The sequence below is a fragment of the Poecile atricapillus genome, chromosome W (assembly GCF_030490865.1).
Source record: "Poecile atricapillus isolate bPoeAtr1 chromosome W, bPoeAtr1.hap1, whole genome shotgun sequence".
In the NCBI taxonomy this organism is placed as follows: domain Eukaryota; kingdom Metazoa; phylum Chordata; class Aves; order Passeriformes; family Paridae; genus Poecile; species Poecile atricapillus.
The window spans coordinates 64041046-64329403 of record NC_081288.1 but is presented as its reverse complement, the minus strand read 5'-3'; the positions used below and the strand labels follow the sequence as shown (position 1 = coordinate 64329403).

At 44.2% G+C, this 288358-nt stretch overlaps 1 protein-coding gene across 1 annotated transcript; it reads left to right on the top strand.

The window, feature by feature from the left end:
• The first annotated feature begins 46717 nt into the window (after positions 1-46717).
• LOC131592107 (E3 ubiquitin-protein ligase RNF38-like) lies at positions 46718-286632 on the top strand. The gene is made up of 5 exons (XM_058863381.1): positions 46718-46911; positions 92965-93178; positions 115829-115996; positions 256723-256893; positions 286405-286632. The coding sequence occupies exons 1-5, from the start codon at positions 46805-46807 to the stop codon at positions 286630-286632; spliced, it is 888 nt and encodes a 295-aa protein (XP_058719364.1). The 5' UTR covers positions 46718-46804.
• The last annotated feature ends 1726 nt before the right edge of the window (positions 286633-288358 follow it).

Sequence of the window (288358 nt, the reverse complement as noted above, 5' to 3'; positions counted from 1 at the left end):
CATTTTGCAGTACCCTCACGGCTTTTTGCGGTCAAAGAATGGACGGATGTCGGGAATCTGATGTGGGACACGGCAATCATGGGAAAGAGTAAAGACATAATAGCCCTCGGTTCAGTATGGAAAATTGTGTTAAATACCTTAAAGGATATGAAGGCAGAATCTTCAGTAGCAGCCGCTGCTTTAGATTCCATGGCGCCGTCCGAGACGGACGCGCCGCAGCCACCTTCTGCCAAGTCCGTTAGCCGTTTGAGTGCATTTTTCGGGGTTGGGCATGTCCGGCCAGCGAAGAGGCTCACAGGGAAGCAGTGTAGCACCGTGTCGGAACTTTTAAAATCCCAGGGGTGCTCCGATGCGGCTCCGGCAGCGCCAGCGGAGCCCTCTCCGATTCAGGCCGTGCTGGCGGAGCCTAAGTCGGAAGTTACCCTGCCGAATGCAGATGTAGAAATGACGGCTCCCCCGGAAGGAGCGGGCGCCAGCTCCAGACAGGCGGAGCCTGATACGTCAGCAAAAACGAGAGCCACAAAGTGCAAACCAAAGATCTACCATTCGATGCCATCTACTGTTCATTGGGGAAGACCGCAGGACATCCCTCTCCCCTCAGACGATGATATCTCGATGCACTCCGATGACGGACGGCTTGCAGCAGGAGCAGAGCCAATTGATGACAATGATACATCAAAGAAAGTGCTACTGGAATGGCAACAACAAATAGAGCAGCTTGTGCAACAGCTTCAAGCTCAGATTGAACAAACCCTATGTGCGAATAAGGCACAGCCTCAACAAGAGAAAGCAGCTCTGCAGCAAACACCTGGACAAGGAGCAGAGTCAGTTCAACAATTGCAGGATATGCTGCATCCTGAACCATCTGCTCCACCTTTGGAAACACTGTCAACACCACAACCTTGTTCTAGCTCTATCACCTTGGAGGAAGAGAACAGAAAACACAGAGCACAGCAGAGGTGGTCCGGCATCATTCGAGATGCAATCCTTGAGGGAGAATGGCAAGCAGTAGGGGCAGTCGCTTGTCCCATTTTATATGATCAGCAAAATCCACGTTATGAACAGCATGACTGGAAGATATTGCAGCAAGCCAAAAAGACAGTTACTTAGCATGGCATTAAATCTGAAGCTGCAAACACTGCATTGGATTGGCTGTTCACCTCTGATGCTAATAGTCCCATAGACAGCCAAAATCTCGCATGTCTGCTTTGAACTCCATCACAGCTTATGGTGTGGGAGAAGGAATGGAAAAGGTTAGCAGTTTTCGAAGCCAATCGACCTCGAGATCAAAATGATGTATTATATGGACTTAATCCTGACATGCTCACCGGTTCGGGAATTTACAGTCATATGGCTGTACAGTTAAACTACCCTCTTGCAATGCATCATTTGTCTGCACAGCTTGCTCATCAAGCCTTTAATGCTGTGCCTGATTCCAAGCCTCATCCTTCCTTCACAACAGTACGGCAAGGCCTCACGGAACCGTATTCCAATTTCATCGATCATCTGTCAGCAGCCCTAAAAGCTCAGGATGACATGACTGACGAGGCAAAACAGAACATGTTTAAACTGTTAGCATTTGAGAATGCCAACTCGAAGATAAAGCCTATCCTTGCCACACTCCCAAAGTAAGCAGATGTGGGAGACATGCTAGATATTGCCCTGCGAGTAAATCATACGCAACAAGGACAGCTAGTAGCCAATGCTGTTGCAGAGGCCATCAAGCAAAAAACATGATCAAGAGCGCGAGGAGCCGCCACGCGGGGACACAAGTTGCCGGCCCAACTCTATTCAGCAGCTCAACCCACCAGCAACCAGGGGAAGCCTGGGAATTGATTTGGCAGCATCAGTAGATGTCACACTCATCGACAGCACCATCCGCAAAATCCCAACTGGAGTTACAGGACCTGTTTATTCTGTTACCAGTGCACTTGGTGCTTTGTTGATCTGCTGGAATTGCAGGACTTATTGTTCTCCCAGGAGTCATCAATGGTGATTATACTGGTGAAATCCAAGTTTGTGCCTACACCTTAGCTCCTCCACTTACAATCAAAAAGGGAACAAGAATTGCTCAATTGGTGTTATTTCTAAAGGTGGCAACTGAGAAAGACATTTTTCGAAGTGCTCCTGGACGCGGAGCCAAAGGATTTGGGTCAACAGGAGACACCGTGGTGAATCTCGTTCAACAAATGAGTCATCGGCCAGTAGTTGAAATCACCCTGTGCCACGGATCAAAGCAGCAAAGAATCAAGATGATGCTAGACACAGGAGCTGATGTTACCATCATCAGCCGAGTTTGGTGGCCAAGAGCATGGCCTCTCCACAGAGCCTTAAGCTCGGTACAAGGTGTAGGAGGATACTCCACGCCGCTGAGAAGTGTACACCCGATCCAGTTTCGATTTCCTGAAGGACAGACTACCATCTTATGTCCATACGTCATGCCTTTGCCTGGAACTCTTGGAGGGCTCGTTGGTCGAGATGTTCTCAGCCAGCTCGGGGTAACACTAACTCTTCATAATCAATCGCTTTTTCAGTAGTCGCCACTTCTGACAGGCCGCCAACCGCAAGGATTCAGTGGAAATCGAATGAGCCTGTGTGGGTTGAGCAGTGGCCTCTATCCCAGGAGCAGCTAGCAATTGAACATGAACTTGTCAAGGAACAGCTACAAGCAAAGCATATCCAACCATCGCTCAGCCCATGGAATACTCCAATTTTTGTCATCCCAAAGAAGTCTGGAAAATGGCAATTGCTGCATGATCTGTGCAAGGTAAATGATCAAATGTGGGCAATGGGAGCATTACAACCAGGCATGCCCTCTCCCACAATGCTGCCACAAGAATGGCATCTTCTAGTCATAGATTTGATAGACTGTTTCTTCACGATACCCCTGCAAAAAGAAGACACAGTGAGATTTGCCTTCACTTTGCCACCAATCAACAAAGAAAGTCCATCTCAGAGATTTGAGTGGGTGGTCCTTCTACAGGGGATGAAAAATTCTCCAACAATGTTGCAACTCTTTGTGCATTGGCCTCTGAAACCTGTGCGAGCCAAGCTCTCCCAGACAATTATCTATCACTACATGGATGACATCTTGTTTTGTCAACGTGATCCATTCCAAGATGAAGATCTCACATTTATCACCGCCCAGCTTGCAGCGAAAGGCTTGGTGGTTGCCCCAGAAAAAATTCGAAAACAAGCCCCATGGAAGTGCCTAGGGTGGATTCTGACATATTTGTCAGTCCACCCACAAAAATTGGAATTAACCACTGAGATCCGCACCCTTAATGATGCACAAAGGCTTGTTGGAGATCTGCAATGGGTACGATCCATTGCTGCTATCTGAAATGATGAGATAGCACCCTTAATGAGCCTTTTGAAAGGTACAGACCCGCAAACTCCAATTACCCTTTTTGCAAATCGGAAGAGCTGTCTCATTTATCTAGGGAAGAAACTGCTTTCAGCACTAGCAGACAGAAGATTGCCAGATGTGCCTTTGGGACTTCTGATTTTTAACCACTCTGTTGCACCATGTGCTATCATATTTCAGTGGCCTGCTTGGCAAAAAGAGAAAGTGGGAGAAGGCCCACCTAAGAGCCGTCGAGGTGCCAAGCAGCCTGCCAAGAAGCTACAGTTAGTGCAATTAGTGAAGAAATGTGCAGAGCCTTTAGCGATACTTGAGTGGATTTTTACGCCGTATAAGCCACCAATGAGTATTTGGCAGAGGACAGAAGCAATTGCTTATCTCATCAAAAAAGCGAGAACACGAATTGTGGAAATTAGTGGTGCTGAGCCGGAACATATCAGTCTGCCAATAACGGTAGAAAATTTTGAGTGGATGCTGAGACACTCAGAACCAACTCAATTAGCGCTGCTCAGCTATCCAGGAACTGTACACAACAGGCAACCTAGAGATCCACGCCTGCAGGTCATCTTAAGGCAGCGGTGGTTGCAACAGCCCAAAGTCGTGAAGCAGCTGGTAAAAGGCCTTACAGTATATACGGATGCAGGAAGTTGGAAGAAAAAAGCAGCCTGTACCTGGCAAGAACACTCGAGTTGGAGAAGTAAAACTATAGATGGAGATGCACATGACTCACTGCAGACATTAGAACTTACAGCTGTCACAAGGGCACTGTCTCATTGGCGAGACAGTAAGCTGAACATTGTATCAGATTCATTGTATGTGGTAGGAGTGGTACAACTTATTGAAGATGCTCTCATCAAGCCACCAGATAATAAGCAATTGTGTCAACTATTTTTTCAAATCAAAAGAGCTATAGAGGACAGAAATGAGCCCTGTTGCATCATTCACATCCACAGTCATCAAACAGAATTAGGTCTCGGAGAAGGCAATACAAAAGCTCATACGCTTGTCAGTCCTGTTGTAGCAGCACCAAGATACTTTTGCTGCTGCAAGAGAGAGTCATGGTCTCTTTCATCAAGCCACAAAAGCCTTACAGAGACAGCTTAATATCAGCTAAACAGATGCACAAGGCATTGTAAAATCCTGTCCACAATGCAGTCAATATGGAACCACTCTAGGCTTAGGTGTTAACCCTAGGGGTCTTCAAGCCTGTGAAATTTGGCAAATGGATGTAACACATGTGCCTGAATTTGGTCGTCTCAAATACGTACATGTTACAGTAGATACCTTTCAAAAAATGGTTTGGGCCACTGCACAAGTAGGAGAAAAAAGCATACATGTAATTCGACATTTGGTAGCATGCTTTGCCGTAATGGGGGTTCCGAAAGAAATAAAAACAGACAATGGGCCTGCATATGTAGGAACACGAGTTTCTCAGTTCTTACAAAAATGGGGAGTCAAACATGTAACTGGAATTCCCCATGTGTCAACTGGACAGGCCATTGTAGAGAGAGCCCGTAGGACCCTGAAAGAGTATTTGAATAAGCAAAAAACACCAGAACAATTAGACCCTACCATTTGATTGCAGCAAGTGTTATTCACTCTAAATTTCCTCAGTTTAGTTGGAGATCTAGAGCAACCCCCAGTGGTCATTCACAATAGTCAAGTAAAGATGCAAGCTACCCCAGAGGTTAAGTTATACTACAAGAACCCAAAAACAAGTATCTGGGAGCGACCGAGTCCATTGCTATTTAACGGGTGTGGTTACAGTTGTGTTTCCACAGATGCTGGACCACTATGGGTGCCTAGCTGATGGACCAAACCAGCCATGAAAGATCTGAGGAATAATCAGAACGTTGATGCCTGCAGTCAGTCTCTGATCAGCTGCCTGCTGACACCAGAAGAACAGATGTTTCAGGACTGAATTGTGTCAAGTCATAGTCTGTTGGTGAGAAAATTCTGTAAAAGTTCTGAGAAGAGTGCAGAGACTATCTAATTGTGCACGAAACAAATTTTAGCTGTGTGTTTACCCTTTCAGCAAATTGCTTTCACGCTTAGAGTACATATATACTAGAGCACGTGTGTTAAAAGTAGATTGATAATAGTTAAGATAAGGAGTTTAGCTTGTGTAGTGATTATTAAATTAGTATAATCTATAAGTATTCCCCCTTCAAGAGCTAGTGTAAGCATCTTTGACAGTTCATTTAACGTTGAAGGTTTAGCCCTGAGTTTGCAAATATGATGTCATTTGCATGCGACAAACTGCTTATGGTAATTGTGCTGTGTGTAACCCCAACCAGCTGTCTGCTGACTAATATCCAAAAGCGACAGAACATATGGGTCACCTTAGCACAGCTGACTGGTCAAAAATCAATGTGTTTGAGCGTAGCCACACCTGGAGATCCCTTTCGCACCTGTCTCGTAGGAGTCCCTGAATGGTATCCTCCAGCATTTAAAGGTTTAATTAGTAACGAGACTCGACTGAATCGATTGGCAATGCTGCAAGAGTGCAATCGCACCATTGGCTTCACATCTAGACAGGTTGAAGCCTGCAGGCAAGCGAAAATTATTGAGGTTCTTAATGTTACCATGGAGCCCCCAGAAGAATTAGATCTGCTAGGTTCCACCAATACCTCAGGTGGATGGATGATGTTTGAGCCCCCGACGAAAAGTCATCCTGACAAAGTAACACAGCGCTGGGCTACAGTCAACCCCATAGTTGATCTCGTTACTGCCACTGAGAGTAAAGCTTTTTACTCACAGTGCAATCTCACAGGACGATTACCAAAGCGATTGCCTAGTTCCATCTTCCTAATCTGTGGGGATAGGGCATGGAATGGAATTCCTGCTAGTCCACATGGAGGGCCATGTTATCTCGGGAAACTTACTTTGTTCCACCCAAGCTTACATCAATTCCTAAATGTGGCTAACAAAATGAAAACCATCAGACGGTCAAAGCGAAGCCTAAATGAATTACAATGTGATGATGTTAGAAACCCAGACTTTTGGAATCGCGGTATAATATGGGCAACCTCCTTCTTCATTCTAGAAGCAGCTGCCTCTAGAAGTCTAGCCACTCTAAAAAGGCTCGCTTGCTGGACTAGGAAAGAATTAAACTTAACATCCACAATGTTGAGTGAAGTTTCAGCCGATGTGAGTAGTGTACGTCATGCAGTATTACAAAATCGAGCTGCAATTGATTTTTTGCTCTTAGCGCAAGGACACAGTTGTGAGGAATTTGAAGGCATGTGCTGTTTGAATCTTACTGATCATTCAGCTTCCATCCATAAGCAACTACATCAGCTACAGGATGGGTTACATGCCCTGAAGGAAGATAGTGACCCCATTGGAAGCTAGTTTGCCAGCTGGGGTATCACTGGATGGTTGAGGTCTCTTGTGCTAGAAGGGGGACGGATGCTATTTATAGGGTTAATGGTGATAATGCTTGTAAGTTGTATGTTTTCTTGTGTTCGCAAAAGTGTAGAATGAGCCGCATCCAAAGGCTGGTTTGTGCAAAAAGAGAGAGGGGGAATTATAAAGAGTTTTTTAGCAGATGGTGGGCACGATATATTAATAAAGGCCTGTCTGCACAAACCAACCTCTGGAATAAGTCATGATATTAAGGGCTAAAATCCTTGAAACTTGCCTGCAGAAGAGAGAGTAAAGCAAAACAATATTCTTGTGTACAAGGGAAAAAATGTAAACTTGTGTGTATTAGCCAATAGTGGCTTGCTTTGCCCGCGGACCCTGTAGAACCCTATAAAAGGTATGTTAATAATAGAAATAAACGGTGTTCACGTTTACTTCTGTGAAGGCTGGTGAATAAACTGGCGATCTCTCAAAATGGAAAGTAATGGAACAAGTCCTCCTAGAAACTATTACAATACAAAATAAACAGGTGATTGGGAAAAGCCAGCAAGAAAGATGCTGAGAGACTGAAATAGGTCCAAAGGAAGGCAATGAAGATGATCAAAGGGCTGGAAAACCTGCCCTATGAAGAAAGAATTAAGTAGTTGGGTCTTTTCTCCCTGGAGAAGACTCAGAAGGGACCTCATGATAATGTTCCAGTACTTAAAGGGCACCTACAAAGAGGACAGAAGCTGTGTTTTCACAAGGAGTCACATGGAGAAGACAAGGGATGAGTTCAAGTTGTATCATAAGTTTCATCTCAATTTCGGAAAGAATTTTTTTACAGTGAGAATGAGAGGAATGATGAGCTTGTCTTTACAAACAAGCTGTGGGTCAGTTGATAAGATGTAGCTATCAGTGAGAGATGACGGAAACAATGGGATGGATTCCAGTAGAAGATCAAAGAGGCACTGAAAGAACACTATGAATTCCATAAAAGTTAAGAAGGGATTATGCATTGGGGGTGGGGGGGGGGAGGGAAGGTATCGCCGCCGGTATCAGGCATTCCGGGAAGCCTGTACCTCTCAAGTACCTCAGCCTATGGGGAAAGAGAGAAGGGACAAGCGGCTGGGAATTAGGATAAAAAGGGGGCTGCACCCTCCAAAAATTTGAGAGACCCCAGGGGAATGCCCCATGGCCTCTCCCTTTATTCGAATAAAGTAAAAGGACTCCTCTGTCTCCTTTTTGGACATAAACCTCTGGTGTTTGTGGATTAATTTTCCTGACAATTTTTGGGGGCTCGGTCCGGGATATTTCCACCGTCCGGGGCGGCGGGCAGCGAGTGGAGCTGAAGGTGCGCCTCACCCAGTTTCGGTGATCAGCTCCCCTTGGTGGCGGCCAGCACCGGGCGATCGATTGGGTTCCCGAGACTGTCCAGGAGACAGACGAGTGGCGGACCAAGGGGGTCCGTGAAGAGTCCACAGGGAAGGACCACTGAAAACCTCACTGGTGAGTAAAATGGGATCTTCGGGGAGCAAGCCTGGGAGGGCACCCAGGGAGGGTAGCACAGGCAAGCCTGGGAGGGCACCCATGGAGGGTAGCACAGGTCAAACAGGGTACCCATGGAGGGTTGCAAGGGTACAGCTGGGAAGGGGTCTCGGCAAAAGGGATGACGATCCCACAATACCCCCGGAGAGTCCCTTGGGGAGAATGCTGAGATCTTGGGACAGATTATGCATTCACCCAGAAGTAACTATGGAGATGATGGTAAAATATTGTTATTATGTATGGCCAGAGTATAAGTTGCCGAATGGACTTATATGGACATCTTATGGAACAGATAGAATTCATTTGTGTCGAATTCTGTGGAGGTATCTAGAGGAGAATTGGAAAGGATGGATTGAAAGAGAATGTGGATTAATATGGTTTAAACAAGCAACAGGAGTAATCTATGTGTTAAGAAGAAGAGGAGAAGAGGAAAAAGGGGGGGAAGAGGAAAATGGTGAAGACTGGGATGTTTTTCAGCACCTTCCCCCGTCTTGTCCTCCGGTGTTACCAGCTGACCCAGGGCCAGCTGAAGATGCCCTGTATCCTCACCTTCCAGGGCAAAGGGATCAGGGAAATGCTGTTCCTACAGCTCCACCTGAAAATAACAATGGTGTGTGTGGGGGGGAGCAGCATATCATATCACCCCCTAGGACTAGAAGGGGAACTCAATTTAGAGCATCAGAAGCCCCCCGGACCCAAGAGACAGGGGTCCATCAAATGCCACTCCGCCAAGTCCCTTTGGGAGGTCAAGGGGGAGGATTTGGGTTTGTAGTTGTACCACTTACTACCCAGGATATAAGAGGGTTGAAAAAAGAATTACCCCCATACTTGGATGATCCCATAGGGGTGGGGGAAAAGATAGAAGAATATTTGGGAAATGCAGATTATACCTGGAAAGATTGGGATTTTCTTTTGGGGATTTTGTTTGGGCCATCAGAGAAACGAATGATTTTGCAAAAAGCTCGGCAGCTGTGGGAAGATGAACATCCACAGGCAGTGGGGGGGGCTGGACCTAATGTACCTATAGTGGATGATGCCATCCCACAGGTGGACCCCCAGTGGGATCCAAATAACCAGGCCAACCTGGCTCGCCTCCATGATTACCGTGCTTATTTGATTAGGGCAATCAAATCAGCAGCTCTTAGAACTAGCAACATAGCTAAGGCTATGTCGTTAGAACAGGAGAAACATGAAAGCCCCTCTCATTGGTTAGAGAGGATTAGGGATGCCTTGCGTAAGCATGGGGGAATGGACCCTGAGGGGCAAGCCTTTGACACATTGTTAAAAGTACAATTTGTTACTAAGGCTTGGCCTGACATAAGGAAAGGAGTAGAAAAAGATCAAGAGTTGCAGAATAAGCCTCTAGAAGAATTGGTGAGAAAAACACAGCAAATATATGTAAGAAGGGATGAAGAAAAAGTAAGAACCAAGGCAAAGATGATGGCAGAGTTTTTGCAGCCCCAAAAGAATAAACCACAAGGTCCAAGGGGTCCCCCGGGGCAGAGGGGACAGGGTCGGCCACAAAGAGGTGTCCAGGGAATTTCCCCCTCGACAGGGGAAAACCGACCCAAACAGTGGCTGGGGAGGAACCAATGTGCTGTCTGCAGGAAAGAAGGGCATTGGAAAAGGGAATGCCCACAGAAAGAGCTGGACCCACAAGAGGAAGAAGTCCAGAGGATAATGGAAATGGATTGTTAGGGATGTCAGGGGCTTCCATTATACCAGGGACCCACCACTAAGGAGCCCTTGATAACTTTTAAGGTAGGTGTGGATCGAGAGGAGGTGTGTTTTCTAGTAGACACAGGTGCCTCTCGATCCACCTTAAATTTTATACCTAAAGGAGGGAAACTGTCAAAAAGGTCATTGGTTATTCAAGGAGTAAGCGGAAAAGATGAGCGAGTGCATTTTATTCAACCGCTGTTAATAGATATGGGGGACAAGTTTGAAATGCATGAGTTCCTGTTTGTTCCTAATTGTGATTGTAATTTACTGGGAAGAGATTTGATGGCAAAAATGGGAATGCAAATCAGTATTATAAAAAATGACACCGAGTCCAGCACTGTAATATCTTTGTGTAAAATGTCTGAGAGAGCTTATGCTGAAATAGATCCTGAAGTGTGGGCAGCCCCAGGGAAATATGGAAAATTAGACATAGAGCCTCTCCAAATTACTTTGAAGCAACCAGGACAAGTTGTGTCAAAAAAACAATACCCTCTTTCAAGGGAGGGAAGGAAGGGGTTACAGCCTATCATTGACTCCCTGCTAAAGGCAGGTCTGTTGGAACCATGCATGTCTCCTTATAACACCCCTATCCTGCCAGTTAAGAAACCAGATGGAACCTACAGAATGGTGGAAGATTTAAGAATAATAAATAAAATTGTCAAATCAAGGCATCCCACAGTTCCGGATCCCTATACGATTCTGAACCAGGTCCCCTCCTCACATCAGTACTATTCAGTACTGGATTTAAAGGATGCTTTCTGGAGGTGTCCGATTACAGAAGAGAGTAAACAGTATTTTGCCTTTGAGTGGGAACAAGAGGAAGGAAGTAAAATGGTAAAGCAGCAATTGACTTGGACAGTCCTCCCACAGGGTTATACAGAGTCACCTGTTTTGTTTGGACAAGCTTTGCAAAAAATACTAAGAGAATTTGCTCCACCCTCCGGAGTTAAGTTGTTACAGTATGTGGATGATTATCAGGGGAACAAGAGGAAATGGTTGAAAGAGCTACTGTGAAACTGCTTAATTTTCTTGGTAAAAAAGGACTTAGAGTGTCTGAAAAGAAAGCACAGTTGGTAGAGAAGCAGGTCAAATATTTGGGGCATATTTTAACTGGAGGGTTACGGTGTATTGATCCAGAAAGGATACAAGGAATTCTACAAGTACCATTACCCCAAACAAAAAGGGAATTACGGCAGTTTTTAGGGTTGGTAGGATACTGCCGAGTGTGGATAGAAGACTTTTCTGTTGTGGCCAGACCTTTATATGGCTTTTTAACACAAGACAGTCCTAGTGTTGTGGTATGGACACCAGAAGGAGAACAAAGTTTTAAAAAATTAAAAGACAAATTGGTTAAGGCCCCAGTCCTAGATCTTCCAGATACAGAAAAAGAATTTGAATTATATGTAGATGTTACACAGGGTCATGCAAAAGGAATTTTTGGTTCAGGAGCATGGGAGAACACAGAGACCTGTTGCCTATTTTTCAAAAATGTTAGACCCGGTGGCCAGAGGCTGGCCCCATTGTCTGCAGAACTGTGCAACCACAGCTCTGATGGTGGCTGAGGCTCGAAAGCTGACAAGGGGGGGTTATCTGATTGTTAAAGTTTCACATCAGATTAAAGCTTTGTTAACTGAGAGAGCCTCTAAGTGGATGACCAGCTCTCGGTTGTTGCAATATGAGTCTTGTTTATTAGAACAGGAGGATTTAGAATTTAAAAGCAAGGAAGGTTTTAACCCAGCCTCCAGTTTGAATGGCCCTGAGGAGGGGAGCCAAGGCAAATTCCATGATTGTATTCAAGTAATAGATCTGCAAACTAGGTCAAGGAATGATTTGCGAGACATTCCATGGCCTGAGGGGGAAAACGTGTTTATTGATGGGTCTTCAAGGGTGATAGAAGGAAGACGATTTACAGGATACTCTGTCGTGAATGGAAAGCAATTAAAGGAAGGGGGGAGGTTACCGCCCACCTGGTCAGCTCATTCGGCCGAGCTGTATGCGCTTGTGAGAGCCTGTGAGTTATACCGAGACAAGACAGTAAATGTTTTTACTGATTCTAAATATGCATATGGTGTGATACATGCATTTAGGAAACTGTGGGAAGAGAGAGGTTTATTAACCTGCAGAGGAAAAACGTTGGCTCATGAGAACTTAATCTCCCTTCTATTGGAGGTGGTGAATTTACCAAAAAAGGTAGCAATAATACACATCAAGGGACACCAGGCAGGGTGCTCGGAAGAGGCAATAGGAAACAGACTGGCTGATGAAGAAGCTCGGAAAGCTGCATTGTTGCCAGAAATCTCTAAGTTACTTCCCTTGCTCCCAGTAACTGCCCCCTTGCCAGAGAAGCTGTCTTTTCCACCAGAAGAACTTGAGATAGTTAAAAAGAGTGGGGCAGAAGAAAGAGAGGGTAATTGGTTTACAAGAGATGGTAAACAGTGGATACCGAAAGCTTTAGCCTCACAGCTGCTAAAACAGCTTTACGAAGGGAGTCATTGGGGCTCCCGAGGGATAGCAGAAGCCTTCCTAAAAATGTATGCTGCTGTGGGTCTTTTTGTTCTGGCAAAACGAGCTGTTGATGGTTGTTTGATTTGTGCTAAGACAAATAACAAAGTTACAAAGAAACTAGCCCGGGGGAGAAGGCCTTGGGCTGTACGTCCCGTCCAGACATGCCAAGTGGATTTTACTGAATTGCCCCGGGTGGGGAGATTTAAATATCTTTTGGTAATAGTATGTCAGTTAACAGGGTGGCCAGAAGCCTTCCCACCTGTTTCAGCAACTACAGGGTCAGTTATTAAAGTATTTTTGGAACAAATAATTCCGAGATATGGGATGGTGGAAGTGTGAAAAACGAAGTTCACTCCTGTAAAATTTTAAAATGATTTATTAAAGACAATAAGAGACATAAAGTAAAGCAAAGAGTTATGGCCGGGTGCCTTGGCGCGCTGCCAAGAGCACACCTGGTATCTTGAGAATACCCTTTTTATCCCCCACTGCTGTGAGGGGTTAATGCATATTCAAAACATGCCCCCTCCCTGGTTCCACCTTCTTAGAATATGCTCTTGCACAATTTTATTTTCTGCTGGTCAGCACTATTTTTGCTGGTCATCATTATTCTTGCTGATCAGCATTATTTTGGAGTTTGGTTTCCTTTCTTCTGGAAATGGTCACTGGTTGATAAGAGTCCGGGCCCCTCATCCTTCCTTTGAGGGTAGCTGGTCTTCATATCTTTCCCCCCTGCCAGCGTCCTGGTACCGGCTTTTTGATAACAGTTTGCTCTCCATTTCTTGCTGCTGATAATAGCCTGTTTTCCACAGCTTGATCCTCCCATTGTCTTGCCTGTTTATCTTGCCTTGTCCAGATGAAACATATCCTTACCATTCAGAATTCCTATCTAAGCCTATAACTTGCTAAGAGAGAAAAGAATATAGTGAAAACATATAATATATATATTTATCAGAATAATTGTGAAAAGCCAATATTTACAACATGAATTCACAACAATTCCTCCTTTTATCTTTTTTATAAATCATTTGGCTTGAGCAATAATTCTTGTTTTCTAGCTTCTAGCACTCGTTCATTTTTTTCACAAATCAATTTAGCTTCTTCCAATGGATCTTTCACATTATTTTGTTTTCTTAATACCATGATTTTTTGTGCCGTTCCAGATGTAGCCAATTTTGGGTCTGTAGGCATCGCTACTATTTGCATGCCTTGCACCACTTTGGTGATTAGTTGGATGAAACGGGGGATTAGACAAGGAAGGAATATTAAACCAGCTGTAGCGCATAGGAGGAAGAAACCTAGCTTCTTCCACCATTCTGTCCCCAACAGGTTATTCCACCAATTAGTGGTCATCATTGACTCCCATTTTTGGACTGGCACATGGGCTATTTTTCTGATGTTTTTGGCGATATCTAGAACGGCATTTCCATTGTCATCAATTTGTAAACAACAATCTGATGTATTAAATTTCCCGCAAACACCCCCCTCTTCAGCTAATAGATAGTCCAAAGCCAGTCTATTCTGATATATTGCAGCTCTGACTTGGCGTTGCTGACTGACTATTAATTCCATAGCCCCAGCTGTTTCATTGGTTATGATTTCTACTACAGCTTGGAGTCTTATAATGCGATTTAGCATGTAAATTGGGGTTCGATATCCCCAACTTCCATCTTGTGCCCAAGTAGCTGGCCCATATGTTTCCAGTATGCGTTCAGGGGGCCATTCCTCATCTCCACATTTTTGAGGTCCTCCAAACAATTCCCTTTTATTTCTTTTTAAGTCCTCATAAACCGGCACTCTCAATTGATCTCCATCTGGTCCTGGCAAAAGGAAGAATCCTGGTTGAATGATTCCCAGAGTACAACTCCCTTTCCATTGTGAAGGGAGCTTTGGGTATGCCCTTTTCCCACATATCCAAAATAAGCCATCTGGTGCCTTTCAATAGTCATTTTTCTGTTGGTTTATATTTTCCCAAAATTTAGATATTTCTGGGATTTCAGAGTAAGGATTTTTCCCTTTACCATTACATCTGAAGAGTCTGGTTCGATTGTCATACACACAATTCTTTTCTTTTACTTTTCCTTGAGTCCAATACAGAGTTGGTTCCTCTGGGATCCACCATGTAGAAGTTCCATTGCTAACCTTATACCTTTTACAGGGAGTTTTCCCTATTTCTTTAAGAAACTCCTTACCAGTTCGCCATAAACATTCTTCCCCTATCACTGTTGAACTTAGAATCCATCCTTCTGGTCGAGTCCCCCCTCTTATATTGGTCCGGTTCTACTTAAGGAGTTTCACCGGGCCTATGCTACTACCTTTCCATGGCCATTCCTCTGTCATCAAGGCTCCTCCACAGACCCAACTGTTCGTTATATTAAGTTCTTTACTTATCCTCTCCCCTAAATCCACAAACAGGTTTTTCCCTAGTCTTGAGATATCTATTTCCCCTTTTAATTGCTGTTTGAGCCTTGCATGCAGGTCCTGACGTGAGGTTAAGATAGGTTTAGGTTGCTGTGTTGGTTTTGTGTTTTTTCTTATCACTTGCTCCTTTATCAAATCTTGGGTCTTTCCCTTGGCCGCCCCCGTGAAGCAAATCCATTTTTCCCCTTTTGGGTAAGTGCTTCCCAATCTAGTACCACTGACTCCTAAGTTTTCTGTGATCCAATATTTTTCCCCTTTATGCATACAGGTACTTAACTTGGATGGGTTATAGCAGTGACTATTGATATTAGTGTGGGTAATAAGAAAGAAACCCCAGCGTCTTTCCATGTAAAGTTTTCGATAGCATTTGTAACATGGCTTTGCTGGTGTCCCAAAAGGGAAAAGGATAAGTGACAGAAGAAGGAATAATAGGGGTCCAGTATGGCTTACACCCCCACCCATCCTGCCTATGAGGTTGCAGCTCACAGCAGGTGTTTATATTCTTCTTGGTGGTGAGTTATAGAGGCCAATCTGGTCTTGCCCCCTATTTCCTTGTCACTTCCTCTTTTGTAATCTCTTTTGACACCTTTTAACAGTAGTATCCCACTGTTCTTCAGGTATTTCCCACTCAACAGGTGACTCGATCTTCTCGAGTGGCCCGGCTAGCTCAGTGATGTGGTTTCTCTTCACTCGAGTTTCGAGCCAGCATATGTTTGTGGGGTTCACTGATTTTCTTCAAGAATCCAAGTCTATAGAGCGAGTAAAGAAATCAGGGGGGGACTCTCTCTCTGGTTTGCATTCCACAGTTTATTTCTGTGAAGGGGAATCCAAAGGACGAGAGACAAAGGATTTGGGGTCTGGGGGGTTTCTTTTAACAGGGTTTCTCGGAGGGAGGGAACATCAGAGAAAGAACCAATTATTTTTCTCAGTTAGTACATCTTACAAACTTTCTACAAATCAAGGTTACACACACCAAGATAAGAAATAACAGACACCAACTTCTTCAAATGCTCACAAAGGTGTAGGAGTATTCTCCACAGACGGACAGAGGGGGAGAGAGGGGGGGGCTTGGTTTCCTGGCAACACAGGGGGGAAAGAAAGGGAAGGTAAGCATGCCCTCTCAGCTTCCACAGCTCAGAGGCATTCTGGGACAGGAAAAACAAAGTTACAAACTTCCGTGTTGGAAAGAGGGGTCTCTCTTCTCTCAACCCCGTGCTTTCCTGGGCTAAAGAAACTTCAAGCAGCTGGAAATGCCAGCAGGGTCCTCTCTTTACTCTATCCGGCCTCTCGCCGTGGGGCTGAGGAGAGAAACTTCAGTAACCATGGTAACTTGACACCAGGTAAACAATTAGGAGAAAGAGAAGCTGGGGGGGGAAATCTCAACTAAAAGATGAGAAAAATACATTTCAAGCTATCAACTACAACAAACAGGCACCAGTAATTCCCATCCACAGAGCAGAGTTATTATTTCAGTTGCCTGCAATTCTGTTTGGATAGAGGATCGATTATGTGCTCGACACTCCCTACAAGAACGCCGATTGTGTGAGCTGCAATACCATTTTTTTCCACAAATTAAACACTTATATTTAACCCAGCTAGCATGTCCCGTATTGGGATGATTTATACAAGGTATATGGTGTGGCACTGATGGAAGTTGTGATTCTCCCCCTTCTTTATACAGATCACAGGCCAAAGCAAAAATATGAGGATTTCCCGACCGAAACAGCCCCGATCCTCCTGTTTGGAGTGGGAGTATTCCTCCCCAAGGTGGATATCGAAGGTGTCTCAGAACTTGTCCAGGCAGGACTTGAAACCACTGATACAGGCTTGGTCTCACTTCCCAATTAGGTGTGATTCTTTGCTCATTCCTTGGATCCTGTGGATTGTCCCAGTTCATTACCACCCAGCCCCCACTTTAGAGTCAATTTGGTATCACCCGGTTCAGAAGTTATAGTCCACTCCTCAGGTCTTTTCACAGGTCCCTTGATTCTGCTGGCGTGGATCCAACCTCGCTCCCTGGTCCGGATTGCAGCCTCCGTTGTCAGCAATACCTGAAAAGGATCTTCCCATTGAGGAGTTAAAGATTGTTCCTTCCATGTCTTTACCAGTACCCATTCTCCTGGATGAATATTATGAATTTTGAACTCTAAAGGGGTGGTTTGGGGGATCATTCCTTTTAGCCTTAAGTTTTCAAGTATTTTAGCAATTGTGGTGACATACTTTCTGACACTTATTTCCCCTACTTCATAAGTGGCAGTTTCATGTCGGGTGGTAAGGAAGGGTAGTCCAAACATCATTTCATAGGGTGACACTCCCAGGTCTGACCTGGGTTGTGTTCGGACCCTTAATAGAGCCAGAGGTAAACATTTTACCCAGGACATCTGGGTTTCAATCATTAATTTTGTTAAGGTCTTCTTTAAAGTTTGATTCATTCTTTCCACCCGGCCTGAACTTTGTGGGTGCCAGGGGGTATGCAATTCCCATTTTATTCCCAAGGCTTGGGTTATTTGCTGTAAGACTTTAGATGTAAAATGTGTTCCTCTATCTGAGTCTATTTTATTAATCATTCCATACCTAGGAATAATCTGTTCCAAAAGAGTTTTACACACCACATTAGCTGTGGCCCTGGCAGCGGGAATAGCTTCCACCCAGTGAGTTAAGTGGTCTACTATTACCAATAAGAACTTCCATTTTTGCACTTGGGGAAGTTCAGTGAAATCCACTTGAATACTTTGGAATGGCCGTAAGGCTAATTCACGGCCACCTAATGGTGTTTTTCTCATTATTTTTCTATTTACCTTTTGGCAAGTTATGCAGTTTTCAGTTATTTGTTTTGCTACCCCAAAAATTCCAATGCATCCAAAATCCCTTAGAAAGTGATCACACAAAGCCTGAGTACCCCAATGAGTTTTCTGATGCATATCTTCTAATATTTTCCTGGTGAGTGGCTTATTAAGTAACTGTCTCCCATCAGGGAGTTTCCACTTTCCAGACTGATCCCATTCTCCCCCTATCTTAAGTAATTCTTTTTCTTCTTTCTCACTAAATTTAGGGATTTCCAATTCTTCCCTGTCTGGGGTTAAAATTAACATTACTCGTTTGTCCCCATTTCCTGCTACCTCTTTAGCCTCCTGATCCGCCAAGTTATTCCCTCTTATTTCGGGTGTCATTCCCTTTTGGTGTCCTTTGATATGTACTACAGCTATCTCCTCAGGCAGTTTTAACGCTTCTAAAACTTCTAAAATAAGTCCCTCATGTACTAGTCCTTTCCCTTTTGAGTTTAGTAACCCTCTTTCTTCCCAAATTTTTCTGAAGGTATGAATTACTCCAAAGGCATACTTTGAATCAGTATAGATGGTCCCCTTTTTATGTGCTAAATGCTCCAGTGCTCTTTTTAGAGCATATAATTCACAAGATTGAGCAGACCAGTTTGAAGGTAGACTTCCTTTTTCGATGGTCTGCATATTTTCCCCATCAACTACAGCATATCCCGACATTCTTTTTCCTTGCGAGCATCTGGATGAACCATCAACATATATTTTTTTCCCCTCCAAAAGGGCTTGTTCTGCTAAATCTTCCTGAACTTTAGTTTGGCATTGTATAATTTCCAGACAATTATGTGCCAAATCATCTTTTGGTTCCCCATACAGAAATTGGGCCGGATTGAGACTCCTGCTTGTTTCTATTGTCAAATCATTATTGTCAATTAAGATTGCTTCATATTTTAACATCCTGGAGTCTGTTAACCATTTCTCAGCTTTTTGATTTAGCACATTTCGGACAGCATGGGGTGTGCATACAATTAATTTATTTCCAAAGGTGAGCTTATGGCTTTCCTCCACTAAAATAGCAGTAGCTGCTATTGCCTGAATACATACTGGCCAGCCATGTCTCACTGGATCCAATAATTTGGATAAAAAGGCTATTGGTTTCTTCACCCCCCCCCCCCATTCTTGAACTAAAACCCCATGAGCTACTCTATTTTCCACATTCACATATAAATGAAAGGGTTTTTCTAAGGAGGGTAGGCTCAGGGCTGGTACTGAGGCTAGTTTCAATTTCAATTTTTCTAATTTATCATCATCCTCTTTGGTCCATCTTATATTGTCCCCCTCTGTCAATTTCTCATACAAAAATTTTACTGCTTGTGTGTATCCTTCAATCCACAATCTGCAATATCCCAGCAGTCCTAGTAGTTTCCTAACCTCTTTCTTTGAAGAGGGAGGAGGAAGGGATAGGATCCCTGCAATTCTTTCAGGATTTAACTTCCTGCTACCCTTGCTTATCAGGTGACCAAGATATTTTACCTCTGATTCCACAAACTGTAACTTTCCTTTTGATACTCTGAGTCCCTTTTCCCCAAGAAAATTCAGAAGTTTTATAGTAGCTTCTCTAACTTCAGCTTCTATTTCTCCTGATATTAGGAGATCATCCACATATTGGATGATTTGTATTCCTACAGGAGTGGAGAAAGTTTGTAGTATCTCTTCTAAGGCTTGCCCGAATAGATTTGGGGACTCTGTGAATCCTTGTGGTAATTTTGTCCATCTTAATTGTTGCTTTCTCCCGGTATTTGGATCTTCCCATTCAAAGGCAAAAATATCTCGGCTTTCTTCTGCCAGTGGGCAGGCCCAGAAAGCATCTTTAAGATCCACCACACTGAACCACTGATGTTGAGGTGGGACTTAAAAGAGTATAAGGATTAGGAACCACAGGGTAACGGGCTCGTGTTCTTTTATTTACCTCCCTTAAATCCTGCACTAATCTGTAATTTCCATCAGGTTTCTTTACTGGGAGTATAGGGGTGTTATGAGGAGATTTACCAGATTCCAATGTCCCATCCTTTATCAATTCTTCTATTACTGGCTTTAAGCCTTCTCTCCCCTCCAAAGAAATAGGATACTGACGTACACGTATGGGACATTCTTCCTTTTCAATAGTGACCCTTATGGGGTCAATATTCAATCCACCCCTATTTCCTTTTCCAGCCCAAACCTTTTTGTTAATTTTCTCTTCATCTTCTTGGCCAAGTTTTAACACTTTGGCTGTCATTTTCCCTTCTTCTGGGATAACCCCAATTCCTAATTGTATCTGTAAATCCCTTCCCAATAAGTTGCTGCCAGCCCCAGGAACTAGTAAAACATCTCCTATTCCTATTTTTGTTTCTCCTTCTATGACCACATTTTTAATGACAGGAACTTTAAACCCTTCCCCTTTTGCCCCTGTTACTTTTACAGTATCATTACTTATATCACATCCCTTTGGAATATTAAAAACACAAGTCCTTTCTGCCCCAGTATCAACTATAAATTCTAATGTCTCCTCTTGGGGGCCCACTTTTAAAGTTATCAAAGGTTCCAGATGGTATTTGTCCCCCAAAAAATAGAGCCCCTGACTTCCCTATTCTTCCTCTGGAGGTGTCTCTTGAAATATCTTTAGATCCCTCCTTAAGTGAGGGCATTCTCGTTTAAAACGCCCTTCCTTTTTGCAATAAAAACAGGTATTCCTGGGTTGTCCTGGGAATTTTGATTGTGCTGGATTTTTATTTCTTCCCTTTTCCCCACTTCTAACCCCTGAGTGTTTAGGAGGAATTCCTGAGGGTTTTTGATTCAGATTTTTCTGGAAAGTGTTTTCCCTCATAGTGGCTATCATGATTTTTGCTTCCACTTTAGCTTTTTCTTCATCTCTCTGTACATAAACCCTTTGAGCTTCTCTTAATAAGTCATTTAAGGGTTTGTCGTGCCAGTCCTCCAATTTTTCTAGTTTTTTCCTAATATCTGGCCATGCCCGGGTGACAAAATTGACCCTTAGCAGGGCTTGTCCTGCTAGGGACTCAGGGTCTATTCCAGAGTATTGTTTCATATTTTTTCGGAGCCTTTCCAGCCATTCAGTTGGGGTTTCCTCTTTTCCCTGTTGTCCCTCAAAGGCTTTTCTAACATTTTGCCCTCGGGGCGCTCCCTCCTTTATCCCTTTGATTATCAAATTACGATAATCATTCCTACTTCCCCTCCCAGCTTCATCATTCTGGTTCCAGTCAGGAGGTGCAGTTGGCAATTTCTGTTCTCCTGGTGGGCCTTGTTGGTTTTCTCTTTCCCATATTTTTATCCCAGCAGTTCTAATCATATCTCTTTCCTCTTGGGAAAATATTATTTTCATTATTGATTGCATTTCTTCCCAAGTGAAAATATTGGGCCCTAGGAATTGATCCAATTGTTCAGCTGTACCTATAGGGTCTTCTAATAGCCCTTTAATCTCCTTTTTGAAATTCCTAACTTCTGTAGAAGTCAAAGGAGCATTCACAAATCCCATTCCCCCTTGGACTCCTCCCATAGGTACTTCTCGTAATGGGAATAAATTGATTTCTTGGTTCCACTCTCCCTGTCTATCTGTTTTTACACCCCCCTTCCCTTGTTTTGTATTAGTGTTGGTAACACAGAGATTATCAGGCTGCTTTTGAGCTTTAATTGCTCCCCTTGTGTTCTGATATGGTGCCCCTTCATTAAGAAGAGATGTTATCTGGGCGGCAGGCGCTGAACCCTCCAAAGGAAAAGAGGCAGGAACAGAGTCCGGCAGGGAAGCTGGGATTCCTAGTGCAGAAGGAGTGAGGGTGGGGCCTGGCAGTGAAGCCAGGGCCGCCTGTGCAGAGCTGCTGATGGTTGGCAGTGAAGCCGGAGCTGCTGCAGCCGGAGTGATGGTGTCCGGCATTGAAGCCGGGGCTGCCAGGGCAGGGATGCTGAAGCCCGGCAGTGAAGCCCGGGCCGCCAGGGCGGGTGGAGCAGAAGCCAGAGTCGGGACACCCAGCGCTCTCCCCGGTTCGAAGGGGGGGGCAGGAGTTCCCGGGATGGGTGGGATTCCCAGCATCAGCGGGGGTGGGAGGATTCCCAGCGCCATTGGAGGCGGAGGAATTCCCGGAGGCTGGGGAACCCCTGCGGCTGGCTGCAGCGGGGGGGCTCCCTGTGCCAGCGGTGGAGGTAAGACATCCAGGGGATCCCATTTTTTTTTTGTTTTCTGTTTGCCCAACCTCTGGAGTTTTAGATACTTTAAAAACTCTGGCTCCCAGAGGTTCTGTGTTTCCTAACCAGCAAGAGGCATATTCTCTTTCTTCTGGATTAAATGGCTCTTTTGAATTCACAAATATATTCAGAGCCTGGCAGATCCAAGCCTCAGAGGACCCGTATTTTGGCCAGTAAACATGATCAGGTCTAATTTCCTTTTTTACCCACTCCTTCATGCAAAATTGGATCATTTTTACTTTGTCTTTCCCCTTTGTATCGGGATCTGTATCCCAATTTGCTAGCTTGATCCCTAGGGGACTATCTTGAGGTATATCCTCTGGTATTTTATTAATTCTTTTTTCTCTTAAGGCCAGCTTACTGGTTCTCTGTCCCATTTTTCCAAGTGTTCTCTGTTTCAACCTACTCCTTTAAGCACCACTATTTAGAACACCAATTGTACTATTTTAGAATGCCAATTCCACTCCGTTAAAACACCAGTTCACTTCTTTGAAATACCTATTTCAACTCCCTTAAAAAAAACCACGAGTTCACTTCTTTAAAACACTAATCACCCTTCACAGCACCACCAACAACAAAAAAAACCACAAACCCCAAATCCCTCTCTCAATGTTCTTGTTACAGTCCACCTTCCCCCCCCCTCAGGATACAGGTATACACGATCTCTCATTCACACATGCATTCTCATTTCTTTAATAGGTTTTCCTCACTCATTTTCACTCACACCAAGACAATACAATAATAAGGTACCTTCAATGTTGCTGGCCAACCCCCCAGATTCTCTTGGGTACTGTATCCCACACTTCCCGTGGTTTGCACCCTCAACTTGGCAATATTCCCGGGGATTTATTATTTTTCCCCTTTTTGTCCCGTCTCCTAGTACACTGAACTTAGGAGAACTCCCGGCTCCTTCCCTTCCAGGGGTCCAACCCCTCCCTGAGACCCCAGTCCCAGTAACGCCGGGGGGATTCTTTCACTCCTTTTTCTTTCGCTTCGTCCAATTCCTGGCCTATTTTCTCGCGAAAGATAGTGAGAGGAATGACAGGTTTGTCTTTACAAACAAGCTGTGGGTCAGTTGATAAGGTGTACTATCAGTGAGAGACGACAGAAACAATGGGATGGATTCCAGTAGAAGATCAAAGGGACACTAAAAGAACACTATGAATTCTATAAAAGTTAAGAAAGGATTATGCATGGGGGGGGGGGGAAGGTATCACCGCCGGTATCAGGCGTTCCGGGAAGCCTGTACCTCTCAAGTACCTCAGCCTATGGGGAAAGAGAGAAAAGACAAGCGGCCGGGAATTAGGATAAAAAGGAGGCTGCGCCCTCCAAGAATTTGAGAGACCCCAGGGGAATGCCCCATGGCCTCTCCCTTTATTCGAATAAAGAAAAAGGACTCCTCTGTCTCCTTTTTGGACATAAACCTCTGGTGTTTGTGGATTAATTTTCCTGACAATTTTTGGGGGCTCGTCCGGGATATTTCCACCGTCCGGGGCGGCAGGCAGTGAGTGGAGCTGAAGGCGCGCCTCACCCAGTTTCGGTGATCAGCTCCCCTTGGTGGCGGCCGGCACCGGGCGATCGATTGGGTTCCCGAGACTGTCCAGGAGACAGACGAGTGGCGGACCAGGGGGGTCCGTGAAGAGTCCACAGGGAAGGACCACTGAAAACCTCACCGGTGAGTAAAATGGGATCTTCGGGGAGCAAGCCTGGGAGGGCACCCAGGGAGGGTAGCACAGGCAAGCCTGGGAGGGCACCCATGGAGGGTAGCACAGGCTAAACAGGGCACCCATGGAGGGTTGCAAGGGTACAGCCGGGAAGGGGTCTCGGCAAAAGGGATGACGATCCCACAATACCCCCGGAGAGTCCCTTGGGGAGAATGCTGAGATCTTGGGACAGATTATGCATTCACACAGAAGTAACTATAGAGATGATGGTGAAATATTGTTATTATGTATGGCCAGAGTATAAGTTGCCAAATGGACTTATATGGCCACCTTAGAAAACAGAATTCATTTGTGTTGAGTTCTGTGAAGGTGTCTAGAGGAGAGCTGGAAAAGATGGATTAAAAGAGAATGTAGATTAATGTGGTTTGTACGGGCAGCAGGAGATGGATGGATTGTGTTAGTGTGCTAGAACAGAATTGGTTAATGAAGAGTGTGGAGAGATGTGGTTGAAGCAGGAACCAGGAGTGGAGGAGCAGGACCAGGAGCACTGGCTGGGGGCCTGTGAGGCTGCTGGGACTCAGCACTGGGCAGTGTCTGACCCCACCAGCCCCGGGCAGGGGCAGCAGCAGCTGCCGGCCCTTTGAGGCTGCGGGACGCCCTGGCCGCCTGTGGTGCTGCCGGCCGTGCCCACCGGGAACACTGGAGCAGGGAGGAGCTGTTTGGACAATGTGGCAGGACAGGAACTGGCTCTGGTATTTGGTGTGTGGTAAATAGAGTGAGCACAAGGAGGAAAGGTGAAGGTGATGGCCTTTTTCAGGCCAAAGAGGGAAAAACCGCAAGGTCCAAGGGGTCCCCCGGGACAGAGGGGACGGGATCGGCCACAAGGAAGTGGCAGAGGCTTTCTCTCCCCAGCAGGGGAGACCCAAGCCAAACAGCGGTTGGGAAAAGATCAGTGTGCTGTCTTCAGGGCGTAAGACACTGAAAACGGCAATGTCTGCAAAAAAGCCAAAAACAGCTGGATTGTCGAGAAAGTCCAGAAGATAAGATAAATGGATTGTTAAGAGTGTCAAAGGCTCTCATTATATCCACCAACCTAGAGCCGTTGTCAACTTTTAAAGTGAGTCTGGATTGAGGAGAGGTGTGTGTCTTAGTAAAAACAAAGACCTCTCGATTCACCTTAATTTTTATCCCTGAGGGGGAAAATTGTCTAAAGAATTTTTTTGATCCTTCAAAAGAGTTGTGAGAATTGTGGTTTCTTCTGTGTGCTCAGAAGTTTGAACACATCTTTCTCTGAAAGAATTGTAAAAATTGTAGTAAATTAATTTGAAGATTTAATTAATTTGTCTACATGAAGCGGAATGGCTCCAGTTTGGAGGGGACCACACCCCTCTGCTTTTTGTATGTTTTGTTGTAAAAAGCCAAAATTGGCAAATTTCAGTTATAAAGCCAATGCTGCAAGTCATACCTTGTGGAGAACACGCCCACCACTCTGTAGTTTGTTGTAGCCTTAAAGCAAATTCTGTAGCTACAACCTTGTGAAAATAGTGTCCTATGGAAGGCCTGGGTATTTGTCATGCACTTCCTCTGTGGAAGTTATGGGAAAACGTTAAAGGAAAGTATCTTGTTTCTTTCCTTAACAAAAGTTTTAAATGTTAAAGGTTATAAAATGTTATAAATATTAAAGTTTCCTTAATAGAAGTTAATTTGTTAGTCACCTCCATACACCTAAGATGGACTTGATGCAAAAAAAATTGAGATGGAGAGTGGTTAGTTACTAAAAAATAGAGAAATGTAATGTAATTAGCTTGAAGCAGTAGCATTACTTGCTGCTGAACTAAATCATGTTTATACAGAGTCACCTGTATTGTTTAGACAAGCTTTGCAAAAAATACTAAGAGAATTTACTCCACCCTCCGGAGTTAAGTTGTTACAGTATGTAGATGATTTATTGTTATCAGGAGAACAAGAAGAAATGGTTGAAAGAGCTACTGTGAAACTGCTTAATTTTCTTGCTAAAAAAGGACTTAAAGTGTCTAAAAAGAAAGCACAGTTAGTAGAGAAACAGGTCAAATATTTAGGGCATATTTTAACTGGAGGGTTACGGTGTATTGATCCAGAAAGGATACAAGGAATTCTACAAGTACCATTACCCCAAACAAAAAGGGAATTGCGGCAGTTTTTAGGGTTGGTAGGATACTGCCGAGTGTGGATAGAAGACTTTTCTGTTGTGGCCAGACCTTTATATAGCTTTTTAACACAAGACAGTCCTAATGTTGTAGTATGGACACCAGAAAGAGAACAAAGTTTTAAAAAAGTTCAAAGACAAATTGGTTAAAGCCCCAGTCCTAGCTCTTCCAGATATAGAAAAAGAATTTGAATTATATGTAGATGTTACACAAGGCCATGCAAAAAGAATTTTAGTTCAAGAGCATGAGGGAACACAAAGACCTGTTGACTATTTTTCAAAAATGTTAGACCCGGTGGCCAGAGGCTGGCCCCATTGTTTGCAAAACTGTGCAGCCACAGCTCTGATGGTGGCTGAGGCCCGAAAAGCTGACAAGGGGGGGTTATCTAATTGTTAAAGTTTCACACCAGATTAAAGCTTTGTTAACTGAGAGAGCCTCTAAGTGGATGACCAGCTCTCGGTTGTTACAATATGAGATGTGTTTATTAGAACAGGAAGATTTAGAATTTAAAAGCAAGGAAAGTTTTAACCCAGCCTCCTGTTTAAATGGCCCCGAGGAAGAGAGCCAAGGCAAAGTCCATGATTGTATTCAAGTAATAGATCTGCAGACTAGGGCAAGGAATGATTTGCGAGACATTCCGTGGCCTGAAGGAGAAAATGTGTTTATTGATGAGTCTTCAAGGGTAATAGAAGGAAGACGGTTTACAGGGTACTCTGTCGTAAATAGAAAGCAATTAAAGGAAGGGGGGAGGCTACCGCCCACCTGGTCAGCTCAGACAGCCGAGCTCTATGCACTCGTGAGAGCCTGTGAGTTATACCGAGACAAGACAGTAAATGTTTTTACTGATTCTAAATATGCGTATGGTGTGATACATGCATTTGAGAAACTGTGGGAAGAGAGAGGTTTATTAACCTGCAGAAGAAAAACGTTAGCTCATGAGAACTTAATCTCCCGCCTATTGGAAGTGGTGAATTTACCAAAAAAGGTAGCAATAATACACATCAAGAGACACCAGGCAGGGTGCTCGGAAGAGGCAATAGGAAACAGACTGGCTGATGAAGAAGCTCGAAAAGCTGCACTGTTGCCAGAAATCTCTAAGTTACTTCCCTTGCTCCCAGTAATTACCCCCTTGCCAGAAAAACTGTCTTTTCCACCAGAAGAACTTGAGATAGTCAAAAAGAGTGGAGCAGAAGAAAGAGGGGGTAATTGGTTTACAAGAGATGGTAAGCAGTGGATACCGAAAGCTTTAGCCTTACAACTGCTAAAACAGCTCCAGGAAGGGAGTCATTGGGGCTCCCGAGGGATAGCAGAAACCTTCCTCAAGATGTATGTTGCTGTGAGTCTTTTTGTTCTAGCAAAACGAGCTGTTGATGGTTGTTTAATTTGTGCTAAGACAAATAACAAAGCTACAAAGAAACTGGCCAGGGGTGGAAGGCCTTGGGCCCTACATCCCTTCCAAAGATGCCAGGTAGATTTTACTGAGATGCCCCGGGTGGGGAAATTTAAATATCTTTTGATAATAATATGTCAATTAACAGGATGGCCAGAAGCCTTCCCTGCTGTTTCAGCAACCACAGGGTCAGTTATTAAAGTATTCTTGGAACAAATAATTCCAAGATATGGGATGGTAGAAGCAATAGACTCAGATAGAGGAACTCATTTTACTGGAAAAATTCTTAAAGGAGTAATGACTGCTTTAGGGATACAATGGAACCTCCACACTCCCTGGCATCCCCAAAGCTCAGGCCAAGTTGAAAGGATGAATGGAGAGATAAAAAAACATCTTCTGAAGCTAGTGATAGAAACCAAAATGCCATGGCTGCGGCTCTTACCACTGGCTTTAGCAAGAATAAGAGCCAGACCCAGGGAAGATATTCAACTATCTCCCTTTGAATTGATGTTTGGAATTCCTTATCCTTGTAATTCTCAGCCTGGGGCGGGGGTAGAGATAAGTGATGTATATCTAAAACAGTATGTGGCTCGGATACTGTCTCTTGTGAAATCTCTTCAACAGGAAGCTCAGCTGACACAGACCCTGCCTTTGGACTTTGCTGTGCATAACATCCAACCAGGAGACTGGGTCCTAGTTAAGGAGTGGAATGAAGCACCCCTGGTGGCTAAGTGGCGTGGACCTTTCCAGGTGTTACTGACTACAGAAACAGCCGTCAAGAGAGCTGAACACGGGTGGACACATCACACTCGAGTCAAGGTCTCTAAAGCTCCAGAGATTTGGACATCTCAGCTGGAGGAGAAGGATGGGAAGCCGCGACTGACACTCCGCAGGAGTGGCCTGGAGCAGTAGCTGGTGCGTCGACATCGGGGGAAGCCCTGAGTGCCTACCCACAGACTGACTGCTGAAATAGTCTGTATGGGCATCCCTACTCTCAAATCTCCAGACACTGGGAGCCAATCCATGCTGTCATTGCTTTCTTTATGCTAAACTGTTTCTGTGCTTTCACTTGCCACAGGTAGTGTAGAAGACAACGTGAAATTGAAAATTAGAAATTAGATTGTAACACTATGTAATAAATTATTGTTGTATTAAAAATTCGGAGTGTATATAAGAAAGATATGTTTTGTAGGAACAAAACAAAATATAAAGCATAGAAAAGCCTCTCCTCAAAGTAGGATGAGGCTTTTCTCCAAGGAGTTGCTGATTGCCAGCAACGCCCAAGATAACTAACCCAAACCGGCCCATCAACTCAAACAAACAGACAGGACACGGACCATCAAGAAGACAATGGAACTGGCTCGGGAAATTATCTACCTCCGGACCCAAGCAACGCCCTGCAGATTCCAGTGGGTACAGAAACTGATCAGTGAAAAAGACAAGTTCCAAAAAGAAAGACTTCGCCAGACTTAAACATTTCTGTGTTGAAAAAGCAATCAGGGGAGACAAAGGAGAAAACCCGGCCGAGATACCCATCGGCACCAGCCCGGATTCCACCACCCTGTCATGAAAAACCTAACATTGCAACACACACAGAAACTCCTTTACATATGAGGAGATTCTGGCCGGACAGTAGTTAATGTCTTTATTCTATGCCAGGAAATCCATTCACTGGACAATCAAGGACACTTGGTGAATGGAACCGGCCTGGAATTTTAGCCTGAGGACTTAAAAATCCTATAAAACCCCAAGCCTGAGAGCGCTCAGACGTGGACTTGGGAAACCTACACCTCGGGTGTAGGTCCTGTCCACCCAGCGCTGCGCTGATCATTTTTATTGTGGTTTTTCTCTCTGTTTTTTCCTATGTTGTTTATTAATAAATTTCTCTTTAATTTTATCCAAAAATTGCCTTTGCATTTATAACAGATTGGTGCCGTGGACTCGGATCGGAAAACTGTGGGAGAACCTCGCTGTCCAGGGGGGTACCCCCGCTGATTTCAGCGGCCTGGGAAGCCGAGAACCTCCGCAGTTCACTCCGATATCCGAACCAAATTTAGGCTGAGGTAAAAACCACAATAAAAGAGGATACGGATCCAAGAAGAGCTCGGGAAAAAGCCATGGCTTGGTAGCTCATATAAAGTCAGTCGTGCACGAAGACATCCTCGCAAGAAAATTGCTGTAAGTACTGCGAGGTTGAGCGGGGTGATTGGGCGAGCGTGTGTGAGACGTGATCTGATCACGAAGCGAGTGCGGACTCCAAAGCCGCGGTTCCATCCTCCCGCGAGGGAATTGGCCGGCCACGGAGGAAGCGAATCGGTGTGAGAGGGCTCTCTCTACGCGTTTGTAAAGCCTGGGGCCAAAGGGGTGCTCTGGGGGACCGATCACAAAGGGCTGGAAGAGGAAGAGGACGTCCAGTAGAGCTCGGGAATGAGTAAACTCTTCTAGCAATCAGGGCCCAAGGAGAGGTCCGGAGGAGAGATCAAAGCGCTAAGAAAGACCCCGGTACAGCAAACCGCGAAGGTGAGTATTAGCAGACTTTTGTCTCTCAAAACACAAACACAACGCAGAGAAACAGGTAAGACTCCCTTTTTCACCATGGGACAGAGAAAGAGTAAAATACAAAAGCCAGTAGATAAGAAGAATCCTTCCATAGAAACGAAGGAATTGTTAGACATCCCACCAGAAAGTCCTTTTAGGTTGGTTGTTAAAATATTGAGAAAATTGCCCTGAGAGAAAAAGAAGTCCAAGGCAAAAATGATCTACTATTGTGCCGAGGTTTGGGGTGAGCAGGAACTGAGACCCCATCTCATTTGGCCAATATTAGGAACGTTTGAAAGGTGGACGTGTAATGAATTGCTCTCTTATGTAGAGAGCAAGGTTTCCTCAGACTCTGAGGAGAAGGAATACGCCAAACTCTGGCTAAAGGCCAGAGTAGGGCTATTTCCAATGAAACTAAAAAGCGAAACAAAAACAGAAACCTGGGAGCCCCTTGATCATTTACCCCCTCCGTACCACGGGCCGGCAGGACCTCCCGTGGTGGATCAAGTGGTGCCATCAGCTCCCACGAGCTCGCCGGCACAACCAGGTGAAGCACACACATCGCAAACAGGGGAGCCGGCACCAGCAGTGGTTCCGGTGGCCCCCCCCTCTGGCTCCTCCTGTGGGGACCGCAGCCGCCGCCGCTTCTCCAGAATCCATGGTGGTGCAAGGTCGGGGATCTCCTTATCCCCCATTGCCCGTCCCGCTGCCACAGCCAGGTCCCTCAAATTTGACAGGGGGAATCCTTCATAATAACCTGGTGGCAACGGACTTTACATCAGTAATAAAGGACCAGACTCTCAAAAACCCCTATTCCCCCCCGCAAGCAGGACTCGTTTTAAGTCTAGGCAGATAAGTGAAGAATGTGAAGAGAATGAGAGTAGGCACAGAATGTTCCCTCTCAGGGAAGTGCCTACTGCTCCGGGAGTGATTGGGTTTGTGAATGTACCCCTAAACTCAGGGGATGTGCGAGCGTTTAAGAAAGAGATGGGACGATTGTTAGATGACCCGTTTGAGGTAACTGAGAGGTTGAACTTTTTTTAGAAGTAGTAAGCAAGTTGGTATCAGGGATTGAGAACGGCGTAACCCACAGGGGATGCCAGGCAGAAAAATGGCCTAGCGTAAACCCGAGCTGGAACGGCCAGACAGAAGAAGGTAGGAGAAGCATAGTGAACAAAGAATAAGAGAAGCAGTCCCCCGAGGACAGAATATTAGCAAAGTATTTGAGGAATGCCAAAGAAAAGAGGAATCACCCACTGAGTGGTTAGAGAGATTAAGGAAAAGTCTGCAGATATATTCTGGGACTGATCCTAGCCCTTCAGTGGGGGAAGTTTTGCTCAAAAACCAATTTGGGGAAAAGTCATGGGAGGATATTAGAAAGAAATTAGAAAAGATTAAAAGGTAGCAAGAGAAAAGTCTCCAAGAGCTTCTAAGGGAAGCTCAAAAGATTTACATGAGGAGAGAGGATGAGAAACAGAAACTCCAGGCCAAAATACTAGTGGCCGCAGTAAAGGAGGCTCAGAAAACAAGAACAGGCACAGGGCAAATTTAAAACAGCGCCGAAAAAGCCGCAGGAGTCTCAAAAGGACGGCTCCGCCCCGCGGAAGGATTCCCCAGAATGTTTTTACTGTAAGAAAGTAAGACACATTCAGCGGAACTGCCGTCAGAAATTAAAAGATAAACAAGTATTTCAAGAAGATTAGAGAAGTCTTGGACTCTTTCAGATAGGAATGGTAACAGCAAAAGAACCCTTGATAAAATTAAAAGTAGGTCCCCATCACCAAGAAATAGAATTTTTGGTTGACACGGGAGCTGAGAGAAGCACCCTGCAGAAATTACCCAGGGGGTGCGTGGCAAATAAAGAAAAAGTAGTTGTAATTAGTGCTAAAGGAGATCCCTTCAAAGTTTCTGTAATAAAAGATGTGGAAATCGAATCTCAAAATAGAATATGCCTAGGAAATTTATTATTAGTAGAAGAAGCCGATTACAATTTATTAGGAAGAGATATGATTGTCGCATTGAGTATAAACATTGTTGTAAAGAATTCTGAATTAGTAATAAAGATATTCCATTTAACTCCAAGAGATGAAAGGGAGATTGATCCCAAAGTATGGCATTCAAAAAGGGAGGTGGGGAAATTAGATATTACCCCCATCAAAATTGAAATAGAAAACCCAGAGGATCCGATAAGGATCAAACAATATCCCATCCCAATAGAAGAGAGAAGAGGTTTAAAATTAGTAATTGAGGACCTCCTTAGAGGGGGTACCCTCGAACCCTGCATGTCCCAACATAACACCCCCATCCTGGCAGTAAAGAAAGCGGATGGGAGCTTCCGACTGGTTCAGGATCTCAGGGCAGTAAATGCTAGAACCCGAACCAGGTTTCCGGTAGTGGCAAATCCTTATACTTTACTTAACAGACTCTCACCTGAGGATGTATGGTACAGTGTAATTGATCTAAAAGATGCATTCTGGACTTGTCCTTTGGATGAAGGGAGTAGGAATTTCTTTGCCTTTCAGTGGGAGGATCCTGACACGAACAGAAATCAACAGTTAAGGTGGACGGTCCTCCCCCAGGGATTCGTAGAATCACCAAATTTATTCGGACAGGCATTGGAGCAATTACTTACTGAATTCATTCCAGAGGAAGGGACAAAGCTCTTGCAATACGTAGATGATTTGCTAATTGCCGGAACCATGGAAGAACAGGTCAGAAAGAGTACAATATCGTTGCTGAATTTTTTGGGAAAAAAGGGTTTGAAAGTATCAAAATCCAAACTGCAGTTCACAGACCCCGAGGTAAAATATCTGGGACATTGGATTTCTCAGGGAAAAAAGAGGTTAGACCCTGACAGAGTGGCTGGGATTCTAGTACTCCCAGCCCCAAAAACAAAAAGACAAATCAGGCAATTTTTAGGGCTCCTGGGATATTGCAGACAGTGGATTGAAGGATACAGCGAAAAAGTAAAATTTTTTTGTATGAAAGATTAAACACGGATAGATTGAAATGGACTACTCAGGATGAAAGCAAGTTTCAGGAATTGAAAACTGCACTCATAACTGCCCCTGTTCTAACCTTGCCAGACACTAGCAAAGAATTCCAGCTATTTGTCGATGTAAGTGGACAAACAGCCCAAGGAGTTCTGACCCAGGAGTGGGCAGAAAAGAAGAAGCCCATAGGATTTTTATCAAAAATCCTAGAGCCAGTCAGTCGAGGGTGGCCTACTTGCTTGCAAGCAATTGTTGCAGTAGCTCTGTTAGTTGAGGAAGCAAAAAAGATAACTTTTGGAGTCTCTCTAACAGTCTACACCCCACACGATGTAAGGAATATCTTACAACAAAAGGCCGAGAAATGGCTAACTGATTCAAGACTTCTGAAATACGAAGCCATGCTAATCAGTTCGCCAGGCCTCAAGTTAAGGACAACTACTGCCCAAAACCCGGCGCAGTTTTTGTTTGGGGAACCAACAGGTGAGCTACTTCATAATTGCATTGGAGCGGTAGAATTGCAAACTAAGGTAAGACCGGACCTGGAAGATCAAGAGTTAGAAGGGGGGGAGAAATGGTTCATTGATAGTTCATCAAAAATAGTAGAAGTAAAAAGAAAGTCAGGTTATGCCATCATAAATGGTATGACCGGACAGATCATTGAATCCGGTCCCTTGCAGGCATGCTGGTCGGCTCAAGCCTGTGAACTATTTGCGCTCTTAAGAGCCCTCAAAGGCCTGAAGGGAAAAAGGGGAACGATTTTCACGGATTCAAAGTATGCATTTGAAGTAGTGCATACTTTCGGAAAAATATGGGAAGAAAGAAGTTTAATAAATACCAAGGGAAAAAGATTAATACATGGAGAGATAATTAAACAAATTTTAGAAGCTGTCAGGGAGCCCCAGGAGATATCGGTAGTCCATGTAAAAGGACACCAAACTGGGTGGCAGTTTCACACCAGGGGAAACAATTTAGCGGACAAAGAGGCGAAACGAGCTGCATTGCTGGCGGTAAGTATTCCCGAGATCAGTCCCAAGGAACCCCCAGAAGTATCCGTGCTTCCTTCGGAGAAGGAGCGAGAAGACTTCAAGAAGGTAGGTGGATATTTCAAAGAAAATAAATGATGGTTGCCAGACGGGAGGGAGCTAGTTCCAAAAAGTATAGCGAGAGGAATACTCCGGAGATTACATGAACAAACCCACTGGGGAACCAGAGCACTGGCTGAACAATTTTTAAAATTTTTCGGATGTAAAGGAATTTTTGAACTTGCCAAGCAAGAGGTACAGGGGTGTGTGATATGCCAGAAAGTAAACCGTTCAAATTCAAAACAAACAAATTGGGGTGGCCGACCGCTTTCGTATAGGCCATTTGAGAGAATCCAGGTGGATTTCACAGAATTACCGAAGATTGGAAGACAGATCAAGGTACTCACTTTACCTCAAAAATCATTAAACAACTGTCAGAAGCATTGGGAATCAGATAGTAATATCACACTCCCTGGCATCCTCAAAGCTCGGGACAGGTAGAAAGGATGAATCAAACATTAAAATCACAATTGTCAAAATTATACATTTTAAGTGTGCTTGCTGTAAGCAGATTTGGGTAGCTCATTGCATAAGGGGTAATAAACCGAGGGAATTGTGCTCTAGGTGCCACGAGAGAGAACTAGACCAGACAAACAGATTCCTGATACTTGCAACTCGAGCGGGCCTTTTAGAACTAGACTCTCCGGAGTGGTTCTTGTTTTATCAAAAAGGATTAGGGGGTCAGCTTGATTGCAAAGCAGAACCCTTGGAAATTGAGTGCCGTAAGACCGTGAAAGTACCGTGCAGATTTGAACTGGTTAAAGCGTCTCGGTGGGCAACCTTGAAGCGGAGGTTTGCCATCAGGACATCAAGGGCCCCTGAAGACAGTCCTTGCTGCCGAGAAGATGGTTATCCCCGCCGTATACTTTTGTACGGGCGGAGGGAATGGCAGAGGGATGCAATTGTGGGGAATCCTGATGTCCCTGAGCCTAGTCATGTGCTCGATCAAGAAAATAGAGCCCGAGGTACCCCCAGGGGAGAGTCCCCAGGGGAAGTGTGAGCAGTGTCAGACTGCCACAAAAATCGAGCGCTTGACCGAGTGCCCTTTAGAACTACACGCAGGTATTTGTTGGTTAAACGGCACTCAGTTCAAATTGTGTAAATCAAAAGAGAAAATCTGGTGCTCGAATTCGAGAGCAAGTATCAAGGAAAAACCCATTCGGAACTTGGAAGAAATAGGGGTTGCAATGACCCACTTCCGAAACAAAAGAGAAATAAAGGGAACTCCCCCAATCGAAGTCTGTGAACAGTGTAATAAAACTGTCTGAATTGGGGGAAAGAAACACTCGACATTTCTGGCTTACCACCGAGTTAACCCTACCTGCTACAGTAAAGCAAACTTAAAACCATGCATGATGGGGGGAAAATTGTACTAGGAAGGGAAGAATGTGAAACACGAGGCAAAGCTGACATTCAATAATGAACCCATAATTTTGGAACTATTGAAGTCAGATGACGAGAACTCGTGTCTTCAATTTAACCCAGTGTTCTGTTTTTCAAAAAGATGAAGAAGGATTAGACCCAGAAAGTAAAATAAAAGAAAAAAATGATAATGAAAAAGAGTAAGAAAAGGATACTTTTCTTTAAAAGAAAGTGTGAAAGTAACGAATTTTTAAATGTGATAAATTATTAGGTGGGGGACTGTAATAAATTATTGTTGTATTAAAAATTCGGAGTGTATATAAGAAAGATATGTTTTGTAGGAACAAAACAAAATATAAAGCATAGAAAAGCCTCTCCTCAAAGTAGGATGAGGCTTTTCTCCAAGGAGTTGCTGATTGCCAGCAACGCCCAAGATAACTAACCCAAACCGGCCCATCAACTCAAACAAACAGACAGGACACGGACCATCAAGAAGACAATGGAACTGGCTCGGGAAATTATCTACCTCCGGACCCAAGCAACGCCCTGCAGATTCCAGTGGGTACAGAAACTGATCAGTGAAAAAGACAAGTTCCAAAAAGAAAGACTTCGCCAGACTTAAACATTTCTGTGTTGAAAAAGCAATCAGGGGAGACAAAGGAGAAAACCCGGCCGAGATACCCATCGGCACCAGCCCGGATTCCACCACCCTGTCATGAAAAACCTAACATTGCAACACACACAGAAACTCCTTTACATATGAGGAGATTCTGGCCGGACAGTAGTTAATGTCTTTATTCTATGCCAGGAAATCCATTCACTGGACAATCAAGGACACTTGGTGAATGGAACCGGCCTGGAATTTTAGCCTGAGGACTTAAAAATCCTATAAAACCCCAAGCCTGAGAGCGCTCAGACGTGGACTTGGGAAACCTACACCTCGGGTGTAGGTCCTGTCCACCCAGCGCTGCACTGATCATTTTTATTGTGGTTTTTCTCTCTGTTTTTTCCTATGTTGTTTATTAATAAATTTCTCTTTAATTTTATCCAAAAATTGCCTTTGCATTTATAACGACTATTAGAATGTTTCTCTTAATAATTTTACCTTTATATTTTCAGTTAAGTTGGAGTCTAAAGTGGGAAAATCATTTTTTTACTTTAGGAGAACAAGTAGCAAAAACCTTTAACCTTAAGAACTGTTGGGTCTACGGGGGGGCCGGGGGGATCTGAAAGCTGGCCATGGGTAGCCAGCCCAGTCGAGCCTAAATGGTGGGTTAGCACCCTGAGTGAAGTCCATAATGAAACAGGATTTTGGGACAAAGAAGGAAGTCCATGGCAGCTTCATTCTTCTGAAAGAGGCATTTATTGCCTAAACAGAACAGGGAGCACATATGTAGGAAAGAGCGTTTGTGACTGGACTTTATCTTTGGGTTTAGATTGTTGGACCCCCAACTGCCCTCCTTATGACTGTTCCAGATATCAAGGCAGATGGAATCAAACACATGTTAAACTCACTAATGGTAGCTGGGTAAGGTGTTCCTTCCATAATTACCAAAAAGATTTTGAAGGCTGTAAAGCAGTGGGGAAAGATAAGTTTTTTGACCCTTTATTTTTAAGCTGCCCCCGAGATAATTCCACAAGTCCGACACATGTTGTCCGAGACTATCAGTGGAAATGGCAACACCGAAATGGAACTCGAACCCTTTTCAGTAAGTTCTGGTCCAGATCTAATAAAACAGATCTGGGATGTGATTGCAAGTGGAAGCCTCATGTAGGAGCTTGGAAATGTAAATATTGTGATTCTTATGGCGAGGCAACTATTGTTGGTGGACCACTAGGCCCTGGAAGCAAGCTGTATTTTGACCCACCAGTTGATGATGAAAATTGGAAAGGTCCCTTCGCTAATGGGACCTGGGCTCTAAAGGGACATTACTGGATTTGTGGCCAAAATGCTTACCGCAGGCTACCTCCAAACTGGTCAGGAATATGTTATGTGGGGTATATTAGACCATTGTTCTTTCTGCTACCACAAGTTCAAGGAAATCAGTTAGGAATCAAAGTATATGATGATCTAATTAGAGAAAAGCGGTCCATTGATACATCCCTGGTTGGAAAGAGCACCCAAAAGTGGGGAAAAGATGAATGGCCACCTGAACGAATCATACAACACTATGGACCAGCTACCTGGAACCCAAATGAATTAATATCAGGTGCCAGAGAACCCATTTATAATTTAAATCGGATAATTAGGTTGCAAGCTGTCTTTGAAATAATAATCAACCAGACAGCTACAGCTCTTGACCTTCTTGCTGACCAGTCTACTCAGATGAGAAATGCAATATTTCAACATCGGATGGTATTAGACTATTTATTAGCAGAAGAAGGGGGGGTGTGTGGAAAATTTAATGACTCAAACTGCTGTTTGCAAATAGATGACAATGGAAAGGTAGTGAAACAAATAACAAAAGGAATAAGAAAGTTAGCCCATGTACCGGTCCAAACATGGAAAGAATGGGAATGGGACATGTTTTCATGGTTACCTGGTGGCCTATGGGTCAAACAAATGCTTTTTTTCCTCTTATGTGTTGTAGCAACTCTAATCTTTTTACCATGCATGATCCCTTGCTTCATACAACTCATTCAACATGTGATCAAAAGAATGCAGGTAGTAGCAGTGCCTACTGACCCAGAGATGGCTACAAAAGGGCACAGAGTGATGCCCCTGCAAATAATTGCAAAGCCAAAAAAGACCCAAGAACAAGAAATTAAGTCAATGATAACTAAAGTTTGTAAAGACAATTATTAACAAAAATTAAAAGAGGAGGGATTGAGAGGAATGACAGGTTTGTCTTTACAAACAAGCTGTGGGTCAGTTGATAAGGTGTACTATCAGTGAGAGACGACAGAAACAATGGGATGGATTCCAGTAGAAGATCAAAGGGACACTAAAAGAACACTATGAATTCTATAAAAGTTAAGAAAGGATTATGCATGGGGGGGGGGGGAAGGTATCACCGCCGGTATCAGGCGTTCCGGGAAGCCTGTACCTCTCAAGTACCTCAGCCTATGGGGAAAGAGAGAAGGGACAAGCGGCCGGGAATTAGGATAAAAAGGAGGCTGCGCCCTCCAAGAATTTGAGAGACCCCAGGGGAATGCCCCATGGCCTCTCCCTTTATTCGAATAAAGAAAAAGGACTCCTCTGTCTCCTTTTTGGACATAAACCTCTGGTGTTTGTGGATTAATTTTCCTGACAATAGGAACCACGGTAGTATGGACTCTGCTCTCGCTCTGCAGGTCTGGGGTAACCAGCTTGCGTCTCATTCACACACATTCATCCCCCCGTTTCCACCCCCTTGGTCAGTTACCAATTCCTGTTCAGGTCCTGAAAGATTAGGGGGTTTTGAAGGAGCGCTTTATTTCTTAATTTTTTTATTTTTCTTTGCTTTACTTGTCTCTCTCTTGTCCTCCGGGTGTTGCCCTGCTACCACCGATGACACCAGAAGAGCCAAAGCGGATTACCAAAGCTGGCAGGGAGGCGCCTTCCCCCGTTTGGAATCTCCGGGTTCCTCCGGGGCAAGGTGCTTCATCCAAGACGAGACCCCCAAATAATTGTGAAAAACGAAGTTCACTCCTGTAAAATTTTAAAATGGTTTAATAAAGACAATAAGAGACATAAAATAAAGCAAAGAGTTATGGCCGGGTGCCTTGGCGCGCTGCCAAGAGCACACCTGGTATCTTGGGAATACCCTTTTTATCCCCCACTGCTGTGAGGGGTTAATGCATATTCAAAACATGCCCCCTCCCTGGTTCCACCTTCTTAGAATATGCTCTTGCACAATTTTATTTTCTGCTGGTCAGCACTATTTTTGCTGGTCATCATTATTCTTGCTGATCAGCATTATTTTGGAGTTTGGTTTCCTTTCTTCTGGAAATGGTCACTGGTTGATAAGAGTCCGGGCCCCTCATCCTTCCTTTGAGGGTAGCTGGTCTTCATATCTTTCCCCCCTGCCAGCGTCCTGGTACCGGCTTTTTGATAACAGTTTGCTCTCCATTTCTTGCTGCTGATAATAGCCTGTTTTCCACAGCTTGATCCTCCCATTGTCTTGCCTGTTTATCTTGCCTTGTCCAGATGAAACATATCCTTACCATTCAGAATTCCTATCTAAGCCTATAACTTGCTAAGAGAGAAAAGAATATAGTGAAAACATATAATATATATATTTATCAGAATAATTGTGAAAAGCCAATATTTACAACATGAATTCACAACAGAAGCAATAGACTCAGATAGAGGAACTCATTCTTAAAGGAGTAATGACTGCTTTAGGGATACAATGGAACCTCCACACTCCCTGGCATCCCCAAAGCTCAGGCCAGGTTGAAAGGATGAATGGAGAGATAAAAAAACATCTTCTGAAGCTAGTGATAGAAACCAAAATGCCATGGCTGCGGCTCTTACCACTGGCTTTAGCAAGAATAAGGGCCAGACCCAGGGAAGATATTCAACTATCTCCTTTTGAATTGATGCTTGGAATTCCTTATCCTTGTAATTCTCAGCCTGGGGCGGGTGTAGAGATAAGTGATGTATATCTAAAACAGTATGTGGCTTGGATACTGTCTCTTGTGAAATCTCTTCGACTGGAAGCTCAGCTGACACAGACCCTGCCTTTGGACTTTGCTGTGCATAATGTCCAACCAGGAGACTGGATCCTAGTTAAGGAGTGGAAAGAAGCACCCCTGGTGGCTAAGTGGCGTGGACCTTTCCGGGTGTTGCTGACCACAGAAACAGCCGTCAAGACAGCTGAACACGGGTGGACACATCACACTCAAGTCAAGGTCTCTAAAGCTCCAGAGATTTGGACATCTCAACTGGAGGAGAAGGATGGGAAGCCTCGACTGACACTCCGCAGGAGTGGACTGGAGCAGTAGCTGCTGCGTTGACATCGGGGGAAGCCCTGACTGCCTACCCACAGACTGCTTGCTGAAATAGTCTGTATGAGCATCCCTACTCTCAAATCTCCAGACACTGGGAGCCAATCCATGCTGTCATTGCTTTCTTTATGCTAAGCTGTTTCTGTGCTTTCACTTGCCACAGGTGGTGTAGAAGACAACGTGAAATTGAAAATGAGAAATTAGATTATAACACTATTAGAATGTTTCTCTTAATAATTTTACCTTTATATTTTCAGTTAAGTTGGGGTCTAAAGTGGGAAAATAATTTTTTACTTTAGGAGAACAAGTAGCAAAGACCTTTAACCTTAGGAACTGTTGGGTCTACGGAGGGCCAGGGGGATTTGAAAGCTGGCCATGGGTGGCCAGCCCGGTGGAGCCTAAATGGTGGGTTAGCACCCTGAATGAAGTCCATAATGGAACAGGATTTTGGGACAAAGAAGGAAGTCCATGGCAGCTTCATTCTTCTGAAAGAGGCATTTATTGCTTAAACAGAACAGGAAGCACATATGTGGGAAAGAGCATTTGTGACTGAACTTTAGGTTTAGATTGTTGGACCCCCAACTGCCCTCCTTATGACTGTTCCAGATATCAAGGCAGATGGAATCAAACGCATGTTAAGCTCACTAATGGCAGCTGGGTAAGGTGTTCCTTCCATAATTACCAAAAAGATTTTGAAGGACGTAAAGCAGTGGGGAAGGATAAGTTTTTTGACCCTTTATTTTTAAGCTGCTCCTGGGATAATTCCACAAGTCCGACACATGTTGTCCGAGACTATCAGTGGAAATGGCAACACCGGAATGGAACTCGAACCCTTTTCAGTAAGTTCTGGTCCAGATCTAATAAAACAGATCTGGGATGTGATTGCAAGTGGAAACCTCATGTAGGAGCTTGGAAATGTAAATATTGTGATTCTTATGGCGAGGCAACTATTGTTGGTGGACCACTAGGCCCTGGAAGCAAGCTGTATTTTGACCCACCAGTTGATGATGAAAATTGGAAAGGTCCCTTCGCTAATGGGACCTGGGCTCTAAAGGGACATTACTGGATTTGTGGCCAAAATGCTTACCGCAGGCTACCTCCAAACTGGTCAGGAATATGTTATGTGGGGTATATTAGACCATTGTTCTTTCTGCTACCACAAGTTCAAGGAAATCAGTTAGGAATCAAAGTATATGATGATCTAATTAGAGACAAGCGGTCCATTGATACATCCCTGGTTGGAAAGAGCACCCAAAAGTGGGGAATAGATGAATGGCCACCTGAACGAATCATACAACACTATGGACCAGCTACCTGGAACCCAAATGAATTAATATCAAGTGCCAGAGAACCCATTTATAATCTAAATCGGATAATTAGGTTGCAAACTGTCTTTGAAATAATAATCATCCAGACAGCTACAGCTCTTGACCTTCTTGCTGACCAGTCTACTCAGATGAGAAATGCAATATTTCAACATCGGATGGTATTAGACTATTTATTAGCAGAAGAAGGGGGGGTGTGTGGAAAAATTAATGACTCAAACTGCTGTTTGCAAATAGATGACAATGGCAAAGTGGTAAAACAAATAACAAAAGGAATAAGAAAGTTAGCCCATGTACCAGTCCAAACATGGAAAGAATGGGAATGGGACATGTTTTCATGGTTACCTGGTGGCCAATGGGTCAAACAAATGCTTTTTTTTCCTCTTATGTGTTGTAGCAACTCTAATCTCTTTACCATGCATGATCCCTTGCTTAATACAACTCATTCAACATGTGATCAAAGGAATGCAGGTAGTAGCCGTGCCTACTGATCCAGAGATAGCTACAAAAGGGCAGGATGTAATGCCACTGCAAATAGTTGCAAAGCCAAAAAGGACCCAAGAACAAGAAATTAGGTCAATGATAACTAAAGTTTGTAAAGACAATTATTAACAAAAATTAAAAGAGGAGGGATTGAGAGGAATGATGAGCTTGTCTTTACAAACAAGCTGTGGGTCAGTTGATAAGATGTAGCTATCAGTGAGAGATGACGGAAACAATGGGATGGATTCCAGTAGAAGATCAAAGGGGCACTGAAAGAACACTATGAATTCCATAAAAGTTAAGAAGGGATTATGCATTGGGGGTGGGGGGGGGGAGGGAAGGTATCGCCGCCGGTATCAGGCGTTCCGGGAAGCCTGTACCTCTCAAGTACCTCAGCCTATGGGGAAAGAGAGAAGGGACAAGCGGCCGGGAATTAGGATAAAAAGGAGGCTGCGCCCTCCAAAAATTTGAGAGACCCCAGGGGAATGCCCCATGGCCTCTCCCTTTATTCGAATAAAGTAAAAGGACTCCTCTGTCTCTTTTTTGGACATAAACCTCTGGTGTTTGTGGATTAATTTTCCTGACAAGAACAATCATTTACTGAAACAACCTCCTCATAAATGTGGTAGAGTCTTCCATCACTGGAGGTTTTCAAGACGTGATTGGACAGGGCGCTACATAATCTCATCTAGATTCCCTTCCCTACAACAGGTTGGATCAGATGATCTTGTGAGGTTCCTTCCAACCTGAGCTGTTCTATGACTCTATGAAGTATTCTACTCAACCAACAGTGTTCATAAAGTGGAAATAAAACTCTGTTATAAACCATTAAAGGGACAATAAAATAGGAAGAAAATAAGTATTTGGTAGACTGAGGAAAATTGTGAGGAATGAATAAGTGTTGAGATGCTTTAAAACATGATAGTCTTTAAATCTATGTGAAAGAAAAGGGTTCTGTCAGGGTTAGAGGGGAAGTTCAGGAGGAATTTTTTTTCAGGGTTAGGTGTTTTTTTATTTTTTTTCTTTTTCTAGGGGAAATTTTTTCTTTCATCTGCTACCTGAAAGAACGACTATTTGGGGGGAGGGCTTTTCCCAGTAGACAAATAGAGGTAATTAGGGAAACAAAAGAAATGGCTACTCCCACATACCATGGTAATGGCCCAGACAGAGATACAAAAGTTTGGGAGTGATGCCTGAGGGGGAAGCAGGGTGGTTTCAGCAGCTTCTTAGCTGGGGATAGGGCAGCCTTTGCGTGGCCTGACCGGGAACAAAGACGGTTGTGTGGTGCTTCTTTGCCTTGGAACTCTCATGCGCAGGGATTTTTTTTTCAACACTGCAGTGGAGCTCTGCCTGCTGCCGGCCTTTGGGCCCATTGCTCCCAAGAAAGACACACCGAGAGACCAACGCAGTCTACCTGGGTGACCGGAGATGTTGTCCCTTCCCCCCTACTCCCCCAGAGCTGCCACCTGGAGGGCTGCCTGGAGCCGGAGCAACAGCCTGTCAGACCTTTTTTCTGCATGGTAGTGTGACATCTCGATAAAATCCTACCTCCCTTTTCAGCGTGTACCAGATGCTGTTAGAGGTTCCAAAGACTGATCACCACTCCCGTGGGTGGCTATAAGACTCAACCCGTCTTTTCTCTCTCATCTGAGCCGCCATCACCACCAGGGAGGTCCCGATCTTGCATCGATGCACCCCCTGCAGCCTCACGGCAGTCACTACATCATCTCGGCTTATACGTGAGCCAATAGTGCCCCCTGCCGGTTGAGGTCGAAATGACAACAAAGGGAAAATTGCTTGATGGGCAGGAAAAGGCTTTTATTGGGTTTTCTGTTTTTGTGTTGTTGCTGTTGTCATTGTTTATCATGTTGTGGTAGTATGGCATTTAGGAAAAAAAGTGGAAAACATCCACAGAAGTGATTCCTCTGAGAGGCTGCTGAGAGTTTTTTCTCTGCTTGCGATCAGGCCAATAGCTATCCAGTTTTGAGAACTGACAGCATTTTGGACCACTGAAAAGTAAGATCACCTTTGTGAATACCACCTTTTAAACCCAAGCCTGGGAAATTCTTGTCTCTTTGTTTTTGGCCTTGAAAGGTATTGGAGCTCTGGTGCGGCTGGCCCCACTCCCCCACAACCTGTGGAGCCTGGGGGGGGCTGGCCTGGCCTCCAGCAGCTCCCAGGTGGGGGATGGAGACTGTGGAGTTTCCCCTAGCTTCAAGCCAGGCCGGGCTCTGCTGTGGCCCCTCCTGGGAAGCGCTCCATATCCCATTCCAGCAGGGTGGCTGAAGCCCTCCCCAGGGGGGCCCCCAGCTCTAGGCTGGGCCAGGCCACAGCTGCTGACATCTTGCTGATACCCTCTTGCCCCCCTATGGCCCGCACAGATGGCTCCAGGCTGAAAACCATCTATTGTCTCCCAGCGGCTGCTGGGCTGAGAGAAAGAATCAGCTCTGCCTGAAATCTGACAACATGAGAGCTTGCGCGGCCTAGGCAAGATTTAACTCTTTCATTACACAGATGAAACCTGCAGACTTTCATTCCCTCTCCAGAGAGAGAAAAGTCAGAGTAATCAACACATAGAGAGACAACATGAAACATCAAGGTCAGTAAAAAAAAAGTCAAGCCTCAGATGGAAGGAGAATGATGAGATGCTTTAATAAGCTGAAATATTCTTTTGGTAGGGCCATGGAGATGGACAATAATGTTCTGAAAAACTTTAACTCATGAAAGAGTATTGGGGGAATGAAGTATTTCAAACTGTAGAGCTGAGCAAAGGTATCCATTGATGAAGCTAAGCAGATGGTGGAGTAACTGTGATCCCATGAGATGCTTGAAGAGAGAGAGAGAAGTGAGAGCTGATGAAGACCCTTTGCTCCAAGGGAGAGAAGAAGCAAACCTCTGTTCCTAGAGATGATAACAGAGACAGATGAAGAGAACCTTTGTCTTTGAATAACTCATCCTTAAAATAATACCCCTTGAGTTCATGGTCCATGAACACACCTCTGAGTAGTGTGAAAATGAGAGGAAAGCATGATGTCAGAGTTTTTTCCCGGGCAGTTGCCAGTCATGCAAATGAAAAGCCACGAGAAAACTGTTTCTTGTAGAGAACTCTCCATGGAATGACAAAACTCCTCGCCCTATGTAATTTTTCTTTCTTTGCTTCCTTTGGGCTCAGTTCTCTGTGGATACAACTTTTCTCTAGTCTCTCAGCCTCCTTTGGGCTGAATTCTTCTGGGATCCTCCCTCGTGGGGAGTTCTACTTATCTCAGTCTTTATGATTCGAAGAAAACTCTCGAGCTCGTTAGAATCTTGTTTCTCGTGTTTATTGAAGGATCTTTACAAAACTTAACAGGTCTCTCCAGGCTGGTTACAAGGTTAATCTTTGCAATCTGGTACATTTCTTTCTTCTGATGGTACAAACAAGGCCTTGTGGCACACTTCATGTTTGATACACAAAATGGCCCCGAACTACGCAGTTCTTTTATCTTTATACCTATTTTTACTCAATTAACAATAGACACATATATTATTTTTATTAATGACCCAATGACTCATCGCCTCTGTGATGCACTGCGGCATTTTCTATCCAATCACTTACTATTACTCAAAAACCTCTAGGAGAAGAACATGAAGAAGAAAGAAGAAGGGACAAGGGACAACACCCTAAATCCTCCATATTGTCTCCTGTTCTCTAAACTATTTTTTTCACTCAGTGATTTAAGAAGCTTTCTAATCTACACACCTACACTTTTAGCTTTTTCTATCTAACTTTAACATTTGTTTTCATGTATCACCATGAAAACATGCTCATGAATTTCATATTATATGAAATTCAGTGTTTTCTTGAATTTTAGAACTAAAAATTAAAAACAAGGGCACACAGTCTGTATCTCAGACTCCAACACCCTACAGAGACTGATGAAAAGACTAATGTATAGTTGGTACTGCTTTAACATCCCAGGTTTTGTCTCTACGGTGTCAGTTGAGAAAGGAAAAAAGTTGGGGGGGGGGCAGAAAAAGTTTCTGGAGTTTTTATTCTGGTTTCTTATTCTTGTAGTCCTGTTAATAAAGTTTCTTTATTCGTTTTAAGTTTTAAGCCTGTTTTGCCCTTCTAATCTGTATCTCACAGCAAGAAATGAGTAAGTATTCTGGTGATTTTTAGCTAGTGCTAAAAACCCCCACACTTGTTATATATATTTTTTTTAGTAAGGAACTGTTATTCCTTTTCCCATATCTTTGCCTCAAAGTCCTGTAATTTTAGAGTTATAATAAGTTGGAGGGAGGGGGTAATAATTTTTATTCCAGGAAGGTTCCTGCCTTCCTTAGCAGACACATGTAATTTAAACCAGGACATTATTGTCGAGGAGCTCAATGCTGAACTAGAACTCTATATGACATCTATTTACTATCAAATATGGATTCAATTGTTGTAAAATCTATGCTTATCTTTTTTAAAAAGGTCTTTGGACCACTCAATTATGTGTTTATATCCTGAATCTATCAAAGCAACATGCCTGTGTTGAGTATTATTACAAAATAGGAGCTTCCTCTTTCTTCTGAAGTACACATTTCCTCCTTTTTCTGATATAACCTCTGTGGTTGCTTTAGCATTAGTATTTAAAGTATCTTGATGTTGCTAAAATATGCTTTAGTAAAAATGCTCAAGTGGGCAATTAAGTTTCTGCATTATGAAGGCAGTAGGTTCTATAACTAATTATACTTGTTTAACTTCATGGTGTTTTGTTCTAGTCTGTTAAGTCTCCCTCTCTAATGTTACCTGAAGTAAATATTGGAGTTTCAATATCGGGAGCAGATCACTTATCTGAGGGGGCTTTTTGTTTACATTGGCACAGAGTGAAGATAGTTCAAGTCCCAAGAGACAATGCCTTTCTCATTCGGTCTTTGACCATACAACAGCATCACCAACCGTATCACCAATGCAACCATGGGAGATGACATCAAATAGGCACCTTCCTTTGTCTCAGTCCAGCCAACATCACTTGTCTGGGGAACGCTGCAGCACACCTGCACAAAGGAGGAAGAGGTAAGTAAGCTATTTAGGTAAGGGACCAGTTTCTTATTCTCTATATTGTCAACTCAGGGGAAACCTATTTGAGACAACACTGAATTGTAGTTATTATATGATAAATACTTTAATACTTCTTTTGACTTTTTTTAAACTAACTTTTAAGTGCAACAGAAAACTATTGAAAGTGATTCAAGTTCTTGCATCTTCCAATAATTTGTGAGAGTAGAGAGAAATTGGAGAAGGGAATGTTTATTAACATTTTTTGTTATGAGCTGGATACTTACATTCTGCACTGGAGAAATAAGCATTTTAAAAATGGGCAGGAGTGAATTGTAAGTTGACCTTGACTAGGTGCCAGGTGCTCACCTAGTCACTCTATCACTTTACCTCCTCAGTAGGACAGGGAGAAAAATATGTCTAAAAGCTTGTGGTAAAAATAAAGACAGGGAGATTGCTTACCAGTTCTTGTCACTGGCAAAACAGACTAGACTTGGTGAAATTAATTTAATTTATTACCAACTAATAACAGAGTAGGATAGTGAGAAATAAAACAAAAATAAATATACCTTCCCCCCATGTCTCCCTTCTTCCCAGACTCAACTTCCTTCCCAAATTTTCTGCCTCCTTCCCCCTGAGTGATGCAAGGGGATGGGGAATGGGGGTTGTAGTCTGTTCATAATGCTTTATGTCTGCTGGTCCTTCATTCTCATGCTCTTTCCCTGCTCCAGAATGGAGTCCCACCCACAGGAGACAGTCCTTCATGAACTTCTCTAACATGGATCCACCCCACAGACTTCAGCCCTTCAAGAACTGCTTCAGCATGGGTCCTTTCCACAGGGTCACAGGTCCTGCCAAGCTCTCTATAGGCTGCAACTTTCTTCTGGTCAAATCCATGTGCTCTGTTGTGGGATCCTCCAAGGGCTGCAGGGTAAATCTCTGCTCCACTATGGATGTCCATAAGCAGCAGGGGGACAACATGCATCACCATGGTCTTCACCATAGGCTGTAGGGGAATCTCAGTTTCGGTGCCTGCAGCACATACTCCCCCTCCTTCTTCACTAACCTTGGTGTCTGCAGAGTTGTTTCTCTCACATAGTCTCACTCTTCTCTCTCATCTGCTGTTATGCACAATTTGTAACCCTTTCTTAAAAATATTTACAATGTTGCTGATTGGCTCAGCTTTGGCCAGCCTTGGAGCTGGCTAGAACTGTCTCTCATATGGGGGCAGCTTCTGCCATCTTCTCACAAAGGCCACTTCTGCAGCCCCTCTGCTACTATTGTTGTATGCAATTTTTGGAATTCCTAATAACAGTGCTTGATTATATAACTCTTTCCACCTCTGATTTTTAGGTGGATGATCTGTAAGTCCTGGTTCTCATAAATAGTTAGTTTGTCTGACATTATGGCCAGTGTGTTTGGTATCACCATGGAAATAATTCCATCCCATACCTTGTGCATGATTTATGATATTATGCATTAGTGTTGCCCAGGTGGAGATTTCCCTAGGGATTAAGTCTGAAGCCACACTTCTAACCAATTGTACTTTAAAGGATGCATCTCTTTTGATTTCATCTCATTTTGCAATAGGGAAGGGTTTGGAGTATGGTGAGGCCCCCTTAGTAGCTTTAACATATAGTCCATGGCTGCAGTAATAGGAGCATCAATAGGTTGATGCTCATGCATGTCTTGGATGCAGGCAGCTTTAGTAATAACAGGGGAGAGCTCAGACAAAGAATTAATAAATATTGCCAGAGGCTCTCCCCTCTCCTGCACATCCATTCTGCCAGCCCAGTATGCCACCCTACTTGTTATTGAGTGTCATTTAGGGGAAAAAGGACCAGAAGATAAAATAACACCAGGACCCAAGAACCTGTTGGCCTCTTCACCATTAATAGGATTCAGTCTCCTCCAGTTAAATAAACATGTCACAAATATTCAGTTTCAGTTTTACCTGCCTTACAGCCATAGCATTATTGTAAATTAGTCATGTGAATTGAATCAAATGGGGGGTTTTTTTGGGTATTGTTAGCCTTCAGGAACACATAATCACGGAATGATTATATGAAGGTGCTTTATTAAAGAGCTCTGGGCTTCAGGGGTACACATACCCAAATCTGACCCACCTTGGTTTTGAGCTGAACATGTTTTTATACTCTATTGTTATATAACTTTCATATTAATTATTAAACTTACATTGTTCCATTGTATGCATTGATTTTACCCAAGCATGGATTTCTTGTGATCCCCCCAAACCCCTAACATAGTTTCTCATGATTCTTTAAACAATAATTATATCTAATCACATCTAACAATTTTATCATTTATCATATACTGACTATACAGGTGCAGTTTCACATGATCTTAGCAAGCATAAGGCCTAACATTTCCCAGGGCCTACTTTTAACACTTTTCCCAGGGCTTACCAAGCCTAGCTTTCTTCCTAACTCCCCAAATTTTATATGATTTTAAAATCTTTTACTATCAGTATGATTTCCCTGTCTACCCTGAGGTCCAGTGGTTACCTCAGTTTTTACAATGGGCCTGGCTATGCACATAGGGGGATTATTAGGAGGTAAAAAATAATCTTCTCCTGGTTCATTATCACTGGGATCACCCCATATGTTACTGTCCCAAACTTCAGGAGATGCAATTAATTTCCTAATTTGCACAATGTTAGGAGGTTTTGGAGCCTGCGTAAGCATTAGCTCAGCTTTTTCTCCTAGCTTTTGTTACCCTTTCTGTTCCTCTTGTAACTGTATCTGCAGATGTTCTATTTTCAAGGACAATAACTCAGTCACTTTCCTAGTTCCCAGTTCAGTTTTTAGTTCTTGTTTCTCTTTAATAATATCTTTTTTGGTATTGGCAGGAAGATTCTAGACAGGTGCCTAGCATTTTTCAAATAATTATTTTATCTTTCCCATCCCTTCAACTGAGTTGCAGAATAAGGACTTTATAATCAAAATTGTAAAGAGATATGTTTTACTTCCAGCAGCTGACAGCAGCAGGGATGCATGGGGAATTCTCCACCATGCATGTGTACTTGATTGAGACAGGTTATAGGTTTCAATACACATTGACATCGTAAGTCCACACGTCTCTGCCCACCCATTCCTCGCCCATCCTCTGCCTTCTTGCACTTCATAATATAATTAGTCTTCTGTGGTGCCACACATCCTGGTGTTCATGGACAGTGGTCTTCTGATGAAGCAAAGACATCTTTCTCAGTGTTCACTGATTGACCCGTCTCTGGGCAAGCACAGTGGAGGTTTGGCTTTCTCCCGGGTCAGTTTGCCCTGGCCAAAACCAGGAGCCTGGGTTTTGCTGGCTTCTTAAACCACAGGTTCTGCTTTATCGGGTTTTCATAATACCTAAGTATTGCTTTACTGAGTTTTCACAATATACATCTTATCTTTATGGCTTTTACCTAGCAAATAAATTCCTATGTGTTCTTGTTACAAGTTGTTTCTACCTTTGAAATAAGCTATATTTCTTTTTCCCTCCACCTGCTTAAGCATTATATACTTCTAAAATTCTGAATTTTCATAAGCATACATCTTTCCCATATCACAACAGTCACTAGCAACTTTTAAATGTTCTTCCACAGTTAAATTGTTGCATTTCTCCTATGGTGTGGAGTTTGGGGAGATGACAGATGGCTTCTTTCCAATCTCTGCTGAGTCATTGATGTCCATGGAAGATCTCCAGCCCCAAATAAATCACTGCTTCCTTGGAAATCTGTGCTTTCTCTTTTGAAACTCTATACCTACTTAGTCCCAAAAAGTTTAACAGACAGTGAGTTGGATGCAGTGATCTTGATCTTCGGCAGCAATTAGTATATCATCCACATAATATAAAACAACTCCTCTTGTCTGTTGCCTTCTCTAGTCCTCCAATTCTTTTGCCAGCTGGTTTCCAAGTATAGTTGGGCTATTCTTGAAACCCTGGGGTAGGACTGTTCAGGTCAGTTGGCTTCTTCTCCCTGTTTCATGACTATCCCACTTGAAAGCAAAAAGTTCTTGACTGCTCTTATTGACAGGAATACAGAAAAAGGCATCTTTAAGATATAGCATGGTGAACCACCCTAAATCATCTGTCAGTGTGGTCAAAAAGGTATATGGATTGGCCACATCTGGGTGAATATCCTCTGTTATTTTGTTAACTGCCCTTAAATCTTGCACCAATTGGTAGTTTTTACCATCAGCCCTTTTTACTGGCAGGATGAACATGTTTTATTTGGCTTCACATTCTACTGATAACCCAAATTTAAGGAACTTCTCAATTATAGGAGCTAACCCTCTACAACTTTTAAACTTCAAAGGGTATTGGTTTTGTCTTACGGGTGGGGTTCCAGGTTCGATTGCTCTGGTTACAGGCTTTTACTAGTTTGAAAGCAAACCAGTAGGAGATCCCAAGTCAGAACTACAATTAAATAGGAAAATTACAATAAATGCAATAGTACAAAAAACACTGACAGAGTCAGAATATAACCTGACACCCTGTCAGTCAGGGTGTTGGTAGCTGTCTGAATAAATGGTGGCTGCAGTCCTCCTGGAGTGATAGATGTGGTTCTGTTGAAGCAGTGATCCTGTAGAAGGGTGTGGTCTTCCTCTGAAGGTCCAGTGGTGGTTTAGAAGGGTCTGGTCTTCCTCTGGGAATCCAGTAGATAAGGCTGTTTGTGGTGTTCCAAGTCTCAGATTATATCTAGGTAGGAATGCTTGGTTTGTACCCCCTGGGAAGAGCATCTCACAATGGGATGATGTAATTTTATCAGTCATGCAGTGAGACTCAATGGCCCATTAATAAAAGATATCCCCCTGGAGGGGGGATGGGTCATGGAAGAGATAAAGAACACTGCCCTGTCACCCTGAAAATTAAACCTTCTGATAATATTTTCATAGTTTTAGTTACTTTCCCATGAAAGTCCTATAAACATAAGTTATCACATTCCTTCTAAGAAATGTCTTTTGATGGACGTTTCTCATGACCAGTGTGCTTGGGAAGGTGGTAACTTAATTATCCAATCCCTGGTCATTGTTGAGAATCTATAAATACTGGAGTCAGAGAATAAAAGACGGTTTTTTGTTCTGACACTGAGAGTGTTCATGTGAATCATTTTGTGTCCTTTAGCCACACTGCCCCACCTGGTTTTAACAGATGGTAATAGAATACATACTTTTGGTTACATCTTACATTGTAACCTAAGACAAGGTTGTGCACATTTGGACCTCCCAGGAAAATCACTAGCCCACACTATTGGAATGACAGCATTTTAAGCTTCTATGGGGATTTCACCATGGTCCTCCTGTATGAAAAGGGCAGCTGCTCCACAGATTTAGTTTCAGGAATTATAACTTTTATTCTCCCCCTCTTGCTAAATTTAATTTCCGCTTCTAAATTCTCTAATAGGTCCCTACCTAGCAAAGGCTTCGGAGAGTTTGGCATGTAGAGGAATTGATGAGTCACCCAATGTTTTCCCAATTTAAAATTTAAAGTTTGGAAGAAAGGCCTTGATTCACTTACCCCTGTAGCACAAATCACTTCTAGAGTATCTTGACTCAGTCTCTCTTTTAAGGTGTTTAACACAGAATATGTTGCCCCTGTATTCACCATGAATTCAATTTCATTTTTCCCCAACTTAGCTATAACCAAGGGTTCCACTAGGGAGAAAACCTTTGGTCCCCTTCAATCCCCATTCACAGCTAGTACAGGAGCTGGGTCTGGGGTTTTCTTTTTCACCAACATCGGACACTCCTTTTTACAGTGTCCCTTGCTCTTGCAAAAAGCACATCGATCCTTATCCAGCGGGAGAGGAGTGTGGTAGTTTGACATTTAGGGAAAGGAGTAAGAACCACCCACAGAAGTTATTTATTTGAGAGAAGCTGCTGGGAGCTTCTTCTGTTCCTGAGATAGGTCAATAGCTGGCCAGTTTTGAGAACTGACAGCATTTTGCACCATTGAAAATTAGGTCGACCTCTGTGAATACCACCTTTTAAAAACCACAAGCCCAGGAACTGTCTCTTTGCTTCCGGCCTTGAAAGGTAGCAGAATTTTGATGAGGCTGGCCCTGCTCCCCCGCGGCCTGTGCAGCCTTGGGGAGGGGGGGGGAGGGGGCTGGGTCGGACCCCAATGGTTCCTGGGAAGGAAATGAAGGCTGCGGGGCCCCCACCCCCCCAGGCCCGGCCGGGCTCTCCTGCAGTGCTGGTTCCTCACTAGAAGCCCTCTGGGTCCCGTTCCAGTGGGGTGGCCGAAGCCCCTTCCCAGGGGGACTGAGCCCTCCCAGAGAGTCTGCAAAGCCCTTTCCAGTAGCGCCGCCAGGCCAGGCTGGCCCCGGTTTGGCTGAAATTCTGCTGCCGCTGAGTTTTACCAGAAACTGCTGGGCAGGGGGAGGGGAAGCCATCCGGCTGTTGCCCCAGCAGAGATCACGTGACCATCCACAAGACTGGGAAAGAGATTTAACCCTTTCACTACACAGATGAGACCTACAGACCTGGTTTTACCCCCAGGGAGAGAAAAGAGTGATCGACACGTAGAAAGACAACATGAAAACATCAAGGTCAGTAAAGGAAGGAGTCAAGCCTCAGATGGAAGAGGGATGAGGAGATGCCGAATGGGGCTGCAGTATTCTTTTGGTAGGGCTATGGAGATGGAAAATGATATACTGAAAATATCTTCTTTAATTAATGAAAGAGTATTGGGTGTTTGAAGTACTCAAGCTGTAGATCTGAGCAGAGGTGTCCATTGATGAAACTAAGCAGATGGTGGAGTAACTGTGATCTCATGAGATGCTTGAACAGAGAGATGAGAGTTGATGAAGATCCTTTGCCCCCAGTGAGAGAAGAAGAAAACATCTGTTCCCAGAGATGATCACAGAGACAGATGGAGAGAACCTTTGCCTTTGAATAACTCATCCTTAAAATAATACCCCATAAGTTCATGGCCCATGGACACACCTCTAGGAGGGCTGTGAAAATGGGAGGAAATGTCACAATGGCAGAATTTTTTCCCAGGCAGGTGCCAGTCATGGAAATGAAAAGCCACAAGAAAACTGTTTCTTGTGGAAAAGTCTCCATGGCATGATGAGAAAACTCCTCTCCCTACAAAGACTGATAAAAGACTATTGTATAGTTGGTACTCTTTTGTCATGGAGTGACTTTACCTTTAAGATAGCTTTGGGAGCTAAGGAAGTTGAAGCTGCTGGTGGCTGACGGGAGTCTTTTCTCCTGACCAATTATCGGTCATTTCTAAGAATTGACAGCAGTTTTGAACATTGAAAAGTGAGATCAACTTGTGAACACCACCTTAAGATGTAAAGCCAGAGTTCTCTTGCTCTTTTGGTTTCCGGCTTCTGAAAAGGTAACAAGGCTCTGTCTCGGCCTCCTCCCCGCCCCCCCTCCAGGCCGGACAAGGCCGCAGAGGGCGGGGGGGGGAGAAATGGAGCCGGCCGGCCTGGTTTAGCTTGTAGTTTTCCTGCTGGACTGAAACCTGACACCATGAACACTTGCAGCTTTTCCTAGACTTATTTTTTTTACTACTTGGATAAAACGTACAGATTACTCCTTTTTCCCAGAGAGACAGAGAGAGAGAGAGACAATCAACATGAAGAAGACAGTGAAGAAAAGAGTTAAGTTTTAGATAGGGAAGAGAGAATAAGGAGATGCTTTGAAAGCTGAAATATTTTTCTGTCAAAGCTATGGAGATGGACAATAGTGTTCTGAAAAAACTCCTTTAATTCATGACAGAGTATATTGGGAGGAATAGAGTGTTCAAAGTGTAGATTTTGAGCAAAAGGTGGAGTAATTGTGATACAGTGAGGTGCTGGAACAGAGTGAAGATTTGAGGCCTTGAGGGCAATGAAAAAACTGTTTTCCAGAGAAGTTCACAGAGACAGATGAAGAGAACTTTTGCCTTTGAATAACTCATCCTTAAAAAATGACATCCCTAGACTCATTGACCCATACACACCTCAGAGTGATGTGAAATGGGAGGAGAGAACTGATGGCAGAATTTCCGGGCAGCTGGCATCAGAGAAATAGAAAGCTATGAAGAAAAATAGTTTTCTTGTGAGAAACTCCATAGATTAGCAGAAGAAGACTTCTGTTTCTCTACAAAGGCTGATGAAAAGACTCTAGCAGGAATTGGGACTGTTTTAAACACCAAAGTTACAAAGTTTTTTTGTCTCTATGTTGTCATGTGAACAAAGGAATGGTAGGTAGTGGGGGGATAAAAGAGTTTTATGGAGGTTTATTCTGGTGTTCTTATTTTTGTAGTTCTGTTAATAAACTTTCTTTATTTCCTTTTAAGTTTTAAGCCTGTTTTGCTCTTGTTCTAATCCATATCTCACAGCAAGAAATAAGTAAGTTTTCTAGTGATTTTTTTAGTTATTGCCTTAAAACCACGACATTTATTTAGTGCGTTAACTGAGAAAACGAAATTGGCAAATCTAAACCACTACATCTTTTAACATCCCAGGTTTTGTCTGTACATTGTCAGTTGGGAAAGGAAAGTTAGGCAGGGGGAGGAAAGGTTTCTGGAGGCTTTATTCTGGTTTCTTATTCTTGTAGTCCTGTTAATAAAGTTTCTTTATTCCTTTTAAGTTTTAAGCCTGTTTTGCCCATCTCCTAATCCATATCTCACAGCGAGAAATGATTAAGTACTCTGGTGATTTTAGCCAGCACTAAAACCCACCACATTATTTGGTGTGTTGGCCGGAAAACTCAAATTGGCGAATCTAAACCACTACAAGGAGTATTCCTTTTTGATGCCTTAGATGACTTTTCCCGATCGCCTCTCTTACCATGCTAGTATTTGTCCCTATTTTTGGGATCCCTATTTCAATATGCTGTCCAAGCCATGTCCAATTTATCCATGTCTTGCCTCTCATTCATCTTTTGCAACTTTTTCCTTATATCGTCTGTAGATTGGCCTATAAACAGATAGACCAGATGTACCTTCCCTTCATCTGATTCGAGGTTCAAATTTGTGTATTTTTGTGCAGCCTCACTTAGCCTGTTTAAAAAGTCTCTCAGGGATTCATTCGCATGTTGTTTTATTTAGTATAATTTGGACCAATTTATTGCTTTAGGAGTAGCATTTCTTATACCATACATTACCCAATTCTGATAACGTTTCAACCTTTTCATTTTCCCTGTTACACTGGGGTCCCACTTTGGGTCATCTAAAGGGATAAATTCACTAACTGACCCTTGAAGGGTTCCAGCTGCTATTTGGTCCTCTAGTGCAGATTGAAGAGTCCTCCTAGCCATCTCTTTTTCAGTTTCATCAAGCAATGTGTCCATTATAGCATCTAAATCATTCCAATATGGATTTTGTGTCTTAATAGCCCTTTCTACAAAATTAGCCACCTTGTCTGGATTTTCTATATACTCTCCCACTAAGGATTTCCACTGTTGCATCTCAACAAGAGAAAAGGGAACTTTAATGTAGACAGGACCCTGGTTACACTGCCTATCGTAAGGGAGCTTGTATAGCTGTTTCTTCCTTTTTAGAGCTGGTGTGTCCAGCTATAGGGCTAGAGGCTTCTATAGCCTCCTGTGTCATTTTTCTGTTGAGAAACCGCCAGTTTATTCACCAGCCTTCACAGAAGTAAACGTGAACACCGTTTATTTCTATTATTAACACACTTTTTATAGGGTTCTAGAGGGTTCGCGGACAGAGCAAGCTACTATTGGCTAACACACACAGGTTTACATTCTTTTCCTTGTACACAAGAATATTGTTTTGTTTTACTCTCTTTTCTGCAGGCAAGTTTCAAGGACTTTAGCCTTTAATATCACGACTTATTTCAAAGGCTTGTTTGTGCATACAGGCCTTTACTAATATATAAAATATATCAACAATTCCCCCTTTCTCCTTTTGCACAAACCAGGCTTTGGATAAGATAACATACAACTTAGACTGTCATCCTGATTAACACTATAAGTAAAGTCCGCCCCCCTTCTAACACAAGAGACCTCAACCATTCAGTGATGCCCCAGCTAGCAAACTAACTTCCAATGGGGTCACTATCTTCTTTCAGGGCATGTAACCTATCCTGTAGCTGTTGCAGTTGCTTACGGATGGAAGCTGAATGATCAGTAAGATCCAAGCAGCACATGCCTTCAAACTCCTCACAGCCATGTCATTGTGCTAAGAGCAAAAAGTCAATTGCAGCTCGATTTTGTAATACTGCAAGACGTACACTACTCACATAAATGAACTTTTAAAAATGTTTACACTAGCTCTTGAAGGGGGGATACTTATACCTTATACTAATATAATAATCGCTACACACACTAAACTCCTTATTTTAATGATTATCTATCTACTTTTAACACACGTGCTCTGGTATATATGTAGTCTAAGCATGAAAGCAATTTGCAAAAAGGGTAAACACACAACTAAAATTTGTTTCATGCACAATTAGATAGAGTCTGCACTTTTCTCAGATCTTCACAGGAATTTCTCACAAACAGACTATGGCTTGACACAGTTTAGTCTTGAAACATTTGTTGTTCTCGCGGTGTCAGCTGACAGCCGATCAGAGATTGACTGAGGGCATCAACATTCTGATTGTTCTTTAGATCTTTCGTGGCTGGTTTGGTCCATCGGCTAGGCACCCACAGCGGTCCAGCATCTGTGGAAACACAACTGTAACCACGCCCGTTAAATAGCAATGGACTCGGTCCCCCCCAGATACTTGTTTTTGGGTTCTTGTAGTATAACTTAACCTCTGGGGTAGCTTGCATCTTTACTTGACTATTGTGAATGACCACTGGGGGTTGCTCTAGATCTCCAACTAAACTGAGGAAATTTAGAGTGAATAACACTTGCTGCAATCAAATGGTAGGGTCTAATTGTTCTGGTGTTTTTTGCTTATTCAAATACTCTTTCAGGGTCCTATGGGCTCTCTCTACAATGGCCTGTCCAGTAGACACATGGGGAATTCCAGTTACGTGTTTGACTCCTCATTTTTGTAAGAACTGAGAAACTCGTGTTCCTACATATGCAGGCCCATTGTCTGTTTTTATTTGTTTCGGAACTCCCATTGCGGCAAAGCACGCTACCAAATGTTGAATTACATGTATGCTTTTTTCTCCTACTTGTGCAGTGGCCCAAACCATTTTTGAAAAGGTATCTACTGTGACATGTACGTATTTGAGACGACCAAATTCAGGCACATGTGTTACATCCATTTGCCAAATTTCACAGGCTTGAAGACCTCTAGGGTTAACACCTAAGCCTAGAGTGGTTCCATATTGACTGCACTGTGGGCAGGACTTTACAATGCCTTGTGCATCTGTTAGGCTGATATTGAAGTGTCTCTGTAAGGCTTTTGCGGCTTGATGAAAGAGAGCATGACTCTCTCTTGCAGCTGCGAAAGAGTCTCTTGGTGCTGCTACAGCAGGACTGACAAGCATATCAGCTTTTGCATTGCCTTCTCCGAGACCTAATTCTGTTTGATGACTGTGGATGTGAATGATGCAACAGGGCTCATTTCTGTCCTCTATAGCTCTTTTGATTTGAAAAAATAGTTGACACAATCGCTTATTATCTGGTGGTTTGATGAGAGCATCTTCAATGCGTTGTACCACTCCTACCATGTACAATGAATCTGATACAATGTTCAGCTTACTGTCTCGCCAATGAGACAGTGCCCTTGTGACAGCTGTAAGTTCTAATGTCTGCAGTGAGTCATGTGCATCTCCATCTATAGTTTTACTTCTCCAACTCGAGTCTTCTTGCCAGGTACAGGCTGCTTTTTTCTGCCGACTTCCTTCATCTGTATATACTGTAAGGCCTTTTACCGGCTGCTTCACGACTTTGGGCTGTTGCAACCACCGCTGCCTTAAGATGACCTGCAGGCGTGGATCTCTAGGTTGCCTGTTGTGTACAGTTCCTGGATAGCTGAGCTGCGCTAATTGAATTGGTTCTGAATGTCTCAGCATCCACTCAAAATTTTCTACCGTTATTGGCAGACTGATATGTTCCGGCTCAGCACCACTAATTTCCACAATTCGTGTTCTCGCTTTTTTGATGAGATAAGCAATTGCTTCTGTCCTTTGCCAAATACTCATTGGTGGCGTATATGGTGTAAAAATCCACTCAAGAATTACTAAAGACTCTGCACATTTCTTCGCTGATTGGGCTAACTGTATCTTCTTGGCAGGCTGCTTGGCACCTCGACGGCTTCCCCCCCTTTCTCTTTTTGCCAAGCAGGCCACTGGAAGATGATAGCACATGGTGCAACAGAGTGGTTAAAAATCAGAAGTCCCAAAGGCACATCTGGCAATCTTCTGTCTGCTAGTGTTGAAAGCAGTTTCTTCCCTAGATAAATGAGACAGCTCTTCTGATGTGCAGAAAGGGTAATTGGAGTTTGTGGGTCTGTACCTTTTAAAAGGCTCATTAAGGGTGCTATCTCATAATTTCGGATAGTGGCAATGGATCGTACCCATTGCAGATCTCCAACAAGCCTTTGTGCATCATTGAGGGTGCAGATCTCAGTGGTTAATTCTAATTTTTGTGGGTGGACTGATGAAGATGTCAGAATCCACCCTAGGTACTTCCATGGGGCTTGTTTTTGAATTTTTTCTGGGGCAACCACCAAGCCTTTTGCTGCAAGCTGGGCGGTGATAAATGTGAGATCTTCATCTTGGAATGGATCACGTTGACAAAACAAGATGTCATCCATGTAGTGATAAATAATTGTCTGGGAGAGCTTGGCCCGCACAGGTGTCAGTGCCCAGTGCACGAACAATTGGCACATTGTTGGAGAATTTTTCATCCCCTGTGGAAGGACCACCCACTCAAATCTCTGAGATGGACTTTCTTTGTTGATTGACAGCAAAGTGAAGGCAAATCTCACTGTGTCTTCTTTCTGCAGGGGTATCGTGAAGAAACAGTCTTTCAAATCTATGACTAGAAGATGCTATTCTTGTGGCAGCATTGTGGGAGAGGGCATGCCTGGTTGTAATGCTCCCATTGCCCACATTTGGTCATTTACCTTGCATAGATCATGCAGCAATCGCCATTTTCCAGACTTCTTTGGGATGACAAAAATTGGAGTATTCCATGGGCTGAGCGATGGTTGGATATGCTTTGCTTGTAGCTGTTCCCTGACAAGTTCATGCGCAATTGCTAGCCGCTCCTGGGATAGAGGCCACTGCTCAACCCACACAGGCTCATTCGATTTCCACTGAATCCTTGCGGTTGGCGGCCTGTCAGCAGTGGCGACTACTGAAAAGGCGATTGATTGGGAAGAGTTAGTGTTGCCCCGAGCTGGCTGAGAACATCTCGACCAACGAGCCCTCCAAGAGTTCCAGGCAAAGGCATGACGTATGGACATAAGGTGGTAGTCTGTCCTTCAGGAAATCGAAACTGGATCGGGTGTACACTTCTCAGCGGCGTGGAGTATCCTCCTACACCTTGTACCGAGCTTAAGGCTCTGTGGAGAGGCCATGCTCTTGGCCGCCAAACTCGGCTGATGATGGTAACATCAGCTCCTGTGTCTAGCATCATCGATTCTTTGCTGTTTTGATCCGTGGCACTGGGTGATTTCAACTACTGGCCGATGACTCATTTGTTGAACGAGATTCACCACTGTGTCTCCTGTTCACCCAAATCCTTTGGCTTCGCGTCCAGGAGCACTTCAAAAAATGTCTTTCTCAGTTGCCACCTTTAGAAATAACACCAATTGAGCAATTCTTGTTCCCTTTTTGATTGTAAGTGGAGGGTCTAGGGTGTAGGCACACACTTGGATTTCACCAGTATAATCACCATTGATGACTCCTGGGAAAACAATAAGTCCTGCAATTCCAGCAGATCAACAAAGCGCCAAGTGCACTGGTTACAGAATAAACAGGTCGTGTAACTCCAGTTGGGATTCTGTGGATGGTGCTGTCAATGAGTGTAACATCTACTGATGCTGCCAAATCAATTCCCAGGCTTCCCCTGGTTGCTGGTGGGTTGAGCTGCTGAATAGAGTTGGGCCGGCAACTTCTGTCCTCTCACGGCGGCTCCTCGCGCTCTTGATCATGTTTTTTGCAAGGCGACATACTGAAGTAGCATGTTTGTCTGACTGACAGTGATCACACCACACAGCAGCTGGACAGGATTTTTGAAAGTGCCCTCTGTTACCACATCAAAAACAGATGCTTGAAGGTGTGGTGGAGGGTTTGCATCCACTTCCCAGTATACTGACAGCAGCAGCAATCAGACTTGTGGTTGGCTTGATGGCTTCTGCAACAGCATTGGCTACTAGCTGTCCTTGTTGCATCTGATTTACTCGCAGGGCAATATCTAGCATGTCTCCCACATCCGCTTGCTTTGGGAGTGTGGCAAGGATAGGCTTTATCTTCGAGTTGGCATTCTCAAAAGCTAACAGTTTAAACATCTTCTGTTTTGCCTCTTCAGTCATGTCATCCTGAGCTTTTAGGGCTGCTGACAGACGATCGATGAAATGGGAATACGGTTCCGTGAGGCCTTGCCGTACTGTTGTGAAGGAAGGATGAGGATTGGAATCAGGCACAGCATTAAAGGCTTGACGAGCAAGCTGTGCAGACAAATGATGCATTGCAAGAGGGTAGTTTAACTGTACAGCCATATGACTGAAAACTCCTGAACTAGTGAGCATGTCAGGATTAAGTCCATATAATACATCATTTTGATCTCGAGGTCGATTGGCTTCGAAAACTGCTAACCTTTTCCATTCCTTCTCCCACACCATAAGCTGTGATGGAGTTCAAAGCAGACGTGTGAGATTCTGGCTATCTATGGGACTATTAACATCAGAGGTGAACAGCCAATCCAATGCAGTGTTTGCAGCTTCAGATTTAATGCCATGCTAAGTAACTGTCTTTTTGGCTTTCTGCAAGATCTTCCAGTCATGCTGTTCATAACGTGGATTTTGCTGATCATATAAAATGGGACAAGCAACTGCCCCTGCTGCTTGCCATTCTCCCTCAAGAATTGCATCTCGAATGATGCCAGACCACCTCTGCTGTGCTCTGTGTTTTCTGTTCTCTTCCTCCAAGGTGATAGAGCTAGAACAAGGTTGTGGTGTTGACAGTGTTTCCAAAGGTGGTGCATTTGGTTCAGGACGCAGCATATCCTGTAGTTGTTGAACTGACTCTGCTCCTTGTCTTGGTGTTTGCTGCAGAGCTGCTTTCTCTTGTTGAGGCTGTGCTTTATTCGCACATAGGGTTTGTTCAATCTGAGCTTGAAGCTGTTGCACGAGCTGCTCTATTTGATGTTGCCATCCCAGTAGCTCTTTTTTTGATGTAGCGTTGTCATCAATTGGCTCTGCTCCTGCTGCAAGCTGTCCGTCATCGGAATGCATAGAAATATTATCATCGGGGCGGAGAGGGATGTCCTGCGGTCTTCCCCAGTGAACAGTAGATGGCATCAAAGGGTAGATCTTTGGTTTGCACTTTGCGGCTCTCATTTCTGCTGATGTATCAGGCTCCGCCTGGCTAGAGCTGGCGCCCACTCCTTCGGGGGGAGCCGTCATTTCTACATCCGCCTTCGGCAGGGTAACTTCCTGCTTAGGCTCCGCCGGCGGGGTCGGAACCGCATCGGAGCACCCCTGAGATTTTAAAAGATCCGACACGGTGCTACACTGCCTCCCTGTGAGCCCCTTCGCTGGACGGACATGCCCCACCCCGAAAAATGCACTCAAACGGCTCGTGGACCTGGCAGGAGGTGGCTGTGGCGTGTCCGTCTTGGACGGCGCCATGGCATCTAAAGCAGCCGCTGCTACTGAAGATTCTGCCTTCATATCCCTTAAGGTATTTAACACAATTTTCCATACTGAACCAAGGGCTATTACGTCTTTACTCTTTCCCATGATTGCCGTGTCCCACATCAGATTCCCAACATCCGTCCATTCTTCGACCGCAAAAAGCAGTGAGGGCACAGCAAAATGCCCATGATTTTTCGCCCATATAATGAGCTTATCCAGGTCCTTTTCCCGGGCTGCTCCGCCTCATTTAACGAGGATGCTGAGAAGTAGTTTTTCTGCCACCGCAAATTCTGCTTCCATGCTAGCGGCCCGCGAGAGGGAAGGTTGCGACCTTTCTACTACGCTCTCCCCTCTCGGTCCCCCCCAGCAGCCTGAATTTCCACATCCAACTGCTCCGCGTCTCACCGCGCTCAGGCTGCCTATCCGGTGCCGATCCAAGCCCGCGGCTTCCCGCGCCCAGATCCGCTCCACTGGCTCCAAAGCCCCTCTGCCTGCAGGAGGTCCCTGTTTGGGCGCCAGATGTTGAGAAACCGCCAGTTTATTCACCAGCCTTCACAGAAGTAAACGTGAACACCGTTTATTTCTATTATTAACACACTTTTTATAGGGTTCTACAGGGTTCGCGGACAGAGCAAGCTACTATTGGCTAACACACACAGGTTTACATTCTTTTCCTTGTACACAAGAATATTGTTTTGCTTTACTCTCTCTTCTGCATGCAAGTTTCAAGGATTTTAGCCCTTAATATCATGACTTATTTCAAAGGCTGGTTTGTGCATACGGGCCTTTACTAATATATAAAATATATCAACATTTTTCCCCTTCTCTCTGTTGTGACAAATGCTTTTTCCTCAGTTTCCTCCTCTTCAGAGGAATTTTTTATATCTATGCTGGCAGGCTCAATTTTAATAGCATTTTCCTCCACAGTCTCCTCTCAAGATTTTGGGAGAGTATGGAGGTTGAGTCTACCTTTCCTTTCTTTTGGAAGTCTGTAATATTTTCCTGCCCGTGGGTTTTGTGTCCACGCCCAATGCAAGTGCTGCGTTATTTGGACCCACCCTGTAGGCATTGGATGATATGTCAGCAAGTCAGGAGGGTGGGTGATGGCTGGGAGGCCACCTGAGTGCCAGCTGTGCAGGCACTGTGGAGGAAGGCACCACCCCTGGCCCCCCGCACAGGGGCCATGGAAGAAGGCACCACCCCTGGTGCTGGCACTGGTGCAGGTGCCATGGGAAGAAATCCCCCCTTCCGGCCCCAGTGCCGTGGGGAGCACCAGCTGCGGGGGTGGTGGTGCCATGGGGAGTCTTCTCCTCCTGGCCCTGGAGGTGCTTATTTTAGCAATAAGCTAACAATATAGAGATAAGGGGTGGAATGTCCTGAGGTGACTTTATGATGCTGAATTGTATCCGAATTCATCTATTTATCCCAAAAATAAGTTTTGTGCCTTTAAATCCAAAAGCGAAGAGAGGGAGAAGGAAAAGCGGTGGAATTTTTTTGTAGCTGTATTCAAAAACATAAAGATAAGAGCTTCAGCTCTCTCTCAGTGTGTGTTATCTGCAGCATGGTCAGCAGGAGAGGGCTGTCCTTTATTTTGAGTTAGTTTTTTTTTTTAGTTAGCTGAGGCCAGAAATTTTTTTCGAACTGTTCAGCTATTGTTTAGTCCAGGAACACCAAGACTATTGTTCAGGGCCCCCCCAAGCTGCACTGCAGCCGAGACACTGGACCTGAGCCCCGGTGAGAGAAACCCAAGCCCCAGAGAGACTGGGAGAAAGCTGAGGACACACCCAAAAAAAAGACTGTGAACTACAAAAAGACTTTAAATTTGCCATTTCTTCAGAACAATGAAAGGTTACATTGTTTAATATTATTTTTTTCTTGCTTGTGAATACTTTGTTAAATAAACAGTTTTTTTCCAATTTTCTCGAAGGTTTATCCCCTGAACAGGTAAGAGAAAGGGCTGCTAAATTTTTCCCTTTAGAAAACATCCCTTTGAAGTTCCCTTCCAAATTTGTTCCAAAGCAGGACACTCTGTCAGCAGAGTGCAGGCCCCAGTTATCTTTCACCTGGAGGGGGGTGCAGGACATCTGAAACCAACTGCCCAAGGGGTGGAAGCACAATCCCACCATTTACCATGGATTGATCCAGACAACACTGGAAAAGGGTGAGGCTCCAGAGCATTTGCAGTGCATAGATTACATCATTGTGTGGGGAAACACATCAATGTAAGTATTTGAGAAAGGAGACAAAATCATCCAGATTCTCCTGGAAGCTGGCTTTGCCATCAAAACAGTAAGGTCAAGGGACCTGCCCAAGGGATCCAGTTCCTGGGAGTGAAGTGGCAAGATGAATGACATCAGATACATACTGAGGTCATTAAAAAGATCACAGTGATGTCTCCACCAACCAGCAAGAAGGAAACGCAAGCTTTCCTAGGTGTCATAGGTTTCTAGAGGATGCATGTCCCCAAGTACAGCCAGAATGTGAGCCCTCTTTACCTGGTAACCCACAAGAAGAACAATTTCCAGTGGAGCTCTGAACAGCAACAAGCCTTTTCCCAGATCAAGCAGGAGATTGCTCATGCAGCAGCCTTTGGCCCAGTCAGGACAGGACCAGATGTGAAGAATGTGGTCTACTCTGTAGTCGGGAACAATGGTCTTTCCTGGAGCCTTTGGCAGAAGGTGCCTGGTGAGACATGGGACCAACCACATGGATTCTGGAGTCAAAGCCACAGGGGGTCTGTATCCAATTACATCCCAACAGAGAAGGAAATCTTGACAGCCTATGAAGGAGTTCAAGCTGCCTCAGAGAAGGAACAAATGACCTGTGCTGAGGAAGCTCCACTACCTGAGCTACCTGAACAGCCTGCCACAAGAAGAAACATGCTACTCTCTTTTCACTGATGGTTCCTGTCGCATTGTAAGGACAAACTAAAAATGGAAAGCATCCATATGGAGCCTCACATGACAGGTCTCAGAAGCTACTGAAGGAGAAGGTGGATCAAGCCAACTTGCTGAACTCAAGGCCATCCAGTTGGCCCTGTGCATTGCTGAACAAGAGAATTTGCCAAAGCTCCACCTCTACACTGATTTGTAGATGGTAGCCAATGCTCTGTGGGGGTGGCTGGAAAGGTAGAATAAGGCCAATTAGCAGCATAGAGGAAAACCAATCTGGACTGCTGAAGAATGGTAGAACATTGCCACTCAGGTAGAGGAGCTACCTATTAAAGTCTGGCATGTGGATGCCCATGTCCCCAGGAGTTGGGTTAATGAGGATCACTGTAACAACAAACAGGTGGGTCAGGCTGCAAAAATTGAAGTGTCACAGATAGATTTGGATTGGCAGCACAAGGGAGAGTTGTTTGTGTCTTGATGGGCCCATGATGCCTCAGGACACCAGGGCAGAGATACTACCTATAAGTGAGCATAAGACCAAGGGGTGGAATTAACCATGGACAGTATCTCCCAAGTTATACATGACTGTGAGATGTGCACTGCAATCAAGCAGGCCAAGCGGGTGAAGCCCCTATGGTATGGTGGGCAGTGGTTCAAATATAAGTGTGGGGAGGCTTGGCAGATTAATTACATCAGACTGCCTCAAACTTACCAAGGCAAGGGTTACTTTCTCACAATGGTAGATGCAACTACTGGATGTCTGAAGACCTCCCCCATGCCTCACGCTACTGCCTGGAACACTGTCCTGGACCTTGAAAAGCAAGTCATGTGGAGGCCTAGTACCCCCAAGAGAATTGAGTGAGACAACAGGACTGTTATGACGTGAGAGGGGAGAGCTTAGACAAGTCCCTGTCTTGACAGGCTTCTGGCAGTAGACAGTGGCTTTATTGAGGTGGCCAGCACCCCAAAACCCACTCTTGCTGGCAAGTTCTTAATGACCCATCAAGCCTGTTACATGAATTGAGTAAACCAAGCAAAACAGACATAAGACTTTAAACAGACTACTTACTACACAGGATAACACAAAAGGAACTACTAGTAGATAAAAATACAGTGCACCATTATAAAAGTACCTATGTTACAGCTAGCGATGAAATAGTATAGATTAGGAGCCAATGTCACTTACCAACAAATGATAGTGTGCAGAAGTCTCCTTAATTTCTTTCAATCCCCGGGGAAGTAACTTGACACCAACATCTTGGTTATCAAGGAGAACTCTCCACACACTCAGAGTGTATAAAAGATTTCTGATTTCATGAAAATCATAGTGGTCTTTTATTGTTGGGAAAAGTGCTTGTCTGACAGTCACTTATTTTGGCTTATCCTTTTCTCATGCCAAGACAGGATGTGTATTGCTGGCTAAGGAGGTTTTCAGCCAAGATAATTCATCACATGGCAAACCATTCAGCCTAGTTTTGCCATATGTGATAGGGAGATAAGCTTTTGCTGTATCAGTGGGTGAAAAGTCCTGACACAGGGACTCATTTCAAGAATAGCCCTATAAACACTTGGGCCAGAGAACATGGTACTGAGTCAGTGTACCACATTCCTTACCATGCACCAGCTGCTGGGAAAGTTGAGCAGTGCAATGGACTCTTAAAAACAATATTGAAGGCACTAGGTGGGGGGTCCTTCAAGCAATGGGATCTACATTTAGCATAGGCTACATGGTTAGTTAACACCAGAGGTTCCAACAACCAAGCTGGCCCTGCCCAATCTGAAGCCCTGCATATGACAGACAGAGATAATGTTCTGGTAGCGCATATGAGAGGTATGTTAGGAAAGTCTATTTGGATTAATTATGCCTTGAGAAAAGACAAACCCATCCATGGGCTTGTTTTTGCTCAGGGACCAGGTTGCACCTTGTGGGTGATACAGGAAGAAGGAGAGAGAAGCTGTATACCTCAAGGGGACCTTATTTTAGGGTGAATCATCCATAATACAATGCCTTTATCTAGATCTAGATGTATATATGTATATAACTAGGATAATGCACATATGTCTGTCCTGGTTTAGGGCAAATTTTGGGAAGAAAATTCTGAAGGGGTCTCCTCTAGACAGCAGATTTCAGTGGCATGTCCCCCAAACAGTTTGGGAGGAAAATATCACAGAATTCACAGAATGACTATGTTGGAAGATACCTTCAAGATCATTGAGTCCAACCCATGCCCTAACACCTCAACTAAATCATGGCATCAAGTGCCATATCCAGTCTTTTTTTAAACACATCCAGGGATGGTGACTCCACCACCTCCCCAGGCAGGCCATTCCAGTACTTTATCACTCTTTCTGCTAAAAACTTTTTCCTAATATCCAACCTATATTTCCCTTGATACAACTTGATACTCTGTCCTCTTGTTCTGACAGTTGCTGCCTGGAGAAAGAGACCAACCCCCACCTGACTACAATCACCTTATAAGAAGTTGTAGAGACTGATAAGGTCACCACTGAGTCTCCTTTCCTCCAGGCTAAACAACCCCAGCTCCCTCAGTCATTCCTCATAGGGCTTGTGTTCCAAGCCCCTCACCAGCCTTGTTGCCCTCCTCTGGATGCCCTCAAGCGTCTCAGCATACTTCCTGAACTGAGTGGCACAGAACTGGACACAGTACTCAAGGTGCAACTTCATCAGTGCCAAGTATATGGGAAGAATGACCACCCTGGTCCTGCTGGCCACACTATTCCTGATACAGGCCAGGATGCTGTTGGCCTTCTTGGCCACCATGGCACACTACTGGCTCATGTTCAGTTGGCCGTCAACCAGTACTCCCAGGTCCTTTTCTGCCTGGGCACTCTCCAGCCACACTGTCCCCAGCCCATAACTATGAAGAGGATCATTGTGGCCAAAATGCAGGACTCGGCACTTGGACTTATTGAACTTCATCCTATTGGACTTCGCCCATCCATCTAACCATTCCAAGTCTCTCTGCAGAGCCCTCCTACCTTCCAATAGATTCGACACATGCTCCCAGCTTAGTGTCGTCTGCAAATTTGCTACTGAAAGACTCAATACCCTCATCCATGTCATCAATAAAGATATTGAGAAGAAATGGCCCCAGCAAAGATCCCTGTTCGACACCACTGGTGACTGGCTGCCAGCTGGGTGCAGCATCGTTCACCACCACTCTCTGGGTCCGGCCATCCAGCCAGTTCTTAACCCAGTGAAGGGTGCTCCCATCTAAGCCGTGGGCTGTCAGCTTTTTCAGGAGTATGCTGTGGGAGACAGTGTCAAAGGCCTTGCTGAAGTCCAGGTACACAAACATCCACAGTCTTTCCTGCATCCACAAGGTGGGTCACTTGGTCATAAAAGGAAATCGGGTTAGACAAACACAACCTACCCCTCCTAAACCCATGCTGGCTGGGTCTGATACCCGGGACATCCTGTAATTTCTGTATGATGACAGTATAAACTCTTCCATAACCTTACTGGGTACTGAGGTCAGGCTGACTGGTCTATAATTACTAGGATCCTCCTTCCCACCCTTTTTGTGAATGGGTGACACATTGGCCAGCTTCCAGTCACCTGGAACCTCACCAGTGAGCCAAGACTGTTGGAAAATGATGGAGAGCAGTTTTGAAAGCTCATCTGCCAGCTCCCTTATCACCCTGGCATGGGTCCCGTCTGGTCCCATAGATTTATGAACATCCAAGTGTCTCAACAGTTTTCTGACTGCCTCCTCTTGGATAACTGGGGGACCATTCTGCTACCTGACACCATCAACCAACCCAGGAGGACAGTTATCCTGAGGACAAGCAATCTTCCTACTAAATACTGAGGCCAAGATGGTGTTAAGCACCTCCGTCTTCTCCTTATCTGCAGTTACTAAGTTCCCTCCTGCATCCAATAGAGAAAAAAGGCTGGTCTTACCCTTCCTTTTACCATTAATATATTTTGAAAAACATTTCTTATTATCCTTTACAGAAGTCGCCATTTTAAGTTCGAACTGAGCTTTGGCCTCCCTATTTTTTTTCCTACATGCCTTAACAAGCCCCTTAAATACTTCCTGAGAAACCTGACCCTCCTTCCAAAGATGATACGTCCTCTTTTTATTCCTAAGTTCATCCAAAACCTCCTTGCCCATCCAGGCTGGATGTTTGCCTCATGGACTCATCTTTCAACACACAGGGATAGTCTGTTCCTGTGCCCTCAAGATCTGTTTTGAAGCACACCTAACTTTCCTGGACTCCCTTGTTTTTAAGGGCTGCTTCCCATGGAAACCTCTGAAGAAGTCTCCTAAATAGGCCAAAGTCTGCCCTCCGGAAGTCGAATGTAAAAATCTTATTCATGTTCCTCCTGATTTCACAAAATATCAAGAACTCTATAATTTCATGATCACTATGTCCCAAGTGGCCTCCAACCACCACATCTCCCACCAGCCCATCTCTATTTGTAAACAACAGGTCTAACATAGTCCCTCCTCTTGTGGGTTCACCCACCAGCTGCGACAAAAAGTTGTCTTCCACACACTCTAAAAACTTCCTGGACTGCCTCTTTTCTGCTGTATTAAGTTCCCAGCAAATGTCTGGTAGGCTGAAGTGGCCTATAAGAACAAGGCCTGAACATCCTGAAACATTCTCTAGCTGCTTATCAAATTAGTTGCCCACCTCTTCTTCCTGGTTGGGTGGAGGATAAGACTCCCAGTAGGATGTCAGCCTTGTTAGCCTTCCCCTTAATTCTTACCCATAGGCATTCAAATTTATCTTCATTAGTTTCAATACCTGTGGCTTCAAAAGCCTCCCTAATATTAAGGGCCACCCCTTCACCTCTTCTCCTCTTCCTATCTCTTCTGAAGACCTTGTAGCCATCCAGTGCAGCTTTCCAGCTATATGAGTCATCCTACCACGTTTCTGTGATGGCGACTACATCATATCTTTGCTGTTGCACCATGGCGTCCAACTCTTCTTGTTTGTTACTCATTCTGCATGCATTGGTATACGTGCACCTCAGCTGGGCTACTGATTTTACCACTAACTCAGACTTACCACCCTTGGGCCTGCTTCCAGACAGCCCAGCTGCATCCCCTTCCCCCTTCAAATCTAGTTTAAAGCCCTCTGAACATGTTCCCGCAGTTCATGAGCTAAAAACCTTCTGCCTTTAAAAGAGAGATGCAGCCCATCTGGCTACAGCAAGCCAGGTGCTGAAAAAGTTACCCCATGATCAAAGAATCCGAAATTCTGCCGATGACACGAATCCTTGGGCCACTTGTTGATAATGGGAGCTCTCCTATTCCTTTCATCATTTTTCTCAGCCACCAAAGGGACTGAGGAAAAGACTATCTGTGCCCCTGTCCTATCAACCACTTGACCCAGTGCCCTAAAGTCCCTTTTAATTGCCCTGACACTCCTCTTTTCAATCTCATCACTGCCTGCCTGGAGTATCAGCAGTGGATAATAATCAGAGGGCTGAATCAGTGCAGGAAGTCTCTCAGTGATATTCACTACTCAGGCCCCTTGGTGGCAGCAGACATCTCTGTGGGGTGGTTCCAGTCAACATATGGGGCCCTCTGTTCCCCTCAGAAGGGAGTCACCCACTACGACTGCCCTTCTTTTCTTTTTCATGTTAGTGGTGGTGATCCATTCTACAAATGAATCAAAATTGAGAGGCTCACTGGGCAGTTAATTTTTTTCTAAATCATCTGGCTGACTTTCTAGATCCAGGAGCTTATACCTATTCTGAAGTGGCACCTGGCTAGGGGATGTGGGTCGGGAGGAATTTTTATTATTACCTCCCTGAGCAGGGACCCATTTCCATGCCCCTTCATCTACCAGGTGTCCTTCTATTGCCTGACAGTGGGAGGCATAGAAGTCCTCTGACTCCTGGTGTGCCTCCCTCAAGGATGGAAGGGCTGAACTCCACCAATCTATTTCCCTTTCACTTTCTCTGATATTCCTTAGTTTTTCAACTTCCTCCCTAAGCTCAGTCACCAGTGAAAGGAGATTGTTCACCTGTTCACACCACAGGCAAGTTTCCTCTGCAACACCCCCTGAAACCACTGATAAACTCAAACACTCCACACAGGAATGGGTCTGTACAGACACATCCTTTTTGTTGGGTTCCGTTTGGTTACATACACTCAAACTAACTATAATTTTGCGATCGTGTAAAAAACATTACTAACAGAAACCCCAAAACCAACCAACCAACCGAAACACCGCAAACAACACACAGCAAACCTTATTAGCAAGAAAACCTGCAACCCTGCCTTCAACCCTGCCTTCAACCCTGCCTGCAAGAACTGTCGTGCAAACTGCCGTGCCATGCCCTCAGAGATGTGCCACGTCCCTGTTTGCCTGTTCCTGTTCCCTGCGCTCCTTAGAGGCCTCTTTTAATCAGCCTGCTACTCAATGATGGAGGAAGCCCCACCCCATTCCTGCGTGACTCACAAGTCCAAGGATGAATTAGGAGTGTTGCCAACAGATTGTGATCTGAACACTAATGAAGTCTGACAACATGTTATAAAACAAAGCTTTACTGAGACAGAAGAAAGATGAGCAATGATTGTGGTGAGTTAACCTTGACTGGCCTCCAGGTGCACACCAAATATCTTTATCACTCACCTCAGTGGGACAGGCAGAGGAGAAAATCAGATGAAAAACTTGTGCTAAGATAAAGGCAGATTAATAAAGAAACACAAAGGCTATGTGTGGAAGCAAAATAAACAAACAAGCAAATTATTCTTTACTTCTCATAAGCAGGGGATGTCCAGCCACCTCCTGGGAAGTAGGGCCACAGTACAAATAGCAGTTGCTCTGGAAGACAAATGCCTTAATGAATGCCCTTCCCCCTGTCCCACTCTTTCTCTTTGTTGTTATTGCTGAGCACAATGTCATATGGTATGGCATTACTCTTTGGTCTCACAATCACTGTCCCTTGTTCTCGTGAGGGGCTTCACCTTACCAGATGTCTGCTGGAAATGCAACACAGCTGAGAGAGAACAGTCCAGGAGGTTCCTAGAGTGTGTGGAAGAGAACTTCCTGACACAGATGGTAAGTCAACCAGGGGAGATGCCCCATTGGACCTGTTGTTTGTGAACAGAGAAGGACTGGTTGGTAATGTGATGCTCGGATGCCGTTTTGAGCAAAGCAATCATGAAATGACAGTTTTCAATGCTCAGAGAAGTAAGGAGGGGGTCATCAGAACTGCCATGATGGGCTTCGGAAGGGCACGCTTTGGCCTGTTTAAAAGACTGGTTGAAAGAGTCCCTTTGGAGGCTGGACATTCCTCAAGAAGGAACTCTTAAAGATACATGAGCAGGCCATCCCCATGTGCCCAAAGACAAGCAGGTGGGGAAGAAGGCAGGCCTAGCAGAACAGAGAGCTTTTGCTGGAACTCAGGGAAAAAAAGAGTTTATCACCTCTGGAGAAAGAAGCAGGACTACAGGATGTAATGTGAAAATTAGAAGGGCCAAAACACAACTACAACTTAATCTGGCGACTGCTGTTAAAGACAACACAAGTGTTTCTACAAATACATCAAAAACAAAAGCAGGGCCAAGGAGAATCTCCATCCTTTTCTGGATGTGGGGGGAAACAGTGACAAAGGATGAGGAAAAGGCTGAGGTACTTAATGCTTTCTTTACCTCAGTCTTAAATAGCAAGACCAGTTGTCTTCAAGATACCCACCCCTGGGTGGTAAGAAAGAGATAGGGAACAGAATGAAGTCACCATAATCCAGGAGACAATGGTCAGTGACCTTCTATGCTACTTAGACCCACACAAGTCTATGGGGCCAGATGGGATCCACCCGAGAGTACTGAGGGAGCTAGCAAAAGTTCTCACTAAGCCACTTTCAATAATTTACCAGCAGTCCTGGTCAACCAGGGAGATCCCAGGTGACTGGAATTTAGCAACTGTTAAGCCTATCTGTAAGAAGAGTCAGAAGGAGAATCTGGGGAACAACAGGCCTGTCAGCCTGACCTTACTGCTGGGCAAAGTAATGGAGCAGATCATTTTGAGCTGCCATAATTCAACAAGTGTACTGAGAGACCGCCAGACTATTCACGACTCTTCACAGAAGTATAGTGAATGCTGTTTATTTCTATCTTTAGCACACTTTTATAAGGTCTGACAGGGTCTGCGGGCTTAACAAGCTGTTATTGGCTATTACATACTGTTTACATTCTTTCCCCAGAATACAAGGCTATTGTTTTTCTTTTATTCTTGCTGCTTCAGGAGAGTTTCGAGCACACTACCTTTAATAATGTCTCTTATACCAAAGGCTGGCTTGTGCAGGCAGGCTTTTACTAAAATCTCATGCTTTTACTCTGTTAAAATGTTTTCCTACAATTCCCCGTATCTCCTTTTGCAGAAGCCAGCCTTTAGAAGTGATTTGTTTTACACCTCTACGGAGAAAAGATACCATACAACTTAAAACCACGATCCAAATTAACACTATAAGTAAAATCCATCCCACTTCTAGCACAAGAGACCGCAACCATCCAGTGATGCCCCAGCTGGCGAACCAACTTACAATGGAGTCACTATCTTCTTTCAGGGCATGTAACCCATTCTGTAGTTGTTGTAGTTGCTTGTGGATGGAAACTGAATGATCAGTAAGATTCAAACAGCACATGCCTTCAAACTCCTCACAACCATGTCCTTGTGCTATGAGCAAGAAGTCAATTTCAGCTCCATTTTGCAATACTGCATGACGTACACTACTCACATCAGCTAAAAGTTCACTTAACATTGTGGATGTTAAGTTCAGTTCTTTCCTGGTCCAACAAGCTAGCCTTTCTAGAGTTGACAAGCCTTTAGCAGCAGCTGCTCCTGGAGTAAAAAAGGAGGCTAGCCATATTATACCACGACCCCAAAAGTCTGGGTCTCTAACACCATCACACTGTAATTCATTCAGGCTTCGCTTTGACCATTTGATGTTCCTTATTTTACCAGCTGCATTCAGTAATTGATGTAAGCTTGGATGGAACAAAGTAAGTTTCCCAAGATAACAGGGTCCTCCATGTGGACTAGCAGGAATTCCATTCCATGCTCTATCTCCACAGATTAAGAATATTGAACTAAGTAATTGCTTTGGTAATTATCCTGTGAGATTGCATTGCGAATAAAAAGCTTTACTTTCAGTGGTAGTAACGAGATCAGCTATAGGGTTGACTGCAGCCCAGTGCTGCATTACTTTGTTGGAATGACTTTTTGTCGGGGGGTTCAAACATTATCCATCCACCTGAGGTATTGGTGGAACCTAACTAGTCCAATTCTTCTGGGGGCCCTATGGTAACATTGAGAACTTCAATAATTTTTGCTTGCCAGCAGGCTTCAAGTTGTCTTAATGTGAAGCCAACAGTGCGATTGCACTCTTGCAACATTGCCAATCGATTCAGTTGAGTCTCGTTACTAACTAAACCTTTAAATGCTTGAGGATCCTATTCAGGGACTCCTACGAGACAGGTGTGAAAAGGATCTCCAGGTGTGGCTAGGCTCAAACACGTTGATTTTTGACCTGTCAAGTGTGCCAGAGTGACCCATATGTTCTGTCACTTTTGGATGTTAGTCAGCAGACAGTTGTCTGGGACTATACACAGCACAATTACCATAAGCAGTTTGTTCCATGTAAATGACACCATCCTTGCAAACTCACAGCTAAAACTTTAACGTTAAATGAACTTTCAAAGATGCTTACACTAGCTCTTGAAGGGAGGAATGCTTATACTTTATACTAATATAACAATTACTACACAGACTAAACTATTTATCTTAAACTATTATCTAACTACTTTTAACACATGTGCTCTGGTATATATGTAGTCTAAGCGTGAAAGCAATTTGCTGAAAGGGTAAACACACAACTACAATTTGCTTTATATACAATTAGATGGAGTCTCTACACTTTTCTTAGATCTACAGAATTCTTCTCACAAACAGACTATGATTTAACACGATTCAGTCTTGGAACATTCACTGCTCCAGTGATGTCAGCTGGCAGCTGATTGGTGACTGAGGGCTTCGATGTTTAGGTTGTTCTTCACATCCTTCTAAATCTTGAAACAGAAGATAACTGAAACAATTGGTAGAGACACAACATCATAACAACATAAAATTTATGTTGGCAAACTGTCTGTGTAGTTTTCAGACACAACTGTGTCCTGAGAGGTCCAGTTCTGATCCATGTCATGAGTACTAAGGCTGTGTGGTGACTTCTCTGTTCACTGGGTCTCATGTATTCAGAGGCACACAGTCTGGTCAGATGGACAGGTGACCTTTTTGAACCTGTCAACAAAACACAGACACTTCTCCCCTTAAAATCAATGAGTTATTTTGGCTTAGCTGTGGTACACCCAATTGTAAATTTAGATTATATGATCTTTCTAAATCTTTGATGTAAATATTTCATTACCGTAGTCCAGATTTTAAAAATACACATATTGCACTAATCAAATGCTTTTAGGGCATCAATTTCCCCTGTTTTTAAAAAAAAAATAAAAATGAGATGTACTTCTGTCATACACATCAGCATCAACACAAAACCATATACACAATGAATAAGAACCTATAGCAGCTAAAAATTAATCATATCATAAACATTATTAATAACATGAAATATAAAACTACTAAAACACTGCACCAGCATCCCATAGTCTGCAAACAGAAACAAAAAAAAATCAGTGGAGGATTGGATAACCACCTCGGGAAATGATTCTCCAAGCCCACTTCAAAATTGATCCAGCTGTCATGTTAATAGGGTCAAATTGCCAAGTCAAAAAGTGACTCAAATACTGATTTGGTGCAAAAAACATCTGTATCTGTTGGCAAACATTCCGTCCAGGTAAAGTCAAGGCTTGGCCAGGGCCTTAGGCTTTAAACTGCAAAGATGCCTCTTAACTCATTTTTAAAACAAGGTTCTCAATAGTAGCAGCTATGAAAATTACCTTATTAAAGTTGTGGAAAAAACAAGCAGATAGATAATATATGATTTAACTTAACTTTGTCTTGTACAGTAAAGATCTCTTAACTCATTATTTTTTAAACCACAAATCTCTTTGGCAGATAACATTAATTGGAAGGTTTTCTTAGTAGCTCTAAATCATAGCATATTTTAACCTTAGGTTTTAAAGCTAATTATTGCAAGGTAACTTCTGTTAATATTCACCTTAAACACATTTTTTTTGAAAAGGGGCTTTTTTAAACTTTCTAAGAATCACAGTAATTTCTCTAGTAAAACTCTAAAAACTTCAACTGCATAAACTCATAATTACTTAAAACACAAAATTAACTCTAAAAGGGTATATAAAAACATTTTAAAAAACCAATTCATCACGACTTTTTAACAAACGGTACTATCTTGGTGCTTTTTCTTAGATAGAGATTGGGGGGGTGGACTGCCCGCTCAGCTGCTGCTCTCTGCTGCTGTTATCTTTCTTCACATCCCCCACATACTCTCTGTTATGGGGTGACTTTACCTTTAAGACAGCTTTGAGAGCTAAGGAAGTTGAAGTTGCTGGTGGCTGATGGGAGTCTTTTCTTTCGACTAATTAATGGTCATTTTAAGAATTGACAGCAGTTTTGACTATTGAAAAGTGAGATCAACTTGTGAACACTTTTAAGATGTAAAGCCAGAGCTCTCTTGTATTTTTTGTGTTTCTGGCTTCTGACAAGGTAACAAGGCTCTGTCTTAGCCTCCTTCCCCCCCTCCAGGCCGGACAAGGCCGCAGAGGACGGGGGGGGGGGGGGGGGGCGGAAAGAAACAGAGTTGGCCAGCTTGGCTTAGTTTGTAGTTTCTGCTGCTGGACTGAAACCTGACACTATGAACACTTGCAGCTTTTCCAAGACTTTAATTCTTTTACTACTTGGATAAAACGTACAGATTATTCTTTTTTTTCAGAGAGACAAAGACAATCAACATGAAGAAGACATCATAAAACTATCAAAAACAGTGAAGAAAAGAGTTAAGTTTTAGATGGGGAAGAGAGAATAAGGAGATGTTTTATAAGCAGAAATATTTTTCTGTTAAAGCTATAGAAATGGACAATAGTGTTTTGAAAAAACTCCTTTAATTCATGACAGAGTATATTGAGAGGAATGGAGTGTTTAAAGTGTGGATTTTGAGTAAGAAGTAGAGTAATTGTGATACAGTGAAGTGCTGGAACAGAGTGAAGATTTGAAGCCTTGAGGGCAATGAGAAAACTGTTTTTCCAGAAAAGCTTACAGAGAGATGAAAAGAACTTTTGTTTTTGAATAACTCATCTTTAAAATGACATCCTTAGACTCATGGTCTATACACACCTCAGAGTGATGTGAAATGAGAGGAGTAAACTGATGGCAGATTTCCGGGCAGCTGGCATCACAGAAATAGAAAACTATAACAGAAATAGTTTTCTCATGCAAAACTCCATAGATTAGCAGAAGACTTCTGTTTCTCTACAAAGGCTGATGAAAAGACTCTAGCAGAAATTGGGACTGTTTTAAACACCAAAGTTACAAAGTTTTTTTGTCTCTATGTTGTCATGTGAACAAGGGAATAGTGGGTAGTGGGGGATAAAAGGGTTTCTTGGAAGTTTATTCTGGTGTTCTTAATTTGTAGTTCTGTTAATAAACTTTCTTTATTTCCTTTTAAGTTTTAAGCCTGTTTTGCTCTTGTTCTAATCCATATCTCACAGCAAGAAATAAGCAATTTTTTAGTTACTGCTTTAAAACCACGACACTCTCGCAGAGAGGAAGAACGGAGAGAAAGAAAAAAAAAATCCTCACAAAGTTAACTTTGACAAATGCAGTTATTTCTCTCAATCTCTCTTGTTGTTCCCTGATAGAGGAAAAAGGGAACGATTTTACAAAAGCAGGCAATGTTACACAAAAAGTCTCTCAGGGCCAGGTGGCAACAACGGTGACCATTGCAGCTTATCAACTTTTAATTACAGTGATGAATTTCGAAATAGATACCATGTAGTTAGCAATTTTTTGGCTATTTTGTCTCTCTTTGAAGCTGTCTCAGCCACCTGTTTCTGCTCAACTGCTTCTGTAATTGCTGATATTTGTCCAGAGTGGCCTTGGAGCTTTTTCTGCACTGCCTCTGCCCTGGGGGTGCCTTTGTTCTCTGCGCACACTTTTAGTGATCCCAAATGTCCCCCTGGTTTGGGTAGAAACCAATCGAAATTTGGCTTCTTTTCTTCCAGGGTAGTAAAGTTGGAACTTAAATAAGATTGTAGTGTTGAGTGTCTCCAAAAGTGACCCAAATAGTTCAAAATGCATCACATCCTGCCGTTGCTGAGCAGATTCCGTTCATTGTTTCAGCGTTTGCTGTGGTGCCCCTTTCTCCTTATTTTCTTTTCTCTGACTTTCCCTCCCTCTTTCCATGGGCAACATAGATAGAAATGCTTGCCCAGCAGTGGGAGGTAAAGGCGTCTGCTGCTGTGATGCAGGTAGAATTACAGTGCTCACAGCTTGACCATATCTCGCTTTTCTGTTTTTTAAGGTATTAATTACAATCTGCCAAGTTGGACCAAGAGACAGAGTGTTCTTGCTCTTTTCCGTGATTGCCATTTCCCACATCAGAGCCCTTATATCCTTCCATTTCTTATCTGCAAAAAGCAGTGGGGTCACTGCCAAATGCCCATGATTTTTAGCCCATATTATGAGCTTTTCCAGGTCCTTTTCCCTGACTGCTTCACCTCATTTAACGATAATACTAAGAAGCAGTTTTTTAGCTGCCACAGACTCCACATCCATTTTTCATGCAGCCACGGCGGTGGGAGGGGCGCGACCCCTCACTTACTTCTCAGCCTTCAAACTCCCCCAGCGACCCGACTCCTTTTTCTGCGTCTGACCAGGCTCAGGTTGTCTATCCGGTACCGATCCGAAGTAGCGTCTATCCATGCTCAGATCCGCTCCACCAAACTCGGTCCAAGGCCTCATCCCACCGTGCGTGGATCCGTCAAAGCATCCTGCCTGCAGGGTCCCTGTTCGGGCACCAAATATTGAGAGACGGCCAGCTATTCACAACCCTTCACAGAAGTAAACGTGAATGCTGTTTATTTCTATCTTTAGCACACCTTTTATAGGGTTCTACAGGGTCCGTGGGCTAAGCAAGTTACTATTGGCTAATACACACAGGTTTACATTTTTTCTCCTGTACACAAGGATATTGTTTTGCTTTACTCTCTCTTCTGCAGGAAAGTTTCAAGGACTTCAGCTTTTAATATCACGACTTATTCCAAAGGCTGGTTTGTGCAGACAGGCCTTACCTAATACATAAAATATAACAACAAATTCTCTAGTAAAACTCTAAAAAACTGCAATTGCATAAACTCATAATTACTTAAAACACAAAATTAACTCTTAAAGGGTATATAAAAACATTTTAAGAAGCCAATGAATTATGACTTTTTAACAAACCGGGTACTCTCCCAGTGCTTTTTCTTAGAGACAGAGTGGGGGTAGTGAACTTCCTGCTCTGCTGCTGCTCTCTGCTGCTGTTATCTCTAGAAGGTTTGAGTAATGTCTCCGTCATCCCCCACATACTCTTGCAGAGGCGAAAAAACGGAGAGAAAGAAAAAACTCACAAAGTTAACTTAAAAAATGCAGTTCTCTCAATATTTCTCTCGTTGTTCACAGATAGAGGAAAAAGGAACGATTTTACAAAAACAGACGATGTTACACAAAAAGCTTCTCACGGCCAGGTGGTAACAACGGTGATCATTGTAACTTATCAACTTTTAATTACAGTGATGAATTTCGAAATAGATACCATGTAGTTAGCAATTTTTTGGCTATTTTTTCTCTCTTTGAAGCTGTCTGAATCACCATGGCTCTGTTCAACTGCTTCTGTAATTGCTGATATTTGTCCAGAGTGGCCTTGGAGCTTTTTCTGCACTGCCTCTGCCCTGGGGGTGCCTTTGTTCTCTGCGCACACTTTAATTCTCCCCCATGTCCCCCTGGTTCGGGTGGAAACCATTCTAAATCTGGCTTCTTTTCTTCCAGGGTAGTAAAGTTGGAACTTAGATAAGATTGGAGTGTTAAATATGTCTCCAAAGTGGAGCAGATAGTTCAGGATGCATCACATCCTGCCGTTGCTGAACAGATTCTGTTCATTGTTTCAGTGTTTGCTGTAGAGTTTCTTTCTCCTTATTTTCTTTTCTGACTCTTACTCCCTCTCTCCAAGGGTGGTATAGACAGGAATGCTCACCCAGCAGTGGGAGGTAAAGGTGGCTGCTGCTGGCTGAGAATTACAGCGCTCACAGCTTGACCATATCTCGCTTTCCTGTTCTTTAGGGTATTAATTACAATCTGCCAAGTTGGACCAAAAGACAGTGTCCTTGCTTTTCCCTGTAATCATGTTCTTCCACAACAAATCTTCTATGTATTTCCATTCTTCCGGGAGCCCGTGCCTGTTATATCTAGCTGATAAAATGAGCTTGTCCAGGTCTTTTCCCCTGACTGCTTCACCTTGTTTAATGATAATACTCAGAAGCAGTTTTTTCGCTGCCGCAAACTCAACTTCCACGCTAGCAGAGCATGGCGGGGGGAGGTTCGCGACCCCTTCTCAACTCCTCTGCCTTTGGTCTCCCCCAGCAGCCTGCCGCCTTTTTCCGCGTCTCACCGCGCTACATCTCACTGCACGCAGGCCGCCTACCCAGTATCAATCTGTGTCCGCATCTTCCCGCGCACAGATCTGCTCCGCCAGCTCCACCACCAAATCCTCTCAGCCTGCGAGAGGTCCCTGTTCGGGTGCCAGATATTGAGAGACCACCAGACTATTCATGACTCTTCACAGAAGTATAGTGAACGCTGTTTATTTCTATCTTTAGCACACTTTTATAAGGTCTGACAGGGTCTGCGGGCTTAACAAGCTGTTATTGGCTATTACATATTGTTTACATTCTTTACCCAGAATACAAGGCTATTGTTTTTCTTTCATTCTCGCTGCTTCAGGAGAGTTTCAAGCACACTACCTTTAATATTGTCTTATACCAAAGGCTGGCTTGTGCAGACAGGCTTTTACTAAAATCTCATGCTTTTACTCTGTTAAAATGTTTTTTTACACAAGTGCAGGGCAACCAGGGGATCAGGCCCAAGCAGCATGGGTTTAGTAAAGGCAGGTCTTGCTTCACTATCCTGATCTCCTTCTATGACAGTGACCTGCTTAGTGGATGAAAGAAAGGCTGATGGTGTTACCCACCTAGACTTTAGTAAGGCTTTTGAAGCAGTGTCCCACAGCATTTTCATGGAGAAACCAGCTTCCCATGATGTGGAGGGGTATACTCTTTGCTAGGTAAATAACTGGCTGTATGGCTGGGTTGACAGTGGTGGTGAATGGAGTTACATCCAGTTGACAGCCGGTTACAAATGGTGATCTCCAGGGCTCAGTATTTGAGCCAGATCTATTTAATATCTTCATCAATGACCTGGACAAAGGGATCGAGTGCACCCTCAGTAAGTTTGCAAACGATATCAAATTTGATGGGAATGTTGATCTGCTTGAGGGTAGGAAGTTATTGCAGAGGGATCTGGACAGGCTGGATTGATGGGCCGAGGCCTATTGTATGAGGTTCAACAAAGCCAAATGCCAGGTCCTGCACTTGGGTCACAACAACCCCATGTAGCAATACTGGCCTGGGGAAAAGTGGCTGAAAAACTGCCTGGAGAAAAAGGACCTGGGAGTGATGATTGGCAGCAGCTGAACATGAGCCAGCAGTGCAACCAGGTGGCCAAGAAGGCAAATGCCATGCTGACTTGTGTCAGAAACAGTGTAGCCAGCAGGCTGAAGGAAGTGACTGTCCCCCTGTACTCAGCACTGGTGAGGCTGCACCTCAAATACTGTGTTTAGTTCACTTTAAGAAAGACATTTAGTCATTGGAGTGAGTCCAAAGAAAGGAAATTAAGCTAGTGAAAGGTCTGGAGCACAAGTCTGTGAAGAGTGGCTGAGGGAGCTGTGGTTGTTTAGCCTGGAGAAAAATAGTTTGATGGAAGACCATATCACTCTCTACAACTTCCTGAAAGGCTGTAGCGAAGTGGGTGTCAGTCTCTTTTTCCAGGTAACAATTGAGAGGTAGATAGGAAATGGCCTCAAGTTGCACCAGGGGAGGTTTAGATTCTATATTAGGAAAATTTTTTCACAGAAAGTGTTTTCAAGCATTGGAATAGGTTGCCTGTGGACATGGTGAAGTCACCATCCCTGGAAATGTTTTAAAAATATTTGGATATGGCACTTGAGGCATGGTTTAGTGTTGAACATGGTGATGGTGCTAGGTTGATGTTTAGACTTGATGATCTTAGAGGTATTTTCCAACCTTAAAAATTCCATGGATCTGTAATTCTATGATATACTGGAGAGAGTTCAAAGAAGGGCCATAAGTGTGTTTTTAAGGGAATGGAACATCTCTCATATGAGGAAAGCCTGTGTCCTGGGGTGAGTGTGATGTTAAATTGTATCCCCATTCGTCCATCTAGCCCAGAAATACATTTTGTATCCTTAAAACTTCATCTAAGAGTAAAAGTGAGTGCAGAAGAAGCACCGAGTCTGTTATCAGAGACTGTACTTGCTCCCCCTGCATCCCAGGATGGGGTTTTGACTGCAGCACAGACAGACAACAAGGGACAGATAGCCTTTGCTTTTCCAGCTAGCCGAAGCAGAGAGGTCTTCCTGGACTGGTTTCTTTCCCTTTTCCTTGAAACGGATCAAACCTGCTCTGGACTGGGGAGCACCGGGAGCTTGCACCCGTGGACTACTGGGAGCCCAGCCTGGGCAGCGGCATTTTCCAGCACCAGAGGGATTGATAACAGAGCGAACATCCACAGGAAAGAGACCCTCTGAATTTTGTAATCTCTTCAGAGCGGCAAGAGGTTATGTAATTTGATATCGTTCATTCTTGTGCTGGGTAGTGCTGTGCCTGTTAAATAAACAGGTTTTTTCCACTTCTCTCAGAGAAATCTCTTCCCAAACCAGTTGGGGGGTGGGAGAAAGGGGCCACATGGGTTTGCTTCCCGGGGCGGGGAGGGGGGGGTGGGCACTGGAGGTTTTCTCCCAAATTTGCCCTAAACCAGGACAAATACATTTATTGGCGCCCAGCGCATGGCACGAGAAAGTGGAAAAACCCTGTACTGATTGTACTGATGTGGCAATTACTCTGTATTGGGATAAGATAAAGCAGTCCCTAGCCATCCAGCCATGCTGTTTGAATTAATAATGTCTTTTGGGCTGCAGGCCTTCATGTGTTTCTGGTCACTAGGCTTTTTTGAGGTTTTAATACCTTTATGGTCCCTTGGTTTATTTTCTTATCCAGAACTAGCCCCGGTATTTTCCCTGACACATAGCTTTTACAGTAGAGGGGCACGGATTAGAATAGCTATTGGGCTGGGCCTAGTGATAATGATTTGTAGGAAGTTTATTCAGCTGCTGGAGTCTGTTCCAGGTATAAAGAATTCATGGGTATGGTTATGCACCCAGTTTGTTAAAGGAGGAGCAGGGGATGAGGCTTTTCAGCCTTGCCTTTCCTTTCCTTTCCTTTCCTTTCCTTTCCTTTCCTTTCCTTTCCTTTCCTTTCCTTTCCTTTCCTTTCCTTTCCTTTCCTTTCCTTTCCTTTCCTTTCCTTTCCTTTCCTTTCCTTTCCTTTCCTTTCCTTTCCTTTCCTTTCCTTTCCTTTCCTTTCCTTTCCTTTCCTTTCCTTTCCTTTCCTTTCCTTTCCTTTCCTTTCCTTTCCTTTCCTTTCCTTTCCTTTCCTTTCCTTTCCTTTCTTCCTTTCCTTTCCTTTCCTTCTTCTCCTCTGTTACATCACTATTGAAGAGTGTTCAGTTCCCCCTGAATGTTAGAGAGACCATCTTTCTGGCATTTAATCTGGCAAGTTTCCTCTATACAGTCTTCAGCCTCTCTAGAATGAGGGCTGAGATTTCTAGAGGGACTGATGAGACCCCTGAACCAGGTGTGGAAAATCCTGAGTGGTGTGGAGAATGGGAGGATATGGGCCAAACTCTGAAGCAATTTTTTGACCCTACAGTTTGGGACTTTTGTTGTGGTTTTAAAGCAGCTACTAAAAAATCACTAGAAAACTTATTTCTTGCTGTGAGATATGGATTAGAACAAGAGCAAAACAGGCTTAAAATTTAAAAGGAATAAAGGAAGTTTATTAAGAAAACTACAAGAATAAGAAAACCAGAATAAAACTTCCAGAAAACCCTTTTCTCCCCCACTACTCAACCATTTCTTTGTTCACATCACAACCTAGAGACAAAAAAACTTTGGTGTTTTAAACAGTCCTAATTTTTGCTAGAGTCTTCTCATCAGTCTTTGTAGAGAAACAGAACTCTTTTTCTGCTAATCTATGGAGTTTTCTCACAAGAAAACTAATTTTCTTAATAGTTTCCTACTTCTCTGATGGCAGCTGCCCAAAAATCTGTCATCAGTTGTCTCCTCCCATTTCACATCACTCTGAAGTGTGTTATGGGTCAAATGAGTCTAGGGATGTCATTTTTAAGGATGAGTTATTCAAAGGCAAAAGTTCTCTTCATCTGTCTCTGTGAGCCTCCCTGGAAACAGAAATTTTCTCTTTGCCTCTTAACGGCCCGAAATCTTCAACTGTTACTTCTCGCCCTCTGTTTCAGCACCTCACTGTATCACAACTACTTCACTTTTTGCTCAAAATCCACACTTTGCACACTCCATTCCTCCCAATATACTCGGTCATGAATTAAAGGAGTTTTTTCAGCACACTATTGTCCATCTCCATAGCTTTAACAGAAAAATATTTCAGCATATTAAAGCATCTCCTTATTCTCTACCATTTTTGAAGTTTAATTCTTTTCTTCACTGTTTCTGATAGTTTATAAAGTCTCTTTACATGTTGACTACTCTCTCTTTCTCTCTCTGGAAAAAAGGATTAATCTCCAAGTCTCATCTGGGTAATGAAAGGGTTAAAATCTTGCCCAGGCTTTGTAGATGGTTCTGTGATCTCTGCCGGAGCAGCGGCTGGAGCAGCGGCTGGAGCTGTCTGCGATGGAAGATTCTTCATGGCTGCTCTGGAGAATGTGGTCACTGTCTCAGCCCACTGCAGGTCAAGATCTTTTTTCTTTCCTTACTCGGCAGTCTCTGGTGAATTCAGTCACGGCAAAAAAACTGCAGCCGAGCCAAGGACCGGTCTGGCCCAGCCAGAGCCTGGGGAAAGCCCTGCAGGCCCCATCTCCCGGCTGGGAGCCGTGGCAGGCTCCGCCCAGCCCCTGCCCGGGCCACATGGCCCGGGCAAGGGAACGGGAGGCCAGCTGGAGCTCTGTTACTTTTCACAGACAGGAAACAAAGAGACAAAGAAGTTCCCAGGCTTATGTCTTAAGGTGGTGTTCACAGGTTGATCTCACTTTTCAATGGTCAAAACTGCTGTCAGTTCTTAGAAACAGCCAGTTGTTGGCTGGGAGAAAAACTCCCATCAGCCTCCAGCGGTTTTAACTTCTTTAGGTGTTTCTCTTTGTTTTCCTAAATGCCAATCTATCACAACTTTCCACACGAACAAATTCAGAATCCAGCTGAGGTGGGGAAATACTTGAAAGAGAAGTGTTGTGATGACTCCAAGGAAAAAAGATCATTGCAGTAAGCTGGGCCCTAGCATATGCTTATCGTACATTGCTAGATACTGTAGGGCAGCAAACAGGAGAAAGGGGACAGGGAGATAAATCAAGTTACCCCAGTTACTCAGGCTGCAGCCAACACCCCAGTTACAAAGCTGGTAGCTAAACCAGACAGAAAGCCTCAACCAATGGCTGTTGCTACTAGCACAAGAAGTAGAAAGTGCACAGACAAAACTGATCAACCAGTGGATGATGATGATGATGATGCGGGAGAAGGACCCTCAACGCCTCCTGACATAAAATCAAGAGTCAAAGCAACTGGCACAAGATCAGAGGCTAATATTGAGTTCTTTTCCCTGAAAGACCTTCGTGGCCTAAGGAAGGACTACACTCGACGACCTGATGAATCTATAATTAGTTGGTTAGTCCGTCTGTGGGACGCCGCAGGTGAAGCTACAGTTCTGGATGGCACTGAAGCGAGGCATCTGGGATCCCTGTCACACGATCCGGTTATCGACCAGGGGATGATGAGGGGGGCTAGCCCTCACAGTCTCTTGCCACGGGTCCTGGAAAGTGTAGCTCAAAGATATCTGTGTGTAGACGATCTCTACATGGAGCAAACACAGTGGCAAACCATCAAACAAGGGATCCAATGCCTGAGAGAAATGGCAGTGGCAGAGATTGTCTTTTCAGATGACATACCAACTAAGAATCCAGACTTGGTACCATGTACATCCATGATGTGGCGAAAATTGGTACGACTTGGACCACAAGAATATGCATCTGCTTTAGCAATGATGAAGAGGGACGAAAGGGAGGAGACTGTGCTTGATATGGCGAAGAAGCTTGGAGCATACGCAGATGCCGTGCATGGCCTCACACATGCAAGAATCGCAGCTGTGGAAACATGTCTGCAGAAATTAGAAGATAAGATAGAAGAGAATCACAAGAAACTTAGAGAGGAGATTAAAGAGGACCTTCTCGAAATCTCAGCAGTACAGATCAGAGGTCCTGGTACTCAACACAGATGTTCCCCAGATCGGGAGAGAAGGTATACCCCACAAGCTGAGTTGTGGTTCTTCCTGCGTGATTGCAGAGAAAACATGAGGAGATGGGATGGGAAATGTACTGCGGCTCTGGCACAACGGGTGCGTGAATTGAAGGAGGAGAAGAGTCACAAAGAAAGTTCCAACAAAAGGGAAGCAGCTCCAGTTGCCCGTAGCTGAACTGCCAGGTATGATGATGATGACGTGTCCGATCCCCTTGAAGGAACCTCCAAGACATATACCCAAGGAAAGAAGGATTACCAGGCTTAGAGGGGCTCTGCCTCTAGCCAGGTAGAGGCTAGGGAAAACCGTGTCTTTTGGACTGTGTGGATTTGTTGGCCTGGCACTTCTGAACCACAAGAATATAAGGCTTTGGTTGACACTGGTGCACAGTGCACGCTAATCCCATCAAGACATGTGGGGCCAGAATCTGTTTCTATTGCTGGCGTGACAGGGGGATCACAGGATTTTACCTTGGTGGAAGCAGATGTGAGCCTGACTGGAAGTGAGTGGAAGAAATACCCTATTGTGACGGGCCCAGAGTCCCCATGCATTTTGGGCATAGACTACCTCCAAAGTGGGTATTTCAAAGACCCAAAAGGAGTCAGGTGGGCATTTGGGATAGCGGCTGTAGAGACAGAGGGTGTCAAGCAATTGAACACCTTGCCTGGAATATCAGAGAACCCATCTGCAGTAGGACTTCTGAAGGTGAAAGAATAGCAAGTACCAATTGCCACCTCGACAGTGCACCGCCGACAGTATAGAACTTTTCGAGATGCTGTGATCCCCATCCATAAGATGATCAGAGAGCTGGAGAGCCAAGAGGTGGTCAGGAAAACCCACTCACCCTTCAACAGCCCCATTTGGCCTGTGCGTAAATCTGAAGGTGAATGGAGATTGACTGTGGACTATCATGCATTGAATGAAGTGACTCCACCGCTGAGTGCTGCCGTGCCAGACATGCTGGAGCTCCAGTATGAGCTGGAGTCCAAGGCAGCGAAGTGGTACGCCACTACTGACATTGCCAATGCATTTTTCTCCATTCCCCTGGCAGCAGAATGCAGGCCTCAGTTTGCCTTCACGTGGAGGGGAGCGCAGTACACCTGGAACCGACTGCCCCAGGGGTGGAAGCACAGCCCCACCATCTGCCATGGACTGATCCAGGCTGTCCTGGAAAAGGGTGAGGCTCCAGAACATCTATAGTACATCAATGACATCATTGTGTGGGGGAACACAGCAGCAGAAGTGTTTGAGAAAGGAGAGAAAATCATCCAGATCCTCCCGGAAGCTGGTTTTGCCATCAAGAAGAGCAAAGTTAAGGGACCAGCTCGTGAGATTCAGTTCCTGAGGGTAAAGTGGCAAGATGGATGGCGTTAGGTTCCTACTGATGTCATCAACAAGATCACAGCAATGTCTCCACCAACCAATAAGAAGGAAACACAAGCTTTCTTAGGTACCGTAGGGTTTTGGAGAATGCATATTCCTGAATACAGTCAGATTGTGAGCCCTCTTTACCTGGTCACTTGGAAGAAGAATAATTTCCACTGGGGCCCTGAGCAGCACAAGCCTTTGCTCAGATCAAGCAGGAGATCACTCATGCTGTAGCCCTTGGCCCAGTCAGGACAGGACCAGATGTGAAGAACGTGCTCTACTCTGCAGCCGGGAGCCGTGGTCTGTCCTGGAGCCTTTGGCAGAAGGTGTCTGGTGAGACTCGAGGCCTACCATTAGGATTTTGGAGTCAGTGCTGCAGAGGGTCTGAAGCCAATTACACCCCAACAGAAAAAGAAATTTTAGCAGCCTATGAAAGAGTCCAAGCTGTCTCAGAGGTGATTGGCACTGAAACACAACTCCTCCTGGCACCCTGACTACCGGTGCTGGGATGGATGTTCAAAGGAAAGGTTCCCTCTACCCATCATGCCACCAGTGCCACATGGAGCAAGTGGATTGCTCTTATCACGCAGCACACCCGTATTGGTAAACTGAATTGCCCTGGGATTTTGGAAATAATTACAAGCTGGCCTGAATGTGAAAATTTTGGTCTCATAGATGAAGAACAAGAAGAAGTGACAAGGGCTGAAGAAGCTCCACCATATAACCAGCTTCCAGCAGAAGAAACACACTACACTCTTTTCACTGATGGTTCCTGTCGCATCGTAGGGATGAAGTGGAAGTGGAAAGCAGCTGTATGGAGCCCCACATGACAGGTCGCAGAGGCCACTGAAGGAGAAGGAGGATCAAGTCAACTTGCGGAACTCAAAGCTGTTCTACTGGCTTTGGATATTGCTGAAAGAGAGGTGTCCAAAGCTCTACCTCTACACGGATTCATGGATGGTAGCCAATGCTCTGTGGGGATGGTTGGAGAGGTGGAAAGAGGCTAATTGGCAGTGTAGAGGAAAACCAATTTGGGCTGTTAAAGAGTGGAAAGATATTGCTACCAGGGTAGGGAGACTACCAGTGAAAGATGGCCATGTCCCCAGGAATAGAGCTAATGAGGAACACCAAAATAATAAGCAGGTAGATCAGGCTGCAAAGATACAAGTGTCAAAGATAGATTTGGATTGGCAACCCAAGGGAGAGTTGTTCCTAGCCCGATGGGCTCATGATGCCTCAGGTCATCAGGGTAAAGATGCCACCTATAAGTGGGCACGAGACCGAGGGTGGATTTAATCATGGACAGCATTTCTCAGGTTATTCATGACTGTGAGATGTGTGCTGTGATCAAACAGGCCAAGCAGTTGAAGCCTTTCTGGTACAGTGGGCAGTGGTCCAGATACAAGTATGGGGAGGCCTGGAAGACTGACTACATCACACTACCCCAAACCCGCCAAGGCAAGCGCTACATGCTCACAATGGTAGAAGCCACCACAGGATGGTTGGAAACCTACCCTGTGCCTCACACCACTGCCCAGAACACCATCCTGGGACTTGAAAAGCAGGTCCTTTGGAGGCATGGTACCCCTGAAAGGATTGAGTCAGACAATGGGACTTTATTTCAAGAACAACCTTATAAACACCTGGGCTAGGGAACATGGCATTGAGTGGGTGTACCATATCCCCTACCATGCACCTGCTGCTGGGAAAGTGGAGAGGTACAATGGACTGTTAAAAACCACCTTAAAAGCAGTGGGTGGAGGATCTTTTAAAAGCTGGGAGCAACATCTAGCAAAGGCCACCTGGTTAGTCAACACCAGAGGTTCCACCAACTGATCAGGTCCTGCCCAGTCTGAGTCTTTGCATGTAGTAGAAGGAGACAAAGTCCGTGGTACATGTCAGAGATCTGTTAGGGAGGACGGTTTGGGTCAATTCTACCTCGTGTACAGACAAACCCATTTGTGGGGTTGTCTTTGCTCAAGGACCAGGTTGTACATGGTGGATAATGCAGAGAAATGGAACAACACGATGTGTACCTCAGGAAGACCTGATCATTGGGTAAAAGATTACTGCCATTGTCTGTGCATTAAACCACACAGGCATGAAATAGAAGGAAATGTGTAAGTTGAAGGTATGAGCAAGTGAAAGATGGTGTTTTGAGTGATTAAATGAGAGAGTGGGGAATCCTGCAGCTCTGCAGCGTGAAGCCTGGATTCAGTAGCTTGGTGTGGGACATGACAGGGGCATGATGGATATATTGCTTGCATTTTTTTGGGTGGAATGGGGGGGAAGTTTTTATGTGTGTACATGTGTGCAGAGTTAGAATATTAGTTTTGGCAGTAAGTTGACGATATGGGGATAAGGGGTGGAATGTCCTGGGGTGAGTGTGATGTTAAATTGTATCCCCATTCGTCCATCCAGCCCAGAAATAGGTTTTGTATCCTTAAAACTTCATCTAAGAGTAAAAGTGAGTGCAGAAGAAGCACCGAGTCTGTTATCAGAGACTGTACTTGATCCCCCTGCATCCCAGGATGGAGTTTTGACTGCAGCACAGACAGACAACAAGGTGTTGGAGTCTGGAATACAGTGTGCCCTTGTTTCTGATACTTAGTTATAAGATCCAGAAAAACACTGAATTTCATATAATATGAAATTCATGAGCATGTTTTCATGGTGATACATGAAAACAAATGTTGAAGTTGGATAGAAAAAGCTAAAAGTGTGTGTAGATTAGAAATTTTTTTTTAAAATCACTGGGTGAAAAAGTTAGTTTAGAGAACAGGAGACAAGATGGAGGATTTAGGGTGTTGTCTCTTGTCCCTTCTTTCTTCTTCATGTTCTTCTCCTGGAGGTTTTTGGGTAATACTAAGTGATTGGATAGAAAATGCCGCAGTGCATCACAGAGGTGATGGGTCATTAGGTCATTAAGAAAAATAATATACGTGTCTATTGTTAATTGGGTGAAAACAGGTATAAAGATAAAAGAACTGCATATTTCGGGGCCATTTTGTGCATCAGACACAAAGTGTGCCACAAGGCCTTGTTTGTACCATCAGAAGAAAGAAATGTACCAGATTGCAAAGATTAACCTTGTGTATCCAGCCTGGACAGACCTGTTAAGTTTTGTGATGACCTTTTAATAAACACAAGAAACAAGATTCTAACGAGCTCGGGAGTTTTCTTCGAATCATAAGAACTGAGATAAGCAGGGCTCCCCATGAGGGAGGATCCCAAAAGAATTCAGTCCAAAGGAGACTGAGAAATCCAAGAATAAAAAGAAGAATACAGAAGAGATGCAGCAGAAACAGAGAAATAGAAAAAGGATTTTTTAGAGAAAAGTTACACAAGGGACAGATCGCCTTTGCTTTTCCAGCTAGCCAAAGCAGAGAGGTCTTCCTGGACTGGTTTCTTTCCCTTTTCTTGGAACGGATCAAACCTGCTCTGGACTGGGGAGCACCGGGAGCTTGCACCCGTGGACTACCGGGAGCCCAGCCTGGGCAGCGGCATTTTCCAGCACCAGAGGGATTGATAACAGAGCAAACATCCACAGGAAAGAGACCCTCTGAATTTTGTAATCTCTTCAGAGCGGCAAGAGGTTATGTAATTTGATATCGTTCATTCTTGTGCTGAGTAGTGCTGTGCCTGTTAAATAAACAGGTTTTTTCCACTTCTCTCAGAGAAATCTCTTCCCGAACCGGTTGGGGGGTGGGAGAAAGTGGCCACGTGGGTTTGCTTCCCGGGGCGGGGGGGGGGGAGGCACTGGAGGTTTTCACCCAAAGTTGCCCTAAATGAGGACAGCCTGAGACAGGTGGAACTGTTTAGTCCAGACAAGAGAAGTCTCAGGGGTCATTTCAGTAATCTATATAAATATCTGAAGAGAGGCTGCGAAGAGGACAGAGGTTTGTTTTTTTTTTCTTTTCAGTCGTGCCTGTTGAGTAGACAAGGGGCAATGCGCACAAAGTTAAACACAGGAGGTTCCACCTGGAAGTCCGGAAAAACTATTTTTCTGTGAGAGTGACTGAGCACTGAAACAAGTTACCCAGAAAGATTGTGGTGTCTCCTTCCTTAGGCATATTCATGTGTACATGGTCCTGGGCAACTGGGTTTTGGTGGCCCTGCTTAAGCAGGGGAATTTGACTAGGTGACTTCCAGATAACCCTTTCAACCCCCAACTATTCTGTGAGTCTGCAAATGAAGTACTCAAATGTCTTTTTAGTAAGTTTTATGAAGGTATTATCTCTATAAAAATGCTTCTTCTGTTTTCCTCTCTTGTATTAAGTAATGCTCAACTACTCATGCTGAAATAAGTATCTATGCTAGGGCTAGAGTTTTCAGAAATTTTCTCAATGAGAAATTGTATGATAAGCTGACATACCTGGCCTAGCAAAACTGAGTCTGTGCTTCTAGTTATAAATGCCACAGATCTTCCCTAACATGACCTTCCAACTTTTTCTTTATGTGTGTTTAGTCCTCCTGTTCATCATCAGAGAGCAAGAAGGGATCGTCTGTCTCGACACAGTTCTGTTAGCCAAGATGAAAACTTTCACCATCTCTCCTATGAACAGCAGCAAGCCATAGAAGAGTCCCAAGCCTTTAACCCTCCAAATATATCCCATCATATGTTGCACTCAGCTGGTCACTCATCACAGCAGAACACAGTGATGGTTGACATTCGTTATCAGGTAAGAGTGTGTTGAGAACATGTATGCAAATATCTTCAATTCTGTGTATTCATCTCCAAACAGAGCAAATTAGTAAATTGTCCTTGACAAATTAGTTGGCAATGGAGGTTGCATAACACTAACTCCTATTAGTCCTCTTGTATAGGGTATTATTTCTTTTTAATTATGAGTAGTGTCAGTGTATGGAGAGCTGCAGCATTCAGTGAAAACATTGATGCATTTGTTACTTAAGAATAAAATAAAAATATAGACTCTCATAGAGAAGAGTTAAAGTCTGTCAGTTTGTGTTGGCACACTTCTGAAGATCTCTGCATTCCACCTTTGAAAGTGACTCTTCTGCTTAGGAAGTTAAATTTAGTTTAAGATATACTATGGTAATAATGTCTTTAGAATCATTGAATCAGAATATCCTGAGGTAGAATGGACCCATGAGGTTCATGGAGGTCCAATTCATGGACCTGCACAGGACACCCCAAGAGTCACACCATATGCCTGAGAGCATTGTTCAAAAGATTCTTGATCTTTGTCAGGCTTGGTGCTCTGACCACTGCCCTGAGGAGCCTGTTCCAGTGCCCAACCACCCTCTGGGGGAAAATCTTTTTCCAAATATCTAACCTAAACTAAACCTCTTCTGACACAGCTTCATGCAGTGCCTTCAGGTCCTATCATCAGTCACCAGAGAGAAGAGATCAGTGCCTGCCCTTCCACTTCCCCTCTTAAGGAAACTGTACACTGGTGAGGTCTCCCTTCAGTCTCCTCTTCTCTAGGCTGAACAAGCCAAGTGACCTCAGTTACTCCTCATACAGCTTCCCCTCTAGGCCCTTCACCATCTTCATGGCCCTCCTTTGGACAGTCTCAAATAGCTTTATATCCTTCTTATTGTTGGGGGTTAGGTTTCTTCAAGGAATTTTCTTCCCATTTGTTGGCATGGAAATGCACGTCCATTAAGAGACAATGTCTTGGCATACTGCTGGAATAGTTAGGGGGGGAGGGGGAGAAGTGGTGTGGTTTCTGCAGTTTCTTAGCTGCGGGTGGTTCAGTCTTTGTCCAGTTTGGAGGGGAAATGGTTGAGGTGTTTTGGTACTGGACTTCTCTTGCCCAGGGGTTTGGCGCTGCTGTGAAGTTTCTCCTGACTACTTATTGGTGAGGTTGCTGCTTACAGTGAACTGTTCGTGGACTAGGACTCTCTTTGCAACACACGCCCTTGCCGGGATGTAGAGAAACATTTTAATAGAGTAAAAGCATGAGATTTTAGTAAAAGCCTGTCTGCCCAACCCAGCCTTTAATCCAGATGACAATATTAAAGGCAGTGTCCTTGAAACTATCCTGGAGCAGCAAGAATAAAGAAAAACAATAGACTTGTGTACTGGGGAAAGAATGTAAAACAATATGTATTAACTAGTAGTAACTTGCCAAGCCCGCGGATCCTGTTGGACCCTATAAAAGTGTGCTAAAGACAGAAATAAACAAAATTCGCCATACTTCTGTGAAGATTCGGCTGAATAGTCTGAGCGGTTTCTCAATACCAGGAGAGATCCCCACCATCCGCATGGGTACTTGCAAAAGAAAATACCAGGCCCCCACATCCTGTTTCTCTTTCTCTCTGGAGACACCACCTCCCAGCTTCTTACTGGAGCCTTGGCTGCTGCTGCTGCCACCACCAGGATACTGCACAGGGCACATAAAAGCTGGGGAAAAGTGAAAGCCCGACCTTCTCTCTCCTCCCAGAGCCACCATTACCCCCTGGGGAGGCTCGGGGCTTGCATTGGCCTCCCTCTGAAGCCATCTGAGTCAACAGCGCCCCCTGGAGCCATGAAGGTGTCACTGCGCCCCTCTGTCTTGCCTGAAACAAACAACGCCCCCTGCTGGTTGTGGTTGTAAATACATCAAAGGGGTAAAATTGCTTGATAGGCAGGAAGAAGGCTGTATTGGGTTTTCTGGGTTTTCTGTGTTATTGCTGTTTCTCTGTTTTGTTATATATATGATCTAGTAAAGAACTGTTATTCCTTTTCCCATATATTTGCCTGAAAGGCAAATAATTTCAGTTTTAATAATTTGGGGGGGGATAATTTTTTCCATTCCAGAAAGGTTCCCACCTTCCTTGGCAGACACTTGTCTTCTAAACCAGGACACCTATATTGTGGCTCTCAAAACTGTACACATTACTTGAGGTGAGGCCATACCAGTGCAAAGTAGAGTGGGACAATCACCTCCCTTGACAGGCTGGTGATGCTGTGCCTTGTGCTCCTCAGAATATCATTGGCCCTTTTGGCTGCCATGCACTTGCTTTTGTTAAACTCCATATGGTTGGTGATTGCCTAGCTCTCTAATTTGTCTAGATCTCTCTACAGGGCGTCTTTGCCTTCGAAAGGGTCAACAGATCCTCCTACTTTAGTGTCACCAGCAAACTTACTTAGGATTCCTTCCAGTCCTGTATTCAAGGCATTCATGAAGATGTTGAAGAGAACTGTCCCATAAATGGTACCCTGTGGAACCCCATTAATGACTGGTTGCCAGCCTGATGTTACCCCATACACTATAATCCTTTGTGCCTGACCTGTGAGCCAGTTGCTCACCCATTGCATGATGTGTTTATCCAGCTGTATGATGGGATGTATGATTGTGTCCAGAAGGATCTGTGGGACACAATATCAAAAGCTTTACTGAAATCCAAAAAGATGAGAATTGTCACTGTCAGACACAAAATGATTCACATGGACGCAGCTTGACGTGTGGTGAAAGAAGAATTCTCATTTATTTCTTCTTTCAGTATTTATAGGTTTTCGACCACGACCAGGGATTGGATAGTCAGGTTAACACCTTCCCAACCACACTGGCCATGAGAGACATCCATCAAAAGGCATATCTTAAATGGAATGTATAAACACTTATGTTTATAGTTACTTTCCTGGGAAAGTGGCTAGAAATTGTGAAAACAATATTGAAAGGCCTGATATGCACGCATACCCATGCCCCGAAGCAATAAGGTCAAAAGGACCTTCCCGCAGCTTGGTGAGCAAATTCCTCACTCGAACCGTCACTCAAGGCTGATGCGGCTAATCTGAAGCCAGCAATGAAAGGTGATGATTCAACATGACTGGGTTATTAGAGTCCTGCGGCACCATGAGGTGATTGAGGATATACAAAGCTTTTTCCAACCGACTGTGCAGGGTCTCACCCTGCATTCCCCATTTCTGCTTCTGTAGAACTCACTTTAGTGTACCATGAGCACGTTCCATAATAGCCTGACCTGTCGCAGAATGAGGGATACCAAACTTGTGTGACACACCCCACAACTGCAGGAACTGCTGCACCTTCTGAGAGGCGTAAGCAGGACCATTATCGGTCTTCACAGCAGAAGGTATGCCTAAAACAGCAAAGGCTTGCCTCCAATGGGCAATGACATTGCGGGTCTTTTCTTCTGTGTGAGTGGAAGCCCACATTGTAGAGGAGAAAGTGTCCACACTGACGTGCACATACCGGAGCCGGCCGAACTTGGCAACTTGGGTGACATCCGTCTGCCAAAGCGCCAAGGCCCTAAGGCCTCTGGGGTTTACCCCTGTCGGCAAAGGCACAGCAAGCGCATGACAGTCATCACAAGACTCAACAATGTCATGGGTCTCAGCTGATGTCAATTGGAACTGTTTCCTCAAAGTACGTGCGTTCTGGTGGAAAAACCCATGTGATGCTTTAGCCTGCTGGAGCGTGTCAGGCTAAGGTGCAACCCACGCAGGGTTAGCCAATTTGTCAGCCCTTGCATTACCTTCTGCAATTAACCCTGGTAAATTGGTATGACTCCTCATATGCAGAACGTAGTACATATGCACCTGGGCCTGAATGGCACACCACAGGGTCTTCAGTAAATGAAACAAGGCAGGTTTACTGACCTCCTTCAAAACCGAATTACCCAAACGCTGGGCTATGCCGGCCACATAGGCGGAGTCCATGACCAGATTGAAAGGTTCCTGGGAAAACTTCTGAAACGCCATGACAGCAGCCCGTAATTCCACCAATTGGGCCAACCCCTCCTCATGACTCTCCAGAACCTGCCATTCAGATCCATCCTTCCAGGTAGCAATGGCCTTCCCAGTTCTCCCCAAACCATCAGTAAAGATGGTGAGGCCTTGCACAGGCTCCTGACTATTTTTGGGCCACAAAGAAATTTCAGTGAATTTCGCCACCTGCAGCAGCTGATGGCTGGGAAGATGATAAGTGATCTGACCGGAAAAGTTTTCCAGAGCACTCTGCAGAGAGATACTGTTCGCAAAGCTCCAGTCAAAGTCCTCCTGCAGTACTGGGAGCACAATCTTCGTGGGATCCGCACCCATCAATTGCAAACACCGTGTCCGGCATTTGACAATCAAGTGAGCTATCAGCTCAAACAATGCAGTTGCTGTTTTCTGCTGCTTATGGGGCAGGAAGACCCATTCCAGGACATGCAAGGGATTGGACCATTCATCATTCCATTGACCAATGATACCTGTGGGATGCAAATCTGGAGTGGTAATGAAAACAGTGACATCAATGGAAGGATCAATGCGATAAACCTGATGAGCAGAAACTGCCCGCTGAATCTCCTCCAGCACCTGCTGTACCTCCAGGGTCAGCATCCGAGGCGACTTCAAATCAGTCTCCCTTCAACAGATCAAACAAGGGAGACAGCTGTGCCGTAGTCAGTCCCAAATAGGGACGCAACCAAGTGACAACACCCACCAATTTTTGGACATCATTCAGTGTCCTCACCGAATGCACAGACTGCAGTTCTTGATTTTGGACTGTTCGCTCCAAAATTTTTACCCCCAAATACTTCCAAAGAGGTTGGCTCTGAACCTTTTCTGGAGCCACTTGCAGCCCATGAGAAGGCAAGGCAGGGAACAGCTGAGGCTGTATCCACTGCAGGTCATCCTGGGTGGGTGCAGCCACCAAGATGTCATCCATATAATGATAGAGATGATCATCAGGAAACTGCCGGCGAACTCCAGACAGGGCTCGAGCCACATACCACTGGCAAATGGCAGGCAAATTCCACATGCCCTGTGGCAAAACCCTCCACTGATATCTCTGTGCGGGCTCAGCATTGTTGACAGCTGGCACCAAGAAGGCAAATCTCTGTCTGTCAACAGGATGCAAAGGAATTGTAAAGAAACAATCCTTCAGATCCACGATGAGGACTGGCCAATCAGCGGGAAGCATGGTGGGTGATGGCATACCAACCTGCAACATCCCCATGATTTCCATCACAGCGTTAGCTTTCTGGAGGTCATGCAGCAACCTCCATTTCCCAGACTTCTTGATACAGAAAACAGGAGTGTTCCAGGGATTGGTCAAAGGCTCCAGATGACCCTGGTCCAACTGTCCTTGCACCAATTCACGAAGGGCGACTAGTTTATCATGAGGGAGGGACCACTGATTCTCCCAAATGGGTTTTTCCACCAGCCACTGTATAGGAGGTGTAGGACAGTCTGCACCCTCCAGCACAGTGGGCCCCATCAAAAATCCATCCCGATACGAACACCCCATGCAGCCAGAACGTCCCTCCCCCAGAGAGTTATCTGTGAGTCCTTCGTAACGTACGGCCAAACCATGGCTGTGTCTCCCTTGGGGTTCATGAAGAACACGGGCCTCCGTCTCACATAGCATTGCGCTGCTCCTGCCAACCCCACAACTGACGTCTGCACCAGTTCCAAGGGCCACTCCGGGGGCTAGTCGGCAAACCTGACAATCGTGATGTCCATGCCAGTGTCAAGAACTCTGCAGGGGTTACCCTCTTACGGTGTCTCACCAGGGATGGACAGGGTGCAGACCCATTCAGGATAATCCTTGGCAGTCAGGACCACGGTCCAATGAACCTGAGGCATCCCGGTAAACCTTAAGCCACCATCTCCCTGCAGCCAATCCTCTGCTCTGCGAACACAAGACTTAAAAGGCACAAGTGAGCAAGTCTGGTTCCCACAGGGATAGTAACAGGGGGGGTGAGCGTGGAAACTATGGCATAAATCCACCCCGTGAAGTCCAAATCAATGATTCCTAGATGCACAATGATGCTCTGAGCAGTGGTACTAGACCTTCCCACAAGAAGAGTACTCATGCCCTCACCCACCAGACCAAAAGCATCCAAAGGAACCCTGTACATCCTGCAAGAGTCCAAGACAGCCGTGTCTGCCGTGCAGACCTCAAGGCCTGCTGAGCCGGACGCACTGGCTACGAGCTGGCCAAGCAGACCTCCATCGGCTCCGGGGTGTGAAGAGAAGCTTGTGTCTGAGTGTGTCTCCCCGTCGTGCTCGGCTTCCCGTTTCCCGAGCCCGACAGAGGATGACCATTGGCATGGACTGTTGCCTTGCACACATTCGCTGCATGATTTGGCCTACCACACTGGGCACAGTAAAACAGAGGAGCCGAGGCTCCCTGTGCCTTTTTTTTTCTGCTTCTTGCTGGCCTGAGCAGTCCCCCATTGTTGCTGCCCACCCTGCAGCTTCACCCAAGTCGGCCACGGAGCCGAAGCCACGGTAGGGGGCTCCTCAGCAGTGACACCTGCCTCTACACAAGTGTCTTGGTTCTAGAAGACAGGTGTCTGCTAGGGAGAGCAGGAGCCTCCCTTGGGATGAAAGAATGTAAACACCCTCCCTCCGAATTATTATAATTTTGAAATCAAGGGGCTTTCAGGCAGAGATCTGGGGATAGGAATAACAGTTCTTTACTAGTAGAACCAGGCAAACAAACAATAATAACTATAGCATCAACAAGAAAACAGAACCAGGGGCTCTGGGACAGCCTTCTCAGCTGAGACGGGATGAAGGAGAGGCTTGTTTCACAAACCCCCCTCGGGCGGGCAGTCCTGGTGCTCCTGCAGGGCTCCGAGGAACTGTCGGCTGGAACAGCAGGGACGAGCTGAGATCCTGGGCTGGTGGCTGAGGTGTATCAGCAGCTCCACGGAGGTGCCTGGCACTGCCACACGTCCTGGCAGGACAGGGGGTGCGAGGCCACCAACGAAGAGGGAAGAAGGAGAAGAAGTAGCAGCTCAGTCTGGGTGATGGCGAAATTCCCTTCTCCCCACCGCAGCAGCTCCGCAACTCAGCAAAATGAATGTCTTTCCCCAAAGCCGAAGAAAACCAGCCAAAAACTGTCCCCACCCTCCTTTCCTGCCCCCTTCTTCCCCTGGGCCCGGCCACTCTTTGTCCTTTATCAATCACCCACTTAATACCCATAGTTAGGTTGTCTCCGAAGCTAATGGGTAAAAATTCCACGGGCCTGTATGCACAAACCAGCCTTTGACATAAGTCGTGATATTAAAGGCTAAAGTCCTTGAAACCTTCATGCAGAAGAGAGAGTAAAGTAAAACAATATCCTTGTGTGTAAGAGAAAAAATGTAAACTGTGTGTGTTAGCCAATAGTAGCTTGCTCTGCCTGCAGACCCTGTAGAACCCTATAAAAGGTGTGCTAAAGATAGAAATAAACAGCATTCACAATTACTTCTGTGAAGACTGGTGAACAGCTTGGGGGTCCTTCAATATTTGGCGCTCCGACCAGAGACACCCCTGCGGGCAGAGGGGCTTTGAAGTCAGCAGAGTGGATCTGGGCGTTAGACGTCGTGGGCTTGGATCGGCACCAGATAGGCAGCCTGAGCGCGGTGAGATGCAAAGCGGTAGGACGTGGAAAGTCAGGCTTCTGGGGGGGGCCCAGGTAGGCAAGAGCGTGATAGAAGGCTCGCAACCTTCCGCCTTGCGGGTTGCCGTCGGCATGGAGACAGAGTTTGCGGCGGCGAAAAAACTGCTTCTTATCATCCTCGTTAAACGAGGCGAAGCAGCCCAGGAAAGGGACCTGGATATGCTCATTATATGGACTAATTGTCTTGGGCATTTGCAGTGCTCACACTGCTTTTTGCGGTGCAAGAACGGACTGATATATCAGCTCTGATATGGGAAACGGCAATTACCGAAAAGAGCAAGGACACTGGGTCTCTCGGTCGAACTTTGCAAATTGTAATTAATATGCGGAGGCTGTGAGCTCCGTAATTCTAGCTGCATCACAGCGGCAGAAACAACAAACAGAATCTGTTCAGTTATGGCAGGATGTGATACATCCAGAACTATTTGCTTCATTTTTGGAGTCACTTTTAGCACTACAACCTTATTTAAGTTCCATCTTTACCACCCTGGAAGAAAAGAAGCCGGATTTGGACTGGTTTCCACCCGAACCAGGGGGAAATGGGGGAGCGATGTGGGCGCAGAGAACAAAGGCACCCTGGGGGTAGAAGCAGCGCAAGAAAAGTTCCAAGGCCACTCTGAACAATTACAGAAACAACTGAGCAGAAACAGGTGGCTCAGACAGCTTCAAAGAGAGACAAACTAGTCAAAAAATCTCAAACTATATGGTATCTAGTTCAAAATTCATCCTTGTAATTAGAAGCTGATAAACCGCAATGATCGCCGTTGTTAGCACCTGGCCGTGAGAGACTTTTTGTGTAAAATCGCCTGCTTTTGCAAAATCGTGCCCTTTTTTCCTCTATCGGCGAGCAACAAGAGAGATTGAGAGAAAAAACTGCATTTGTTAAAGTTAACTTTGTGAGGTTTTTTTTTCTTTCTCTCCGCTTTTCCTCGCTGCGAGAGTATGTGGAGAATGTGAAGAAAGATAAGAGCAGAGCTGCAGCAGCGGCGGGGCGGGCGGTTGACCCCCCCGCTCCCTCTCTGGGGGGGGGGGGGGGGGGGGGGCACTGGGATGGTGCCTGGTTTGTTGCAGGGTCGTGATTTACTGGGTTTTCAAAATGTTTTTATATACCATTGTAGAGTTAATTTTGTGTTTTAAGTAATTATGAGTTTATGCAATTGCAGTTTTTAGGATTTTACTACAGAAATTATTGTGGCTCTTTAAAAGTTAAGAAAGAAAAGAAAAAAAAAATGTTTAAGGTGAATATTAACAGAAGTTGCCTTGCAGTAATTGGTTTTAGAACTCAAGGTTAAAATATGGTGTGATTTACAGCTTCTAGGAAAACCTTCTTCCAATTAGTGTTATCTACAGAAGAGATTTGTGGTTTAAAAAATAATTAGCTAAGAGAACTTTACTGTACAAGACAAAGTTAAGTTAAAGTATATATTATCTATTTGCTTGTTTTTTCCACAATTTTAATAAGGTAATTTTAATGTGAGTCCTTTTGTTATATAAAACACGTATAACTGCATATATACCAATTTGGATTTTGGGTTTTAGATTAAGAATTGGACTTAATGTTTTTGAAAAGTGCTACAAAAACTGGATGGCAACTTGCCAAATCCCATGTTGTTGTGGTTTTTCTCTAGAAAAACTGCACTTTAACATCCTAACCAATTTAAGCATATACTAGGCAAATTTCTATTATGAATAAGTATTTTTAGTAACATTTGCAGTTATTGTGGGTTATTCTCAAAGCTAGATGACATAGAATTGTGATGTGTTTGCTACATCTTTATAATCTATATAGTGAATCCATGTTACTGTTATATTGTGTTTAAAGGGTATATATCAAACTTTTAGCTGCTTTTTTGTAGTAACAGAATAAGATTAAGTTATGTTTTCATTTAATATAGATTAAGTGTTAATAGAATTAAGGATAGTCAAGTTTTATAATGTTTAGGCTTGAATGTTTTTAAGTTAAGTTTTCTAACTTAGATATTCTTTTAAGGTTAAGTTTGCTATTTCCTTTTGTCATAAATAATTATTGTTAGGTTTAAATACTGTCTAATTTAAATTGTTTTATGTTTTGTTAGAGACACTTGTTTAAACTGCAAAGTATAGTTGTTTTCCTAGAGAGAGGAGGATGGCCACAGCTGAGACAGCTGTGATGGAACACTGGTGAACACCTGCTTGTGGATAGAAGTGAATGCAGTCTGTGACACCCTTGACTCCATCAGGAGTTCTACTGGTTGTTGCAATCTCTGCAGTTTTTGTTTGTTATAGCTTTCTTATTTTTCAGTGTTTCCAGAATTTTAAGAAGATGTGCCATTGCTGAGGATCAGCTGCCATAGGAGAGGCTTCAGATTAAACCAACTGCTGCGTGGTTTAATTGGTTTGGTACCTAAGGCTTCTGATCATTTGCTTTGTACAAATGCATTTTAACAGTTTGCTATGCTGTAAGCACCTCATAGCTGCTACTATTGAGAACCTTGTTCTAGAAATGAGTTAAGAGGCATCTTTCCAGTTTAAAGCCAGGCCCTGGCCAAGCCTTGACTTTACCTGGACAGAATGTTTGCCAACAGATCCAGATATTTTCTGTACCAAAAGAATATTTGAGTCACTTTTTGACTCAGCAATTTGACCCTATTAATATGACAGCTGGATCAATTTTGAAGTGGGCTTGGAGAATCATTTTCCGGAGGTGATGATCCAGTCCTTCACTGATTTTTTTTTTGTTTCTGTTTGCTAACTATGGGATGCTGGTGCAGTGTTTTAGTAATTAATAGCAGTTTTATATTATATATGTTATTAATAATGTTTAAGATTTAATTGATTTTTAACTGGTATAAGTTCTTACTAATTGTGCATAAGGTTTTGTGTTAATGTTGAACAGAAATGCATGTCATTTTTATTTTTTTTAAGGAAAACGGGGGAGATTGATGCCCTAAAAGCATTTAATTAGTGTAATTTATTAACTTCAAAGGGAGAAGTGTCTGTGTTTTGTTGGCAGGTTCAAAAAGGTCACCTGTCCATCTGACCAGCCTGTGTGCCTCTGAACACAAGAGATCCAGTGAACAGAGAAGTCACCACACAGCCTTGGTACTCCAGACATGGATCAGAAGTGGACCTGTCAGGACACAGTTGTGTCTGAACACTACACAGACAGTTGCCAACAGAACCTTTATGTTGTTACTATGATGTTGTGTCTCTACCAATTTTTCAGGTATCCTTTGTTTTAAGATTTAGAAGGATCTGAAGAACAACTTGAACATCAAAGCCCTCAGTCACCGATCAACTGCCAGCTGACATCACGAGAGCAGTGAACGTTCCGGGACTGAATTGTGCTGGAGAAATGCTGTAGAAGATCTAAGAAAAGTGTAGAGACTCCATCTAACTGTATATAAAGCAAATTGTAGTTGTGTGTTTACCCTTTCAGCAAATTGCTTTCACGCTTAGACTGCATATATACCAAAGCACGTGTGTTAAAAGTAGTTAGATAATAGTTTAAGATAAAGTGTTTAGCCTGTGTAGTAATTGCTATGTTAGTATAGACTTTTTGCTCTTAGCACAAGGACATGGTTGTGGGGAGTTTGAAGGCATGTGCTGCTTGGATCTTACTGATCATTCGGCTTCCATCCATAAGCAACTACAGCAGCTACAGGATGGGTTACATGCCCTGAAAGAAGATAGTGACCCCACTGGAAGTTGGTTCGCCAGCTGGGGCATCACTGAATGGTTGAGGTCTCTTGTGCTAGAAGGGGGACGGACTTTACTTATAGTGTTAATTGGGATGACAGTTTAAATTGTATGTTATCTTATCCAAAGCCTGGTTTGTGCAAAAAGAGAAAGGGGGAATTGTTGTTATATTTTATATATTAGTGTCATGGAGTAGCTTCACCTTTAAGACCGAGTAAAAAAAGAGGAAGTTGAAGCTACTGGTGACTGATGGGAGTTTTTCTTCCTGACCAATTATCAGTCATTTTCAAGAACTGACAGCAGATCTGACCATTAAAAAGTGAATTCAACTTGTAAACACCCCCCTAAGAAGTACACTCAGAGCTCTCTCGTTCTCTTTGCTTTCCGGCTTTTGAGAGGTAACAAGCTCTGTCTTGGCTTTCCCCCCCCTTCCCAGGCCCGGGACAAGGCCACAGGGAGGGGGGGGGGGGGGGAAGGAGAGAAAAGCAGAGCTTGGCAGCTTAGTTTTAGTTTTTAAGGTCTGCTGCTAGACTGAAACCTGACACTATGAACTCTTGCAGCTTTTCTAAGGCTTTAATTTTTTTTTTTACTACCTGATAAACATACAGATTACTCTTTTTTGCTAGAAAGACAGAGAAAGAGAGGCAATCAACATGCAAAAGACATCATAGAACTACTAAAAACAGTGAAGAAAAGAGTTAAGTTTAAATAAGAAAGAGAGAAAAAGAAGATGCTTGTTGCTGAAAGGTCTTTCTGTTACAGCTATGGGTATGGACAGTAGTTTAATGACTCCTTTAATTCATGACTAGAGTATGGGAGGAATAGAGTATTCAAAGTGTGGACTTTAGAGAAAGAAAAGTGGTTATGATACTGTGAGTTGCTGGAACTTACGAGTGAAGATTTTAAAGCCTTAAAGGGGCCAAAGAGATGGCTGTTTTCCAGGAAGGCTCACAGAAACAACTGAAGAAAATTTCTACCTTTGAATCACTTATCCTTAAAAATAACATCCCTAAATTCAATTTGACCCATTGCACACCTCAGAATAGTGTGAGATGGGAGGAGTGGACTCTAGAAACTCCATAGATTGCCAGGAAGAGACTTCTGTTTCTCTACAAGGACTGATGAAAAGACTCTAAAAATTGAGACTGTTTTTGACCACCAAGATTGTAAAACTATTTTTTTTGTCTCTATGTTGTTATGTGTACAAAAAAATAATTGAGTAGTAAGAAGTAAAAGGGTTTTCTGAAAGTTTATTTTGGTATTCTTATTCTAATAGTCTGTTAATAAACTGTCTTTATTCCTTTTAAGTTTTAAGCCTGTTTTGCTCTTATTTTAATCCATATCTCACAACAAAAATAAGTAATTTTTGTTACTAGTTTAAAACCACAACAATTAGTAAAGGCCTGTATGCACAAACCAGCCTTTGACATAAGTCGTGATATTAAAGGCTAAAGTCCTTGAAACCTTCATGCAGAAGAGAGAGTAAAGTAAAACAATATCCTTGTGTGTAAGAGAAAAAATGTAAACTGTGTGTGTTAGCCAATAGTAGCTTGCTCTGCCTGCAGACCCTGTAGAACCCTATAAAAGGTGTGCTAAAGATAGAAATAAACAGCATTCACAATTACTTCTGTGAAGACTGGTGAACAGCTCGGGGGTCCTTCAATACAGGCCAGAATGACAAAACAAAAAAAAAAAGGACACCTAACTCTCAACAACAAGCCTGTGCCATCTGCATCAGTGAGGGATCACCAGGGAGCAGCCCAATAATCTTCCAACACATAGCATTACAATTAGACCTCGCGAGGCTCTTGAGCACATGCTGCCTTGCCACACTATCTTGCACCTGCCTCTCCACAGAAGTAGTCAGCCGATTCACAAAATGCAGAAGACTTGTCAGCCTGCTGGCAACAGCCACAAAAGGCTCCTTCGTGGCGGCCAGTTCTATGGTCCGCACCAATGCTGCCATGCCCATCTCCTTGCATTGCTCAAGCACAATAGGGTCAAGGCCAACCTGCCTACCAATGTCAGCAAAGCCGTCCTTACCCAGCAGATCATCAGAGCTGATCACCCGCCTGGGATCCCGCTGACCCAAGGCAGTATTCTGCTGCACCACTTGACAAGCTATCTGAGCCCAGTGTGACTCAAAAATGCCATACTCCACTGGCTGAAAAAGAACACGGGCTATAATCTGGATATCATAAGGTACCAAGACACCACCCACAAGGCCCCGAAGGGCCTGCATAACCTCATTCGACCCTAACCCATGTTTCTCAGTCGTCTCCCGGAGATTTGCCAAGGCTTTCCAGGATAACGGCTGATGAGTCCTCTGAGTCGCATCCTGAAGCACACGGAATGCCTGATACCCATCCAGAGGAACAGCCTCACCTGCTATCTCCTATCTCACAGAGTCCCCTGAGACAGGGCCAGGCACCTGGCCAGAAGATATCACAAGAGCGCCCGGTGCCACAGCTGCCGTAACACCAGCAGAACCAGAAGAGCCATCCCCCCATCTAGGGGGCTGTGCTCAGAATCACAGCCAGCTACCTCATCAACCTTAGCCCTCATGGTCTCCCAAAATCATGCCTGATCCACCGGCCGCACAGTCGTCTGGCAGAGGGACAAAGTCCACAGGCCAGCCGAAGAAGCTCCAGCAGCTTGGGACCCCTTGTCCTTGGGGGCCAACGGCTTCGCTCCCTCAGCATCACCACCCGAGCCAAGAGTAAACAACGCTGGACCCCCATTCACTGCGGCTGCTTTGGCCGTAGGAGATGGCAGGGGTGTCCCTTCTCCAGCTGCGGGCTCGGACAATGCCCAGGAACCTGAGGCGAGGCAGGGTGGACCGAGGGGCAGGGAGAGTCACGGCCCGTGGAGCCGCTGCACCATACTTCTCCACTGACAGGGGGCGTCCCGGGCTCGCAGGCAGGGAAATCCGCACCATGGAGCCGGCAGAAGCCAGCCCGGCGTCTGCGTCACTTGCAGCACCCGTCCCCACGCCCCTTGAATTCGGCGCGGGAGGAGGAGCATTCGGAATCACCCCTAACAGCGTCTTCTCGGGGGCGCAAAACCCAAGAATTGGTGCCAGCCGCTCAGCACGGAGCAGGGCTGGCCCCTCCTCCATTGGAACAGGGTGCACATGCGCGGCCACCGGCGCGGATCCCAGGCCCGTCCCATCCCCCACCGCGGGGTAGGGCACAGTCCAGCCGCAACTGGGACATGGGACCGGCCTCGATGCCGCCCCCAGGGGGTGGTGCCGCCCCCTGTTCAGGCAGCTCCCCGTCGGCCTGCACGGGGAAGGCACACAAAGGAGGAGACCCCGCCCCAGGGTTACGCCGCCGGGGCGCTGGGTGAGGTGGGGTCATGCCCACCGGCTCCACGGCGCCCCAGATGGCCCACTGGCAGAGACCTAAGCCGCTGGGGGCCCCGGCAACCCCAGGGGAGCTGACCTCGGAACCTGAGACACAGCTGTCCCGGGGGGAGAGGGAGAGCTCCGCCCCACTCCCACAGCTGAAGCATCACTCTCATCCAGGTCAGAGAAAGCGGCTACCGACCCAGCAGAAGAGGACGTGCAGCTGTTCAGAGCGCAGTCACACTGCCGCCAGATCAACAGAAGCTGGGCCAGGTGGGGATTGTATGCTACGGACATTGCCCGGATCAGGGAATTGCCTAACACATCCCAAGCCGGCTTCGAAAAAACCGCCTCAACCACAGGGAAAAACCCTTCAGCTCTCCCATAAGTATACAACCGCTGAAAATCAGCATCTGAAACATCAATCCGTTTCTGAGGAAAAACAGCACGCAACACACCCACAACCAAGGGTTGCGTAGGAGAAAACCCAAAGGCAGCCATGGCCCCAGGGCTGGACATTATCCTGCAACCGTCACGTGCAATACACGTCGTGATCACCAGATATCACTGTCGGACACAAAATGATTCACATGGACGCAGCTCGAGGTGTGGTGAAAGAAGAATTCTCGTTTATTTCTTCTTTCAGTATTTATAGGTTTTCGACCACGACCAGGGATTGGATAGTCAGGTTAACACCTTCCCAACCCCACTGGCCGTGAGAGACATCCATCAAAAGGCATATCTTAAATGGAATGTATAAACACCTATGTTTATAGTTACTTTCCTGGGAAAGTGGCTAGAAATTGTGAAAACAATATTGAAAGGTCTGATTCTCAGAGCGGCAGAGAATAAATGGTTTCCCTTGATCAACTAGGTGGGTTACCTGGTTGTAAAAGGAAATTAAGTTTGACAAGAAAGACTTTCCTTTCATGAACCAATGCTGGTTGACCTAGTAAAGGAAAACCTCTCGGAATATTCACAGAGTCCTCGTAGAGGTAAAAGTGAACTTTGTTTATTGTATAACTCAGTACATTCTTTTAGGGTTTTTTCCACGGTTCATGTGGCTTAAGCAAAACTGCTATTGGCTAGTGCATCCTGCTTATCATCTTCTTCTTCTTCGTTTACATTCTTCACAGCAACTTCAAGGTCGCTGTAAGCTGTAAGCTGGGCTGTAAGCTGTACCCGGGGTTGTGCAAACAGGCTTTAAATAAAATATCGTGTCTACAACCTACTGTCCTGGGTTTGCCTCAGTTGAGTCTTTTTGGTAAGGAAAAGGAAGTGACTGTCCCTGTGGAAATATTACAGCTTCCTCCATGGCTGACAGAACCAATAACCAGCTAGAATCGCCCTACGAATCCATATATTTATGAAAAGAGGAGTGGGAAAAGCTCTCTCTTGCTTCCGGCTTTTGAAGACAGAAGCTCCCCCCCTCCTGGCGCAGTGGCTGGGCAGGGGAGGGGAGGCTGTGGGGCCCCGGCCAAGGCTACGCCAGGCCATGGCTGCTAACATCTTGAAGCCACTAAGCCCTTCCCTGCCCTGCCGCTGACCCAGGCCGAGTCAGGGTCTGCCTGGCCCCGGGAGCAGCTCCGGAGCTAGGCTGGGCCATGGTAGGGGCTGCTGAGATTCTGCCTGGCCATTTCCTGCTGCCGCTGGGTTCCTGTGCAGCCCCCTCAGTGTTCCTGCCAGAATCATACTGCTGAAAGAACCATCCAGGTGCTGCGGAAAATTATGCAGCCGAAATCAATGCCGAGAGCCTCTGCAGCTGCTGTCCAGCAGAGATCATGTGACCAACAGCGAAAGGCTATTACCTAATGCAAGGCCCAAGTAAAATTAATTCTTTCAGTGCTGTAGAATTCCATTTAAAAACAAACAAACCTGCGGGTGCCACTTTTCCCAAATCAGAGAAAGGAAAGGTGAAAGCACGTGAAATGAACAGCATAGAGACACCAGTGTTAATAAAGAAAGAAGAGCCACATCCCAGATGAGAGGAGAATGAGGAGATGCCTTAGTCTTGAGCTGAAAGTCTCTTGTATGACCGTGGTGATGGACTATAATACAAGAAAATCTCCCTGTAATTCATGAAAAGGATGGGGGGATGGAGCATTCAAACCATAAACATGAGCAAAGACCTGTGCTGAAGCAAGCAGGTGTTGAAATAGCTGTGATATTGCAGATGTTAAAGTAGCTGTGATCCAATGAAAAGTTTAAACAGGGAAAGAGAAAAGTAATGAAGACCCTTTGCCTCCAGGGAAGAAGAGGAAGATTTCTGTTCCCAGAGATGAAGACTATTTCAGAGAGATATAAAGAGAACCTTTACTTCTGAATAGCTCATCCTTAAAAGTGTACCCCATTAGCTAAAGATTGAGCCTTCAAAACCAGTTGTGAGGAAAGCTGTAAGTTGAGGGGAAGGACTTTCACATAGTGACAGATTTCCATCTCCTGGGCGGCTGTTTTTCTGTGACATTGAAGCCATGAGAGAATTGTTTCTTGTGAAGAAGTCTTCATGGCATGGCAGGAGAGGCACCTCTCCCTAAGTGAACTGAAGAAAGATTATTTTAGAGGTGGTAAACTGATTGAAAGTTCCAAGTTTTGTCTCTTTACATTGTCAATGAGAAAAAAAGTGGGGGGAGGAGAAGTATTCTGAAAATTTATTCTGATTCTTATTATACTTCTTTTAGTTCTGTTAATAAAGTTTTCTTTATACTCTTTAAGGTTTTGAGCCTGCTTTTGCTCTTCTCCTAATCCTTATCTCACAGCAGAAAATGAATAAATAATTTTAGTGGGTGCACTGGCATTTGGCCAGTGCTCAACCCACCACATTTATTGGTGCCGTAACTTGAATTGGAGAACCAAAATCACTACACCTACACAACACCAGGACTGATAGCAACAGATGGAGTACACCTGTCTCAAAGGGAGAAAAGGATCTTTTCACAGGAGTTAGCAGGGCTTCTTGAAAGAGCTTTAAACCAGATCTGAAGAGGAAAAGGGTTAAAACCAGGGTTGCTAGAGATAAGTCAGGGGGGCATGCCAGTGTTTGAGGGATGGTATGCTAGCAAGGCCCTTTGGTCTGCCATCTCAGTGGGGGTAGGGGATGGAGATCCATAAAGCAGCAAAGACACAAAGGTTATTGATGTGTTAGAAACCATGGTAGTGTCTGAGAACAGACACATAGGAATTAGCGCTTCTTCCCCCAGAAGTTGGAAGTATTAATAATCCAACTGAAATGCATTTACAGCAATTCACACAGCATGGACAACAAACAGGAGGTGCTAGAAGCCATTGTACAGCTGGAAAACTATGATATAGCTGTCATCACAGAAACATGATGGGATGACTTGGACAACTGGAATGCTGAGTACAGCTCTGGGCTCCCCAGTTGAAGAAAGACAAGAAACTACAGGAATGGGTCCAGTGGAGGGCTACAAAGATGATTAGGGGACTAGAGCATCTCTCCCATGAGGAAAGGCTGTAAGAGCTGGGCCTGTTTAACTCAGAGAAGAGAAGACTGAGAAGACATATATCAATGCATATAAGTATTTGAAGGGAGGGTGTCAAGAAGATGAAGCCAAAGTCTTTTCAGTGATGCTCAGAGACAGGACAACAGGCAACAGGCACAAACTGAAACACAGTAAGGTTCATCTGAATATGAGGGAAAGCTTCTTTACTTTGAGGATGACAGAGCACTAGAACAGGCTTTCAAGAAAGGTTGTGGAGTTTCCTTCTCTGGAGATATTCTAAACCCTCCTGGATACCATACTGTACATCTTGCTTTAGGTGAACTTGCTTTAGCAAGGACGTTGGACTAGATGATCTCACTTCTAACCCAAACTATTCTGTGACTGTGATTCTGTGAACTGCTACCAAGGACATGCAGAAGGCAAATTTCAGCCTGTTTAGGAGCCTGGTTATCAGAGTCCCTTGGGAGGCAGTCTTGAAGGGCAAAGAAGTTCATGAAGGCTGGACATTTTTCAAGATCTTAAAAGTGCAGAAGCCATACCTATGTGTCAAAAGTTGAGCCATTGAAGAAGAGCTTGGCTGAACAGACAGCTCTGGCTTCTCTTTGGTTGAAGAGGTAGACAACTCAGGAGGAGTATGTCATGAGGTTATGCAGGGAGAAAGCCAAAGCCCAGCTACAACTTAATCTGGGTACTGCCATAAAAAGCAATAAAAATAAGTTTCTATAAATACATTCACAGAAAAAAGAGGGCTAAGGAGAATCTCCATTCTTTTTTGGATGTGAAGGGAACACTGTGACAAAGGATGAGGAAAAGGCTGAGGTACTTAATGCCTTCTTTCCCTCAATCCCCTGAGCTGGAAGACAGGGATGGGGAGCAGAATGAAGTCCCCATAATCAAAGGGGAAATGGTCAGCGATCTGCTACACCAGTTAGACACACACAAGTCTATGGGGCAGGATGGGATGCACCCAAGGGTACTGAGGGAGCTGGTGGAAATGCTCACTAAGCCACTTTCAATAATTTGCTAGCAGTCGTGGCTAACCTGGGATGCCACAGTAGACTGGAGGTTAGCAAATGTGGTGCTCATCTACAAAAAGGGCTGGGAGGAGGATCCAGGGAAATACAAGCCTGTCAATGCCAGGGAAGGTCATGGAGCAGATCATCTTGAGTGCCATCATGCAACAGGTGCAAGACAACCAGGGGATCAGGCTCACCAGCATGGGTTTATGAAAGGTAGGTCCTGCTTGACTAACCTTCTATGACAAGGTGACCCACTTAATGGATGAGGGGAAGGCTATGGATGTTGTCTACCTGGACTTTAGTAAAGCCTTTGACACCATTTCCACAGCATTCTCCTGGAGAAACTGGCTGCTCATGGCTTGCTTGGATGAGTGTACTCTTTGCTAGGAAAGAAACTGAACCCAGAAAGTGGTGGTAAATGGAGTTGCATCCAGTTGGTAGCCAGTCACTAGTGGTGTTCCTCAGGGCTCAGTACTGGGGCCAGTCCTGTTTAATGTCTTTATACATGACCTGGACTGTTGATATATTTTATATATTAGTAAAGGTCTGTCTGCACAAACCAGTCTTTGAAATAAGTCGTGATATTAAAGGCTAAAGTCCTTGAAACCTTCCTGCAGAAGAGAGAGTAAAGCAAAACAATATCCTTGTGTGTAGAAGAAAAAATGTAAACCTGTGTGTATTAACCAATAGTAATTTGCTTAGCCCGCAGACCCTGTAGAACCCTATAAAAGGTGTGCTAAAGATAGAAATAAACGGTGTTCACGTTTACTTCTGTGAAGGGTTGTGAATAAGCTGGCGGTCTTTCAAAACTGGACAAGGGTATCAAGTGCACCCTCAGTAGATTTGCAGATGACACCAAGGTGGGTGGAAGGGTTGATCCGCTTGAGGGCAGGAAGGCTCTGAAGAGGGATCTGGACAAGATGGATAGATGGGCCAAGGTCATTTGCATGAGGCTCAAAAAGTTGTCTAGGTTGAGAGACAAATTTAGGAGAAAACACTCCAGAATGAGTGTTTTCCTCAAAGATAAGGGCTTCAGTAATCCCTTTTTTCTGCCAATGACAGAAATTAATACCAGTGTGTGGAAGTGAAAAAATCCAACCAACTTGTTTATTTACAAACAAGGTGCTGGTAGGGCACGGTAAAAAAATTGAATAAATGCTATATAGTGAACTTTCAGAACCTTACCCCTCCATACACATACACCCACCCACCCACCCACCCACAGCAGAACAAAAAACCTCAAAATGCCCATGGAAGAAAAAACGTGCTGGCTGGCCACAGGGCAGGGAAGGCAAAATGGTGCCCCGCTCCTTTGTCTCAGGGAAAGGGAAAAAGAAGTTCATGCATCAGATCGGTGAAAGCAGATGGGAACCTTTTGACCTCTGGCATTCGTCTCCTCACAGCAGACAAAGCTTTTGGATTTTGGTGTCCTTTCTCCTGTTGGTTCAGCTTTTCTTGAGGTTTCAGGCTGACTGGGGCAGCTCCAGAATGCTGCTGGTTGACCATCTCGGTGATTGTCTGAATTTGGATGAAAACTTTGCCAAACAGAAGGAAAGGAAAGGAAAGGAAAGGAAAGGAAAGGAAAGGAAAGGAAAGGAAAGGAAAGGAAAGGAAAGGAAAGGAAAGGAAAGGAAAGGAAAGGAAAGGAAAGGAAAGGAAAGGAAAGGAAAGGAAAGGAAAGGAAAGGAAAGGAAAGGAAAGGAAAGGAAAGGAAAGGAAAAAAGAAAAGAAAAGGCCTCTGAAAGGATTGCTGCTGCAGCCTTCAGGCCAGGGGAAAGGGGAAAAAAAGGAAACTTTTTGCTTAAGCTAGCAAAAAACTAATGTAGCAAAGCAACAAAGTAACTTCCAGTTCATGCTGCACCCAGCACACTCCCAAGACAGCCTTTGAACAAAACCGGTGCAGGAGCTCCCAGGCTCCAGCCCCTCCCCCTGATCCACCTTAAAGCTACAGCAGTCATTTCTGGGCATAAAGCAGATGATCAGGAATAGAGTATCATCATAAAATCATTCCAAGACACAAGGCCAAGTGCTGGGTGCTGAACTTGGGTCACGACAACCTCATGCAGCACTATAGGTTTTAATGGTATGTTCTTGCTTGTTCATTTTACAAAGGTAAATTCAGTTTTAGTTCTTTGTGATGGAAGGCTCTTCAAAATAATTGCTTCCTCTGGATCCACATTGCCAACTTATGACTCTTTGCAATTTTTTCTAGATTACTGATGTAGGACAAGTAATTGAGTAGTTTCTGGGTACCAAGAACTTTCAACCCTTGGACTGATGATTGAGTATGCGAAAAATGAGGTTCACTCACCTAATAAATTTTAAAAGGTTTAATATAAACAAAAAGACAATTAGGAGACAAAGATAATAAAGCAAAGGGTTAAAACGGCTGGGTGCTTGGCTCTCTGCCAAGGGCACACCTGGTGTCTTTGGAACACTCCTTTTATCCCATTCTGTTGTAGGGCTTTAATGCATATTCAAACTTTTCCAAGAACTAGTTTGCATAGCCACCCCCCAGGTCCGCTTTTTTAGAGCACATGCATTTGGTTTTAATTTCTTGTTTATCATCTTTTTATTTGGGCTGGGGTTCCTTCTTCTACAGACAGTCAGTGTTGATAGCAGCCTGGGTTCCATCATCTGTCCACTGGAGGTTATCTTGCTTTGTACAGACAGGACATAGCCCTAATGTCCAAAATTCTTCTTGACCTATGCCTAAAACTTGCTAACAGGAGAAAAAAGAAAAAGACATAGCAAAAGCATATAACATATAACACTTTCATCTTAATACTTGCGAAAAGCCAATTTCACAATATGGATTTATAACAAGTTTTAAGTGAACACTGCTAACTAAAAAAAGCTGTAATCCATGATGTTCTCTACTATTAATCTTTGATTTCAACTACTGTTTTTGCTCATGTTAAGACACATCCCTGGAGTGTTGCCCTGAGTAGGCATTCAGAGATTGGCTTATTTACAGGAAAGAAAATCTATCTGAAGTTCTTTTTTTTCAAAAATATAAATCTCTGGGTTAACATTTAATTGCTCTGCAAGGACAAGTTGAGGAGATTATTTAACTGCTAGTAGGGATGTGGTCCCCCTTTCCTTTTTCTGGCTGGCTTTTGCATGGTGGTTACTGCTGCTTATTTTCTCTATGAACTAACCTTAGTGTGTCGGAGGGGCAGCTTTTCTGAATTTGAGATGCTTTTGAGTGTCTCTAATGGTGCCTTAGAGGACTTAACATCTTGAGAGGCCCCTCCTGGCCTTGTCCTTAAAGGACTGGCTGAAGAGTGATATTCCAGGGAGAAGAATTTTTTTGTTAGTTTTGGTGAAGGACAGGGACTGTGGGTATTTTTCTTCTTTAACATCTTCAGAGTAAAAAATATTTTTTCCTTATGTCATGTGAAAGCATTTGTTTCTGTCATGCCATAACTGTTCAAAACCCTTGTAACAGCTTACTTCATACATGTGTTTTTTGCTGCAGATCCATCAGGGCGCAGTCCCCATCTCATACACAGTGACAACGGTGGCGCCACATGGAATTCCACTTTGTACAGCCCAGCACATACAACCCTGTAGCACACAGCAGGTCCCAGGTTGTTCTGTGGTATTCAGTGGACAGCACCTTCCTATCTGTAGTGTGCCTCCTCCAGTAAGTATGGTTCTCCTAGTTATATCAACTGGGCTTAAACTTAAGAGGTGGAATTCCTGGACTTTCACAGCTCATCCAGCCTTCCCTGATGTAAAATAAAAACTATTATTTCCTGGGGTAAATATCAGTGGTATATATAATACCGTATGTGTGTTTGTGTATATCTATATTTATACACACATATATAGAGCAAGCTTTAGAACTAGTAACTGCATTGTGTTTCCTTGCTCCTTTCATGGAATTATACCATATTCTCATGTATTTTTGACAAAAAAAGGATGCTGGTTTCTATTGAAAGACCCCCGAGCTGTTCACCAGTCTTCACAGAAGTAATTGTGAATGCCAATTTATTTCTATCTTTAGCACACTTTTATAGGGTTCTACAGGGTCCGCGGGCAAAACAAGCTACTATTGGCTGGTACACACAGGTTTACATTCTTGTCTTGGTACACAGGAACATTGTTTTACTTTCTACAGGCAGGTTTCAAGGATTTTAGCCTTTAATATCACGACTTAGTTCAAAGGCTGGTTTGTGCATACAGGCCTTTACTAATATATAAAATATAGCAACAATTCCCCCTTTCTCTTTTTGCACAAACCAGGCTTTGGATAAGATAACATACAACTTAGACTGTCATCTCAATTAACACTATAAGTAAAGTCCGTCCCCCTTCTAGCACAAGAGACCTCAACCATCTAGTGATGCCCCAGCTGGCGAACCAACTTCCAATGGGATCACTATCTTCTTTCAGGGCATGCAACCCATCCTGTAGCTGTTGTAGTTGCTCATGGATGGAAGCTGAATGATCAGTAAGATCCAAGCAGCACATGCCTTCAAACTCTCCACAACCATGTCCTTGTGCTAAGAGCAAAAGGTCAATTGCAACTTGATTTCATAGTACTGCATGATATACACTACTCACATCAGCTGAAAGCTCACTTAACATTGTGGATGTTAGGTTCAATTCTTCCTTAGTCTAACAAGCGAGCCTTTTTAGAGTTGCTAGGCCTTAATTCATTCAGGCTTCGCTTTGACTGTTTGATGTTCTTCATTTTGCTAGCTATATTCAACAATTGATGTAAGCTTGGGTGGAACAAAGTGAGTTTCCTAAGATAACAGGGTCTTCTATGTGGATTAGCAGGAATTTAATTCCATGCTCTATCTCCACAGATTAGGAATATGGAACTAGGTGATCGTTTTGGTAATTGTCCTGTGAGATTGCACCACGAATAAAGGCTTTACTTTCAATGGTAGTAATGAGATTAGCTATAGGGTTGACTGCAGCTCAGTGCTGCATTACTTTGTTAGAATGACTTTTTGTCAGGGCCTCAAACATTATCCATCCACCTGAGGTATTGGTGGAACATAACAAATCTAATTCTTCTGAGGGTTCTATGGTAACATTAAGAACTTTGGTAATTTTTGCTTGCCAACAGGCTTCAAGTTGTCTTAATGTGAAGCCAACAATGAGACTACACTCTTGCAACATTGCCAACCGATTCAGTCGAGTCTCATTACTAATTAAACCTTTAAATGCTGGAGGATCCCATTCAGGGACTCCTACGAGACAGGTGCGAAAGGATCTCCAGGGGTGGCTAGGCTCAGACACATTGACCTTTGGCCAGTTCAATGTGCCAGAGTGACCCATATGTTCTGTCACTTTTGGATGTTAGTTAGCAGACAGTTGGTCAGGACTATACATGTCGCTATCCTTCTCCTCGGTGGGACCCCTCTGTCCCACCCCCCGTGGTGCGAGCCTGCTCGTCTTAAGGCACAGGCGGTGGAGGGGGTCCTGGAGTGGATACAACACGGACTCAAAGTATCTAGACACAGGAGGCTCAAACTTGCTGGAATAATCCCGGGTTTATTGTCTGTGTTCCACCCGGGGCAAGAGAGAGACCGAAATGCTCAGGGTCTTATCTCTTATACCAGGGGGCAGGGGTGATTAGGGGATGCAGGAAGGTCACAGCCAATGGGAAGGGGGAAGGGAAAGAGGGTTCTCAGGTAGGAACTAACATTACACAAACCAGAGGTGAGTTTTACCCTTGGGAGGTACCAAGATTTTTAGATGCACCACAACACCTCACCCTTTTCTGTTATATAAAAATGAAAAACATGGATTTGAGTAAGAGGTAGGTTATTTCTACAAAAAGAAAAAAAGGAACAGAAATTTTTTTAAAACATATTCACAGCCAAAGTATGCAGGTCAGAGGCTAGAGAGGTTTCTTCTTGCTCTCTTCAGCGGCGTCTTCTCTTGGAAGCAACAGCCACTTGCTTCTCCTTTTTTCTTGCTGGTGCTGGATTCTTTGGAACAAAAGGTTTTACAAATTTTTGAGGAATCCATCGGGGGCCTGTGGGGGTGGATACACACACGTAACCACGCCCCCAGGTGACAAGTTCATAAGGACCCTTGGTTTCCCAAGTTTCAGGGTCTCTGATAAACACTGGTGGATGCTGTGACAATTTAAACTGACTACCATTGTTAAAATGCCGAGTTACAGGAGGATTCATGTTTTCAAATGAGCAGTTTAGGAAATTAATGGTAAACAGAGCTTTACAGAGTTTCTGTTGTGGAGACATCCACACTGCTTCACTGCCTTGCCTGGCTAGAACTTGTTTGAGCGTCTGGTGGGTACGCTCGATTACAGCCTGACCTGTGGGGGAGTGGGGGATGCCAGTTTTATGTTCCACTCCCCACTGCTGGACAAATTCCAGGAACTCCTTGGATTTATACGCTGGGCCATTATCTGTTTTAATTTCTTTAGGGATTCCCAATACAGAAAAGGCCTGTACTAAATGTTGTTTAGCATGCACAGACTTTTCTCCTGCGTGAGCAGAGGCATACACCGCTCCTGAGTATGTATCAATACTCACATGTACATACTTAAGGCGGCCAAAACTGGGGATGTGAGTGATATCTGTTTGCCACACCTCACAGCTCTTAAGGCCTCGGGTATTAACTCCGATGCCTAATGATGGCATTGCTTGGAGCTGACAATTGGGACAGGTAGCCACGATGCCTTTAGCCTGATCCCGTGTCAGCTGGAACTGATGAATCAGTCCTGGCACATTTTGATGGTATTGCTGGTGACTTATTTTTGCCTGCTGAAACACATCAGGGAGACATACCTTCTCCGCTGGGGCAGCAAGGGAATCAGCCCTCCAGTTTCCCTCAGCAATTTCACCTGGCAACGGTGTATGCGCCCTTATATGCATTACATAGAAAGGTTGTTCTCTATTCGAGACCAAGTAAATCAGTTTTGAAAGCAATGTAAAGAGATGTTCGTTCTCAATGTCTCTGAGAACTGCTTGTTCCGCTCTGGACACCACTCCTGCTACGTAGGCTGAGTCAGTAACTAAATTAATTGGTTCTGAAAATTTCTCAAAGGCTCTCACGACTGCAGCTAGTTCAGCTATCTGGGGTGACCCCTCTACAAACTCAACATCAGCTTCCCAAAGCTGATTCTGTGGATTTCTCCAAGTCATCACCGACTTGTGGGATGTCCCAGATGCATCAGTGAACACTGTGAGCGCCTTGAGTGGCTTTTCGGCTCCTTTTCTCACGAGGAATGAGATGGAATTCCTCATGAAACAATTTGTGTGATGGTGCATTAACTGAAATCTGCCCACTATAGCTGTCCAGAGCTAACTGGAGGTTAGCATTGCTCTGCAGCAGATGCTCAAACATCTCTTTGGTCAGTCTCTCAGGGGAATGTTTGCTTTCTCCAGAGAGCCTGACTGGGAGGTGAATACACATAAAGTCACAACCTGCTAGTTCTCGCAGCCTTACCCTGGCCTTTTGAATCAGCTGAGCCATCAGCTCTTGTGGCTTGGTGATAGTTTTGGGCCTTTGATGAGAGAGGAAGACCCACTCTATGATTAAGAGTGCATCTCTCTGCCCCTCAGCCCATTGGAATATTAACCCATGTAGGTGTGGTAACTTCCCCAGGACAATAAATTTGAAAGGCAGCTCAGGTTTGAAGCGGTGTGCCTGTCTTTCTGTCAAGACCTTTTGTGCCTTTTCAATTACAGTTTTTGCTTCTGGAGTCAGCTCCCTGGGAGACAGTAACTCTCTCTCCCCTTTCAATAAATTGAGCAGGGGGCTCAGGTCCTCATTTGTGAGACCTAGCCATGGTCTGACCCAGTTTAGTGACCCACATAGAGAATGGAGATCTGTTAGAGTTTTAGGATTACCAATAATTTCCAATTTTTGTGGAACAACAGTCCGTGCAGTAATTTTCAGGCCCAGGTATTTCCAAGGTGGCATCCTTTGAACTTTGTCTTCCTGCAACTGAAATCCAGCAGAGGTTAAAACTTTAACCACTAGGTCAAGGGTATCTTTCAGTATGTTGTTATTGGGACAGCAAATTAAAATATCATCTATGTAATGCAAAATGATAGCTTCTCTCTTTTCAGCACGCACTGAGGACAGCAATGACCCCACATACCACTGGCAGATGAAGGGGCTGGCTTTCATCCCCTGAGGTAATACAGTCCAGTGGTACCGTTTCATTGGAGCTTCCCTGTTAATTGTAGGAATGGAAAAGGCAAACCTTGGTGCATCCTCTGGGTGCAGGGGAATTTGAAAAAAACAATCTTTAATATCAATTACTGCTAGTAGCCAATTCTGTGGTAGCATGGTGGGAGATGGCATTCCTGGTTGGAGAGATCCCATATCTTGTATTTTTTTGTTTATTTCTCTTAAATCTTGAAGGAGACGCCATTTGTCTTTCCCTGGCTTTTTTATTACAAACACCGGGGAATTCCAAGGGCTGGTTGTTTCTACTATGTGTCCTTTAGCCAATTCTTCTTCTACTAATTTTTCTAGCGCCCCAAGTTTTTGTTTGCTGAGAGGCCACTGATTCACCCAAATTGGATCATTATCTAGCCAAGATAACTTTTGGACTGGACGCTCTGCAGTGGCCTCTATCAAAAATCCTGAGGTGTCTCAGGAATTGTTAATTTTACCCCCCATTGCGACATGGTATCTCTCCCCCACAAGGGACACTTGTAGTCAATGACAAAAGGTCGGACACTAGCTATTCTACCGTTCGGACCTTCGATCTGGACGATATCTTTAGCAACTTTTGCCAGTTTCATTCCTCCAACACCCTGTATTTTTCCTGCCACCGGTTGTAATTCCCAATGTGAGGGCCACACCTTCTCCGGTATGATGGTCACATCTGCTCCAGTATCAATTAACCCTTCTACATGGAGATGTTCTGATTTATGTGTTAGATTACACCCCATAATGGGCTTATCTTCACCTACAACTTCTGCCCAGTAGACTCCCGGTGCTCTGTCATCTACTGGGACTTCTGTTGGAACAGGGATCACCTGGGCTATTACCTGCCCTTTGTCTATATAGAAAGGTGGTTGAGGGCACCTAGCTAAGAGACTGAGATGTGTTAGGTCTCCCATAATTGTCATGGGAGCCACCTCAATCTCTATTGGTGTGTGTGCTGTGTCTCCAATAACAAAATACCTACTATCCAGTCCAGCCAGGTCTTGTGAATTTTCCTGCAAATCTACTTCAACAACAGCCCAGCGGTCAGATCTGAAACAAAAAGCTTTAGAAGTTACAAGTCTGAATCGCTTTTGTGGTTGCCAGACCTTATTAGGCAAACATTCCTCACAATTATATTTCTGCAGTCTCCCACACCGCTCCCTTTCCTCCCCTTTTCCCATTAAAACAGAGTCCTTTTTCTGCTGTTTCCCTTGTTGCTGGGTTTGAGGACAGTTCCTTGCAAAATGTCCTGGCCTCTTGCACTGGAAACAGATGATGTGCTGTAGCTGTCCTGGTGGCATCTGTGGTTTGTTCATTCCTGTTGTCACTGCTGCCACTGTCTCTGGGTTGCCCGGTTTCTTGTCGTGTACACTGTACAAGTCTGCTTTCTGGGCACACGCTTCAATCATATCTGCTATGGTGGGTGGAGGATTAATAGGTAGACTCAGAATTACTTGACGACAAGCCTCGTTGGCATTTCTTTGGGCTATTTCTTTAAGCAGTTCCATCTGGGCCACTGGTTCTTTAACTTGTCTCTGTATCTGTAGTCTCAGACGATCTACAAACTGTAAGAAACTCTCACATGGAAACTGGTTAATATTAACATAATTGACTTGAATATCAGCTGTTGGTAATTGGTAAAAAATGTTTTCAGCTACATCACAAACTTTATCTGCAACAAACTTTGTTAATATTCTCACTTGATCGGCAGGGTTAATCCAATTTCCCTCCCCACATAAATGGTCTAAAGTGATTTCATTGTTCTCTGTATCATGTGCATTTTGATTACTTTGTTTGAGTTCAGCTAGGAGTTTTGTTAACGATCTTTTCTATAAACTTTCCCAAAGATCATATTCAGAGGGAGTTAGCAAACACCGAAATAAATTTTTAATATCTGCAGGAATTAAATCCAGTGATTTCAATATAGTTCTTATCATTCCCCTTAAGACTTCACTATCACGACCAAAATCATTTTTAATTTTACAAATATCTTTGATTACTTGGTAATTGAAAGGCTGATGTTGTAATCTCATTGCTCCTCTGTTGTGATTGTATACAACAGGGGCTGCTGTTACTATAACTTCATTTTCTCCAGGGGTGCCATTCCCTGGGCTTCTTTGCTCGCCCCCGCCGGGCTCCGGGGTGCCTGTTCCTTCCCCACACCTGTGGAGAGACACAGCTCCTTCCCCGCAGGAGCCGGGCGGGGGGCCGCCCCCCTGCCCACCAGGCCCCGGGGCTCCGCCTCCGCCCCCGCCGGGCTCCGGGGGTCTAAATCCCCCCACGCCGGGCTCCGGGGCTCCGCCCCCGCCCCCACCAGGCTCCGGGGGTCCAACTCCCCTCACGCCGGGCTCCGGGGTGCCTGTTTCCCCGCAGGAACCAGGCAGGGGGCAGCCTCCCCTCACGCCGGGTTCCGGGGGTCCGGATCCGCCCCCGCCGCGTCCCGGGGTTCCCATTCCCTCATCGGGCTTGTGGAGGGACCCAGCCCCACCCCCGCTGGAGCTGGGAGGGGGTCCGTGCTCCCCCCCTTCAGGCCCGGCAGGCTGGCATCCCCCCATCGCGGGGCAGGGCCGGGACACCCCTCCCCCTGCCCCTCTGCAGGAGCAAGGGGTGTAACTCCCTCCCTCCCCGCCCCTCCTCCCCATGGGACAGGAGCCGGAGGGATAGGGGGTAGGGTTACAGCTTCGGGGGGCAGGGTCATAGGGTGGGGCCAAGCAGGGCTGGGAGGGATCATGGGTAGGAGAAAGGGGACACACACAGGGATTCACCATGTGGCCAGGTAACACGTGGCAAGTGCCATTTTGGCTCTCTGCCATGTGGGGAGAGGAAGATACATTTTCTGTAACACTGACAGGGTATAGGGAGGGAGCCTTGACGGCTTGTGAGGCAGGACTGGGTGACTGAGAGAGACACACCGGACTAGAACTTGTATTGTTTGTCTCGGGTATCTTTTCTATTGGGGGAATAGAGGTTTTGGGGGAAAAGTTAGGGAAGTTAGATGGATACTGTGGTGCTTGTTTGTCTTCCGTTTTTATTTCTCTGTTAACTAATTCTTTTCGAATTAAAAGAAAAACCGGGAGGAATTTTAGGGCCAATTTGTCTCCTCCTTCTATTTTTAAGGTTAATAAATTTCCAATTTTATCCCAGGCAGTTACTGAATCTAATTTCAACAATTCGATCTGTTCACTTTGCTGAGTCAAATATGATACAAACTGTTTTATCTTATGTTTTGAAATTTTTACATTTGTGGTTCTTAAAAATGTCTGTATTTTTTGTGTATGACTCCTTTCTTGTGTGCATAGCCGGGCTCCCATTTTGGAGGTCACAGCAGCTCTGCACACAATCTGTCTATTTTCCCTACCACAGAAAACAAAGTCGCACCAAAAGGATTTACAATTGAACTCGCACTATACAGGCAGCGGGGAGAATCCCTCTCCCCCCCACCCCGTCTCTGCCCACGGCTGGGGGAGCCCCACACGCTCGGGGCTGCTGCCGCTGGGAAGGAGTTACACAGACCCCCGGGGTCTGTTTCACTCTCCACCCCTCCCAGCCCGGTGTCGGAGTTCAATCTTACCTTTTTCTGTCGTTTTCTGGCAGTGGAAAGACACTTGTTGCCCTGGAATCGGTCCTCTGGTGCTGGAGGATTTTCGACTCCTTTTCGGAAACTTTTTTTGCTGTTTTAAACTGCATCCAAAGTCTCCAAAGAACGGCTCACCCTGGCTCCGATAAGCCTTTACGTGGGCTTGTGCATCCCCCGTTTGGGCGCCACTCTGTCGCTATCCTTCTCCTCGGTGGGACCCCTCTGTCCCACCCCCCGTGGTGCGAGCCTGCTCGTCTTAAGGCACAGGCGGTGGAGGGGGTCCTGGAGTGGATACAACACGGACTCAAAGTATCTAGACACAGGAGGCTCAAACTTGCTGGAATAATCCCGGGTTTATTGTCTGTGTTCCACCCGGGGCAAGAGAGAGACCGAAATGCTCAGGGTCTTATCTCTTATACCAGGGGGCAGGGGTGATTAGGGGATGCAGGAAGGTCACAGCCAATGGGAAGGGGGAAGGGAAAGAGGGTTCTCAGGTAGGAACTAACATTACACAAACCAGAGGTGAGTTTTACCCTTGGGAGGTACCAAGATTTTTAGATGCACCACAACATATACACAACACAATTACCATAAGCATTTTACCATGTAAATGACACCATATTTGCAAACTCACAGCTAGAACTTCAATCGTTAAATGAACTTTCAAAGATGCTTACACTACCTCTTGAAGAGGGAATGCTTATACTTTATACTAACATAACAATTACTATACAAGCTAAACACTTAAACTATTATCTAACTACTTTTAACACAGGTGCTCTGGTATATATGTAGTCTAAGCGTGAAAGCAATTTGCTGAAAGGGTAAACACATAACTACAGTTTGCTTTATATACAGTTAAATGGAGTCTCTTCTTAGCTCTTCTAGAGAATTTCTCCAGCACGATTCAGTCCTGGAACGTTCACTGCTCTCGTGATGTCAGCTGGCAGCTGATCGGTGACTGAGGGCTTTGATGTTCAAGTTGTTCTTCAGATCCTTCTAAATCTTAAAACAAAGGATACCTGAAAAATTGGTAGAGACACAACATCATAATAACAACATAGAATTTCTGTTGGCAACTGTCTGTATAGTGTTCAGAAACAACTGTGTCCTGACAGGTCCACTTCTGATCCATGTCTGGAGCACCAAGGCTGTGTGATGACATCTCTGTTCACTGGATCTCACATGTTCAGAGGCACACAGTCTGGTCAGATGGACAGGTGACCTTTTTGAACCTGCCAACAAAACACAGACACTTCTCTCCTTGAAGTTAATGAATTACACTAATTAAATGCTTTTAGGGCATCAATCTCCCCCGTTTTCTTAAAAAAAATAAAAATGAGATGTACTTCTGTCATAAACATCAACAACAACACAAAACCATATACACAATTAATAAGAACTTATACTAGTTAAAAATCAATTAAATCTTAAACATTATTAATAGGGTATATAATATAAAACTTCTATTAATTACTAAAACACTGCACCAGCATCCCATAGTTAGCAAACAAACAGAAACAAAAAAAATCAGTGAAGGATTGGATCATCACCTCCGGAAAATGATTCTCCAAGCCCACTTCAAAATTGATCCAGCTGTCATATTAATAGGGTCAAATTGCTGAGTCAAAAAGTGACTCAAATACTGATTTGGGACAGAAAATATCTGGATCTGTTGGCAAACATTCCATCCAGGTAAAGTCAAGGCTTGGCCAGGGCCTAGGCTTTAAACTGGAAAGATGCCTCTTAACTCATTTCTAGAACAAGGTTCTCAATAGTAGCAGCTATGAGATGCTTACAGCATAGCAAACTGTTAAAATGCATTTGTACAAAGCAAATGATCAGGAGCCTCAGGTACCAGACCAATTAAACCATGCAGCAGTTGGTTTAATCTGAAGCCTCTCCTATGGCAGCTGATCCTCAGCAATGGCACATCTTCTTGAAATTCTGGAAACACTGAAAAATAAGAAAATTTTATTCACAAGCCGGTGTTCACCAGTGTTCCATCACAGCTGTCTCAGCTGTGGCCGTCCTCTTCACTCTAGGAAAACAACTATACTTTGCAGTTTAAACAAGTGTCTCCAAGAAAACATAAAACAATTTAAATTAAACAGTATCTAAACCCAACAATAATTACATATGACAAAAGGAAATAATAAACTTAACTTTAAAAGAATATCTAAGTTAGAAAACTTAAAAGCATTCAAGCTTAAACATTATAAAACTTGACTATCCTTAATTCTATTAGCACTTAATCTATATTAAATGAAAACATAACTTAATCTTATTCTGTTACTACAAAAAGGCAACTAAAACTTTAATATATGCCTTTTAAACACAATATAACAATAACATGGATTCACTATAAAGATTATAAAAATGTAGCAAACACATCACAATTCTATGTCATCTAGCTTTGAGAATAACTCACAGTAACTGCAAATGTTACTAAAAATACTTATTCATAGTAGAAATTTGCCTAGTATATGCTTAAATTGGTTAGGATGTTAAAGTGCAGTTTTTCTGGAGAAAAACCACCACAACAACGTGGGATTTGGCAAGTTGCCATCCAGCTTTTGTAGCACTTTTCAAAAACATTAAGCCCAGTTCTTAAACTAAAACCCAAAATCCAAATTGGTATATATGCAGTTATATGTGTTTTATATAACAAAAGGACTCACATTAAAATTACCTTATTAAAATTGTGGAAAAAACAAGCAAATAGATAATATATACTTTAACTTAACTTTGTCTTGTACAGTAAAGTTCTCTTAACTAATTATTTTTTAAACCACAAATCTCTTCTGTAGATAACATTAATTGGAAGAAGGTTTTCCTAGAAGTTGTGAATCACACCATATTTTAACCTTAGGTTCTAAGACCAATTATTGCAAGGCAACTTCTGTTAAGCACTTTTTCCCCCCCCCTTTTTTTTTTTTTTCCTTAACTTTTAAAGAACCACAATAATTTCTGTAGTAAAATCCTAAAAACTGCAATTGCATAAACTCATAATTACTTAAAACACAAAATTAACTCTACAATGGTATATAAAAACATTTTGAAAACCCAGTAAATCACGACCCTGCAACAAACCAGGCACCATCCCAGTGCCCCCCCCGAGAGAGGGAGCGGGGGGTCAACCGCCCGCCCCGCCGCTGCTGCAGCTCTGCTCTTATCTTTCTTCACATTCTCCACATACTCTCGCAGCGAGGAAAAGCGGAGAGAAAGAAAAAAAAACCTCACAAAGTTAACTTTAACAAATGCAGTTTTTTCTCTCAATCTCTCTTGTTGTTTGCCGATAGAGGAAAAAAGGGCACGATTTTGCAAAAGCAGGCGATTTTACACAAAAAGTCTCTCACGGCCAGGTGCTAACAACGGCGATCATTGCGGTTTATTGGCTTCTAATTACAAGGATGAATTTTGAACTAGATACCATATAGTTTGAGATTTTTTGACTAGTTTGTCTCTCTTTGAAGCTGTCTGAGCCACCTGTTTCTGCTCAGTTGTTTCTGTAATTGTTCAGAGTGGCCTTGGAACTTTTCTTGCGCTGCTTCTACCCCCAGGGTGCCTTTGTTCTCTGCACCCACCTCGCTCCCTCATTTCCCCCTGGTTCGGGTGGAAACCAGTCCAAATCCGGCTTCTTTTCTTCCAGGGTGGTAAAGATGGAACTTAAATAAGGTTGTAGTGCTAAAAGTGACTCCAAAAATGAAGCAAATAGTTCTGGATGTATCACATCCTGCCATAACTGAACAGATTCTGTTCGTTGTTTCAGCGTTCGCTGTGGAACTTTTTTTCTCATTATTTTCTTCTCCCTAACTCTCCCTCCCTCTCTCCATGGGCAGCATAGATAGGAGTACTTGCCCAGCAGTGGGAGGTAAAGGCATCTGCCGCTGTGACGCAGGTAGAATTACAGGGCTCACAGCTTCAGCATATCTCACTTTTCTGTTTCTTAAGGTATTAATTACAATCTGCCAAGTTCGACCGAGAAACACAGTGTCCTTGCTCTTTTCTGTAATTGCCGTTTCTCACATCAGAGCCGATATATCAGTCCGTTCTTGTACCGCAAAAAGCAGTGAGCACTGCAAATGCTCATGACAATTAGCCCATATAATGAGCATATCCAGGTCCCTTTCCTGGGCTGCTTCCCCTCGTTTAACGAGGATGCTAAGAAGCAGTTTTTTCGCCGCCGCAAACTCTGTCTCCATGCCGACGGCAACCCGCAAGGCGGAAGGTTGCAAGCCTTCTATCACGCTCTTGCCTACCTGGGCCCCCCCCAGCAGCCTGACTTTCCACGTCCTACCACACCGCGTCTCACCGCGCTCAGGCTGCCTATCTGGTGCCGATCCAAGCCCGCGACGATTAATGCCCAGATCCACTCCGCTGACTCCAAAGCCCCTCTGCCCGCAGGGGTGTCTCTGGTTGGAGCGCCAGATATTGAAAGACCCTCGAGCTGTTCACCAGTCTTCACAGAAGTAATTGTGAATGCTGTTTATTTCTATCTTTAGCACACTTTTATAGGGTTCTACAGGGTCCGCGGGCAAAGCAAGCTACTATTGGCTGGTACACACAGGTTTACATTCTTGTCTTGGTACACAGGAACATTGTTTTACTTTCTACAGGCAGGTTTCAAGGATTTTAGCCTTTAATATCACGACTTAGTTCAAAGGCTGGTTTGTGCATACAGGCCTTTACTAATATATAAAATATAGCAACAGGTTTCTGATCTGGTCTCCTATCCATTATCAACTAGCTTACATACATTCAGATGCTTACAGGAAAAGACTTTTAAAGTTCATTAAGTACTATTAAGAATCTCAGCTGGAGTTTTTACCTGGAAATGGTCTTATAAAATGGTACAGCTTCAGCTAACAGCTCTTTATGAAAGACAGACAAGAAAGAAGAGAGTATTGCCCCTAACATGAAGGAGTAACTCAAGCATATAGAGGTCTTCTACTGAGTAGGTGACAAGCTGTCTGACAGCTTGTGAATCACAAACAGAGAAGAGACTAGTAAGGGGTGATATCATGATGTTTCTTACAGACCATCTGATCAGTGTGAAGAAGGGGACAAGACCTTCTTTAAACAACCTGAGGAAATCTTCAGATTATAGACGCTGGTTTTTTTGAGGGACTTGAAACTTCCTGAAATCTGCTGGAAGGTTAAAAATGGGACACAAACATTCCAGGAGGCTTCTGAAGGATGTTGTGGGGGGTGGACAAGGATAAAAACTTCTTAGTAGAGGTGGTGTGCTACCAAAAATCAGTAAAGATAAGATCTCCTTAACACAAATGAAACATTAATAAACAGGCATTCTTTATTTGGCCAGATGCACAAGGGAATATCTCCTCCAAATTATGGTGCATGATGAGTACAGAAAAAACTCCTTTTTATATACTATATTTCACATTCATATTTCTTGATTTTTCTGGAATAAACACACATATGATAATTATTTCCCTTAAATCATTAACATATTTTCCCTCCCCTTTAAGCATGTGTTCTTCTGTTCTAGGGGTCTCTTTGGTGGTCCTTAGTGGTCGATGACCCCAAAGTCATACCTGACCACTTGGTGAACTGGTAAAAGTTAGCACAACTGGGCTGGATGTTTTCCAGTTCTTCTTCCTACAGAATAAGCATTGTGCAGTTTTGTAGGCCAGTGTTTTTTGAAGAATAAGCATTGTATTCTCCCACAGGGTGCATCTTGAAAGACCCCCGAGCTGTTCACCAGTCTTCACAGAAGTAATTGTGAATGCCGTTTATTTCTATCTTTAGCACACCTTTTATAGGGTTTTACAGGGTTTGCAGGCAGAGCGAGCTACTATTGGTTAGTACACACAGGTTTACATTCTTGTCTTGGTACACAGGAACATTGTTTTACTTTCTACAGGCAAGTTTCAAGGATTTTAGCCTTTAATATTGCGGCTTAACCCAGAGGCTGGTTTGTGCAGACAGGCTTTTACCAATATATCATGTCCCCCATCTGCTAAAAAACTCTCTATAATTCCCCCGTTTCCTTTTTGCACAAACCAGGCCTTGGATGCAGCTTGTACTACACTTCTACGAACACAGGATAACATACAACTCACTAGCAATATCACCATTATCCCAATGAATAGCATTCGTCCCCCCTCTAGCACAAGAGACTTCAACCACCCAGTAATGCCCCAGCTGGCGAACCAACTCTCAATGGGGTTACTGTCTTCTTTTAGGGCATGTAACCCATCTTGTAGCTGGCGTAGCTGCTTATGGATGGAAACTGAACGGTCAGTAAGATTTAAGCAGCACATGCCTTCAAACTCTTCACAACCATGTCCTTGCGCTAGGAGCAAAAAGTCAATTGCAGCTCGGTTTTGTAATACTGCATGATGTACGCTACTCACATCGGCTGAAAGCTCACTTAACATTGTGGATGTTAAATTTAATTCTTTCCTAGTCCAGCAAGTGAGCCTTTTTAGGGTGGCCAGACTTTTGGCAGCAGCTGCTCCTGGAATGAAGAAGGAGGTTGCCCAGATTATACCGCGATTCCAAAAGTCTGGGTTTCTAACGTCATCACATTGTAACTCATTTAAGCTTCGCTTGGACCGTCTATTGGTTTTCATTTTGTCAGCCACACTCATCAATTGATGTAAGCTTTGGTGGAACAAGGTAAGTTTCCCAAGATAACATGGCCCTCCATGTGGACTAGCAGGAATTCCATTCCATGCCCTATCCCCACAGACTAGGAAGATGGAACTAGGTAAGCGCTTTGGTAATTGTCCTGTGAGATTGCATCACGAGTAAAAGGCTTTACTCTCAGTGGCAGTAACGAGATCAACTATGGGGTTAACTGTAGCCCAGCCCCGTGTTGCTTTATCAAGATGGTCGTTTGTTGGGGGCTCAAATATTATCCATCCACCTGAGGTATTGGTAGAACCTAGCAGATCTAACTCTTCTGGGGGTCTCATGGTAACATTGAGAACCTCAATAATTTTCGCTTGCCAGCAGGCTTCAAGTTGCCTAGATGTAAGGCCAATGGTGCGGTTGCACTCCTGCAGCATTATCGATCGATTTAGTCGAGTCTCGTTGCTAACTAAACCTTTAAAGGCTGGAGGATCCCATTCAGGGACTCCCACGAGACAGGTGCAAAAAGGATCTCCAGGGGTAGCTAGGCTCAAACACATTGATTTCTGACCAGTCAGGTGTGCTAAGGTGACCCATATGTTTTGTCGCTTTTGGATATCAGTCAGCAGACAGCTGGTTGGGGTTACACACAGCACAATTACTATAAGCAGTTTGTCCCATGCAAGTGGCGTCATGTTTGCAAACTTTGATCGCTAAGTGAACTTTCAAAGATGCTTACGCTAGCTCTTGAAGGGGGAATGCTTATACCTTATACTAGTTTAATAATTGCTACACACACTAAACCTCTTATCTTAACTCTTATCTATCTACTTTAACACACGTGCTTTGGTATATATATAATCTGAGCGTGAAAGCAATTTGCAAAAGGGTAAACACACAACTAAAATTTGTTTTGTGCACAATTAGATAGAGTCTCTGCACTCTTTTCAGATCTTCACAGGAATTTCTCACGAACAGACTATGGTTTGACACAGTTCAGTCCTGAAACGTTTGTTGTTCTCGTGGTGTCAGCTGACAGCCGATCAGAGATTGACTGAGGGCATCAACGTTCTGATTGTTCCTCAGATCCTTCGTGGCTGGTTTGGTCCATCAGCTAGGCATCCACAGCGGTCCAGTATCTGTGGAGACACAACTGTAACCACGCCCATTAAATAGCAATGGACTTGGTCCCTCCCAGATACCTGTTTTTGGGTTTTTGTAATATAACTTAACTTCTGGGGTAGCTTGCATCTTTACTTGACTATTGTGAATGACCACTGGGGGCTGCTCTAAATCTCCAACTAAACTGAGGAAATTTAGAGTGAATAACACTTGCTGCAATCGAATGGTAGGGTCTAACTGTTCTGGTGTTTTTTGCTTATTCAAGTACTCTTTTAGGGTCCTATGGGCTCTCTCTACAATGGCTTGTCCAGATGACACATGGGGAATTCCGGTTACATGTTTGACTCCCCATTTTTGTAAGAAGCGAGAAACTCGTGTTCCTACATATGCAGGCCCATTATCTGTTTTTATTTCTTTCGGAACCCCCATTACGGCAAAGCATGCTACTAAATGTCGAATTACATGTATGCTTTTTTCCCCTACTTGTGCAGTGGCCCAAACCATTTTTGAAAAGGTATCTACTGTAACATGTACGTATTTGAGGCGACCAAATTCAGGCACATGTGTTACATCCATTTGCCAAATCTCACAGGCTTGAAGACCCCTAGGGTTAACGCCTAAGCCTAGAGTGGTTCCATATTGACTGCATTGTGGACAGGATTTTACAATGCCTTGTGCATCTGTTAAGCTGATGTTAAATTGTCTCTGTAAGGCTTTTGCGGCTTGATGAAAGAGAGCATGACTCTCTCTTGCAGCTGCGAAAGAGTCTCTTGGTGCTGCTACAACAGGACTGACAAGCGTGTCAGCTTTTGCATTGCCTTCTCCGAGACCTAATTCTGTTTGATGACTGCGGATGTGAATGATGCAACAGGGCTCATTTCTGTCCTCTATAGCTCTTTTGATTTGAAAAAATAGTTGACACAATCGCTTATTATCTGGTGGTTTGATGAGAGCGTCTTCAATGCGTTGTACCACTCCTACCACGTACAATGAATCTGATACAATGTTTAGCTTACTGTCTCGCCAATGAGACAGTGCCCATGCGACGGCTGTAAGTTCTAATGTCTGCAGTGAGTCGTGCGCATCTCCATCTATAACTTTACTTCTCCAGTTCGAGTCTTCTTGCCAAAGACAGGCTGCCTTCCTCCGCCGACTTCCTGCATCCGTATACACTGTAAGGCCTTTCACTGGCTGCTTCACAACTTTGGGCTGTTGCAACCACCGCTGTTTTAAGATAATCTGCAGGCATGGGTCGCTAGGTTGCTTGTTGTGTACAGTTCCTGGGTAGTTGAGCAGCGCTAATTGAATTGGTTCTGAGTGTCTCAGCATCCACTCAAGATTCTCTGTTGTTATTGGTAGACTGATATGTTCCGGTTCAGCACCACTAGTCTCCACTATTCGTGTTCTCGCCTTTTTGATGAGATAAGCAATTGCTTCTGTCCTCTGCCAGATACTCATTGGTGGCGTATATGGTGTGAAAATCCACTCAAGGATCGCTAGAGGCTCTGCACTTTTCCTCGCTAATTGCACTAACATTGGCTTCTTGGCAGGCTGCTTGGCACCCCAACGGCTCTTAGGTGGGCCTTCTCCCCCTTTCTCTTTTTGCCAAGCAGGCCACTGAAATAGGATGGCACATGGTGCAACAGAGTGGTTACAAATCAAAAGTCCCAAAGGCACATCTGGCAATCTTCTGTCTGCCAGTGTTGAAAGCAGTTTCTTCCCTAGATAAATGAGACAGCTCTTTTGATCTGCCAAAAGGGTAATTGGGGCTTGGGGGTCGCTGAGAAGTGTACACCCGGTCCAGTTTTGATTTCCTGAAGGACAGACCGCCACCTTATGTCCATACGTCATGCCTTTGCCTGGAACCCTTGGAGGGCTCGTTGGTCGAGATGTTCTCAGACAGCTCGGAGCACTTCGAAAAATGTCTTTCTCAGTTGCCACCTTTTGAAGCAACACCAGTTGAGCAATTCTTGTTCCCTTTTTGATTGTAAGTGGAGGAGCTAGAGTGTAGGCACACACTTAGATTTCACCCGTGTAGTCAGCATCGATGACTCCTGGGAGAACAATAAGTCCCGCCATTCCAGCAGATGATCTCCCAATCAACAAAGCACCAAGCGCACTGGTAGCAGAATAAACGGGGCCTGTGACTCCAGTTGGGATTTTGCGGACACTGGTGTCGATGAGTGTGACATCTATTGATGCTGCCAGATCGAGTCCCAGGCTTCCTCGGGTTGCTGGTGGTTTGAGCTGCTGAATAGAGTTGGGCCGGCAACTTGTGTCTTCGCGCGGCGGCTCTTCGCGCTCCTGACCAAGTTTTTTGCAAGGTGGCATAGAGAGGTAGCATGCCTGCTTGTCTGGCAGTGATCACACCACACAGTAGCTGGGCAGGATTTTCGATAGTGCCCTCTGCCGCCACATCGAAAACAGATACTTGGAGGTGTGGGGGAGGGTTTGCATCCACTTCCCATCTTGCTGACAGCAGCAGCAATCATACTTGTGGTTGGCTTGATGGCTTCTGCAACAGCATTGGCTACTAGCTGTCCTTGCTGCGTTTGATTTACTCGCAGGGCAATATCTAGCATGTCTCCCACATCTGCTTGTTTTGGGAGTGTGGCAAGGATAGGCTTTATCTTCGAGTTGGCGTTCTCAAAAGCCAGGAGTTTAAACATGTTCTGCTTTGCCTCTTCAGTCATGTCATTCTGAGCTTTAAGGGCTGCTGACAGACGATCGATGAAATGAGGATACGGTTCCGTGAGGCCTTGCTGTATTGTTGTGAAGGAAGGATGAGGTTTGGAGTCAGGCACAGCATTAAAGGCTTGACGAGCGAGCTGTGCAGACAAATGATGCATTGCGAGAGGGTAGTTTAGTTGTACAGTCATACGACTGAAAACTCCTGAACTAGTGAGCATGTCAGGATTAAGTCCATACAATACATCATTTGGATCTCGAGGTCGATTAGCTTCTAGGACTGCTAACCTCTTCCATTCCTTCTCCCACACCATAAGCTGTGATGGAGTTAAAAGCAGACGTGCAAGATTCTGGCTGTCTACGGGACGGTTAACATCAGAAGTGAACAGCCAGTCCAATGCAGTGTTTGCAGCTTCGGATTTGATGCCATTCTCAGTGACTGTCTTTTTAGCTTGCTGCAAGATCTTCCAGTCATGCTGTTCATAACGTGGATTCTGCTGATCATACAAAATGGGACAAGCAATTGCCCCTGCTGCTTGCCACTCTCCTTCGAGGATTGCATCTCGAATGATGCCGGACCACCTCTGCTGTGCTCTGTGCTTTCTGTTCTCTTCCTCCATGGTGATAGAGCTAGAACAAGGCTGTGGTGTTGGCAGTGTTTCCAAAGGTGGAGCAGATGGTTCAGGACGCAGCATATCCTGTAGCTGTTGGACTGACTCTGCTCGTTGTCTCGGTGTTTGCTGCAGAGCTGCTTTCTCTTGCTGAGGCTGCGCTTTATTTGTACATAGGGTTTGTTCAATTCGAGCTTGGAGCTGCTGCACGAGCTGCTCTATTTGATGTTGCCATCCCAGTAGCTCCTTCTTTGTCGCTGCGCTGTCATCACTTGGCTCTGCTCCCGCTGCAAGCCGTCCGTCATCGGAATGCATAGAGATGTCGTCATCGGAGGGGAGAGGGATGTCCTGCGGTCTTCCCCAGTGAACGGTAGATGGCATCGAAGGGTAGATCTTCGGTTTGCACTTTGCGGCTCTCGTGTCTGCTGACATATCAGGCTCCGCCTGTCTGGAGCTGGCGCCCGCTCCTTCCGGGGGAGCCGTCATTTCTACATCCGCATTCGGGAGCGTAACTTCCGGCTTGGGCTCTGCCGGCGCGGCCGGAGCGGCAGCGTGCTCCGCCTGCACGGCCGGAACTGCAGAGTGCTCCGCCGGCGCAGCCGAAGCCGCATCGGCGCACTCCTGGGATTTTAAAAGTTCTGACACGGTGCTACACTGCCTCCTGGTAAGCCCCTTCGCTGGCTGGACATGCCCCACCCCGAAAAATGCACTCAAACGACTCGTGGACTCGGCAGGGGGTGATTGCGGTGCGTCTGTCTCAGGCAGCGCCGTGGCGTCTATGGCAGCTGCTGCTACTGAGGACTCTGCTTTCATATCCCGTAGGGCATTTAACACAAGTTTCCAAACCGAACCGAGGGCTACTACGTCTTTACTCTTTCCCGTAATTGCCGTGTCCCACATCAGATTCCCGACATCAATCCACTCTTCCACTGCAAAAAGCAGTGAGGGCACTGCAAAATGCCCACGATTTTTCGCCCATATAATGAGCATCTCCAGGTCCTTTTCCCTGGCTGCTTCACCTCGTTTAACGAGGATACCGAGAAGCAGTTTTTTCGCCGCCGCAAACTCTGTCTCCATGCTGACGGCACCCTGCAAGGCGGAAGGTTGCGAGCCTTCTATCACGCTCTTGCCTACCTGGGCCCCCCCCAGCAGCCTGACTTTCCACGTCCTACCGCACCGCGTCTCACCGCGCTCAGGCTGCCTATCTGGTGCCGATCCAAGCCCGCGACGATTAATGCCCAGATCCACTCCACTGACTCCAAAGCCCCTCTGCCCGCAGGGGTGTCTCTGGTCGGAGCGCCAAATATTGAAAGCCCCCCAAGCTGTTCACCAGTCTTCACAGAAGTAATTGTGAATGCCGTTTATTTCTATCTTTAGCACACCTTTTATAGGGTTTTACAGGGTTTGCGGGCAGAGCGAGCTACTATTGGTTAGTACACACAGGTTTACATTCTTGTCTTGGTACACAGGAACATTGTTTTACTTTCTACAGGCAAGTTTCAAGGATTTTAGCATTTAATATTGCGGCTTAACCCAGAGGCTGGTTTGTGCAGACAGGCTTTTACCAATATATCATGTCCCCCATCTGCTAAAAAACTCTCTATAGGTGCAAAAGATTTTTCATCTGGCAACATTCCCCCCCTTTGAGGCTTGTGAAGCTTGTCTTCTTTGCAAGCCTTCATAAGCCTCACTTTGCCTTTTAACTAACATCATATAAGTTCTTCACATTGCATTAGCAATCGTGGTTTTTATGCAGCTTAAAGCAAGCATTAGAATCACAATTACTACTATGATTACAATTATACCTTGCAAAAGTGACACCAACCAAGCAGTTAAAGAAAATCCAAATACTTTAAATATTTTGTTTAACCAGTTACTTTCTAATCCTGCCCTTAATTCTCTGCTAGATGCAGCTATTGAGAAACCGCTCAGACTATTCAGACTAGTCTTCACAGAAGTATGGCGAACATCATTTATTTCTATCTTTAGCACACTTTTATAGGGTTTTACAGGGTCCACGGGCTAAGCAAGTTACTATTGGCCAATACATATTGGTTTACATTCTTCTCCCATACACAAGGATATTGTTTTTCTTTCATTCTCTCTGCTTCAGGAGAGTTTCAAGGACTTTAGCCTTTAATATCACCACTTATACCAAAGGCTGGTTTGTGCAGACAGGCTTTTACTAAAATATAAAATATTCTCTACAATTCCCCCTTTCTCTTTTGCACAAGCCAGGCTTTGGATGCGACTTGTTCTACACCTCTACGAAGACAAGGTACCATACAACTTAAAACCACTATCTCAATTAACACTATAAGTAATATCTGCTGGAAAGGTAGAATCAGAAAGGAATTATAGATATGACTCCTTAGCCAGAGAAGCTAAGGAAGAAATACAAATGAAAGCATGGTTTGAATAATTCAAAGAAACCAGTCTGGCATGCCAGAACACATTCTTCCCCCCAATAAAACTAAGCTGGGACCCCTCTTCCCAGCCTTATAAGGACAGGTCCGAAGTACCCTGAGATAGCTAAAACTATGCAAAAGCAGTGATTTCTATAGGTCGCACACAAATGTTACTGTATTAGTATACTTATAAAGATTGGTTAGTGAAGGAATAGAATATTCAAATGTATAGATTATATAAGTAATTGTAAAGGAGATCAGCCTCTTTTTCTGGCTCTTTTACTTCTGTTCTGTTACTCTCTTTCTTAGCTATCTTAAGTCCTGAACTCATGTATTCATGTTCTACCCCTTTTTGTATTGTTCCCTCTGAGCCTGCTTTGAGCTTCATCTGTTGGCTCTTAGCAGGGCTTTCTTACCCACACCCTGAAATAAACTACTAACATCTAACTCGACTATAGAGAGGTCTCTGCCGTGTCCCAGACCGTCCACACCCCGAAAAATCTCTTACAAATATCCGTCCCCCTTCTAGCACAAGAGACCTCAACCATCCAGTGATGCCCCAGCTGGCGAACCAGCTTCCAATGGAGTCACTATTTTCTTTCAGGGCATGTAACCCACTCTGTAGCTGTTGTAGTTGCTTGTGGATGGAAACTGAATGATCAGTAAGATTCAAGCAGCACATGCCTTCAAATTCCTCACAACCATGTCCTTATGCTAAAAGCAAGAAGTCAATTGCAGCTCGATTTTGTAATACTGCATGACATACACTACTCACATCAGCTAAAAGTTCACTTAACATTGTTGATGTTAAGTTCAGTTCTTTCCTGGTCCAACAAGCTAGCCTTTCTAGAGTTGACAAGCCTTTAGCAGCAGCTGCTCCTGGAGTAAAAGGAGGCTAGCCATATTATACCACGACCCCAAAAGTCTGGGTCTCTAACACCATCACACTGTAATTCATTCAGGCTTCGCTTTGACCGTTTGATGTTCCTTATTTTACCAGCTGCATTCAGCAATTGATGTAAGCTTGGATGGCACAAAGTAAGTTTCCCAAGATAACAGGGTCCTCCATGTGGACTAGCAGGAATTCCATTCCATGCTCTATCTCCACAGATTAAGAATACTCAACTAGGTAATCACCTTGGTAATCATCCTGTGATATTGCACCGTGAGTAAAAGCTTTACTTTCAGTGTGAGTAACGAGATCAGCTATAGTGTTGTAGTCTAGGGAATAGCGGTGTGGAAGATTTCGGGATGTAACGGAAAGTTAGCAGACCCCCCTCTCTTAGGATAGTAAGGCCCCCTGTATTTAGCCAATAGCACCTAGGTGTGACGTATGCAAATGGGAGTAACACAATGACCCTAGGTTATAAAATGTTAAATTCCCCTGCAATAAACACCATTTTCACCATCCATCACATTGATGCTGTGGGATATGGTCCGTGTGGCAAGGAGGGCCACCGAGCTGGCTTCTATTCAGGGTGCTTGCCTTGCTTGAAAAACCTACACTATAGGGTTAACTGTAACCCAGTGTTGCATTACTTTGTTGGAGCGGTTTTTTGTTGGGGGCTCAAACATTATCCATCCACCTGAAGTATTTGTGGAGCCTAACAAATCCAATTCTTCTGGGGGCCCTATGGTAACATTGAGAACTTCGATAATTTTTGCTTGCCAGCAGGCTTCAAGTTGTCTTGACATGAAGCCAACAGTGTGATTGCATTCTCATAACATTGCCAATTGATTCAATCAAATTTCATTGCTAACTAAACTTTTAAATGTTTGAGGATCCCATTCAGGGACTCCTATGAGACAGGTGTGAAAAGGATCTCCAGGTGTGGCTAGGCTTAAACACATTGATTTTGGGCCTGTCAAGTGTGCCAGAGTGACCCATATGTTCTGTCGTTTTTGGATGTTAGTCAGCAGACAGTTGACTGGGACTATACACAGTACAATTACCATAAGCAGTTTGTTCCATGCAAATGACAGCATGCTTACAGAATCACATTTAAGGCTTCAACGTTAAATGAACTTTCAAATATGCTTACACTAACTCTTGAAGGGAGAACACTTATACTTTATACTAATATCTTTTCTAAACTTATCAATAACCTACAAATAACAATTATCACACAAACTAAAACTATTTATCTTAAACTATTATCTAACCATTTTTATCTTAAACTATTATCTAACCACTTTTAACACACGTGCTCTGGTATTTATGCAATCTAAGCATGAAAGCAATTTGCTTAAAAGGTTAACACACAGCTACAATTTGCTGTATATACAGTTAGATGGAGTCTCTACACTCTTTCAGATCTTCTATAAAACTCTTGTCACAAACAATGATTTAACGTGATTCAGTCTTGGAACATCTGCTGCTCCTGTAATGTCAGCCAGCAGCCAATCAGTGACTGATTGAAGGCTTCGATGTTTAGGTTGTTCTTCACATCCTTTTAAATCTTAAAACAGAAAATAACTGAAACAATTGGTAGAGACACAACATCATAATAACAACATAAAATTTCTGTTGGCAAACTGTCTGTGTAGTTTCCAGACACAACTGTGTCCTGACAGGTCCATTTCTGATCCATGTCTGGAGTATCAAGGCTGTGTGGTGACTTCTCTGTTCACTGGGTCTCATGTGTTCAGAGGCACACAGTCTGGTCAGATGGACAGGTGACCTTTTTGAACCTGTCAGCAAAACACAGACATTTCTCCCCTTAAAGTTAATGAATCATTTTGGCTTAGCTGTGGTACACCCAATTGTAAATTTAAATTATATGACCTTTCTAAATTTTCTATATAAATATTTCATTATTGTGGTCCAAATTTCTAATGCACATATTACACTAATCAAATGCTTCTAGGGCATAAATTCCCCCCATTTTTAAAAAAAAATTAAAATAAAAATGAGCTGTACTTCTGTCATACACATCAATATCAACACAAAACTGCATACACAATCAATAAAAACTTATAACAGTTAAAATCAATCAAATAATAAGCATTATTGATAACATATATAATATAAAACTACCACTAACCACTTAAAACACTGCACCAGCATCCCATAGTTAGCAAACAGAAACAAAAAAAAAATCAGTGAAGGATTGGATAACCACCTCCGGAAATGATTCTCCAAGCCCACTTCAAAATTGATCCAGCTGTCATATTAATAGGGTCAAATTGCTGAGTCAAAAAGTGACTCAAATACTGATTTGGTGCAAAAAACATCTGGATCTGTTGGCAAACATTCCGTCCAGGTAAAGTCAAGGCTTGGCCAGGGCCTTAGGCTTTAAACTGGAAAGATGCCTCTTAACTCATTTCTAAAACAAGGTTCTCAATAGTAGCAGCTATGAGATGCTTACAGCACAGAAAACTGTTAAAATGCATTTGTGCAAAGCAGATGATCAGAAGCCTTAGGTACCAGACCAATTAAACCATTCAGCAGCTGGTTTAATCTGAAGCTTCTCCCATGGCAGCTGACCCTCAGCAATGGTATATTTTCTTGAAATTCTGGAAACACTGAAAAATAAGAAAGCTATAACAAACGAAAACTGCAGAGATTGCAACAACCAATGGAACTTCCAATGAAGTCAAGGGTGTCACAGACTGCATTCACTTCTATCCACAAGCAGGTTCATCAGTGTTCTATCACAGCTATTTGAGTTGTAGTCATCTTCATCTCTCTAGGAAAAATAACTATACAGTTTAAACAAATATCTTTAACAAAACATAGAACAATTCAAATTAAACAATATTTAAACCTGTTAAAAATTATTTATGACAAAAGGAAATAACAAAACTTAACCTTAAAGGAATATCAAAGTTATAAAACTTAAAAACATTCAAACTGAAACATAATAAAACTTGACTTATCTTAATTCTATTAACACGTAATCTATATTAAATAAAAACATAACTTAATCTCATTCTGTTACTACAAAAAGGCAACTAAAAGTTTGATATATACCTTTTAAACACAATATAACAATAACATGGATTCACTATAAAGATTATAAAAATATAACCAAGACATCACAATTTTATGTCATTTTGCATTAAAAATACCTCACAATAATTGCAAATGTTATTAAAAATACTTATAATAGGAATTTGCCTAGTTGTCGCTCTATTAGGAACGGCTGGAAGAACGACACAGACTCTCTCAGGAGTTGATCAGGAGAATTTTTCTCGGTTTATTACCTCAGATCTTTTTTATAGACTGATACATGAAAAGTACAGAAAAGAAACTCTTATTGGTTAGTAAACTAACACATCACCATCATTGGTCAGTGGGGTACACCACCTCTTGACTTTCTCTTGCATGAAAACAAGGAACAGACAAACAGCACCTGCAAGGCTGTTTTCTGTCTGAGGATTGTTTTAATTCCTCCCCATGATTTCCCAGGCCACTTTCTCAGGCAAGACTGAGAAAGTTATGTGGCCTGCAATTTCCACAGGCACTATGCTGCCTGCTTCAGAGTTAGCATCCATATCTAGTATATGCTTAAGTTGGTTAGGATTTTAAAGTGCAGTTTTACTAGAGAAAAACCCCAACAACATAGGATTTGGCAAGTTGCCATTCAGCTTTTGTAGCACTTTTCAGAAACATCAAATCCAATTTTTAATTGAAATCCAAAGTCCAAATTGGTATATATGCTGTTACGTGTGTTTTTTATAACAAAAGGACTCACATTGAAATTACCTTATTACAGTTGTGGAAAATACAAACAAATGGGTAATATATGCTTTAACTTAACTTTGTCTTGTACAGTAAAGTTCTCCTAGCTAATTATTTTTTAAACCACAAATCTCTTCTGTAGATAACAATAACTGGAAGGTTGTTTTCTTAGTAGCTGTAAATCATTCAGTATTTTAACATTAAGTTTTAAAACTAATTATTGCAAGGTAACTTTTACTTCTGTTAATATTCACCTTAAACACTTTTTAAAAAGGGGCTTTTTGAACTTTCAAAGAATCACAATAAATTCTCTTGTAGAACTCTAAAAAGATGCAACTGCATAAACTCATAATTAAATCACAAAATTAACACTAAAAGGGCGTATAAAAACATTTTAAAAAACCAATAAATTAAAACTTATTAACAAACTGGGTACTATCCCGATGCTTTTTCTTAGACAGGGAGCGAGGGGGGGGTGAACTTCCCACTCTGCTGCAGCTGCTGCTCTGCTGTTATCTTTCTTGGTCATCTCCCACATATTCTCACAGAGGGGAAAAACGGAGAGAAAGAAAAAACTCTCACAAAGTTAATTTTAACAAATGCATTTCTTTCTCTCAATATTTCTCTCGTTCTTCACAGATAGAGGAAAAAGGGCACTATTTTACAAAACCAGACGATGTTACACAAAAAGCTTCTCACGGTCAGGTGGTAACAACGGTGACCATTGCAGCTTATTAACTTTTAATTACAATGATGAATTTTGAACTAGATACCATATAGTTAGCGATTTTTTGGCTATTTTGTCTCTCTTTGAAGCTGAGCCACCTGTTTCTGCTCAACTGTTTCTGTAATTGCTGATATTTGTCCAGCGTAGCCTTGGAGCTTTTTCTGCACTGCCTCTGCCCTGGGGGTGCCTTTGTTCTCTGCGCACACTTCAGTGCTCCCCCATGTCCCCCTGGTTCACATGGAAACCAATCTGGCTTCTCTTCTTCCAGGGTAGTAAAGTTGGAACTTAGATAAGATTGGAGTGTTAAATATGTCTCCAAAGTGGAGCAGATAGTTCAGGACGCATCATTTCCTGCAGCTGTTGAACTGACTCTGCTTGCTGCTTCAGTGTTTGCTGCAGAGCTGCTTTCTCTTTATTTTCTTCTCTCTGACTCTCCCTCCCTCTCTCCAAGGGCAGCATAGATAGGAATGCTCACCCAGCAGTGGGAGGTAAAGATGGCTGCTGCTGGCTGAGAATTACAGCACTTGCAGCCTGAGCATATCTTGCTTTTCTGTTTTTTAAGGTATTAATTACAATCTGCCAAGTTGGACCGAGAGACAGTGTCCTTGCTTTTCCCTGTAATCGTATTCTTCCTCAAATCCCTCATATCTTTCCATTCTTCAACTGCAAAAAGCAGTGGGGGCATCTCAAGGCACCTGTGTTCTTTAGCCCATACAACGAGCCTTTCCAGGTCCTTTTCCCTGACTGCTTCGCCTCATTTAATGATAATACTCAGAAGCAGTTTTTTCACTGCTGCAAATTCAACCTCCATGCTGGCGGCACACGGCGGGGGGAGTGTTGTGACCCCTCACTTACTCCTCCACCCGGGTTTCCCCCAGCCGCTCGAGACCGCGTCCCACGGTGCAAGGGCAGCCTACCCAGTTCCAATCCAAGTCCGTGTCTATCCGCACACGGATCTGCTCCACCAGCCTTGGTCCAAGACCATGTCCCACCGCGCATGGACCTGCTGAAGCCCCCTGCCCGCAGGGTCCCTGCTTGGGCGCCAGATATTGCGAAACTGCTCAGACTATTCAGATTAGTCTTCACAGAAGTATGGCGAACGTCGTTTATTTCTATCTTTAGCTCACCTTTTATAGGGTTTTACAGGGTCCACGGGCTGAGCAAGTTACTATTGGCCAATACATATTGGTTTACATTCTTCTCCCATACACAAGGATATTGTTTTTCTTTCATTCTCTCTGCTTCAGGAGAGTTTCAAGGACTTTAGCCTTTAATATCACCACTTATACCAAAGGCTGGTTTGTGCAGACAGGCTTTTACTAAAATATAAAATATTCTCTACATGCAGAAATCGATTTTATCCTCTATTTGATCATCCAATTTAGCAATCATATTTGGAATGTACGCACAAGTATTGTTGTTTAAATTCAAGTATCCACATATTCTATGTTCATGTAACAGCAATAAGTCCATGGCAAATCTGTTTTGTAAGGTCATTTTAGTTGTGGCTTGCAATTGTTCATTTATTTCAATAAACCCCAATTGTGTTGCATTTGTAGAGTCAAATTGTGTATGGCTGGTCTGTTCCTAAAGGTAGATATTTGAGGGGTAAAGATGGATTCCTAAATCCATCCCACTATAACTCCCATACTAGGATGTTTTCAAGTTTCATCACATTTTCATCATGAACTTTTCCCCATAGTTGGGTTCCCAATGGTGACTCCTTCCACAAGGGACATAATGTTAATACTCCTAGTGTCCATTGCACTTTCAATTCTCCCAAGGGCAAATGTGTGGTCCAAATTCCATTACTTCCCACCTATACTGTGGGTCCTAATGATTTTACCATGTCCTGCTGACAGTCTGTCTCTCCAAGTCTTGTTATTTGTTAGGTGAGACAAGTTGTCATTAAGAAAGGTAGAATGATTTCTACAAACACATCCCAACCTTAATGCCTGGGCCACAACCATGAGCCACTGTACCTCAGGATTCCTACTAGTACAAGTGTTTATTTGAGTGCAATTCCACTTTTCCTTTGTCCTTGGATCCTTTTGCCTTGACCTTATTAAATCAGGATATTTTATACCAACGTATAAGGGGTCTTCTGTGTGGCCTGGACACTCTTCCCAATCTATACACCACTGAACTGGCTGGATATATTCCTGTCTGTGGGCTGTTCCATATTTCTGGTGTTTCGCATCCCCAAGGGGTATTAGTGCAATCTGTTGGCCGGTAAATATTTCCTGAGGTTATTTCCAGATCTTGTTTTTAGATATTACAATTCTCAACAATATCATCTTTACCTGTCCATTGTAAGGAATATTATCCTTCCATCCCTGTCCAATTGGCATGGGTACTATTTCCTTCCCACATGTGTTCCCAAATTTTTGTCAAATTGCTGCCTAAAACTTCCCATGGAACTAGATTTTCGGCAGAGATTGGTGTTGGCAAACAAACTGTTATAGAGGTTGCATTCTGTAATCTGCCAAAATCTTGCACTAGCTTTAAGATCACATTTCCTTTCCCAGAGGTTAATGACATAGTTTCTATTATTATTATAAATATGCGATTATTTATCATCATGTATATCCAATAAATAAAATCCCTAAAAAATCATATCATATACCTAAAAAAATAGGATTTATATACCAAAAAACCTCCACGGTGTTAATTTATCTTGTTTCTGCTGTACTTAATGTGTAGTTGCTGGTTTTACCTGTGTGTGATGGACACAGGGTTCGACTCCTTCCACCTTGGGTGCCGTGTAGGTTACCAGGAGGACTTGAAAGGGTCCTTTACACTTTTCTTTCAAGGGTTCAGAGTTCCACATGTTTACATATACGAAGTCCCCAGGTTGGTATGGGTGAATGGGTACATCCAAAACAACTGATCCTGATAGGGTTATAAATTGACTAGAGATTTTCCTAAAGAAACTGAGTATAGATTTTAATCTGTTTCTCCCTTTGAATGTATTTCTCTGGGAATGGATGGTGCTTGATACAGCTGTCCATACAGCAATTCATGGGGACTTTGGTTTTTGACCTCGGCTGAATTCTGACTCACAAAAGAGTAAGAGGGAGGGTCTGTGGCCATTTTAAGGAAGATTCTTGACACATTTTGCTATTTTGTCATTTCAAAGTCTGATTCATCCTTTCTACTTTCTCACTTGATTGTGGTCACTGAGGTGACTATAAGTCTCATTTTATACCTAGAGTTTTGCTCAGCTGTTGTACCACATCTGCTGAAATAAATTGGCCAGGAGACAGACTCCTGTTTGATGCCTTTATTAAGACTCAGCTCTGGGGTGGGGGCCCCGAGGGGTTGGTTGCACCACTGCTGCTCCCACACTGGCAGCTCCAAGGAGGAGGCACAATTCAGCTTTGCAGCACACCCTGCAGAGCTGAGGCTTCCGTCCTCATGAGAGTAGCCAGGAGGTCTGTTGTTCTGGCTCATTGTCTAGGGTGGTCAGTCCTTTCCAGTTTTCTTTAGGTCATGGTGATGCAGGAAGATGGTTTCTAAGCAGGCTTAGGTGATGCAGGAAGACGATCTTTCATCATAGCTTGCTAGAATATGTTTCTTTGTCCTTCTATTCCTTTGTTAGCTCATTGTTTTGGTGTCTTGCATGCCTTAGTTTGCATATTACTCGGGCGCACAGCCCCCTGGGAGCAGCTTTGTTTCATAGTGGCACAGCCCCCTGGGAGCAGCTTCGTTACATAGTAACAGTGAAGTAAGGGAAAGGGGTAGAGGTATGTCTTTTAAGAACTCTTAAAACACTTCAACAACTGGTAAGTAATTAACATTACTAACAACTATCAGAGCAAACAAGGGGTACAACAAACAAGGTTTACAAATGGGACAAGAACATTAACTGTACATAACTAAACACAGTATTTTAACCGGGGTGGATTTCTTGAGACATTTTATTCATGACATCTGCTATAAAATGTGGGCCTCTATCTGAGGACATCCCAGGTGATACCCCAAATCTCAGTATGATTTCTTTAAGCATGATTTTTACCACTTTGCCAGCTTTATTGGTGCAACAGGATAAGGCTTCTGGCCATCTGGAAAAAGCATCTACCAATACCAAAACATATCTATACCCATTTTGTCTGGGTAATTTAGAGAAATCAATTTGCCAATAATCTCCGTGTGAATTTCCCTGTTTAGTTCTTCCAGGTGTCTTCCTCCTGTATATGGGATTGTTTTTAAACAAATTGGACATTTCACTAAGATTGATAAGATTTAAGTTCGTGTTACCCATGCAGGCGCAGGGCAGGGTTTTCCTCTGGTGAGAAGTGGGGTGATAAAGAGGGCTCTAGGGAGCGCGGCGACCCAGAGTGGGCAAACGGGCATGGCACGGCTCTGAGGGCGTGGCACGGTTCTGAGGGTGTGACACAGCAGTTTGCACAGCAGTTCACCCAGGCAGGGCTGCAGGTTTCCTCCTGCTAGTGAGGTTTCATTTTTTATTTCAGTTGGTTGTTGGTTTTTGGGGTTTTTTTCTCAGTAATGGTTTTTCCACAATCAAAAGCCGCAATTAGTAAGAGTGTATGTAGCCAAGTAGAACCTTCCAAAAAGGACGAATCTGTCATTGCCCATACCTATGCAGAGTGTTTGTGTTCATCCATGGTTCCAGGGGCCATTGCAGAAGAAGCCTGCCTGCTGTACAAACAGGTGAATGATCTCCTTTCGCTGGTGGCTGAGCTTAGGGAGGAAGTTGAAAGACTAGGGAGTATCAGGGAAAGTGAAAGGGAAATAGATTGGTGGAGTTCAGCCCTTCCATCCTTGAGGGAGGCACACCAGGAGTCAGAGGACTCCCATGCCTCCCACTGTCAAGCAATAGGAAGACAGCTGGTAGATGAAGGGGAGTGGAAGTGGGTCCCTGCTCAGAAAGGTAATAAAAGATCCTCCCGACACCCATCTCCTAGCCAGGTGCCACTTCAGAATAGGTATGAGGCCCTGGATCTAGAGGGTCAGCAAGAGGATGTAGAAGAAAATTATATACCCAGTAAGCCTCTCAATTACACTTTGTCTACTGGATGGATCACCACCTCTAACATTAAAAAGAAAGGAAGGGTAGCCGTAGTAGGTGACTCCCATCTTAGGGGAACAGAGGGCCCCATGTGTCGACCAGACCAAACCCACTCAGAGATCTGTTGCCTCCCTGGGGCTAGGGCACAGGTTATTACCAAGAGACTCACTGCGCTGATTCAGCCCTCTGATTATTATCCATTGCTAATACTCCAGGCTGGCAGTGATAAGATTGAAAAGAGGAGTGTCAGGGCAATTAAAAGGGACTTTAGGGCACTGGGTCAAGTGGTTGATAGGACAGGGGCACAGATAGTCTTTACCTCAGTCCCTTTGGTGGCTGAGAAAAGAGTTGAAAGGAGAATTGGAGACCCCACATTATTAACAAGTGGCCCAAGGGTTGGTGTTATAAGCAGAATTTTGGGTTCTTTGATCACGGGGCAACTTTTTCATCACCTGGCCTACTGGAACTGGATGGACTCCATCTCTCTTTTAAAGGCAGAAGGTTTTTAGGTCATGAACTGGCAGAACTTATTGAGAGGGCATTAAACTAGGTTTGAAGGGGGAAGGGGATGCAGCTGGGCTGTCTGAAAGCAGGGCCAAGGATGATAAACCTGAGTTAGTGGTGAAATCAGTAGCCCAGTTGAGGTGCATGTATACCAATGAACGCAGTATGGGTAACAAACAAGAGGAACTGGAAGCCAAGGTGCGACACCAAAACTATGATGTAGTTGCCATCACAGAAATGTGGTGGGGCAACTCACATAGCTGGAGTGCTGCACTGAATGGCTACAAGGTCTTCAGAAGAGATAGGAAGAGGAGAAGGGGTGGCCCTTAATATTAGGGAGGCTTTTGAAGCCACAGGTATTGACACTAATGACAATAAATTTGAATGCCTATGGGTAAGAATTAAGGGGAAGGCCAAAAAGGCTGATATCCTGCAGGGAGTCTGTTACCATCTACCCAACCAGGAAGAAGAGGTGGGCAACTAATTCTACAAGCAGCTGGAGGATGTTTCAGGATCAGCAGCCCTTCTTCTTGTATGTGATTTTAACCTAGGAGACATCTGCTGGGCACTTAACACAGCAGAACAGAAGCAGTCCAGGAAGTTTTTAGAGTGTGTGGAAGACAACTTTTTGTCGCAGCTGATGAGTCAGCCCACCAGGGGAGGGACTATGTTAGACCTGTTGTTTACAAATAGAGATGGGCTGGTGGGAGATGTGGTGGTTGGAGGCCACTTGGGACATAGTGATCATGAAATTATAGAGTTCTCGATATTTGGTGAAATCAAGAGGAACATGAATAAGATTTTTACATTCGACTTTCAGAAAGCAGGCTTTGGCCTATTTAGGAGAGTTATTCAGAGAGTTCCTTGGATAGCAGCCCTTAAAAACAAGGGAGTCCAGGAAAGTTAGGTGTGCTTCAAAACAGAGATCTTGAGGGCACAAGAACAGACTGTCCCTGTGAGCTGAAAGATGAGTGGATGAGGCAAACATCCAGTCTGGATAGGTAGGGAGGTTTCGAAGGAACTTAGGAATAAAAAGAGGATGTATCATCTTTGGAAGGAGGGTCAGGTTTCTCAGGAAGTATTTAAAGGGCTTGCTAGGGCATGTAGGAAAAAAATTAGGGAGGCCAAAGCTCAGTTCAAACTTAATTTGGCAACTTTTGTAAAGGATAATAAAAAATGTTTTTCCAAATATATTAATGGTAAAAGGAAGGGTAAGACCAGCCTTTGTTCTCTATTGGATGCAGGACGGAACTTAGTAACTGCAGATAAGGAGAAGACAGAGGTGCTTAACACCTTCTTTGCCTTCAGTTTTTAGTGGGAAGATTGCTTGTCCTCAGGATAACTGTCCTCCTGGGTTGGTTGATGGTGGCAGGAAGCAGTCCTCTTGTTATCCAGGAGGAAGCAGTCAAAGGACTGCTGGGCTGCTTGGATATTCATTAATCTATGGGCCCAGATGGGATCCATCCCAGGGTGATGAGGGAGCTGGCAGATGAGCTTGCAAAGCCACTCTCCATCATTTACCAACAGTCCTGGCTCACTGGTGAGGTTCCAGATGACTGGAAGCTGGCCAATGTGATGCCCATTCACAAAAAGGGTAGTGTTTTGGTTTGAAAAGACAGGTGTCTTTTAAGGAAGGCAGGAACATCCCCTGAAATGGAAAAAATGTAAACGCCTCCCCCTCCAAATTATTATAATCTTCAAATCAAGGGGCTCTCAGGCAAAGATATGGGAATAGGAATAACACTTATTTACTAGGAAAATTAAAATAAAAATGCAGTAGTACAAAAAAACAACTCACTGACAGAGTCAGAATATAACCTGTTGGTCAGGGTGTTGGTAGCAGCCTGATTAATGGTGGCTGCTGTCCTTCTGGAGTCACAGATGTGGTTCTGTTGAAGCAATGATCCTGTAGAAGGGTATAGGTTTCCCCTGAAGGTCCAGTGGAGGTGTAGATGGGTCCGGTCTTCCTCTGGAAATACAGTGGAGAAAGGCTGACTGCAGTGTTCCACGACTTAGATTATATCCAGGTAGGGATGCTTGGCTCCTCCCCCTGGGCAGAGCATCTCACAATGGGATGATGTAATTTTATCAGTCATGCAGTAAGACTCAATGGCCCATTAATAGAAGATTTCCCCCTGGAGGAGGGATGGGTCATGGAAGAGATAAAGAACACTGCCCCACCTGGTTTTAACCGGTGGTAATAGAATACATACTTTTGGTTACATCTTGCATTTCAACCCAAGACAGGGAGCAAGGAAGATCCTGGTAATTATAGGCCAGTTAGCCTGACCTCAGTACCCGGTAAGGTCATGGATCAGTTTATACTGAATATCATCATGCAGCACTTACAGTATGGCCCGGGTAACATACCCAGCCAGCATGGATTTAGGAGGGGTAGGACATGTTCGACCAAACTGGTCTCCTTTTATGACCAAGTGACCTGCCTGGTGGATGCAGGAAAGGCTGTGGATGTTCTCTATTTGGACTTCAGCAAGGTCTTTGACACTGTCTCCCACAGCATACTCCTGGAAAAGCTGGCAGCCCACAGCTTGGACAGGAGCACTCTTTAATGGGTTAAGAACTGGCTGGATGGCCAGGCCCAGAGAGTGGTGGTGAACAGTGCTGCATCCAGCTGGCAACCAGTCACTAGTGGTATTCCTCAGGGGTCTGTACTGGGGCCAGTTCTGTTCAATATTTTCATTGATGTCATGGATGAGGGTATTGAGTCTTTCAGTAGTAAATTTGCAGATGACACTAAGCTGGGAGCATGTGTTGATCTGTTGGAAGGTAGGAGGGCTCTGCAGAGAGACTTGGAATGGTTAGATGTTGTAGTGCATCTAAAAATCCTTGTATATCCCAAGGGTAAAACTCACCTTCGGTTTCTGTAATGTTAGTTCCTACCTGAGAACCTTTCCCTTCCCCCTGTCCCATTGGCTGTGATCTCCCTGTATCCCCCGATCTCCCCCACCCACTAGTATAAGAGATAAGACCCAGGGCATTTTCAGTCTCTTTCTTGCCCCGGATGGACGACATACAATAAACCCGGGATTATTCCAAGCAAGTTTGGGCCTCCTGTGTCTAGATACTTTGAGTCCATGTTGTATCCACTCCAGGACCTCTCCCCCGCCTGTGTTTCGTGAAGAGCGGGGCTCTCACCACAGGGGGTAGGACAGAGGGGTCCCCCGGGAGCAGATTGCAACAGTTAGATGGATGGGCAAAGTCCAATAGGATGAAGTTCAATAAGTCCAAGTGCTGAGTCCTGCACTTTGGCCACAATGACCCTCTGAATCATTATGGGCTGGGGACAGTGTGGCTGGTCAGTGCCTAGGCAGAAAAGGACCTGGGAGTACTGGTTGACGGCCAACTGAACATGAGCCAGTAGTGTGCCATGGTGGCCAAGAAGGCCAACAGCATCCTGGCCTGTATCAGGAATAGTGTGGCCAGCAGGACCAGGGTGGTCATTCTTCCCATATACTTGGCACTGGTGAAGTTGCACCTTGAGTACTGTGTCCAGTTCTGTGCCACTCAGTTCAGGAAGTATGCTGAGACGCTTGAGGGCATCCAGAGGAGGGCAACAAGGCTGGTGAGAGGCTTGGAACACAAGCCCTATGAGGAATGACTGAGGGAGCTGGGGTTGTTTAGCCTGGAGGAAAGGAGACTCAGTGGTGACCTTATCAGTCTCTACAACTTCAAGGTGATTGTAGTCAGGTGGGGGTTGATCTCTTTCTCCAGGCAGCAACTGGCAAAATGAGAGGACACAGTCTCAAGTTGCATCAAGGGAAATATAGGTTGGATATTAGGAAAACGTTTTTCGCAGAAAGCGTGATAAAGTACTGGAATGGCCTGCCTGGGGGGGTGGTGGAGTCACCATCCCTGGATGTGTTTAAAAAAAGACTGGATATGGCACTTGGTGCCATGATTTAGTTGAAGTGTTAGGGCATGGGTTGGACTCAATGATCTTGAAGGTCTCTTCCAACCTAGTGATTCTGTGATTTTGTGGTTTTGCTATTTTAGTCATTCCTACGCTGAGCAAAGAGCTTTGGTGACTAGATATCATGGACTCAATTCCCAAATGGGTTTTGTTGTGTTCATTTTCCATTATTTTCCTCATTACAGAAGTTGGAACTATAACTGTTGGCTGGCTGTTACCCACCATCCCTCCTGATTCTTAGTGGCTTTTAATGTGTTTGCTAAGCACTGATCCTCAGTGTCATAATTAGGCTTAAATTTAGATATGTCAGTTTGTCTTTGTAGTACTACTGCTAGGATGCCTTTTTCAGCTACTCCTTGAGCTGCTTTATCTGCCAATCAGTTTCCCACTATAACATTAGTTTGCCCAGGTTGATGTGCTTTGCAATGCATTACTGCCACCTCCCTTGGTTTTTGAATTTCTTCAAAAATTTCTAAAATTTCTTCTTTGTTTTTAAGAGATGATCCTTGAGCTGATAGCAGTCTTCTTTCCTTCCATATGCTCCATGGGCATGAATTACACTAAATGCATACCTAGAATCAGTCCAAATATTCACCCTTTTGCCTGCTGCCAAATACAATGCTTGTTTTAGTGCTATTATTTCTGCCTTTTGTGCTGACATGTTAATTGGTCAGGATTGAGCTTCCAATGTTTCAGTAGTGGTTATCACTGCATATCCTGTCATCTGTTTTTCATCCTTCACGAAACTGCTCTCATCTGTGAATAATTTTAAATCAGGATTCTGTATTGCATCATCTTGCAAATCAGTTCTGCTGGAATATACTTGTTCAATAGTTTGGAGACAATTGTGTCAGGGCTCCCTCATCCACTGCCTTTGGATCAAGGAACATGGCTGGATTTGTGGCTGCTGTCATCTTCAATTCCCCATCATCCTGTTCCAAAAGCACAACTTGGTATTTGAACATCCTGCTGGGGGATTGCCAATGTCCCCCCTTTTGCTCTAATACGGATATCACCATGTGACGGATAAAAACAGTTATGTGCTGTGTGGTATTGAGCTTCCTGGCCTCTTGGATCAGTAGCACAGTTGCAGCAACCACTTGCAAGCATCCTGGCCAACCTTTGCTCATGTGGTCCAGCTGTTTGGAGAGATAACCCACAGGTCTTCTCCAGGTTCCCAGCTTCTGCATCAGGACCCCCAGGGTGAAATATTGTCTCTCATGTAGAAACAGTTCAAAGGGCTTGGTTAAGTCAGGAAGCCCTAATGCAGGTGCTTTCATTAATGCTTTTTTCAGTTCTCAGAAGGCAGTTTGGGACTCAGGACTCCACACCAATTGTCCTTCCTTTGTTTCTTTTAGGGCTTCATAAAGAGGCTTCACTAAAAGTTCATAGTTTAATAACCACAACCAGCACCACATGACCACTCCCAGAACGCCTTGTAATTCTCGGATATTCCGTGGTTCTGGAGTTTGGCAGATTGGTTCCTTTCTGTGAAGGCCAAGAATTCTCTGCCCTTGAGTGAACTTGAAGCCCAAATAGTTCAGTTTGTTATGAATGGATAGGGGAGTTTTAAACAAGTTTCTGCCTTTTCCCAGTCCTTTAGCAGTAGACAGTAACTTTTCTGAGGTGGCCAGCACCCCAAAACCCACGCTCATTGCAAGTGCTTAATAATGACCGACCAGGCCTATTACAACATGAATTATTTATTGAATAGACCAAAGAAAAACACACATAAGGTTTTAACCAGACTTCTTACTACACAGGATAAACAAAGAAACACTACTAGTAGATAACACAGTGCACAATCAAGGTACCTATATTACAGCTAGTGAAGAAATAGTATAGATTAGGATTCAATGTATCTTACCATCCAATTGCTGATGAGGCATACATCAAAATCCTTTGCTCTCAATTTCCAGAAAAATAGCCATGGAAATGCATCCAAGCTTCAGGGAGAAGCCACCCTACATATTTCCAGGGAGCATGTAAGAGGCTTCTATCTCTGAAATAATATGTGTGGCTTTTATAGTGTAAAGCAGTGTATTTGGTCAATGATTTTTTTTTTATGTCTTCCCACATCTGCTCTCCAGACCAAGATGTTGATTCTTGGTTGCGGGCCTCAGCCCTTTAGGTGCCAGGAGATGATCCCTTGCTGGGCCTTTGACCCGGCCTGGGTTATCTCTTCCATCTCCACCAACCATCTGTGGTAGAGAAGGGAGGATGTCCTGCCACAGAGTTGTCTTTTCTATTTGAGTTTTTCTTTTAGTTACTCTATAACCATTCTGTATCAGAAAGTTCAACAGACTTATGGTCATTTGTAGGCATTGGTTTTGGGTCTCTGCTGCCAGCAGAATGTCATCCACATACTGTAAAAGTGCTCTTTCAGTGTTATTTTTCTTCCATTGTTCAAATTATTTTGCTAGTTGATTTCCAAATAATTTCAGACTATTTTTAAATCCCTGTGGTAGGACAGTCCAGGTTAACTGAACTTTGCATCCAGAGGTGGGACTTTCCCATTCAATAGCAAATATTGCTTGACTATTTTCCTCCAAGGGTATGCAGAAAAAGGCATCCTTAAGATCAGTCACTGTAAACCATTTATATTCCCCTTTTAGTGCTGTCAAAAGTGTATGGATTAGCTACTACTGGATGAATATCTGGTACTATTTTATTAATGGGCCTTAAATCTTGCACTAACCTATATTCCCCATTTTGTTTTTTAATTCATAATATTAGTGTATTATATTCTGATTCACACTCCTTCAATAACATATATTCTAAACATTTTTCTATAAGCTTTTCCAGCCCCTTCCTTGCCTCCCAATTAATAGGATATTGGTTTTGTCTTACTGGTTTAGCTTCAGATTTGAGAGTAATCTTCACTGGTTTGGCCACTTTTTTTTGATCATCTGGGCATTTCAGTTGCCCATACCAACAGGGTCACAGTGTTCTCTACCTCCTCTGGGATTTCTTCCAATTCATTTGACTCCTGTAACATAAAAATCCTTACTTCAATGCCTTTGATTCTGGTATTTGAATTTCTATTTCCCCATCCTGAAAAATTATTTGAGCATCCAATTTTCCCAATAAATCTCTCCCAAGAAAGGGGACTGGGCATTCGAGCATATATAGAAACTAGTGAGTAATCCAATTATTTCTTAATTTAAATTTCATGGGTTGTAAAAAGGACCAAGTTTTGCTTTTCCCTGTAGCACCAATTACATTTGCCACATCCCTACTAAGTTTCCCCTTACATGCATTCAATACGGAACAAGTTGCTCCTGTGTCCACCAAAAATTCCACTTCTTTCCCCAGCCTCAATGTAACCAGGGGTTCAGCTGGGGTAGAATCCCCTGGTCCCTTTCTGTCACACTGTATTAGGAACGGCAAAGCAGTACGACAGACTCTCTAGATGGGTTTCACAAGAGACCAAGTTTTATTATTTCTGATCTTCTTTTATAGACAGGTCCAAGAGGTAAAACTCTCATTTGTCATTAAACCAACACATCACCATCATTGGACAATTGGAACACCACCCCTTGACTGTTTCTTACAAATAAACAACAAGGATCCAAACAACACCTGCAAAGGTTGTTGTCCTTCTCCAAGGACTGTTTGGATTCCTCCTTATGATTTCTCAGGCCAGAGGGAGAACCTTGTGTGACTTAGTTTCACACAGGCTCTGTGCTCCCTGTCTGCTTTCGTGCATTCAGTATCCATACCCTTCAAACTTCATCTTCTAATGTAACAGCCTGTAAGACCGGGTCCAGCTTTTCAGCCTGTGGGCATTCTCACTTCCAATGCCCCATTTCCTTGCAGATTGCACACTGGTCTTCCCCATACCATTGTCAGGGAAATGGTGGTAGCCTCCTACCTCCCCTTCCCTGTGACTTTTTTAATCTGGTTTTTTTTTTTTCTCTCTCTTTCTTTTGATTCTGCTGTGCTGCTTCTGCACTTTTCTTCACTCCTGGATTTCTCAGCTTCTCTGAACTGAGTTCCTTTGGGATACTCCCTCACTGGGAGATCCACTTATCTCAGTTCTCCGGGTCAGAAGAAAACTCCAAAGCTCATTAGGATCTTGTTTCTCATATTTATTAGGATGTTATCACAAAACTTGGTAGGTCTCTCCAGACATTCTGCACAAGTTTAATTCACTACAACCTGGCACATTTTGGCTCTGATGGCACAAAATGGCCTCAAACTGTGCAGCCTTTTTATACTTATTCTTATCCAATTAACAATAGACACGTATATTATTTTTCTTAATGACCCAATGACCCAACACCTGTGTACTGCACTGCAGCATTTTCTATCCAATCACCTACTATTACCCAAAAATCTCTAGAAGAACATGAAGAAGAAAGAAGGAAAAGAGATAACACTCTAAATCCTCCATTTTGTCTTCTGCTTTCTAAACTAGTTTAAACTCTAACTTTTTCACCTAGTGACTTAAGAAAACTTTCTAATCTACACACTCACACTTTTAGCTTTTCTATTTAACTTTAACAGTTGCTTTCATGTAACACCATGAAAACATGCTCATAAATTTAATGTTGTATGAAATTCAGTGTTCTCCTGGATCTCAGAGCCAGGCATCAGAGACAAGGGCATACACTCTGTGTCTCAGACTCCAACATTCCCCTTGTTTCCCCCACCTGACCTCCCCTGTTGTCTGGTCTCTTAGTACCCTCCACAGGTCCTTTAGCCACCCCCAGAGTTGCAAGCAGTTTGTCTTGTCTCTTGTTTTTCCTTCTAGCCTGACATAGGTCTTTTTCCCTATCCCTGTTGTGATATGCTTTCCACACTTTATCTAACAACTTTCCTAAGTCATGAGACTCTGCTCCTTCCACTTTTTGGAGTTTCCTTCTAAATATCCAGGGCAGACTGCCCCATAAAAATAGTTGCTAACTGTATGGCCTCCTCTGGATTCTCAGGATCCAGATTAGTATATTTTCTGGAAGTCGCCTTCAGTTGTTCCATGAAAGCCATGGGGGATTCAGTACTGTCCTGCTTTGCCTCATACAGTTTTGACCAGTTCATGGCTTTCGGTATAGCTTGCTTTACACCAAACAATATCCATCTCTGATATCTTGTTTTCTCGGTTTGAGACAAATTAGGAGGAAATGTCCTGAAATTAACGTCTCCTCTAAGGAAGGCAGGGTTTGGCACTCTTTCCCCCATCCCAATACAAGAGGAATTTCTTGGAGGCAAGTGAAAAAACCTGTTTACTTAAAAAGCGAAGTGTACACAGGCATGGGGGGAAAAAAAGAATAACTGTTAATATTTGACCCTTCTTGCTGCAGAGAAAGCTGGTGGATTCAGAGTTCTTTCTGTAGGTGTGGCTTAGCTCCTCCAGATGTCCAGAGCTGGGATAAGGTGTCCTGGGGCCTCCCTTCTGGCTCCTGGCAATGGTCTGTTCTTCAACTGGAACTAAGCTGAACAGTTCCAAAAGGAAAAGCCACAGAAAATCAATGGAGGAAGTGCTGTTGCAGTCCCAGGAAAAGCTTCTTGCCTCAGATAACAAAAAATAAGCCAGCTAAAAGCAAAAGATGTACTCCCTCCCTGTGCTGCAGAGCACAGCTGAGATAACATGGAGGAGGATGTGTGTTTGAATACAGATCGCTAAAAAATTCCCCTGGCTTCTGCCCCGTCGTGGTTTAACATAGCTTGGTTTTTAGTTAAGGAGAAAATCCATCAATTGTGGAAATTATGCTCTGTGAGGACTGCTAACAACTTCCTCTGGACCAAACAAAAACAATCACCTGGCTAGTTTTGAATACTGACACCCTGTTAAACCACTTAAGAAAGCTGAACACACCTCTGTAAAAACCACAACACCCCTCTTCCCCTGGGCCTATCTTAAAGTTACAGGACCCATGTCTGCGCATAAAACAGATGATAGAGAATACACTATCATAAAGTCACCCCCAGACACTTGTTAAACTATCTTGGGATCCCAGTAAATTAGGGACCCACCTTGGATCTTGTCGTGGTTTTGAACCAGTAATTAACAAAAAGGGGAAAAAAGAATTATTTATTTCTTGCTGTGAGATATGGATTAAAACAAGAGTAAACCAGGCATAAAACTTAAAAGGAATAAAGAAAGTTTATTGACAAACTACAAGAACAAGAACACCAGAATAAACTTCTAGAAAAACCTTTTCATTTCTCACTGCTCACCATTCTTTTGTTCACATGACAACAGAGACAAAAACTTTATAATTTTGATGGTTTAAACAATTTCAATTCTTTCTACAGTCTTTCCATCAGTTTCTGTAAAGAAACAGAAGTTCCTTTCTGTTAATTTATGGAGTTTCTCACAAGAAAGCTATTTTTGTTATAGTTTTCTGTTTCTTTGATATCAGCTGCCCAGAGCTGCTGTTATCAAAGCTCACTCCTCCCATTCCACATCACTCTGAAATGTGTTATGGGTCATGATGTTTAGGGATAGTATTTTTAAGGATAAGTTAGTCAAAGGCAAAAAGTATTCTTCATCTGTTTTTGTGAGCTTCACTAAAAAAACAGTTTTCTCATTGCCTCTCAAGGCTTCAAATCTCCCAGCACTTCACTATACCACAATTACTCTACTTTTTATTCAAATTTACACTTTGAACACTCTATTCCTCCCCATACTCCATCATGAATTAAAGGAGTTCTTTTCAAGACTTCATTGTCCATCCCCATAGTTTTAACAGAAAGATATTTCAGCTTAATTAAAGCATCTTCTTAATTCTCTACCTTTCTTGAAGTTTCTTTTCTTTCTTGCCACTAGTAGTTTATAAAGTCTCTTTTCATGTTGATCACTCTCTTTTTCTCTCTCTGGATAAAAAGATTAATCCGCAAGTCTCATCTGGATAAGAAAGAGTTAAAATCTTGCCCAAGCTTTTGTAGATGGTTCGGTGATCTCTGCTGAACAGGAGCTGGAGCTGTCTGCGATGAAAAGTTCCTCATAGCTGCTCTGGAGAGCATGGTCACCGTCTCTGCTTGCAGCAGGCTTAGAGCTTTTCTCCTTCTTTACTCGGCAGTTTTCTGGTAAATTCCATCACGGCAAAACCTGCAGCCAAGCCAGGAACCAGCCTGGCCTAGCTTGGCTCGGAGCAAGCTCCCGCAGGCCCCATCTCCCGGCCGGGAGACGGGAGACGCGGCAGGCCCGGCCCGGCCCCCCGCCCGGCCACACGTGGCCGGGCAGAGTGAGAAGCCGAAGCTCTCCAACCTTTCACAGCCAGAAAACAAAGAGAACCACAGACTTCTGGTTGTACACTTTAAGGTGGGGTTCACAAGTTGATTCTACTTTTCAATGGCTAAAACTGCTGTCAATTCTCAGCAATGACCGATAATTGGTCAGGAGAGAAGACTCCCGGCAGCCCCCAGCAACTTTAACCTTCTTAAAGGTAAAGTAACCCCATGACAGATCTGTTGAAGGAAAATTTTATCTACAATTCCTTCTAAGTCTCCATTAGCATGTGCCCCCTCCACATGCTTTCTGGCCATGGTCAACACCATCCTTTCTTCTGTGCTATCCAACAAGGTATCTAACATCACTTGTATATCGTTCCAGTCAAGGTCCTGAGTCCTAATTATGGTTTCAAATACATTAGCAACTCTCTCCAGATCCTCTCTATAAACTCCTGCTGCCTTTATCCATTACATTAAATCCACAATTGAAAATGGGGTCTTTACTGTTACTGCACCATGATTCCCGACCACTTGCCAGAATGTAACCATCAAAATATCCCCAGCATCCCCCCCAACATCTCCTTGCCACCTTCTAGTGCGTTCCGCAATCGGGCTAAAATCCTCAGATCCCCTAAAATGTTCTTTCCATTTCAGTCCACTCTCCCATGACCTACTTATGTGTCTAACCATGTTCCCTGCTGATTCATCATTCGCCTCACCTGCTGTTTGCCATGGAGCAACCATCAGCTCTAAATCATCCTCATCCTCTCTTCCACACTTTGAGCACCTCTGCCCTATGCTGCAAGCAGAACGCCTTTTCAACCCTTTGCCTTTCTTTTCCTTTTCAAGTACTAAAATTAATGGATCTTTCAGGGTCTTCCCTCATTCCTTTTCCCACTCCAGATGATTTCTTAGGGTGAAAAACAAGTCAACATAAGGAACTTCATCCCACTATTTTCCCTTCTACAAAACAACAATAATTGCAATATGGTGTTATACTGTAAGGTTCCATCCTTAGGTCACTTCTCTTATCCTCCAGTGTGTAAAGTGGCCACCACTGATTACAAAAATGTCTAAGTTTTTCACTCAAGGGGATCAGCCCCAATTTGTTTCCAATGTTTCAAGATACATCCCAGCAGTGACATGTGATATGATGATGGGGAGTTAGGACCTTCACAGCCAGTAGAAGAATTAGAACTAGAAATAATCACTGAGTCTTTGTCCTTAGAAAGTCTCCACAATCTGAGCAGAGACCTTACCCAACAACCCAATAAGTCTGTATTGAGCTGGTTGATCTGAGTCTGGGACACTCCAGGTGATGGTACAATTCTGAATGGTACTGAAGCAAGGCAATTGAGATGTCTGTCATGTATTGACCAGGGCACTGAGAGTAGGCCCAAATCCCTCAGCCTCTGGATGCGACTCTTAGCAAGTGTGAAGGAGAGATACCTTTGCCCAGATCTCCAGCTGCAGAAAGTCCCTTGGAAGATCACAGAGCAAGGAATCCAACGCTTCTGGGAACTGGCTGTGCTAGAGATGCTTTCCTCAAATGACAACCAAACCACTGAGTCCAGACCTGATATAATGTACAACACTGATGCGGCTCAAACTTGCATGTCTCAGGACCCAAGTGTATGCCCAATTCCTGTTGTCACTGCAGTGGAATGAGGAAAAAGAGACAGTGGACACTATGATAAGAAGTCTCCAGACATATGCAGATACTTTCCATGCATGGACAAGAGCCCAAATCTAAGCTGTAGAAACAGACTTAACCAAGCATATGTGGAAATGGGAAGACGGGATTGAAGAGGTCCATCAGAAACTCAGGAAGGAGCTTAAAGAAGGCCTTCTCCAAGTCTCATCAACACAGCCCACAGCCCCTGTTATCAGAAGCAGATATCCTCCAGCTAGGGAGAGGGGGTACACCCCATGAGCAGACCAATGGTTCCTCCTGTGTGAGCATAGGGAAGACATGAGAAGATGGGAAAATCCACTTCTGTCCCAGCAGCACAGCTGCATAAGCTAAAGGAGGAAATGACTAGCAAAGGGAGTTCTACAAGAATGAATGGAGATCCAGTTTCCTGTGACCGAGCTTCCAGGCATGACAGAAGGGAGGATTACATGCCTGATCTCTTTGAAGGGACTTTCAGGATGTACACCCAGCAAGGAGACAATAGCAACAACTAGAGGGGTCCTGCCTCTAGCCAGGTAGAGGCCAAGGAAAATCGTGTCTTTTGGACTGTGTGGATCAAATGGCCTGGCACATCTGAACCACTGAAATACAAGGCTTTGGTCAACTCTGGTGCCCAGAGTACTTTAATACCATTGGGACATGTGGGGGCACAACCTGTTTCTATCATTGGGGTGACGGGAATTGCAGCAGTTGACCCTGCTGGAAGCTGAGATGAGCTTGACTTGGAAGGAGTGCAAGAAGCATCCTATTGTAACTAGTCCAGAGGCCCTGTGTATTCTTGGTATAGATTACCTCAGGAGCAGCTATTTCAAAGACCCAAAAGGACTCAGGTGGGCTTTTTGGATAGCTGCTGTGGAAACAGAAGGCATTAGACAGCTGAACACCTTACCTGGTCTCTCAGAGGACCCTTCTGTGAACTACTGAGGCACAGACTCAGACCAGCAGGGAATCTGAATCATTTATTCAAAGAAATGAGCTGGTTTTATACACTTTTACAAGGCACAGTATTTCCTTATATGATAATTCTCACTACATGACCTATCTCATGTTGCCACGTCAGCAACACGCTTTCTTAATGTCCTTATATGGGGTGATCACGAGCTGTTCACTCATCAGTCAGCTTCCAGCAGGCTCCTCTCCATAGGGGTCTGCCACGTAACACCTCCTCCCCACAAGGTCAGGTGGAGACAAGCCTCTGTGCCACCATGTGCTTCTTTGTGCTGCCATGTGCTTCTGCAGTCACGTCCCACAGCCCGCAGCTCAACTCCATTCCATCTCTTCCCACACCCTTCTGCAATATGACCCTTGAGGGTTGAAGACAGCAGGTAGCGGTTGCCACTACAACAGTGCATTGTTTGCAATACCCCTGTGAACCAAGACTCCATGACGCCCATCCATAAGATGATCCACGAACTGGAAAGCCAGGGAATGGTCAGATAGACTTCTTGGCTGTTCAACAGCCTGTACTCAAGTCTAATGGAGAATGGAGAGTGACAGTGGACTATTGTCGCCTGAACAAAGTCACACCATCACTGAGTGCTGCCATGCCGGCCACATTGGAACTTCAGTACAAGCTGGAGTCCAAGAGAGCAAAATGGTATGCCACTATTGACATTGCTAATGTGTTTTTCTCCATTCCTCTAGTGGCAGAGTGCAGGCCACAGTTTGATTTCACCTGAAGGAGCATTCAATACACCTGGAACCAACTGCCTGAGGCATGGAAACACAGCCCCAGAATTTTCCATTGACTGATCCAGACTGCACTGGAAAAGGGTGAGGCTCCAGGACACTTGAAGTACATTAATGACATAATCATATGGGGGAACACAGCAGAGGAAGTTTTTGAGAAAGGGGAGAAAATAATCTAGATTCTCCTGAAAGCAGGCTTTGCCATAAAACAGAGTCAAGGGACCTGCCCAGGAAATTCAGTTCCTAGAGGTGAAGCAGCAAGATGTATGTAGACAGGTTCCAACAGAGGTGCTCAATAAGTGTCGTGGTTTGACACCGGCCAAACGCCAGGCACCCACAAAAGTCACTCACTCAACCTCCCCTGCCACAGCTGGGAAGAGGAAAGAAAAAATTAATGAATAGCTCATGAGTTGAAATAAGGACCAGGAGAAAACACTCCAAGGGCAAAACAGACTCAACTTAGAGGTATAATGTGAATTTATTACTAACAGAGGAGGATAATGAGAAGTAAAATAAGCCCTCAAAAACATCCCTTCTTCCCCCCAACCCCTCCCTCCTTCCCACCAACAGTGCAGGGAGACAGGGCATGGGGGGTTTGGTCAGTTCATCACGCAAATTTTTCTTCCGCTGCTCAGGGAGAGGAGTCCTTGCCTTTCTATGCCATGGGGTCCCTTTCCATGGGAGACAGTTCTCTATGAACTTCTCCAGCATGGCTCCAAATCTCATGAGCAGCAGTGCTCCCAAAACTGCTGCGGCATGGGTCACTCTTGCACAGGGTGCAGTCCTCCAAGGACAGGCTGCTCCAGCCTGGAAGCAGGGCCCCCCCTCTCTCCACTGGGTTTCCTGCTTGATCACAGACTCCTTCAGGTATCCACCTGCTCCAGCATGGGCACCCCTCTTATGGGCTGCAAGTGGATCTCTGCATCCCCTGTGGATCCCCATGGGCTGCAGGGGGACAGCCTGCTTCACCATGGTCATCACCATGGCCTGCAGAGGAATCTCAGCTCCAGCACCTGGAGTACCTCCTCCCACTCCTTCTCCACTGACCTTGGTGCCTCCATGTTACCCTCACATGTTCTCACCTCCTCTTCTGGCTAGAAAAAAAAACTGTGTTCCCACTTTGCTTTGATTTTCTTAAATATGTTATCACAAAGGCGTTACCATCATGTCTAATTTGCCCAGCTTTGGCCAGCAGTACGTCCATATTCAGAGCCATCGGGAATTGGCTCTGCCAGACATGGTGGAAGCTTCTAGCAGCTTCTCACAGAAGCCACCTCTGTGACCCCCCTGCTACCAAAAACCAGGCCATGCAAAACCAGCACAATAAGATAGCTGCAATGTCTCCACTGACCAGCAACAAGGAAACAGGCTTTCCTAGACACTGTGGGTTTCTGGAGAATGCACCTTCTGGAGTACAGCCAGATTGTAAGTCCTTTCTACCTTCTGACATGAAAGAAAAACAATTTCAAGTGGGGCCCTGAAAAACAGCAATCCTTCGTGCACATCAAACAGGATATTGCCCACACACTAGCCCTTGTGCCAGTCAGGAGAGGACAGGATGTGAAGAACATACTTAACATGTCGCTCTATTGGGAACGGCGAGAAGAACGACACAGACTCTCTTGTGTTGAACAGGAGAGCAGAGTTTATTATTCTTGATCTTCTTTTATAGACATGTTCAAGAAAGTCCGAGAGGTAAAACTCTCATTGGTCATTAAAGCAACACATCTGCCATCATTGGTTAAGTGCAACATCACCCCTTGACTGTTTTCTTAAACACCACCTGCAAAGTTTGTTCTTTACCAAGGACTGTTTGGATTCTTTCTCATGCTTCCTCGGGCCAGAATGAGAAGCCTGTGACTTAGTTTCACACAGGCTCTGTTCCTTTCTTTTTGCATTTAGCATCCACATAACATACTATACAATGCAGTTGGAGAGAATGGTCCTTCCTGGAGCCTCTGGCAGAAGGTACCTGGGCAGACTCGAAGCTGACCTCCCAGGGTCTGGAGTTGGGCAGAGGACCTGAGGCCAGCTATATACCAACTGAAAAAGAGATCTTAGCAGCCTACGAAGGGGTTTGAGCTACCTCAGAAGTGATTGGTACTGAAACACAGCTTCTGGCCCCCCCAACTACCAGTACTGGTCTGGATGTTTAAAGGAAAAATCCCTGCAGTGCACCATGGCATTGATGCTACCTGGAGTAAGTGGATTGCTCTTATCACACAGTGAGCTTGAATAGGAAACCTGAATCACCCTGGGATCTTGGAAGTCATCACAAATTAGCCTGAAGGTGAAAGTTTAGGATTATCATCTGAACAATAAGAAGAGCAGGTGACGTGCTGAGAAGGCCCCTCCATATAACCAGCTACTGGAAAGTGAGAGGCGGTATGTTCTCTTCTCTTCTCTGATGTATCCTGCTGTATCATAGGGACCAGTTGGAAATGGAAAGCAGCTGTATGGAGCCCTACATGGCAAGTCACAGAAGCTACCAAGGGACAAGGTGAATCAAATCAGATTGAAGAGCTGAAAGCTGTCCAGCTGGCTTTGAACATGGCCAAGCAAGAGAAGTGGCCAGCATTCTACCTCTGCACTCACTTATGCATGTGTCGTGGTTTTAAAGCACTAGCTAAAAAATCACTAGAAAAATTTACTTATTTCTTGCTGTGAGATATGGATTAGGAGAAGGGCAAAACAGGTTTAAAACTTAAAAGGAATAAAGAAAGTTTATTAACAAAACTACAAGAATAAGAAACCGGAATAAAACCTCCAGAAAACCCTTTTCCCTCACCACCCAACCATTCCCTTGTCCAACTGACAACATAGAGACAAAACCTGGTGGTTAAAGTAGTCCCAACTATATAGTAGCTTTTCATCAGTCTTTGTAGAGAAAAAGATGTTCTCCTTTGTCATTTTATGGAGAGTTTTCCACAAGAAAACCGTTGTCTCATGGTTTTCTATTTTTTCTGATGCCAGCCGCCCAGAAAACTCTGCCATCAGTCCTTTCCTCCCATTTCACACCACTCTGAAGTGTCTTCATTGGCCATGGATTCAAGGGGTGTCATTTTAAGGATGAGTTATTCAAAGGCAAAAGTTCTCTTCATCTGTCTCTGTGATGATCTCTGGAAACAGAAGTTTTCTCTTTGTCTCTTAAGGGCCACAAGTCTTCAGCCACTCTCACTTCTCTTTTTCTGTTCCAGCATCTCATAAGATCACAACTACTTCATCATTCCCTCAGCTCCATCAATGAATTACCTTTGCTTAGATCCACACTTTGAAATACTTCATCCCCCCAAAATACTCTTTAATGAATTAAAGGAGTTTTTTCAGAACATTATTGTCCATCTCCATAATTTTAACAAAAGAATATTTTAGCTTATGAAGGCATATCCTTTTTCTCTTCCCATCTGAGGCTTAATTCCTTTCCTCACTGGCTTTGATAGTTTATGTTGTCTCTTTACATGTTGATCACTCTCTCTTCCCCATTCTCTGGATAAAGGATTAATCTGCAAGTCTCATCTGGATAGTGAAAAGGTTAAATTCTGGCTCAAACTTCAGCAGGTATTCATGGAGCTGGGTTTCAGCTCAGTGATGCTTAGAGCCGACATCCATCCCCCCCGCCCCCCCCCCCCCCCGGGGGAAGCTTCATCCACCCTGGAGGCTTCCTGGGAAACTGCAGCAGAGCCCAGCCTGGCCTGGGGCCAGGGGAAGCTTTACAGGCTCTGTCCCCCACCCGGGAACCGCATCAGGCCCAGCCCAGCCCCCGCCCAGACCGCATGGCCTGGGGAGGGGACGGGAGCCAGCTGGAGTTCTCTTACCTTTCAAAACCGGAAACCAAAGAGAGAAATTCTTTGGCTTAGGTTTTAAAGGGTGGTGTTCACAGGTTGATCTCACTTTTCAATGGCCAAAACTACTGTCAATTCTCAGAAATGTCCAGTTATTGACTGGGAGAAAAAACTCCCCTCAGCCTCCAGCAGCCTTAACTTCCTTAGGTGTTTCCTACTTTTTTTTTAAATGCCAATCTATCACAGCATGGTAGCAAGCACTCTATGGGGGTGACTGTAACGATGGAAAAAGGCCAATTTGCAATGCAAAGGAAAATCTGTATGGGCTGCTGAAGAATGGGAAGACATCGCTACCCAGGTAGAGAAACTGACTGTGAAAGTGTTTTGCCAGTGGGTAGGGTCAGAGACAGACACCTATTACAATCTGCTCTAATCACACTGGAGCAAAAAGAGCTCGGTGTGAATTACGGATCCTGAGGTTCAAAATATTCCCCGGAATGAGATTAAAACAAAATGAGGTTAAATGTTTGTCGAGGCTGGGACTGGGGGCCTGTCCGACCCCCAGCTCTGACACCAACAATCCCGGATAGAGGTTCTGAGAAAGAGTGGCCATCCAGGGAGTCTCAGGCAGTTTCCAGCCAGGGGTAACCCTTAGGAGCACAGCCTGAGGCTTCATGTGATCAGCTCTTTTAGAAGTGATTTCATCTCTAATGATCAGCTTAGATCAGCCCAGCCAGCTCTGCTCATGGGTTACCCCAGCCAACGTGTAGACAAGAGATGGGAGACCGTGTGGTGTTCCGCAGAATTCTTTATTGGCAGGTTTCAGCAAAGTAGGCCAGTGACGATCTTCCCCTGAACTGGGCAAAAGCCGGAGTTTTTGTAGGGAAGGGAAGAATTAGGAAAGGGACCAATGGTCTGAGATTGGGATAAAATGACCAATAGTTAACAGGGAGATAACATAGGGTCCTGAAGCAGGAAGGAGTCTGCAGCTTAATCACCATGACTAAGTAGTTTTGTCTTATCTTAGGGGATAGATCTCCAGGGAGGGAGCTTGTTGGAGGACTGGGCTTCCTTCACAAATGTTGATACCAAAAACATTGATATATTTTATTTGACAGTAAAAGAGGCAAAGAGAAAGAGAAAGAAAGAAATAGCAAAAGGGGTGGGGGGGGACAGGAAGTGCAACAAAGGTTAAGTAGAAGCATAGCACCCCTCTGTGGGTCCTAATGACGTCTCATTGATCCCTTCCATCTGGTCTCCTTGGTGGTGATGGTCTCCTGCCAAAAAGTATAAAATCTAATAGATTAATATATGTTTGGGCCAGGTGGGAATGCTCAGGTACCTCCCCTGGGAAGGGCAAGTTTGACATTCTCTTGCAAGACTGGGTCAGTTGCATCCTTTTGCATCACATGCAGTGCTCTGGTGCAGGTTCTGGGGAACTGTTTGGGGGGACCTTTGATGGACCATGAGACCTCCTCATCTGCCCCTCACATGAATGTCTCATAGATGTGGCTTTCCTGGGGTGGGAGGGCCCCACAGCTGAGCTAATCTGTGCAAGAGGATGAGCGTTCACTGCCTCTGACCAGAGGCTACAAACTCAAAACCCTCCTCCTTCCCCCTGGGTTGGGGGAGAATCTGTGCAAACCTGGCAGCAGATAAGCCTGGGGCTATGGTCTCCACCCCAAAGCTGCTGGGCTTGATCCTCCTGTGGAAGTATTCTTCTCCCCCAGCCCAGACCTGAGAACAATGTCTTTTTATCTTATCTCAAATCAACTTACAGTCCAGGGCCTAAGCCCAGGGGGCCCATTCAGGGTGTGGTGGTCTTTGGCACAGCTCTGTTGGTGTTGCTTCATTATACTGTTTTAAGGGACAAAAATCCTTCATAAAAATGTGTAAGCCATAAACTATAACATTACAATCTCTGGCAATACCAAATTAAGGAATAGTGTAATTTATTCTAATGCAAAACTGCAAATAATCACAAAAGGATAAGCTAAGCAATGCACCTTTATCATTGCTACAAAAGAATGCCTAGTGATTAAGAAAGATACATCACCAGTTACCCTAATACTTTACCCTTCATCCAGATCTGCACATCAACTGTGTAAAGCCACTGTCACAGCAAAGGACGAGAGAACCATGACCAGTAATTAGGAAACCCTGTGGTGTGTCCACCTTTGCAGGCCACAAGACTTCCCAACTGCTCTGAGAGTAGCCCAGCTTTTATACTGTTGAACAAACAAGCTGACATAACTTCTAGTGCGGGAACATCTGATTTCATTCTCCTGTTGGCTTTCTCCCAAAGCCTGGCCAGGGCTCAAGGAGAAACCAAGGGAGTTGTCTTTGATCCTACATCCCCAAACAAGGCCAGATGTTGCCTTGTCCAGTTTCTAAATATGGAAAGGTAAATAGATGTTTTACCAATGAATAGGTACATATAACAGTACTTCATTAATGAGTGGATGCATATAACATTTGGTTGGCAGGTTCATCTAGAGGTCAACTTTGGCTCAGGGCCTGTTGTTCAGGCCTTAGTACTTCAGGAAGTCTGTCATATGTATGCATATGTGCCTAAGAGTAGGACTAATGAGAAATATCACAACAATGAACAGGTGGATTGGGCTGCCAAAATCAAGGTATCACAGGTAGATTTGGACTGGAAACATAAGGGTGAATTATTTCTAGCTAGGTCATCAGGGAAGAGATGCATTTATACAGATGGGCTTGTGACTGAGGGGTAGATTTAACCATGGACACTATATCCCAGATAACCCATGACTGTGAAACGTGCGCTGCAATCTAGCAGGCCAAGTGGGTAAGCCCCTGTGGTATGGGGTACAGTGGTCCAAATACAAGTATAGGGAGGCCTGGCAGGTCAGTTACATCACACTACCGCAAACCTGCCAAGGCAAGCACTACGTGCTCACAAATGGTAGAAGCAACAACTGGATGTCTGGGGAAATACCCTGTGCCTCACCATCCTGGGCCTTGAAAAGCAAGTCCTGTGGTGACATGGCACCCCTCAAAGTATTGAGTCAGGCAATGGGACTCATTTCAAGAATAGCCTTATAAATACCTGGGCTAGAGAACATGGTGTTGAGTGTGAGCAACATATTCCCTATCATTCACAAGCCTCTGGGAAAGTTGAACGGTTCAATGGACAGTTAAAAACAACACTGAAGGCACTGGGTAGTGGGACCTTCAAGCAGTGGGATCTGCATTTAGCAAAGGATACCTGGTTAGTCAACACCAGAGGTTCCACTAACCGAGCTGGCCCTGCCCAATCTGAACCCCTGCATACAACAGACGTAGATAAGATTCTGGTGGTGCATATGAGAGGTATGTTAGAAAAGACTGTTTGGATTAATCCCACCTCAAAGAAAGAAAACCCATCCATGGGACTGTTTCTGTTCCAGGACCAGGTTACACTTGGTGGGTAATGCAGAGAGAGGGGAAATGCTTTCTGTACCTCAAGAGGATTTGACTTTGTGTGAGAACAGCCTTTAATGTTTAAACACATACGTAACACTGATTGCTGAATGTCACTGCCACTGCATGTCTTAACTACCGTGGTGAAGTAATCCTCCCTTTGCCCCCCGAAGTAATCCTGGCTAGCTCTGTCCAGGGGGGGTCAGGGAGATTCTTCACGACCAAGAAAATAGACCAAAGGGCTGCTCCTCCCTCCGGGGTAACAAAGGATGTTTATTTGGCTGGCTTCCAGGGGGGAGAAGAGACCGGGGTTCCCTTTCCCAGACTCTTTCAAACCTCGGGAGAGGGGCGGGGAGACATATAACACCAACCAATGGGATAACATTTCAGGGACAGGGAGGGGAGGGGAAAAACACATCACAGCTGCAGGGAGAGTTTACACAGAACTAAGTAACTCACAGAAATATGCACTACTACACCGTGACAATGAGAATGGACTGCTCCAGTTATATCAGTCATGGACCAAATTATCTCAGTCCATATCCTAGGGGATGGTCAGTGGCTACTGTAATAATAATTGTATCTATATACAGATGTATGTATATATATATATGTGTGTGTGCCTTTAAAGCTGTAAGGTATTACTCTGGGTGTTAAAAAGATGATATGGAATAAGGGGTGGATAATGTTGTGGGTTACCAAAAATGTTATTGTATTCCATAGCTATCTGTACCCAAAATTGTTTCTGTCTCTTTAAGACCCTGCAACCAGAAAACAGGAGTGCTTTTTAAGTTGCCTCTCCCAGACAGTTTGCCCTCTTTTGCCTGGTATTGTGTGCTGAAGGCATAGTCTTAGCTTTGGAGGCAGTTGCTTTGGGTGCGTTTCTGGGCTTGCAACTGTAGCAACTCAGAAAAACTGCATTTTGCAAATAGAAACTGTTTTCAGAGTGGACTTTGCAAACTCTACCTGCAGTGAAGCTTGAGCCAGTCTCGAGGGGCTGGGTCACCCTGCATTGGTGCAGACAGACCATTTTTTCCCCCCCAACACACCCGTAGCATGAAGAACATCAGCACCAACACCAGCAGAGTCCAGTGGGTGCCAGGAGGAAGCAGCTGGTGGCAGAGCTGACCCCATACATACTGGCAAGTCTTCATCTGCCACGAGAACTGCTCTGCAAGATCCTACGTTCCCAGGAGGGTTCTTTTGGTCAGTCATCTTTTTTCCCTCTGTCTCCCAGAACGTGGCGTCTTGGGATAGAGTGCTGACGTAATTTTCTCTTTGTCTTTCAAGCCACACAATCACAAGGGGTGGGCGCCATATTGGAAAGGTTGTTTCTGTCATTTTGGGTCTCTTTTTTTTCCTGTGGGGTGAGATTTTGCAGTTTTGTGTCTAGTGGTTATTTACTGTTATTTTTTTGCCTGTTATTGGTCCACCTGTTAGTAAACTGCTATTTTTAAACTTATATCTACTCACATTTGTTCCTTATTAGTGGAAAGGGATTGATTAAAATTAAGGGGAGGTAACTTATTTTAGAGTGTCTACCTCTATAAATTGTGTAAAACCATGTCACCTTTAATGTGAAGAATGTCTTTATCCAACCAGGGGTCTTGCTCCAATTTTCTTCCATCCAGGGATTGCAGGTTCTCCCTGAGAATCCCTCAGTTATGGCTGGAGGTCCTGTGATCCCTCGGATCCATTGAATTTTAGGAGCAGGTCCCATCTGGAGTGCCAAAACTGTTACCAAAAATTGGTAAAAGTATGTCCTGGGGTGACTTTATGATACTGGTATCCCCAATCATCTGGTTTATATTATATATTAAGTTCTGCACCTTTAAGACTGGCTTTGAGAGCAAGAGAGGGGGAAGAAGAAGCGGGTGGTTTGTGTTAAAGAAAAACATCACTCCCACACATCTCGCTCCTGGACTGTGGTGTCTGCAGCACGGCCAGAGAGTGGGATAGAGCTTCTCTCTGGTTTTTAGTTAGTTTTAGCTAGCTGAGGCAGAGGAGTTCCCTGGACCTTTGTTTTTTTCCTTTTTTCTTGGATCTGTGCAAGCCTGCTCTGGACTGAACACCCAGCCAAACCCCGGGAGCTCACACCTGTGGCCCACCGGGGCCTGGGCCTCGGCACTTTCCAGCGCCAGAGGGACTGATAAGAACCTGAGCGAGCCGAGCTACACCACATGAAAAGGACTTTTCTTCCTAAACTTGATCCCATCGAACAGCAAGAAGTTTTAATATTTAATATTATTCAATTTCCTGTTAAATAAACAGCTTTTTCCGCTTCTCTCCAAGGAATTTTTTTTTTTTTTTTTCCCGGACCAGTTGGTGGGGAGGGGCATTTCCCTGGGGAAATCCCCATTTGGAGTTTTCGTCCCTAATTTGCCCTAAACTAGGACAAAGTAAAATCTCCTTAACACTAATGTTGCATTAAGAAGCAGGCATTCTTTATTTTTCTGAATGCTCAAGTTGATATCTCCTCCAATAATCCTGCATGCTGAGTACAGAATGAGTCCCTGCTTATATATTGTATTTTACATACATATTCATTGATTTTCGCAAAATAAACATACAGATGACAATAATTTCCCTAAAATAATTAGCATATTTTTCCTCGCCTTTACTCATGTGTTCTTTTGTTCTGGGGGTCTCTGGTGGTTCCTGGTGGTTGATGATCCCAAAGTCATGCCTAAGTACTTGGTGAAGTGGTAAAAGTTGGCAAAACTGGGCTGGATGCTTTCCAGTTCTTCCTACAGAATAAGCATTGTGTGGTTCCATAGACTAGTGGTTTTTGAAGAATAAGCATTATATTATCCCACAAGGTGCAAACAATTTTTTATCTGGCAACAGTTGGATGGGCCAACTGGGAGAATGCACATCTGAATCTGCTGCTAATAAACTATTTGAGGATGTGACAGTCAGTGTCAGTCTTGAATTGAATGGAGGTCAAAATCCTGAGGGGAGCAAAGGTATCTCATCAGCTGTTCAGGCGCAGGGAGGGGCTTCCTCTGATCACTGGAGATGCAATTAAAAGAAGGCTCTTGGGAGCATGGTGAACAGGAGCGGGCAAACAGGGGCCTGTCACATCTTTGAGGTCATGGCCCAGCAGTTTGCCCTGCAGTTTGTTCAGGCATGCAAGCAGGCAGGGTTGCAGACATCCTCCTGCTAGTGGTTTGATTTGGGTTTTTTTATTTTGTGTTCAGGGTTGGTTGGTTTTGGGGTTTTTTTCCAACAATGGTCTCCAAACAATCAAAAGCTGTAGTTAGCAAAAGTGTACCAATCCAAACAGAACCCCCCAAGAAGGATGCATGTGATACATGAAGAGACAAGACCCACCAGCAGAGACAGAGAGTCTGAGTGAATCTGGGTGAATCTGGGTGAATCTAAGGTTTATTCAGAACCATCAGTATATATATCTTTACTTCTAAGAGCTTTTTTTTTTTGGTTGCAGCTTACAGATGTGATCACAGTCCTACAATAAATCTGTCCTCTTGACATTTTCCATTGTTTTCTCCAAAGCCATGGTAAAGGAGCATGAAGAGTCTGCATGAGGAGTGTGCATCTATGTTGACGTAGAAGTAGAAACTCGTTCATTCAGTTCTGTCTCAGGTACACGCCATGTCAGAGAAACCTGATGCTGGTGTTGCTGCCGTCATTCTCTGTTTAACTCTTTTCTTACACCGATACCTCTTAACTCCACAACTCCCCCTTTTCTATTTTTAAGAGTCATGGACAAAGTGCGTGCAACCATAGATTGTTTCTGTGTGCCTTTAATGGCTCTAATTATGTTGAAAAGGACAAGACAGAAAATTTAAAAATATATCACTGCTAGACAACCTAATCCAATAAAAACCCAAACTCATAAATTTATTCCTGAAAACTTTTTTTTTTTTTTTTATTTAGCCATGGAAGATAATTTTTTAAGTCTATCAGTACATTTTGCTCTTCCAGAGTTTGCAAATCTCTGAGCTGATCTTTTAATTGAGTGTGAAGTGAGTGGATATCTTGTCTTAGGGGCTTTATCAAAGGCTCCTTGGAGGTGGTTTTTAACTGTTTCCCAATTTTGTTCAGTTTCATTGCACGGAAGAGGAGTGACACATAGAGAGTTACGCATGTGTTCCCAATCGCAACGTAAAGATATGCAGGTTTTTGAGCCTCAAGTCTTTTGCCAATTTACAAAAGAGCACTTTCTAAGGTGTCTTGGGGTGACATTTCATCTGGTCATTATTTCTTTGACAATTTGCTCTTGTATTTGTAATTCTCTTATAATATTGGTTAGAGCTTGTCCCATGGTGTGGGCAGTTTGAATGGAATTAGTTAAAGCTGCAACAGCTGCAGAGGCTGTGGTTAAAACTATTACAGCAGTAAAGATGGCAAAGATCAACCAACCAAGAAATTTGCAAACTTGTCTCTTACTCTTTTTTATATCCTTCTGGAATAGTCAAGCCAATTGTGAGAGTCCGTCTTGTCCTTCCCAAGTCTTAGTCAAATTTACAGGTACCCAAATTTCTGGTCTTCTCTTAAATGGAAGAAGAACAGAAAAGATATTAATATCTTCATTGGTTACACATTATTTAAAACCAAAACTATTAGCAGGCAGAAAATACAAGCCATTTCTATAATCAATTGAAAAATCAGCTAAAGCAAAAAACATATGGGTGTGAAGTACAAGTCATTAGTGATTGTTTCTTTAGCAATGTTAAATTTGCAATGGTAGCATTCTTGTTCAAGTTCACCTGGTATATGGTATTACTGAATGCAGGTAACAGCATTTTCCACAGATGCTTATGAACATGTGATTGATTATTATTTAGATAATATTGAATCAAGGGTCTGGCCATTTCACTATCATGCCATAAAAATGCTGCGGTTTGCCTTTTGGAAGGGAAGAATGATTTTATTTGTCCCCTTTTCTCTAAGGACACTGTGTGGTTCCAAATAAATTATTTTCCCATATTGTAAGAATTGTTGTGGTTGTTGTGCTAAACATGATGTCCATTCCAAGCGTTGTAAATTGGAAATGGATGTAAAACGACATTTGGGATAATGAGACAGAGTGGCATCCACAGGATTGCTGGAGATAGAATGGTCGGTAATTTAATAGCAGTCAAATTTTTTTCCGGAGGATTCATATATCAAGTGCAATTGCATAGAAAAATTGGCACAAGGTAAAGGTGAAAAGGTATTCATTTGATTCCACATTAAGCAAATAGATGGTAAGTCAGTAACATAAGAAGCATGAGTAATATATGTATTTACAACAACCTGATCTAGGGGAGGAAACCAAGTTCATCCTACCCATTCCATTCCATTGTTGCTGAGGGGAGGTTCTGGATCCCACCAGGTCAGAGGCTGAAACAGCGGTTGGTCAAAAATGTGTGCCCAATAGATTCTTCCTTCCACCATTTGATGGCAGTATAGCAGGAAAAAGAGAGCAAGATTCATTGTTGTCGTCCTTGGCTGGGTTTGATGTATCTTGCCAGGAGCCAATATGGTCCTGTGGGCAGAGAAAAACATCCATAACCTCTCCCCTGAGCTAACAGTGGAACTGGACCTTTCCACTGACCACTGTGTACATCCTTATATGTAACTTCTGGGTGAACTCCTTTTCCATCAGTTGTCTGACCCAGGCACCTTTGATGTGCCATGAGGTCATCCCTAGTGGAAAGATTCAAAAAATTTAAAACATAGATTGCTTTATCAAGCAGCTCCTGAAGAAGCATGCCTATGGGATTCCCCCTTTTTTGCTTCTGTGATGCCTTGAGAAGGCTGACCTAGAACAGCGGCTAGACAGAGTTAAGAATAAAGTAGGTATTTATTGAAAGGCCTTAAAGGATATACCTTGGGCAGTACAAGAGCCTGGCCAGGGATACACCCAAGATGGACCTAAAAATGGTCACAAAATGGATGACTGATCACGAGGTCTCATATTTTTATAAGTCATGGTCCATCTGTATATCAGGGTTAATTGTCCAATCACAGCTTCAGGTTATGAAGTCCCATTCTTGTTTTGTCTCTTCAGTCCACCATCGTTTATGCTTTTGGGCCTGAAACTTGTAACGATTGTCCTTGGTATCAATCTAGAAAAGGAATTGTTTTGTCTACCTACTCTATGAAGAGAGCTCACTAACACTTAATAAGAAGCTCAAAACTACACACCTAGGCAACACAGAATATGAAAAATATGAAAGTTAAAGCTTAAAGCATCATTTGTAGCATTGTTTTCAATGTGCAATATGCCCTTTCCACTATGGCTTGTCCTGTTGGAGAATGGGCAATACCTGTAACATGTTTGATCCCCCAAGTGTGGAAAAAATCTTGTGTTTTTCGAGATGTATATGCAGGTCTGTTATTTGTTTTCATCTGTTGAGGCACGCCCATAGTATCAAAGGCATGCAGCCAGTGTTGGGTGGTATCTCTTGATTTTTCATCTTTGTGAGCTGTTGCTACTATGAAACCTGAAAAAGTATCAATAGAAACATGCACAAATTTAAAAATCCCAAAACTTGATATATGGGTAACATCTGCTTGCCAAATGTCATTAGGTTTTAACCCTCATAGGTTTGTACCTAACGTTTGTGGTAAGGAAAAAGTTTGCTGGCATTGTAAACAAGCATTCACTATATCTCGAGCTTGTGGCAAGGTTAAGGCAAATTGTTTTGCCAGTGCTTGGGCATTTTGATGATACAAATCATGAGAAAGTTTTGCCTGCCCTAATTTCTGTGGTATAGTGACTGTCAGGGCAAGAGCATCTGCTCTGGCATTACCTTCCATTATAAGTCTGGGCAGGGTGGTGTGTGACCTAAGGTGTAGAATACAGTATTCATGAGACCTGTGAAGTAAAAGGTTATACGAAGTGGTTAATAACACAGAAAGATCTCTGTTAGAGACTTCCTTCAGGAACTTCAGGAATGAGTGTTCTATTCTCTCGATGATTGCTGTAACATAAAGAGAATCATAAACAATAGGTTCCTGTGAAAAAAGACTAAATGCTTCTACCACAGCTGCCAGTTCGACTAGCTGGGTAGATCCAGGTTGAAAAGTTATTGACTGTTCCCATTGTCTTGTATCATTTTTCCACAGGGTCACAGCTTTGTGTGTTTTCCCTGATCCATCAGTGAAAACAGTTTTTTCATCAGGAATAGGTGTTTTTGACTGTAGACATCTTGGTTGGAAGTTCTTTGAAGGACTGCAGCAATGCATGCCGAGACATCGTGTGAATAAACTGTCCATTATAGTCTCCAAGGGGAATCTGAAATGACAGTGAATCCCTGAAAAGATTTTCTAACTCTGCTGCAGTAATAGGGAGATGTATCATTACTGGATCATATCCTGTTAGGCTCTGACATCGGAGTCGTCCCGTCGACAGCAGTCAGATAATCATTTTGAGTTGAGTGGTTATAGTTTTTGAAAAAGTGTGTGGAAAGAAAATCCATTCTAATAACCAGAGATGACATTCTTGCACATCACATTGGCCAATAAGAGCATAGGGTTAGAAAGTGTCGTATCCCGCTGTGGGGGATGGGGCAGGCCCGGGCTCTGTGGCCGCGCATGCGCACACCGCTCCGAAGGGGGGCTGGCCGGTACCAACTCCTGGTTTTTGCGCTCCCGACGGGATGTTGTTAGGGGCGCTGCCAAGCGTTGTCCCTCCCGCGTCAGATTTGTGCGGCGTGGGGCCGGGTGCGGCGCGTTGTGCAGACGCCGGTCCGGCTGCCAGCTCCGGGGTGCGGGTTTCTCCTTCTGCGAGCCCGGGACGGCCCCTGGTGGTGGAGCGGGACGGTGCCGCGTCTCCGCGGGCTGCGCCCCGACCGGCGCCGCGTTCCCCCCCCGCGCAGGAGGCGGGCTGCGCTGCGCCAGCTTCACCTCACCCCGCCTCGCGTTCTCGGGCATCGCCCGAGCCTGCGGCTGGAGGCAGCCCCCCACCGTTGCCTCCGGCGGCCCGGGCGGACCGAGGTCCCGCACTGTTTACCATTGGTTCGGGTGGTGATGCCGCGGGGACGAAGCCGGTGGCCTCCACGGGGAAAGGATCCCGGGCTGCTAGAGCTTCTTCGGCTTCCCAGTGGACCTTGACTCCCTGCCAGATGACTGTGCGGCCGAGGCGTCTGAAGACCTTTTGGGGTGCTGTGAGGGCTAAGGTTGATGAAGTTGACGACGGCCCCCTAGACGGTGAGGATGGCTCCTTGGACTCCACTGGTGTTACGGCAGCTGTGGCGCCGGATGCTGTGGTGGGGTCTTCCAGACCGGTGCCTGGTCCCATCTCGGGGCACTCTCCGAGACGGGAAGCGGCAAGCGAGGCTGCTCCTCCGGGGGGGTATCAGGCATTTCCTGTGCTTCAGGATGGGGCTCAGAGGACTCATCAACTGTTATCCTGGAAGGCTTTGACAGATCTCCACGAGACGGCTGAAAAACATGGCCTTGGGTCGAATGAGGTTATGCAGGCTCTTCAAGGCATTGTGGGAGGTGTGCTGGTACCTTATGACATTCGAAATATAGCCCGTGTTGTCTTTCAGCCGGTGGAGTATGGCATTTTTGAGGGGGTATGGGCTGAGATAGCTTGTCAAGTGGTGCAGCAGAATACTGCCTTGGGTCAGCGGGATCCCAGGCGGGTGATCGGCTCTGATGCTCTGCTGGGTAAGGATGGCTTTGCTGACGTTAATAGGCAGGTTAACCTTGACCCTCTTGTACTTGAGCAGTGTAAGGAGACTGGCATGGTGGCGTTGGTGCGGACCTTAGAACTGGCCGCCCCCAAGGAGCCTTTTGTGACTGTTGTCCAGCCAGATGATGAGTCTTTTCTGCGTTTTGCAAATCAGCTGACTGCTTCTGTGGAGCGGCAAGTGCAGGATAGTATGGCGAGGTAGGTGATGCTTAAGACTCTCACGAAGACTAATTGTAATGCTGCATGCTGGAGGGTCATTAGTGCGATCCCCGGTGATCCTTCGCTGCCACAGATGGCGCGAGCCTGTGTAGAGGCCGGTGTTGATGCTGGAGAGACCCCTACTGTGGCTGCTGCGCAGCGGCCACCTTGGGTGAAGCCGCCGGGTGGGCAGCAACAACGGGGGACTGCTCAGGCCGGCAAGAGGCAGAAAAAGAAGGCGCAGGGAACCTCAGCTCCTCTGTATTACTGTGCCTGGTGTGGTAGGGCCAATCATGGGGCGGATGTATGCAGGACGACGGTCCATGTCAATGGTAAGTCTCTGTCGGGCTCGGGAAACGAGAAGCCGAGCGCGATGGGGAGACGCGCTCAGACACAAGTCTCTCTTCACACTCCGGAGCCAATGGAGGTCTGCTCAGCCAGCTTGTAGCCAGCACCTCTGGCTCTGCAGGCCTTGATGTCTGCATGGCAAACACGGTTGTCTTGGACTCTTGTAGGATGTACAGGGTTCCTTTGCATGCCTTGGGCCCAGTGGGTGGGGGCATGAGTGCTCTCCTTGTGGGGAGATCTAATGCCACTGCTCAGGGCATCATTGTGCACCTGGGAATCATTGATTCGGACTTCACGGGGCGGATTTACGCCATGGTTTCCACACTCACCCCCCTGTTACTATCCCTGCGGGAACCAGACTTGCTCAGCATGTGCCCTTTAGGTCTTGTGTTGGCAGAGCAGAAGGTCGGCAGCAGGGAAATGGCGGCTTCGGATCCACGGGGCCACCTCAGGTTCACTGGACTGCAGTTCTGGCGGCCAAGGATCGTCCTGAGTGGCTCTGCATCCTGCCCAACCCTGGTGAGACACCGTCAAGTCAGTCTTCGTGGGCTTCTTGACACTGGCACAGATGTCACGATCATCAGGTCTGCTGACTGGCCCTCGGAATGGCCCTTGGACCCGGTGCAGACGTCAGTTGTGGGGTTGGCAGGAGCAGCGCAATGCTATGTGAGCCAAAGGCCTGAGTTTGTCACGAACCCCGAGGGGGACACTGCCATGGTTTGGCCGTATGTCACGAAAGACTCCCGGTTAACATTCTGGGGGAGGGACGTTCTGGCTGCATGGGGGGTGCGTATGGGGATGGATTTTTGATGGGGCCACTGTGTTGGAGGGTGCAGATTGTCCTACACCTCCCATACGTTGGTTGGTGGACAAACCCTTTTGGGAAAATCAGTGGCCCCTCTCTCATGATAAGTTAGTCACCCTCCATGAATTGGTGCAGGAACAGTTGGACCAGGGTCATCTGGAGCCTTCGACCAGTCCCTGGAACACTTCTGTTTTCTGCATCAAGAAGAAGTCTGGGAAATGGTGGTTATTGCAAGACCTCCGGAAAGTTAATGCCGTGATGGAAAGCATGGGGGCATTGCAGGTTGGAATGCCATCACCCACCATGCTTCCTGCTGATTGGCTAGTTCTCATTGTGGATCTGAAGGATTGTTTCTTTACAATTCCTTTGCATCCCGATGACAGACTGAAATTTGCTTTCTCAGTGCCAGCTATCAATAATGCTGAGCCTGCACAGAGATATCAATGGAGGGTTTTGCCGCAAGGCATGAGAAATTCACTGGCCATTTGCCAATGGTATGTGGCTCGAGCCCTGTCTGGAGTTCGCGAGCAGTTTCCTGATGCTCATATTTATCATTATATGGATGACATCTTGGTGGCTGCACCCACCCAGGATGAGCTGCTGAGGATACGGCCTCAGCTGATTACTGCTTTGCATTCTCATGGGCTGCGAGTGGCTCCAGAAAAGGTTCAGCAACAGCCTCCTTGGAAGTACTTAGGGGTGAAAATTTTGGAACGGACAGTCCAACACCAGGAGGTGCAATTTCTGCATTCGGTGAAGACACTGAATGATGTTCAGAAATTAGTGGGTGTCGTCACTTGGTTGCGTCCCTACTTGGGACTGACCATGGCACAATTGTCCCCCTTGTTTGGTCTATTGAAGGGGGGCTCTGATTTAAAGTCACCTTGGACACTGACCCCAGAGGCACAGCAGGTGCTGGAGGAGGTTCAGCGAGCGGTTTCCGCTCATCAGGTTCATTGCATTGACCCTTCCATTGATGTCACTGTGTTCACTGTTACTCCAGATTTGCATCCTGCGGGTATCATTGGCCAGTGGAATGATGAGTGGTCTGATCCCTTGCATGTCCTAGAATGGACTTTCCTGCCCCATCAGCCACAGAAGATGGCAACTGCGATGTTTGAGCTGATAGCTCATTTGATAATTAAATGCCAACAAAGGTGTTTGCAATTGATGGGTGCAGATCCCGCAAAGATTGTGCTCCCGGTACCGCGGGAGGACTTTGATGGAGCTTTGCAAACAGTGTTTCCATGCAAAGTGCTCTAGAGAATTTTTCTGGGCAGATCACTTACCATCTGCCCAGTCATAAGTTGCTGGAAGTGGCAAACTTCACAAAACTTTCTTTGCGGCCCAAACATAGTCAGGAGCCTGTGCAAGGCCCCACTGTCTTTACTGATGGTTCGGGGAGGACTGGAAAGGCCATTGCTACCTGGAAGGAAGGATCTGAGTGGCAAGTCTTGGAGAGTCGTGAGACTGGGTCAGCCCAATTGGTGGAATTGCGGGCTGCTGTCATGGCGTTTCAGAAGTTTTCCCAGGAACCTTTGAATTTGGTCACGGATTCCGCCTATGTGGCTGGTATAGCCCAGCAGTTGGGTCATTCAGTCTTGAAGGAGGTCAGCAATCTTGCCTTGTTTCATTTACTGAAGGCCCTGTGGAGTGCCATTCAGGCCCGGGTACATCCATATTACGTTCTGCATGTGCAGAGTCACACCAATTTGCCAGGGTTTATTGCAAAAGGTAATGTGAGAGCTGACAAATTGGCTAACCCTGCGTGGGTTGCACTTCAGCCTGATACTCTCGGCTAGGCCAAGGCGTCGCATGGATTCTTCCATCAGAATGCACATACTTTGCAGAAACAGTTTCAGCTGACGTCAGCTGAGGCCCATGACATTGTTGAGTCTTGTGTGGTCTTTCAAGCAAGGCAGACACCCTGGTTCAGAAGCCAGCACGGTGGCCCCCCTTGGCCACTCGGACCATAACCCACAGCACCAATGTGATGGATGGCGAAAATGGTGTTTATTGCAGGAGAATTTGACATTTTATAACCTAGGGTCACTATGCTACTCCCATCTGCTTTCATCACAGCTAGGTGCTATTGGCTAATTGCAGGGGTCATTACCATATTACGGAGAGGGGGTTTACTAATTTTCCGTTACATCCCGAAATCTTCAGAACGCCAGGCCTTAGACTACAACAGTCTTGTGACCACTGTCATGCGCTTGCTGCACCTTTGCCAGCAGGGGTAAACCCCAGGGGCCTTAGGGCCTTGGAGCTTTGGCAGACAGATGTCACTCAGGTTGCCAAGTTCGGCCGGCTTCGGTATGTGCACGTCAGTGTGGACACCTTCTCCTCTGCCATGTGGGCTTCTGCTCACACAGGAGAAAAAACCTGCTATGTCATTGCCCACTGGAACCAGGCCTTTGCTGTTTTGGGTGTGCCTTCTGCTGTGAAGACCGATAATGGTCCTGTTATACCTCTCAGAAGGTGCAGCAGTTCCTGCAGTTGTGGGGTGTGTCACACAAGTTTGGTATCCCTCATTCTCCGACAGGTCAGGCTATCGTAGAATGTGCTCACGGTATGCTGAAGTGAGTTCTGCAGAAGCAGAAATGGGGAATGCAGGTCCAGACCCCACATAGTCAGTTGGGGAAAGCTTTATATACCCACAGTCACCTCACGGTGCCGCAGAACTCCAGTAACCTGGTCATGTTGAACCATCACCTTTCTTTGTGGGCTTCGGATGAGACGCCTCAGCCTCGGGCAAAGGTTAGAGTGAGGAATCTGGTCACAAAACAGTGGGAGGGTCCCTATGACCTCATTGCTTCAGGGCGAGGGTATGCTTGTGTATCCACAGATACTGGGGTACGCTGGGTACCTGAGAAGTGTGTTCGTCCTGACCTTCAACCCCAGAGGCAGCATTCGACCGGCGAGAGGGCTGGAGGCCGTGACCAAATTGGAAGTCATCAGATGGGTGGGCCAATGGATGAGGACTCAGATGCAGATGATGTGTGTGCTCACCCCGATGGCCCATCCACAAGCAGGTGTTGATGTTGGACAACTGTTTCATTTATTTTTGAGTTTTGTTGTTTTTCTGGTTTTTTTGTTTTTTGTTTTTTGTTTTTTTTGTAATAACAAAAGGGTGAGATATCACCCTGAAATTACAGCCTTCTGATTGTATGGAGTATTGTATTTTCCTATTATTTATCCTTTTGATTGTTTATAATGTTGCTAGTTTCTTTGTTCATTTTTCTTTTTTCTTTTCTTTTTGTTAAACCAAAAAGGGTGAGATGTCGCCCTGAAAACTCAGCTTTTGAGCTTGCTGACATGGTTTTCTAAGGACTTTCCCAGGACAGTAACTGTAAACATAGATATGTGTACATTCTTTCTGTTACACATCTTGTGATGGGCATCTCTCATGGCCAGTGCAGTGAGAAAGTGTTATCCTGACCATCCAATCCCTGGCCGTGGTCAGAAGCCTATAAATCCTGGGAGGAAAAATAAACTTTCTCTTTCTTTTCACCACACCTCGACCTGTGTCCGTGTGATTTATTCATCTTCAGCGGCAACAGCGGGACTCATTGGGAGGGCTTTAAACGAAGTTTGAAGGGGAAAGGGGATGCAACTAGGCTCTCCAGAAATAAGCCCAAAGGTGGTAAGCCAGAATCAGGGGTGAAATCAGAAGCCCAGTGTAAGTGCATGTATACTAATGAATGCAGCATGGGTAACAAACAAGAGGAACTGGGAAGTCATGGTACAGCAAGAAAGCTATGATGTAGTTGCCATCATGGAAAAGTGGTGGGATGACTCGCATAACTGGAGTGATGCAATGGATGGCTACAAGCTCTTCAGAAGAGACAGGAGGGGGAGAACAGGTGGAGGAGTGACTCTTTATATTAGGGATGCTCTTGATGCCATGGAAATTGAGACTAATGATCATAAAGTCAAGTGCCTATGGGTAAGAATTAAGGGGAATGCCAACAAGGCTGACATCCTGGTGGGAGTCTGTTATAGACCACCCTACCAGGATGAAGAGGTGGATGACTTATTCTACAAGCAGCTGGTGGATGTTTCAAGATAACCAGCCCTTGTTCTTGTAAGTGACTTTAACCTACCAGATATCTGCTGAGAACACAGCAGAGAAGAGGCAGTCTAGGAGGTTCTTGGAGTGTATGGAAGACAACTTCTTGTCACAGCTGGTGAGCAAGCCTACCAGGAGAGGGACTACGCTAGACCTGCTCTTTGCAAACAGAGATGGGCTGGTGGAAGATGTGGTGGTTGAATGCCATCTGGGGCACAGTGATCATGAAATTATAGTTTTAAGTATTTGGTAAAACAAGGAGGGGCATCAATAAAACTTCTACACTAGACTTCCAGAGGGCAGACTTTGGCCTATTCAAAAGACTTATTTGGAGAGTTCCTTGGGAAGCAGACTGTGGAGTGCCCCCACCCAAAGTTGCAGGGATTGGATCTTAGACAGGCAGTGTTAAAGTGACAGGCATGGCTTTAAGCCCGGGAAGAGTTGCTCCACCCCCAAATCCCACATGGGGTGTCAGCCCAAGGTGTTCTGCCCTTCTTGTGTTGCTATTCATTGTATTCTGCTGCATTAACCCTTCCTATTGTACCCTTACTGGTTTGTGCCCCTGGGGCATCTGCCTTGCTGTGTCCCTATTAGACCCAGACCCTAAACTCCACCCTTGCTCTACCCCATGAAACCCACCACCCTGCCTCTGCTTGGGGTTCTTCATCTTTGGTTTATGCTGGGTTAATTCCTATGTTGGTGATGCCCCAATAAATAGATTCCCAAGTGTAGCCAGAGACCCGTCTTGTTGATTTCTCACATTGGTCACTGATTGTGGCACCCTCCCTGGACATGACACTGTTGCAACGAGACGCAGCAGCAGACAGTAAAAACAAAGGAGTTGAGCAAGGATGGGCATGCTTCAAAACAGAAATCTTGAAGTCACAGGAACAGACTGTCCCTGTGTGCCAAAAGATGATCTGAGAAGGGAAGCCTGGATGGGCAAGGAGCTTTTGAAGGAACTAAGGGAAAAAAAAGATGCATCACTTTTGGAAGGGGGGGGTCAGGTGTCTCGGGAAATGGTTAAGGGAGTCACTAGGTCACGTAGGAAAATAATTAGAGAGGCAAAAGCCCAGTTACAGTTCAATCTGGACTCTTCTGTGAAGGACAATGCAAAATATTTTTTATAAATGTACTAACAGCAAAAAGAAGGGCAAGGACAACCCCCATTCTCTATTAGATGTGTGAGGGAATTTAGTAACTAAAGATGAGGAAAAGGCAGAGGTACTTAACACCTTTGCCGCAATTTTCAACAGAAAGACAGGTTGTCCTCAGGACAGCTGTCCTCCTGGGCTGGTAGATGGTGTCAGGGAGCAGAATGGTCCCCCTGTTATCCAGGACGAAGCAGTCAGAGACCTGCTGAGCCACTTAGATGCTCACAAATCTATGGAACCAGATGGGATCCATCCTAAGGTGATGAGGGAGCTGGCAGATGAGCTTGCAAAGCCACTCTCCATCATTTACCATCAGACCTGGCTCACTGTGGAGGTCCCAGATGACTGGAAGCTGGCCAATGTGAAGTCCATCCACAAGAAGGGCTGCAACGAGGATCTGGGAAACTATAGGCCTGTCAGCCTGACCTTGGTGCCCAGCAAGATTATGGAACAGATCATCTTGAGTGCCATCACATAGCACCTACAGGATGGCCAGGGGATCAGACCCAGCCAGCATGGGTTTAGGAGGGGCAGGTTGTGTTTGACCAACCTGATCTCCTTTATGACCAGGTGACCTGCTTGGTGGATGTGAGGAAGGTTGTGGATGTTGTGTATTTGGACTTCAGCAAGGCCTTTGACACTGTCTCCCACAGCATATCCTGGAAAAGCTGGCAGCCCACAGCTTGGACAGGTGCACCTTTTGCCAGGTCAAGAACTGGCTGGATGGCCAGGCCCAGAGAGTGGTGGTGAATGGTGCTGCATCCAGTTGGCGGCTAGTCACTAGTAGAGTCCCCCAGGGATCAGTGTTGGGCCTAGTCCTGTTCAATATTTTCATTGATGATCTGGATGAGGAGATTTGAGTCTAGCAGTAGTAAATTTGCAGATGACACCAAGCTGGGAGAATGTGTCTATCTGTTGGAGGGTAGGAGGGCTCTGCAAAGGGGCCTGGACAGGATGGATAGATGGGCTAAGTCCAGCAACATGAAGTTTAAGACGTCCAAGTGCCGAATCCTGCACTTTGGCCACAACAACCCCCTGCAGCACTACAGGCTTGGGGCAGAGTGGCTGGACAGTGGCTAGGAGGAAGAGGACCTGGGGTTACTGGTGGACAACCAACTGAACACGAGCCAGCAGTGTGCCCAGGTGGCCAAGAAGGCCAATGGCATCCTGGCCTGTATCAGGAATAGTGTGGCCAGCTGTCACAATCCGCAAGGTGGGATTCGTGATGTGGTTCTTTTAGTTGGTCTTAGAGTACAGAAGATTATCAGCAAACCAAGGACTTAAACAGCAAAACCCACTTTATTGAGTGCTCATCAGCACTAATATGCAATAGAAAAGAGGGGAAAGCAAAGCATAAGAGAGTAAGGGGATTATAGCTACCAACGTCGAAGTCCACTCAGCCGTCCAATGACGAGGAGTCTTCTGTCCGTTGGGGAGATCTCAAAGGAAGGTAAATTTGGGGTATAATTTTATAGTCTTTTACAAAGCGAGGGGCATAGGGCCAAAAACAGAAGAGATTGATGATCATTGTGATGAATTCCATTGCGCAGGGGGCAGGTGTAGGGTACAGAGCAAACCACGTCTTGCAAGCCTTTGGTCACCAGCAGGAACAAGGGCAATGTGTCATGGAAACTCATTGCACAGGGTACCACACACAAGCCTCTGCTCACCAGCAGGAACGAGGGCAGTGTACCATGCAACCACCTGCAAACAATCACTTAGCAAACATCCACCTCAACTGGGCCCGAACCCCTAAACCAAGTCCCTTGTTATATTCAGGGTCTCAGTCTCTGTCCTTCAGATGGTTGTGAGACAGATGAGAGAATCTTTGGACCATCTCTTACACCAGCAGGAGCAGGGAAGTCATTCTTCCCCTGTACTTGGCACTGGTGATGCTGCACCTTGAGTACTTTGTCCAGTTCCAGGCCCCTCAATTTAGGAAGAACATTGAGATGCTCGAATGCATCCAGAGAAGGGCAACAAGGATGGTGAAGGGCTTGGAACACAAGCCCTATGAAGACCAGCTGAGGGAGCTGGGATTATTTAGCCTGGAAAAAAAGAGGCTCATGGGAGACCTTATCACCCTCTACAACTACCTGAAAGGCAGCTGTTTGGTGTTTAGTTGTCTACTAGGATTAATACATGACAGTCCTTTTTGGTGCCCTTTTTGGAGCTTGACGGGTTTCAGATAATGACAGATTTGACCAGATCGTATTGGAGGGAACTTATATCTGTTTAACAGTAGCTGGTGGTGATGTTGACTTAGCTGTCCATGACACTGGTTTATCTGATCCATCCCATGATCCCCTTTTCTGCTGTACATCAAATTTGAGACAATATGGGCAGGTACCTAAAACAGTTGTTAACAATTATCTGTAACTTCACCCCTAAACAAGTGTGGGATCCTGATGAAGTGATAGAATGCTTGAAAAGAGAATGCCCTGGCTATGCCAAAGAGACTCATCTTCTTACACTCTGCTAGAGCCTGGTCTACCCAGAATCTTTAAGGAGAAGAGAGGGTCTCTGAATCTGAAGACATACAAACAAATACTGTCACTGAACCAGAGATCCAGTCCTCAGTTATATCAGTTCCTCCAGTATAGTCAAGAAGAAACAATGGAAGCAGAGGTCAACTTATTTAGTAAGGGAGAAAGCAGCTTCTCCTAAGAGGGAGCAGGAGGGAGAATAAGAAGAGGCAGCCTGTTCTGCAGCAGAGTAGTCACAAGAGCAGGAGAGGAAGAGACTGAAAGCATAGACAAGTCAGAAACCACTCTCTCCCTGAGTGAGTTGCAAGATATATGAAAATATTTCAGCCATCATTCAGGCAAGTAAAATATCAGATGACTGAGCTGATGCTGGGATTATGGCTATAAACTCTTTAGAAGAGACAGGCAAAGTGGGAGAGCTGATGGGGTAGCACTGTATGTTAAAGAGTGTTTTGATAGTACTGAAATTGATGATGATGAAGATGATAAGGTTGAGTGCCTCTAGGTAAAGATCAAGGGGAAGATCAGCAGAGTCAACATCATAGTGGGAGTCTCTTATAGACCACCCAACTCTGATAGACAGATGAGGCATTCTACAAGTGTCTGGTAGAAGTCTCACAGTCACCAGCCCTTGTACTCATGGGAAACTTCAACTTGCCTGGAGTGTGTGGAAAAGAACTTCCTAACACAACTGGTAAATGAGCCTACCAGAGGATGTGCCCTTCTAGACCTGTTGTTTGTGAACAGAGAAGGATTAGCAGGTGATGTGGTGGTTGGTTGTTGTCTGGGCCATAGTGACCATGAAATGTTAGAGTTTTCAATACTGGGTGAAGTAAGGTGGGGCACTAGCAGAATTTCCACCTTGGATTTCCAGTGGGCAGACTTTGGCCTGTTTAGAAGGTTGATTGACAGAGTCTCTTGGGAGTCAGTCTTGAAGGGCAAAGGAGTCCAGGAAGGCTGGATGTGCTTTAAAAAGGAATTGTCAAATATTCAGGAGCAGACTGTCCCCATGTGTAGGAAGACAAGTAGTTAGGGAAAAAGACCAGCCTGACTGAACAGAGAACTTAGGCTGGAACTTAAGTTAAAAGGGAATCTATTGTTTCTGGAAGGAGCATCAGGTAACTTGGGAAGATGTGATGGTTTTACAGTGGGGAAAAGGCTAAGACTGCCTGAGCTCCTCCCCTCCCCCATGACAGTGGAGGGGAAACAAAAAATACAAAGAAAAATTAAGCTACAAGAGGTTAGAAACATTGGACTCACAATTTTACTGAAATAGTATAAAAATAAAATAGCAATAAACACAACAATAAAGAGAAAATTGTACAAAAGAGGGAAATTATTTAACCGACAAAAGCAAAGTTGTACATAGCCTCTCTGGAATAAAGCCCCTTCCCTGGGCGGCCCCTCAGAACAAAAATGGGATGGCAGGGACTTACAGAGCAATTCCAGTGGCAGACGGGGAGTGTTGATTCTGCCTGGAGCAGCTCTGGATCTGCAGTGTTGGTTCTCCTGATTCACTTCCTGGCACCCAGCTAGACTCCTTTTCGGCTTGGCTGGATGTCGTGGTTTTAAGGCAGTAACTAAAAAATTACTAGAAAACTTACTTATTTCTTGCTGTGAGATATGGATTAGAACAAGAGCAAAACAGGCTTAAAACTTAAAAGGAATAAAGAAAGTTTATTAACAAAACTACAAGAATAAGAGCACCAGAATAAACCTCCAGAAAACCCTTTTATCCCCCACTACCCACCATTCCCTTGTTCACATGACAACATAGAGACAAAAAACATTGGAACTTTGGTGTCTAAACCAGTCCTAATTCCTGTTAGAGTCTTTTCATCAGCCTTTGTAGAGAAACAGAAGTCTCTTTCTGTTAATTTATGGAGTTTCTCATGAGAAAACTATTTCTGTTATAGTTTCCTATTTCTCTGATGCCAGCTGCCCAGAAATCCTGTCATCAGTTCACTCTTCCCATTTCACATCACTCTGAGGTGTGTTATGGGCCATGAGTCTAGGCATGTCATTTTTAAGGATGAGTTATTCAAAGGCAAAAGTTCTCTTCATCTGTCTCTGTGAGCTTTTCTGGAAACAGTTTTCTCATTGCCCCTCAGGGCCTCAAATCTTCACTCTGTTCCAGCATCTCACTGTATCACAATTACTCCACCTTTTGCTCAAAATCCACACTTTGAACACTCCATTCCTCCCAATATACTCTGTCATGAATTAAAGGAGTTTTTTCAGAACACTATTGTCCATCTCCATAGCTTTAACAGAAAAATATTTCAGCTTATAAAGCATCTCCTTATTCTCTCTTCCCCATCTAAAACTTAACTCTTTTCTTCACTGTCTTTGATGATTTTATGATGTCTTCTTCATGTTGATTGTCTCTCTCTCTCTGTCTCTCTGGGAAAAAGGAGTAATCTGTACGTTTATCTAGGTAGTAAATGAATTAAAGTCTTGGAAAAGCTGCAAGTGTTCATGGTGTCTGGTTTCAGTCCAGCAGCAAAACTACAAACTAAACCAGACCGGCCGGCTCCGTTTCTTTCCCCCCCCCTCCCCTCCGCCCTATGCGGCCTTGTCCGGCCTGGCAGGGGGGGGGAAGAGGCTAAGACAGAGCCTTGTTACCTTTTCAGAAGCCAGAAACCAAAAAGAGAGCAAGAGAGCTCTGGCTTTACATCCTAAGGTGGTGTTCACAAGTTGATCTCACTTTTCAATGGTCAAAACTGCTGTCAATTCTTAGAAATGACCGATAATTGGTCAGGAGAAAAGACTCCCATCAGCGACCAGCAGCTTCAACTTCCTTAGCTCCCAAAGCTATCTTAAAGGTAAAGTCACCCCATGACACTGGACTCCCTCTTGGCTTGGCTGGACTCAGTTGATATCGATGCTGCTGCTTCAGGTTGCTGCTATGCTGGGATGGGGGAAATGGTTCAACTAAGCACTGAAAAGTATACCCCCGGCCCCGCTAGTCTTGGCTGCCGTTCGGAGCTGTCACTTCACCACCACGCCTTGGGAGAGTTGCCACTGCCTCTTCGCATCTTCTTGTCTTGTAAAAACGTCCTAGAGGGACAAGAAATGGGGAAAGCTGGATGGACATGGGATGTCGGGGTCCACTGGTCCTTTCACTGGAACAAGCCAGAAAAAATGGCCCCAATTCCATTTCCAGCCACAGCATTTCCCCTGCTGAAACCATGCCCATGGGTATGACATGAAATGGTATTGAATAAGCAATGCTGAAAACTCCCCCCCCCTTGTCTCTGTGCCCAGGACAGAAGACTATAAGGATACTGAGAGGTCATGTAGGGAGATTAGAATGGCCAACGCCCAACTGGAACTTGATCTAGCTGCTACAGTTAAAGACAATTTTAAAAGTTTCTATAAATACATTGGCAGCAAAAGAAGGGTCGAGGAGTGTCTCCATCATTTGTTGAATGCAGAGGGTAGTAAAGTGTCAGGGGATAAGGAAAAGGCAGAGGTATTTAATGCCTACAGAAAGACCTGAACAGACTTGATCAATTGACTAAAGACATCTGTATGAGGTTCAATAAAGCAAAGTGCCTGGTCCTACACTTGGGTGGCAGAAACCCCATGCAGTTTTACAGGCTGGGGAAGGAGTGGTTTGAGGGCTGTTGAGCAGAAAGGGACTTGAGGGTGCTGGTTGACAGCTGACTGGATATGAGGCAGTGTATGTCCAGGTGGCCAAGAATGGCAATGCCAATGGCATCTTGGCCTGTATCAAGAACAGTGATGCCAGCAGGACTAGAGGAGTGATTGTCCCTGTGTACTTGGCATTGGTGAGGCCACACCTTGAGTATTGTGTTCAGTTCTGGGACCCTCACTTTAAAAAGGACATTGAGGTGCTGGCTCATGTCCAGAGAAGGGTCATAAGGCTTGTGAAGGGTCTAGAGAACATGTCTTATGAGGAATGACTGAGGAAGCTGGGTTTGTTTAAAGAAGAAGGGGAACTACATCGCTGTCTACAACTACCTGAAAGGAGGTTGTAGTGAGGTGGGGGCTGGTCTCTTCTACCATGACTGCAGTGAGAGGACAAGAATAAATTACCTTAAGATGAGATGGGAAATTCAGATTAGATATTAGAAAAAAAAAAATCACAGTTAGCGTGGTCAGGCATTAGAATAGGTTGCCCAGGGTGGTGGTGGAGTCACCATCCCCAGAGGTATTTAAGAGGCATCTGATTCTGGTGCTGGGCGATGTGGTTTAGGGGTTACAGTGGCAGTGCTGGGTTGACAGTTGGACTTGATCTTGTAGGTCTCTTCTAACTTTGATGATTCTGTGATTCTATGATATTGGGGTCAATACTCCAGAAATAGAGGGTGAGGAAGTCAAGCATCTGCAATTACTTGCTAGACATAAGGCCATTGATAAAGGAATTGAAAAAGGAGCAACAGTCTTCAGCCTTTGGAGGTGCCTCCTGTTGAATGTGAAGGAAAGGTATCCCTTGAAGGAAGGTCTTGCAAATTACCAAGGCAAGTGAACCACCATTGAGACAGGTATCTGGTATCTGAGGGAATTAGGTGTAGTGGAGGTGATCAACAACCTCATAAACACCTGAGTCAAGAAGTATGGCATTGACTGGATGTATCACATCCCCTATCATGCACCAGCCTCTTGAAAAATCAAACAATACAATAGACAGTTAAAAACTGCATTGAGAGCAATGAGTGTTGGGGAATTCAAGCATTGGGGTACAAATTTAGCAGAAGCTACTTGGCTAGTTAGCAGCACTAGAGGATTTTCCAGTAGAGCTGGACCTGCCAAACCAAAACCCCTGCACACTATGGAAGGAGATAAGGTCCCTGTAGCACGTATAAGGAACTGGCTGTGAAAAAGAGTCTGGATTATTTCTTCCCACAGAAAAGGTAAACCCATTTGTGGGATTGCTTTTGCTGAAGGACCTGGTTGTACTTGGTGGGTAATGAAGAATGGGAAGTCTGATATTTGCCTCATCCTGGATGGAAATAGCGCATTATTTGAGTTGTATGGTGTATGTTATTACTGAGGAGTGCTTGCACAATGTCAAGGCCTTTCCTGCTTCTCATATGATGTCATTCTCAGCAATAAAAAACTAGGAGGGAAGGGGTAAGTTTGCCAGGACTGCAATTTCTCAGAGACTGGCTGGGCATCATTTGGCTGCTGGTAAGCAGGTGGTTTTTTGTGGGGTTTTTTTTTTTTTGTGTGTGTGTGTGTGCAACACTTGTTTTTCTGGGTTTTTTCTTTGCCTTTTTTTTGCCTTTTTTTTTCCTTATTATTAAACTGTATTTAACTCATGGACATTCACACTTTTACCCTTCTGTGGAGGGTTGACCTTCACCAGACACCAGGTACCCACCAAGCTGCTCTATTACTTCCCCTTGTCAGCCAGACAGGGGAGACAAAATAAGATGGAAAACAAGTAGTAGGTTGAGATAAGACAGTTTACTAAAGCAAAAGTGAAAGTTTGGGCACACATAGGCAGAAAGAAAACGTTTATTCTCTACTTCCCATCAGCAAGTGATGTTCATCTACTTCCCTGGAGGCAGGGCTTCAGCATGGATACTGGTCACTCAGGAAGGCAAATGTAAATAACAAAGGCCCTCCTTTTCTTAGCTTTTATATCTGAGTTGACATCATATGGTATGGAATATCCCTTTGGTCACTTTGGGTCAACTGTCCTGGTTGTGTCTCCTCCCTGGATCTTGCCCACCCCCAGCCCCTTGTTGGGTGGAATGTTGAGAGACAGCACTGATGCTGTGCCAGCACTGCTTAGCAGTAGCCAAAATACTGATGTGTTATCAGCACCTTTACAGCTACCAATGCAAAGCACAGCACTGTGAGGGCTGCTATGGGGAAATGAACTCCATCTCGGCCAGACAAAATACGCCTTCTTATTTTCTTCCCCATCCCACTGTTGGGGGAGTGAATAAGTTGCTGTGTGATGCTTATCTGCCTACCAGATTGTAAGGCCTCAAGCATCTGTCTTGACGAGGTTTTTAAAAGGGCTTACAGTTGTTTATGTACTCTGAGTTAGACGTATGGGAGAAATATCAACAAAATATCCTCAAGAGGTCAAAAACAACAAAAAGACTTTACTAGCAACTTTAGAAAACCAGAGGACTTTGGCAAAAAGTTTAGTGCAACATTCAATCAACAGAAAACACTTCCCAAAGCATTAACTTGGACTATTCAACTTAGCAAACTCTAAGCCTGTCCAATTTTAAGTTATTCAAAAAGTCTGGGAAGAGGAGAAAGAAAGAAAGAAAGAAAGAAAGAAAGAAAGAAAGAAAGAAAGAAAGAAAGAAAGAAAGAAAGAAAGAAAGAAAGAAAGAAAGAAAGAAAGAAAGAAAGAAAGAAAGAAAGAAAGAAAGAAAGAAAGAAAGAAAGAAAGAAAGAAAGAAAGAAAGAAAGAAAGAAAGAAAGAAAGAAAGAAAGAAAGAAAGAAAGAAAGAAAGAAAGAAAGAAAGAAAGAAAGAAAGAAAGAAAGAAAGAAAGAAAGAAAGAAAGAAAGAAAGAAAGAAAGAAAGAAAGAAAGAAAGAAAGAAAGAGAAAATTCCAAGCACAGAAAGTTCTCAATCTTGTGTATGCAAGCTCAGACATAGACATGAACACAGGATTTGATTTAAGACCTTGGAGCCTTGGAGAAGGCTTCCAGATTTAGAATCATAAGCAAGAATGTGAGTTTAAATAGAAAGACATTAAATTAGGTTGTAGAAAGTTTCAAAGTTTTAAAGTTAAGATATAGAAGTAGTTATAAAGGTAATAAGAAATTTAAGGTATAACAAGTAGTTTTGTGTGTCATTACATGATTGGTTAAGAATGTCCACACTGCGGCAAAGACATATGAAACAAAATAATTAACTATTGGTGTGAAAGTAGAAACATTCTTTTGTGGCATTAGTTTATTGTCTAATTAACCTTTTAGAGACCCTGTGACCTGTGGTCTTGTGACCACTGACCAAGAACATCTAGTGAACTTGGTGAAGATGCTCTCATGACTTCATGAGACCATAAAAGAAGAATAATAAACCATGTTTTAAGACGTCTCCCTGTGGTTCTGTCTCTCTCAAAATCTTGATAAAAGAAAGAACAGGAAAAGACACATATAGTTACCAACTCCTGGGTTCCAGTGGTGTTCAGATAGAAATTCCAAGAGGAGGTAGGGTCAAACCTCCAATTGCCTAGTGCTCAGCCTTAAATACCCTTTGGCCTTCCTGGGCCTTTCTCCCAGGTGGGATTTCCAGTCATATGGCCACTCAGGAGCTGAGTTGGTAGCCACTGCTGGGCTGGAATACTGACTCTAAGGGGGTGGGGTGTACAGGGAAGTGCACTGCCTCCCCAGAGCAAGGCCAAACCTGCCCCTTCCCCCACACACATGCACTCCAAAATGTCTCAAGACATCAATCTTTCCAGTCTCTCACACAGGGTCAAACCACATCACTGCATCTGTATGCCCATGCCTCTGTCTCTGTCTCCCTCTTCCTCTGCATCTCTCTGTGTGCACCTGTCAATCTGTGCATCCATGTACACATGGATCTCTTTCACCTTCTCTGTGCACATGCATGTCTCTGTGGCTGTGTGAATACATCTGTATTTCTTTGCATCTTTGCAAAGGCATAACTCTCTATGTCTGTGTGTGTGCATGTCTGTGTATCTCTGCATCTGTGTGTGCTCATGTCTTTCTTCCTCTGTGTCTATGTGCATAAGCCTCTCTCAGACGCTCTTCTTCTGAATGTCAGTACACGTTTGTGTGCCTGTCTCTCTGTCTCACTTTGTGCCTGTGTGTGTGCATGTCTCTGTTCCTCTGTGTGTGTGCCTCTGTCTCTCCCCCTGCTTTTGTATGTATGTGCATCTTTTCTCTGTATCTGTGCACATGCACATGTGTCTGTATCTTGTGTGCATGTGTGTGCATGTGCATCCCTCTCGGTCTGTGTGTGCATACCTCTGTCTTACACCTGTGCGCTTGTGTCTGTGCCTCTGCCTCTCTGCGTGCATGTCTCTCCACATATGCTGTGCGTGTCTATCTTCTCTCTGTGTCTGTGTGTGCATCTGTGTGTGTCTGTGTGTGTGTCCATGTCATGGGGTAGCTTTACCTTTAAGACAGCTTAGAGAATTAAGGAAGTTGAAGCTGCTAGTGGCTGATGGGAGTTTTTTCTCCTGACCAATTATCAGTCATTTCCAATAATTGACAGCAGTTCTGACTATTAAAAAGTGAATTCAACTTGTAAACACCCCCTTAAGATGTACAGTCAGAAGTCTCTTGTTCTCTTTGGTTTCCGGCTTCTGACAAGGTAACAAGGCTCTGTCTTAGCCTTTCCCCCCCCTCCAGGCCGGAACGAGGCCTTGGGGGGGGGGGGGAAGAAAGCAGAGCTGGTCAGTTACTGCTGCTGCTGGACTGAAACCTGACACCATGAACTCTTGCAGCTTTCCTAAAGCTTTTAATTCTTTTACTACCTGGATAAACGTACAGATTACTCCTTTTTCCCAGAAAGACAGAGAAAGAGAGACAATCAACATGCAAAAGACATCATAGAACCACCAAAAACAGTGAAGAAAAGAGTTAAGTTTAAATAAGAAAGAGGGAATAAGGAGATGGTTACAGCTGAAATATCTTTCTGTTGAAGCTATGGAGATGGACAATAGTAGTTTAAAAGACTCCTTTAATTCATGACTAGAGTATGGGAGGAATAGAGTGTTCAAAGTGTGGACTTTAGAGAAAAAAAGAGAGTAGTTGTGATACTGTGGGTTGCTGGAAATGGGTAAAGTGAAGATTTTGAAGCCTTGGGGGGGCAAGGAGAAAGCTGTTTTCCAGGAAGGTTCACAGAGACAGATGAAGAGGACTTCTGCCTTTGAATAACTCATCCTTAAAATGGCATCCCTAGACTCATTGACCCATGCACACCTCGGAGTGATGTGGAATGGGAGGAGTGAACTCTAAAAACTCCATAGATTGGCAGAAAGAGACTTCTGTTTCTCTACAAAGACTGATGAAAAGACTCTAGCAAAAATTGAGACTGTTTTTGACCACCAAAGTTCTAAAGTTTTTTTGTCTCTATGTTATGTGTACAAAGAAATGGTCAAGTAGTGAAAGATAAAAGGGTTTTCTGAAAGTTTATTCTGGTGTTCTTATTCTTGTAGTTTGTTAATAAACTGTCTTTATTCCTTTTAAGTTTTAAGCCTGTTTTGCTCTTATTCTAATCCATATCTCACAGCAAAAAATAAGTAATTTTTTTAGTTACTGGTTTAAAACCACGACAGTCCATGCTTCTCTCTGTATCTAGGGGTGCTCTAGTCCATGTATGCATGCACATCTGCCTCCTTCTCTGCATATGTGCTCGTGTGCCTACCTATGTCGCTCTGCCTCTCTTACTCTGCACATTGCATGACTGTCTCTCGTTCTGCCCATCTCTTTCTCTGTGTCTATATCTGCACACAACTCTCAGTGTGTGTACTGTGCATGTCTCCTTTCCTCTGCATCTGTGTGCAGAAGCATCTCTGCTCCTCTTCCTCTGCATCTCTGCACATCCTTGTGTCTCTCTACTTGTGCATCTCTGTGCGCATTTGAGTCTCCTGGTCTCTTCCTTGGCATCTGTATGTGCATGTCTCTTCATGTCTGTGTGTATGCACATCTATCTCTCTTCCTCTGCATTTGTGTGCACGTTTGGTAGGTTGACACTGGCTAGCCACCAAATGCCCACCAAGCTGCTCTCACTCCCTTGTTCTCAGAAGGCTGGGAAGGAAATAAGATGAAAAACTCATGAGTCTAGATAAAGGCAGTTGAATGAAAGAAATCAAAGGCCATGCTTGGTAGCAAAAGAAAAAAAAATTCTACACTTCCCATCAGCAGGTGTTGTCCAGCCACTTCCTGGGAAATAAGGCGCCTCAGTATGAATAGTGATTGCTTTGGAAGACAAATGCCTTAATAACAAATGTCCCCTTCTCCTTTCTATCAGCTTTTATTTCTGAACATGACATCATAACATATGGAATATCCCTTTGGGTCAGCTGTCCCTGCTATGTCCCCTTCCAACCTCTTGTCCACATCCAGCCTTTGATGGGGTTGGGATTTAGAGAGACAGCCTGGATATTTGATGAATGTTGCTCAGCAGTAGCCAAAACACTGGTGTATTATCAACATCATTCTAGCTTTCAATACAAAGTACATCACTACCAGGGCTGCTATGGGGAAAGTTAACTCCATCCCAGCCAAAACCAGTATAATTTTCACTGCTTATTCCATCCCATTTGCATCATGCTCATTCCACATAATTTGAAACATTAACATATCTTCTGATCATTCCATTGTATCTGTTTCACATTCCTGAAGCTCCCTCCTGCCAACACTTGCAACCTATATGACATAATTAAACAATCTTTACATGCAACATTCAAATTTATACATTCTCATAAACTACTATCCTTTCTCCCTTAACAGATACTTTGATATTATTTTCCCATTCTGTGGGCCTCCACCACTTGTGGAAATGTTCATAAGAGCAACTTATGATTTGGGTCCCATCTGTCAAAGTGGTTGCTCAGGACAGGAGAAGCAGCATGATCAGTTGTTGGGCACCAACACCACCTTGGTTTGGGTCACTGCTGGTCTTGTTAGGTTACTTGCAAAGCTCACTCTTTGTCAGTTCAGGTAGTTCCTGCTATGTTACTTCCTACAACATCCAAGTCACACCACAAATTATTTCCCCCTAAGATTAAATCTCCTTGAGGCACACACCAAGTGTTTTATATTACCCACCAAGTACACACAGGTCCTTGAGCAGGCAATCCCATGAATGGATTTACCTTTTCCCATGGGCAGAGGAAATCCATATCAACTTTCTCAACCACTTCCCTGTGTGCACTACAGGGACCTTATCTTCTCCCACAGTATGTAGGGGTTTTGTTTGGGCAGGACCAAGGAAGTTAGCAGATCCTCTGGTGTTAACCAGTCAAGTGTCTTCTGCTAAATTTGTATCCCAGTGCTTCCATGCCCCATCACTCAGCAGTCTCAACATAGTCTTTAACAGTCCACTATATCTCTCGATCTTTTCAGATGCTTGTGGGTGATAAGGGATGTGATATATCCACTCAATGCCATGTTTCTTTGCCAAAGAGTTTATGAGGTTACTTTGGAAATGAGTCCCATTGTCTGACTCAATTCTTTCTGCAGTACCATGTTGCCACAAAATTTCCCCTTCAAGGCCTGAGATGGTATTTTGGGAAGTGGCACTGTTTATAGGGTGTGTTTTTAGCTGCCTGGTAATTGCTTCTACCATGGTGAGTATGTAGCACTTGCCTTGCCGTGTTGATGGCAGTAAGTCTAATATAGTCAATTTTCCAGGCCTCATCAAAACCCAGCCATTGCTCTCTATTCCAGGGAGACTTGAGATTAGCTCAGCTGGTTAGAGCATGGTGCTACTAACACCAAGGTTGACGTTGATGCCTTAAGGAACCTAGAAATGAAACAACACACTTCTGAAATAATATTACTATATGAGGTAATATAAAGGCTGGTCTTTATTGGAGGCCTCCAAGGGGCAGATATGGAAAATGCCCAAATGCTCACCCAGACATGGGATGAACACAGTCTTATAAGTTTAGCAAATTAGCATAACTGACAAAAGTCCCCAGTTAGAGACAGAAATGGTGAGGTAATGTCCCCCCCAGGTCAACTCCTTTCTAAATTCTCCCCCTTCAGATAGAAACCAAACCTTGTTTATGAAAATGCATCTTGCAAAGTTGGTTTCAGCCTTGATTCCCAGGAAGAAGCAAGATAGGATAGGGACCTTGGGCCCCCCGCTTGGAGCTCTGGAATGTGTTTTGTCTTTCTGCCTATCAAGGTATGTCCTGGGGTGACTTTGTGATGCTTGTATCCCAAATCACCTTGTTTATGTTACATATTAAGCTCTGCACCTTTAAGACTGGTTCTGAGAGCAAAGGGGGGAAAAGAAGAAGTGTGCAGTTTGTGTTCAGAAACAGCACTCGCTGTCCCCACATCCTGCTTCTGGACTGTGTTGTCTGCAGCATGGACAGACACCAGGACAGATCTTCCTTTGTTGTTAGTTTTTTAGCTAGCTGAAGCAGGGAAGTTCCCCAGACTCTTTTTTCCTTTTTCCTTGGATCTGTTCAAGCCTGATCTGGACTGAAAATCCAGAAAAACACAGGGAGCTCACACCTGTAGTCCATCAGGGCCTGGGCCTCTGCACTTTCCAGTGCTGGAGGGACTGATAAGAAACTGTGCAAGCTGAGCTAGACCCGATGACAAGGACTTTTCTGGATGTGCTATGTCTTTGAACAGCAAGAGGTTTCATTGTTTAATATTCTTCAATTTCTGTTAAATAAACAGTTTCTTTCCACTTTTCTCTAAGGAAATCTTTTCCCTAACCAGTTGGGGGAGGGGGCGCTTGAATTTGCTTTCTGGAGAGACCCCATTCAGAAGTTCTCTCCCAAATTTGCCCTAAACCAGGACAGGGTAGCAAAAAGGTAGGAAAAAGTACTGGGACTAGCTATGAATACAATAATAAGCTACAGAGCTACAAATATACATGTAAAGAATATAAAGAATATACAAAAGCAAAAACCATTCTGGCAATAGCTTCAATCCCTGGATGAGCCATTCAATTAAGAGTTGGACTTGATCCTTGTGGGTCCCTTTCAAGTCAGAATATCCTGTGATCTGTGATTTACTTGTGTGGCTTGCTTGTGGCACATTTTACATTCATGGGTGACCTGCATGATGACTTCCATGGTCAGGTCCATCACTTGATCACAAGCCCATCTGTATGTTGCATTTTAAGGTGGGCCATTTTGATCTGGATATAAGAATCATAGAATCATTTAGTTTGGAAAAGACCTTTAAGTTCATTAAATTCAACCATTAATATAACATTGCCAAGTTCACCACTAAACCATGTCCCCAAGTGCCACATCTACACATCTTTTAAATGCCTCCAGGGATGGTTACTCAACCACTTCCCTGGGCAGCCTGTTCCAATGCTTGACAACCCTTCCTGTGAAGAAATTTTCCATAATATATCAACTAAACCTCCCCTGGTGCAACTTGGGGCCATTTCCTACTGTCTTGTCAGTTGCTACCTAGGAAAAGAGACTAATGCCCACCTAGCTACATCCTTCTTCTAGACAGCTGTAGAGAGCAAAAAGGTCTCCCCTGAGCCTACTTTTCTCCAGACTAAACAACTCTAGTTGCCTCAGCTGCTCCTCATAGGACTTGTTTTCTAGCCCGTTCACCAGCTTCATTGCCCTTCGAGGGATGTACTCCAGCACCTCACTGTGTTTCTTGCCTCTTTTCCTACGTGTCCTGATGTTTTGTGGGCCCATTGAACTACAAATAACTCCCCCTTATTCTCCCAGTCTAAGTCCATCTGAGCTACTTCAATATTGACAGTCTCCTCCACCTCTTAATTGTTTTAATGTTCTTCAGTGTCACAGTTATTGGGCATGTGAGCATCTATGTGACATAGCTTTAAAGCAATGCTTTCTAACCAGGGAGTGATAACTTCCTACAGTGCAGGATCCCAAATGGGCTTGCCTCTGCACTTTTAGTTGACCTGCTTCCATTGCATTTGCCACCATCCATGAGTCAGTATAGAAATAGACTGATTTCCACTTTTCTCATTCAGCATTCTCTAGAGTCATCTGGATGGTTTCCACTTCTTCAAACTTGCCTTCTCCAATTTCTTATGTGGGACTCCACACAGTAACTTTCCATTTATGATGGTTGCCTACAATTTGACAGGATTCATCACTAAATGGAGCATAACACTTTTCATCTTCTGATAACTTATTATATGGTTTGTGCCTCTTGGACACATATCACCTCCTCAGGTAATTCTCCAAAATCACTACCTTCTGGCTAGTCTTCAGCTCTTTCAGCATTCCTGTGTGGTTGAGATTCCCCATTTGAGCCTGTTGCACCATCAACACTATCCACTTACTCCATGTGGCATCAATTGTGTGATGCATAGAAAGGATGTTTCCTTTGAACATCCAGTGTAGTATGGGAAAATGTGGTGCCAAGAGCAGACACGCTTTTGTACAAAGAACTTCTGAAGTGACTTGAACCCCCTCATATGCTACTAGTATCCCTCTTTCAGTTGGAGTGTAGTGGACTTTTGATCCTCAATAACCCCAGCTCCAAAACCCTTGACATCGACTTGCAGTTTCTCCTGATGTTTTCTGCCAGAGGGTCCAGTTAAGACCCTGCTCCCCAGCTGCAGTGTAGAGTATATTTTGCATGGCTGGTTCTGTCTGGACAGGTCCAAGAGCTACTGCACAATCTATTTCAGGTTTGATCTTCTCAAAGGCCTGTTATTGCTCAAGAACCCACTCAAAATGCTTCTTCTGGGTCACTCAATAGATGGGATCACAAGCTGACTTAACCTGAAACATTCATTCTCTGGAACCCCTAGGAAAGCCTGTATTTCATTCTTGTTAGCTGGTAGAGACTAAGTTGATATGACATGATTTTAAAGCAGTAACTAAAAAAATTACTGGAAAACTTACTCATTTCTTGCTGTGAGATATGGATTAGAACAAGAGCAAAACAGGCTTAAAACTTAAAAGGAATAAAGAAAGTTTATTAACAAAACTACAAGAATAAGAAAACCAGAATAACTTCCAGAAAACCTCTTTCTCCCCCACTACCCAACCATTCTCTTGTTCACATGACAACATAGAGACAAAAAACTTGAAACTTTGGTGTTTAAATCAGTCCTAATTCCTGTTAGTCTTTTCATCAGTCTTTGTAGAGAAACAGAAGTCGTCTTCTGCTAATTTATGGAGCTTTTCACAAGAAAACTATTTCTGTTATAGCTTTCTATTTCTCTGATTCCAGCTGCCCGAAAATCCTGTCATCAGTTCACTCTTCCCATTTCACATCACTCTGAGGTGTGTTATGGGCCATGAGTCTAGGCATGTCATTTTTAAGGATGAGTTATTCAAAGGCAAAAGTTCTCTTCATCTGTCTCTGTGAGCTTCTCTGGAAACAGAAGTTTTCTCATTGTCTCTCAAGGCCTCAAATCTTCAACTATTACTTCACCTCACTCTGTTCCAGCACCTCACTGTATCACAATTATTCCACCTTTTGCTCAAAATCCATACATTGAACACTCCATTCCTCCCAATATACTCTGTCATGAATTAAAGGAGTTTTTTCAGGACACTATTGTCCATCTCCATAGCTTTAACAGAAAAATATTTCAGCTTAATTAAAGCATCTCCTTATTCTCTACCTCTTCTGAAGCTTAATTCTTTTCTTTACTGTCTCTAATAGTTTATAAAGTCTCTTTACATGTTGATTACTCTCCTTTTCTTTCTCTGGAAAAAAAAAAGGATTAATCTGCAAGTCTTATCTGGGTAATGAAAATGTTAAAATCTTGCTGAGGCTTTGTAGATGGTTCTGTGATCTCTGCTGGATCAGCAGCTGGAGTTGTCTGCGATGGAAGATTCTTCATGGCTGCTCTGGAGAGTATGGTCACTATCTCAGCCCACCGCAGGTCAAGAGCTTTTTTCTTTCCTTACTCAACAGTCTCTGGTGAATTCAGTCACAGCAAAAACTGCAGCCGAGACAGGGACTGGCCTGGCCTGGCCAGAGCCCAGGAAAAGCCCCGCAGGCCCCATCTCCTGGCCGGGAGACGTGGCAGGCTCAGCCCAGCCCCCCTGCCCGGGCCACATGGCCTGGGCAGGGGATGGGAAGCCAGCTAAAGCCCCGTTACCTTTCACAGCCAGGAAACAAAGAGACAAAGAAATTCCCAGGCTTAGGTCTTAAGGTGGTGTTCACAGGTTGATCTCACTTTTCAATGGTTAAAACTGCTGTCAATTAGAAATGGCCAGCTGTTGGCTAGGAGAAAAACTCCCATCAGCCTCCAGTGGTTTTAACTTCCTTAGGTGTTTCTCTTTGTTTTCTTAAATGCCAATCTATGACAGTATAGAATCATAGAATAACTTGTGCTGGAAGGGACCTTAAAGATCATCTAGTTCCAACCCTCCCTCCCCCCCACCATGGGCAACAATGCCACCCACTAGATCAGGTTGCTCACGCTGTGATTCAACCTGTCTTTGAGCACCTCCAGTGATGGGGCATCTACAACTTCTCTGAAAAACCTGATCCAATGCTTCACTACCTTCCATGTAAAGAGCTTCTTCCTAACATCTAATCTAAATCTCTCCTCTTTGAGTTTAAAACCATCCCACTTTGTCCTATCACTATCTGCCTATGTAAAAAGTCCCTCTCCTGCCCTCTTGTAGGCTCCCCTCAGATACTGGAGGGCTGCAATTATGTCTTCATGGAGCCTTCTCCAGGCTGAAGTGCCTCAGGTCTCTCAGCACTCAGCATGTCTTTGTAGGAGAGGTGTTCCAGCCTTTTGATCATCTTCCTGGCCTTCCTCTGGACCTACTCTAACAAGAGTATGTTTCTTGTGTTCTGAGAACCCCAGAGCTGGATACAATACCCCTGGTGGGGGTCTCACACGGGCAGAGTAGAGGGGGAAAATCACCTCCCTCAACCTGCTGGCCACATCTCTTTTGATACAGCCCAGGATGAGGTTGGCCTTCTGGGCTCCAAGTGCACACTGTTGGCTCATGTCCAGCTTTTCATTAACTGGAACCTCCAAGTCCTTCTCCACAGGGCTGTTCTCAATGAGTTCTTTCAGTCTGTACTCATGTCTGGGATACCCCAACCCAGGTGCAGCACCTTGCACTTGGACTTGTTGAACCTCATGAGATTCTCATGGGCCCAATTCTCAAGCATGTCCAGGTCCCTATGGCTGGCATCCCTTCCTTCTGTTGTGTCAGCTGCACTGCTCAGCTCAGTGTCATCTGCAAACTTGCTGAGGGTGGACTCAATCCCACTGTCTATGTCATTGATAAAGATATTAAAGAGCACTGGTCCCAAGGCAGAGCCCTAAGGAACATCACTCATCACGGGCCTCCACCTGGACATAGAGACATTGGCTACAACTCTCTGGCTGTATCCATCCAGCCAATTCCTTATCCACTGAATAGTCCATACATCAAACCCATGTCTCTCCAATTTGGAGACAAGGATGTTGTATGGGACCATGTTGAAAGCCTTAAAGAACTCTAGGTAGATGACATTTGTTGGTCGTCCCTTGTCGACTCTTGCAGTCACTCCATCATAGAAGGCCACCTTACTGGTCAGGCAAGATCTGCCTTTAGTAAAGCTGTGCTGGCTATCTCAGACCACCTCCTTGTCTTGCATGTGCCTTAACATTGCTTCCATGAAGGTCTGCTCCATGATCTTCCCAGGCACAGAGGTGAGACTCACTGGCCTGTAGTTCCCTGGGTTGTCCTTTGTCCCCTTTCTAAAAATGGGAGGAATGTTTCCCTTTTTCCAGTCACTGGGGACTTTGCCTGACCATCATGATTTTTCAAATATGATAGAGAATGGCTTGGCAACAACATTGGGCAGTTCCCTCAGGACCCTGGGATGCATCTTATCAAGCCCCATAGACTTGTGGCTATTCAGCTTCATCACATGGTCTTGAATCTGCTCTTTGCTTACAGTGGGAGGGATTTCTCTCCCCCAACCCTCACTTGGAGGTTCAGGGACTTGAGAGACATGGGAAACCTGACTGCTGAGGCAAAGAATTTGTTGAGTTCCTTAGCCTTCTCCATATTTCTTGTTACCAGTTCTCCTTTCTCGTTTATCTGGGGAGTGCACTCTCCTTGGAATTTCTTTTCTGACCTGTGTACTTACAGGATCCCTTCTTGTTATTCTTCACATTCTTTGTCAAGTTCTGTTTCATCTGTGCCTTGACTTTCCTGACTTCATCCCTACACATCCAAACCATATCCCTGTACTCTCCCCAGGCCACCTGTCCCTGCTTCCACTGATGTGAATTTCCTTCTTACTCCTCAGTTTGAAGAGCAAATGCTTGCTCAGCCATGCAGGTTTTCTACCTCTCCTGCTTGATTTCTTATACATGGAGATGGAGAGCTCTTGCACACAGGCTTTCAACCTATTTGTGGCTGTTTGTCAGAGGCAGCTCTTCAAATCTATCCGTTCCTTAACATAGATGGCAGCACCCCTGACCCTCCTTCCCAGCCTATCTTTTCTGAAAAACCTTGTAGCATTCGACTTAAATGTTCCAGTTCTGTTATTTTGTTGATCTCATCCATAGGGACGTGATGACATGCCATTTTTCTCCCATGAACTGGATCTCCTGTGTAGGTCCCTTGACCTTACTTCTTTGACAACGCTTCAGTGGGGATTCTAGGGAATTTTCTTGGTCTCAAAGACACATGAGAAGTTGATGGTTGCTAGAAAGGTATTTATTGTATAAAAGCATCAGTCTCAAAGGCAGAGAGTTCAGAGAGTTAAAGTCCTTGCTAAAAGCTTTTGGCATAAAGTCCCAAATTCTGAGCAGCAGTTTCTCAGCGTGGCGTTCTGTTGTCCTTGTCCTGGGCCGCAGAAGCAGTTGTTGATAATGATGGAGCTGTTGTTCTTCTTTAGTCAGCTGTTCCTCTCTGATCCCCAATGCAGGGGATTAAATTCATAAGTTATCCAATCAGATAAAAACACTCTTCTAAAACAATACTTTCTACACCAATCTGAACTTAATTCTAACATGCAAAAGCAATGTTCTTTTTACCTAAATCTTACCTATAGGGTATTATCTGTTTACGTGAATAATCCTATCTGTTCTATCCAAGAATGCAAACTATGTTTTCATTATGTCTAGAGCTAAGTTGAATCTGTGAAGGGTATTATCACTGAACTTTAATCTGGGTAATAAGGCTTTTCACTAGCTAACACAGACTCTTATGGAACTTAAGCTATATTTTTATCTACTTAAAACTAAAGCCTACACTTTTGCTCTATATCTATGGTTTAATATATTTTAATTATTTTCTCTCTCTGAGGAGCTCAGAGAGGCTTTTATTTTGGATTCCAACACTTTGTTTTATGATGAAATCAGCTTTCAGAAAAATCTGCATTTTGGTTTTTTTCTTTCTAAAACACTTCTACTTTGTTGGCCCACACAATCATGTCATGGATGTATTGTACATGTTCAATGCTATCACCCTGTTCCAGTGCAGTTTGGATTAGTTCATGAGAAATGTCAGGACTGTGTTTCCACCAATGGGGCAGTCGATTCCCGGTATATTTGACACCATTCCATGTGAAAGAAAACTGCTGTCTGCATTCTTCTCCAAAGAGATTGAGAAAAATGCATTGACAATGTCAATTGGAACATACCACTTGTCTGCCTTTGACTCCAATTTCTCTCTTTCTCTCTCTCTCTCTCTCTCTCTTCCCCTCCCCCTCTGTGTACCTGAACTATTGTCTCTCTTCCACAGCATCTGTGTGCGTGTCTTCCTGTCTTGTTCTGCATGTCTGTCTCTCTCTGTCTTCTTCAGCGTCTGTGCTCATTTCTCTTTCTGCATCTCAGTCGACATAGCTTCATAGAATCATTAAGGTTGGAAAACACCTCTAAGATCATTGAGTCCAGCTCTCAATCCATCACTTCCACCATGCTCACCACTAAACCACTTTCTCAAGTGCCATATACACACATTTTTTGAAAACTTCCAGCGATGGTGACTCTACCACTTCCCTGGGCAACCTGTTCCAATGCTTGAAAACCCCTTCTGTGAAGAATTTTTTACTAATATCTAATCTAAACCTCCCTTGTCACAACTTGGGGCCATTTCTGATTGTCCTGGGAGAAGAGACTGACACCCACTTCAGTACAACCTCCTTTCAGGTAGTTGTACAAAGCAATAAGGTCTTCCTATAGCCTTCATTTTCTCAGGCTAAACAACTCAAATTCTCTCAGGCAATTCTCAGACTTGTGCTCCAGACCTTTTACCAGCTTCATTGCCCTTCTTTGGACACACTCAATGCCTTTCTTGTACAGAGGGGCAAAAATCAGAACACAGGATTTGAGGTGCGGCCTCACCAGTGCTGAATACAGGGGGACAATCACTTCCCTCAGCCTGCTGGTTACACTGTTTCTGATACAAAGCAGGATGACACTGGCCTTCTTGGCCACCTGGTTGCACTGCTGGCTCATGTTCAGCTGCTGTCAATCATCACTCCCAGGTCCTTTTTCTCCAGGCAGTTTTTCAGCCACTTTTCCCCAGGCCAGTACTGCTGCATGGGGTTGTTGTGACCCAAGTGCAGGACCCAGCATTTGGTCTCATTGAACCTCATACAATAGGCCTCGGCCCATCAATCCAGCCTGTCCAGATCCCTCTGCAGTGCCTTCCTACCCTCAAGCAGATCAACATTCCCATCAAATTTGATATCGTTTGCAAACTTACTGAGGGTGCACTCGATCCCTTTGTCCAGGTCATTGATGAAGATATTAAATAGATCTGGTTCAAATACTGAGCCCTGGAGATCACCATTTGTAACCGGCTGTCAACTGGATGCAACTCCATTCACCACCACTGTCTGTAGCAGCATGGAAAATAGATAGTGTTGCTGCTACCACTCTGAAAGCATCACTTGAGGAAGCTGCTCAGGTAGGCACAGTCACTGAATCCAAACTCACACACACTACAGATAGGGCAACGAAGAAAGATGGGAAGGGTCTCTTGTATAGAATTCCAGTGAGATTTATTGCAAACTCACACCGGAGGGTTCCAGTGACAAAAGACAGTGATTCATTGCAGTGTCTCAGGTTAAGTATGGGGTCAGGAGCCAATGGTCTGGGGGCACAGGGGTGGCACAGGGGCAGGGCAAAGGGTAGTGACCTATAGAAACTGAGGTAGATTAACCTAGTGTTGCAGAGCACCATGGGGAAGCCTTTTGTCCCATCCTAAGCAGTCAGGCTTTCTCAAAGACTTTGGCAAATTCTTCCAGGGCATACCACCAGAAGTTCCCCTAATAGACTCAAGGGCCTCCACAACTCCCCTGTTTTGTCTAATTAAAAGGCTTCTCCAATGGATTTATGTAGGCACTTAACTGAACAGGAGAACATAAGTAGAACAATAAAAATGATGATTCCAACCCACAAAATCCCTTTAACAAAAGATGAAACCCACCCTGCAACCCCCATCATGCAAAAAGTTCATTGACCCAGTCTGGGTTCTTTTCCACCTTTAAGTCCTTTATTTTCTCCCTTGGCTTCTGGATGTTTGCATGGATAGATTCTGAGTGTGAAGAAAGGCTGAACCAGCACATTCCTTCAAAATCCTGGCAGCAATGTCCATGGGTAAGCAATAAAAAGTCTATTGCATCTCAGTTTTGTAGAGATGTGTGTCTGGTACTTCAACGTCATTAAGCAGGTCACTGAGTGCAGCGGAGGTGGTATTGGCCTGCTTACTAAGCCAGCACCCCAAATGAGAAAGCTCACAGAGAGCTTTAGCTGCAGCCACCCAAGGCCCAAATAATGAGACCGCGATTCTCTTTCCTTTATTCCAATTAGTAACTTGGTTATCACAATTTTCATCAAATTCAGTATAAGATCTCTTTTGGCATGCCAATTTCCTTTATTCATTCCAATTTTGAAGCAAAGCTATGTTTGGGGTGAGGGTAGTAAGCTGGCCAAGGCTACAAGGACCCCCTTGGAGACGTGAGGGGATCCCGGCCCATACCCAGTCCCCAAAGATAAGAAATACACCCTGAGGCAACACTTTGGGATGGAGTGAGGATGAAGAAAGCTTATGACTGGTGTAATTGCACCAATTTGGAGGATTATAAATTTTGTTAATTGATGTTACATCTTCTCTATGGGTGGACGTAATAAGGTCAACGTGGGTCAAGTGTTTGTCAGAAAGTCTATAATAAAACTGCACATAATATGCAGCTTTGAAGGACTCAAATAAATCCAGTTCCTGGGGTTCCTCTGGTGCTTGCAGCAGAATCTTGGTCCACTCATCCCAAGTGTCTACTGGATTGGGATTTTACCCGTATATGGGTATCCATTTGCTGCTAAAGGAATCCCTACCAGGCACGTCAACAGCGGGTTGTCTAGGTTGCTGCCTTGGTTTTAGAAGACACGTGTCTGCTAGGGAGGGCAGGAGCCTCCCTTGGAATGAAAAAATGTAGACCCCCTCCCTCCGAATTATTATAATTCTGAAATCAAGGGGCTTTCAGGCAGAGATCTGGGGATAGGAATAACAGTTCTTTACTAGTATAACCAGGCAAACAAACAACAATAACTACAGCATTAGCAAGAAAACAGAACCAGGGGCCCCGTGACAGCCTTCTCGGCCAAGACGGGAAGGGATGGAGGAGAGACTTTGCTTCACAAACCCCCTTGGCTGGCAGTCCCGGTGCTCCTGCAGGGCTCTGAGGAACAGTCAGCTGGGACAGCAGGGATGATCTGAGATCCTGGGCCGGTGGCTGAGGTGTATCAGCAGCTCCGTGGCGGTGGCTGGCACTGCCACACGTCCTGGCAGGACAGGGGGTGCGAGGCCACCAATGAAGAGGGAAGAAGGAGAAGAAGCAGCAGCTCAGTCTGGGTGATGGTGAAATTCCCTTCTCCCCACCGCAACAGCTCCGCACTCCAAGTGTCCTTCTTCAAAGCTGAAGAAAAGCCCGCCAAACTGTCCTCACCCTCCCTTTTTCCTGCCCCCTTCCCCCCCTGGGCCAGGGCCGAATTCTTTGTCTTTTGTTAAGCACCCACCAAGTACCCGCAGTTAGGTTCCCCCCCCCCCCCCCCCCCCCCCCCCCCCGCAACAACTAATGTGTAAAAATTCCACAGGCAAGCCAGAACTTAAAAAGAGACACCTAACCCCCAACAGTTGCCCATGGACATGCATAGATTATCTTGTTGTAAATTCTTGGCCAGTGTGATCCAGATGTTCTGATGGGGATGAGGGACGATCCACTCACCAGCTGATGAGCATCAAAAGTGAGGAGCATCAAAAATCTTATATGGAACAGTTGGAGGTCCCTTGACACTGAAGACATGGCAGGAGACTTAGAGATGACAAGTTGATCAAAAGGAGAGTCTCATAATTCTAATAGGTGGAGCAGTGGAGGGTCGTATTTTTTTATGAATATCTGCGTTTACTTTTCTTTCTTTTCCTCCATGCCACTCAAGCCTGGTCTCTTTGCTCTTTTTGAGGTTCCAGAGAAGTGTCTCTGGGTGCTGCATTTGGAAGTTCAATGTACAGCTTGATATTTTTGCCTGGAATCCATCTTGGGACAGATCCTGCAGACATGAAAGCATACCCTCTCCCCCAGGTTATTAATGGAAAGGGGCCCATGATTTGCTTGGACTCAGGGTCCTTGATCAGCACAGGCAGCTCCTCTGTGATCTGAGTTCTGCTAGTGTTTGAGAAGTGTCTGACTATGGGGGGATTTGGCTCCATAAATGAATTATTAAGAAAATTGATGACGTAAAGGGCCTTACACACCCCCAACTCCCCTCTGGAAACCCCAGCTCAGCTTCTATTCATCGCAACAGCCCCAGAGCCAGGGAGGATGGGGGGTGGGGCAGGGACAGCCACCACCGTTGGGCACAAAACAAAACAGACCAAAGACACCAAAAATGGAATGGGATAATAAACCATCCCCATGACACTATTCCTCTGTGTCTGTGTGCATACACATTTCTGTTTGTCTCTCACTCTGCATCTGCACGTCTGTGCCTCACTGTCTGCCTGTCTGTATATGCCTGCAACTGTCTCCTGCATTTGTCTGCACAAGCATCTCTTGGTCACTCTTCCTAATCATCTGTGCATGTGTGCATCTTTGGTCCTGTATGCACATCTCTTCAACTTTTCACCAGTGCCGCTTGTGCATATATCCTTCCCCCAATTCAGCACCTATGTGTGCACGTCTGTCTCTCTGCATCTATGCATGCATCTCTGAATGTCTTTCTTCCTCTGCATCTGTTTGCACACCCATCTCTCCTTTTGTCTGTACTCATGTCTGTGTACATGTGCTTCTCTCTCCCCTCCTATCCTCACACCTGCCTCTCCCCATCTGCGTGCACATGCCTCTTTTTTTCTCTGTCTGAACATGTGCATGTCTCTCTGCATCTGTTTCTTCCTCTGCAACTGCACATGCATCTCTCTTCTTCCCTGTTATAAATGCAAAGGCAATTTTGGGATAAAATCAAAGAGAAATTTATTAATAAACAATAATAAGTAGAAACAGCGATAAAAACCCACAATAAAAAGATCAGCGCAGCGCTGGGTGGACAGGGGTCTACACCAGAGGTATAGGTTTCCCAAATCCACGTCTGAGCATCCTCAGGATTGGGGTTTTATAGGATTTTTAAGTCCTCAGGCCAAAATTCCAGGCAGGTTCCATTCACCAAGTGTCCTTGATTGTCCAGTGAATGGATTTCCTGACATAGAATGATGACATTATCTCGTGTCCGGCCAGAATCTCCTCATATGTAAAGGAGACTCTGTGTGTTGCAATGTTAGGTTTTTCATGACAGGGTGGTGGAATCCGGGCTGGTGCCGATGGGTATCTCGGCCGGGTTTCCTCCTTTGTCTCCCCTGATTGCTTTTTCAACACAGAAATGTTTAAGTCTGGCGAAGTCTTTCTTTTGGAACTTGTCTTTTCCCACTGATCGGTTTCTCTACCCACTGAAATCTGCAGGGCGTTGCTTGGGTCCGGAGGTAGATAATTTCCCGAGCTAGTTTCATTGTTTTCCTGATGGTCCGTGTCCTGTGTGTTTGTTTGGGTTGATGGGCCGGTTTGGGTTAGTTATCTTGGGCGTTGCTGGCAATCAGCAACTCCTTGGAGAAAAAGCCTCATCCTACTTTGAGGAGAGGCTTTTCCATGCTTTATATTTTGTTTTGTTCCTACAAAACATATCTTTCTTATATACACTCCGAATTTTTAATACAACAATAATTTATTACAGTCCCCCACCTAATAATTTATCACATTTAAAAATTCGTTACTTTCACACTTTCTTTTAAAGAAAAGTATCCTTTTCTTACTCTTTTTCATCATCATTTTTTTCTTTGTTTAATTGTCAATTTCAGTGGTCAGCATATGTTCGTTTTCAAATTTTTCTAAGGCCTTTAATGCCTTATCACTCTCTTTCTCTTCTTCTAAAATCAGTAATTTAGAAAGAAGGGCATTTTTATCTTGTGATTTTTCCGGATCTATTGGGAGGGCGGCAATTTGCATTCCTTGCACTACAGATTGTATTAGCCTAATCAGACAAGGAATTAAACAAGGCAAAAAGATGATTCCGGCTATTGAACATCCTATAAAGAATACTAGCTTTTTCCACCAAGCCCCTTGCCCGAAAATTTGGTCCCACCAAGAGGCTTGTAGAATAGAATTCCATTTTTGAACTGGCACATGTGCCACTTTCTTGATTTCCGCAGCTAGTCCCTTTATAGTTTCGCCATAATCATCTATTTCCATGCAACACTCTGATTCATTAAATCTCCCGCACACCCCTCCCTCCTCAGCTAGCAAGTAGTCGAGAGCCAGTCTGTTCTGGTAAACAAAGGCCCTCATTTGAGAATGTTGCCTTGCTAGGAGTTCCAGGGCTTCTGAGGTGTGATTTGAAACTACCTCCATTACCGCTTGCAGTCGAATGAGCCGATTGAGGAGATAAATGGGGGTTCTATAACCCCAACTGCCATCATTCGCCCAAGTGGCCGGACCATAGTATTGTATGATTCTCTCGGCCGGCCATTCCTCCTCGTTCCATTTCTGACTCCCTCCTGCTATCGGTAATATCTTTTTTAGGTCCCTCTTTTGTCGAGCTAAGGTTTCAAAGAGGGGAGCCCCTAAGGACTTACTTTCACCTTTTGGTAGTGTAAAGAAAAATGGCCGAATTAGTCCGAGTGTGCATGACCCTTTCCACTTCCGAGGTAATTCACTGTATGCCTTTTTCCCGCATATCCAGTAAATTCCATCGGGAGCTTCCCAGTTTTTATTAGTTTTTGCCGGATCCTCCCAATAATCCCTCAGGCCTATGAAAGTATGGAAGGGATTGGCCCCTGGTTTCTTGTTCCAACATAATCCGATAGTCTCTATCCACTCGCAATTGTTTTCCCGATAGGAGATCCAATATCCTTCGGGTGATTCCGGGTGCCAGATTTTTGTTTTCTTTTCTGAGTTTACCGTGAGGGTATTCACACACGGAGTGTATCCTACCAAATCGGTAAACTCTTTTCCCTCCCGGCTAATGCAAAAAGTCCCAATTATTCGGTCATCTATGACCCATCCTTCTGGCCTCCGGGTTGTTTTCGAGAATTTTAATTCTGTCCCTTTTAATATCTGTTCCGGGGTCAATCCCTCTCCTTTCCATGGCCATCTCTCGGCTGATTTTAAGCCACCGCATATCCAGCAGTTGGATATACCTAATTCGGTGGCTATTTCCTGCATTAGATCAACAAACAAGTTTTGGTTGGGGCTGGGTAATTTCCAATTATCGTATTGTCTTTCTAATAGTTCATATTGTTCACTGAGAGAGTTTAACCTCTCTTGCTCCAGCCTTTTCTTTTTATTTTCCATTTCTTGTCGTTTTATGTCTATAGCTATTTGCTTTATTTTACTCTCTGGATCTAATCCCTTTTCATCCTTTGAAAAGCAGAACACTGGGTCAAATTGAAGACACGAGTTCTCATCATCTGACTTCAATAGTTCCAAAATTATGGGTTCATTATTGAATGTCAGCCTTGTCTCGTGTTTCACATTTTTCCCTTCCCAGTACAATTTTCCCCCCATCATGCACGGTTTTAAGTTTGCTTCATTGTAGCATGTAGGGTTAACTCGGTGGTATGCCAAAAACGTCGAGTGCTTCTTTCCCCCAATCCAGACAGTCTTATTACACTGTCCACAGACCTCGATTGGGGGAATTCCCTTTATTTCTCTTTTGTTTCGGAAGTGGGTCCTTACAACCCCTATTCCTTCCAAGTTCCGAATGGGTTTTTCCTTGATACTTACTCTCGAATTCGAGCACCAGATTTTCTTTTTTGATTTACACAATTCGAACTGAGTGCCGTTTAACCAACAAATACCTGCATGTAGTTCTGAAGGGCACTCGGTCAAGAGCTCGTTTTCTGTGGCAGTCTGACACTGCTCACACTTCCCCTGGGGAACCTCCCCTGGGGGGACCTCGGCCTCTATTTTCTTGATCGAGCACATGACTAGGCTCAGGGACATCAGGATTCCCCACAATTGCATCCCTCTGCCATTCCCTCCGCCCGTACAAAAGTATACGGCGGGGATAACCATCTTCCCGGCAGCAAGGACTGTCTTCAGGGGCCCTTGATGTCCTGATGGCAAACCTCCGCTTGAAGGTTGCCCACCGAGATGCTTTAACTGGTTCAAATCTGCAAGGTACTTTTACGGTCCTCCGACACTCAATTTCCAAGGGTTCTGCTTTGCAATCAAGCTGACCCCCTAATCCTTTTTGATAAAACAGGAACCACTCCGGAGAGTCAAGTTCCAAAAGGCCCGCTCGAGTTGCAAGTATCAGGAATCGATTGGTCTGGTCTAACTCCCTCTCGTAGCACCTAGTGCACAATCCCCTCGGTTTATAACCCCTTATGCAATGAGTTACCCAAATCTGCTTACAATAAGCGCACTTAAAATGTACAAACGGGAAACAATAACAATCGCGGATATTGCAACTTATCCTTTCGCTATTGTTCATTTGTGGTGCCTTCGGAGCTTGATTTTCAAATCTCCTGGCGGGGTGGTGATCTTCCACTCGGGGGCTTGGCAATCCGGAACTTTCTTGGCCCGAGAAAAGTGAGTCCACCCTTTCTCGGCCGTTCGTACAGCGGTGTCCGTGGTCAGGAGAACGAGGAACGGGCCTTCCCAATGAGGACTGAGGGGAAGTTCCCTCCACACTTTAATCAATACTTTGTCGCCAGGCTGGATTTTGTGAATTGGAAATCCCAATGTCGTGCTTTGAGGAATCAGTCCTTTTTTCCGGAGTTCCTGTAGATTTTTATTTATAGAAATGAGATAAGGTTGTAATTGCACATCCTCTATTTGGGGGTGTGCCACCGGCATCCCATGCCTATATGGCATTCCATATAGCATTTCAAAAGGGGATAAACCGGTTTCAGAATGAGGCATGGTCCTGATGTTTAACAAAGCTAAAGGAAGACATCGGACCCAAGTCATTTTTGTTTCGATTATTAATTTGGACAATTGCGATTTTAATGTTTGATTCATCCTTTCTACCTGTCCCGAGCTTTGAGGGTGCCAGGGGGTGTGATATTGCCATCTGATTCCCAATGCTTCTGACAGTTGTTTAATGATTTTGGAGGTGAAGTGAGTCCCTTGATCCGAATCGATATGGTCTATTATCCCATATCTAGGAATTATTTCCTCTAGTAGAATTTTAGACACGGTTTGGGCCGTAGCCTTTGCTCTGGGAAATGCCTCGACCCAATGTGTCAGTTTATCCACTATCACTAATAAATATTTATTTCTCCCAATCTTTGGTAGTTCCGTGAAATCTACCTGGACTCTCTCGAATGGCCTATACGAAAGTGGTCGGCCACCCCAATTTGTTTGTTTTGAATTGGCACGATTTACTTTCTGGCATATCACGCACCCCTGTACCTCTTGCTTGGCAAGTTCAAAGATTCCTTTACATCCGAAAAATTTTAAAAATTGTTCAGCCAGTGCTCTGGTTCCCCAGTGGGTTTGTTCATGCAATCTCCTGAGTATTCCTCTTGCTATACTTTTTGGAACCAGCTCCCTCCCGTCTGGCAACCACCATTTATTTTCTTTAAAATATCCACCTACCTTCTTGAAATCTTCTTGCTCCTTCTCTGAAGGAAGCACGGACACTTCTGGGGTTTCTTTGGGACTGATCTCGGGAATACTTACCGCCAGTAACGCAGCTCGTTTCGCTTCTTTGTCCGCTAGATTGTTTCCCCTGGTGTGAAATCGCCACCCAGTTTGGTGTCCTTTTACATGGACTACGGATATCTCCTGGGGCTCTCTGATAGCTTCTAAAATTTGTTTAATTATTTCTCCATGTATTAATCTTTTTCCCTTGGTGTTTATTAAACTTCTTTCTTCCCATATTTTTCCGAAAGTATGCACTACCCCAAATGCATACTTTGAATCCGTGAAAATAGTTCCCCTTTTTCCCTTCAGGCCTTTGAGGGCTCTTAAGAGTGCAAATAGTTCACAGGCTTGAGCCGACCAGCATGCCTGCAAGGGACCTGATTCTATGATTTGTTCGGTCTTACCATTTATGATGGCATAACCTGACTTTCTTTTTCCTTCTACCATTTTTGATGAACCATCAATGAACCATTTTTCCCCCCCTTCTAACTCTTGATCTTCCAGGTCCGGTCTTACCTTAGTTTGCAATTCTACTGCTTCAATGCAATCATGCAATAGCTCACCTGTTGGTTCCCCAAACAAAAACTGCGCCGGGTTTTGGGCAGTAGTTGTTCTTAACTCGAGGCCTGGTGAACTAATTAGCATGGCTTCATATTTCAGAAGTCTTGAATCAGTTAGCCATTTCTCGGCTTTTTGTTGTAAGATATTTCTTACATCGTGTGGGGTGTAGACTGTTAAAGAGGCTCCAAAAGTTATCTTTTTTGCTTCCCCAACTAACAGAGCTACTGCAACAATTGCTTGCAAGCAAGTAGGCCACCCTCGACTGACTGGATCTAGGATTTTTGATAAAAATCCTATGGGCTTTTTCTTTTCTGCCCACTCCTGGGTCAGAACTCCTTGGGCTGTTTGTCCACTTACATCAACAAATAGCTGGAATTCTTTGTTTGTGTCTGGCAAGGTTAGAACCGGGGCAGTTATAAGTGCAGTTTTCAATTCCTGAAACTTGCTTTCATCCTGAGTGGTCCATTTCACTCTGTGTTTAATCTCTCATACAAAAATTTTACTTTTTCGCTGTATCCTTCAATCCACTGTCTGCAATATCCCAGGAGCCCTAAAAATTGCCTGATTTGTCTTTTCGTTTTTGGGGCTGGGAGCACGAGAATCCCGGCCACTCTGTCAGGATCTAACATCTTTTTCCCCTGAGAAATCCAATGTCCCAGATATTTTACCTCGGGCTCCGTAAACTGCAGTTTGGATTTTGATACTTTCAAACCCTTTTTTCCCAAAAAATTCAACAATGAAATTGTACTTTTTCTGACTTTTTCCTCCATGGTTCCAGCAATTAATAAATCATCTACATATTGTAAGAGCTTTGTCCCTTCCTCTGGAATGAATTCAGTAAGTAATTGTTCCAATGCCTGTCCAAATAAATTGGGTGATTCCACAAACCCCTGTGGGAGGACCGTCCACCTTAATTGTTGATTTCTGTTCGTGTCCGGATCCTCCCACTGAAAGGCAAAGAAATTCCTACTCCCTTCATCCAAAGGACAAGTCCAGAATGCGTCTTTTAAATCAATTACACTGTACCATACATCCTCGGGTGAGAGTCTGTTAAGTAAAGTATAAGGATTTGCCACTACCGGAAACCTGGTTCGGGTTCTAGCATTTACTGCCCTGAGATCCTGAACCAGTCGGAAGCTCCCATCCGCTTTCTTTACTGCCAGGATGGGGGTGTTATGTTGGGACATGCAGGGTTCGAGGGTACCTCCTCTAAGGAGGTCATCAATTACTAGTTTCAAACCCCTTTTCCCTTCTATCGGGATGGGATATTGTTTTACCCTTATCGGGTCCTCTGGGTTTTCTATTTCAATTTTGATGGGGGTGATATCTAATTTCCCCACCTCCCCTTTTGAATGCCACACTTTGGGATCAATTTCCCTTTCATCTTTCGGAGTTAAATGAAATATCTTTATTACTAATTCAGAATTCTTTACAACAATGTTTATACCCAACGAGACAATCATATCTCTTCCTAACAAATTGTAATCGGCTTCTTCTACTAATAACAAATTTCCTAGGCATATTTTATTTTCAGACTCTATTTCCACATCTTTAATTACAGAAACTTTGAAGGGATCTCCCTTCGCACCGATTACCACTACCTTTTCTTTACTTGCTACGCATCCCCTGGGTAATTTTTGCAGGGTGCTTCTCTCAGCCCCCGTGTCAACCAAAAATTCTATTTCCTCACGATGGGGACCTACTTTTAACTTTATCAAGGGCTCTTTAGCTGTTATCGTCCCCATCTGAAAGAGCCCAAGACTTCCCTAATCTTCTTGAAATACTTGTTCATCTTTTATTTTCTGGCGGCAATTCCGTTGTAAGTGTCCTACTTTCTTACAGTAAAAACATTCTGGGGGATCTTTCCGCGGGGCGGAGCCATCCTTCTGTGGCTCCAGCGGCTTTTTCGGCGCTGTTTTAAACTTGCCGTGCGCCTGTTCTTGTTTCTGAGCTTCTTTTACTGTGGCCACTAGTATTTTGGCCTGAAGTTTCTGTTTCTCGTCCTCTCTCCTCATGTAAATCTTTTGAGCTTCCCTTAGAAGCTCTTGGAGACCTTTCTCTTGCCACCCTTCAATCTTTTCTAATTTCTTTCTAATATCCTCCCATGATTTCGCCACGAATTGTGTTTTGAGTAACACTTCTCCTACCGGAGAGCTAGGGTCTGTCCCAGAATAAATCTGCAGACTTCGCCGCAATCTCTCCAACCACTCGGTGGGGGATTCCTCCTTCCCCTGACATTCCCCAAACACCTTACTAATATTTTGACCCCGGGGAACCGCTTCCCTTATTCCTTGCACAATTATATTCCTTAAATCATTCATGCTCCTTCTGCCATCCTCTGTTTGGGCGCTCCAACTCGGGCTTACGCTCGGCCACTTCTGGTCGCCTGGCGTTCCCTGAGGGTTTCGCCGCTCCCAGTCTCTGATACCAGCCTGTTTAATCATTTCTCTTTCCTCTTGACTAAACAGAGATCTCAAGATAGCCATGAGATCCTCATATGTATAAATGCTACTGCCTAAAAATTCATCCAATCTCTCTGCTACTCCAAACGGATCATCTAACAATCGTCCCATCTCTTTCTTAAACGCTCGCACATCCCCTGAATTTAGGGGTACATTCACAAACACAATCACTCCCGGAGCAGTAGGCACTTCCCTGAGAGGGAACATTCTGTGCCTACTCTCATTCTCCTCCCATTCTTCACTCATCTGTCTAGCCTTAAACCGAGTCCTGCTTGCGGGGGGGGAATAGGGGTTTTTGAGAGTTTGTTCCTTTATTGCTGATGTAAAATCAGTCGCCACTAGGTTATTATGAAGGATTCCCCTTGCCAAATTCGAGGAATCTGGCTGGGGCAGCGGGACGGGCAATGGGGGATACGGAGATCCCCGACTTTGCGCTACCATGGTTTCTGGGGAAACAGTGGCGGTTGCGGTTCCCACAGGAGGAGCCAGAGGAGGGGCCACCGGAACCACTGCTGGCGCCGGTTCCCCTGTTCGCGATGTGTGTGCTTCACCTTGTTGCGCTGGCGAGCTCGTGGGAGCTGATGGCACCACTTGATCCACCACGGGAGACCCTGCCGGCCCGTGGTATGGAGGGGGTAAATGATCAAGGGGCTCCCAGGTTTCTGTTTTTGTTTCACTTTTTAGTTTCATTGGAAATAGTCCTACTCTGGCCTTTAGCCAGAGTCTGGCATATTCCTTTTCCTCGGAGTCCGAGGAAGCCTTGCTCTCTACATAAGAGAGTAACTCATTACACGTCCACTTTTCAAATGTTCCTAATATTGGCCAAGTGAGATGGGGTCTCAGTTCCTGTTCACCCCAAACCTCGGCACAATAGTAGATCATTTTTGCCTTGGACTTCTTTTTCCTCTCAGGGCAATTTTCCCAATATTTTAACAACCAACCTAAAGGACTTTCTGGTGGGATGTCTAACAATTCCTTCGTTTCTATGGAAGGGTTTTTCTTATCTATTGGTTTTTGTATTTTACTCTTTTTCTGTCCCATGGTGAAAAAAAGGAGTCTTACCTAGTACTCTGCGTTGTGTTTGTGTTTTGAGAGTCAAAAAGTCTGCTAATACTCACCTTCGCGGTTTGCTGTTCCGGGGTTTTTCTTAGCGCTTTGATCTCTCCTTCGGACCTCTCCTGGATCCTAATTGCTAGAAGAGTTTACTCTTTCCCGAGCTCTACTGGACGTCCTCTTCCTCTTCCAGCCCTTTGTGATCGGTCCCCCAGAGCACCCCTTTGGCCCCAGGCTTTACAAACGCGTAGAGAGAGCCCTCTCACACCGATTCGCTTCCTCCGTAGCCGGCCAATTCCCTCGCGGGAGGATGGAACCGCGACTTTTGGAGTCCGCACTCGCTCCGTGATCAGATCACGTCTCACACACGCTTGCCCAATCACCCCGCTCAACCTCGCAGTACTTACAGCAATTTTCTTGCGAGGATGTCTTCGTGCACAACTGACTTTTTATGAGCTACCAAGCCGCGGCTTCTTTTCCCGAGCTCTTCTTGGATCCGTATCCTCTTTTATTGTGGTTTTTACCTTAGCCTAAATTTGGTTCGGATGTCGGAGTGAACTGCGGAGGTTCTCGGCTTCCCAGGCCGCTGAAATCAGCGGGGGTACCCCCCTGGATAGCGAGGTTCTCCCACAGTTTTTCCGATCCGAGTCACGGCACCAATCTGTTATAAATGCAAAGGCAATTTTGGGATAAAATCAAAGAGAAATTTATTAATAAACAATAATAAGTAGAAACAGCGATAAAAACCCACAATAAAAAGATCAGCGCAGCGCTGGGTGGACAGGGGTCTACACCAGAGGTATAGGTTTCCCAAATCCACGTCTGAGCATCCTCAGGATTGGGGTTTTATAGGATTTTTAAGTCCTCAGGCCAAAATTCCAGGCAGGTTCCATTCACCAAGTGTCCTTGATTGTCCAGTGAATGGATTTCCTGACATAGAATGATGACATTATCTCGTGTCCGGCCAGAATCTCCTCATATGTAAAGGAGACTCTGTGTGTTGCAATGTTAGGTTTTTCATGACAGGGTGGTGGAATCCGGGCTGGTGCCGATGGGTATCTCGGCCGGGTTTCCTCCTTTGTCTCCCCTGATTGCTTTTTCAACACAGAAATGTTTAAGTCTGGCGAAGTCTTTCTTTTGGAACTTGTCTTTTCCCACTGATCGGTTTCTCTACCCACTGGAATCCGCAGGGCGTTGCTTGGGTCCGGAGGTAGATAATTTCCCGAGCTAGTTTCATTGTTTTCCTGATGGTCCGTGTCCTGTGTGTTTGTTTGGGTTGATGGGCCGGTTTGGGTTAGTTATCTTGGGCGTTGCTGGCAATCAGCAACTCCTTGGAGAAAAAGCCTCATCCTACTTTGAGGAGAGGCTTTTCCATGCTTTATATTTTGTTTTGTTCCTACAAAACATATCTTTCTTATATACACTCCGAATTTTTAATACAACAATAATTTATTACATTCCCTGTGTCTATATGCACATCCATCTGTGTGTATGCGCACCTGTCTCTTTTTCTCTTTCTTCCTGTGTCTTTGCTCATGCCTTTGTCTTTCTTCCTCTGCATGTGTATGCATGCACCTGTCTCTACCTGTTTCTGTCTGTGCATGCCTGCATCTGTCTTCCTCCATGTTTTCCTGGGTGAGCATCTCTCAGTTGTTCTTCCTCTGCATCTGTGCATGCATGCATCTGTCCCTGTTTCTCTCCATCTCTCTCTGCATCTATATTAATGTGAATTTCTCTGTCTTTCTGCTTGTGTGTGCACACACCTCTGTCTCTTCCTCTGCATCTGTTCATGTGCTTCTTACTTGAGAGATGGGCCTGAGCGAACCTCATCAAGTCCAACAAGGCCAAGTGAAAGGTTCTGCATGTGGGTTGGGGCAGCCCCAAGCACAAGTACAGACTGGAAAGAGAATGGATTGGGACTAGCCCGGGGGAGAAAGACTTGGGAGTATTGGTGGACAAAAAGCTCAATATGTCTCAGCAATGTGTGCTTGCATCCCAGAAAGCCTACTGCATACTGGGCTGCATCAAAAGAAGCGTGACCAGCAGGTCAAGGGAGGTGACTCTCCCCCTCTACTCTGCTCCTGTGAAATGCCACCTGGAGTGCTGCATCCAGGTCTGGAACCCATGTGGACATGATTTTCTGAGCCTGAGAGAGTTTTTAGCCTGTCAGTGGCTGATCTGTTTCCCAAGAAAAAGTCTTTTGGGAACATTTTCTCTCTCAAAGACTGTTTTGTAAATAGGTTTTTGGTTCTCAAAACAGTGGTGTACAGATGTTCTGAATGTGTTTTCTCTTGTTCCACCAATGGGACCAGAGAGGTGTTATTCCCTTTACCAATCATGTTAAACCTGTATCAGAACACCTTATAAAAGTGGTTGAAAACCCCAAAATAAAGGTTTTCTGCCTTCTTTGGATGAAAAACCTCTGCTGCTGTGATTGAATCCACGCTTCTATTTCATGTCCACTAGCAACAGACCCCCAACATAATAAAGACATAGACTTGTTGGAAGGTGTCCAGAGGAGGTCCAGGAAGATGTTCAGAGGGCTGGAACACCTCACCTGAGAGAGTTCAGGCTGTTCAGCCTGAAGAAGAGAAGGGTCCGGAGAGACCTTATAGCTAAAGGGGGCCTACAGGAAGGCTGGAGAGGAAGTTTTAACAAGGGCATGCAGTGATAGGACAAAGGGAATGGCTTTAAACTGAAAAAGGGTAGTTTTAGATTAGATATTAGAACAAAATTCTTTAATGTGAGGGTGATGTGGCACTGGAACAGATTACCCAGAGAAGTTGTGGCTGCCCCATTACTGGAAGTATTCGAGGCCAGGTTGGATGGAGCCCTGAGCAACCTGGTCTAGTGGAAGGTATCCCTGTCCATGGCAGGGGACTTGTAACTAGATGATCTTTAAGGTCCCCTCCAACCCTAACCATTCTATGATTCTATGAAGTCAAGCAGTAAAGTTTAATGCTTGAAAATTGTCTCTAATAAATACCATTGCTTACATAAGAGAATTGATACTTATTTTTTAAAAGCTAATATTGAGTTGTATTTTTAATTGTCAGAAAAAAAATGAATGCAAGATACTCTGGTGACTGATTAAAAAAGCAGTTGAATGAATGCAAATTTGGAATCTTGTTTCTGGATGTGTAGAGCTGGAAGTAAAACAGAGCACCTCTATGAAGTAAGTTGCTATTTTCCCTCTCTCCACCTTAATTGCTTAGAGTTCAGACTTTACTGACTCACAGTATATTTTGGACATGTAACTTCACGGAGTAGATGTCTGCTTTTACTGTAAACTGTCTCTAGGTAATGCCTTCATAATTCAGTTTTTGCTCCAGAGCTTATGGCTCCACTCAAAACATGGAAATGAGCAGAACTTTTAAGGCTAGTTATAAACACAGAGTCATAGAATGTTTTGGGTTGGAAAGGGCCTTCAGAGCTTCAACTCCCTTGCCATGGGCAGGGACATCTTTCCCTAGATCAGGTTGCTCAAAGCCCTGGCCAACCTGACTTTGAACACTTCTAATGATGGGGCATCCACAACTTTTTTGGCCAACCTGTTCCAGTGTCTCACCATCCTCATAAAGAATTTTTTCTTTATGTCCAATCTAAATCTACCCTCTTTCAGTTTTAAACTATTACCCTAGTCATGTCACTTACAGGCCCTGGCAAAAAGTCTTTCTCTGTATTTCTTATAAGACCCGTTTATATATTGAAAAGCTGCAATAAGATCTCCCTCTAGCCTTCTCTTCTCCAGGATGGACAACCCAAACTTTGTCGCTCTATTGGGAATGGCGAGAAGAACGACACAGACTCTCTTGTGAGTTGAACAGGAGAGTTCTTTCTCTTCAGGTTTATTACTTCAGATCTTCTTTTATAGACCAATACGTGAAAGTACAGAAAAGTAAAACTCTTATTGGTTAGTAAACTAACACATCAACATCATTGGTCAGTGGGGTACACCACCCTTCGACTTTCTCTTGCAAGAAAACAAGAAACTGACAAACAGCACCTGCAAGGCTGTCTTCTATCTTTCAGGATTGTTTTAATTCCTCCTTATGATTTCCCAGGCCACTTTCTCAGGCAAGACTGAGAAAGTTATGCGGCCTGCTATTCCACAGGCACTGTGCTGCCTGCTTCATAGTTAGCATCTATAGAAGTCCCTTTTTTAGCATGTAAAAAGGGGTTTCAAGTTTCTTGTAGTGTTTGAAATGATGGGAAATAAACCCGGTGTAGATTAGGGGATGCCTTTGGCTGAGGTTGTGCAAAATTTGGATAAATTGTTTGGTACAGTAGAATTTTTCAAGGACCATGCAATAACGTGCCAGGAGAATTGGCCAGCTATAACCTGGTCTGCTCACTCAGCAGAGCAATGGCCATCACAAAACTTTAATGACACACTTGTTGCTGTAGGACGCAAAATGATTCACACGGACACGGCTCAATGTATGACAGGGGAAAAAAAGGATTTTATTTTTGTGACTTCAGTATTTATAGATTCTTGACAATGACCAGGGATTGGATAGTTAGGTTACTACTTTCCTGATACACACTGGTTGTGAGAAATGTCCATTAAAAGATGTTTCTTTGAAAGAATGTATAAACATCTATGTTTATAGTTACTTTCCTGGGAAAGTGGCTAGAAACTAAGAAAACAAGATCAGAAGGTTTAATTTTCAGGGCTACACACACTTGTAGTTAATGTCTTTGTAAACCAGGTAGCCCTCAACATCAGGAGATATTTTAAGAAGCATATGCCAGTGGCAGGGACCTGTATAGATGGGGGATTGTTGGCCTCAGCACAGCCCCTATGTATTAAAACAAGAGGAGTGACACCTGCCGTGAGACAAGACCCTATTTCCCTAGAAGCAAAGAAGAGGATCCAGAAGTAGACAGACCAATACATAGCCCAAAGGATTTTGAAGCATTTCATTAGATGAAAAAAGTCAAGCTTTGTTTGCCTTCACCCGGAAAAGACAGCAACTGACTTGGACATGCCTTCCCCAAGGATTTAATGGATTCCCTAACATTTTTACACAAATATTGGTGGTTGATTTAAAGGGTATGAAATTACTTCACAAATTGGGTTTTGTACAGTATGTAGATTATTTGTTTTAGCAAATGGTGATGAGAATGCCTTTATATTAGACACTATACATTTGTCCATTGCTCTAGTGAAAAGGGGACACCGTGCATCTCCATGCAAACTTCACCTGGGTCAGAAAAAAATTAAATATTTAGGCTGTATTTTGAGAAAATGGCAACGGAGAATAGATCTGTAAAGAACAGAGGCCATAATTAAGTTCCCATATCCAGTAAAAAAAAAGCAGGTACAATGTTTTCTCAGGAGTCATGGGAATTTCTTGGCCATGGGTTCCTAGGTTAGGGGAACTAAGTTTCTGACTGAGACAACCAAGAACAGACTCCACTGCATGGGGTCTGTTATGAATGCACTCAAGAGAGTGATATGGTTCAATTAAAGAAAAGTTTTATTAATTACAGCAAGCAAGCAATAAGCAAATGATCAGCGCTGGGCGACAGGGGAGCGAGGGAGTTCCCTCTCCGTGAAACTGCCACACTGCCGGACTCCGTGTTCCCCCTTTTAAGCTATTCAGCTTCCAGATTACGTGTCCTTTCTCGGGTGTCTCCGCGCATGTGTCTCCGGCTGTTCGGGGGTCTTTTTCTGCCTTCTGGTGGTCGCAGCATGAAGATTCAGAGTCTTCCTCAGTCCTCCCCCTTTGACCTTTTCTCACTGTTTTCTTTTTAAGGCTTATCTCGGTTGCTTTCTGGAATTCAAGAAAGCTTGCAAGGGCACTAGTAATTTATGCAACCGTCATAAGCAACCTTCAACCTCATCCTGATTCCACAAAGCATAGCTTTGCAAAGCGTCGTATCTTGACCGTATCTTGTATGTTTAGGCGAACAAAAGGGTCTCTACTTACACAATCATTACAATACCCCCTTTTTCTATTCCTTACTTTTGTTCGCTAAATCTTTGCAATTCCCTTTTACTTAATTCTAAATATTCTTCTGTCTCTTCCCCATTTAAGGCTTCATATTTAGCTTGTATTAACATAAGGTGACCTACCTCTAACCTGCTTTTCATGATGCTAATGATTTTGTTGAAAATGCAAGGGCCAAAAGTAAGTCCTAAGATGAGTAAAATCAGCGGCCCTGCTATAGTGGATAGCAGAGTTGTTAACCAGGGAGAATAATTAAACCATGATTCGTACCAACTTTGTTGCATTTCTTGTTCCCTTTTTGTCTTTTCCAGTCCTTCTCATAATTTGGCCATAGTTTCTCTTACTACTCCACTTTTGTTTACATATACACAGCATTCTTCTCTAAGTGCAGCACATAATCCTCCTTGCTGTAAAAATAATAAATTTAATCCCCTTCTATTTTGCAAGGCCACTTCAGCCAGCAAGTCTAAGGAGTCTGTGAGGTCTTTTATAGACTTATCAATTCTTCTTAAATCCTCATCTACTGAAATTCTAAGCTCTCAGAGCCCCTGGTGCTGATTCACTAAGGACACTACACCTGTTCCTAATCCAGCCCCTCCTATGCCTAGCAATACGGCTACTGTTAGTGCTGTGAGGGGTTCTCGCTTCACCAAATGGTGTTCTGGGTTTTGGTATTGTGTATACATATATTCTTCAGAATGATAGATAATCTGGGGAACTATTATAACCTGTATGCAAAATTCGTAAGTTTCATTAAAGGCTGTTATAGAAACACATGGGGTTACTCCTAAAGTGTTACAAACCCATTTAGTATTAGGTGCTGGAATCAGCCACTGAGCTGGCTTGCGAGGGTCATTAATCTGTATTTTTGTCTGACATAAATGATTCTTATCTGGGCGCACATTTCCCATACATTTCCCTTTTCCAGTGACTCAAGATAATGTTATTCCTGGGGTGTCTTCCCTTCCCGATTTCCATAAGCAGGCAGCAGGATTGGTGCCGTTTACTCTTTTTGGTTCTGCTATGGAGCCTATGGCCTCATAAAAGGGTGGGTTAATGTTATAGTATAACCAGCATTCTCTAGTTAAATTTGGGTGTGTATCATTTAATACTTTAAAGGTAGCTTGCAATATTTTCCAAAGAACTTCATTTCCATATTCTTGGGGTGTCCCTACCGTGGTTGATACTTGGGTGCTATTTTCTAGTTTTTCTGAATGGTTATTCTGATCCCTTACTTTGGGGTCTTCTGCTCCCCACACCACTGGATTTGGTCCAACAGATCCCGAATCATGGGGAACCACCTCTTTCTTTATAAGAATGTGCATTCCCCGATCTTTTCCGGGTTCCCATACTCTGAGACCCCAGGTTTGTCCCAATAACCACCCAGGGTCTTGGGATTGTGTGATATTGATGTAGTGAAATTTGCAAGTTCCAACATATGTTACTTCCCCTGAGGGGCCTATCCAGGGCTTTATACATCCGTGTGGACCCCGTTCAACCTTTAGATACTTATCTGGGTTCTGTACTTTCCACCCCATGGAAATTGTCTCACAGCCCCAATATCTACAGTAAAATTTGCCAGGATAATTACAATATCCTCTTCCTGGATTAGAAGCTGGGCACATATATAGTACCTCACGCCCAGGCCGGCTATAACTAGTACCCTTCCACTTAATGAGAGAGTCCAGTGTAACTTGAAAGCTAGGGGCTCCAGAGGTGATCTGTGATTGGATAATGAGCTGGTCTTCCCATCGGATTAAGGACCAATTGAAGGGTTCGTGAGTCTTGCTTGTGCAAATGTTAAATGTGCTAATTAAGATTATAAATGTTACTGACTTCTTTAATGAGCATTGGCTTCCCCTGCTATAATAGAGGCTTTTCCTTTGTGAAGTGTCAATTTGGATTCCCCAGAAATTATTTCGCTGGGTTGTCTCATTCCCACTCTTGTGGCATTTCCAGGACCATGACCTTTTGGTCCCATGTATATTGGAGTGTTTCCCTCCACAGTTTATTACTCCTCTGCCTCTCCCGTCGTCGACCCGGTTGCCGCTGGACACGGGGTGTACCATCTTCTCGGCAGCAAGAGTACTCTTCAGGAGGGAAATTACTCCTTCTTTTATTGATTTTTTGTATGTATTTTTCCCAACTTTTATGCTTTACTAAAGGGGTATTATTTCCCCTACTCCTCAAGTCCATTCCCTTCTGGTGTCCTTTCAAATGAACCACTGCCAACCTCTTGGGCCCTCTCAGGGCTTTTAATACTGCAATTATGAGTTTTTGATGGACTAAATCTTTCCCTTGAGAGTTTATTAAACCCCTTTCTTCCCACAGTTTACCAAACGTATGCACCACCCCATAACTATATCTGGAATCTGTATATATTGTCCCCTCCTTTCCTTCTAATAGTTTCAATGCTCTTAATACTGCATACAATTCACAGGCTTGGGTCGACCAAGATTTGTCTAATGGACCTGATTCTAGAACTTGCAAATCAGGTCCTCGTACGATGGCATAGCCTGTTTTCCTCCTTCCTTCTATTACTCTGGAGGACCCATCCACAAACAGCTTTTCTCCGCTTTCTAATTCCTCTTCTTCCAAATCAGGTCTAATTTTGGTTTGTTCCTCAATTGTAGTTATACAGTCATGTGTCAAAGGTTCACCTTCGGGTTCTCCATACAAAAATGCAGCCGGGTTTTGTAAAGTAGTGGTTTCTAATATTAAGTTTGGGGTCTCAACTAAAATTCCTTCATATTTTAGAAGTCTAGCATCTGAAATCCACTTATCCGCCTTTTGTTGTAACACACCCCGAATGTTATGGGGGGACATTACCTTCAAATTGCTATTAAAGGTGATTTTCCTAGCTTCCTCCACCAGTAGGGCACATCCTGCTACTACTTGCAGACAAGTTGTCCAGCCCTTACTTACGGGGTCCAAGATCTTTGATAGATACCCTATCGGCTTCTTTCTCCCTGCCCACTCCTGAGTCAGGACTCCGAAGGCAATTCCATTTTCCACATTTACAAACAAATAAAAAGGTCTTCTCAAATCCGGGAGACTCAGGACAGGAGCATGAATTAAATTTTCTTGTAGCTCCCGGAATTTTTTTGTATCTTCTAAACTCCATTTCATTAATCCCTCCTGTGTCAATTTATGATATAAAAATTTAACTTTGCTGCTATAATTTTCAATCCACTGTCTACAGTACCCTGTTAACCCCAAGATTTGACATATCTGTCTTTTATTTTTAGGAATCGGTAGTGACAAAATTCCTTGTACCCTTTCAGGGTCTATCTTTTTCTCCCCTTTTCTAAGGTAATGGCCTAAATATTTTACTTCTTCTTCCACAAATTGGAGCTTTGCCTTGGATACTTTCAATCCCTTTAAACCCAGGAAATTTAACAGCTTAATACTCTCTCTCCTTACGTCTTCTTCCTCTTTCCCAGCTAAAAGCAAGTCATCCACATATTGTATCAGGGTCACTCCTGGGTCTGTCTGATAATCCTGTAAAATCTGCTCTAATGCTTGCCCAAACAAATTGGGAGACTCTGTGAACCCCTGGGGCAATACTGTCCATCTCAGTTGTTGTCTCCTCCCCGTATCTGGATCTTCCCATTCAAATGCGAAATAATCTCGACTAGTCTCATCAAGAGGACAGGCCCAGAATGCATCTTTTAAATCTATAACATTGTACCACAAACTGTCAGGTCCCAGCTTGCTTAGTAACGTATACGGGTTTGCAACTACGGGGAACCGTGCCACTGTGCGTTTGTTAATTTCTCTTAAATCTTGTACCAAACAATAAGTCCCATTTGGCTTCTTTACTGGCAGTATGGGTGTGTTAAAAGTTGACATACATGATTCTAATAGTCCCTTACTTAACAATCTGTCAATTTCTGGTTTCAACCCTCTTCGTCCCTCAAGTGACAAGGGATATTGTTTTATTCTGACTGGGATTTCTGGGTTTTTAATAGTGACCGAGAATGGGGTTATCTTCAGCTGTCCCACACTCTCAGGTGTATACCACACTTCTGGGTTTATTTTGTCTTCATCTTCTACTCTTAAAGGGCATAGCCTTATCCTCCACTCCTTATCAACTATATCTAAATGTATTCCAAATTCAATAATTAAATCTCGTCCCAACAAATTATAATCTGCTTCTGGTACTAACAAAAAATTTCCCAACCCGATTTTTGACTCTGATTCTATCATCACATCTTTAATAACCCCCACTTCAAAGGGTTCCCCCTTTGCCCCCACTACCGTGGCAGTTTCTTTGGATATACTACATCCTTTAGGTAAAAACTGAATGGTTGATCTCTCAGCTCCAGTATCTACCAAGAATGTTATTTCTTGGTGCTGGGGACCCACCTTTAACTTTATCAAGGGCTCTTTCTGATTTTCTTTTTTTGTCCCCATAATAAGGAGCCCCTGACATCCCTAGTCTTCTTTGAACATCTTTTCATCCTGGATCCTCACCCTACATTCTCTCTTAAAGTGTCCTCTTTCCACAGTAAAAACAAACTTTAGTGTTCTGTCTTTCCTTTGAATCTCTGATCGGTCTCTGTTGTTTCCCTTTCCAGGTTTGATCTCTACTCTCTCTCACAGCAGCCACCACCATTTTAATTTGCCGCTTCTGAGCCTCCTCTTCTCTTCTAACATACACTTTTTGTGCCTCTCGCAAAAGCTCATCCAAACCTCTGTCTTGCCACCCATCCAATTTTTCTATCTTCCTCTGAATATCCTCCCAGGCTTTTGCCACAAATTGTGCTTTAAGCAGTGCTTATCCCAATTGGGTGTCTGGATCCATTCCGGAATATAGTTGAAAATTCTTTCTTAGCCTTTCCAACCATTCCATAGGAGTTTCATCTTTCTTTTGCCTCTCATTAAATGCTTTATTGATATTATGACCCCTCGGGACTGCCTCCCTAATTCCTTGAATTATAATAGTCCTCAAATCCTGCATATGTACTCTGTGCGCTGGATTTTGGTGATCCCAATGGGGATTTTGGAGGGACCATTTTACATCTGCCAGTGGTCCCTGGACATGCTGAGCATCCCAAATGCGCATTCCTTCCCTTCTAATCATGTTTTTCTCTTCTGCCGTAAATAAAATATGCAGGATAGATTGTAGTTCCTCCCATGTGTATATATTGGGTCCTAAGAATTGATCAACTATTTCTGCAACCCCCAATGGATCTTCCAGCAAATGCCCCATCTCCTTTTTGAAGTCTCTGACATCCCCCGAACTAAGAGGGACAGATATAAACCCTATTCCAGCTTGGGGACCACCCATTGGCATCTCTCTTAATGGGAATAAGTTCTCCTGTTTCCTTCTGGATCTATTCCTGGTAACAGGCCCCACCTCTGGCATGTCTAAATCCTCCCCCTCGGGGTTCGGAGGGGGAGGGGCTCGTGGTGGTGGTGGTGGTACAAATGGAGGGGGGGGAATTATCAAAGTGTCTTCTTTTCGGGGTTTTTTTTTCTTTCCCTTCCCCTCCCCCGAATTCTCTGTCAGCTTAAATATAAAAACCTCGGTATTTACTACCCAGATCTCTGCATAAGCACTTTCCTCTGAGCTAAAGGGGATCTTTGTGTTTACCCAGGTATTTAACTTTTGTTTAACCCAATCTTCGGTTGATCCAAATATAGGCCAAAATACATTCTTTGAAATTTCCTTTCCTCCCCATACTTCTACACAATAGTGAATCATTTTTGCCCTATCTTTATTTTCTGTTCCCGGGAAATGCTTCCAATTATCTAGTATAAAACCCAAAGGACTATCTCTAGGTACCGGTGGGAGTTTAATAGGTACAGGGGGCTTGCTTCTCCCCTGCCCCATTCTTCCGGAGTGCCTTCAAATCACACAGCCTCTTACACTTCCCCTTGTTCGTGGCCCACGCCCTCGCGGGCTAATGGGAACCGCACTACTGAAGGGTCCGCTCTTGCTTGGGGAATCTGGCTACCAGTTCCCCTCTCACACACACACACTTCACCACACTCCGGGATCCCGACCCCGACCGAATGGCTCCCGTAATACTCCCGCGTCCCGCGTCTTTGTCCGGACTCTGTGCACAGATTTTAAGGGGTCTCCCTTTTGCTTATTGCCTTAAATTTAGGTTCGTCGGTGCAACCAAGGCAGGAACCGGTCCTCCGGGCCGCTAAATATTAGTGGGGAGCCCCCCCCGGTAGTGCCGAGAATCCGTCCTACAGATTGCATCCGAGTCACGGGACCAAATTTGTTATGAATGCACTCAAGAGAGTGATATGGTCCAATTAAAGAAAAGTTTTATTAATTACAGCAAGCAAGCAATAAGCAAAAGATCAGCGCTGGGCAACAGGGGAGCGGGGGAGTTCCCTCTCCGTGAAACTGCCACACTGCCGGATTCCGTGTTCCCCCTTTTAAGCTATTCAGCTTCCGGATTACGTGTCCTTTCTCGGGTGTCTCTGCGCATGTGTCTCCAGCTGTTCGGGGGTCTTTTCTGCCTTCTGGTGGTCGCAGCATGAAGATTCAGAGTCTTCCTCAGTCCTCCCCCTTTGACCTTTTCTCACTGTTTTCTTTTTAAGGCTTATCTCAGTTGCTTTCTGGAATTCAAGAAAGCTTGCAAGGGCACTAGTAATTTATGCAACCGTCATAAGCAACCTTCAACCTCATCCTGATTCCACAAAGCATAGCTTTGCAAAGCATCGTATCTTGATCGTATCTTGTATGTTTAGGCGAACAAAAGGGTTTCTACTTACACAATCATTACAGGGTCTAGAGAGGAAACAAGCTTTTAAAGCTATAAAAGGCACTTTAGCATTTGCTTCTGCTCTTGGACTCCCAGATCCTTCAATCTATATATACATGAGCGTAAAGGAATAGCCAGTAGAGTGGTAACACAGAATGTAGGACCCTCTCAGAGACTGGTTGCATATTACTCAATTCAACTAGATCCAGCTGCAGCAAGAACACCAGTGATGCCTCGAGACGCTGATCTGGAACAGATGCTAGACAGAGTTAAAGGAATAAAGTAGTTATTTATTAAAAGGCCTTTCCAAGGATACACCTTGGGCAGTACAAGAGCCTGGCTGGGGTTCTGCCCAAGATGGACACAAGATGGACGACCGGTCACGAGTTTTCACACTTTTATAAATTTTGGTCCATCTACATATTGGGGTCAATTGTCCAATTACAACTTCAGGTTATGAAGTCCAATCCTCTTTGATTGCTTTCCTCAGTTTGCCATTGTTTATGCTTTTGGGCCTGAGGCTGTAACAGTTGTCCTTGGTTCTCAAGCTGGAAAAGGATTGTTTTGTCTAACTACCCTGTGAAGAGAACTTGCTATCACTTTATATGAAGTTAAGAGTCACACACTAAAGCAGTATAGAATCTGGAAAATATGAAAGCTAAAGCTTAAGGCATCACCAGCCTGTATTAAGTCAGTAGTAGCAGCAGCAACAATACTAGAAAAGAGCTTCCCCCTTATCCTGAGACATCCTGTTACAGTCCATGTCCCTCATGAAGTGGAAATACTGGTGAGACAGTGTGTGACCCAAGCTTTGATGCCACAACAGGCACATGGATATGAACTGATCTTCCTAATAGCAGATAATGTAATCTTAAAAGATGTCACACCTTGAATTCAGCAAACCTAATGCCTCTACCTGATGATTCCAACATCACCAATGTGAGCAAATTATATGTATCCTGAGTAAAGCATGGCCTGATTTAACTGATGCCCCCTCACATAACTGAGATAGTTTAATTTGCAGATGGCTCATCCTACTACCTGCAAGGCCAGCAATGGTCTGGGTATGTGTCATGGTTTTAAAGCACTAGCTAAAAAAATCACTAGAAAACTTACTCATTTCTTGCTGTGAGATATGGATTAAAAGGGCAAAACAGGCTTAAAACTTAAAAGGAATCAAGGAAGTTTATTAACAAAACTACAAGAATAAGAAACCAAAATAAAACTTCCAGAACTCTTTTTTTTCCACCACCTAACCATTCCATTGTTTACATGACAACATAGAGACAGAAAAACCTGGTGGTTAAAACAGTCACAACTTTGCTATAATCTTTTCATCAGTCTTTGTAGAGAAAAAGAAGTTCTCTTTTGTCAGTCTATGGAGTTTTTCACAACAAAACCATTTTCTCATGGCTTTCTATTTCTCTGATGCCAGCCGCCTGGAAAACTCTGCCATCAGTCTTCTCTTCCCATTTCACACCACTCTGAGGTGTGTTCATGGGCCATAGGTCAAGGGGTGTCATTTTAAGGATGAGTTATTCAAAGGCAAAAGTTCTCTTCATCTGTCTCTGTGATCATCTCTGGAAACAGAAGTTTTCTCTTTGTCTCTTAAGGGCCACAAATCTTCAACAACTCTCACTTCTCTGTTTGTCTTCCAGCATCTCATAGGATCACAACTACTTCACTATTTACTCAGCTCTATTAATGAATTACTTTTGCTCAGATCCACTCTTTGAAATACTCCATCCTCCCCAAAATACTCTGTCATGAATTAAAGGAGTTTTTTCAGAACATTATTGTCCAACTCTATAGCTTTAACAAAAGAATATTTCAGCTTATTATGGCATCTCCTTATCTCTCTCTCCATCTGAAGCTTAATTCCTTTCTTCATTGTCTTTGATATTTTATGTTGTCTCTTTACATGTTGATCACTCTCTCTCTCTTCCCCTCTATCGTGGGGTGACTTTATGATACTGGTATCCCCAATCGTCTGGTTTATGTTATATATTAAGTTCTGCACCTTTAAGACTGGCTTTGAGAGCAAGAGAGGGGGAAGAAGAAGCGCGCAGTTTGTGTTAAAGAAAAACATCACTCCCCCACATTGTAGGAGTCTAGAAATGCAGGGACATTTCTCTGTCTATATAATTCTTTAAAAAATACATCAATCATATATAATACTGATAAAAAGGCTTCCAAGTATCCCTGAGCAAGCCAGAGTCTGTAAGAAATTAAAAAGAAAGTAGAAAAATGTTTCTTTTAACACAGAGGTGAAAGTATAGATTTTAAGAGGGTTCCACACGTGGAGTAAAGATGGAGGAAAAATGTCGCCCTGAAAACTCAACTTCTGAGCTTGCTGACATGGTTTTCTAAGGACTTTCCCAGGACAGTAACTGTAAACAGATATGTGTACATTCTTTCTGTTACACGTCCTGTGACGGGCATCTCTCATGGCCAGTGCAGTGAGAAAGTGTTATCCTGACCATCCAATCCCTGGCCATGGTCAGAAGCCTATAAATCCTGGGAGGAAAAATAAACGCTCTCTTTCTTTCACCACACCTCGACCTGTGTCCGTGTGATCTATTCATCTTCAGCGGCAACAGAAAAAGGGTGTAGATTTTAATCCTTCTTCTTCCTTCTTCTCCATGCTTCTGCAGTTTATAGAAGCACAAAATATGATTGGTTTAAAGTTAGCTGCACTTTTAATTACATGAGTAGATATAGAAAACTTATATGTTGAAATATAATAACAATACACGTGTCTGTAGTTAATAGGACAAAAGTCAGTATAAAGGTGAAAAGACTGGGTGGTTCGGGGCCATTTTGTACCATTAGAACGAGATGAGCCAGGCTGTGGTGATTTAAGCTTGTGCAATTAGTCTGGACAGACCTGCCAAATTTTGTAAGGATCCTTCAATAAACACGAGAAACCAGAATCTAATGAGCCCGGGAGTTTTCTTTGGATAATAAAGACTGAGATAAGTGGGGCTCCCCACGAGGGAGGATCCCAAGGGAATTCAGCCCAAAGGAGGCTGAGAGACTAGAGAAAAGATATAACCACAGAAAATTCAGCCCAAAGGAGGCAAGGAGAAACAAGTAACACACATCCCGCTCCTGGACTGTGGTGTCTGCAGCATGGACAGACAGCGAGACAGAGCTTCTCTCCGGTTTTTAGTTAGTTTTAGCTAGCTGAGGCAGAGGAGTTCCCTGGACCTTTGGTTTTTTTTCCTTTTTTCTTAGATCTGTGCAAACCTGCTCCGGACTGAACACCCAGCCAAACCCCGGGAGCTCACGGCTGTGGCCCACTGGAGCCTGGGCCTCGGCACTTTCCAGCGCCAGAGGGACTGATAAGAACCTGAGCAAGCCGAGCTACACCACATAAAAAGGACTTTTCTTCCTAGATTTGTCATCCCATCGAACAGCAAGAAGTTTTATTATTTAATATTATTCAATTTCTGTTAAATAAACAGCTTTTTCCACTTCTCTCCAAGGAATTTTTTTCCCTTTCCTGGACCAGTTAGTAGGGGGGGAGGGGTCATTTCCCTTGGGAAACCCCCATTTAGAGTTTTCCTCCCTAATTTGCCCTAAACTAGGACACCCTCTCTCTGGAAAAAAGGATTAATATGCAAGTCTCATCTGGGTAGTGAAAGGGTTAAAATCTTGCCCAGGCCTTGTGGATGGTCCTGTAATCTCTGCCAGAGCAGCGTCTGGGGCTGTTTGCGATGGAAGATTTTTTTTTCCATGGCTGCTCTGGGGGAGTGTGGCCACCGTCTCAGCACTCCGCAGGCCAATTGTTTCCCCTCCCCTTACTCGGCAGTCTCTGGTGAAACTGAGCAGTGGCAGAAACTGCAGCCGAGCCGGGAACCAGCCTGGCCCAGCAGGCCCGCTGTACAAGGCCCAGCGAGCCCTCCGAGAAGGGGCTCCTGTGACTTCGCAGTCTCCATCCTCCCCGCTCCCCCTGCAGCCTTGTCCGGCCTGGGGGAAGGAGACTGAACTGGAGCCCTGTTACCTCTTCAAAAGCTGGAAACCAAAGAGAATAAGAAATTCCCGGGCTTACGTCTTAAGGTGGTGTTCACAGGTTGATCTCACTTTTCAATGGTCAAAACTACTGTCAATTCTCAGAAATGGCCAGTTATTGGCCAAGAGAAAAACTCCCATCAGCCTCCAGCAGCTTTAACTTCCTTAGGTGTTTCTCTTTGTTTCTTAAATCCATCACAGTGTGCCATGGTGAGTCGGGGAAAAGTGATAGAAGCACAACCACTCCCAGCAAGGATGAGTGCACAAGTATCGCACTATATTAGGAACGTCAGAAGCATGACACAGAGTCTCTAGCTGGGTTGCACAAGAGAGCAAGTTTTATTCTTCTAGATCTTCTTTTATAGACAGTTCCAAGAAGGTTCAGAAAGGTAAAACTCTCATTGGTCATTAAACCAACATATCACCATCAGTGGACAGTTGGGAACACCAGCCCTTGACCTCTTCTTGCAAGAAAACAACAAAGTGACAAACAACACCTGCAAAGGTTGTTTTCCCTCTCCAAGGACTGTTTTGATTCCTCCTTATGATTTACCAGGCCACACTTCTCAGGCCAGTCTGAGAAAGTTATGTGACTTGGTTTCACACAGACACTGTGCTCCCTGCCTGCTTTCTCACATTCAGCATCCATACATAAGGAGCAGAACTTGTAGCTTTGCATATCTGTTGTGAAAAACGAAGTTCACTCCTGTAAAATTTTAAAAAGGTTTAATAAAGACAATAAGAGACATAAAGTAAAGCAAAGAGTTACGGCCGGGTGCCTTGGCGCGCTGCCAAGAGCACACCTGGTATCTTGGGAATACCCTTTTTATCCCATCCTTGCTGTGAGGGGTTAATGCATATTCAAGCATGTCCCCTCCCTGGTTCCACCTTCTTAGATCATGCTTTTGCACAATATTTTTATTTTCTGCTGGTCAGCATATTTTTTGCTGGTCATCATTATTCTAGCTGGTCAGCATTATTTTGGAGTTTGGTTTCCTTTCTACTGGAAATGGTCACTGGTCGATAAGAGTCGGGGCCCCTCATCCTTCCTTTGAGGTTAGCTGGTCTTCATATCTTTCCCCCCTGCCAGCGTCCTGGTACCGGCTTTTTGATAACAGTTTGCTCTCCATTTCCTGCTGCTAATAGCCTGTTTTCCACAGCTTGATCCTCCCATTGTCTTGCCTGTTTATCTTGCCTTGTCCAGATGAAACATATCCTTACCATTCAGAATTCCTATCTAAGCCTATAACTTGCTAAGAGAGAAAAGAATATAGTGAAAGCATATAATATATATATTTATCAGAATAATTGTGAAAAGCCAATATTTACAACATGAATTCACAACACTGTGAAAAGGGAAACAAGTTAACCTCTATCCAAATCAGGCAGAGGTACTCATTTTACAGAGAATATGATCAAACATCTGTATGAGACTTTGAGGATTGACAGAAAATTACATACACTGTATCACCCACAGTCTTCAGGATAAGTAGAAAGGATGAATGGAACATTAAAGGAAAACACAGCAAAAATATGTACATACACTAATGTGAAACTGCTAGAAGCCTTAAATTTGTCTCTGTGGGATGTCTGGAATACTCTGAGACAACCCATAGTACTAACACCAGAAGAAATTCTTTTTGGGAGACACTTAGCTATACCAAGAACTTATCCCAGCTAAGACCAGCCTGTTGAATGGAAATGAACACTTGACCCAGTATGCTATATATATGCAGAAAGGGTTTGAAGGGGAAGAGAAAGTATGCACAATGGTATCAGCCCACACCACTTGAAATACAAGTACATGATATACAACCTTGAAGTATTAATCAAGATATTCTTAGGAAAATACAAATTGAAACCTAAATGGGAGGGATCATTTACTGTCCTACTGTATTCTTATTTTGATGTTAAAATTTTGGGTAAGGATAACTGTGTCACCAAACAGGATGAAAGAAACTTATCCAACACCAATTTGATGTGAATAAGCAGACACTTCTTTATTCAGGCTCTGAGAAAACGGGGGATAACTCCTCCGAAAACATGTTCCCTTTAACAAACAAAACCCATCCATTTTATATACTTTTCCTGCTAAATCATCGTTATATAAATTCTTTTATATACTATGCATACTTTGTCCTCTCTTAAATTTAACCTTTACAATGATTGGTTTCAATCGTTATATAACTTCATTAATATTCTTATCCTAAAACAATCATTGGTCATCTCTACTGAGTTCTACTGGATGGAATCCCTGATATTCAAATCTAGATGGGAACTGTAGGGGGATTCCAAGCAGCCTAAGTGGTGGTCCATAGCTTCATGAACAAAACATAAGGGTCCAGTAACTTCTTGGTGATGTTTCTATGGTTGCTTATTTCAAACACAGCACTCCCAACATTTCTATATCTTATATTTTACAATTTTTACTTATAAGCCAAAAAACTTATAATCATAAATAATTCTTTTATATCATTAAATTGATTATTTGAGTGAAATACCTTTAACAACTGGATACACTATTCTCACATCAAATGAGTAGTGAATGATCAACCAGTTGGTCAATAACTGACTCTTGAGACTATTTCACAATTCTGTCTTGATAATAATTGCTACGTTATGATAATTTTGTTAGCCTTAATCCTGCTATGATCATCACTTGCAATAATGTTATAAGGTGAATTGTTTAAATGCCTTGAAAGCTTGTTTGTTTTTTTTTCCTTTTAGTATATTAGCAGTGATGCCCAATTAAAACAAAGGGAGGACTGTTGAGGAATACAGATGCAGACTGAGATGTAGATTGAGTTTTGGGTGGGTACCTGGCTGTGAACTGCCAACCCTTTGGTTAACAAAGGGCACAAAAACTGATGGGCCCAGGCAGGTGAATGGACACTGAGAGACACAGCAGGAGCTGGAAACTGCCAACCTTTTGGATAAGAAAGGGCATGAAAACTGGTGGTGCCAGTGAGGTGGATGGACACTGAGACACAGCAGGGGCAGAGGACTCAGGAGGAAGAGCAAGACTTATGTGTGATTAGACTGTAAGGGTATAAAAGCCAAGGGTTCCTTTGTTGGGAGTCCCTCCTTGGAGGCACCAGCTCGGGCTGTTTCTGTGTTACTGTGCTGTGAATAAATGGCTTTATGGAACAAGACATCTGAGGCTCTACTCTGGAAAACTTGGGGTCGAACCAATAAGGAAACTTGGTCTGACTGTGTGAGTGGGGTGGAGGGAGCCACACTCACTGGAGCCACCCACTTGTGAAGGGATTCCAGTCCCAGCAGTTAAAGTCTCTGGCACTGGTAGTGTGACTGCCAGAGGATCTCTTGAATGGTCAGACTGGGAAGTTTCCTTAACATAGTCTGAATCTATCTTCTATCTAAAACCATTACTCCTTGTTCTCTTGAAACTGACCCTACTAAAAAGTCTTTCCCCATCTTTCTTATAAACCCCCTTTAAGTATTAAAAAGCTGCAATCATGTCTCCCTGACACCTTCTTTTCTCCAGGCTGAACAACCCCAACTCTTTCAGCTTGTCTTCATAGGAGAGGTGTTCCAACCCTCTGATTATTTGTGTGGCCCTCCTCTGGATCCAATTGTGTCCCACTCTATGGAAAGGAATGTCAGGAAAATTAATCCACAAACACCAGAGGTTTATGTCCAAAAAGGAGACAGAGGAGTCCTTTTACTTTATTCAAATAAAGGGAGAGGCCATGGGGCATTCTCCTGGGGTCTCTCAAATTTTTGGAGGGCGCAGCCTCCTTTTTATCCTAATTCCCGGCCGCTTGTCCCTTCTCTCTTTCCCCATAGGCTGAGGTACTTGAGAGGTACAGGCTTCCCGGAACGCCTGATACCGGCGGCGATACCTCCCCCTCCCCCCCAATGCATAATCCCTTCTTAACTTTTATGGAATTCATAGTGTTCTTTCAGTGCCCCTTTGATCTTCTACTGGAATCCATCCCATTGTTTCCATCGTCTCTCACCGATAGCTACATCTAATCAACTGACCCACAGCTTGTTTGTAAAGACAAGCTAATCATTCCTCTCAATCCCTCCTCTTTTAATTTTTGTTAGTAATTGTCTTTACAAACTTTAGTTATCATTGACCTAATTTCTTGTTCTTGGGTCCTTTTTGGCTTTGCAACTATTTGCAGTGGCATTACTTTCTGCCTTTTTGTAGCTATCTCTGGATCAGTAGGCACGGCTACTACCTGCATTCCTTTGATCACATGTTGAATGAGTTGTATTAAGCAAGGGATCATGCATGGTAAAAAGATTAGAGTTGCTACAACACATAAGAGGAGAAAAAAAGCATTTGTTTGACCCATAGGCCACCAGGTAACCATGAAAACATGTCTCATTCCCATTCTTTCCATGTTTGGACTGGTACATGGGCTAACTTTCTTATTCCTTTTGTTATTTGTTTTACCACTTTTCCATTGTCATCTATTTGTAAAAAGCAGTTTGAGTCATTAAATTTTTCACACACTCCCCCTTCTTCTGCTAATAAATAGTCTAATACCATCCGATGTTGAAATATTGCATTTCTCATCTGAGTAGACTGGTCAGCAAGAAGGTCAAGAGCTGTAGCTGTCTGGATGATTATTATTTCAAAGACAGCTTGCAACCTAATTATCTGATTTAGATTATAAATGGGTTCTCTGGCACCTGATATTAATTCATTTGGGTTCCAGGTAGCTGGTCCATAGTGTTGTATGATTCGTTCAGGTGGCCATTCATCTTTTCCCCACTTTTGGGTGCTCTTTCCAACCAGGGATGTATCAATGGACCGCTTTTCTCTAATTAGAGCATCATATACTTTGATTCCTAACTGATTTCCTTGAACTTGTGGTAGCAGAAAGATCAATGGTCTAATATACCCCACATAACATATTCCTGACCAGTTTGGAGGTAGCCTGCGGTAAGCATTTTGGCCACAAATCCAGTAATGCCCCTTTAGAGCCCAGGTCCCATTAGCGAAGGGACCTTTCCAATTTTCATCATCAACTGGTGGGTCAAAATACAGCTTGTTTCCAGGGCCTAGTGGTCCACCAACAATAGTTGCCTCGCCATAAGAATCACAATATTTACATTTCCAAGCTCCTACATGAGGTTTCCACTTGCAATCACATCCCAGATCTGTTTTATTAGATCTGGACCAGAACTTACTGAAAAGGGTTCGAGTTCCATTCCGGTGTTGCCATTTCCACTGATAGTCTCGGACAACATGTGTCGGACTTGTGGAATTATCCCAGGAGCAGCTTAAAAATAAAGGGTCAAAAAACTTATCCTTCCCCACTGCTTTACGTCCTTCAAAATCTTTTTGGTAATTATGGAAGGAACACCTTACCCAGCTACCATTAGTGAGCTTAACATGCGTTTGATTCCATCTGCCTTGATATCTGGAACAGTCATAAGGAGGGCAGTTGGGGGTCCAACAATCTAAACCCAAAGATAAAGTCCAGTCACAAATGCTCTTTCCCACATATGTGCTTCCTGTTCTGTTTAGGCAATAAATGCCTCTTTCAGGAGAATGAAGCTGCCATGGACTTCCTTCTTTGTCCCAAAATCCTGTTCCATTATGGACTTCACTCAGGGTGCTAACCCACCATTTAGGCTCCACCGGGCTGGCCACCCATGGCCAGCTTTCAGATCCCCCTGGCCCTCCGCAGACCCAACAGTTCCTAAGGTTAAAGGTCTTTGCTACTTGTTCTCCTAAAGTAAAAAATTATTTTCCCACTTTAGACCCCAACTTAACTGAAAATATAAAGGTAAAATTATTAAGAGAAACATTCTAATAGTGTTATAATCTAATTTCTCATTTTCAATTTCACGTTGTCTTCTACACCACCTGTGGCAAGTGAAAGCACAGAAACAGCTTAGCATAAAGAAAGCAATGACAGCATGGATTGGCTCCCAGTGTCTGGAGATTTGAGAGTAGGGATGCCCATGCAATTTCAGCAGTCAGTCTGTGGGTAGGCACTCAGGGCTTCCCCCAATGTCGACGCACCAGCTACTGCTCCAATCCACTCCTGCGGAGTGTCAGTCGCGGCTTCCCATCCTTCTCCTCCAGCGGAGATGTCCAAATCTCTGGAGCTTTAGAGACCTTGACTCGAGTGTGATGTGTCCACCCGTGTTCAGCTGTCTTGACGGCTGTTTCTGTAGTCAGCAACACCTGGAAAGGTCCACGCCACTTAGCCACTAGGGGTGCTTCTTTCCACTCCTTAACTAGGACCCAGTCTCCTGGTTGGATATTATGCACAGCAAAGTCCAAAGGCAGGGTCTGTGTCAGCTGAGCTTCCTGTCGAAGAGATTTCACAAGAGACAGTATCCAGGCCACATTCTGTTTTAGATATACATCACTTATCTCTACACCCGCCCCAGGCTGAGAATTACAAGGATAAGGAATTCCAAGCATCAATTCAAAAGGAGATAGTTGAATATCTTCCCTGGGTCTGGCTCTTATTCTTGCTAAAGCCAGTGGTAAGAGCCGCAGCCATGGCATTTTTTTTTCTATCACTAGCTTCAGAAGATGTTTTTTTTTTTATCTCTCCATTCATCCTTTCAACCTGGCCTCAGCTTTGGGGATGCCAGGGAGTGTGGAGGTTCCATTGTATCTCTAAAGCAGTCATTACTCTTTTAAGAATTTTTCCAGTAAAATGAGTTCCTCTATCTGAGTCTATTGCTTCCACCATCCCATATCTTGGAATTATTTGTTCCAAAAATACTTTAATAACTGACCCTGTGGTTGCTGAAACAGCAGGGAAGGCTTCTGGCCATCCTGTTAATTGACATACTATTACCAAAAGATATTTAAATTTCCCCACCCGGGGCATCTCAGTAAAATCCACTTGGCATCCTTGGAAGGGACTACAGCCCAACGCCTCCCCACCCTGGCTAGTTTCTTTGTAACTTTGTTATTTGTCTTAGCACAAATCAAACAACCATCAACAGCTCGTTTTGCCAGAACAAAAAGACCCACAGTAGTATACATTTTGAGGAAGGTCTTTGCCATCTCTTGGGAGCCTCGGCACCTCCCCCATGAAGCTGCTTTAACAACTGCGATGTCGGAACTCTCGGCATCTGCTCACCATCCCTTGCAAACTAACCACCTCCCTTTCCCTCTGCCCCACTCTCCACAACTATCTCAAGGTCCTTCAGTGAAAAAGACTACCTTTCTGGCAAGGGGGCAGCCACTGGGAGCAAGGGAAATATCTTAGAAACTTCCGGCAACAATGCAGCTTTTCGCTTCTTTATTAACTAGTCTGCTTCTCCTTGCCTCTTTTGAGCACCCTGCCTGGTGCCTTCTAATGTGCATAATTGCTACTTCTTTTGGCAAATTCACCACCTCTAACAGGCAGGAGATTAAATTCTCATGAACTAACGTCTTTCCTTTTGAGAGGAATGACAGGTTTGTCTTTACAAACAAGCTGTGGGTCAGTTGATAAGATGTAGCTATCAGTGAGAGACGACAGAAACAATGGGATGGATTCCAGTAGAAGATCAAAGGGGCACTAACAGAACACTATGAATTCTATAAAAGTTAAGAAGGGATTATGCATGGGGGGGGGGGGGGGGGGGGGAAGGTATCACCGCCGGTATCAGGCGTTCCGGGAAGCCTGTACCTCTCAAGTACCTCAGCCTATGGGGAAAGAGAGAAGGGACAAGCGGCCGGGAATTAGGATAAAAAAGGAGGCTGCGCCCTCCAAAAATTTGAGAGACCCCAGGGGAATGCCCCATGGCCTCTCCCTTTATTCGAATAAAGTAAAAGGACTCCTCTGTCTCCTTTTTGGACATAAACCTCTGGTGTTTGTGGATTAATTTTCCTGACACTTTGCAGGTTAATAAACTTCTTTCTTCTTACAGTTTCTCAAATGCATGTATCACTTCATATACATATTTAGAATCAGTAAAAACATTTACTGTCTTGTCTCGGTATAATTCACAGGCACTCACAAGAGCATACAGCTCTGCGTCTTCCTTCTACTACTTTTGAAGACCCATCAATAAACACATTTTCTCCTTCAGGCCATGGAATGTCTCGCAAATCATTCCTTGCTCTAGTTTGCAGATCTATTACTTGAATACAATCATGGAATTTGCCTTGGCTCCCCTCCTCAGGGCCATTCAAACAGGAGGCTGGGTTAAAACTTTGCTTTTAAATTCTAAATCTTCCTGTTCTAATAAACAAGACTCATATTACAACAACTGAGAGCTGGTCATCTACTTAGAGGCTCTCTCAGTTAACAAAGCTTTAATCTGGTGTGAAACTTTAACAATCAGGTAACCCCCCCCTTGTCAGCTTTCGAGCCTTAGCCACCATCAGAGCTGTGGCTGCACAGTTCTGCAAACAATGGGGCCAGCCTCTGGCTACCAGGTCTAACATTTTAGGAAAATAGGCAACAGGTCTCTGTGTTCTCCCATGCTCCTGAACTAAAATTTCTTTTGCATGACTTCTCTTGTTCTCTTGATAACAGCAAATCATGCACATACTGCAACAACTTCTGAGGGTGGAGCAAACTCTCTTAACATTTTTCTTTTGCGAAGTTTGCCCAAACAAAACAGGTGACTTTGTATAAACATTATTTAGTTCAGCAGCAAGTAATGCTACTGCTTCAAGCTAATTACATTACATTTCCTTATTATTTTTTTTTTTTTTAGTAACTAACCACTCTCCATCTCAATTTTTGCATTAAGTCCATCTTAGGCATAGGGAGGTGACTAACAAATTAACTTCTATTAAGGAAACTCTAATATTTATAACAGTTTATAACTTTTAACATTTAAAACTTTTATTAAGGAAAGAAAACAAAATACTTTCTTTTAAAGTTTTCCCATAACTTCCACAGAGGAAGTGCATGACAAATACCCAGGCCTTCCATAGGACACTATTTTCACAAGGTTGCAGCTACAGAATTTGCTTTAAGGCTACAACAAACTACAGACTGGTGGGCATGTTCCCCACAAGGTATGACTTGCAGCATTGGCTTCATAACTGAAATTTGCCAATTCTGGCTTTTTACAACAAAACATACAAAAATCAGAGGGATGTGGTCCACTCCAAACTGGAGTCATTCTGCACAAAACTTCATGTAGACAAATTAATTAAATCTTCAAATTAATTTACTACAATTTTTACAATTCTTTCAGAGAAAGATGTGTTCAAACTTCTGAGCACACAGAAGAAACCACAATTCTCACACCTCTTTGAACGATCAGAACAATTTTTTAGACAATTTTCCCCCTCGGGGATAAAAATTAAGGTGAATTGAGAGGTCTTTTTTTTTACTAAGACACACACCTCTCCTCGATCTAGACTCACTTTAAAAGTTGACAACGGCTCTAGGTTGGTGGATATAATGAGAGCCTTTGACACTCTTAACAATCCATTTCTCTTATCTTCTGGACTTTCTCGACAGTCCAGCTGTTTTTGGCTTTTTTGCAGACATTGCCATTTTCAGTGTCCTACGCCCTGAAAGCAGCACACTGATCTTTTCCCAACCGCTGTTTGGCTTGGGTCTCCCCTGCTGGAGAGAGAAAGCCTCTGCCACTTCCTTGTGGCCGATCCCGTCCCCTCTGTCCCGGGGGACCCCTTGGACCTTGCGGTTTTTCCCTCTTTGGCCTGAAAAAGGCCATCACCTTCGCCTTTCCTCCTTGTGCTCACTCTATTTACCACACACCGAATACCAGAGCCAGTTCTTGTCCTGCCACATTGTCCAAACAGCTCCTCCTCGCTCCAGTGCTCCCGGCAGGCACTGCCAGCAGCACCACAGGCGGCCAGGGCGTCCTGCAGCCTCAAAGGGCCGGCAGCTGCTGCTGCCCCTGCCCGGGGCCGGTGGGGTCAGGCACTGCCCAGTGCTGAGTCCCAGCAGCCTCACAGGCCCCCAGCCAGTGCTCCTGGTCCTGCACCTCCACTCCTGGTCCCTGCTTCAACCACATCTCTCCACACTCCTCATTAACCAATTCTGTTCCAGCACACCAACACAATCCATCCATCCCCTGTTGTCAAAGACTCTTTCTTGACTTCCCTTATTGTCCCCCCCACCCCAGGCGTGGATTCTCGAGATTCCTTCTAGTTCTAGGGGGTGATATGATATGCTGCTCCCTTCCCCCTACACCACTGTTATTCTCAGGTGGAGCTGTAGGAACAGCATTTCCCTGATCCCTTTGCCCTGGAAGGTGAGGATACAGGGACCTGCAGCTGCCCCTGGGTCAGCTGGTAACACCGGAGGACAAGACAGGGGAAGGTGCTGAAAAACATTTTAATCTTCACTGTTTTCTTCTTCCCCCCTCCCCCTTTTTTTTCCTCTTCCTCTTTTTTTTTTTTTTCTTAACACATAGATTTCTCTTGTTGTTTGTTTAAACCATATCAATCCACATTCCCTTTAAATCCATCTTTTCCAGTTCTCCTCTAGATACCTCCACAGAACTCAACACAAATGAATTCTGTTTTCTAAGGTGGCTATATAAGTCTATTTGGCAACTTATACTCTGGCCATACATAATAACAATATTTTACCATTATTTCCATAGTTACCTCTGTGTGAATGCATAATCTGTTCCAAGATCTCAGCATTCTCCCCAAGGGACTCTCCGGGGGTATTGTGGGATCGTCATCCCTTTTGCCAGGACCCCTTCCTGGCTGTACCCTTGCAACCCTCCATGGGTGCCCTGTTTAGCCTGTGCTACCCTCCATGGGTGCCCTCCCAGGCTTGCCTGTGCTACCCTCCCTGGGTGCCCTCCCAGGCTTGCTCCCCAAAGATCCCATTTTACTCACCGGTGAGATTTTCAGTGGTCCTTCCCTGTGGACTCTTCATGGACCCCCCTGGTCCGCCACTTGTCTGTCTCCTGGACAGTCTCGGGAACCCAATCAATCGCCCGGTGTTGCTATATTTTATATATTAGTAAAGGCCTGTATGCACAAACCAGCCTTTGAAATAAGTCGTGATATTAAGGGCTAAAGTCCTTGAAACCTTCATGCAGAAGAGAGAGTAAAGTAAAACAATATCCTTGTATGTAAGAGGAAAAATGTAAACTGTGTGTGTTAGCCAATAGTAGCTCGTTCTGCTCGCAGACCCTGTAGAACCCTATAAAGGTGTGCTAAAGATAGAAATAAACTGGCATTCACGATTACTTCTGTGAAGAGTGGTGAACAGCTCGGGGGTCTTCTCAATATTTGGCGCTTTGACCAGAGACACCCTGCGGGCAGAAGGACTCTGGAGTCATCGGAGTGGATCTGGGCATTAATCGTCGAGGGCTTGGATCGGCACCAAATAGGCAGCCTGAGCACGGTGAGACGCGGAGCGGTTAGACGTGGAAGTAGGGCTGCTGGGGGGGGGCCCAGAGGCAAGGGCGTAGTAGAAGGGTCGCAACCTTCCCTCTTGCGGGTGCTGTCAGCATGGATGTGGAATTTGCGGCAGTAAATAAACTGCTTCTCAGCATCCTCGTTAAACGAGGCGAAGCAGCCCAGGAAAGGGACCTGGATATGCTCATTATATGGGCTAATTGTCTTGAGCATTTGCAGTGCTCACTGCTTCTTGCGGGGCAAGAACGGACTGATATATCGGCTCTGATATGGGAAACGGCAATTACGGAAAAGAGCAAGGACACTGTGTTTCTCGGTCGAACTTGGCAGATTGTAATTAATACCTTAAAAAACAGAAAAGTGAGATATGCTGAGGATGTGAGCCCTGTAATTCTACCTGCGTCACAGCGGCAGATGCCTTTACCTCCCACTGCTGGGCAAGCTCTCCTATCTATATTGCCCATGGAGAGAGGGAGGAAGAGTTAGGGAAAAGAAAATAATGAGAAAAAAGTTCCACAGGGAACGCTGAAACAACGAACAGAATCTGTTCAGTTATGGCAGGATGTGATACATCCAGAACTATTTGCTTCATTTTTGGAGTCACTTTTAGCACTACAATCTTATTTAAGTTCCATCTTTACCACCCTGGAAGAAAAGAAGCCAGATTTAGCTTGGTTTCCACCCGAACCAGGAAGACATGAGGGAGCGAGGTGAGCGCAAAGAACAAAGGTACCCTGGGGGTAGAAGCAGCGCAAGAAAAGTTCCAAGGCCACTCTGAACAATTACAGAAACAACTGAGCAGAAACAGGTGGCTCAGACAGCTTCAAAGAGAGACAAACTAGTCAAAAAATCTCAAACTATATGGTATCTAGTTCAAAATTCATCCTTGTAATTAGAAGCTGATAAGCTGCCATGATCGCTGTTAGCACCTGGCCATGAGAGACTTTTCGTGTAAAATCACCTGCTTTTGCAAAATCATGCCCTTTTCCTCTATCGGCAAATAACAAGAGAGATTGAGAAAAAAAAAAAAACCTGCATTTGTTAACGTTAACTTTGTGAGGCTTTTTTTTTTCTTTCTCTCCGTTTTTCCTCGCTGTGAGAGTATGTGGAGAATGTGAAGAAAGATAAGAGCAGAGCTGCAGCAGCGGCGGGGCGGGCGGTTGACCCCCCCGCTCCCTCTCTCGAGGGGGGGCACTGAGATGGTGCCTGGTTTGTTGCAGAGTCATGATTTACTGGGTTTTCAAAATGCTTTTATATACCATTGTAGAGTTAATTTTGTGTTTTAAGTAATTATGAGTTTATGCAATTGCAGTTTTTAGAGTTTAACTAGAGAAATTATTGTGGTTCTTTGAAAGTTAAGAAAAGAAAATAAAAAAAAAAAAAAGTGTTTAAGGTGAATACTAACAGAAGTTGCCTTGCAATAACTGGTTTTAGAATCCAAGGTTAAAACATGGTATGATTTATAGCTTCTAGGAAAACCTTCTTCCAATTAGTGTTATCTACAGAAGAGATTTGTGGTTTAAAAAATAATTAGTCAAGAGAATTTTACTGTATAAGACAAAGTTAAGTTAAGGTATATATTATCTATTTGCTTGTTTTTTCCACAATTTTAATAAGGGAATTTTAATGTGAGTCTTTTGTTATATAAACACATATAACTGCATATATACCAATTTGGATTTTAGATTTTAGTTTAAAAATTGGACTTAATGTTTTTGAAAAGTGCTACAAAAGCTGGATGGCAACTTGCCAAATCCCATGTTGTTGTGGTGGTTTTTCTTCAGAAAAACTGCACTTTAACATCCTAACCAATTTAAGCATATACTGGGCAAATTTCTATTATGAATAAGTATTTTTAGTAACATTTGCAGTTATTGTGGGTTATTTTAAAGCTAGATGACATAGAATTGTGATGTGTTTGCTACATCTTTATAATCTTTATAGTGAATTTATGTTATTGTTATATTGTGTTTAAAAGGTATATATTAAACTTTTAGTTGCTTTTTTGTAGTAACAGAATAAGATTAAGTTATGTTTTCATTTAATATAGATTAAGTGTTAATAGAATTAAGGATAGTCAAGTTTTATAATGTTTAGGCTTGAATGTTTTTAAGTTAAGTTTTCTAACTTAGATATTCTTTTAAGGTTAAGTTTGTTATTTCCTTTTGTCATATATAATTATTGTGGAGTTTAGAACAGTTTGCTATGCTGTAAGCATCTCATAGCTGCTACTATTGAGAACCTTGTTTTAGAAATGAGTTAAGAGGCATCTTTCCAGTTTAAAGCCTAGGCCCTGGCCAAGCCTTGACTTTACCTGGACAGAATGTTTGCCAACAGATCCAGATATTTTCTGTCCCAAATCAGTATTTGAGTCACTTTTTGACTCAGCAATTTGATCCTATTAATATGACAGCTGGATCAATTTTGAAGTGGGCTTGGAGAGTCATTTTCCGGAGGTGATGATCCAATCCTTCACTGATTTTTTGTTTCTGTTTATTTGCTAACTATGGGATGCTGGTGCAGTGTTTTAGTAATTAATAGCAGTTTTATATTATATATGTTATTAATAATGTTTAAGATTTAATTGATTTTTAACTAGTATAAGTTCTTATTAATTGTGTATATGGTTTTGTGTTAATGTTGAACAGAAGTACATCTCATTTTTATGTTTTTTAAGAAGACGGGGGAGACTGATGTCCTAAAAGCATTTAATTAGTGTAATTCATTAACTTCAAGGAGAGAAGTGTGTCTTAGTTTAGGGCTGTGTTTTGTTGGCAGGTTCAAAAAGGTCACCTGTCCATCTGACCAGACTGTCTGTCTCTGAACACATGAGATCCAGTGAACAGAGAAGTCATCACACAGCCTTGGTACTCCAGACATGGATCAGAAGTGGACCTGTCAGGACACAGTTGTGTCTGAACACTATACAGACAGTTGCCAACAGAAATTTTATGTTGTTATTATGATGTTGTGTCTCTACCAATTTTTCAGGTATCCTTTGTTTTAAGATTTAGAAGGATCTGAAGAACAACTTGAACATCAAAGCCCTCAGTCACCGATCAACTGCCAGCTGACATCATGGGAGCAGTGAACGTTCCAGGACTGAATCGTGCTGGAGAAATTCTGTAGAAGATCTAAGAAGTGTAGAGACTCCATTTAATTGTATATAAAGTAAATTGTAGTTGTGTGTTTACCCTTTCAGCAAATTGCTTTCATGCTTAGACTACATATATACCAGAGCACCTGTGTTAAAAGTAGTTAGATAATAGTTTAAGTGTTTAGCTTGTGTAGTAATTGTTATGTTAGTATAAAGTATAAGTATTCCCTCTTTAAGAGGTAGTGTAAGCATCTTTGAAAGTTCATTTAACGATTGAAGTTCTAGCTGTGAGTTTGCAAATATGGTGTCATTTACATGGTAAAATGCTTATGGTAATTGTGTTGTGTATAGTCATGACCAACTGTCTGCTAACTAACATCCAAAAGTGACAGAATATATGGGTCACTCTGGCACATTGAACTGGCCAAAGGTCAATGTGTTTGAGCCTAGCCACACCTGGAGATCCTTTCGCACCTGTCTCCCAGGAGTCCCTGAATGGGATCCTCAAGCATTTAAAAGCTTAATTAGTAACGAGACTCGACTGAATCGATTGGCAGTGTTGCAAGAGTGCAGTCACACTGTTGGCTTCACATTAAGACAACTTGAAGCCTGTTAGCAAGCAAAAATTACCAAAGTTCTTAATGTTACAACCCTCAGAAGAATTGGATTTGTTATGTTCCACCAATACCTCGGGTGGATGGATAATGTTTGAACCCCCGACAAAAAGTCATTCTAACAAAGTAATACAGCACTGGGTTGCAGTCAACCCTATAGCTGATCTCGTTACTACCATTGAAAGTAAAGCCTTTATTCGTGGTGCAATCTCACAGGACAATTACCAAAGCGATTACCTAGTTCCATATTCCTAATCTGTGGAGATAGAGCATGGAATTAGATTCCTGCTAATCCACATGGAAGACCCTGTTATCTTGGGAAACTCACTTTATTCCACCCAAGCTTACATCTATTGTTGAATATAGCTAGCAAAATGAAGAACATCAAACAGTCAAAGCGAAGCCTGAATGAATTAAAGTTTAGCCACCCTAAAAAGGCTCGCTTGCTGGACTAGGAAAGAATTAAACTTAACATCCACAATGTTAAGTGAGCTTTCAGCCGATGTGAGTAGTGTGTATCATGCAGTACTATGAAATCAAGTTGCAATTGACCTTTTGCTCTTAGCACAAGGACATGGTTGTGGAGAGTTTGAAGGCATGTGCTGCTTGGATCTTACTGATCATTCAGCTTCCATCCATGAGCAACTACAACAGCTACAGGATGGGTTGCATGCCCTGAAAGAAGATAGTGATCCCATTGGAAATTGGTTCGCCAGCTGAGGCATCACTAGATGGTTGAGGTCTCTTGTGCTAGAAGGGGGACGGACTTTACTTATAATGTTAATTGGAATGACAGTCTAAGTTGTATGTTATCTTATCCAAAGCCTGGTTTGTGCAAAAAGAGAAAGGGGGATTTGTTGCTATATTTTATATATTAGTAAAGGCCTGTATGCACAAACCAGCCTTTGAAATAAGTCGTGATATTAAGGGCTAAAGTCCTTGAAACCTTCATGCAGAAGAGAGAGTAAAGTAAAACAATATCCTTGTGTGTAAGAGGAAAAATGTAAACTGTGTGTGTTAGCCAATAGTAGCTCGTTCTGCTCGCAGACCCTGTAGAACCCTATAAAGGTGTGCTAAAGATAGAAATAAACTGGCATTCACGATTACTTCTGTGAAGAGTGGTGAACAGCTCGGGGGTCTTCTCAATAGCCCGGTGCTGGCCGCCACCAAGGGGAGCTGATCACCGAAACTGGGTGAGGAGCACCTTCAGCTCTGCTCGCTGCCCGCCGCCCCGGACGGTAGAAACATCCCGGACCGAGCCCCCAAAAATTGTCAGGAAAATTAATCCACAAACACCAGAGGTTTATGTCCAAAAAGGAGACAGAGGAGTCCTTTTACTTTATTCGAATAAAGGGAGAGGCCATGGGGCATTCCCCTGAGGTCTCTCAAATTTTTGGAGGGCGCAGCCTCCTTTTTATCCTAATTCCCGGCCGCTTGTCCCTTCTCTCTTTCCCCATAGGCTGAGGTACTTGAGAGGTACAGGCTTCCCGGAATGCCTGATACCGGCGGCGATACCTTCCCCCCCCCCCCCCCCCCCAATGCATAATCCCTTCTTAACTTTTATGGAATTCATAGTGTTCTTTCAGTGCCCCTTTGATCTTCTACTGGAATCCATCCCATTGTTTCCATCGTCTCTCACTGATAGCTACATCTAATCAACTGACCCACAGCTTGTTTGTAAAGACAAGCTCATCATTCCTCTCAGGAATACCCAAGATTTGTAGATACCTGTGGTCAAAAAAGACTAGCAAATGCCAAAAGGGTCCCAAAAAAATCTCACAAAGTTTTATTAGCAAACTACACACTTGGCATGGAAGCTGGTGTTATGTTTTGCCTCTATCTTATAATAATAAGAGGACTAAAAGAAAATAGAGGGGAGAGAGACAGATCAGATAGGAGAGGAAAGGTGGTCACCAGTCCTGGGTCCAGCATTGATTCAGCCAAAAGGGTGTCCAGGGTCTTGGGAGCATCACCCAGGCTTTGTGGGGGCTCCTTTTTTTAGGTAAATTTTCCCTGCCCTGCGATTTGGTTTTTCACTTTTCATATAAATGAGTTAGCATGCACAGTCCTTTCTTCTGGGCCTTTCTGGAAATGGGTTGAGGAGCTTTGAGGGATTTTTGGTGGTCTCAATCCCCCTCTATTGGACTTGCCAGCTCCTTGACCCCATTTCTGTGCTTCTGCTGTCCTTTATGTTGTACAGTGACCATGGACCACAGCAGGAAAATTGGCTCTGGAAAGGTGCTGCCCTACCTTTGTACAACACTCCTTTCCAGGCACATCCTGTTCTTACTTGCTGGCTTGAATGCCCATTGGTGTTTGAGGCATAGCAACGCATTAACTCCTTACTGCCCAGATCTCTACACTGCTCTAACAGGTCAACAGCTTTCTTGTGCTGATGACCCCATACCTGGACACAGCACTCTAAGTGGGGTCTCACAAGAATGGAGTGGAGTGGCAGAATCACCTCTGTCAACCTACTGGGCACACTTCTTTGTATCAAGCACAGAATATGGTTGGCCTTTTGTTCTGTGAATGAATGTTGCCAGCTCATATCAAAGTTTTCATGCCCCAGTACCCCCAAGTCCTTCTCTGCCAGGCTGCTCTCAATCCTTTCATCCCCCAGCCTGTACTGATACTGAGGGTTTCCCCAACTCAGGAGCTGGACCTTGCACTTGGCCTTGTTGTACCTTGTAAGGTTCATATCGGCCCACTTCTCAATCTTGTCCAGGTCCCTGAATGGCATCACATCCCTCAGACATATCAACCAGACCACTCAGCTTGGTGTCATCTGCAAATATGCTAAAGTTGCACTTGATTCCACTGTCTATGTCAGTGATGAAGATATTAAAAAGTACTTATTTTATACGAACCCCTGAGGGGCACCAGTTGTCACTGATATCCATCCAGACATTGAGCTGTTTACCACTACTCTCTGGAGGAGACCATCCAACCAATTCCTTATCACTTGAACAGTCCATTCATCAAATCCATCTCTCTTCAATTCACAGAAAAGGATATTCTGAGGAACCATGTCAAAGGCCTTACAGAAGTAACCTTCCCCTTTAAGGCTGGGATACCTTGAGTCACAATACCACACATTAATCTCCTGCACACATTCCTAGATACTGTGCTGTCTGTTGAGCTCCTCTTGTTACATAGCTACTTGTTTGAAGAGTTCTTCTAACTGGGCACACTTGTGTGTAGCTATGACATCCACCACTGCCTTCAGCAGCTAGGGGGACTGGGGGGACTTTCCAGATACTGGAGTTCCATGTAGCCTGAGGTCTGGACAGCTATAATCGATCCTTTAGAATTCTGGGAATTCTATTTGGGTGGAGATGTCAGCATATATAATCTGCAGTGCTTCTGTTTGGGTTACTGCCTTGCAATTGCAACAGATGAACACTGAGAGGAATGATGGGTTTGTCTTTACAAACAAGCTGTGGGTCTGCTGATAAGACGAAACTATCACTGAGAGATAGCAGAAACAATGGGATGGATTCCACTGAAAGATGAAAGAGACACTGGGAAAACGCCATAAAATTCCGCAAGGGTTCAGAATTAAGAAGGGGATTATGCACTGTGGGCGGGTATCCCAGGTACCAGGCATTCCGGGAAGTCTGTACCTCTCAAATACCTCAGCCTATGGGGAAAGAGAGAAGGGACATACAGCCGGGAATTAGGATAAAAGGGAGGCTGCGCCCTCCAAAAATTTGAGAGACCCCAGGGGAATGCCCCATGGCCTCTCCCTTTATTCAAATAAAGTGAAAGGACTCCCCTGTCTCCTTTTTGGACATAAACCTCTAGTGTTTGTGGATTAATTTTCCTGACAGACACCATTTTTTATCAGCAGATCACCTTGAAGTGTCAGGACAGAACAGAAAGGGACAGCAGGTACTAGCAAGAGGGAAAAGAAGAAAAGGGGCCCAACTTCAGGCAATAGAATTGTTTACAGCACAATCTGAAATTTTTAGGTCCTTCAGTTATAACTAGGAATTATTTTCTTGGCACATGCCTATAAAGGTAACATATGGGAAGAATAGAAACTACTATGGTAAGTAAACCTGCTCCCCCCTTGGGAGTCTATGCCTGATAATTCAAAACAAACACACCCAACTTCTATTGACAATCTGAAATAAAAGGTCCTTTGCACCTTGCAAGTGTAGCTGGTAGCATTATATTTTTAGACCCTGTTCTGTACTAGAATAACTGTTCATTGAGTTTCTGAATTAATTACTGTGTGGGTTGTGTTTGTAAGCTAAGGATAAATAGACTGCTTTCTTTAAATAATTTACTTTCACTCTAGATGTAAAATTGTTTGTTTTCTTTCAGATGCTTCAGGCATGCTCAGTCCAACATCTACCAGTACCATATGCAGCGTTCCCACCTCTGATTTCTAATGACCCATTCATTTTGTATCTTCTTCATCTTTGTCCACATCACCCATCTCACCTGACATCTCCAGGGCAATTTGTTCCCTTCCAAGCACAGCAGCCACATTCAGTAAGTAATGCTTATTATCCCCTCTTCTAAAATATTTGGGTGTAAATATAAATATAAATATAAATATAAATATAAATATAAATATAAATATAAATATAAATAATACTCTTGTCCTTCTAATAACATTCTGGTTGAGATAATAAATGGATCTTATTCAGAGTAAGTAACAGGGTTTTGTAGTAGTGCTACCTGAGCAAGACTGTCCTGGGTTGATTATGATGTTAAATTGTATCCCCATTCATCCACCTAACCCAGACACAGGTTTTGTATTCTTAAAATTTCATCTAAGAGTAAAAGTGAGTGGAAAAGAAGCACCGAGTCTGTTATCAGAGACTGTACTTGCTCCCCCCCCCCCCCCCCCCCGCATCGGGAGTTTTGACTACAGCACAGACAGACAACAAGACACAGATCGCCTTAGCTTTCCAACTAGCCAGAGCAGAGAGGTCTTCCTGGACTGTTTTCTTTCCCTTTTTCTGAAACGAATCGAACCTGCTCTGGACTGGGGACTCGGGGGAGCACCGGGAGCTTGCACCCGTGGACTACTGGGAGCCCAGCCTGGGCAGCGGCATTTTCCAGCACCAGAGGGACTGATAACAGAGCGAACACCCACAGAAAAGAGACCCTCTGAAGTTTGTCATCTCTTCTGAACGGCGAGAGGTTTTGTAATTTGATATCGTTCATTCTTCTGCTGGGTAGTGCTGTGCCTGTGAAATAAACAGGTTTTTTCCACTTCTCTCAGAGAAATCTCTTCCCGAACCGGTTGGGGGGTGAGAGAAAAGGGCCACGTGGGTTTGCTTCCCGGGGGGAGCCCCACTGGAGGTTTTCTCCCAAATTTGCCCTAAACCAGGACAAAGACTTAGTCTGAAGAAAAAAAAAAAAAAAGGTATTGTTTTGAAATTAATTTTTGATTCTTTTAAGATTTCCTCAGCTGTTGCCCACTCTTTTTTCTTGAAGACCTGTACTCCTGTCAGTCTGACAGAAGTTTGCTTTATGTATTGCTTCTGCAAGTGATGTTCTTCCAGAAAGTAAAAGAGAATATAGATTTAAGCACAGTGCAGCAGTGGTCTCAGAGAAAAATAAACTTTGTAGAGATGTGAGGTGCCCCAGGAAGGCAAAGATTTAGTTTCAGATAAGCATTGTTAAAGTGAGAGATGTGGTTGAAAAGCCCAGCTAGTGTGAATTCTAAAACCTCTGCCTCAGGGTATGTGTCCTGTGAGCCAGGGAAGAGTTGCTCCACCCCAGATCCTCATGGGGTGTCAGCGCAGGGTATTCTGACTGGGTTTGAGCCCCTGGGGTTTCTCCCTTGCTGTGTTTCTAGTGCTCCCTGACCTTGAACTCCACCCTGGTTCTGTCCCTCAAAACCCATCACCCTGCCTCTGCTCAGGGCTCTCTCTGGATCTGAGTTTGTTCCCATGCTGAATAAATGGTTTCATGAGCAGAAGCCCATCTCATTGGTGTCCCATGCCATTCACTGGTAACTGTAGCTTCTCTGGATGTGTTCCTGCGGCTGCGCAATGCAACATAGCGAGACCAGAAAGCACAATGCATTATTTCTATTGTATGCTTCTACCACATTAATTCACCGTTGAAATAAAGTGAGTATCCCCCCAAACACTAGTGTGAAAAGTATTACTTAAACCTTCTACAGCCTACTGGAATCTCTTTTCTCCCTGCTTATGGAAATTATTGACTCTTTTCACTTAATCAAACTTGTGTGAAAAGTTAATGCCTTCATAATAGGGCTTATGCAAATATGGGAGAAGATGCTATTTTGAACACAAAGGAAAAAAATTAGATTTTGCAATTTCTACTTATTAATCTTCTGTCAGAGGTTAGTAGCATCTACTTACTAATCTTCTTCCAAGCACATTTGTTTCTTTGGAGCTTTACCAATATTTCATTAATACAGAAATATGTCATTTCAGCATTACTGACAAATACTGCTCAGAGTGTTTTGAGCAGTAACAAATACTGCTGTGTTAAATATCAGGTGTTAGCACTACTCTAATAATTTCATTTTAGTCATGGGGGAACAGTTCCACATAGTTTTCTCTGATATTAAGGATGTTTTCCTCAGAAAATGTTGGAGCTTCTTTCTTAACATAGATTGCTAATTTAGCTTCAGGAATAGGCTCTCTTTTTAACTTTCAGCTCTGTTCAATAGCTTGGTTTTTTGCTGTCAAGTCTTACTAGAAGAATTATTTCCTTAAATATGCTGACTATTTAAAGCTTATTCAGCAGAATGGGGAAACAATTTTCTTTTTAATTTGCTTCCACAAGATGACTATCATATATGACTCTTTTGAAGAATATAAAATTCAGTACTGGGAAAAGAAGGGTGATTTAGTGAAATAATAAATGTTTTCCTGAAAAATGAGACAAATATGAGCTGAGATTTGAATTGATCTTTCCTAATAACATAAGTTATGTATTTAGCCTAAATAGAGCAATAGATTATTTATAAGTATAAATCATGGTGTTTATAATGAAGATTTTTGCCTCACAGTTCTTGTAAGAAACTTCTTTATTTGTCATATGTGTACCTTCAATAATTTCTTATAGTGTTGAATTAGAACTATTTTCTTCACTTTGAGAACATGCCTCTATTAAAGAAGTCAGTTGCTGCCTTATATATACAGTCTGATGAAAGGGATCATAGGATCACAGGATAATTCAGATGTGAAGACACCTCAGGAGGTCTCTAGTTCAAATTTGTTTAAAACAGGATCAGCTATGAGGTCAGGTGAAAGTGCTCAGGGCTTTTTCCAGTTGGGTCTTGAAAATCTCCAAAGATACAAACTGCTCCTGTTCCAGTGCTTGACTGTTCTCATGGTGAAAAAGCTTCTATTTGTGATGGTGGACTCACAACTGACACAAACATCAGTCCTATAAGGAGTAAAATCCCTTATCTTAAAAACTCTCATACCTTTCTCTTTGTAAACTTCCCACAGGCAGCTCCACACAACACTCTTTCCCTCCTCCTTCTGCAGGGACCACCTAACCCTGTCTATCCTTCACATAACCACCCAACCCTTCCTCCTCATGGCAGAGCCAGTAGACTCCAAATAACTTTTGGCCAGCTAACCCACTCTTTTATAACTCACATCCTTATTGGACATAGCTGTGACCTATTAAGGGCAAGGCTGGTCCCACTCTTTGGTAATTAGCATAGTTGCAATTTATCAAGGGCAAGATTGCCTTCAGCAATATATCTATTCTCTTACAATCTGTCCTCCCATGTATTTGTATTTAGCTAAAACCTCTTTTGCCCGTTGTCTCTTATCCTTCTAACGTGCACCACTATAAAGAGCCTGGGTCCATGTTAAGGATCAAATCTCTGCAGGTATTGGAAAGCTACTGTTAGATTTCCTTCCCCGCTCCCCTGAGCCTTTTCTTCTCCTGGCAGAAAAAGCTCAGTTCCCTCAAGCTCTTCTAATAAGACAAATGCTCCAGTCCCCTGACCATCTTGGTGGGCCTCCTTTGAACTTGTTTCATTTTAATAATGTCTTTTTATTTAATTTTTTTTTTTGTATTTGAGTGCTAAAACAGGATGTAGTATTTTATATGAGGTCTAACAAGTGTTGAGTAGAAGGTGGAAAATCACTGCTCAGTCTACTAGCTGTGTTATTGTTTGTTGATACAGCCTAAGATACTGCTAGCCTTTTGTGCTGGTAGGGCACACTGTTGTGTCCTGTTCAGTTTGCTGTTTACCAAGGGCCCCAGGGCCTTTTGAGCAGAGCTGCTCCACAGCCAGTCATTCCCCAGCCTGGATTGTTGCCAGGGGTTCTTCTTTCTCAGGTGCAGGACTTGGCATGTGTCCTTGTTGAATATCATTAGGTTCCTATTGGCCCATTTCTCCAGCCTGTTCACATACTGCTGTATGGCAGCTTTACCTTCCAGTGTATGAACTGTTCCCTGCAATTTGAGATCAGCTGTAGACTTCGTGAGCACGTACTCTGTCTCTTCGAGGTGACTGATAATGTTGTTAAAGAGGATGGGTACCTGTGGTATACCACTTGTAACCAGCATCTTGGTAGAGGTATAATCCATTAGCCACCATGATCTAAGCCTGATCATCCAAACATTTTTTTTATCCATCTAGTTGTCCACCCTTCCAGATCGTAACATCCAATGCTGGTTTTGCATTAATTTGATTATGGTGATGAGGAAAAACGTCAGCCACGGAAGTGTTTTTTTCTGTGAGGAGCACTGACAACTTCTTCCATGCCTGGGAAGACCAATAGCTGGGTAGCTTTGAAGATGGGCACACCACTAAGCCAATTAGAAAAGCTGGACACGCCTCTATGAATCATATTTAAAAAATAAAATAAAATAAAATAAAAAGCCGCGGAAAGTTCTTCTTACTTCCTGCTCTCTACAAGAGAGTGAAGAGCCAGGCCGGGCCCTGCCCCGGCGCGGCCACCGGGCGGAGGGGAGTTGCTAGGCCCCGGGAGCGGCCTTGGGCCAGGCCCCGCTGGGCCCCTGCGCGGCAGCCAAGATCCTGCCGCTGATAAAGCCATTCCGCTGCCGAGAGCAACTATGCGGCTGAGATCAGCGCCGAGAGCAGCCCCTGCGGCCAGTGCCTGGCAGGGATCACGTGACCAACAGCGAGAGGCAAGTACCCGATGCAAAGCCCGGATGAGATTGACCTTTTCAGGGCTCCAGAACTCTATCAAATCTTTTCAACTAATAGAGCTTGAGAACAGACGAACCTACAGGTACCAATTCTCTCCCGAATCAGAGAAAAAGGGAAAAGTGAAGAGAAGTGAGGAGAACAACATGGCGACACCAAGGTCAGTGGAGAAGGAGGAGGAAGAGAAGGTGCTCCGGGAGTCGGAGCTGAGATTCTTCTGCAAGCCGTGATGAGGACTATTAAGACAACAGTTTCCCTGTAATTTATAAAGTGTATGGGGGGGGGGAATGTAGCGTTCACCCACAGCCCATGAGAACTGGCGAATGTAGATGTTGAAAAGCTGTGATCTGACTTGAATAGAGAGACAGAGAGAACTTTTGCTTTCAGAGACAGAAGAAGAGGACCCTTTGCTTTTATATTAGAACAGTTCACCCTTAAACACTACCCCATAAGCTGAAATGGCCCACAAAAACAGTTGTGGGAAGACTGCAAAGCACAGGAGGAACTTCATGATTGCAGATTCCCGGTGGGCTGCTATTTGTGAAAATTAAACCAGTATTTGAAAGTTCACAGAGACTCCTCTCCCTAAGTGAACTGAAGAAAGATTATTTTTAGAAGTGATAAACTGAATGGAAAAATCCCAGGTTTTGTCTCTTTATGTTGTCGGTGGGAAGGAAAGAGGGGCTGGGGGAGGAGAGGTGTTCTAAGGGTTTCTTTTGGTTCTTATCATTTTTCTTTTAATAAAGTTTTCTTTATACCTTTTAAAGTTCTGCGCTTGTCTTACTCTTAAAGTATTTTCTCCTAATCCTTATCTCAACCTCATGAGCTTTAACTGATTTTTTCTCTTCCTCTACTCAATTATAGCAGAGGAAAATGAGTAGATGATTTTGTGAGTGCACTGGCATTTGGCCAGTAGTCAGCCCACTACTCTTGTTTACAAGAATATTGTGAGAGATAGTGTCAAAAGCCTTGCTAAATTTGAGGTGAATGACATCCACTGTTCTCCCCTTATCCACAAATCCAGTCATTTTATCATACTAGAAAATCTGGTTGTTTTTCCTCAGTATAGCCGTTCTGACTTCCTTCTTCCATATACCCAGAAATATGTTCCAGGATGACTTCATGATTTTCCAAGGGACTGAAGTAAGGTCAGCTGGTCTGTAGTTTCCCAGAATTCTCCTTTTTTGATGATGAATGAAATTTTTGCTTTTCTCCAGTTGTCACAGACCTCTCCTTATCTCCATGATCTTTTAAGGATTATAGCAATTTGGCAAGGACATCAGCCAGTTCTCTCAGCACACTTGGATGTAGCCCATCTGGTCCCATGGCCTTGTATGGATCAGGTTCTCTCCAGTAATAAATCTCTGACTCAATTCTCATCCACTGATAGCGTTTTTTTTCTAGATTCCTCTCTCTGCCCTAGTGGCAAAAGAGGGAGGAGATGTTGAGGGTTATGGTCACTTGCTATTATAACTTTGTCCCCAGCCCCTCTGTTACCTCTGTCCACCTCGCAGCGGGCAGGGAGGCTGGGGAGGTAGTTTTAGCTTGCCAGACGAGGCCCTAAAAACGAGGCTCTTTCCCTTTGCTGAGATGGCAGTTGCAGTTTTATTCCTTGGGATCCTTCAGGGTGAGATGGCAGGAGGGAAAGAGGAAGAGGTATCGATAGACAGCTCTTTCTCAAGGCAGGGGAAAGGGGTGTGTGGGAATTTACACAACCAATAAGGGGACCTGGGGAGAACAAGATAAGGGAAAGAACTTACAAGTCTACATTTTCGGGGGTACATTCTTTGGGTCATACCATTTTTCCTAACTGCATTACAACATCTCACCCTTTCTTATTATATAAAATTTTTGTTGAAGGGTTGTGAGATCATTTTGATACTGATCACGAGTTTGTCTACCACTCGTGATTGACGGGCCGGTCCAGTTGCTTCCAGTCCGCTAGCTCTATGTGGTTGATCTCTGAGGTAGTAGATACTAATTTCCTGAGAGCTTTTAAAACGAAACAATGGACAGTCCTGAAGGCTAGCACGATTAGAAACAGAACAACAAAAAACAATAAGATTGTTTTGATTATTGAGGTCCACCATCCTGTGAGTCCCCAGCCTTTAAACAGCTCACTAAACCAGTCCTCGGCTTCTTGCTTCACTTGTCCGATCAAGTTCTTCATCTCTCGGAGGGCTCCGTTGTGGAGGCTAGCTTTGGAGCAAGCTGCAGGCCCCATGGCCTGCCAGGCCTGCCTGAGAAGCTAGCCTGGGAAATTCATGGGAGGATTCAAAACAATCCTCAAAGACACAAAACAGCCTGCAGGTGCTGTTTGTCTGTCCCCGTGTTTTCCTTGCAGGAGAAGGTCAGGGGGTGGTAAACCCCACTGACCAATGATAGTAATGTAGTACTTTACTAACCAATAAGAATTTCCTTTCTGTACTTTCAACGAACTAGTCTATATAACATAGCTAGAACAATAAACTAGAGATTCTCTCCTGTTCTGACTCCCTTGAGAGTCCGTGTCGTTCTTCCTGCCGTTCCCAATTAGAACGACACTCCGTGGACATTGGGAGCTTTTGAGGACAGGTTTAGGCAGCAAAGTCCTTCAAATTCCTGGCATTCATGTCCATGCAGAAGCAAAAGAAAATCTATAGCTGCCCTGTTCTGGAGGGTAGCTTGTCTGGTAATTTCTTCGTCTTCGAGGAGGGAGCTGAGGGCAGTGGATGTTAAGTTGGCCTGTTTCACTACCCAGCATTCTAACTGTCCTAATTCACCTAATGCCTGGGCAGCTGCAACCCATGGAAGAAATATGGATACAGCAATTCTTTTTGATTTTGCCCAATGAAAAATGTCAGAATCACAATTTGGATCTAAAATGTCAATGTTCCTTTTGTAAATTTTGTGGGTTGAATTTTCTTTTTGAATCCATTTTTTAATTTGGGTTTGGTTAGGTGCCAACAGGGACAGCCTCCCAAAGGTACATGGTCCTCCTCGGAGGCAAGATGGGATCCCTGCTCATGCTCTATTTCCACAAATCAGAAATATGCTTTTAGGGAGGGTTCTTGGATGTGAACGGAGAGGATCATCTGCTGTGACGTGACTCCGCACACTACACCATTGCCTTGCCTTAAATTCGTTTTGATATTGTACTACGTGGTGATATAATTTAGGGTCTCTCAGTGTGTTATACATAAGGTGGATACAAAAGGGTGCAGGAACAGAACCTAATAGCTCTAATTCTTGGGGTTCTTTTTCTGCTCTGGGCAATTTTGGTAGCAACTCTTCTACAGGGTTTTTAATTGTTACCGTTCTCCACTTATGGTTTTCGAGTGGCTGGGTGCTATGTGTTTTGGGATCTGTATTAAACTTGGGATCACTAAAGCTGGCTGAAAATTCTTCAGCCTGCAGTGGGATTCCTACCAGACAGGTAGACATAGGGTCTTTTGCTGCTGCAGTGTATTGAGAGCTCCGCCAGCTATTCACCAGTCTTCACAGAAGTAATTGTGAACGCCGTTTATTTCTATCTTTAGCACACCTTTTATAGGGTTCTACAGGGTCTGCGGGCAGAGCAAGCTACTATTGGTTAACACACAGTTTACATTCTTATCTTTGTACACAAGAATATTGTTTTACTTTACTCTCTCTTCTGCAGGCAAGTTTCAAGGATTTTAGCCCTTAATATCACGACTTATTACAAAGGCTGGTTTGTGCATACAGGCTGTCATGGGGTAGCTTTACTTTTAAGGCAGCTTTGAGAGCTAAGGAAGTTGAAGGTGCTGGTGGCTGATGGGAGTTTTTCCTCCTGACCAATTATCAGTCATTTCTAAAATTGACAGCAGTCTTGACCATTAAAAAGTTAAGTGTCGTCCTCATTAGGAATGGCAGAAAGAACGACAGGACTCTCAAGGGAGTCAGAACAGGAGAGAATCTCTAGTTTATTGCTACAGCCATGTTATATAGACTAGTTCGTGGAAAGTACAGAAAGGAAACTCTTATTGGTTAGTAAAGTGCTACATTACCATCATTGGTCAGTGGGGTTCACCACCCCCCTGACCCTCTCCTGCAAGGAAAACACGGGAACAGACAAACAGCACCTGCAGGCTGTTTTGTGTCTTTGAGGATTGTTTGGAATCCTCCCATGAATTTCCCAGGCTAGCTTCTCAGGCAGGCCTGGCAGGCCATGGGGCCTGCAGCTTGCTCCAAAGCTAGCCTCCACAGTTAAGTCAACTTGTAAACACCCCCTTAAGATTTACAGTCAGAGGTCTCATGCCCTCTTTGGTTTCCGGCTTCTGACAAGGTAACAAGGCTCTGTCTTGGCCTCCTCCCCCCTCCAGGCCGAAGAAGGCTGCACGGAGGGGGCGGGGGGGGGGAGAAGCAGAGCCGGCCAGCCGGGCTTAGTTTTCAGTTTCTGCTGCTGGACTGAAACCTGAAACCATGAACTCTTGCAGCTTTTCTAAAGCTTTTAATTCTTTTACTACCTGGATAAACAAACAGACTACTCCTTTTTCCCAGAAAGACAGAGAAAGAGAGACAATCAACATGAAGAAGACATCATAGAACCACCAAAAACAGTGAAGAAAAGAGTTAAGTTTAAATAAGAAAGAGGGAATAAGGAGATGCTTTACAGCTGAAATATCTTTCTGTTGAAGCTATGGAGATGGACAATAGTAGTTTTAAAAGACTCCTTTAATTCATGATAGAGTATTGGGAGGAATAGAGTATTCAAAGTGAAGATTTTCAGCAAAGGAGATAGTACTTGTGATACTGTGAGTTGCTGGAATTGAGTAGAGTGAAGATTTTAAAGCCTTGAGGGCAAAGAGAAAAATGTTTTACCAGGAAAGCTCACAGAGACAAATGAAGAAGCCTTTTGATTTTGAATGACTTATCCTTAAAATGACATCCCTAAACTCATGGCCCATACACACCTCAGAGTGATGTGAAATGGGAGGAGAAAAACTGATGACAGATTTCCGGGCAGCTGACATCAGAGCCATAGAAAACTATAATAGAAATAGTTTTCTTGTGAAAAACTCCATAAGTTAGCAGAAAGAGACTTCTGTTTCTCTACAAAGACTGATGAAAAGACTCTAACAAGAATTGGGACTGTTTTTAACCACCAAAGTTCTAAAGTTTTTTGTCTCTATGTTGTCATGTGTACAAAGAAATGGTCAAGTAGTGGGAGATAAAAGGGTTTTCTGGAAGTTTATTCTTGTGTTCTTATTCTTGTAGTTTACTAATAAACTGTTTCTATTCCTTTTAAGTTTTAAGCCTGTTTTGCTCTCATTCTAATCCATATCTCACAGCAAGAAATAAGTAATTTTTTAGTTACTGGTTCAAAACCACGACATGGCCTTTACTAATATATAAAATATATCAACAGCAGTGGACAGGCAGATGCTCTCTTGTTGGAGTGTTTGTGCCAGGGTCACCCAGATGTTCTGGCGTGGCTGTGGGATGATCCAGGCCGCTGTCAGGCTGCTCAGTGTGAGCAGGATGACAGCAGGGTTAAGGCTCATCATGGATTTGAGTGAGAGGTAGGTTATTTCTAAAAAAAAAAACCAAACATTTCTAAAACACATTTACAGTCAATGTAAGCAGGTCAGAGAATAGCCAGAGGTTAGGAAGGTTTCTTCTTGTTTTTCCCGGCAGCATCTTCTTTTGGAAGCGACTGCCACTTGTCTCTCTTCTTCTGCTGGGGCTGGGTTTTTGGGAACAAAAGGCTTTACCCATTTTTGAGGAATCCATCGGGGGCCTGCAGGGGTGGATACACACGCGTAACCACGCCCCCAGGTGACAAGTTCATAGGGGCCTTTGGTTTGCCAAGTTTCATGGTCCCTGATTAAAACCGGTGGATGCTGTGACAATTTAAACTGATCACCACTGTTAAAATGCCGAGTAACTGCAGGATTCATGTTTTCAAAAGAACAGTTCAGGAAACTGATAGTAAACATAGATTTACAAAGCTTTTGCTGTGAAGACATCCACCCTGTTCCACTACTTTGCCTGGCTAGGATGTGTTTGAGCATCTGGTGTGTATGCTCAATCACAGCTTGACCTGTGGGGGAGTGGGGGATGCCAGTTTTATGTTCCACTCCCCACTGCTGGACAAATTCCAGGAACTCCTTGGATTTATACGCTGGGCCATTATCTGTTTTAATTTCTTTAGGGATCCCCAGCACTGAAAAGGCCTGTACTATGAGCCGTTTAGCTTGTACAGATTTTTCTCCTGCATGAGCAGAGGCATACACTGCTCCTGAGTATTTATCAATGCTCACATGTACATACTTAAGGCGACCAAAACTGGGAATGTGAGTGATATCTGTTTGCCACGCCTCACAGCTTCCAAGGCCTCGGGGATTAACCCTGATGCCTAATGATGGCACTGCCTGGAGCTGGCAATTGGGACAAGTAGCCACAATGGCATTAGCCTGACCCCGTGTTAGCTGGAACTGACACATCAGTCCTGGCACATTTTGATGGTATTGCTGATGACTTATCTGTGCCTGTTGAAACACATCTGGGAGACCTTCCTTTTCAGCTGGGGCAGCAAGGGAATCAGCCTTCCGGTTCCCCTCAGCAATTTCACCTGGCAAATCGGAATGCGATCTTATATGCATCACATAGAAAGGATGTTCTCTATTTGAAATCAAATCAGTTTTGAGAGCAGTCTAAAGAGATGTTCATTCTCAGTGTCCATGAGAACTGCCTGTTCCGCTCTGGACACCACTCCTGCTACGTAAGCTGAGTCAGTAACCAAATTAATTGGTTCTGAAAACTCCTCAAAGCCTCTCACGACCGCAGCCAGTTCAACTATCTGGGGTGACCCCTCTACAAACTCAACATCAGCTTCCCAAAGCTGATTCTGTGGATTTCTCCAAGTCATCACTGACTTGTGAGAGGTTCCAGATGCATCAGTGAACCCTGTAAGAGCTTTGAGTGGCTTTTCGCTCCTTTTCTCATGAGGAATGAGGTGGAATTTCTCATGAAACAATTTGTGTGATGGTGCATGAACTGAAATTTGCCCACTATAGCTGTCCAGAGCAAACTGGAGGTTAGCATTGCTCTGCAGCAGGTGCTCAAACATCTCCTTGGTCAGTTTCTCTGGGGAGTTTTTGCCTTCTCCAGAGAGTCTGACTGGGAGGTGAATACACATAAGGTCACACCCTGCCAGTTCTTGCAGCCTTACCCTGGCCTTTTGAATCAGCTGAGCCATCAGCTCTTGTAGCTTGGTGATAGTTTTGGGTCATTGATGGGAGAGGAAGACCCATTCTATTATTATGAGTGAATCTATCTGCCCCTCGGCCCACTGGAATATCAACCCATGTAAGTGTGGTAATTTCCCCAGGACAATAAATTTGAAAGGCAGCTCTGGTTTGAAGCGGTGTGCCTGTCTTTCTGTCAAGGCCTTTTGCGCTTTTTCAATTGCAGTTTTTGCTTCTGGAGTCAGCGCCCTGGGAGACAGCAACTCACTCTCCCCTTTCAATAAATTGAGCAGGGGGCTCAGGTCTTCATTAGTGAGACCTAGCCAGGGTCTGACCCAGTTTAGTGGCCCGCATAGGGAATGGAGATCTGCTAGAGTTTTAGGATTGCCAATAATTTCTAATTTCTGTGGAACAACAGTCCGTTTATTTATCTCCAAGCCCAAGTATTTCCAAGGTGGCATCCTTTGAGCTTTGTCTTCCTGCAATTGGAATCCAGCAGAGGTTAAAACTTTAACCACTAGGTCAAGGGTGTCTTTCAGTATGTTGTTATTGGGACAGCATATTAAAATATCATACATGTAATGCAAAATGATAGCCTCTCTCTTTTCAGCAAGCACTGAGGACAGCAATGACCCCACATACCACTGGCAGATGAAGGGGCTCACTTTCATCCCCTGAGGTAATACAGTCCAGTGGTACCGTTACATTGGGGCTTCTCGGTTAATTCTGGGAATGGAAATGGCAAATCGTGGTCCATCCTCTGGGTGCAGGGGAATTTGGAAAAAACAGTCTTTAATATCTAGCACTGCTAGTAGCCAATTTTGTGGTAACATAGTCGGGGATGGCATACCTGGTTGAAGAGACCCCATGTCCTCTATTTTTTTGTTTATTTCTCTCAAATCCTAAAGGAGGCGCCACTTATCCTTCCCTGGCTTTTTTTATTACAAACTCCGGGGAATTCCAAGGGCTGGTTGTTTCTACTATGTGTCCCTTGGCCAATACTTCTTCTACCAATTTTTCTAGCGCCCCGAGTTTCTGTTTGCTGAGAGGCCACTGGTTCACCCAAATTGGATCATTATCTAGCCAAGATAGCTTTTGGACCGGACACTCTACAGTGGCCTCCATCAAAAATCCTGAGGTGTCTCAGGAATTGTTAATTTCACCCCCCACTGGAACATGGTGTCTCTTCCCCACAGGGGGCACTTGTAGTCAATGACAAAATGTCGGACACTAGCTAACCTACCCTCCGGACCTTCAATCTGGACAACAGCTTTAGAGATTTTTTCCAGTTTTATCCCTCCAACACCCTGTATTTTTCCTGCCACCGGTTGCAGTTCCCAATGTGAGGGCCACACCTTTTGAGGTATGATAGTCACATCTGCCCCAGTGTCAATTAACCCTTCTACATGGAGATGTTCTGATTTGTGTTTTAAGTTACACCCCATAATGGGTTTGTCTTCACCCACCATTTCTGCCCAGTAGACTCCTGGTGCTTTGTCGTCTACTGGGACTTCTGTTGGAACAGGGATCACTTGGGCTATTACCTGCCCTTTGTCTTACCCTGTAACCACGAGTTTCATGCCAAGTGTGTTCATAAATGGCTTAAGGTAAATAAAATCTGTGTTAGATGCAATTTATGTCCTAGTTTGTGTTTTAATTTTTCTTTAGTTTTCTACTGTATTTAATTTCATTTCCTATTTTTAATATTTAGTCTCTGAAATAACAAAACAGTGCACAAGCCAAATTTATATTCTTTCTGCTGTCTCCTTACACTATAGAAATATTAATTTTAGCCAATAACAAAATATATTTATTTTTAATAATAATTTAAATAGGGTAATTTTAAAAGGAATACAAGGAGAATAATCTTCACGAGTAGAAAGTGCTCCTATAAGAATCCTTCCTATCATTATGAATTTGTATTCTTGGAGCAAATAAAAATTATCTATCTTTATAAGTTTTAAGATATGATTGAGAGAGATTTGAAAAAAAAAAAAAGGACTTAGCAAGAAGTTATGTCTTTATGTATGCTATGATATATTCTTTCAAAACAAATTGTGGGGAAGACCTAGAAGCAGGACAGTGCAATGAGTTTCTTTAATGGAAAACCGCTTAAAATATTCACTGAGTCCTCATAGAGGTATAGTGAACTTCCTTTATTTCTATCTTTAGCAGACTTTTATAGGGTCCTAGAGGGTTCGCGTGGCTTAACAAGCTACTATTGGTTAATACATTTTGTTTAACATTCTTTTTCTTATACACAATGCCATTGTTTTTGTTCATTCTTGCTGTTCCAGGAGAGCTTCAAGGACACTGTCCTTAGAATTGTCGCCTGGATTGAAAGCTGGCTTGTGCAGACAGACTTTGACTAAAATTTCATGCCTTTGCTCTGTTAAAATGTTTTCCTACATTTCTTGTCTTTTTAAACAATTCTATTCAGATTTACTTTAATGTATCCATAGTCTGTGTTGCAGTATCAAATATTTCAAAGTCCTATGTGATGAAGCATGTCAAATATTTCCTAGAGAATTATAGATGCAATCTTATGTTGCATCATTTTAAGATCTATTTAAGAAAAAAAGTTCTCATGCTTTGCTGACAAATGTATTCCTTACACATTTTTTACTTTATTCAAGTCCTATAATTCTATAATTTCTAGGCTTTATAAAGGGAAGGAAATGACTGCTTTTTGCATACAGTAGAATACCTGTGCATAAAGTGAAGTACTGTATTTGATATTGGCAGTAGTCTTTTGGTCAATGGATGATCACGAATAATGATAGGATTTAAAAAAAGTAGTCTGAAAACAACTTTGGGTTAGTGTAACCAGTTGTCCTGGTTTTGGCCCAGATCAGTGGGAGGGGCTGAGGTTGTGCTGGTTTTGCATTAACTGACATTTGGTGAGGAGGGAAGAAGCTACCCATGGAGATGATTTTTCTGGGAGGTGCTGCTAAGACCTTCTGTGCCTAGCAAAAACTATTAGCTGGCTAGCTCTGAGAATTGACAACTTATTGAGCCATTTAGAAGCTGGGTTTGCCTCTGTGAGATTCAAATTTTAAAGATGGGCAAGCCTGGGAAATCTCTCTCTTGGCTTCCGGCTTTTGAAGAGATAACTGGCTGACTCGGCCCTTTGCAGCCTGTGTGGCCAGGTTGGGCTGGTCCCATGTGGCTCAGCCGAGATTTTCTGCCCCCTGAGAGGTGGTGAGCGGACTTCCAAGCCCCTCACTGGGGAGCCCACCAGGCCCCGTCCCGGCAGGTGGCTGGGTCCCCTTCCCAGCGGGGCTGGGCCCCTTCCCAGTGGAGCCCGCCAGTCATTTTTCCAGTGCCATCACTGGACCATGCCGGCCGAAGGCTCTATCAGGGCTTGGAGCAGCCCTGAGGCCAGGAGCAGCCAGGGGCTGGGAGTAGCCGCCGCCAGCCTGGTCCAGGAGTGTCCACGTGGCTGGGACTGCAAGGCTGAAAAAATTGATGCAACCAGGACAATGGCACACAGCCGTTGCTGCCTTGGTATGGTTCGCAATGAACTTTGTTTAGCTACCTTTAGCCAGCCATGCTGCAGAGAGGACAAAAATGGCAGCAGCAGCTTTTCTTGTTTTCGGCGCTCCGCATGAAGAAAAGCGCTGAGTGGAGCTGGCAGCCAGCACGGCTTGCATGGTGTCAGCAGAGACCATGTGACCAGCAGCAAGAGGCACGGCGAGTGATCTCCCCAATGCACAGCCTGGATGAGATCAACTTTTCAGCACTGCAGAACTCTATAAAAACTGTTTCAATCGATAAAACCTATGAACACCAATTCTTTCCCAAATCAGGAAAAGGTGAAGACATAAGGAAAACAACATAGGACACTGAGGTCAGTAAAGAAGGAGTCAAATTCTAGTTAGGATGGGAATGAGGAAATGTCTTGGTGTGGTGGTTTCACACTGATTGAATTACACATTGCACTATTTGGTGTGTTGTCCGGGAAACTCAAATTGGCAAAGCTAAACCACTACAATTGGTCTTGGGCTGAAATTCTCTTTGTAAGGCTATGGTAAAGATATATTTTTTGATATATCAGACTTTTTTTTTTTCTATAATTCATGAAGCGCATAGAGGGATGTAGCATTCACCTGCAGCCCATGAGAAAAGGGCACTTGTGCTGGAGCGTGTGGATGCTGAAAAGCTGCAATCTAATGAGAAGCTTGAACAGAGAGAGATGAGAAATTTTGCCCCAGAGATAGAAGAAGAAAAGCCTCTGTTCCCAGAGATAAGAGAACTTTTGGGTTTTTTATGCTAAAACAGCTGATCCTTAAAATAGTACCCCATAAGTTGACATGGCCCATGAAAGCAGCTTTGGGAAAGCTGCAAGGCATGGGAGGGACTTCCACACTGCGAACAGATTTTCCTTTCCTGGGCAGCTGATTCGCTGTAACATTGAAGCCACAAGAGAACTGTTTCATGGCATGGTGAGAGAAACTCCTCTCCCTACAAAAACTGGTGAAAGACTATTGTAGAGGTGGTAGCTGATTGAAAATCCCAGGTTTTGTCTCTATGTTGTCTGTGGGAAAAAAAAGTATTTGTGGGAAGGGGAGGAGAAGTGTTCTGAAGGCTTTATTCTAATTCTTCTTATTATTCTTTTAGTTCTGTTAATAAAGTTTTCTTTATACCTTTTAAGTTTTGAGCCTGCTTTGCCTTCCTCCTAATTCATATCTCACAGCAGGAAATGAATAAATAATTCTAGTAAGTGCACTAGTGATTTTAGCCAATGCTAAACCCCCAACAGAGGTAAAGACCCTAATGTTATTTGATACCACCTGACATCATTGCCTGGGGCAGGGGAAAGGGACTCTCTTGCCATGGGAAGAAGGGTGTTCCTTCTGGTGGGAGAAAGCATGGTGGTTGGAACAGTCTGGCATTGTTTTATTTTATGTATAAATTGTTTCAGTGTCTTATACCTTTTGTTATTAATATTGTTGCTGTTACTGTTCATTTTCTTATCTCATTGCTGTTTCCAGTAAATTGTTCTTATCTCATGATCTTTGCCTTCTGTGCTTTCAGTTGGGGGGCAAGGGAAGCAAGTAGTGATGTGGTTTTAGTGAGGCTACTAAATTGGAGAACACCAGTCCTAAACCATGACAGCCACAATTGGCAACCAATGTCTGGCACAAAGGGTTGAGATAACAACAGATCTGACCAGAGCGGGTTGGAAACAAAATTTGATCTAAGCATATACTGTATTGGATACAGCGCCACTGGTCACAATGTTGCTTGGTCTGTTCATGTGAATGTGGCACCTAACCTTGTGTATATTCCTGTACGTGTTCCTCTTGGTGCTCTTTTTCAGAGCAAGGAGAGGGATCAGGATTGCTTTGTTGCTGTACTGTGGGATATCAGTTTATGACATGATAACATCAAGTGCAGTGAGGATCATTTGGGATGTGTAATCCATGTTGCTCTCCTACCCTGGCCTTGGGTGCTAACTCTGGGAATTCATTACTAATCATACCCAGCCTGTGGGGGGAACAGGGGAGGATGATTTTCCCCATCCTTTCACCCCCTTTTCCTTCTTTAGGCCTGTTAACAGTTTTTGAGAATTTGGAATTCCCTTTGGATGTTAAGAAAAGCATGTTCTTATTGCTAGGTCTCCCAGGTCTCCTCAGTGTGGTCCATACCATGTTTAGAATTACAAAAGAGATTTCTAGAAAGGTCATTCTGAGATCTGCCCTGAGGGTGGATAGTCATGAGTGGCATGGAATGTGGGAGGACATGGGTCAGTTTTTGAATGACTATTTTTCTCCAATGGTTTGGAAGTTCACCCTGAGCCACTACAGGACCCTGATAAAGTGAAGGAATATTTGTAAGAAAAATGCTGTGGCAGTTCCAGAGAGGTGCAAAGCTATGCAATGTGCTGGGCTCTGGCTACTATTTATCGCATACTGCTTGTCACTAGATAGCACCCTCAGAGAGAGGAGGAGGAAAGCAGACCAACAAACACTGTGGCCACTCAAACTGCAACTAAACCAGAGGAACAACCCATGCCAGTATCAGTCACCCCTATACAGAGAAAGAAATCTAATACCAAATCAGTTTGTTTAGTGAGGTGTGGAGGAAGCCCAGTCCTCTGACAGGCCTCCTCGATGGAGATATGCCCCCTAAGATAAGAGAAAACCGCCTAGTCATGGTGACTAAGCTGTGGACCCCTTCCTGCTTCGGGACCCCATGCTATCTCCCTGTTAACTATTGGTCATCTTATCCCAATCTCAGACCATTTGTCCCTTTCCCAGTGTCATGGGGTGACTTTACTTTTAAGATAGCTTTGGGAGCTAAGGAAGTTGAAGCTGCTGGAGGCTGATGGGAGTGTCATGGGGTTACTTTACCTTTAAGAAGGTTAAAGTTGCTGGGGGCTGCCGGGAATTTTCTTTCCTGACCAATTATCGGTCATTGCTGAGAATTGACAGCAGTTTTAGCCATTGAAAAGTAGAATCAACTTGTGAACTCCACCTTAAAGTGTACAACCAGAAGTCTGTGGTTCTCTTTGTTTTCTGGCTGTGAAAGGTAGTAGAGCTTCGGCTTCTCGCTCTGCCCGGCCACATGTGGCCGGGCGGGGGCCGGGCCGGGCCCGCCGCGTCTCCCGTCTCCCGGCCGGGAGATGGGGCCTGCGGGGAGCCTGTCCTGAGCCCCGGCGGGGCCGGGCCGGTTCCTGACTTAGCTGCAGGTTTTGCCGTGATGAAATTTACCAGAAAACTGCCGAGTAAAGAAAGAGAAGAGCTCTGGGCCTGCTGCAAGCAGAGACGGTGACCACGCTCTCCAGAGCAGCTATGAGGAACTTTTCATCGCAAACAGCTCCAGCTCCTGTTCAGCAGAGATCACCGAACCATTTACAAAAGCTTGGGCAAGATTTTAACTCTTTCTTATCCAGATGAGACTTGCGGATTAATCTTTTTATCCAGAGAGAGAAAAAGAGAGTGATCAACATGAAAAGAGACTTTATAAACTACTAGTGGCAAGAAAGAAAAGAAAATTCAAGAAAGGTAGAGAATTAAGAAGATGCTTTAATTAAGCTGAAATATCTTTCTGTTAAAACTATAGAAATGGACAATAAAGTCCTGAAAAGAACTCTTTTAATTCATGATAGTGTATGGGGATGAATAGAGTGTTCAAAGTATAAATTTGAGTAAAAAGCAGAGTAATTGTGGTATAGTGAAGTGCTGGGAGATTTGAAGCCTTGAGAGGCAATGAGAAAACTGTTTTCTAGTGAAGAGCACAGAAACAGATAAAGAATACTTTTTGCCTTTGACTAACTTATCCTTAAAAATACTATCCCTAAACATCATGACCTATAACACATTTCAGAGTAATGTGGAATAAGAGGAGTGAGCTTTGATAACAGCAGCTCTGAGCAGCTGATATCAAGAAAACAGAAAACTATAACAAAATAGCTTTCTTGTGAGAAACTCCATAAATTAACAGAAAGGAACTTCTGTTTCTCTACAGAAACTGAAGAAAAGACTATAAAAAGAATTGAGACTGTTTAAACCATCAAAATTCTAGAGTTTTTGTCTCTGTTGTCATGTGAACAAAAGAATAGTGAGCAGTAAGAAATGAAAAGGTTTTTCTAAAAGTTTATTCTGGTGTTCTTATTCTTGTAGTTTGTCAATAAACTTTCTTTATTCCTTTTAAGTTTTATGCCTGGTTTACTCTTATTTTAATCCATATCCCATAGCAAAAAAATAAATAATTCTTTTTCCCCCTTGTTTGTTAATTACTAGTTCAAAACCACGACAGGGAGTCTTTTCTCTTGAACAATTATCAGTCATTTCTAAGAATTGACAGCTGTTTTGACCATTGAAAAGTGAGATCAACTTGTGAACACCACTTTAATATGTAAAGCCAGAGCTCTCTTGTTCTCTTTGGGTTTCCGGCTTCTGACAAGGTAACAAGGCTCTGTCTTGGCCTCCTCCCCCCCCCCCCCCCAGGCCGGACAAGGCTGCAGGGGGGGGGGGGAGAAACAGAGCCGGCCAGCTTGGCTTAGTTTGTAGTTTCTGCTGCTGGACTGAAACCTGAGACTATGAACATCTGCAGCTTTTCCAAGACTTTAATTCTTTTATTACCTAGATAAAACGTACAGATTACTCCTTTTTTCCCAAAAAGACAGAGAGAGAGAGACAATCAACATGAAGAAGACAGTGAAGAAAAGAGTTAAGTTTTAGATGGGAAAGAGAGAATAAAGAGATGCTTTATAAGCTGAAATATTTTTTTGTTAAAGCTATGGAGATGGACAATAATGTTCTGAAAAAAAATCCTTTAATTCATGACAGAGTATATTGGGAGGAATGGAGTGTTCAAAGTGTGGATTTTGAGCAAAAAGTAGAGTAATTGTGATACAGTGAGGTGCTGGAACAGAGTGAAGCAAAGATTTGAGGCCTTGAGGGCAATGAGAAAACTGTTTTCCAGTGAAGCTCACAGAGACAGATGAAGAGGATTTTTGCCTTTGAATAACTCATCCTTAAAAAATTATATCCCTAGACTCATAGCCCATACACACCTCAGAGTGATGTGAAATGGGAGGAGTGAACTGATGGCAGATTTCCGGGCAGCTGGCATCAGAGGAATAGAAAACTATAACAGAAATAGTTTTCTCATGAGAAACTCCATAAATTATCAGAAGAAGACTTCTGTTTCTCTACAAAAGCTGATGAAAAGACTCGCAGGAATTGGGACTGATTTAAACACCAAAGTTCCAAAGTTTTTTGTCTCTATGTTGTCACGTGTACAAAAGAATAGTTGAGTAGTGGGGGATAAAAGGGTTTTCTTGAAGTTTATTCTGGTGTTCTTATTCTTGTAGTTTTGTTAATAAATTTTCTTTATTTCCTTTTAAGTTTTAAGCCTGTTTTGCTCTTGTTCTAATCCATATCTCACAGCAAGAAGTAAGTAATTTTTTAGTTACTGCTTTAAAACCACGACACCCAGTTCTTCCCTTCCCTATAAAAATCCCAGCTTTTGCCCAGATCAGTGGTAGATCATCACTCACCCCCTTCGCTGAAGCCTGCATTAAAAAATTCCAGCAGAATTCCACATGGTCTCCTGTCTCTTGTCTATGCATGGCTGGGGTAACCCGTGAATGGAGCTGGCTAGGCTGATCTGAGCTGATCACTGCAAGAGCAGAAATCACTTCTAAAAGAGCTGATCATTTGAAGCCTCAGCCCACACTCTTAAGGGTTACCCCTGGCTGGAAACTGCCTGGAACTCCCCGGACAGCAGCTCCTTCCCGGGACATCTATCTGGGATTGTTGCTGTCAGAGCTGGGGGTCAGAGAGACCCCCAGACCTATCTGCAACAGTGAGGGATGAAGAGGAAGCAGGGTTTGAAGAACAGGAGGAAGAGGCAGGGCCAGATATAATCACCTGATCCCTATTCCCAGATGAACTGCGAGATGTGCAAAAAGATTTCAGCCACTAGTTGCATGAGCCCCTGGTGACATGTCTGCTCCGATGTTGGGATATTGCGTCCCATGATATGAAACTATGTGGTAGTGAAGCCAAGCAACTGGGATCTCTGTCCCGGGATGTGGGCATTAACAAGGGGATTGATAAGAGGACAGAAACACAGCCTCTGGAGGTGACTCCTATCAAGTATGAGGGAAAGGTATATTTTCAAGGATGATCTTTTAGTGCACTGAGACAAGTGGAACAGCATGGAGTAAGGCATGCAGTACCCGAGAAAATTAGGTGTGTGCTGGAGGTACTCTATTAGGATTGAAATAACAAGCAACCCCCTATATATTCAGATGAGGTTCAGTGTACACAAACCATGTGGCAGAAGTTCCTACGGTGCGTGCCATCAGCATATGCCAACTCATTGGCACTGATGTCATGTAAAGAAAGAGAACAAAGAGTAGATAATTTGGTTACCAAACTCCGGCTATATGAAGGAAGTATCTTTCTCTCCCTATGGGCCTGCGTCTCATCTGTGAAAAGACTGTCCAAGGACCTCCAGCAATTTAAAGAGGACTTCTAGGAATTTAAAGAAGTGTCCTATGACCCTCCAGTACAGACCAGAGCCTCTGCTATTGCAAACAAGCTCCCCCTGTGCCCCACCTGACATCATTGCCTGGGGCAGGGGAAAGGGACTCTCTCCTGCGCTTCCAGGAAGAAGGACCTTTCTTTCAGTGAAAGAAAGGAATGGTCCAGTATTGGTTTATTTTACATGTAAATCATTTCCTTGTCTTACACCTTTTGTTATTAATATTGTCGTTACTGTTAATTTTCTTATCTCATTTCTGTTTCCATTAAGTTGTTCTTCTCTCAACCTGTGATCTTTGCCTTTTGTGCTTCCCATTGGAGGAGGGGAGGGGAGCAAGCAGCAGTGTGGCTTCAGCAGGAGTACTAAATTGGATAATGCCATTCCTAAACCACAACACCAATATATTCTAAAGGTAATACTAAATTCTAGGACTGGTGTTAATCTTTCCACAATACTGCTCTTTGTCTTTTCTTGATAGCTTATTTGAATGAAATCTGTGCTTGGGTTCAGAATTCAGTAAGAGAACATGTATGAGAATCAACTAGATGACTGTAATGTGTTGTTCGAACTTGAAATATTTTTTAAAGCATGTTAGCATTCATAGATATTTATTTAGACTGATATATAGAAAGATTATCAGCTAGCTCAAATTAACATATATGCAAGTGTCAGTACAGAATATTTTCCAGTCCCCTGCTAGTCATGTCTATGGTCTGGGACAACGCTGAAGCATTTTTCCACATTGGATGTATTAAACCATATAATTGCATAAAGCTTAGTCATGTCAAGATCAAGTGCCAGGTTCTACACCTGGGATGGGATAATCTTGGCTATATGAACAAACTGAGGGAAGAGACACTGGTGAGCAGCCCCATGGAAAGAGATCTGGTGGTTTGGATGGATGGCGAGCTGAATATGAGTCAGCAGTGTGCCCTGGCAGCCAAAAGGTCCAACTGTGTCCATGGGTGCAGCAAGCACAGCATAACTAGCCTGTCAAGGAAGAGGATTGTCCCACTCTACACTGTACTGGTGCAGCCCCACCTTGAGTACTGTGCAGTCTTGGATGCCTCAGTATAAAAAAGACAGCAAACTGTGTCCAGAAGAGGGTGACCAAGATTGTGAAAGGCCTCAAGAGAAAGACTTATGAGGAGTGGCTGAGATCACTTGGTTTGTTCAGCAAAGAGAAGGCTGAGGGGTGACCTCATCTCAGTCAACAACTTCCCCCTGTGCTCGGCACTGGTGAGGCCACACCTTGAGCACTGTGTCCAGTTCTGGGCCTCGCAATTCAGGAAGGACATTGAGGTGCTGAAGCATGTCCAGAGAAGGGCAACAAAGCTGGTGTGGTGGTTTTTAGCACTAGCTAAAAATCACCAGAGTACTTAATAATTTTTTGCTGTGAGATATGGATTAGGAGAAAGGAAAAACAGGCTTAAAACTTAAAAGGAATAAAGAAACTTTATTAATAGGACTACAAGAATAAGAAACCAGAATAAAACCTCCAGAAATCTTTTCTCCTCCTCACCCAACTTTTTTCCTTTCCCAACTGACACCGTAGAGACAAAACCTGGGATGTTAAAGCAGTACCAACTATACAGTAGTTTTTTTCATCAGTCTCTGTAGAGAGAGTTTTCTCTTGTCATTCCATAGAGACTTCTCCACAAGAAAAACAGTTTTCTTGTGGCTTTTCATTTCCATGACTGGCAGCTGCCTGGGAAAAAACTCTGCCATTATGATTTAATCTCATTTTCACACTACTCAGAGGTGTGTTCATGGGCCATGAACTCAATGGGTATTATTTTAAGGATGAGTTATTCAAAGAAAAAAGTTCTCTTCATCTGTTTCTGTGATCATCTCTGGGAACAGAAGTTTACTTCTTCTCTCCCTTGGGGCAAAGGGTCTTCATCAGCTCTCATCTCTCTGTTCAATCATCTCAGCATCTCATGAGATCACAGTTACTCTACCATCTGCTTAGTTTCATCAATGGATACCTTTGCTCAGATTTACAGTTTGAATAGTTCATTCCCCCCAATACTCTTTCATGAATTAAAGAAGTTTTTCAGAACATTATTGTTCATCTCTATGGCCTTACCAAAAGAATATTTCAGCTTATTAAAGCATCTCCTCATTCTCCTTCCATCTGGAGCTTGACTCTTTCTCTTACTGATCTTGATGTTTCATGTTGTCTTTTACATGTTGATTTCCCACTTTCCTCTCTCTGGAGAGGGGATTAAGTCTGCAGGTCTCATCTGTGTAGTGAAAGGGCTAAATCTGGCCCAAGCTGCACAGGCCTTCATGGCATCAGATTTCAGGTGTCTCTCTTAGCCCAGCAGCTGCAGGGAGGGAGCAGACGGTTTTCAGCTTGGAGCCATCTGTGCGGGCCATGGGGGGGCAAGAGGTTATCAGCAAGATGTCAGCAGCAGTGGCCCGGTCCCAGCCTAGGGCCGGAGCCCCCCCTGGGAAGGGCTTCAGCCACCCCGCTGGAATGGGACCCGGAAGGCTTCCCAAGAGGGGCCACAGAAGAGCCCAGCCCAGCCTGGGGACAGGGGAAGCCCCACAGTCTCCATTCTCCACCCAGGAGCCACTGGACTACGGCTCAGCACCCACTCCCCAGGCCACACAGGCCACGGGGGAGCGGAGCCAGCCACACTAGAGCTCTGATACCTTTCAAAGCCGGAAACAAAAAAAGAAGCAGTTCCCGGGCTTGGGTTTAAAAGGTGGTATTCACAAAGGTGATCTTACTTTTCAGTGGTGCAAAATGCTGTCAGTTCTCAGAACTGGCCAGCTATTGGTCTGATCTCAGTAAGAGAAGAAATTCCCAGCAGCCTCTCTCAGAGAAATCACTTCTGTGGATGTTTCCCCACTTTTTTTCCTAAATGCCAAAGTACCACAGCTGGTGAAGGGTCTTATGAGGAAGCTGGGGCTGTTTAGCCTGGAGAAAAGGAGGCTTGGGGGAAACCTTATTGCTTTCTACAACTACCTGAAAGGAATTTGTAGCCAGGTGGGGGTCTGCCTCTACCCAACCAGCTAGAGACAGAACAAGAGGACATAGCTTCAAGCTGTGCCAGGGGAGGTTTAGGTTGGGCATTAGGAGGAATTTCTTCACAGAAAGGGTGATTAGATATTGGAATGGACTGTCCAGGGAGGTGGTGGAGTCACCGTCCCTGGAGGTGTTTAGGGAAAGACTGGACATGGCACTTAGTGCCATGGTCTAGTTGATAATGGTGGTGTTAGGTCATAAGTTGGGTTCAATGATCTCAGAGGTCTTTTCCAACCTAGTTGATTCTGTTATTTCTCAAGAAGGGCAGTGGAGGGGGATGTGCTGATCTCTCTCTGGTAACCAGCAATAGGACACAAGGAAATGGAAAGAAGCTGCGTCTAGAATTTCATATTGGACATTAGGAAAAGATTCTTCACTGAGAGGGAGGTCGGTCACTGGAACAGGACCCCCAAGGAAGCAGTCACAGCAGTACACTTGTCAGAGTTTAAGGAGTATCTGGACAATGCTCTTAGTCATATTATTTAGTTTTAGGTAGCCCTAAAAGGAGAAGGGAGTTGGACATAATGATCCTTATTGGTCCCTTACAACTTGAGATATTTTATTATTCTATGTGTGGCATGGAGAGAAAGTAAACAAAGAAAAATAGCTTGCTCTCTCTTCTGAAATGAGAACAAGGACCATTGGACATTGCTTCTGTGTCAAAAAGTACTTGATTCACAGGCTGCTGGAAGGCAGGGAAATGTGTCAGGGAAATATCCCAAGAAAATAGCAATAGGAGAAGGGGAAATGGCCTCAAGTTGTGCCAGGGAGGTTCAAGTTGGATATTAGGAAAAATTTCCTCACTGACAGAATGGTTAAGCACTGGAACAGGCTCCCCAGGAAAGTGGTGCAGTCACCATCCCTGAAATCCCTGAAAGTGTTGAAAAAAGAGAGTAGACAATTGTCACTGTTGGACACGAAATGAGTCACTCAGATGCAGTTCGAGGTGTGGTGAAAGAAAGAGAAAGCTTTATTTTTCCTTTCAGTATTTATAAGTTTCTGACCATGACCAGGGATTGGATAGTCAGGTTAACACCTTCTCAACCGCACTGGCCGTGAGAGATGTCAATCAAAAGACACATCTTTAATGGAATGTATAAACACCTATGTTTATAGTTACTTTCCTGGGAAAGTGGCTAGAACTCGTAGAAAAACAATATCGAGGGCCTGATTCTCAGGACGACATCTCACACTGTCTTTGTTAAAAAGAAAAAAAGAAAAGAAAAATGAACAGAGAAAACAAACAATATCTTAAACACTCAAAGAAAATTAACAGAGAAAGACAAATAATGTTCCAAACAATATCAGAAGGCTTTTAAATTCAGGGTGACATCTCACCCCTCTCATTAAAAAAAAAAAAAAAAAAAAGAACGTGTCCGGCATCAACGTCTGCTCGTGGACAGGCCATCGGGGTGGTCACTTAGGTCATCCGCATCTGAGTCATCATCCAATGGCCCATCCATCAGATGGCTTTCAATCTGGTCACGGTCTCCAACCTACTCGTTGGACGGATGTTGCCTTTGCGGTCGCAGGTCAGGGCAAACATATTTTGCAGGTCCCCAGTGTACCCCAGTATCTGTGGATATGCATGCATACCTGCACCCTGAAGCGATAAGGTCAAAAGGACCTTCCCACTGCTTGGTGACCAAATTCCTCACTCGAACCTTCGCTTGAGGTTGATGCGGCTCATCCAAAGCCCGCAATGAAAGGTGATGATTCAACATGACCGCGTTATCAGAGTTCTGCAGCACTGTGAGGTGATTGAAGATATACAAAGCTTTTTCCAACCGACTGTGCAGGGTCTCACCCTGCATTCCCCATTTCTGCTTCTGTAGAACTCACTTTAGTGTACCATGAGCATGTTCCACAATAGCCTGACCTATCAGGCAATGAGGGATACCAAACTTGTGTGACACACCCCACAACTGCAGGAACTGCTGCACCTTCTGAGAGGTATAAGCAGGACCATTATTGGTCTTCACAGCAGAAGGTATGCCTAAAACAGCAAAGGCTTGCCTCCAATGGGCAATGACATTGCGGGTCTTTTCTTCTGTGTGAGTGGAAGCCCACATTGTAGAGGAGAAAGTGTCCACACTAACGTGCACATACCGGAGCCAGCCAAACTTGGCAACTTGGGTGACATCCGTCTGCCAAAGATCCAAGGCCCTAAGGCCCCTGGGGTTTACCCCTGCTGGCAAAGGCGCAGCAAGTGCATTACAGTTGTCACAAGACTCAACAATGTCATGGGCCTCAGCAGACATCAACTGGAACTGTTTCCTCAAAGTATGTGCGTTCTGGTGGAAAAACCCATGCGATGCTTTATGTGATAAACAGAGACCCTTTTGTTCGACTAAACATGCAGATATGATATTCTGTAATGCTATGTTCTGTAAAATCAAGATTGTTACTGACGTATGCATAGTTACTGATGCTTGTATAGCTACTGACGTTTATCATGTCCTTGCTAAGATTCCTTGAATTCCAGAAAATTACTGAGCTAAGCCTTTACAGAGAACAGTGAAGAAAGGTTAAAGGAAGATAAGGTAAAGACCGAACCCCTAGACCGATGAAGACGCATGCGCAGAAATACCCGAGAAAGGACACGTCACCGGAGAGCCCGGAGAGCCGGACTGATTAAAAGGAGACACACAGAAAACGGAAGCACGGCCGCGGCAAAGCGGGATCGCTTCCCGGCTGTCCAGCGCTGTCTTTTGCTTATTGCTTGCTTGCTATAATTAATAAAACTTCCCTTTATTAAACTTTAACACTCTCTCAAGTGTATTTATAACACTTTAGACTGCTAGAGTGTGTCAGGCTGAGGTGTAACCCACACAGGGTTAGCCAAATTGTCAGCCCTCGCATTACCTTCTGCAATGAACCCTGGTAAACTGGTATGACTCCTCACATGCAGGACGTAATATGGATGCACCCAGGCCTGAATGGCACACCACAGGGCCTTCAGTAAATGAAACAAAGCAGGATTACCAACTTCCTTCAAAACCAAATTACCCAATCGCTGGGCTATGCCGGCCACATAGGCGGAATCCGTGACCAGATTGAAAGGTTCCTGGGAAAACTTCTGAAATGCCATGACGGCAGCCCATAATTCCACCAATTGGGCCAACCCCTCCTCATGACTCTCCAGAACCTGCCACTCAGATCCGTCCTTCCAGGTAGCAATGGCCTTCCCAGTCCTCCCTGAAGCGTCGGTAAAGACAGTGGAGCCTTGCACAGCTTCCTGAGTATTCTTGGGCCGCAAAGAAATTTCAGTGAATTTCACTACCTGCAGCAGCTGATGGCTGAGCAGATGATAGGTGATCTGCCCGGAAGAGTTCTCCAGAGCACTTTGCATGGAAATACTGTTCACAAAGACCAAGTCAAAGTCCCCTTGCGGTACCGGGAGCACAATCTTTGCGGGATCCGCACCCATCAATTGCAAACACCGTTGCCGGCATTTGACAATCAAGTGAGCTATCAGCTCAAACAATGCAGTTGCTGTTTTCTGCTGCTTATGGGGAAGGAAGACCCATTCCAGGACATGCAAGGGATTGGACCATTCATCATTCCATTGGCCAATGATACCTGTGGGATGCAAATCTAGAGTGGTAATGAAAACAGTGACATCAATGGAAGGATCAATGCGATAAACCTGACGAGCAGAAACTGCTCACCGAACCTCCTCCAGCACCTGCTGTGTCTCTGGGGTCAGTGTCCGAGGTGACTTCAAATCAGAGTCTCCCTTCAACAGAGCAAACAAGGGAGACAGCTGTGCTGTGCTCAGTCCCAAATAGGGACGCAACCAAGTGACAACACCCACCAACTTTTGGACATCATTCAGTGTCCTCACCGAATGCACGAACTGCACCTCTTGATGTTGGACTGTTCGCTCCAAAATTTTGACCCCCAAATACTTCCAAGGAGGCTGGCACTGAACCTTTTCTGGAGCCACTTGTAGCCCATGAGAATGCAGGGCACTTAGCAGCCGAGGTTGAATCTCCAGCAGTTCATCCTGGGTGGGCGCAGCCACCAAGATGTCATCCATAAGAGGATAGAGATGAGCATCAGGAAACTGCTTGCGAACTCCAGACAGGGCTCGAGCCACATACCATTGGCAAACGGCAGGCAAATTCTGCATGCCCTGTTGCAAACCTTCCATTGATATCTCTGTGTGGGCTCAGCATTATTGACAGCTGGCACTGAGAAAGCAAATTTTGGTCTGTCATCAGGATGCAAAGGAATCGTAAAGAAACAATCATTCAGATCCACGATGAGGACTGGCCAATCAGCGGGAAGCATGGTGGGTGACAGCATATCAACCTGCAACGTCCCCATGCTTTCCATCACAGCGTTAACCTTCCGGAGGTCTTGCAGCAACCTCTACTTCCCGGACTTCTTCTTGATACAGAAAACAGGAGTGTTCCAGGGACTGGTCAAAGGCTCCAGATGACTCTGGTCCAACTGTTCCTGCACCATTTCACGGAGGGCGACTAGTTTATCATGAGGGAGGGACCACTGATTCTCCCAAATGGATTTCTCCACCAGCCAGCGTATGGGAGGCGTAGGACAGTCTGCACCCTCCAACACAGTGGCCCCATCAAAAATCTGTCCCGATACGCACACTCCATGCAGCCAGAACGTCCCTTCCCCAGAAAGTTATCCGTGAGTCCTTCATGATGTACGGCCAAACCATGGCCATGTCTCCCTCGGTGTTCGTGACGAACATGGGCCTCCGGCTCACACAGCATTGTGCTGCTCCTTCCAAACCCCGTGACAGACATCCGCACCGGTTTCAAGGGCCACTCTGGGGGCCAGTCGGCAAACCTGACAATCGTGATGTCTGCGCCAGCGTCAAGAAGCCCACGGAGGCTAATCTCTGACGATGTCTCACCAGGGATGGACAGGGTGCAGACCCATTCAGGACAATCCTTGGTGTGGTAGTGCATTTTTCTGGGAGTTACCTGGTCTCTGTGTAAACCCTCTAGGCAGCTGTGACGTGTTTTTCCCCTCCCCTCCCTGTCCCTGAAATGTTATCCCATTGGTTAATGTTATATGTCTCCCCGCCCCTCTCCCGAGGTTTGAAAGAGTCCGGGAAAGAGATAGCCGGCCTCTTCTCTCCCCTGGAAGCCAGCCAAATAAACATCCTCTGTTATCCCGGAGGGAGAAGCAGCCCTTTTTGGTCTTTTTCTTGGTCGTGAAGAATCTCCCTGACCCCCCCTGGACAGAGCTAGCCAGGATTACTTCGGGGGCAATGGGAAGATTACTTCAGGTGGTGCCCATCGCGGGGGTTTCAGAACCCCTCGTGACGGCTGGAAAACACCCCACTGGTGTTTTAACAAGCCTAGGGAACGTCACCTACCCCACAGTCTTTACTGACGGGGGATCAGGTTGGTAGCTCGGTAAGAACACGAGTCAACTCAGACCGAGAATTTTTTTTTTAAACTGCCGCGTCCTTCAGGAAAAAGGTACCGGGGGGGGTGCGGGGGGTGCGGGAGATCCGGCGGTTGTTGTGGGGTTTTGCGAATCACGGTGGTGTGGTGTGGTGCCGGTGCCAGAGCCTCTCCCCGGTATCAGGACCGGGGGAGCCCACATGGCACTACACGTGGTGTGTGTGGGGGGGGTGTACCGGCGGCGTGTCCTGGGCTTCGCGGTGGTTTTTAAACCCTGACCGCAGTTTGGATCTTTTCTGCTTTTCTTGTTGATAAAAAAGGTTAGACCAGTCTGTGTAGGAAAGCCTTATTACCGGCCATGGGTTCTCATTTTTCTACACAGGAAAGGAATAAATATTCCCATATTTAAGAATATTTTAAAGGCTGGAAATATCAATTTCTCAAAAAATAAGCTGAAGAAACTCGTAAAATGGGTTTTTTTGCATTTTCCAGGTTTGAATATTGATTCCCTGTCTGACTGGGAAAATATTGGGCAAACACTCACTGTGCAAGTTGAATTGGGGGATAACACGGCTGGAAAATATATCCCACTGTTCCTTTTAATTTGGAAAGCAGTTCTACAAAAACACGAGAAAAGGCTAGAAAAACCTTTGGCTCCCTCCCCTCCCCCCTTTCCCTCAGCTCCCCGGTCAGAGGGTTTGTCTGAGGCATTGCAGGCAGACGAAAACTCCTTCCCATACCCTTTCCTCCCTGCAGAAAACCCTAAAAAGCATAGCTTAAAATCCGCCCAGCAAGGAGGGGGAGGCTCGGCTGAACTTACTCAGAAACATATGCCGAGCAATAATGGCGCCGACCATGTGCTCTCCTTCCCCCCCCACCCCTCCCATAACCCCTTCCTCCCACAGGTCCCCGCCTCCAAGCCTCTCCCCGCCCATAACCCCTCCCCTCTGCCTGGTTCTTACAGGATGGGGGGGCAAGGCGGAGGGCGGAGATAAGGTGGGAGTTGGGGCGGGGGCTGGAAATGGGGCGGGAGCCAAAGGCGAGGCTGGGGGCTGGGCCGGGATGGGGGTGAGGGGTGGAGCCCCTCCCAGTTCCCACGGTCTGGGGGGTGGGCCCGGGAGTGAGCAGGGAGGTGAGGTTGCCTCACCGCATTCCAAAAGCAGGTGTGGTTGTGCTAATGCAATCTGCCCTGATGGCCCCGGGGGATGGGAGGGTG

Coding starts and splice junctions, on each gene's coding strand:
- LOC131592107 (XM_058863381.1), top strand. CDS start 46,805: ATGCAACCATGGGAGATGACATCAAATAGGCACCTTCCTTTGTCTCAG. Junction 46,912..92,964: donor CCTGCACAAAGGAGGAAGAG/GTAAGTAAGCTA, acceptor ATGTGTGTTTAG/TCCTCCTGTTCATCATCAGA. Junction 93,179..115,828: donor TGGTTGACATTCGTTATCAG/GTAAGAGTGTGT, acceptor TTTTTGCTGCAG/ATCCATCAGGGCGCAGTCCC.